The sequence below is a fragment of the Alosa pseudoharengus genome, unplaced genomic scaffold (assembly GCF_046254945.1).
Source record: "Alosa pseudoharengus isolate Yale_2024_CS ecotype anadromous, Long Island Sound unplaced genomic scaffold, YU_APseudo_1.1 YU_APseudo_1.1_scf_9, whole genome shotgun sequence".
NCBI classification, from domain to species: domain Eukaryota; kingdom Metazoa; phylum Chordata; class Actinopteri; order Clupeiformes; family Clupeidae; genus Alosa; species Alosa pseudoharengus.
In genome coordinates this window covers 7,544,102-7,830,862 of record NW_027468881.1, presented here as the reverse complement: position 1 = coordinate 7,830,862, position 286,761 = coordinate 7,544,102, and the positions used below count along the sequence as shown (strand labels likewise).

Below are 286,761 nucleotides of genomic sequence, written 5' to 3'. Positions count from 1 at the left end.
ATTTTGGGACTTCATTACCAGCACCACGAGAGTATGTGTAGTGCAGTACACACAACAACAACAACAACAACAACAACACTACATGCTTCAGTATCATGCATAACATACACTACACCATTATATCATATAGATTTCACTGATATGAATGTCCAAAATTTGAAAGCTAATTTTCTTGTGTAGAGCACTGATCAAAGTGATGGTGCAAAGTGCTTCATAAGCATGCGGCACAGTCGTGCATTCTCTCTCTCTGTAAGTGCCTCTCTGCTACAAAGTGAGATCAGTGGTAGGCTTAACCTACTGTAAAGACAGAGGTGTGTTCAGATTTGACAAACAGAGGCGAATGTTACAGGCAGAATATTTGTGATTTTTTTAAATTGTACCGTTTTTCTGTAAAATATTTAGAAACAAGGTAATCACTGTAGGTATGGTGGAGGTAGGTATGTTTGCCTTCAGCTTATCTAAGAAAATTAAACTCTGACTCAATCAATCTCACAACTCAGACTTTAGTAATTGCATGCAGCATTTTTAAAATCAATAAAATGTAAGAATGGCTGAAAGTTTTGAGAAAGACCTTGCTTTTCTCTACCTCTCCTGGCCGTATCTTGATGTAGAAGTTACTGCGCTTGTAAGAGATTTTGAGGATTTTAGGCCAGGCGAATCGATTTATCCGAAGTCGGTCACGGTATATTAGCAGCCCATTGGCACAGACGCCCAGCATGATCTCAATGCCCTCCGAATCCTGCAAACACACAGAAGGTGCACTAATAGAGGTGAGGGTACAGGCAAAAGTGTCTGTGTGTGTGTATGTGTATGTGTGTGTGTGTGTATGTGTATGTGTATGTGTGTGTGTGTGTGTGTGTGTGTGTGTGTGTGTGTGTGTGTGTGTGTGTGAAAGAGAGAGAGAGAGTGTGTGTGTGTGTGTGTGTGTGCGTGTGTGTGTGTGTGTTTGTGTGAAACAGAGAGAGAGAGAGAGTGTGTGTGTGTGTGAATGATATAAGTGTCACACACCTTAGATCACACATATGGCACAGTGTGGTTTCAGTTCTTCCCTTACCTTGGCATGGTGCAAGTCTACGCCATACATTGACAGTTTCTTGGCATTTTCCAGGAAGTTGATCTCAGCTTCAGCAGGAGTCATCCCCCTGCAGCACAAACACAGGCCAGAATCATAGTGTGTCAGAGCGCCAGTCACTCCGCTGGATCACGGCTTGCCTTAAAAGCTGCCCGGTGTGGGTTTCTGAGTGTGGCATCATCTCCTCACTGGCAATGGAACCTGTGACTGCTGGAGTGTGTCTGTGCGTGTGTCTGTGTGTGTATGATAGAGAAAGAGAGAGAAAGACAGAAAGAGAGAGAGAGAGATAGAGAGAAAGAGAAAGAGAGCATGTGTGTGTATCTGTCTGTGTCCGTGTGTGTGTGTGTCTGTGTCCGTGTGTGTGTGTGTGCGTGCATGTGTGTGTGTGTGTGTGTGTATGTGTGTGTGTCGGCAGCACCTGGGCGGGAGATTAATCTGGAACATCTTATTCATGCGGTCACACTTAATGAACAGTGCTGTTCAAAGGCCAGCTCACTGACAATACAATCCTTTCAGTCTAGTCCTTCACAGCCAGCCCAGAGCGAAGTATTAGTGAAATGTGCTGAAGTAATCCGCTAATCAGAGGTTTTCATATACAGTAATGAAGGGTTTCCCTGGACCAAACCCTTACTTCATTATATGCAAAATTGCAGATGCTAATACTAAAATTACATTGTCCAAATGAAATATTTCGGATGGAGTGCCTAGGAGTCCTTTAATGAAGTGCCGTCAAAGGTTAAATATCTTCTGTTCCTTCACTGCAATATATTATGTGACTATGCTGAATGTCATGTTGGTTTGAAACAGCCTCATGATTTTTGGGAAAGGGGGATTAGGGTTTATAAAATATTTTACTCTCCCGCTGAGAGTAAAAAAGACTTATGGATAACTCATGGGTCAGCAGAAAAATATGGGTCAGTGTGAAAGATTTGGGGTGACCCCGGGCCTCTCCCACGTCCTGCCCTGAAGCGCAGTAGCCTTAATGAGTGACCCTGTTCTGACAAAAACAATGGAAGTGTTTAATTCACACACACACTGCCTTTGGGTAAAACACCAGCAGAGTCTGCCGTTGCCAGGCACAGTGCACAGCGTGCACTTGCAGAGACACACAGCAACCACGGACACACACACACACACACACACACACACACACACACACACACACACACACACACACACACACACACGGCTGACCCAACAGTACGTCATCCAGCAGCTGCAGACACAGATAGTACTTGGGGACATAGGGAATAGGGACACACAGCAACAGCAGGCACAGTTACTGATACAACAACCACCACACACACACATACACACACACACACACACACACACACACACACACACACACACACACACACTACCAGCCTGATTTTAATGAAACTTTGGTAACAGCGCGCTAACAACTAATGCGCTTTACCTGTTAATCTTAAAGAATCTTAGAGAAACAGAAACCTTCTTTAGGAGGTAAGCCACTAGTTTTTGTATAACTTTCACATTTATTATATTGGTATTGGTATCTGAAATAAACAGAAGCATACTGGTCTTTTTCCCTCTGTATGCATTAGATCATTTCCACACAGAAATATGTATGTGCTGTTGTAATTCAACTCCAGTCTATTTCATATATATATAGAGGTGTAAAAATCCAGCTTCAAAAAGGCTTCATAAACATCCTGCCACATTTTGGTTCCAACCAACACTTAAACAGCTGATTCTACAGTAATTAGCACAACTCTTAGTAAGCCAGGTAGATCAGCTAATTAGTGAAATCACCTGTGTTAAGCACACAGGTAGAGCCAATATATGGCAGGACATTTACTTTCTCAAGCTGGACTTTTACATCTCTGATTTCATATATTGTATCGTGCCACCAACAACTAAAACTGTCTAAAAGTGCTTTACAGAGACCAGTGCCTGAACCCAGGAGAGCATGCGGTAACACTTTCTATGAAGGTCATTGTCATAATGAGTTATGCATACATTCATAATGCCTTATAATGTGATCATAAATCATAATAATAATAAGTATAATCGTTTACAAAAACAGCATGAGACTTCATAGCAATCTTCATAATGCATTATGAACTATTGTTTTTTTGCATTATAACTAGGGGTTATACCAAATTATATCATAATGAACCAAAAATCTCAGGTAATTTTGTTTAATGCATTTTACCGCCGAACCTGCCTACAAAGCAACAGATCATAATGAATTATGAAGATTGCTATGAAGTCTCATGCTGTTTTTGTAAACGATTATAATTATTATTATAATGATTTATGATCGCATTATAAGGTGTTATGAATTATATGCATAACTCAGTGACCTTCATAGAAAGTGTTATCCATGTGTGTTCTGGACACATAGCGGTATTAACAGAGACACAATTCTGCTTGTTAGAATTCTGCATATCCTCAAAATGAGTTTGAAGCTATTACATAAAGATAAAACAACTACACTGTCTTGCTTTAAGAGCCATGATCTATGTCTGACCCAGTGCTGGGTCAGTGTGGGACCTGACCTGTAGGTGCGGTGTAGCTCCATCACCCTCTCCTCCAGCTCCCGCGTCTGGCTGGGGGCGAAGCGGAAGTCACTGACATAGTCGGGGGAGTGCTCATCGGGGTCGTAGTCGCCGAGTTCCGCCTGCACCACATAGGAGCCCAGCAGCGCATGGGTGACGAACGAACATGGCAGCCGCCCCGACAGGATGTCATCCCGCAGCTGCAGACACAAGTAGTACCTGCAGGGACACACAGAACCACACACACCATTATCATCACCACACACACACACACACACACACACACACACACACACACACACACCATACACACACCACACACACACACACACCACACACACACACACACACACACACACACACACACACACACACACACACACACCTAAACATACACACAGATGACCTGACAGGATGTCATTCGTCAGCTGCAGACACAGGTAGTACCTGCAGGGAGACACAGTATGATACATGCTTGCACTACACACACACACACACACACAAAAACCCAATGTCATCCAACAGCTAGGGGACAGCAGGTAGTTGCTGCCAGGATGAGACATCACGGTCAGCATCACAGACACAGCGGCTCTCATGGCAGCTCATAACTACTGCAACTCCCACCCCCCACCTCCCACACACACAAACACACACACACACACACACACACACACACACACGTACAAACAACTCCCACACCAGCGCATACTAACCTTACTGCAATCCCCACCCAGAACACACACACACATACTGTACAATTAAACAGCAAGGCACATTCACATATTAACTTTATAGCAACCCCCATACAACATGCGCACACACACACACACACACACACGATTATAATGCTACACACACTACATGCTCACCACCACCACAAACAGCACCACTGCATAAAATCAACTCTCCCACCATGCATACCTGAATAACTGGTAAGCACAATCGCACAGACTCACAAGTATACATAACACATTCACTGGATAGTGCACACACACACACATATATGCATCCATACATGCACATACACCCATGTGTGCACACAAACACCCCCCACCAACCACACACACACACACACACACACACACACACACAAACACACAATTATAATGCTGAGTATGAAGGTACTGTATGGTCCATTAAGCGTGCTGTTGTGTGAAGGCCACTCACCTGGTGATGTCCTCGATGAGCTGGGAGGGGTCTGGGGGATAGAATTTGACAGCAAAGGCAAACTGCCAGGCGCCCACTGCAGACAGATGGCCAACAAGAACAGTAGGTCCAGCAAGACAGTCAGTGACCTTTCAAAGGTTTTATTCATCATCCGTCGAGATGACTAGAATGAATAAATTTGTGTGTGTGTGTGTGGGGGGGGGGGGGTCTGTGTGTGTGTGTGTGTGTATGCGTGTGTTTGTGTGTGTGTGTGTGTGTGTGTGTGTGTGTGTGTGTGTGTGTGTGTGTGTGACTATGTGACTGTGTGACTGTGTGACGTGAGACAGGGCACTCTGGGCATAAACTGACTTTAGACACTTACCCCGGATTTGTTTCTTGATCTCCTTTGATGGGTCGAGCCAGTTCTGCGAGGCGAGCGAGAGGATATTCCCAGCAGAGAGAGACAGAGAGAGAAAAAGAAAAAGAAGTTATCAAAGGCTGACAGGCACTTTGTTCTCTTTGAAGAAACTTTCTGACTCTCTCAGACACAATGCTATCTCCTCAAGTGCATTAAAAAGCTCATTCACAAAACAGAATAAATGCCTCTTAAAATGGCCGCCGCATCAGAATTCAGTGAAAGCCGAGGAGAATAAGCTAAATGTCAGCTCCGTCACAAGAGGGCCTTAAGGTCAGAGCGAAATCTGCCGGATGATTTCATAGCATGGACAGAGCCACACCTATCTCCACTAAAGCACTCGAAGCACATGCCCTCAAAGAACTTTTAAAGAAACAAGACTACCAAGAGAGGAGCTGAAATCTGCAACTCACTCTCCTGTTCTGACATTATCCAGAGTTCCTTAAATCTGGCACATAAATCCAATTTTATGTAAGGCTTCTGTGAGGAGTGCATGGAGCATGGATACTTTCATTTCTAACTGTACAGCTGTTCTTATCATTGAACATTTTCAGAGTGAATTGACTAGAAAGTGACAGCATTCCTGACTCAGAGATACAAAAACGTAAAAAAAAAAAAAAAGGACAAATCTTCAACCCTCATCCCTCGACAACTCTGACTGATGGGCTACTGCCTTGGAGGACAATGTGTGTGTGTATTTTTTTTACATTCCAAATGACCCGGTCCTTGCTCTTAAATGACAAAACAACTGTGTGCTCTCCCCACCGTCGGCTGTCAGTTCCAGCCCTCTCCCTGCCTGTGCTGTGTGATTGCCCAGGGTACCTGACAAAACTCATTCATTCTCTGCAGCGTCAATGCCAGCTGAGCTCACATGCACCACAGGCACACACACACACACACACACACACACACACACACACACACACACACACACACACACACACACACACACACACACACACACACACAATGACCACACACACAATGACCACACACACACAATCACACATACACATATGGACATACACACACTAACACTGACGCGCACTCACACATGTAAGCAAATGGGCATAAACAGAGCAAAGAATGGGCAAAAAATTAGGTGTCAAGGTAGCTGTGAGAGGAAGTTGGAAAAGACCCACAGAAGCCCCCCCCAACACACACTCCTCTCCTCCCCTCCCCTCTCCTCCTCCACAGCTCTTCTTCTCCTCTATCCTCTTTAGATCCCTTTAAAGATGGCTTTATTTGTCCCTTGGTAAACCTTCTTTTGTCCCTCTGCTTCCCTCTCCTCTTCCCTCTCTCCCTTTTCAACTCTTATCTCCTCTTTATGTACTCCTCTGGCCCTACTCTCCTTCACTCTACCCTTCTTCATCTATTCATCTCTTCACCCCCCCCCTTCTCCAATCTCCTTTCCTCTCCTCCTCCTCTCCTTCTCTCCAACCCCTCTTCTATCCTCCTCTCCACTCCTTCCAGCCCGCTGGGGCAGCTCTATCATTACTCTGACTGGAGGGGGTTGGCCTGAGGGCACAGAGGGCTGCTATCTAGCACTCTGCGACACAGGCAGCAGGGGCTCAACACACTTCCTGTTGTTGCTATTGTTGTTTTTCGTGATGAATATCTCACACTGGGCACTTAAGGACGGGTCAGATTCTGTCAGAAGAGTGAAGATGGTGGGTTCTATACTCTCAAGCAGCTATGACAGCTAGATGATAAGCTTGTTTTCCAGAAAAGTCCAGCCAATTTCACCTATGCTATGACACCGCAGCCATAACGTCAGAGGGGCTCCAAAAAAATAGTCTAGGAAATTATTTTACTCTTTCTAAAAAATAATACACCAACGAAAATGTCAGAAATATACGTAACCCCTTGAGCAGTGAGAGTATTGGATTCAGAACTTATGATTTTTATATTCATAAGTGGTTTATGTCATGGTGTTTCTGTTATGTGCTCTTTCACACGTAAGATGACTGTTGTTGTTATCTCATTCTGTTCCTGTACTGTCCCTGTGTATATCTGTGTGACTATGTGTTAAGAGATAAGCGGGAATATTATGACTTTGCAGTGTTTCACTGTTATGCATGGCTGCGTAGTACTCTGTTCCTGAATTTTTCCTACCATTGGTCTGACTGGGTCTTCATTCATCTGTGGTATCAAAATTACCATCACCAGTGACATTCAGAGCTCAGGGGCTGATGAAATCAATGTGAAATGTGACAATAGATATGAGGCATACAAAAGGTTTCTGACCTTTGTGTCCGTCTCGTAGAAGCTCAGTCCAAAATAGTCCTTCTCCAACAGGTTGAGGTGGTCGCACACCGTGTCAAACAAGACCTGGCCTCGGGCGAATTTCTGTTTAATCACATAGCACACAGTGTAGACCAGCGGCCAGTGAGTAATCGTGAACACACAGAGGGGATTCTCATCGTAATATAATCCGTCTGTACACAATCAGACTCTCTCACAGACTCTCTCACAAATGATCTCTCTCTCTCTATCTCTCTCTGTCTCTCTCTCTCTCTCTCTCTCTCTCTCTCTCTCTCTCTCACACACACACACACACACACACACACACACACACACACACTAAATAAGGCCAGACTCGGATGACCTCGGGGAAGGCAACAATGATGCTGTGACGGGAGGAGTGAACACCCAGACGTACGCTCGGTGCCGTTCTCCTCAGAGAGAGAGAGAGAGAGAGAGAGAGAGAGAGAGAGAGAGAGAGAGCAACACAAGGCCTAATTACCTCAGACCTGAGAGGCTGAGAATAGAGGTGTCCCTATAAATAGGGTAGAGAGGCGCCGGCTCTGCGGCCACACACCTCCAGAATCTCCTCATACACAGCTAGACGTGGGAATGAAGAAGCATCTCACCACGCTCAATCACAAACGCTCTCTACTCTCTCCACTATCAAGCACTTTATTCACAAATAAAATACTGAAATGCATTTTTCACAACGTTATGCTTTTTATTTTTTGTTTTTTGCCTATTTGGCTTGCATTGAGCCCTACTTTAAAGTGGCTGTGGATAAAATCAAAATGACTCAATGCAAATGCTAAACATAATGGAAGTGTTCAATTTGCACTTTTTTTATGTCGGAAGATGAATGCCACTATTACAAAATGATCTACTAGTGTTTGAAAGAGACATAGAGCTGGCATTCGGCAAGACCGGGTCATTTCACACATGTTAATATGTGTGAGGCAACATTACCTCATGCTACTGAGAATAGGCTCAGATAGGAGGGCCCAGCCAATTGGATTATGGGTAGAGTCATCAGATGGTCCCTTTGTGTGCTGATCCCTGTGGGCCACAGGGCTGATGGGAGATTGAGGGAGGGGAGAGGGGAGGGGATGGGGGTAAATTAGGACTCCTAAAAGGCCACACCCGTTCGCTCCCCACACAAAAGGGGAGCTCGGCGTGCATTGGCGCTCGTGGTGGTGGTGGCTGTGCGTGTGCGAGTGAGTGTTGGCAGACGCTGGCTGCTAAGACACGGAGCGCTTGGCTCCCAGGGTGGCCGTATCCTGCGGCGACGGGGAGACAGACCAGCGGTTGCCATAGAAACAGAAGTGGTGGGGCTCGACTATTTTTTTCCTATATCTTTCCTCTTGTCTCTTTATCACTACCTCTCTCTCTCTCTCTCTCTCCTATATCCCTACATCCACTTTCTCTCTCTTTCTCTCTATCCTTCACTTATTCTTTCGTTATCTGTCGGTCTTTCGCTCTCTCCATAATTCTCAGTCTCAGTCTATCTCTCTTTCTCTTTCCCTCCTTCTCCCTCTGTTTCTCTCTCCTCTACACTTCACTGTTCCACTAACTCTCCCTCCCTCTCCTTCTCTTTTCTCTCCTTTCTCCACCTTGATGTTCCCTCTTTCTTTCTCTCTCCTGTCTTCATCTCCTTCTTCCTACATCTCTCCCTCTCTCTTACTCCTTGTCTCTCTCTCCCTCTCTCTCTCTCTCCCTATTTCTCCTCCTCTCTGTCTTTGCCGGCGCACTGCTAGCTGGTGCATGTACGGCTGTCTCCCCTAGCAGCTGGGGAGGAAGAAGAGAAGGTGGCTCTTTTTTAAAGCCAAAAGCTCTTGAGATAACACAGACATGAGTGAGCGATGAAGGGTGGGTTCTCCCCAATTATGTGCTACTGAGGGATCTAGGGGCCCCCTTTTCCATTTCTTAACTACAGAAATTGAGGCACTCAATTCACCCGGCTCCCCGAGCGTTGCAACCAATTCTGGCCGCGATGATGAGATTTGGTTTGCACTTCGACAGCCGCAAATCACATTTCGTTAGTGCTCGCGAAGATCCAGTCTAGAGAAATAACCATCCATCCCAAACGAGGGGGAGAAGGCAATGAGAGACTCATGCGGTAGCCTCAGGTTTCTGAGTTTGTTGGGCACCAGTTGTGTTTCTGAGTGAGGGCGTGGCAGACTCAGATGTTTGAGGTTGTCCAGTCTTGAGATTTGGAGCTGGTGGTGTTGCTGTGGGGAGTCATGGTGACCTCGGGTGTTTGAGTTTGTCTGTTCTTGCGGTCAGCATGTGCCGATGGTGCTACAGAGCAAAGGCCTCATGGCTGCTGCTGCTGCTGCTGCTGCATTAATCTCTAAGCAGCTCGGTGGAGAACAATCAAAGGTTCAGAGGTAAATAATGAACACTCAGTTCATTATTATTGATGGCATCTGAGGAGACAAATCAATCAGTGTGGGCTAGATGACTGTTTATGTATGTAGTTCCCTGAGGAAGTCAAATTTAGGACTATGCACTCTCATCAGGACCATCAAATGTGATTTCCCAGATCAGCCCTTCAAGGCTCAGCCTCCGTCTACACCCATCAGACAAATACTGGGGATATCTCTCTTCATTTCTCTGCCCGTGGCGTGGTACCATGGTACCAAGATTGATTGAATAAATGGGTGTTAAACCGTCTCTGACTCGGTTTCAAGCTCTGTCTCTCCCCCACACACTTTGATAGACACTCTGATAGACATTCTTCTCTCCCTCTCTGTCTCTCTCTCTCTCTTTCTCTCATCCTCCATCTCTGTATTAATCACTCTCTTTCTCTCTCTAACTCCCTTTGATAGACACCGAAAAACAAAACATTCTAATTGTGCATATGTTCATTCTCTCTCTCTCTCTCTCCCTCTCTCCCTCTTTTCCTCTTTCCTGCACACGCACGCACACACACACACACACACACACACACACACACACACACACACACACACACACACACACACACACACACACACACACACACACACACTCCTCCCCATCATGGTCACACACGAGAGCCCCTCCACTTTAATTCACGTGTATGGATTTCCCATCCCAGCATCCCATCTGCCGGAGGTGATGGCATTGGCTACCTCTGACCTCTCCAGTACGCCATACATCTCCATGACTGGGACGGTTTACCCCCATCACATTCAGTGGGGGTGGCATGGATGTGGGGGTGGGGTAGGGGAGTAGGGGGGTGGGGGTGGGTGCTTACAAGGCGGCAGCGATCCAGTGACGCAGTGTACAAAAGGGCCAGAGTGATTCCCCCACGTGCATCATAATCTATCATGCACAACAGCCGCAGGGGCAGGCCGCCTGACATTGTCATGATCCATGCTGGAGTGTCAGACGTCCCCGCGCAGCTGCTGTGGAGGAGGAGGAGGAGGAAGTCATGGAGGGTTCGTCTTCCTTCTCACCCCTCCTCCACCTCCTCCTCTTCCTCCTCCTCCTTCTCCCTGTGCTCTTAGGAGTGCTCCTCTCCCCTGCTCTGTGTTAATGCGGCTGGCGATGACAGCACATCTCATATCCTCGCTGCCGTTATAATGTAGAGCAGCGGTGTCGAGGCCAGCCGTCTCCCAACAATGCAGCAGTGAACGCACACACAACGCAGCGCAGGGCCTGTACAGTGCTGTCTCTGTAAATGCTTTTCATGAATATTTTAATAAACTATTTTATAAATACATTTTATAAAAATACTATTTGAACACGATTTTTTGGGTCTTAAATTCAAGGCTTCATATTATATTCTCCATCGAATTAATTTCAGTTGCACTCCTTAATATTGTGTGTACTACTTTCACAACCAGGAAGCTTTTTTTAACAGAGATGAAGGACAAGTAAACGACTGAACGTAGTCGTACCTCCACCTCCACCTCATACTCAGTGCCATCAAGCAGCGTGATTTTCACCGGCGCCGTCTTTGACCGTTTGGAGGTTTTCTGTGGAGATCTGGACACCCTGCTGGGAGTTTTCTCCGAGCTGTCGTCCTTCTCGTCTGCCGTCTTAGAGTCATGATCCTAGCAGAGAAATCACATTATCACAGCATGTCACACACGCACACACACACACCTCTTTCATGTGCCATAAGGTAAACAACACCTAAAAAGAGCTCAAGCTGCAGCAAGCAAGTCTGCTTTGGACTAATCCTGCTATTTAGTTTTCAAAATCATTTCTGAGGAAAAAACTTGCCTCCAAAACACTCATGGGCTCCTTAATAAGTAATTAAATGTTAAAAGCTTTTCCATACAACTAACACAAATAATAGGTTTCATTATAAAAATGCCCTGGAGGGTTATCATTATCACAAACAGTGGTCTGGCTTATGGTTGTTGTCAGTATATTTCCCCTGCTATGTGGAATATGAAATTAAATGTGAGGCTTGCATTAGATTGGTTCCTACCTGATTAGACCTCTTCAAATCCCCCTCGATCGCATTCTTCATATCGCTAGCCGAACCTTTCTCCGACATCGTGTTCACTTACTATCCTGTAAACACACACATTCAAGACTTAATTTATTAGAAACACACACAGAGAGAGAGAGAGAGACACACACACACACAGAGAGAGACACACATACACACACAGACACCACACACCTCGCCCAATCCCAAGATCACTGTGAGAGAGAACTGAGCACTGTTTTTAATCTCCATAAAGGCCCACTGAACCAAGCAGCTCCACAGAAACCTTATAGATTTTCCATCGCTCCGTATAAATTACAGCCTAGCAAAAATCCTCCCACAAACCTCATGCTGCACATCTAACTTCTGTCATATACTCTCCAGTCAAGTCCCGAGTACATTACATCACCCGGCCACCCGGCCGCCACCCACCCAGTCTATGAATATTTATCAATGTTTTTCTCCACCATGGCACGCTGTTGTACCTTACCCATGAGCCTCACTACCTACCTACCAACCCACAGAGGAGAAGCACGACAAACAGACACTTGGCAAACAAGCCACTCGATTGGGCACCTTGATGCTCAGGGCAACCCATCAATCTCTTTTCAAAGTCACACGTTATCCATTCCCCCCACAACCAAGGCATTCATAACGGTGGAGACAAACTCCACACAAACCCACTGGCGTTTCAGTCAAGCATCCAATCCCAGCTAATCCACACCTATAAGTCACTGTTAATTTACTTATGTGTGGACGGCCGCTGCCGCTTCGGTCGATGCAGTAATTAATGGCGGTGTTCAGGAGAGGCCGCCGAGGTTCCTTTTCTCTTCCCCCCCCCCCCCCCCCCCGCTCGTGCTGCCATGGAAAAGCACACAGTGCAGAGGCATGCCTGAGGAGAGAAGCCATCTCACACCAACTAACAGATAACAAAGAACTCCGGGATAGGAGTGTGGCCTGCATCTGTGCCAGAACAGGCCCGGAACTGGGCCGAGGTCAGGCCAGAGTGGCCTTCCCCGTGGGCAGGCAGTGGTACATGAGGAGCATCAGTGTGAGAGGCATGAAGTGCTGCTGCTGGTGGTGGTAGTGGTGGGAGTGTGTATGACACTAGCATACTACATACAGCCAGGGCCTGTAGTGAAGCAGGCCACTGCATCTGACAGAGAGAAGGATGAACCATCCCATATAGAGGAAAGTGAGAAAGAAATGAAAAGACACAGCATAGAGAGAGCAAGAAAGAGAGAAGAAATGGTGAGCAGTACAGAAAATAGAAAGAATGGTGAAGTGACCAATTTTAAACAAGACTCTCACTAATGGCTGCAGTTTTCTCCCTCACATGTCCTTTCTGCACAAAGCCACACTGTGTGTTTGTAAAAAGCATAGGGAGAGACCAACAGAGAGACACAAAGACCGAGAGGGGGAAGAAGGAGAGGAGGGAGAGAGCAGGGAGAAGGCAGCGTGTTCATGCACCTGTGAAATACATCTTGCTGCTTTTTTATGAGAGGTGGAGGGTGCGGGGTCGCGAGGGGGGGGGGGGGCTGAGCGAAGGGGGGCTGTTTGTTGTTGTAGGTGCTAGATTTTTTTTTTCTTTCTATAAATTGTTGCACTGCTAATACTTTGTATCACACCGGGCAGACAGAAATTAATGGCTGCCCGTGGGAATAACGAGCCACTGCACTTTATCACTCCGCTGAGCAGGACATCTGCTGAAAGGCATGCAGCGCTGTGGTCCAGAAACTGCTTTAAAATGGACATGGTCGAGCCAAGCCCGCAACACTGCTCGCAGAGAGCACGGAAAATGCATAAAGGCACCAACAAACAAGTACACCCAAGCGCAGGACTCATTACTGCGCTTACTAAAATGAGAGCAAGGTATCTTGTAAACATTCATTTCATGCCATTTTGTGGCTTTTATAGTGTACAGCTACAGCTACAGAATACTACCATATGCTGCTACTATGAGGGATTAGGTTTGACTGCATAATGTTCAGAGATTATGAACGGGCAATTTGTCTTGTCATTTTGTGCTTTCTCTCCATGCTTCACTTAAGCAAATGGACACAGGTAAAGGGCCTAACCATTTTTGTGTCATTTTTTAAGGTTTGCAGATTTAAGATATACACTGTTTTAGACATTTCCATAATAAATATAATCTCATACTGTTTTGGAAACGGCATATAAGGTATGTTATAATCCATTCTATTCACTGGAATGAGTGTTTTGTTTGGAGTGTTCTGCATGAATGCTGCTAATAATATTGTGGCCTACTACAGCATAAACACATTGGGCTGCATATGGGGGATTAGGTTTTGCTGCATAATGTTCCATGAACGGACAATAGGTCTTGACATTGTGTGCTTTCCTTGCATACTCCACCTAAGCACATAAAAAGAGGTAAATGGCCTGTCCCATTCGCCTGTCAGTTTCCCAAATGAAAAATGTTATGCATAAATTTGAGATAACACTTTGCTCAGACACATTGTGAGCTGCTAGATTTTTGAGTGAACAAAAACCCCTTTGATTTGAATTCAGCACGTGTTGGATTGCTCATGAGGGAGGGAAGGGGAGCTGGTGTTAGACCGTCATGAGACCTAAGTTTTCTCCCCTCTAAATATATTTTAGACCACTGGTGAAAATGTGCCTTCCATTCTCTTCCCTTCTGTTGGCAAATACACCAAAAGATAACTGACAGTTTTTTTTTATTTAGATTAGAGTGTTAGCACTATTGAGCCAGTATGATGAGGTCTATTGAACTAAGCATTAGTGAACTGTCTACTTGTATTCTTTGCCAAGGTTTTGTAAATGGGTACTGTGTAGACTGTCTTGTGTACAATGTTTTTGTGCATGGTGTACGTTGTTATGCTAGTTAACTATGTTCAGGCTCACTCTACAGGAATGTGGAATATTGTTATCTGGTCTTTGCACATTTGCACAGTTATTTTGGTTATTGCAAACTTGCAAAAAAATGTATTCTTCTTCTAGAAAAGAAAATATATCATCCAACTGTACCCCCTCTGTTTCCCTTAAGGTGGGATAGGGAGTGGGAAAAATAATAGATATTGTGTCTGCCAAGTCCTCCAAGTCCTAGCATTGGGAACTGTAAAACTCTAAAATCAGTACCTGGCCAGCAGTACCCGTACAGACACTTTCATCTCCACAATCTCTCCTCCATGCCAGGTCCTGGCACAGCACAAATACTTTCTCACAATATTTGCGGGTATTTTCATCTACAGGTGGTACGACACAGAGGAATTTGTATTTAATTAAGCAAATAGATCGCAGTTTGACACCAGCTGATCAGCTGCAGAAGAGTCTGTTTGTTGTTTCTTCACCTTCCATTACGGACTCCCTACAGAGGCCCCAAACACCTGCACAAAAAGCTTTCAAGGCCTGTGTGTGTGCTCATGAATGGATGACTGCTCTCATCTCCAGACTCTCTCAGTCTGGTGGAATTTCACTCAAGTATTTTAGTAAAAACTGTAGGAATTGGCCAGAAGATTAACATAAAAGTGCCAAAACCTGATGTGAGACACAGCATGGGTTTCACTTTCACTTATGAAATACGGAATACAGCATTAAAGAGGACTGTTGGGCTTTGCCTCTTTGAGTGCCATTTTAAATAGTAATTGTCATACAGTACCTTTCAAATTATCCAATGTTTTTTTTACAACTTGCCACCATATGGCATTGGCAGTTATTTCATCCAGAATCCTTAGACAATCATATCAATGTCAATTGCCATGATGCCACTCTTGTGTGAGTTCACCAAGTCTTACCAAGTTTTTACAAAGATTTTTCAACAACCTCTGAATGGTCTGTGCTAACACCAAGGTTAATTTATTCAGCAAATCACTGCAGCTCACCTTAAGCCACTGACCTGCTTCTCATCCAAACCTGCAGATCTAAAATGGTACTCAAGAAAGCCTCAATTGCAAAGATTGGTTTGATTACTGTTCCAATTCTTCTGATTGCTGCTCCATGGGGAAAGCCAGCCCCTACCTGGGTTATGGGAACCCTGCTCGTCACAAGTCAGTGCATTTTCTGATGGGGGGCGCATACTTTAGGTCCAATGAAAACTGGAACATGGGCCTGAACCATAAAGTAAGTATGGCTGTGATGGGACAGGAGGGATAAAAAATGAAAGGGCCAGGGCTGTTGTGGACCCAATCAGCATTTCCTGAAGGCAGCACTGATCTCAAACCATCATTAAATGAGAGTGGGACTATAATTTTGAACTCACTCTTTTCTTTAAGATGGTCAAGCACAATTGTTCCTCTGAGATGCACGAGTGGGGAGTTCCCTTGCTGAGATAATTGTTCCCCAGGCTCTCTCCCACTTCCTTGCAGAGGGAGTGTTCCAGCGCTTGGCGTTGGAGACGTCGGATGATGTGATATAAATGGCGCGGTGTCACTGAACAGCACACTCATCCCCGCTTCCTGGCACATTCATTTAAAAAAGTGCCTGTCTAAGGGCTCAGCAATCTCATCTCCTCCACTTGTGTTTACCCATCAAAATGCTCCAGGACGCCTTCTCTTTGCCAGCTCACTTGAGAGGGACTGTTTATTGCTTAAGTGTTTTGTTCTCTTTTTTTCTTTCCTTTCTTGTTTTTCTGTCTTTCTTTCCTTCTTTCTTTCTTCTTTTTCGATCTCAGAAACCTCTCCAGAAAAGTGGGCGCTGCTGCAGCCGGGACCCCTGTCAGCGATGCTGTGGGGGAAAAAACAGCTTACGCTCACAGTGTGGTCACCGCAGCATGAAAGCAGAAACCTCCGACTGCACCATCCCAAAAGACGACCCAGAAGTAAACAAAACATTGTCTAACACGCCAAACACAACTCAGTCGACTGCAAAGGTTGGCTTTTTATAGACTCTGCCTCTTTGCAGAAAGTAAGCAGCAATTTACTTGCAAATGAAATGGAACACAAATTACAGCTGAGGTAGCATGACTCATAAATAATTAAAATAAAGTGTTATTTTCTCTTACAGTACTCTCCCTGAAGTATATAAACTATATTATAAAACCAACCTGACCTATGATTTCATGAAAATATCCATATCTCCACACTGTATATTCATTTATTTTCATCATCAGCTCACATTATCATCTATGCTATCAAAAATACAAAGGTAACACTGTTTCCTGCATAATCTGCATATAAATGTTTATCAACAGTATAAATATTCCAAATGAATTATGAGAGTGCATGTCCTCACTTGACTGCATGACAAACACGTCCACACAAACACTTACCCTCAGACGATGACTTGGGATTTTCAAACCGGTTCTAATAATTACTCCAGCCTTGATTAATAATCACACGGCTGGCAAACACAGTCACTACACCTGAAAGTACTGCTGCTTCAGCCTACCTGCCTGCCTGCCTTCCAGTGAGTATAGGATTTGTTTCCAAGAGCCTCCAGACCTGGAACCTCTCGACCTGCCTTACAGGAAACATACCCGCGCATAAACTCAGAGGATTAAGTCATGTGCACACTTGGGACGACAACGACAGCGAGCGTTGAATGCCTCCGCTGATTTGAAAAAGGTTCAAGACAGGCTGTGAAGACAATGATATACAAAGACTGGTACTCATTTGGTTTTAAGGAAACACTCAAACGCCTGGGCTCGATGTATGACAGGGACACTGATCAATTGCTGTGCATATGGCATGAAATTCTGACGTTTTTTGAACGAGCGAGCGAGCAAGCTTTGAATGATAGTTTTTTTAAGCACGGCCATTTGGAATGTCCGGATGAATTTTTCATCTTCTCTGTGCCATGATCAAAGCCTGGGGAGAAGCCGGGGGAGAGAGAGCAGAAGGTTGCTGTTGTGCGCGTGTGCAGTAATAGAAATCGAGCCTTCGCCTTGACAGGCCCGCGCGGCCTCGGTGTGCTCCATTCTTTAATTTCAATCATTTCGAGCCTGATGCTTGTTACGGTGAGTGCTCCCCTAATCAGCACACCGAGAGAGAATAATATAGGGTGAGTCACTAGGCCATGCAAGACAAGGCAATGGGATCCTCAGCTGAAAACGTGCTCAGGGGCCAGGCCAACCGTATGGGGTCTGCCGAGCACCGGTCCACACTGGTTTCAGCCAAAAAGGAGAAAGTGATCTCAAGGTGCAAAATACCATTTTTGTATTCTGAAAGGCTTGCTTTTAAAGGAATACTATTTCTCCTTCTAATATATTTGTTTCTCTTGTGAGTGTGCGCTAATTGTGTGTGTGTGTGTGTCTGTGTGTGTGTGTTTGTAAGTGTGCTTCCTTTTGTGCCTACTGATGTTTTGTTTAATGGCTTTAGTATGTGAATGGATATACCGTATTTACCGGACTATAAGTCGCACCGGAGTATAAGTCGCACCAGTCAAAAAATGTGTCCTGAAAGGGGAAAAAAACATATATATAAATATATGTGTTGCACCTGAGTCGCAGGACCAGCCAAACTATGAAAAAAAGTGTGACTTATAGTCCGGAAAATACAGTACATGTCAAGGAAGGGCTTGATAATAGCTGAATATCCCTATTACTAAGAGCAATGCAGATAATTAAATGTTTGTCTCTTGATGTCATCTTATCTAAGTGTATATATTTTATTTCATTTAATTATTCTTTAGCTAATGTGCTTTGTACAGCACTTTGGTCAGTGCAGTGTTTCCTTATGTGTACTCACGTTCATGGGCATCCACACTACCAACAACAACAAATGTAAGTATAACTTTATAAATAGCCAATCTACCCAGCAGCAAGGAAAGCATCTCAGAAATATCATTCATGTTTCAGTGTGATGCCTTTAAAATCCATGCATAGTGACTGTCAGTACTTCTGTCAGTATTTCTATCATTCACACAATCTCTCTGGAAATGATGCCAAACAATATTATTCATGTCATTATTGAAATTGTGTGTTGCTAGATATTGCCATCTCTTACTGTAGCTCGAGCACAGTTCTTGTTATCAATGGCACTGCAGATGGGCCATAACATGATGATTATTCTGTGAAAACAGGTCCTTCCAAATAAAAAAAATCTCTGTGCAGGAGACTTTTTGCCACGCGCACATTATAAGAGTAGACTAGTGCCAAAGCAGGCCCGGCGGACCTTGAGCCAAATCTGTCATCTCGGCACAGCGCATTGAGGCCACAGCGGGTGTCCTGGCCAATGCCCAGGCCATATGGAAGAGCCGAGAGATGCACTGAGCACCGAGCGCCACTATGTGGACGCCCTAATGGGGGGAACGGCTGACATTTGCAGGGGTTGGGACTGGAGGGGAGAGAGTATCTTCGCAGCACACGGCTATCATTAGACCACGGTTGTTAAGCGTGAGGTGGTGTATATTGACCAGATCGATGGTGTGGTCATGGCCTTGGGGTTGCGTTCATTATGACAAATGGAGATGCATTTTCCAGGGGAGCTTTGATGCGATGTGGTTCTTGGTTCTTCAGATGGAAATTTAATTATGGTGAGCTTGTTCAAGATCTGAAGTGCTGGAACTGATGACAGTTGCTGACTGTATACATTGCATGTGGGTGTCTATGACTGTGTGTGTGTGTGTGTGTGTGTGTGTGTGTGTGAGAAAGAGAGAGAGAGATAGAGAGGTTGCTGAGAGGGTTGACAGGCTGCCACCATGCCTCCCCTTCTTAATAGAAATGACTTGAGATTACAGCGAGGTTGTCTCATCACTCTTGTTTCAGTCAGGCAAACAGCACCACATCTGCTGATTATGCTAATTGTGTCTTTCCCCTTTGCTCATTCCAACTTTTATTTCTTCTGCTAGAGTTAAGAGAGAGAGAGAGAGAGAGAGAGCTCAAATAAGAAACCTGATCTCCTCGCTGGCAGGCATCTAAGCATCTCACCAAGCTCCAACCACCCTTTGAAGACAAGACGAGGCACAAAAAAAGACTTTCAAGTAATGACATTTCAAGTAATGAAATATCGCTGTGACGACGGATGTTTTATGGGAAAGGCACATGGGTCTTCCGCCTTTCTTTGTTAGCGGAGCGACAAATGCCCCGAAAGTAAGTCAAATGATGGAAATAATTTCCTGAGGAATGATGGTCCAAGGCAATGCCATTTGTCACTGTGCGTGTCTCTCTCCATCACCCCTTCCGCCTGTAAGCATGGTTCTTTTTGAAAATGGAGAAACACACCCGTGTGTGTATGTGTGTGTGTATTTGTGTGTGTTTGTGCGTGTGTGTGTGTATTGTGGCTGAGTTCCTGTAGCCTGCAGCGCAATCACTCATCTGTGGCACAGTCTGTTGGAGGAATCCATCATTTATGGCACAGCGTCGTGCCATCGATGAGCGAGGGGAACGCACATGAGAGCAGCCTCACCTTCTCAAGTCAAACGTGCCTCAGCACTCAGCCATGACAAACATGTGCAGTACAGCGCCATTAACGAAAGCCAGGGGATATCTGTATTCCACATATGACCAGGGCTGTCAGCTACACAGATAAAGCAATATATTAAAGCAGCCCTTTGTAGTACTCTCAAGTCCTATTTACTCGATTAAAACGTAAAATGTACTCCTTACAGCAGTTCTTCTTTAGGTTTAGACAACAGATTTATAATACATATCTATTGTGCTTGGGACAGAGTATTACTTTACATGTGTGCACTGTAGTGAGGAAAGGAGTCTTGGTTAAAAAGTGATTACATAAATGCTTTTAACATAAAGCATTTTTAGACAGTTCTATTCAACAGTATTAAATATGCATCATGCAGTACCGTTTCACTGTGAATTAGTCATCTAACATTAAGTTTTATTTCAGTGTCAAGTTTTATTTCAGTATCCTAAGTTTTATTTCAGTGTCAAGTTTTATTTCAGTAAGTTTTAAGTTTTATTTCAGTGTGAGTTTATTTTCCTTTTTCAAATTCATGTTAAGTTCTAATTGAATTAGTATATATTATTTGATTGTTATATTATTATGTCTTATTTGCATTTTCATCTATGTTGATATTGTACAGCACTTTGTAACTTTGTTTTGAAAAGTGCTATATAAATAAAGATTATTATTATTATTATTATCTACATCAGGGGCTGCTGTGAGAAGAACTTCAAGACTTCAAGAACACTTCGAACACCAGTCTACACTAACTAGGATGGGTTGGTTGTGACCCAAAAGCACCACTGACCATACAACGGACTGGCTCCTGTTCATGAATTTATGAGCTCTCAGTTTAGTTCAAAAATCACAGGAATAACAGTGTATGCTGTATTTCATTGTTGCATTGGTGGTCTTGATGAATCTCTTTCAAAGATTCCAAGGTACCTCCCCTCTTCAGGTCTGAGTATTGGAAAACTGAGTGAGCCCTTTTTTTATTGGCTAATGATAAAACTGGCTGACCAACAACTAGGCAGCTTTCCTAAATGTTTGCAGAGCAAAAAGCAATGAGCCATACGCACAAATGGCAAGGCCAGATTTTCTGCAGCAGGTGACACAACAGGAGCACTAGACAGTGCCATTTGTTTGAAGAGATGAGCGAGAGGCAATCATCATCTATATGTTTCTTTGATGACATGTCCAGATTAGTGAGAGTAGCTACAGGGTATACTAAATATGTATCAGCTCATTAGCATCTGCAAATTCATTGGCCGCTACCTGGAACTTGCTATTCAGAAACACAGTGGCAATGAGCTAAAGATGAATGCCCCAGACGCTGTATCTTATTAATATTGCATGGCTCAACGTTGCTCTTTGTTTTGTTTTGTCTTGCTCATCTCTACGCATTTAATTATTTGGTTCAACTATTCTGTGGTGTTTATTTGTGGGTAATAGGCCTATTCATACACAACATATTTTATATTTAAGGATGCCATATAATGAGAAAAAAAAAAACGACATAGAGATACTCCACCTTAACTGTAAATACACCGGCTCAATCCCTTACTCAGAGGGAAATGTCATGCCGCTGGTGATGTTGGCTATGTTCAGCGAACTGTTCTCCTAAGACTTAAGGAGCATAGTGGGAGTCACAGGCAGAGACACGCGCCTGGCCGAGCTCTCCCTCTGGCACGTCCTCCTCCGTCCTCATCAGTGTGCCTGGCCATGCGCTCACACCTCGCATTTAATTACAAATCCGATAGCGATGCTGTTTACATCAAATCCATCAACCTGAGCCGGGGCCCGAACGGAGAGATGGAAGCAAGAGCCTGGCCAAGCAGCGACCTTGATTTGGGCCAGATCTGTTTAAAAGTGTCGGCGCCAGCGATCAGAATAGGAGTTTTGCGGAGCAGAGGGAGTTGGGTGTGGAAATGATATAGTCTCATCTCTCCCACTCTCCGGCTCCTCCACCGCTGCTGACAAATCCATCAACCTGGAGCTGGAGTTTGGATGCCACTGAACCGACTCCCACCAGATCTGGCATATCAGGCCCAGCTATCAAAGCCCAAGTGTACCGTGGAGTGAAGTTAGCTGTGGAAACAAAAGGTTTTTGTCTCTGCTGCATAGAAACTTTTTCTACTGCCCCCGACTGTTAGGGAGTATGTTCTGCAGTCTGCAGTCTTTTCTCCACCCACAGTGATGCCACAGCCTCGCCCGATGCCAGATACTACCTCCTCCCAGGTACCACAGCTGCGGCGTCCCAACGTGCGACTTTTCAAAGTGCTGAGACATCGCTTACATCACCAACAAAACTGCCCTTGTCTACTGTGCAAATGTTTAACCAGGAAGGTTTCCTACAATCGCTTTAATCCTCATTTTTTTGTGATCTTTATACAGACTGACAATGGGTGCCTCTGCGCCATAGTGTCAGGTATACTGAAGACATGAAAGACACACTATTTTAAGCACTGTCATGCTGTCCTTTAAAATTCCTTAGAGGACAGCAAGTAGGTCTACGAAGGATACACTTATCATCAATCAAACATAATAGTTCTGTGTTTACACTTACCAGGTAGATTCCATTACAGGAAAAGAACAAAATAACAACCCCCAGTACAATTTTGTTCGCTGAGCCTAACCCTGAGATAAAAATCCTGCAGATATCTGCTTCCCTATGAGGATGATGACGTCCAAGGGCATCAGCGTAATTACACAGGACGCACGCGACCACTGTTCAAGGCCTAGCCATGAATTTATGGCCCAGTGGAGCGATCTGCCTGTGCCTGAGCATTAAGCAGAAGAAATGTAGAACAAATGATAGGATCCCAGTGCTGATCAATTACCTGCCAAGAGGTTACATTTGCTAATGTAAGACAAAGCTAGCGCATGATCAGCAGGCTTTGTCAGGCCTTGCAGCTAAAGAATGGCTTTGTGTAAGATACACAATATAGCAATATTATCACTAATATATTATATAATATAAGTAGTAATTATGTATATAAGTAGTAATATTATTATATTACTAATAATATTATTATATTATATTATATTATATTATATTATATTATATTATATTATATATATATTACGCAATTATACACAAATCTAATACACAATTATCTCTCCCTATATTTCATTCTCTGAAGTAAATTGTCACCTTTTCTGTCCTGTCAGTGAAGATTGCTGGGGCCACGGCTTCACAGCATCTGCCACAGCAGGAAGAAGAGCTGTCGGGCTCAAGAGATGTTGCATCAGATCACATCAAATCAAGTCAAATGACTTTACTGTCACAGTGCTTGACAGGTCTGAACAGGTGAGCCAAGATCCTGTGTGCAACGTAGCGCAAAGTCATGAGAGGTCGTACAGCATGTACAGCAGGTATAAAATATACACATAATGAACACAAAACCTGTCCAGACTGCACAATACACATGGTGCACAAGAACACACACTAGCTTTGAAGAGATAAAAACAGCATCTCAGCCATTAGAAATTACAGTCCACAATTCTGTCGAAGCTGACAGACTGTTGATATTTTAGCTCAGCAGCCTACAAATGAGACCCTTCTGTGCTCTTGAAGTAGCATGCTGATTGGCTTTAATAGTGTTTGGCTTTGTCTGAGCCACCTTGTTTGTCCGTTATTAGGGTGCATAGTGCATACATAGAACATCTGGAGAACCGTGAGAAGCAATTCAAAGAGTTTGATTTTAAAAAGTGTATTAGATTAAAATAAACCGATTGCACATTTAAGCTTGATCAACAATATTCCCAAATGATTCACCCTTTATATATAGTGTGTCACATACTGTATATAAACTGAGTATAAAACTTTGAACTGCACTCAGAGGCTGCCGTCAAAAAGAACTCTGTTTAAAAGTCAGAACAATTCGACTGACTCTTGAGAGTGTTGTCTCTGTTGGAGGCATGAAAGACCTCATCTCTTATAGAAGGATCCGGAAACATGCAGAGGTCCCACAGAAGTGACACTGGGGGTATAAGAGAGTTCAGGGAACTAAAATGAGGTCTCCAGGAGAGACAAATGACAAGCTTCATTTTTTTTAAGTGCATGACACCGAGCTCCTTGGAGAGGCACAGTTCTCACTCCCATACAAAGGCTGAAGATGACAACAAAATGAAAGGCGGATGTTCTCCACACAGAAACGAGTACCATCATTGTGAACAAAAGAAAGGCATCCTTTAAAATGTTCCAGTTACCATAGCAACACAAACACGCTCTGTGACAAGTGGATGAGCAAAAAAAACAGAAAGAAAGAGAGAAAGAAAGATAAAAAAAGAAAATTCTAACAGATAACCCAAGGACATTCTTTGGTAAGTGAACACAAGTTCTGTGCCACACCTGTGTTAGTTTTCCTTCCATTACTATATGTCCCTTCTCAAATGCACTACCCTGTGCAATTTAATTTTTTAAGATGTTTTTCCCAAACATATTTTGTTTACCCATTCAATTATTGATTTCACAGGCCATGTAATGTCAGCAGATATGTCAACACCCCTTTATCTAACAGCAAATTGCGTCTCTTTTCATTTCTGGACGGAAAATGTTTACAAAGTGGAGTCAGATTATAGGTTAGCCCAGCCTTGGAAAGACATCTCTCATCATAGAGGAAGCATCCTAGTTTTTAGCGATGCCACAAATCTGAGAGAATGTTCTTGCAGTACAGTGCTGTGGAGCAAGCGGCAGTATCCATACTACTTTAGGGTCAAAGCGCCCACAAGGTACCAGGGTTCGATTCTGACCTGGAGTCTTTTGCCAATTCTACTCCCATCTTTTTCTCCCAATCATCTCTGGTCCAAACTGCCCTAAAAATAAACTTAAAAAATCTAATTTGAGGCAATGAAGCTGAATGTTGTTTCACAGAGAAAGATGGACTAATGTACGTGATTGTGGCTTTTTTTTTTAGATTGCTTTCTAGAATTGCCCTGGCAACAGTATTTATTTGTAAGCTACAGTAGATCCAGCAGATCCAGCATCGCTTATGTGGCCCAGCCTGCTTCTCCTAGTCAATCAAGAGATTGTGATCATGATGAGGTTTGGTCCACACGGCATCTCTAGCACACAATCTATCATAGCCTGAGCCGGCTGAAAAAGTCTGCAGCTCAAAACGGTAGAGAAATGTATTAGTGGCTGAGAAATAATTGGAGTGCATTTTTAATTGTATGAAACTGTGTGTCAACAGTGTCAATTAAATTGAACTGTTATTTCAATTCAGTTCAGATATTTCAGTTTAAGTGTTAGAATCAGAGATATTTCTGATGCTGTCTAGTGTCTACTCATAAACATTGAAAATATGGTTTAGAGAGTGGGAGCAATATACTTCACTGTGTAGCCTGAAAGGACATTCTTCTAGAATTTCTTGACCATGGCGAACGCATTCGAGCAGGCAAGCGGACCTTCTTACTACACCCAAAGCGCACACGCCGGCGGGCCCCCCAACACAAGCGTCCAATGCCAGAAGCTTGGCTAAAGGAACAGGGCTGTAAATGTGTTTACCTTTTCACTTGAAGGAGGGCTAAATAAATCTAAATGTCATTTGCTTCCCCTGGCTTTGAGAGGAGTTTAATCTTGTAAAAAGCCCAGGGAGCCGAGGCGGTGAGGTAACTAATAGCCACTGCGAAGGGGCTCGTGCCGCAATTGAAAGACATGGACATTCAGTGAATGGGGCAGGGGTGGGAGTGTAAGGGGGGGGGGGTACTGTGCTGAGTCATGAATATCTGGCCAATACCCAGCGCGTCACCAAGAAAAGAAGCAGAAAAAGGTTGAAGAGTCTCCATTAAATTCTCCCCTTTCATTTATTTTTAATCCAGAACTTGTAGCAGAACGTCACACATGTAAACGCAGCATCAGCTAATGCAGCACAAAGTGCGCTTCTCAAGTGTGCCCTGTCTGGACATGACATTTAGCATGCAGGACACATGTGAGGAGAAGGCAAATCATTCTCCTCATTCAATTCATATTCACAGCACTTCAATCAGGCTCTGCCCATCCCAAGCTAAAGCCTGTGGGCTGGCCATGGGTCAGTGCTGGACACTGACCAACCCTGTGCGACAGCAGACACGGCTATGTCTGGAGGGCGCGAGAGGGAAACTGGCCATGCGTGTGTGTGTGTGGGAGTGATTTGTTTGGGGAAGAGAGGAGAGGATGCAGAGTCCAGAGTCTGACAGAGGGCCAAAAAATCAGAGAGCGAGGGATCCGGAGGCTCTCTCTCATTGTGAAGGAGGAAAGGTTCTCTGACCTCCTCATCAACACAACCAGGCAGGAACACATCGACACGGAGGAGAAGGGGAGTCTATATCAGGTATGTTATTTGACATAACCCCAAAAAGGAAAATGCATAAAGCGCCCAAGACCCCAAGACCTGCCCTGACGAAAAAAAAGTGAAAATTCACTTCAGCAGATCACCTTTCATGAGCAAAACAAAAACAGACGCAGTCTTTGTTATTGCGCCTGCTTGCTTGCTTGCTACAGCCCTGTGAAGCATAAGCACCAGACACCTAGCACTCCAACGCACTACTGCACCCAGATGCAGCCAAGGAAACCCAGGGGACGACTTAAGAGACACAACATACTTCTGGTGAGCACAGAGACATACGGAGAGTGATTACTGAAGAGAGGAAACAGCTGAGGCGGGGGGGGGGTCTGTTGCTAGTTGTCCATCATAACCACCCTCCTCTGTTCATACAATGATCAAATGACATTCTATAACACTTTTTTTTGCTCTCACCCTTCAAACAGAGAGAATAAATAAAACGTTCATAATTAAAATTAATTAAATCTTGGTAATGCTCACAATAGAGTCAGAGTGAAACCAAAGAGTAGTCAAAGTAACTGATCAAAAACTAAACTTATGCTCAGTATAACCACCTTGACCATGAAGCTGGTAATTTAAATCAGATATGGATGTAGATTTTTATTCTCATTAGTGTGAGATAGAGTGACTAAGCCTTAGCCTACCTAAACAACTTAGGCTACTATACCTGGGAAACAGGGCAATCATGCTATTAAAAACACCATTCAATGTGTTTGCTAAGCCTGCTTATTCCCTCCAAAGCCCACCACCTTTATCAGTATGATCCAGTGAGACTCATGAGCAAATAAAGCTCCCAGGAGCTCCACTACAGGATGCTGTTTTTCACTTACTCGTAATGGGGATAATTATATCAAACTGCACTTACCAATGCCTAGTAAAGATTTGCTCTTTGCTCTTGCTCTTGTACTGTAGGGAAATGTACTGAAGTAGCCTATGTGAAAGGCACACAGTCGATTGAAAATAAGCATTCAAATGTGTAGAGTAAATGTCTAACAAATTCTGTGTCATATGATGAAATGGCACTGCACTGCAGGTACAACTATAGATCAGAAGGATCCTGGGGGGGGGGGGGGGAACTACTGGAATAGTCAATTCCCATTAAACAGCTGAAACTAAAAAACGCCCCCCAAAAAAGCCTTTGTTATGCATGACTATCATGCCGACTGTGATTTCAGGTCATCTCTCCGCATTTCACAATCCCCAATCTCCTATGCTGAATTAAGCATCCTAAATAGCATTTCTGCTCAAGAATAAGGGATGGGCGTACCGTGCACTAATTCAAGCCAATTAGAAGCTGAAAGACACTTAAACTGAACTAAACATGTTGAACCTGTGTCCACTTTTTCTACTCCAGTTTACACTTCTTCGACAGTTGCTACCACATCAAATGCAGTGATCCGAGCATTAAGCTGAAAGCAAGCAGTTTCCGTATCACACAAGCACAGCAAGCCAAAGTTACCTCCAACTGATCAGATACAAGATGAAGATAGGCGTATGAATAAAAGTCCTATCAAGAGCCGGAGGCAAATGATGAAGCACCGAATAATTAAAAGTGCTAGAAGCAAGACTCATGAAGCAGGCAATTAGGTACAGTATCCTTGTTTGGAGAGGGGTGCATTAAAACAGTGCCCAGAGACACACATCATCACAACACTGGATAGGCCAATAACATACACAAATAGTCAACAGGTATCCATAAAGGAAACATGCAGTACAACTCCAAGTAATTCACTTGCATAGTCTACTCTGAAGCGGACCTACAGTAGTAGTATGCATATTCTGCTAAATTCCTTCTGTTGCTGTATAGCTTTGAGACTCATTAAATTCCCTGACTTTCTCATTAAATGTATTCTTTCCAAAACAATTGTATGAATAGTAATTTATCCAATTATTTTCAGTAGCCTCAACCTATGTAGTACTCTGACTAAACATCATAAAAAAAATCATATTGTCCATCTGAGCATCCTCAGCCAGTATACTATACAGCTACTTAAGCACAGCACTTTGCAAATAGGCTCCTGCTTTGTGTATGCATGGCTGCCCCGCTGAACCACACCCCGTATCTCTCATTAAAGGGTACTGCCCACTTTCTGTGTCTAGTCATCAGTCAGCCCGGTCTCTCGCTGAGACAGGCTAGAGGTACTGTAACAACGGTAATGCTGGTCAGTAAAGGGTTGGAGAGAGCAGGCGGGGACGTCAGTAGCATCGACTCAGATCTATAGCCTATAGGCTAGGCCTTATAGGCGTCCACCATGTATATGGCTACGCCCGACAGCAATCTAAATGTCCTGTGCCATTTCTATGATTCATTGGGCTGTATGATTCACCTGAGCAGACACAAAAGTACAACCTAAGTTGGCTTAAGTTAGTTGGCTGCAATGCCCACTTATATATATATAAAAAAAACATTCGTTTTCCTCGCGCTCATTCAGGTAAAACTAACTGCACCTTCAGCATCACCTCACGATCCAAAAGAAGGCTTTGATTACTTACCTGCGGGGGTGTGTAGGTTAAGGTGGTGCTAGCCACAACGGGATACAACAAAGCCATATTAAAAAGCGTTCTGTATCGTTGTCAACCTTTGTTGCTCTTTTACATCACCGCTACTTTGCTCTTGTTACAGAGCCCGAGTCCTTGGCACGTAACCGGCAAATCGGTGCGTGAGCTATAGCCTAAGCTAGGCTGCACACACAAAAACGAAAAAGCATATAAAAGGTGCACACTAAAATGTTTGCTATATAGGAGTCATCAGCCCAGTTATCGATAGCCTGCAATATAGCTGCGGTTTACCGACGGTAGCCTAATTGCAAGCCCGCACCTGCAAATGGTACAGTATAGCTGGCTTGGAATATAGCCTTCACAACAAAAGAAGAATACCTGTCTTTCCAGGTCTGTCAGTCTGTTTCCCTTCCAGATATTCAGCATGGATGATGCTGGCATGTAGTGTCCCGGTGTCCGGCACTGCCACCGCCCTCTTGTCTCTCTTTGCCGTCAAGGAAAATTGTCCGAGAGATGGAGGATGAGCGGGCGGAGCGGAGAGGAATAACAGACGGCGTAAGTCGGGAGCGGCGCTGGAGGGGCGTTTACGTTTTCAGGGGAACTCCCTGGTTTAAGGATAATGTGGACCTTTGCTAGTCTTAATGGTCATTTGACAACAAGCATTTCTTGAACAACTAAGTTCAACTTTATTTATCTGCGGAACAATGCGGAGTAGCCTAATGCTTATATTTATCTGTGGAATAATGTTATTATTATTATAGGCCTACAATTATTATTATTATTATTATTATTATTATTATTATTATTATTATTAACCTTAGTCAACTATAAACATAAATGGTACAAAAGGTTAGACTCACATGACTAATGGGAGTGGGCACTAAAACAATTGTCTCAACCCACAGAAACCTACAGCTGAGAGCCATACATAACCTAGGTTACTGAATTATGTCTTCTCCTATCAGAGATGAATATAAATCATTCACAGTTTGACTGGACTCCAAATCTCCCTAATGTGCTGAATGGCACATACTGTAATAGCCACTAAGAAGGCCCCATCAACAAATGTTCGAATGCATTTTGTCATCTCATAACCACAGCTGCAAAAAGTTTATGGAGGGGTGTATCTGTGGACTTATAACAACAGTGATTTTGATTCATACGTTATTGACAAAATCATGCTAATTAGCATTCTTAATTCCACACAAAAATATGTGTGTCTCTTTGTGATATACCATGTGATGGTTATTGAATTGACATTCCCCATTATCATGGTGTCAAATCTGAATAATGGAAGACTGCAGGCTATGTCCTTTCACAATGTTTATCAGAAAATAAAACTAATTATTCTCCTCCCCTACTCTCACTCATCCTCCAATGGACGATATCTAATGCAATACATACAAACAGATAGATTTTTCAATATCTTCTCTAATGTTACATCCATCGATTGTAGCCTAAGTAATAGCCTGCATAATCACCTTAATTTAAGTTAGGAAAATAGACCCAAGTGGATCACAAATCAATGGCTCAGGGGCACCAGTGTTGTTACAGATACAGAAAGGTGAACAGAAAAAACATTCTGAGAAATAAATATTACATCATTCTGGATCCATAAAGGATGCTGGGATCTAAGATGGTGGGTTTAATCATACATAGTTGGTTCACTCTCGGTCATTACAGCATTCACATGTCAGATCACTGCACACTGCACTAGATACCCCTTGAAATGATGACCAGAATAATTATCAGAATATGTCTTGAATGCAACTGAGACAACACCAGTGGCTGTTAATTGTTTTTATCTGTTTTTACAGGTTATGCCCACTGGGTGGCACAAATGAGCCATATTTATGGGAATACCTGAACTTCTAATAAAATCTCATTCCCATGTCACAGTGGTAGGGCAAATGCAACAAAATAAAATGGATTTGGAATTCCTTTCATTGTCATTTATGGTTATGGTTACGCATTTAGTACTCGACTAACAAAGATATACATAGGATGATAAGTGCAAGATCATACAGTAGAGACAAGACTTCAAATTATTGTGTAACCTTTTAAAAAAGATAGGATAAGATATTCAACAAAATGCATTCTCTAAGTCACATGTTAGGAAATAAGGGGGGGGGGATCAGGGTTTGGTTCATGATGTGTGTGATTTGATCACCAGAAGGTTCACATACACATAGCAGACCTGTAGAATTAGCATGAGGTCTTGGGTGAAAAACATAGCCTGAAAGAAGATTAAAGACTCAACAGAATATTGTTTTAGAGAATAGATATCAAGGAGCAACATGCAATATTATAAAGAAAGATTCCATAGCAGCCTGTTTAAACAGCATATTATTTGAGAAGAGCAAAACACAGGACTGTGGCGTGATTTAGGGTGGTGAAAATGATGCATGTGTGCCTGAGTGTGAATATGGTTGTATGTGTGTGTGTGTGTGTGTGTGTGTGTGTCTGCCTAATGGCAGAGAGAACCTTCATGTATGTAGTAATTTGTATGTGGGAGGGAGGGGGCTAATGGGTATATGTACTTGTGTTTGTGATTATGTCAGAATCCATCGGTGTGCGTGTGTGTGTGTGTGTGTGTGTGTGTGTGTGTGTATGTGTGTTTATGTATGTGTTGTGCATCAAGACATGTCTGTCATCTTAATAGCACAAGAGGGGCTTTAGAATGTCAGACCCTAATCTCTTCTCAGCCCAGCTGGTGGGAAACAGTTCTACAGTGCTGGCCAAAAGTATTGGCACCCATGCTAAAGTTGACTGAAAAGAGGAATATAAAATCATCTTTTGGAAATTGATCTTAATGCCTTAAGTGAAAAATGAGGAAATATCTAACCTTTAAGGACACCAATTTTCTTAGTGAATGAATAATGTATCATAAATAAATAAATGTTCTTCCTTAAAATACAGGGGTCATAAGTATTGGCACCCCTATGTTAAATTCCCATAGAGACAGGCAGATTTGTATTTTTAAAGGCCAATTATTTCATGGATCCACAATACTGTGCATCCTGATAAAGTTACCTTGGCCTTTGGAATTAAAATAGCCCCACATCATCACATATCCTTCACCATACCTAGAGATTGGCATGGGTGTTATTTCAGTTAGCCTATTAGCTGGTTTGATGCTCATTGAGCTCAATGCAAATCAAACCAGCTAATAGGCTAACTGAAATAACACCCATGCCAATCTCTAGGTATGGTGAAGGGCATGTGATGATGTGGGGCTATTTTAATTCCAAAGGCCAAGGTAACTTTATCAGGATGCACAGTATTCTGGATCCATGAAATAACTGGCCTTTAAAAATACAAATCTGCCTGTCTCTATGGGAATTTAACATAGGGGTGCCAATACTTATGACCCCTGTATTTTAAGGAAGAACATTTATTTATTTATGATACATTATTCATTCACTAAGAAAATTGGTGTCCTTAAAGGTTAGATATTTCCTAATTTTTCACTTAAGGCATTAAGATCAATTTCCAAAAGATGATTTTATATTCCTCTTTTCAGTCAACTTTAGCATGGGTGCAAATACTTTTGGCCAGCACTGTATACTGAATGTTAAGATATTCATGCTATATCATATATGATTTAGAACATATAGCAATGGTGTTTCACTAAAGCCAAAGCTATACATCTCCCTCCCTACAAGACAAAGGCAGGACAATCTAGAAAGCAGCTGACTCAGGTCCTCTTGTCCAGTTGTGTTTGATTAACGAAAAGGTTTGAATAAGACCAGTAATCCTTTCCCTTCTTGATCCTCTCTTACTGCCACTGACAGTCCACAGGAGAGAGCTTGAGTTCGCTTGAGTTTGATTAACGACATGATTTCAGGGACAAATTTGTGGGCCTCGGTGGGAGCAGTGGAGAGACATCTCTCCCTCGCCGGCTGTCTAATCTGGCAGGTGCTGGGAAAGCTATAAGGTCTTGTTCCCCTTCCAAACAGCTAATATGCAGTGCAGAGAGCGACCGATCGCTAACGCACCTAAGAGAATGTGAAGAGTTCATCCAAGTGAAACTAAGCCAAAGTGTCACTATAAGTATATTTGCTCAGCTTTATTAGGCTCCTTCATACCATACATATAGTTTCCACAGCTCAAGCTTTCAGAGGAAGAAAAATGAGAGGCATTGAGTCCAAAGATGCAGGGATAAGATCTGGGAGAGATAAACCAGGAAGATTGATGTTCTCCCCTCTCTTTGGCCTGCTGTCACTTTTAATGAGTTATCCTACTGTATAGGGGAGATCACCAGGAATTAGGTCTCCTATGGGGGTTCTCCGACAACAAAGTGCCTGTGACTATGAGGGCCAGCAAGAGAACTACTGTGATATAAGGATCAGCTTATATCTCACACCCCAAAACCAAAACACATGTGCTTTATGACGCCAAACATGTGCATTAACTAAAAAATGCATTGTTGACGAATAAGCATATACCAAAAGGACTACCATTCTAAACATTCACCACATGCAGTGAACATCATTTCAGACGGAGACAGAGATCTCATGCAATGTTTAATTAATCCAATAATCATAAATATTACAGTGTTTTCGTATTCAAGTATTTACATGACAGATTGGCCTACGGTTGTGTGCCGAGACATACATTCTTCACTGGCTCAGTGATCTGTCTTCTCACTCATTCTCTGGAGAGGTCATCGAGCAGCTGCTGAAGACTCCATGCAGCACACTGATAGAGCTGGAACTGTTACCGAGACCTCGCTCAATACTTTGCTCTGGAAGAATTTTTCTCTTAAAGCCTCTTTGACATGCAAAGCAGCAAAGAGGAAGGCACATCAGCGCTGTAGGTCTGAGTGGATTTGATGTTCATTCCTCATGACGCTTGGCAATGAGAACGAGTTTGATAAGAGACAGAAGGCAGGCAGATTGCTGGCAGGGGGGCAGTGTGTAGGCAACATGATGGATTTGACAAGATGTCTTCATCAGTGATCCAATCCCAAAACCATTCGGACATCATGTAAAACGCTCTCCTAAGATCATGCATTGCAAAGATGTGGAATTAACTTTTCTGTCATGTTAACGTGTTATTCCAGCAATTTATTAGTGCTGTTTCATGCTAAGCACTACCACAATCATTCAGACTTCTCACCTTGAAAGTTCTCCCAAGATCATGCCTTGTACAGATGTGGAATGACTTCACATGTTATATCAGCCATCTATCGTATGTGTTCAGGCATTTCTATGTTTTGTTTTAAATAACGCATGTAATATATCTGACACTGTAACGTCTATAAAGCTTTAGTCTTGTCTATTAATGTCCCAGAGAGACTTTTGAGTTAAAAGCCAAAATATACCAGCTTCTAAGATATATGAGTTTTCAAATTAAATGCAATGCCCATGCATGCAATAGAAATAATGTACTTGCATCCTGCATCCTTTTTTTTTAACTATGTCAATTTCACATGTGCAATACTTGCCAAATTAGACACCTGACCCTGTGCAAAAGCATTTTGAGATCATAGGCACAACTGTTACTCCAGAAAACTGTCAGCAAGTCATAAAGTTGCTGAGATATTTCACATGTGCATACAGTATAGTGACGATGTATACGTGTAATGTAAATGCCGATTTACACATTTCACACTTCAAGCCTACTGTAGCTAATATTATATTCCCTTCTTCAGATGTCTCAGGGAACCTGGCAAGATCACTAAACTCTTGAAGAACTTTATTAGGCAAAAAGCCAAATTGCTGCCCCACTCAACCCAAGCAAAACTGATGCTGAACTAAACTGAACTGGCTGAGTTAGTGTAATGTCCATAGAGCCAGCGATGTCCACCAGACGCCTATTACAGCAGATATGAGTGGAAAAATGGCTTTATCCAGTGCTTTTGTACCTAAAGCCTGCAAAGTGTCACATTTTGTACCCAATGTGGCCTCCAAAGTGTCAAGTCTATACACACTTGTTATTGTCTTTAGTTTAATTTGGTGATTCTGTTGTTCTTTAGTTCAGTCTATGACCTTGGTGTAAGTAGACTCAATCACCACCAGAGGAGCTGGATACCCATTACATTTGTAAACAACTAGTAAGAGCTTTTAAAATCGGGAAAAAAGTCATGCTGGAAATACACATTATTACTTCCTCCTTAATGCAGCTTGCCACAGCAGTTAGTGTCTTAAAAGACAAAGTGGCTTTTTCTGACAGAAACAACATAAGTCATGTAATAGAGGAAAGAGTATAAGGTAACAATATTATAATAATAGTGAGAATCTCCTGCTGTTGTGTTTCCCATGCCAAACTTCAACAGGAGGTTTGTGAATGAACCATACAGTAACTCTCATATTGATTCTGCAATATGATTGATTTTTTATGAAGATTTGTTACTACTGACTGCAGCTTGTATGAGAGCCATTGAAGCTGACAGTTATTCCTTCAGCGAGGTCCTAATGAAGAGATAACACAGCACTCAATCCCCCTAAAACCTAAATAAATCGCCGCTCAGTCACAAGCTTAGATATTTACCTTTTTACGCACAGCCACCCACTTCTAAACAAACACGCAGAGGTGCTTTGTTAAGGAGCACGTAATTTCATTATGAAGGAGCGAAAACTCTAAACCTGCTTCTGGTGTGTATCTTGGCAAAGCACAATAAATCCACTTCATGCCTCCAGGCCCCTGTGGGTCTCCCCCTGCCATCTCCGTTGAGTGCCCCTCCCCCACTTTGGAGTTAAAAGACTATGATAATTAAACTGTCACATGTGTGATGTTTTATAGGAGTCAAATTAAACATTTACGCATATACGCAAATAAGTGTCTTTTAAATTTTTGCAGAAAACATACTGTAACAATAAATTCTTTTTTGAGCTCCAATGCATTCACCCAAGAATTTGACTTCTTGTGAGTGTTTTCTCCTAAAAGTCACCATTCCAGAAATTCCAACAAAGGTTTTTATTGATTGATCTCTTACCCTATCCCTTCCTATGGCCTACAAACACTAAACAACCCTCACTGCATTCCATTGCCTAATGCTGTAGATCCATTTGTACAGAAATGAAATAGGATCTTTTGGAAAATGAAATATTTTCTTTCAAATCATTTGTGATTAAATGCAAACTAATTGAAACATTGGGTGGTATTTGAGTCTAAGAGAATCTAATGATGAATTACACCGAGATTCCCAGAGCTCTTAGATTTCATTATCAAAATGTCATGGATCTCCATTTAATTAAAAATTCAACCACGTTCCTCCAGTACAACCCCCCCCCCCCCCCCTCCAAGTCTCCTATATTAGTGTGGTCATGGTATAGGCCATAGACATTCACTCTTTGTTTAGGGAGTTCTGGAAGACCAGGCTCCACAAATGACTGACTCTTCTGAAGGATTTTGTTTCCCTCAGAAACCCTACCCTGTCAAAGATAAGATTATGGCTCAAGCCTCCAAGTATTTTGGGGAGTTAAGTCTTGTCTCTACTGATGCAAACATGTCCACACCATAAGCAAGAGCTGATTCAGATAGACAGTGACAGATTTATCAGAAGATTTGCCGAACCAAAGATAATGTGTGGATAAAGAGGAATAAGGAGGGTGTTCAATCATAGTGGCCATACCATTTTATTCTCTTTCATTTCAACTCTGACAAGAAGGTTTTCAGAGTTCACCAGAGGATTTCTCACATAAGCAGACTGCTCAAATAATGAATAACTGCATAGACAGAATGGAATTCTGGTCAGGAATTAAAATAGTAATGTTCCGTGTTATTACTCAAGTATACTCATGTGTCACATTACTGTTGTTATATCAGATTTGCCTGTGATTTAGTAATGTAGCGTATTAATGTTTCTAAATTTCATAATCAAATAATGAGTAATTGTACACATTACATTTAAGAGCACTACAATCAGTTTGCACCTGATGTGTTGCAGTAAAAGAACATGAAAGAAAGAACATTTTATGTACTCCTCATGAGGATAGGAATTTGTACGGCATATTTATGTACAGCTTAATGTTATAGGCTATTGTTGACTGTCAATCATGCAACAAAGCATCTCAGGCAATGTTGCCAATTGCTGTAAAAATTCTGCATAGTGGTGCATAATACTGTATGACTGCATGTTCCCTACCCAGAATGTAAATCATGCTTCTCAATTTCTGTCCCCTACTCCATCCACTAGTCCTGCAAGTCCTCGTATGTGTATGTGAGTGTGTATTCCATGTTTTTGTGTTTACATTTTCCACTTGGTGGCGCTAGACCACAAACGAGTGGTTCTGGGCTCTGTTGATATGGCTCCTTCAGACCAACATACCATTCTCAACTTTTGCCAAGGAACATTTTGTTACACAACTCCATCACTTGCACAGAAGCTAAAAAAAAGTCCTTTTACTGGTAATGCATACACATCTGATCCTCACAAAGGCACCCTGATTACCATTTATCTCTATAGATTAGATTGTTCATCTGAAGTTATTTGGGGTTGTAGTTTTCTGGTGTTTAGACTTCTCTCTGCTTAGTTTCAGGCGCTAAACGAAGAATAAATGTTTTTAATCAAAATATAGCACCTTGCCAGACACAGCACAATTCTGTCACGGACTAGGAGGTGGCTAATATTTGTTGTCCAGCTTTCCTCTGATTCAAAGATCTGGAAAAATGCAATGATCTGGTCAAATCTCTGAGTGATTAGCCTCTGCAGATGGCAGTCCAAGTTTAAGTCTGTAATCTCTGAAACTCTCTTAATCCTGCTGTCTTGAATTAATTTAACTGAATCATAGTCTAAATACATTGTCGTCCAAGCTAACATGTGCTTCTAATAAAGCATGATATTGTGCCTGCCATCACACTTTGAATAGTTGCCATTTCTTTTTTATGTGAAAATGATTGAGTCATTATAACCGCCGCTAGCACATTAGTTTGGGGGTGGTTTTCAGTCAACGATTCCTGGGACTCCAGAACACTGGGGCACCCAACTAGGTTAATAAGGAATTGAAGTGTTTGATTCCCGAGGGCCAACACGCTGGGCCCCCTGCAGCAATGACACCTGGCGAAAGATGTAAATTCAAAAATTCTGTCTGTAGAGCGCAAAAGATTTCAAAAAACACTTCAACTATGACTTTAAAGAAGCCCTATGTAGGTCTGGTTATTCCTTCGCTGTTTCTAGGTTTTTGCCTGATTTTGGCTCGCATTTTTCACGACATAGCTCCCCCTGCAGCTTCAGTAGCAAGTGACTGCTACGCTAAACCCCCACTAGCTAGCGAGCTAGCCATCAAGAAACCAAGCTAAACACATACAGGGCTCGAAATAAAACGGTCGAGCAAACACATTGTTCAAGAGACTATCAAACCACATTACAAAAACAAAGTTCACTCAAGGGTAGGCTACTTACAATTTCAGCAGCAACAAAGCCAAGTCGGAGTCCGTTTTGCAGTCTTCTTAGAAACTACAATCTTACTACATTTTCGAGGCCTTCCGCCGAGTCACATCCGGATTTCTTCGGATTTCTTCGGTCCGGGACCAGAAAGTTGCATATTCTGTTTTTCCACGGAGAAGCACTAAGGGGGAGACGAAGCACCCACCAAACGACCCAAAAGAACCATCAGACCATCAGAACGACTCTCAACCTGCATAATTAAGGTCATTTTTGCTAAAATTGTTGCATAGGGCCTCTTTAATGATACTTACCTCAAAGGTTTAAAGTTAACAAAAATGGACATGCTGATTCACCTGAACAGTCTTTCCATACACAGAATTCTGTTCAATTTCATCCATAGAGTGCTCTGCAACTGACACATTTCAATAACTGCTTGGACCCCTATGATCACATGGATGTGCATATGTGAATCTGGGCATTAAATCAGTTTGGGAGCAGCATCTGACACACACACACTGACACACACACACACACACACACACACACAAATAGATTACCATACACACAGACTTATACACACACACGCACAAACTTGTACACTGGCAGTGCACAGTTTGTAATTTGTACAGACACATGCTTACATGCAGACACACAGGCAAACAGACCTACCCAACACTGGCCTGAGATGAGAGCCCAGAGATGACAGGGGGCCCAGGGCCCTGAAAACCTGCACAGAGTAACCCCCACTGGGTTGAGAGACCCTATAGGGACACATGGATGCCCAGCCCGAATGCATGATCATCATAAACAATACCACTTGAATTGTATGTTTTGCAGTCTGTGTGAGGTCCTTGGATACAGTGTGTGCATCGTTGACAGGGGCTCTGCATGGAACTTTAAGTTCTCTGACAGAATTTTTATTCAGACATATTGGGTTGTTTAACTCATTGTGGCATGTCAGTGCACTAACAAGAGTTGTGCAAAATGACTAGCTTTCATCTGTCTCATAGGATGAGGATCATCGTTCACATAAACATAATTGTAAACTTCAACAAACGTGATGTCATCCAGCAGTGCTTATTGCCCATAGCTATAGTACATAGCTATAGCTATAACTATATAGCCCGCAACACAAATGCACTTCAAGGAGGGAAAGCCATGGATCCGTCGGCCAACAGTGAGGGTCAACTTCTACAACCTCCTCCTGACACCAGCTCATCCATAACGCCCAGACCCAGGCCTATCGTTGCACGATTTGACCACCCCGAACAACGCGACTACATCAAAGGCCTTGGGAGAAGACTCCAGGGCAAGCCGTTCGGCATGAACGAGCAGTTCCCGACTACCATACTGGAGCGCCGCCGAGTGCTTCTCCCTATATACCGCAAAAATCGAAAGGATGGGCGCTGGGTGAGTTTGATTGCAGACAAACTTTATATTGACAATCAACTATTTAAAGATCCAAATATTACTTCATGGCTAGAACAAAGAGAAAACTAGAGCAATGGCCATCCCAGCTCTATTAGTGCGGACTTCTCAGCGGCTATTTTCACTTTAAATTTGAGAATAGGCTCCAGTGAATTGAAGACTTCAGTATCAAGACTCCCGGTATAAGGTTGTTGAGACATTATGCGGATGCAGGAGGCCGTTAGAGGCCACATACAGTAAATTTACAAATCTAATGGCTCTGTCTGTATACCAATAATGTAGAAAGAGGTGCGCACATCTAAATGTTAAAAAAGTAGGTGCTGGACTCAAAAAGTGATAATAAAAATTACAAAAAAGTGACCTTTTTGGACTGTTGTGTTGATCTGTAGCATGGTGTAATATCTTTCTGAATATCTTTCTGATCCTGAATTCCAATCTGTTAGTTTTGTCCTGATCGTTCCTTTTTTGATGTTGTTCATGTTGTGTATATATCGCACATATTGATGTGGCTGCCTGTAACATTTATGTAACTTTTGTATTATTCACTACTCCTCAATGTGATCTAGTGGTACTATCTGGTATATGAGTGCATTGAAATACTGTTGTGCTTTGTGTTATTTATTGCACGTTGGCACTTTATTGTATTGTATTGTACTTATTGCATTTTTGCACACTGCATTTTGCACACTAGCACTTGAAGCACTTTGCACTCGGCACTTTAATCACCTGCATCATGTGATGTCAGGTGTTCAATTAGTATAAGTATGGGCTGCTAGGTACCTGTCTTATGTCTGAGGAAGGGCAGTCTGTCTGTATACATCACTTATTTGCCATGACATCAAAAGGCCAATCCAAAACCTACTCATATTTAAGTTATACGATGTTCTTACTTCAACTCATGTATCAACTTATCATTGTTTTTCATAATAAGTGGTCAAGTAAGCTTACAGCATGTGCTCTGCATGTTGTGTTGCATATATGTCATTTTGTTCAGGGTATGTTTTTTGTTTTTTATGGGTATAGGTTGTATGTTCTGTAAGAATGTATATTTGTCTGTATGTCAAAGTGTTTGCTTGCTTTCTCATGAAGACTGCACAGTTTTGCAAACGAACGTTAAGGGTTGTTTTAAGGACATGTTTGTGCATGCCCATAGCCAGCCAGTCAAAGGCGATTCAAAACGAGTCAGAAAGTCGAGACAGGACCCATCGTCAAAATTTCAGTGTCCACCACTCTAGTTCATCCCAAACAAACCAGAAAAGGGACTCAAAGTGCTAAATACCGGAATTATCCTTTAAGCTTTAAAGTAGCAGCACAGTACGCTCTTGTGGGAAGATATCGCAATGTAGGGTCCTTTAACACAGGTCCCATAACTGATGTTAGTAATGTTAGTCCCGGTAAAGATAATGTCTTGGAACGTAAGAGGATTCAGCTCCCCAGCAAAAAGAATAAAAATATTCAATCATCTAAAAGGATTGGGATCTGATATCTCGTTTTTGCAAGAAACCCACCTCAATGAAGCCGAATAAAAAAACGTAAAGTACAATGGATAGGACAGACATACCATTCTACCTTTAACTCTAAAAAGCAAGGTGTTTCTATCATAATTGCCAAAAAAAAATCTCCTTTTCATTTAGTTCCTCATTGATTGACTCAGATGGGCGTTATATAATTGTGAACGGGACCATTGGGAATAACAACATAACATTAGCTAATCTAAAGATGGTCCCAACACAGATGACCCTGTCTTTTATCATTCCTTATTTGCTGCACTCTCCAATTTTTCAGATTATTTTATTATTTTAGGGGGGGACTTTAATACCATACTGGATCCACAAATGGATCGCTCTTCATCAACTCCCAGACAGAAAACGAATCACTCTTCTTCGACACTTAAGCAATACATGCTAGATAATGGATTGATTGATGTGTGGAGACTGAAAAGCCATGCCTCTAACCATTACTATTCAACTGTTCATAAAAGTTTCTCCCAACTAGATTATCTTTTGGTTAATAACTCTTGCGCATGCAATATTATAGACTCAACTATTCATAGTATTATCATCTCAGATCCTGTGAGTATTACCCTTATTTCGCATCTGAGTGGGATTCTTTCTTGTATAGTAATGACACTCCTGACATTAGTTCATTTACATTGTGGGAAACTGCCAAGGTGTTCATGAGGGGAAGAATAATTTCATATTTCTCGTATAAAAAGAAAAAAGACAGGGCAGAGGAACAACAACTACTGAAAGAAATTAAGAAACTGGAAATTCTGTCTTCTAGGACACCTGACAGATCAGTAAATAAAGAGTTATTGGATGTTAAATTGAATAGCATATATAACAAGAAAACAGAAGCGGTATGTCTCAAGCTCCGACAACATCATTTTGAGTTTGGAGACAAGACAGGCAAACTCTTAGCCAATCAAATTAAACAGCAACATGAGAAGTCAATCATATCCTCAATAATAGATGCATCTGGCACTCTATCCACAAAGGCTGAGATGATTAATGAAACCTTTAGATCATTCTACAAAAATTTTTACACCTCAGAGCAGGATGCCTCAACTCAGGAGATTTCTTGGAGAACATAGCCTTACCCAAGCTGTCTAAAATACAAACAGGGCAGTTAGATAGCCCTCTTTCATTAGAGGAAATCACTAAAGCCCTCCATCTCATGCCCAGTAATAAATCTCCAGGGCCTGATGGCTATTCTGGCCTTTGATTTCCCCACTCTTCATTAAAATGGTAGCTGAAATACAACAAAAGGGTACTATACCCCATCATATGAACACGGCATATATCACACTGATTCCCAAGCCGCATAAAGACCATAGTCAATGCTCCAATTATCGCCCTATATCATTGATTAATGTAGATATTAAAATCATAAGCAAAGTGATAGCAACTAGAATGGAGTCAGTAATCAATAATCTTTAATACATTTAGACCAAACAGGCTTCATTAAAGGAAGGCGATCTTCAGATAACACCCAAAGATTGTTTAATCTAATGAGTGCCCACAGGAGTAGCCTCACTAAATCCAACTCGCCATTCATCATAGCCACCCTCGACGCTGAAAAGGCGTTCGACAGAGTAGAATGGTCCTTCCTTTTTGCAACATTAAAAGAATTTGGTTTCCCCCTTTATTTTATCAATTGGATAGAAAAACTCTATAACTCACCACAGGCCTCAGTAATAACCAGTGGAGTAATCTCCAAACCATTCCAGTTACAAAGGGGTACCCGGCAAGGATGCCCCCTATCCCCAATGCTATTTGCTTTATTTATGGAACCCCTAGCAGCTGGCATTAGAAAATGTGGAAAGATATCAGGAATAAGATCTGAGTCTTATCACCACAAAATAAATCTTTATGCAGATGATATCTTACTATATATTACCAACCCCTCATCATCACTCTCACTGATCCACAAGCTGATAAAAGACTATGGCATTGTGTCAGGATATTCTATCAATTGGTCAAAATCCCAAATATTGTCGGTATCAGACACAGCAGACATGGTTTGGAAGGCTGAGGAGTGGAATCTCCCTTTTAAAGAACCTTCCAAAGTAATTAAGTACCTCGGCATTCAAGTACCTTCTAACCTGAATGATCTATTCAAGATTAACTATAACCCACTCCTGCAGGACATCAAAGATAGCCTTGAAAGGTGGAATAAGTTGCCATTATCCCTACTCGGACAAGTTTCCACCATTAAAATGAATATCCTTCCGAGAGTAAACTATCTTTTTTCCATGATCCCTGTTACTCCTCCCTCTGGATGGTTCTCCACCCTTAATAGCGCCATCACCAGATTTTACTGGAATTGGGGTAAAGCACGAATCAGTCTAAGCTCGCTTCAGAGGCCAAAACACAGTGGAGGACTTGGAGCCCCAAACTTTCATTATTATTTTATATATATCAGATCCTACATGTTTGCCATTGGATTAAGTTTGACAATCCTCCCTGGTTAGATATAGAAAATATGTTAACTCAAGGGCCGAGACTGCAGAACCTTCTATTTATGGATAAAACCATTGAAAAAATCTATAGGTTACGGTAGTTGTACAATCAATACATCATTATGAGCATGGTGGAAGAGAAATGAAATCCTCAAGTCTAACTTCTCAGTTTCCACACACACCCCACTGTGGAACAACCACATGTTTCTTGTGAACAATTAAACCCCTTGTAATGACAATATGGAAGAGGGAAGGGGTAACAGAATTGGGGCATTTATTTAATAATGGGTTCTTTATGTCCTTTAAGCAGATTCAAGAGAAATTCAATATCCCAAATCAGTGCCTTTTCAAATAAATACAGTTACGGGAAGTGGTTAAGAAATATGTAAACATCAAGAGCTTCAACAATCTCAATTCTCCTTTATACGACAAACTGTGCTACCTAAAGCCAAAGAAAAAACTTTCACAAATCTACAAATTGTTAACATCTAATGAAGAAGCTGTGTCAATCCCCATACATAAATGGTCCAAGGACATAAAGAATCTGCCTAGAAATTTTTTTTTGGACTAGATGCATTTTCCTGAATTCTGGTACATTTTAACAGGTTATTTAGATACTTCTATATAACAAAATAAAGCCAGCCTACGAAATTAATAAAAAGTAAATCATGCATAATTTAAAAATAACTCAATAGGCTACTTGGCTACGCAATAAGGTTTCCATTACAGCACCGCGGACGTTCAATGAACGCATGAAAGCGGATGGTTTGTTTGAAATCCCGACACTCTTTCAACTACATGGAACGTAATAGTGATCATCAAATACCTCCCCAGATTTCAGTGCCCATCAGTCCCAACATTTAACAATATAATCAAACAGTCCAAAAGTAAATTAAATATCAAACTAAACCGAAAATGTCATGCTTTTGAAGGCCTACCAGTATGCCGCTCCAAGAAACGCATGTCTCAAAATAAAACTCGCATAAGAAATAAAGGGCTGTCTCGAATACAACCCTGCCCCTAAAGGCCTGTACTTTGTCTTAAGACCCCGGCCATAATTTGAGGATTTACTGTATCTAAGTAGACAAACTGGCTTCAGATATCCAACAGAGTGAATAGAGATTGTGCAGTCTTAGCTGTGGTTAGTGACGTGATGCTGTTAATGGGGAGTTTTACATAGCCTAGCGTAAACCTATAGGTTATTATTTATTTGGCGTACCTATAAGGCTTTTTACCTTATCAAAAGTAAGGGGGACGACTGATCTCTTCAACACTGCGGGGGATTTGGCGCTTGTCACTGTGTGTGTGTGACCGAAGCGGAATGGGAGAATGCGTGTAACAAAAAAAAAAAAGTTTATGAGCGATTTACGCGCAAATGGGAGAAAAAGTGGGGGGGAGGGGGGGGGGTCCAAACTAACCATTTTAAAAAGTGGGTGGGTGTTTTGTAAGAATTTAAGAAATGTTTGTATATTTTAACTTTTAAATGCATCAATCAGGTGCACTTTCAAAATAAATTCAGAGGTCAGACTTGCTTATTTTTATGGAAATATTTGTGCTGTAGCCTAAGCTATTTTGCACTTCAGAATTATAACCATGCACACACAGGTGGAATAGTTATAGTGATATTGTAATAAGTTCACAACCACAAAAACATATGCTACATTTCACAGTTCAGAAATGTTCAAAAATGTGTGTACATTTCAGCACTCCATGAAATTATGCAGAAGTGGTCACCTGTGTTATTCAGCTAGTTTATTTAAGATAATATATTGGTCATTGTAATGGCCATAGCCTATAGCCTACATGCTATTCCTTTTTCAGGATGTACCCATATCTGCATGATGTGAATGTTTGCATATGGCTTATGTCAGGCTTTATATCAATATTTGTGTCTCGTTATTTGATTTTCTTCATATTTTTGTATTAATGTCACTAGGAAGCATGCCAATATAAATATATTCATTTATCTGTAATGGGATTGGCTGGAACCTGACAATATAAGAACCATGATAGTGGGATAATCTATGGCTGAGCAATTTACAAAAATGTATGTAAGCCTACTGACAAATAGTTTACATTAGAATACATTATAATTTCGCCCCAATGAGGCTATGTAGAAATGTGTTGCAATTTCAAAACCGGATTACTCAGGAACCACTTATTGCACAGAGGCATGCTTTATATCCTCGTATTCGGTAGGTTTGCTGTTTATTGTGAAATAGGGTTTTCCACGTGTTGTGTGAAGGGTTAGTGAAATATTAAACCGAGAGTAATGGGTAAATGCAAATATGATTAGCCTAAATTGCACGTCGGTTCAATGTTAATTCTCTCGCGAACCATTTATCACAGAAACTTGGCGCTAATATCATTGGAAAGCTTAGATTCCGAACGTTCACATGATGTGTGATATCATATGTATAGGTTTACCTATACATATGACCTACCAGGTTGACAGCGTGAAAAATACTCAATAATACTCAAAGCATACCTGAAGCCGGGGAAATGCGGGGGGGATGCGCCTGGGATGGCTTCTGAAGTAGCATCGCAAATGAGAGAACATTTTGAAAATTCCACAGACAGGGGGTGCTCTTGAACCCTCTCACCGTCTCTGAAAGCATAACCGTGGCTCAACAGGTAGATCTATAGATAGGCTAAACTCATTTTTCAGGCATCTGACCGACCGGGTTGACACTTCAGCGTGAGAAATCGGGGGTGTGGCGTGTGAGCGTGTGAAACTAATCAAATGCGTGTGTCTCAAGGCCAATGCGTGAGAGTTGGCACCTATGCAGTTAAGCCTTTTATCTTGATTGCTTTTACCATTGCAAAAAAAAACTATTTTATTAAACTGGAAAAATAGAGTAAAAATCTCTATAAATCAATGGCTCTGATCTTTTAACCAATCACTCAAATCTAGAAAAACTTACTGCATCTTTGAAAAACAACATCTTATGAAGACTCATGGTCCCCCTTTTTGCAGTATTTGCAACGCTGATTCCTGTTCGCCAATGAATGTTGATACTACTATGTCTGCTCCTTGTAATAATTGTGTACGTACAGCTAGTTAAGCTTAGGTAGCTCTGTGAACAGGTGAACTTTGTCATGTATATGTGTATGTTAATTGTTGTCACTGTGTACTTTGTGTGTCATTTAAATAATAATAATAAAAATATAACCGCAAGCGGTGATTAACGGGGTCCGAGCAAAATGAATATGAGGTAGCATAGCTTTTTAGTTTACATATGCTTTGATTGTTTGGGCCCAATTGTTCAAAAGAAACGTGATCGGATTTTGGTTATCGGATTTCAGTTACCGGATTTCGGCTATCGGATTGGATCAAATCTTGAAAATGGGTTGTTCAAAGGGAAACAAGGATCCTGAAATTGGATTAGATCACAATCTATTCTTGGTTTTGATCTGGATAAAACCTTCACTTTGTGTTGTTCAAAACTTTTGAGTTGGACTGCAATAAATTTGATCCATAAAATTAGGATTACCCTGTGCTGTAACGTTATAGTGTGCTAACCTCCACAACACAATAGTATTCTAACAATACCCTATTCTAGTGTGCTAACCTCCACAACCCAACAGTATTCTAACAGTAGTATTCTAGTTTGCTAATCTCCACAACTCAATAGTATTCTAACAATACTCTATTCTACAGGACTATGCATTTGTCATGGATAAGATGAAGGGTCTGATAATGGAAGGCAGTGTTTCCCACAGGATGGAATTGTATTTGTCATGGTTGGTGAAGGGGGGTGGGGGTGGGTTCTGTGTTGGAGTCACAGATGAACAGCCTATAATTATGCAGTTATACTTGCCTTGCACGACAAGTCCTGACAAGTAGCTGTAACATTATAGTGTGCTAACCTCCAAAACCCAACAGTATTCTAACAGTATTCTATTCTGGTATGCTAACCTCCACAACCCAACTGAAGGAACTGTAGGGGGCGATGTGGGTCGAGGTAGAGTGAGTGCGTGGCGAGCAGGCAGAGCCTCTGTCAGAAGGCTCAATATGGAGTGATGACACTGAGATGGCAGGTTTCAGTGCAACACAAGTGAACTTTATTTGAGTTTCAATTCATCTGTTCTTTTGTTCTGTACTTGTATGTGTGCTGCATCAAAGAGGAAACAAACAGAAAATGGAGTAATCAGTGAAATGGGGTAAATCATTACAGATCCCAACTCACAAACAAACCAATTGACATTTGAAAAATAAACTGAAATCATATGGCTATATAAGGTACAATTAAACAATACTTGACATCCCAAGTCAACCAACATCACCTAATCATCTCTCACATGGGACTCCAACACACCAAACCAACAAACAAAGACCTTAACTTTACACATGATGGCAGAGCTACTCTACAAATTGATAAACATCACAAAAGTCATAATGAGGGTCATTAAAGTGATGACTTACGTTAACTCAAAGACGCACACAGAGCAGGACACACTGGAGTGCAATTTCTCCACAGCACTTTCACCTCATGCCCTCCTTACACTGACAGACTTTGGAAAGATTTGCAAAGATTTGGAAAAGATTTTTGAAAGACTACAGTCTCAGACCCTCTCACATCTAAAGACAAGTAGTAGAGTTTTAAGTCACAGACTATGATTTTGCAATGACTAGGGATCTTGCAGGGTCACTATTTACAAGACTGTAACACGATTCCTTTAAATTATTACCCATTGTGCAATAGATAAACAGGAACTGAAAATTATAGCCTACTAAACTCAAAGTCGTATTTTCGTGTTTCTGCAGCATTGTTTCATGTGTGACATCCTTAACCGATATAGAGTTGTTCTGTCAAGTGGAAGAGCCGACTAAATATGTATAAGAAATGACAAATATTATAAGAATAACAAATAATTATAGGCTACAGCTGTGTCAGAGTCAATAAGATAATCAGCCTGTAATTATACAGTTATACTTGCCTTGCACTACAAGTCCATATTGACAAGTAGCTGTAATGTTATAGTGTGCTAACCTCCAGAACCCAACAGCATTCTATTCTAGTATGCTAACCTCCACAACCAAACAGCATTCAAACACTAATGCTTCAAGTGGGATTTGAACTGTCAACCTAAGGATCACCAGTACAAGGCATTATCCCACTGAGCCACTGTCAATCCTACACGTTGGCCAGTCACATTCACATGTTGAAAATGTGTATCGGTAAACACACAACAAGAAAAACTCCAAGCATACATTTTGACAATAAAATGAAGGGCTTTCCTAAAAGAGTACACCTGAAAACTTTTTGAAATTCTGGGGCAATTAGACATTTGTAGAGATGAACACTAATGGATGAAATATAAATATGATAGACGTAATGATGAAGGAAAAATAGTAAACAAAGACGTTCCCCTAAATGTAATAGAGAGTCCCGGCATTCTGATTCTTGGCAACTGATGAGTGTGAGTGAATGTTGATTGGCTGATGTCATTCAGGTGCTGTTCAATGGTGTGAATCTTAAATGACCAATAGCATGTGCACATTGCTTTTAAAGCTGTAAGAGGGATTTGAACTCTCAACCTAAGAAACACCAGTACAAGGCATTATCCCACTGAGCCACTGCCAATGATACACATTGGGCAGTCACTTTCACATGGTGAAAATGTGTGTTGATAAACACACAAGAAAAACTCCAAGCATACATTTGACAATAAAATGAAGGGCTTTCCTGAAAGAGTACACCTGAAAACTTTTTGAAATTCTGGGGCAATTAGACATTTGTAGAGAAGAACACTAATGGATGAAATATAAATATGATAAACTTAATGATGAAGGAAAAATAGTAAACAAAGAAGTTCCCCTAAATGTCAGAGTGTCTCGGCATTCTGATTCTTGGCAACTAATGACTGTGTATGTTGATTGCCTGATGTAATTCAGGTGCTGTTCAATGGTGTGAATCTTCAATAACCAATAGCATATGCAGGTTGAGCCTAAAGCTCTACCAGGATTCAAACTCTCAACCTAACAAACACCAGCACTTGGTATTATCCCACTGAGCCACTGACAATCCTACATATTGGGTAGTCACATTCACATGGTGAAAATGTGTGTTGGCATACGTACAACATCAAGAAAATTCCAAGCATACATTTGACAATAGAATTAAGGTCTTTATAAAAAAGAGTACAGATCTGAAAATGTGCACTGTTAATGGTATCCACCTAATGATGGTTGTATGGTTGTTATCCAAGAAAAAAAATTACTCATATAGGAATATAGGTGATATAGGATAAATGGGCTAAGTGGTCAAACTTTATTGGCCTATATCTCTGAAATGGAACAAAATATCCAAATTATTTTGATAACTTTTGTGAGGCTTTGTCTAAACATTGTCTGTGAGAATTTTGGTGAAGATTTGATAATTTTTGAAGCCTGTGAAACCTTTTATGATGTTTGGCTTTTCTCTGAAATTGTGGCAAAAGTAAAAAAAATTTAGAGCATAAGACCTGGGTGAAAAAGATGCATCTGAATGTAGAGATTAATATGATGAAAGAATTTTGAGTCTAGGTCAATCTGGTAAGGAGAAATAAGCGTTTTTGACAAGAGCACCACCTTTGGGTGCAGTACCCCAAATTTTGGGTTATGGGTAGTGGGGGGTACTGGTAACAATACTTGAAAATGTCAAGTTTCTAGGACTTACGGTTTATAGGAATATAGGTGATCTAGGAAAAAAGACCTAAGTGGTCTAACTTTATTGGCCTATATCTCTGAAATGGAACAAAATATCAAAATTCTGAGCGATAACTTTTGTGAGTCTTGGTCTAAACATTGTCTGTGAGAATTTTGGTGAAGATTTGATTATTTTTGAAGAGTGTGAAACTTTTTATAATGTTTGGCTTTTCCATGAAATTGTGGCAAAAGTAAACATTTGTAGACCATAAGACCAGGGCCAAAAAGATGCATCTGAGTTTAGAGATTAATATTATGAAAGAATTTTGAGTCTAGGTCAATCTGGTAAAGAGAAATAAGCATAATTAACTTTTTTTTCCAATAGCGCCACCTTTGGGTGCAGTACCCCAAATTTTGGGTTATGGGTACTGGTAACCATACCTGAAAATTTCAAGAGTTTTGGAGTTACGGTTTAGGCTGCAGTATGACTTTTACAGAATTTTGGCAAAAAATGAACGGTACAGAAACAATAGGGGTCCTGCACACCTGCTCGGACCCCTAATAATAATAAAAAAAGCTATATAGCCCATAGCTATAGTATAGCTATAGCTACAGTATAGCAGTTCTTTATAAAATGAAATGTGCATGTTGCTATGGATGAAATTTCAGATATTTTGGCATGCTTCTAAAGTATGATGATTGAGTAGGCTATACAGTAGGTCCAAGGTTGAAGCTTGATATAGCTGCTAAGCAACCTTGGACCTTTACACAGGAGACACTGGCCATAGAGTCATTATGGGCAGTGCCTTCAAAGTGGATTCCTTCCTGTCATTGACATTGGAGTTGTTTTCATTTCACATTCAATCTTAAAAAATGGTGGTAAAATGTTTTAGATTCAAATGTGTACATTTGCTTATTATAGTTCCCCCTACAGGTGAAAATGTATAACTTCACTTGCATGTACCAGAACCAATGAAGAAGAGGAGGAAGAAGAAGATGAAGAAGAGTAAAGAAGAAGAAACTTCTTTGCTTGGACCCCTAAATATGACAATATTATTTACAGAAGAGTACTTTGATACAGGTTTGTTTTATGGACACTCAAAGTGTGAGCCTCATTTAGGAATAGATAATAAAATCCAGCTTACTGAAGGTGTTTGGTCAATACTTCCAGTCAACAGCAGGTTTATGGCTCAAGAAATCCTCCGCTGTGAAAGGCTCATTCAAACAGCTTTCCACTGATCTCCCCCTCTCCACAAAAATGAGGGGAGTGCAAGAGTGGTGTATGGTCCTAATTTATGAGGAATTCCTCTGTCTCCCCGGAGCAGCGGAGGAGAGCGAGAGTTGCCTATGCCATGGGAAGTCATCCTTTGAAATCACACGCTTTGGGGCCTCATGACGCATAGCCAAGTACAGTTATGCCTCACCCAACACCACCTTTACCAAGCTGGCACCTTGTGAAAGCTGAATGAAGAGGAGACAGAGGGGTCATATATAGATTGACAATATATTGAAAGGCCTCTACATTAGCCTGGAAGCTAGCCCTTTACTCTTTACTTGCCCACAAAATTTGAGGGAAGAGTTTGAGTCTGGCTACGCCAGGCTACCAAAGCATTTGATTCCAGGTATAGACACAGTAGGCACAGGAAATCGACCCTTGTGGCATCCACAATGTTCTTTCACAGAGAGAAAGAAAAGTCCCTTATGAGTCTGACGTATGTCCCCACTGAATGTATTTTTTTGAAAAGATACATATAGTCCGGCAGCCATGGAGTGAGACCTGGTTTTGTCGGTTAAAGTTTTTTTTTTTGCAGAATCTTGTAGACTAGGGGTATCTCTTTAAGATTTAGGAGGGTGCCCAGTGATATCCCTTGGGCAATTTTGTATATTAACCCTTTCTTGTTCAATGTATTGAATACAAGGTGAGACACTAGCCTACAGGTGAATAGGGCAAAACATTAACTAGCAGATATCACTATGAAACTTCCCCAGTTGATTACTTGCATTAATATGAAAAAAAATGTATTACAAGTTATCTGAAATTTAATGTTTGATTATGCAAATTAGGCATAATCTAATTAAATATGTGCTGATTTGCATAATGTTTAAAAAGAAAAAATCTGAACATTAGATGAAGCCGGGTTCAAAATTACTTTGTATTTCATTGTGTTTACATATTAGATGAAAAGTATTTTACACAGGAAATTTGGATTACCAGTTTTCTGTAATTTAATGTTTAAATATGAAAAACCCAATGTGCCAAAATCATGAAAAATAGGATATACCTCTAATTTCAAGATGAGTAGGCCTACTCATATTAAATACAAATCAACTCAAATAAAATGTACTAAAATACAGTGTTCTGTGTGATAGTTTGTCAGACAGTACATTCAAATTTAGACAATTTAACCCTTTACTAAGTGAATTAATGAATTTCTATATTTCAGATAATGTCAATCCGGGAGCCATGGGGTCAGACCTGGTTTTGTGGGTTTTTTATTTATTCATTTTTGCTTAGACTTGTTGACTTAGGGTGACTCTTTAATATTTAGGAGGGAGCCCAGTGATATCCCTTGGGCAATATCCTATATTAACCATTAAAGCCCTATGTGCTGAAATCATGAAGAAAACAAAATAGGAAAAGCAAATAATCAACTCAAATAGAATGTACTAAAATACAGTTTGCAGTGTGATAGTTATTCAGACAATACTTCATGCATTCAAATTGGGAAAATATAACCCTTTTCTATGTCAAATAATGAATTTATAATTTCAGATATTGTCTGTAATAATTCTGAATATGTGCACTTTTCCTCTAGTATTAGTTCTGATAATTGTCCAGTTCTGGCTCATCCTACCCTAAAACATGCAAAGAACATTGTGCAAGGCACCATTAACCTGGCAACTGCATCTGTTAGAGCAAGTCAAGGATTTAATGATTTTCACTCTTGCAGCCACATCTGATCATCTCCAAAATGTAGTTTGGTGCAAGTTTGACATTTTCTGGTAGACTGGTTGGGCTCAGTAACGAATCAATGAATCTTTCTTCAAATGGCAGTTGAATTTCCAACTGAAGTATTCCTTTGTTTCAGGCTCCAAATACTTCAATACTTAAAAATGAATATTCTCTTTTTGAATGACGAGTTTAGGCTCTGAGCATAGACTACTACTGCAATAAAGAATAGAAATAAATGTACATTTTATACATATTAGGACAGTGGAACAGACACCCTGTCAGCTAATAGAGGGCAGTTTAGGCAAGTCTTTCCACTCAGCAGCCATATTGCGCTTTTTGGGCACTTAACAGGCATCTATTTCGGCGTGCGCAAGACTTCACAACACCAACCTTGCTCCAGCAGTGAGATCACAACACATGATGTGCACAATGTATTCACAACACACCACATCATTGGCACAATGTATTCACATGTTGACTTTTTTGCCGCGGAAGGGGCGGGATATGTGTAGACAACTGCGTTACAAACTAATCCCATGCATTTCTATGGAGGATTTTTTGAGTGCTGTGACCCTTCATTAGAAAGTCTCTGGTAAACCTCCATCCACACCTAAGAGACGTGCTAGAGAGAGATGCTAGCATGTAGCACCCATGGATTAGTTTCCTCTCCCACTCCAGAATGAAATCTGTACTTCAGAAGCACCTATACACCAAACTTTCCAGTCTTATACCTAATTTAGAAGGCTTCTAGGGGTTTGTTGATATATTATTCCTAGCCTTTTTATATGACATTTTATTCCTAAAAACATGGACAAAATGTATTTTTTAAGGCTATTGGCAGTACTTTCTAATTTACGGAATAAATAAAAGAGATATCTAAAATTCCCTGTGTAAAGACTTTTCATCTAGTATGTCAACACAATGAAAAAGTAATTTTGAACCTGGCTTCATCCAATGTTCCGATTTAGTCTTTTTTAGTTTATGCAAATCAGCACATATTTAATTGGATTATGCTTAATTTGCATATTTAACTTTATATTACAGATAACTTGAAATACATTTTTCCATATTAATGTAAGTAATCAACTGGGGAAGTTTCAAAGTGATATCTGCTAGTTATTTTTTTTACCCTATTCACCTGTGGTGCCTCGCCTTATATTCAACACATTGGACAAGAAAGGCTTAATATCGAGAATTGCCCAAGGGATATCACTGGACACCCTCTCTAATCTTATTGAGTTACCCCTTGACAACAAGAAACAGCAACAAAAAAAAAACTTTAACCGACAAAACCAGGTTCACCTAAATTATGGCATTTGGCATAATGAGCAGCAATGTATGTCTCCAAATTGTCATTTTGAATCAGATAAATCTAAAGTCAACATTTGCTTTGTGTATCTAATAACTTCTGTCACCATGTACTGTATGTAGGTTGTGAGGTTCTTTAACAGATATGCATTACATGTAGGCTATTGTCTCACTGTATGAAAACAAATAGCCTATACACAACATAAACATTCTTCACTATTAAATTTGTTGAGGCAGCTTCTGACCAGCAAGGACTTTAAGTATTGGAAAAGATCAACTACTTGGCTGTTTGCCACTGTCTTTAAGTTATCCAACCAACTCCAGCATCTGCACAGCATCTGTAGCAAGTCTGAAGATTGGAACAGAGAGTTTACTCTTAAATCTCATTCTGGTCCTTTCAGAGAGGAGACTAGAAAACTACATGTCTCATCTAACACCGTGTTAGGCTTTTTTACTATGTGAATATGGATTACAGTGATCAAGGGATGCATGGAGTGTTTTGAAAACAATGTGTGCAAGAACCTCCTTCAGGGCGTGAATGTTAGGGATGGATATAGGGTAGCCATGGACACTACTATGCTAAGTGTGTGCGCCATGCACGCTGAGATCTACGGGAAGTAGGCTACATTACTGAGCCTCATAAAACTCCATACTTAGTCTCTCTGCAAAGACAGAGATGACAACTTCACTGCTGGAGCTCCAAGTCAAGCGTCAGTCATTAGGCTTGAAATAAAGGCGCTAAATAGCAATACGAATGAAATGGTTTTTCACTGGATTTTATGTCGGACAACTCAGACCATGTCAGCGAAATGGAGATCAATCTTTACGATATTGGAGATATTTTATTGAAAAAAAGAATAGCATACTTGTAACTTCTAAAATTCATCTCGTTAATAAGAATAGGCAACATTATTTACCGAGAACAATCGTTTCTTTGGATTTTCTGTGATGGCCGGGATATGTAATGATCTTGGGATTTTGCTTTTCGCGTGTCTTCTTGTAATGATGGGTAAGCTTGACTCCTACTGTGGGTCTTTGGGGGAAGTTTGGCGGTGGGCTGATTTTTCTATCAGTTATAGTTAGATTCGGTTGGCCGTTTTTGAATGGCTTTTAGGCCTACTATGTGCATGCATTTGTGCGATTACCGCTGTCTGTATTTGGACATTTTCAAGGACAATTGTGAAACAATATTGTCAGACTTTTCTGGTTGAACGTCTCATCATTTAATTTTAAACCATTGTTTGAGCGTTTCAGTATTGAGTGTTTTGTCTTATTTTCCTCATGCATTATAATTAAAGAGACATCAAGAGCAGGGAGAAATCTCGGAGGGATGCAGTTGATCCCGAAAGTAGACTCTCCCCCACTCCAAGAACACCCTGGAGGATCAGCTCACCTGGACCAGAGAGGCTCGTCCCATGCAAGAATCAAGCGGTGTACGTGTTACTCCTACAAGGACAAGGAGTGCGTCTACTACTGCCATCTGGATATCATTTGGATAAATACGCCAGAGTAAGAATATCTAATGTGAAGGGGAAAAAAATGTCATTGTTGCTCTCTGTACCAGTGTGATTTCCAGGAGAATTCCAGAGGTGTTTTCTCGGATTTAACCTAGCCTACTGAGGCGAGTTGCGAATGACCCCCGTGAGTGTGGCATTATGTGGCATCCCACCGCGTTTTATAGTAGCCAACGACAGGTGTGGTCCATCTGCAAATATAACACTGCAAACATAAAAGTGTTTGAAGTTGGATACTTTTTAGGGGATGTTGTGGTTGTTGTGTTGTTGCTTCAAAAGGTATTGACAGTCTCATTGTTACGTTTCACAGTCGCTTCGTTGTCGAGAGTGAGTTTCAGGTCTGGTGAGTTGTATGTGGATAAGATGTCTCCATACTAGTGACATTTCTCATTCTTATTTACCTTAGAGGACTACCACTTCCAACTCTCTATTTACACATATAAATGTTATGATATGGTTTTTTTTTTTTCCTAAATTATAAAGTTATTGATATGTTGACAAGGGTAGTCAAGTCCACGTCAAGTAGTAGTCAGGTGCAGTTGAAAATACTTCACTATGGTGAACATTGCCATGTTTGTGGTGAAAAAAAGCACATTTCATAACAAGGCCAGTGGGGGATAGGAATCTGTGACAGTTGAAAGGCAAAATATTCTGCCAAAAGATTTATGACATCTGATTAATTCCCCCAGAGCTTGGCAAATTCAATAGACTATGTAACAAATAATTTCAATGACTTTTGGCTTTAACCAGAAGCACTTGTCATTATACTCACAATCCAGAAATTGTCCATGGTTTTTAAAGTTCCCTCAATGTCAAGAGGTGGGTTTGGAAACATAAGCATACTTTTTTGTTTAAAGGCTCTGTTGTTAATTTGTGTGTATTTGGAATTATGTGTGCAGCCCTGGGCAGTAAAAAGAGTCTCAATGTAATTTGACATGGTTGGTTTGAAATGATTTTGTCTTTCATAACTGTCTTTCATAAATGTTTTTCTTTTTTTTACTTTCATAACGCCTATTAGCAACAGATGTATCAATTACACAGTTTATGTCTGAATGATTAGTGAGGGATGTTTACATTTGTAGTTTCTGAGGAAATAACCTCTGTCCATGGTCCTGATGTGCTGAATTAAGACATTCCACATTTTGTAATTGTTCAATTAACTAAGGGGCTCTTAATCTCATCATTTAGATGTCCTCTTTATTTAATTCATGTGTCTTTGTAGAGTTACTTTCAGATATACACAGCTGTGGACACAATTCTACGAAGAGAGGTATATATTTAGTCAATAAAGGGGAATTTATTATGAAGTATGCTACTATCTTCTCATGGACGGTTTGTCCGTTAACAGACTCTTGATTATGGGTTTGTTGCGTGTGACGCTTGATGTGTGTGTGGCGTTTGTGTCAGGACTCCGTGGTCACGACAGACTGGTTTACATGACATCCCTCAGCTGAATGGAAAATGGATGCCGCAAACATAAATTCCATTTGTATGAGCTTAAAGCTGTTTGGGCAGAGTGGACACGGATCAGAAAGAACTTTTTCATTAGAATCTGAAGCTCTGTAAGTCCTAACAGATGAGACAGACAGACAGACAGAGAAAGAGAAAGCATTAAAGAGGAAGAGAGAAAGGGGAGAGAGAAAAAGAACAACAGAAAGGGGAAAATAAAGAGAAAGAAAAAGAGAAGAGAGAACAATGTGGAAAGAGAGAGAGAGTGATAGATATAGCCAAAATAAAGGGAAACAGAGGGGAGGAGGCAAGAGAGAAAGAGAATTGTGGAAATGTGGAAAGAGTGAGGGAGATGGAGAAAAAGAAAGGGATAGTATGTGAGATAGGTGATGAGTAAGTGAAAGAGTGCAGAGCAGTCATTGAGCCCAGACGGTCATGCTGCAGTTTGTTTTTTGCAAGTAGGCTTTGATGAGTTCAGAGCCGGTGCATTTCATCCTCTGCATGTGTTGGAGGACCCTGCCACCATTGCTGGGTTAAATATTCCACGCACCGGGGTTAGCCATAATGATGGGTGTGTATTTCCCCTACATATGACAGGTATCTTCCAATAACATCTGGAATCCTTGACTGCATCACTTTGAAAATCTGTGTTGGAAAGTTTTGTTTTTACACTTAATACTACCACAACCACTAAGGCTTTTTAGACTGTGGTGAACACCCCAGCAAGCTAAGATGATTTTTTAGAAACATTTGTACCACCATATCAAGTATTAAAATCAAATGATGTCTAAGTACACTATCTAAGCAGCATCCCGGGAGCTCTACTTATCAATGTCCAGATGTGCGTGGTCCAACATGTGGTTTTACCCTCATAATATCACTGGGCTTCTCCGATCTGGCTGCGTTCACCTTTTTCTTGAAGCCTTTGTTGTACAGACTCGTATACACTCCCAAGGCATCCTGGCAAGGTGCAATGAAAACATTCCTTCCCTACCTTTTATATTCATGCCAAGGCCCCACTTGTCTTGTCTCTGGAGGTGCCCAGCACATTTTATCTCCCGGGGTCTGCACATTCGCTGCCCAGTCAGGTCTCACTTCAAGCCACTTTAGTTTCTTTTACTGTTATTATTGTCCAAGAAAAAAGAAAGAAATGAGCAAGGTTTCAAGAAAGGAAGTGGACCACATTTTTTTCCTGTCTCATTCAGTGTGCCCATCATGCACTGCAAAAAGACAGAAAAAAAACAGCTAAAGTATAGAGAGAGAACATATTGCATCTGCAAAGCATCTAAAGGCTAAATGCACAGGCAGTTTGTGCACGCTCACTGGGAAGGACAATAGATCAAGATGTGTGTAAGTGTTGGTGGGCCCGGGTGGGCCTCCAGATCATTAATATACCCCTGCTCCACTCTGTGCCAGAAAACAAGCAACAGCTCTAGCTGACCGCGATAAATATTACCAACATGTGGTCAATATAACCACACACACGTTACTCCGTCCGTCCACACATGTTTATTATTTCAGTTTCGGTTTATTTATTATTATTTATTATTTATTGAAGTAAAATATTGGGCTATAATGAAACAGATTACTGTCAAAGATGTCAAGTTAAATATAAGAGGCCAGTCAATGTTGAGCGTAAGCAACTCTAAATACGTGAGGTGTCGTCTGTCATGAAGTTCCCCATTCAAGGCTTGTGTGAATGTTGTCTGACCATGGACTAAAACTATTGTTTGCAGACACAATGTGATCTTTGGACAATATTGTGCATTTTTTAATTTTCAAAGCAAATCAAAACGTATTAAAATAAATAGGTGGTGACAATTAACCTCTCCCAAGCTTTGAAAGGGGATTTTATGTTTATGTCAGAAGACAAAATGTTTTGTATTCCGCAGAAACAGAAATATGCCCTTACATGGTTCTAATTTAAACTGATTTCTTCAAACCATCTGGCTGTTTGATGAGGGGAAATATTGACTCCTCTGAAGGTTTTATGGCAAAAGTGCATGGCAAGGGCGGCAAATATTAGCAACATTCATGCCAGACAGTTTTGATGGAGATGGTCTTGGTTTTAATGTTGGCTTAAATAGTAGAAGACATTGTTTCATTGTGTAACCTGGATAAGTACATGTATGTACTTTGACTTTTTATTGAATTACTTTTTCATGCAGTATGTAAGATGTAATTTAATTCTCAAAAAGGAAGTAATGCACACTAGCATGTGTTACTGTAGGTGTATAGATATACTAAGTCTAGTGCATTGTCATTTGCTTTGCATGACATTAACTGATGCTGTATGCTTATGTTTGGTGTTTGATCTTGACAGGCGCACAGTGCCCTATGGTATGTCCAACTACCGGGGATCCCAGCGAATTAAACGCTCCAGTAGATGTTTGGGTTCTTGCATGAGAAGGGAGGAATTGCAGCGGTGTGTGTGCGCAGACCAGTGGGATCAGCAGTGTGCAGGCTTCTGTCTAAGGTACCATGATTTCTTTCAACTCACTGTTTTATACCAGGCAGGCACTACCAGCACTTGAAAACATAGTGCTGAATTCCTCTATAATAAGCTCTTTTTGAATCTTCCATGGCATATACCAATAATGATGACATGCAAATGAACATATCAGTCCATATGATTCATTTATAAGTGGTGATAGCCTTCATAGGAAAAAAAACTTTTTTTTTTAGGAAGTCTTACATATTGTATCTCAAAGGTAGATGAATGTTGTAGTTATAGTTGCAATGACAAAATGTGGTTTAGAAAAATAAATGATAAGAGAAACCATTTGCCCTTCTTATTTTGAAGGTCCCAGACATCTACAGGCCGGACACCAAGAGAACAGGGCCCAGGATAGACCTCTGTAAGCCTGGGCAATCCTATATCAGATACCATGAAAGACTGCATTCCAATCCCCTGCCATAAACTGATGTGTAGTTATGACATACTGTAGGCTTAATACAGACATGAAGGAACATTTTCTGGGAAATCCAGCTGTGTTAGTTGAAATTGTGGACACCCTGCTAGGGATTTATGAGTTTCAGAGGACAAACTACCCATAGCACATGGAAGCATGGAAAGGCATGAAAAGCAATCCAAGTCATCCCAGACGAAGTCATCCGAGGCGAATGATCAAAGTATAAGACCCACTACTGACCGAATCGCTTGCTTTCATGGAAACGAGAAAATCATCCAGTTTAAGTAAAAGACTGGCTAACGCCAACGTGTTTATTACAACCATCCTCTCAACATATGCACTCTACAAGGCACAAGACACATCATCGCTAAGACTTCAATAAAAGATCTGAATATGAGCAACTGAAATTCTCCAAGATGACCGAGAGATTGCCTTACACATGAGACAAATGCCAATCATTCTTCATTTGTGGCTATTTGTGTCCCTGACACGCTTGCTCAACTACAAGAGAGATGTCTCATAACCTTTATTAATATAACACATAGTATATGTAAATATGCCGTATATACATAAAGATGACAGACTTTGTGTTTTCATATGATGAAAGTAGCCTGTGTGCGCTTTCATGATGTAACAGATCTTTTTTTCAACAAATTCAATGACTGTCAGCAGTGACTGACTTTCAGCTCAACTGAAAACAGCTCCTAATGGCCACTACACTCTCTTCCTGGACTGTGCAGCAATCCTTATTAAAGGTGATCTAAGCAATCTTACCCGTTTTCTAAGCTAAAAATGTTTTTGTCACATACAGCAAACATCTGCTGTCTGACACTGTTTAAAAAATGCAGTGTCTGTGGACAGCTCAGGCTCCAAAATCGGCAACAAAAACAGCCTGGTCCAGCCTGGACCATGAAACATAACAAACTGTTCCAGCCAATCACTGACGAGATGGGGAGTTCAGGAGATTTTCAGTTGCACGGGAGGGAGGGGCAAGTAAGCTCTCTGTTTTGTTTAAACTTGCTGTGAAGGTATTTTAAATATTTAAATTAAAATGAATCATGGAATAATCAGCATTAGTGACATTAAAGTTCAAAAACTCTTTTATTATTATTTTCACTGTTCAAATAATTGCCATAATAATCTATGATATGACCTAATATGCTGAGGAAATAAATTCAAATGTGCTTCGGGAAGACACATACAAGACATTTTTCACATACAAGGCAAGGCCACAGATATAACCTAGGGGACACAATGAAAATTAATTAACACTCCCCTCAATGTCAACACTTATTTCTTTGCATTGATGTGCGACTATAGAGTTGATGAACTCCGGTGATATGCAAATTCCTTGCTGCAGACATTGCAGAGGACTTTATTTTCAACACTTTATTTTTTATCAACACCATCAGGCCATTTTTTAAAAGTAAATGTTCCAATCAATGATCCAGGCAGCAGGTTTTCTTCTCTCTCCTTCATTTTACAGTCTAATTTTTACTGACTAGAACGGCTTGGGGTCAAAGGTCATACGGAATCGATTAATCTGCACTAATTTTTTTAATCAGTTATTTTTTCTCAAATTAATTAATCGAAATTAATCAGTTATTTTGACAGCCCTAGTTTAAACGTCAACAGATCACCTTTAATAATACTGTGACTTTCATATACACAGGCATTGAGTAACCTGAGAAGATAGTACCTGAGAGATACTAGATACTAAGTGTGTATCAGCAAATCATCTACTAACCTGATGCATGTCAATTAATCCATGAATATTCATGATGTGCTCTGTCTCTGAGTAGAATAAATCTATGCTTTGTTAATTCATTATTTCTGTAAGGTGTTTGTTAATGTTAATTTATATCGCTAAGATAGATACAGATATTCAAATAAATGTTGTCTTAAGCACTATGTTTGCACTGAAAAGTATTTACAGACATTGTTTAAGCACTATCACAAACGTATGCTGCATATGCTTGTAAGTTATGGCATTACAAAGTGAACATACTGAAGACAGAAGGAAAAGAGGATATTGGAACATTATTAAAGCAATTCACAATATCGATGGAATGTCACTGAATAATGCATACACCCTGCATGTGTTTATCAATTCAGTGTTCTTGATAACCATATCAACCGTGCACCCAGAGTCTCATTTGGCAGTTGAACTGGTGTGATGAAGTTGTTCTTAGTGGTCCCTGACACACTCTGAGAGCCTGTATACACTGCACAACATTGCAGTCTAAATGTCTTGGTTGCTGTTTACGCCATGCTTTTTACTGTATTTTTTTATGAGAAGGATAAACACAGCCAGTTGCTACTGTGGTGTCCTACAGACATTTAGATGTACAAAGAACCGGAGGAAGCATTACACAAATCCATTCATGTAAGTTGAGAGGAGAATGTTCTTTTTTCGACCAGGAAAGCCAGTATATATCCCCAATCACTGTTTCCTCACTCATGTTGGAGATCTCATCCAAAGAGCCTTCATTTCATCCATTACGCTTACCTATAGTGACAAGAAAAAGTGAAGCTCAGGTCAGACTGTGCACACAGGGACTGTACATAATCATGCTCCATAGACATCCTGTGTAAATCAACGTCAGGCCTCATATGAGAGTCTGCAGGTTAATTGTCTAGAGGAAAAGAGGAAAATTATATTTCATGGACAATTAAGTAACCTGACAATCTCTCTCTCTCTCACACTCTGTCTCTCTCTCTCTCCCTTCTTCTCTCTTCACTGTCATGTTTTTTTTTCTTTTTTATGAAAAATCCCCCACTTCCCATCCTGATCCTTGTGCTGCAGAACTCGAGGTGAGTTCCAGCGTTCAGAGGTCTGAGTGAATTAACTTCACAACTGTGAAAGGCACCTTGGTGGGTCCATCAGCACAGGGACCATTAAAAGAACCTAAATCACAGGAAGTGTGCCAGTGCTGCTTTAATGTTAGAACACACACTCAGGGGGCCACACAGATTTTTCATGTAGAGGGACTTATCACTCCCTGGGCTTTCTCAAGTGAAGGAGAAGCACAAAATTGTGTGTGCTGCTCAAAGCCTGAAAACATTGCCAGAGATTTTAGCAGCATAGACAATGCTTCAGCTTTTTCAAAACAAAAAATCATTTCTGAAACCCAAACAATAATAACAGCGTCTGAATTCTGGAGACATTAAAAAAGAGGAGAGCTGAGCACAATATTCATTGCTGGGCCTGGCCACAGAGATTACATAATGACCATCTTGCCGCAGCATTATCAACACACTGTGTCTGTTTTCTTCACCTTTAGTCCTGCAAATCCTTATATATTGCAGAACAGCATTATAGTGAGGGGCTTTGTTTTCCAGAGAGTCTGTAATGGACAATGAAGCTCATACTGTAAGTACAGGCTAAGGCTTCTATATAAAGGTCACTTCAGAGATAGAACTTGAGAATAGAGAACTTCTCTATTCTCACTGTGGGAGGTCTTGGTGTAGGCATTATTGGGAATTGCCAAGAGTGTCAGTATCTGGAGGGTGAAGTATATACCTATTAACCTATAGCCTATTGATCCTACAACCTATAGTCCCAGATCAGTTTTCACCGGGATTATCGGAGGGAGTTGGGTGGGGCAGGGCTGTTTTTAAAAGCCACGGTTTTCCAGGCTCCACCAATCAGCAAACATCCAGGTGAAGAGACAGAGATGGCGGCAAAGAGATCGAATAAACTTCACCCAGTCAGCATTCACTAACACAATGCTTGGAGACAGATTGTAATGGGGGGGCAATTTGCAAAACCACAGTTATGAGTTTGTATTTGAGTGTGCCAGGTACAGACAAAATTCCAATGACAAATCAGACAAAGTGGGCACACAAAATGAGACCATCATAGTTGCCTAACTACTTTTGGGAGAGAGAGAAAGAGAGGAAACAAACTCTAAGACAAATGACCATAGAAAACGAGGCTCAGTGTTATCATCTAAGATCACCATATTGGAAAGGACCACTACACTACACACACAGCTCAAATCCCTTTATCATAACTGATAATGGCTGCCAATATTGAACTCTGTAGAGAGAAACAAATAAGTAGTAGCCAAAGTGACTGAATTCACAAGCACTTTAAGTCACATGCTTGTGCAGCAATGGAACATGTGGCAACCCTTGTTAATCCACACCCATGGAGACGAGAACATTCAACCACAATCTCAGGGCTGGAAGAGGTTGCTTGGGATTCGTGTCAAGTCGAGATACACATTACGCACCGTTTAAGGGTCGCGCAGCCGCAATCCAGACGGCACACCATGTGCTGACCGAGAGGCTACTGGTCCCAGCGTGGGACAATTACCCTCATCGCTGGCATTCCAGCCCAAATCCAGCGCTGCTTAAGGGCCTGATCTCAAGGCTAGGGAGAGCTTGGTCACAGTCCAGAGAACTGGGGGGATGTTTTCCACCAAAATACCTCACATTTACTCCACATGCCTCGGTAGGAAGAGGAGGAGGAGAGGCTGCCCAGGAAGTTGGAAGCTGAGGGAGAGTTGAGGTTGCACCCGAGATAATCTTTTCCCTATGTTCCCTAAAGAGGTGTTTAAAAAAACAAGAAATTTCACGAGCTGACACCTTCTCCCCTTCTGCACACGTAGAGCCCTCTTGGGCCCTGGACCCCAGGAAATGCCCTTTCCTCACTCAGCTTTCCCAGGATTACACAGTTGAGTGTGTCTTCCAAGTGTTTAGAAAGAATTTAGACAGCATCTACACAATACATTGTCTAATTTCATTAACATTTTTTAGAAGCTGCTACACCTATTACACCAGTGTTATTATGATTTATAGACAGGGTGAAAGATATCAAATTTGCTTATTGCCAGAGAAGTTGTACTATGAAATGACACCACTGTGAAATTATGTTGATAATGAAGTTGTAAAATATATCAATGTATATATCCAATACTGTGATATGAAGAAATGGGTTAAGTAAAAGCCACTCAGAGGAAATTATAGCGAGGACAGTCTATTACAGTAAATCTTTATAGCTGAAACTTATTTGAAACCTATGACCTGACTCCAGCTTGTTCTGTGAGTTTACGCTTGACGAGGATAGCGTGTAAAACTGAGACAGGACAATGCCTAATGATTTCGGTCTGCCAATGTCTCACAAGTTAAGGTCAAACATATTAGAGAGGTTGTAACCTATTATTTAAAGGTCTATATTTTCCCAACAAGTTCAAATAAGGATTGAACACCATGTCAAATTATAAGCTTATACATTAATTGTAAAAGTAATAACTCTTATCTTTGCTAATGATGTTGGCCTGAACCAAGGGTGAAATGTGTCTGCAACTCTTTTCACACAGTCACAACTCTGCTCTGATAAAGGTTGTAAAAAGGGTGTGCAGCAAAGCTTTGCCAAGCCTGGGACAACTTGGACAATATGACCTCAAAAGCCAGCAATTGACTAAATCCACGACATTCTTATGCAGCATTTCTCCCATTCTGCTAACTTCACCAGAAAAAAAACAGTGGTTTCCACAATAATCAATACCCTGAAGCTTGTGGTTTCTTCATCTGGGGAGGTTTTGGGGTGATAAAGTGCAAAATGATACGCAACTATTCACGAGGAAGCCTGAGCACAATCTTCATGAATGTTCCATGAATCCAGCATGGCAATATAATCATTCTGTATGGTCCAAGTAAGTCCCTACATTTTAAAACACAACTTACACACATGCACATTAACACACAGACACACACACATACACAGATAAACTGACATCAACAAGCTTAAGATTTGCCCAGGCAAAAATCTTCTGTGGTTAACCTCTAATGAACTAGCCCAACAGTGAGTGTGCAGTATTAACCACAAGATATCAAACCCTATGGGCTTGCAGCTGTAACTGATGTAACACTATCTAAGGAGAAGTCAACCAAATTGTTGCTCAGCCAGCATATCATGGTACAGCTGATGAAAAATGTCCACCCAAAGCATTCAGGTTTTTCCTGTAAGAACTTAGTGGCAATTAAAACTAGAACATGTATGTGGGTGTAAATCCATAAGATATGTGAATATAAATATCCAAATTAGTGAAGTTGTGAGGCTTTCTCAATATCGTTTCTGGTTGTGAAACCCTGGTGTTCAAACAAACCACTTTAACAAAACAAATGAATCTAAATGAATCAGTGTAGTGCAGTGCAAATGTAGTGTAGTGCTGTAGTGCGGTTTGTTTGGGTCAAAGAGTGTGAATAATAGGGAGATGTAGACAAAGAAAAAGAAAGACAGAGATCTGGAGAACTGACAGGAGAAGACTGGCGGGTTTTCAATCAGGAATTCCTGCAAATAACTGAAAATAACAATCTGCAAATTCTCACACAGGTCAATGCAACTCAAAAATAGTCCGGTGGATCACACTTACCAAAAGTTTGTTATAGGCTCAGCATATTTAATGGTCATCACTGTTTCATATCATAGAGCAATGAAAGTTCAGGAATGTGCACTTTAGCGTAATTTGGCCAAATGGTCCCACTTACCAATACGAGCTACAGTTACATTCATAAACCCTGATTGCTTCTAATTTCCCGCTATTCCAATTGACCTTGTACACAACCTCAACTAAAAGATGCCCTCTAGTGCAGAGTCCTTTTCTGACATTAAATATGGACCATGTGGTGCCTAACTTGCCACACACAGAGGAATGATCAGATTGGATATGACACAGTCATTATGATCCCATATTAGCATCATTTGTTATCATTCACATGTGCAAGGACGCCTCACTGATATCTCATCAAGAGGAAAGGCAAACAAACAGAACTAGTTAGTTCTGAAGTGCTGAAATATGTTGCTCTTTCTTGGAGGACTTTATAGCAGTGACAGATCTGGTGCCGGTTTGAAGGCAATATTCATATCCGCTCTTCAAAGGCACCGATCACAATGACATGAAGTGTTCACGGGTTGAAATGAGGCACGGCTTGACTTGAGCCCTTGACCACAATCCCTTAGGATGCCAGGTCCCGGAACATGTGCTTGCATGGAACAAAGGCCACAAATCTCAACCAGACGTCTACATCTAACATCTAACGGGTCCTGCGAGGTTTCTACTCGGCCTATTGGTCAAAATATTGCATCCTGATCCTTTGGGGTTTATTCCAGATCAGTCTCACTGCCTATACATCAAGACAACAAGTGAGCCCATTCGGAACATGCATTTCCACTATGGAACGATACAGAATTGTGATGGAGCTTAAAGTTGGCTGTGAAGGTGTTGACTATACTGTGACTGTCAGATCAAGACCAGACCAGGGCCAAATCAGGAGACAGGAATACAACAGATCAGAGCCAGAGCTATTTTAGGGGTTGCCGAACAGAGAAATATTTGTGTGTCGTCATTTATTAAAGGTGAATCCCAACTATCCATGATATATTTTTACTTTCACAATTGTGAAAAATAAGAAACAGGGTAAATTTAAAATACCGTTAAAATCTATATGAACAACCTATTTTCAGTTGATATTTGATTTGTTGATTAGGCCTAGATGATTTTTAGTTGATGATCCACAGACTTTTTAAATCTTTATTAATTTGATTTTTAATCTTTTTTAATTAAGCCTCGTAGGGTCAGAAGTCTTTCAGAGCCTGTATTGCAGAATCAGATGGCTTAATCACATCTTGTTGTTCCATCCTCTTATCACCGAAATCTTTCAGGTTTTCATCACACAGGCCTTTTTTTTTCATCACACAGGCCTAAGAAAAAAGTTAATGAGGCAACACAAATGACAAGACACAGACCTACTTTATATCATAAATAAGATCAAGGTAAGCTATATCTTTGCGACTGTTGTTAATCTTCATCACAAAGTGGTTCACAAATGACACTGCAGATGGTGCATTTAGATTGCCTACTCATCCATGTGGTCATGTTTTTGAGTGAGAGTACCATCTCGTGGTCAAGAAGGATAATGCACTTCTGTTTACAGGCCTTCACATTATTCTGTATACAAAAACTTAATAGTGCATTTTCGATAGTTTAGTTGAACGGTCTGTTGCTCTGCATTTTTATGCATGTAAGTCTAACTACTAGGTCTAAAACTAGCCTAGATAGAAACCCCCTTCACGTGATTTCCCACATTTGCCCCATTCTGGAAAACACCTGCAACTGAAACGGACCGGGGCCTGATCTGGCACGGACCAGCCGAATTCGTTCCAGACTGCGCCATAGCCTAGTTATCAGGGGCATATCAGGGGCACTGTTTCTGTATTCCACAATTCCTCAACTCATTGTGAAAAGAAGCAGTGAAAAAGCCAAGCCTTCCAGGGTCATGCATAGACCTCAGAACCGTTGCCATGACAACATCACGCTACATAAGGGAAAGCCGTGGCAGTCCTAAACAAGAATAACTCGCTGCCCCACGGATCTGATATCTGATATGAGACATGTCAAAGAGTAAGGTACGAAAAAACACTTGAAAATCACTTGTTGTTGGCCTCTAAGTAGCAGAACTAGTAGAAATTAGTAACTAGCATTTTTAGTAGAACGTGTTGTTTGCATGGTTCAACCATATCCAGGTAGAAGCGACAACGTTAATGTTACATCACCACCAAATGCTTGTAACGTATTAGCATCTATCAGCTCTAGCTTTTAGGCCTATTGGAAACGTATTTTGATAATTATCGCAGAATTGTATGGCAAAATACATTATTATCCGTGTGTGTTTTAATTATTGTTTCTGCAGGCAGGATACAAAGGTCCTTATGCTCAGAAGAAAAAAGAGGGGTGAGATTTATGTTTGATGGGCGTATATTAGGTCTACATTTTAAACAAACAAATTCGTTTCTGAGGTGTAAGTTATGTCATGAAAACGGGTTTGACCATACATTTACCTTCAGGGAGTTACGGAGCACTGTAAGGTACAAATGTGGATTAACCAACACAATTCAGGATGTCCTGCGTCAAAGGCCTGGGTGGTTAGAGGTCAAAGAGTAAGTCTATTTTTTTGTAGATATCACTGCTTACTTCTTTGTGGTCAAACCAGTGGGAAGTTACTGTATTTCACTCAGCCCTGTGGGGTTAATGTACTTTCAGTGATGGTGAGTGGGACTTCAACTGGTGTGATGTTGGATGGCTTAGAGAGAACTATGACCATTCCTACATGGAGGAACATGTGCGAATATGCCATTTCCGCAACCACTATGAGGTAAGAAGTTATAGTAAGCTATAGTATTATTTACCGGTTTAGGCATCTGTTTCTTGTTTGCATTGTCCCCACAACTCAAAGCTGTGCGTTCTCTGTTTGAGCAATAAGCCACAACAGATGGGGTCTTGCCTTGGCCCCCCTCTTGTCTTTTCAGCTAACAAGGAAAAACCTCATGGTGAAAAACCTGAAGAGGTACCGGAAATTCCTGGAGCGAGAGTCTGGCCGCTTAGAGGCGGGGAAGTGCGACTTTTTCCCACGTACCTTTGAACTGCCCAGCGAGTACCATCTTTTTGTGGAGGAGTTCAAACGCACCCCCGGCAGTACCTGGATCATGAAGCCGGTGAGGATAAATCAACTGTAAATCAAACCCAGAGAATGGTATGAATGCCTGGTCCTAAGAGACGGCCTCATCGTGATCTACCCCAATCCTCTCTGCTGCTCATAGGTGGCTCGGTCTCAGGGAAAAGGCATATTTCTCTTCCGTAAGCTGAAAGACATAATGGACTGGAAGAAGGTAAAACTGTTATAAAAAATGGTCATAGATGTTTGCTTAATGCACATGTCTATGAATCTCACACTCAACAGTTACAATATGTCTACTCAACACTAACACCCAACCAGATGGACACTCACATCTCTCTTGGCCCCATGTCAGTTTAATGCACTATTACTAAATGTTCAGTGTTTTATCATTTCCAGATTATGAAATTATCTTGCTTTTATTTAGAAAAGAAGGCCTTTCACACATACACACAACTCTCTACCTCTTTCTCTCTCTCTCTCATACACACACATACACAGAGAGAGAAAGAGAGCAAGGACTACTTTTTACTTTCTCATCACACACTTCTTCTTGAAAGGCGAGTCAGACGCTTTTGTGTCTAAAGACGGCCAGCTAACTCCCGCATGACTTGTAACTTGCGTCACTACTTATGTTTTAGATTAATTGCATGTACTGAACAGGGCCACTGGGCCCTCACTAAAGTTTATTTTCAAAAAGTTCCCATTCCTCACACTGAAAAATGTACACATCAATGTTGTTTAGTCACACTTTTCACCCTCTTTTGGAAGGATGGAACACGGTCAGAGGAGCAAAGGGACGAAACTCAGGTTGAGAGTTATGTTGCCCAGCGCTACATTGAGAACCCTTACCTCATCAGTGGTACTGTACCATTTCCATTTACACCACACACAGTTAAAGGTGTAGTCAAGTGATTTTTTTGAAAGACGTGGATGACATAGACCCGAATAAAAGCACTTGACACTTTAATTTAAAAAATGTCTTCACCATTAAGAAATGTTTTGCCTTGTGTGTCTTATTTTGGGTTTAATGAATATGCCACTGATTTTTAATCTGTTCTTAGGAAGGAAGTTTGATCTGAGAGTCTACATTCTGGTGTCTTCTGTAAGTTGAATTCCTGACCAATGTCATAGTGTAAAGCATTAAGCAGTTTGCAATAAGAGTTCAGAACATCACCTCTATTGATTACTATGTCCTGGTGCTTCAGCAAAGACTTGGCCATGTCGAGCACAGCAGTAGACTCTTTGAACCTCTAGTTCAAGTTTAACAGTTCACTTCTGATTAAACTCTTTGATTTTTTTGCTGTCATGAACATGGCCTCTGACTGTGTGGCTGTTCAGTATATTCCTTTAAAGGCCTGGCTGTACCGAGATGGCTTCGCCCGCTTCTCCAGCACACGTTTCTCCCTCAACAGCATCGATGATCAGTGTATCCTTCTGGCAGAATCCTCCCCAGTTTGTGTAACAAACAGTGCTTTTGCCTTGTTCTTGTGTGTGACGCAAACATGTATACAACTCTGAGGTTATTTGGGTTATTTGTAACTTTAATATTAACATTTTAATGATCACTTTCATCACTTTAATTAATTAATAATTAATTCAATTTAATTAAGTTGATGCTTTTTTTTAATGAAAGTTATGTGGTAAAGCTGACTTTGGCCAAAAAACATTTTGAACCTTAATAGAACCACTCACAGATGTCCATCTTACCAATGTGGCAGTGCAAAAAACAGCTCCAGATTATGACCCAGAAAAGGTCTGGTAGCATCAGCACATTATTTGATTCATTTGTTTAAAGATGCTTGTTGGTAGATACAATTCACACAATAAAATATGAGAAAGAGAATACAAATCATAAAAAAGCCAATGACCTTACACCACTTCTTTGCCAACACATATGGGAAATATGTGACTAATTTACATTCCTGGTCATGCTTACAGGGTTGCAAATGGGAGATTCAGAAGCTGCGTCGGTATCTGACCGCAAAGCACGGCTCAGAAACTGTAGAATCTCTCTTCAAGGAAATAGACAACATATTTGTGCGCAGCCTACAGAGTGTGCAGAAAGTCATCATCAACGACAAGCACTGCTTTGAGTTGTATGGATATGACATTTTGTTGGACCAGGACCTAAAACCGTACGTTGTCTTGATTTTTGTCCTCCTACGCAATTTTTTTCTGTCATAGCTTATAACATAAAAATCCCACCATGACCCCTTTAAAACTCAGATAATTTTATCTCTGTTGTGTGTCTTTAACCATTCTTTCTCCATTGAAAATGTGACACAAGTATTAGCAACAAATGATCAGTGGCTGGCTGCATTGCATGTACTGCTTGAGAAGTGGCTGTGATGACCTGAGTTATGGGGCCTTCTCTCTTGGCAGATGGCTGATTGAGGTGAACGCCTCTCCCTCTCTCACTGCCAGTAGCCAGGAGGACTATGAGATGAAATGTCGACTGCTGGAGGACACCCTGCACATAGTGGACATGGAGGGCAGGTATTTAAAGGGGAACTATGCAGGTTTTTTAGCTTAATTTATCCTAACTGAACAGCTACGGAGTCATCGAAATGGCTATATGACTTTTTTTCGGCTTGAATGGTGGCCGTGACAGAAAGTCTCGCAGCCTCTCAAGGTAATGAAAGGCACCGGCTAGAACAAGGTAGCGATGGAGTTTCTCAGACATTTGTCATGGTAGAGCCAGCGAAAAGAAGAAAGCGAGCCAACCGTCTAAGGAACAGGGAAAGAGGAAACTGCAGACTGACAGATTGAGGAGTATCGTAAAATATATACTCTGAAGCTGTAGGGGGAGCTCTGCAGAGAAACCTGCGAGCAAAAAGCAAGAAAACAGCAAAGAAATTGCCAAAACGGCATAGTTTACCTTTAACATGGACTTCATGACACCCAGAACAAGGAAGCTGTCCTCCTAGTTCACACACAGCATGATGTAGCCTTGACTTAAAGGGGTGGTTCAGGATTTGGGACATAGGACCTCATTTCCAAGTTAGCAAGTGTGATATTTATCAGTGGAGACCGTTTTCAACACATTTCCTCCCGTCCTTCTAGTTGCAGAGTTCGCAGGTGCTAAGCTAGCGAACTAAGTCATCAGTATGTGTTAGCCTGCCACTAAAAACAGTCTTACCCACTCCACAGTACACCCGAGGCAAATAAATTATAATGCCAGACTATCGATGTAAATGTTTGTGTTGATAGTTTTATTTCTAACATTATTCTATCCTTGCATGTTATAATTAATTGAAATACATTTCTTACATGTGGTTCCTTTAAAGCCTGACATATTTTTCACTTAGGTCTTTGATTTGTTGACTCTATTTTATTTGTGTAAGGTAAAACAAAACATACCAATATCTGCAGGTCTATACCAATGTTTTTTGTAAGATACTGCAAATGTCTCTTTATTTAGACTCACAGGCCGGGAGAAGAGGGTTGGAGGTTTTGACCTGATGTGGAACGATGGACCTGTTTACCGTGATGACGTCAACTTGGAGACACTGGGTCTTTCCTGTTTCTCTGCAAATACACATCTAGGTACCTGATAATATGCTACTCCACAATGTTTAACACAACACAAATCTGCTGCAGTGTCTTCGAAATGCAAATGCTGTACAGTACATGCCTGACATAGAACTGAAATGTCATAATAAAGTATAAATAACAGGGTTAGTCTTTTGACACACACACAGCAGTACACTGTGGACTGTTCCACTGTGAGCATTTAAGGTATTTATTTTTAGCACCTGCTTCAGGACTTAGGCAAGGTAAAAGGCACTGAGTTTTCCTATTTGGGTCCCTCATAGGCTGCATCAATGACAGAGAAAAACAGCTACGGCAACTTCTGAAACCCTTTCCTGGACAAAAGAAGACGTGAAGGAAACGGGCCAATAATGAGTTTGAATATACAATATTTAACTATTAGCTATTATAGCATTGCAATTTCAGCATCAGTCTGAAACCATGTGTATTTTAATCAGTATACCATTGTAAAGTGTGTGGAATCTAAAAGTGAAATCAAGTATTACAAATGCCACGCATGCTTTCAGTATTCTGCAAACTGTTTCACAAATAGTTGTGTAAATATTGCTACATTATATGATAAATTACATGCTGGTTAAATGAAAAAAAAAATACATGGAAACATGATGTCATGGCATTGTTTTATTTCCGAGTTTGAAAAAATATCTAAAGTATTCACAGTCCTAGATGAGAATGACACTGAGGTATTGTTCTACAATCAACCACACTGATGACCATGGAGATGTCTAGTTTCCCTGATGAGTTTGACACAGCTACAGTGCATGTACATTAAGATCTCTGTAATAATATGCTGCAATGCAATAGCTTGGGACACCTCAACCAGACAGTATTTTAACAATGCTACTCCAACTGCATGTACATTATATTTCATAATAAAATAAAGTTAACAATCAAATACTAGGAACGATAGAGTCCTGTACTATTTTCCTTACAAAACTGTGTACATGCAAAACACATGGGCAACAATATAGCATTCAATGTAACCTTTTCTGAGACAAGAAATTAGTGCAGTTATTTTCCAGTTTCAAACTGGCATACTGTTAGTATGTACAACTAGTTTTAAAAAGCAAAATATATTGTATTTGTGGGAAATTCATTTTTATCACAATTTACTTACCACACACTACAACGAATACAGAAAAATATACATTTAACTTCATTCTTTGCATCATGTTCACATCTTCTGTAGTGACCAGGTTCTCCTTGCCAGTCTCAAATAAATATAGCATTGTTTATCATAAATAGACTTGTGATGTAGAAAATCCTAAAATATACATTTGGGGCATTTGCAACTATCTACTGAGGAACTCAAACAAGTTTTTATAAATTAAAGTACACAAGCCACATTGAAAGCCCTTAAAATATGAATGCAGTAAATATGAGGAAACATTACTTCAAGGAAACATTATTCATCTTAAAAAAACATACAATTCATAATCATAGCACTTACAATCCTATGATCACTTACATTTAATGAGCTGAAACAAAAATGATACAGTACCATTCTTTATTCAATATGGTTTCCTTATTTCCTTATATAAGGGCAGGAAAAATATCTTGACATTTTGGTAACCAGTTACAACTGTAAATAGTGCACTTAATGCAGCTTATAATCAACATTCATAAATGAAAACATCCAATGTTATTATGCACTACATAAAGGCTTTCACATGTGCAGTTATGAGAAATGAGATCATTTTATTAGACACTGACCGTTCTTCAATTTCCCGCTGGAGCGTGACGCAGGTATCTTCTTCGAAGGTGGACAATTCTCTGGTCGTCTAACACCTGATTTGACCCATCTGGACTCACCACCTTGTATGTCCTTCTCGCACCTTTTCCCAAGACTCATCTCCTGTTTGTTGGTCGGGGTAGTGCACTTCTCATGAACACTTTTTGTCGCGGTATTATCCCTCTGCCTGTCGAACTCGAGCGCCTTCCCTCCGCGACCTTTTCGGCTGGAAGCGGCCACAGACTTCCCGTTGGCACTGGCGTCGTGAGATGGCCGGCGGAAGTTGCCAGTGGCCTGCATGTGCCTCAGGTGGCTCTTGCCCGTCTGGGGGCTGCCGGGGTCCCTCGGCCCGCGGGCGTTCAGCTTGCTGTCTGACGCGGTGGCACGACTCTCGCTGCTGCTCCTCTTCTGGGAGAGAGGGGGCGTGGGCAGCGGGGTGGGGGAAGGGGGGGCCTTGCGTTCCAGGAGGGGGCTGAGGCGGGAGTGGCGGTGGTAGGCATACGAGTAGCAGGTCCCGTTGCAGAGCGGGTAGCGGATGTGGCAGTAGGGGCAGACGGGGCGAGAGAGCTGGGCAGACGAGGGGCTGGGGAGGGAGGAGAGCAGGGCGAAGGGCAGGCCCCGCTGCTGGTTCTGCCTGAGACTCTTCGGGGAGTTCAGGCGGGTTGGGGGTGCCGTGTGGGGCCGCTGGTGACCGGAGCCCATGGGGGAGGAGGACGAACCGGCAGCGTTCCCCCTGGAGCGCAAAGTTGGGGCTACCTGCCGTCCACTCTCAGTCTGGACGGTCTGCACCTGATGCCACTCCAGCTGCAGCAGGCGCTCCAGGTACTTCTCCAGCTGGCCCACTGGTCTGGGCCGAGGAGCGCCCTTGCCCTCCGTGTTCAGGAAGATGGCGAGCTGTCTCAGGCTCCATGTGTTAAACGGCGGGGGCAGGAAGTCTGGGTAGCTGTAGGGTTGGTCGCTGTCATGATCCACCACCTCCGTCCTGGGCCCCGGGATGTCGGGAAGTAGGTCGACAGAATTGATGACCTCCGCGCGCAGGTTGAGCTGAGGTGGGGTGCAGGGCGAGGGCAACACTGGCAGCCTCTCCGAGTCCGATAAATCACTGGCGCTGTCCGTATCGTCCTCCTTGGACTCGAACAAGTGCAGGGACTCAAGGGTAGGAACCTGCTGCTGCTGCAGCTGCAGCTTCTGCAGTGCCTTGTGGTGCAGCACAGTCTGGGGGGCCAGAGGCAGGGACAAATCACGACGACTCTTGGCCGGGGCCGTGTGGTTCCGGTCCCCCTCGCCACAGCACGCAGGCTGCTGCTGGGCCTGTGTGAGTCGTCTCTCCTCAGGCCCGGACACCTGGGTCCGCCTTGGCTGGTGAGACTTCACATCACTCTCTGCCTGTGGTCTGGAGAAACACATCCATGTACATTATTTTAGTCTGTCAAAAAACTTATGAAAGACAATTATATGAAAGGACTAGCTCACTTTAAGAGTAGCTCACCTTGGTATTTTTCTGTTGCCAGTGAGAGGACTAAGATCAGCTTTAGCTCTATTTCCACAATGTTGTTGCGACCCCTGTGAAAGTATCACAGCGGGTATTACATAATTATGACATAGTCCCTCTGAATTAGGATCCAAAATCATCCTTAATTTGACCAATGCAAATGAGCACAATCCCTTCAAACCTACTCACTTTGTCTGTATTTGGAAAAGATTCCTTGTCCTGGCCATTTCTAAAAGAAGTTCCTGTCCTCTTTGGAGGCCTTTGGTTCTGTATCACCTTGCTGCCTTTCTTAGAGCTGTGTAATGTAACAGATTAAGTGAGAAAATGAGTTAATATACACTGCAGTAATCAAAAGTAAAACCACACTGTGAATATAACACAGCAAAATGAAATGACATATGTTGTCATATTGATTTGGAAAAAAGGCATGCTTCATAAAACATATAGTATTTTTACCTGGAATTAACAGCTCCCGCATTTTCAGCATTTTTCATGCGTATTTTGTCTTTAGCTGTCACCCTTTTGAGCGAAGTTGACGCTTGTTCCTGCAGGATGGGTCCCATTGCGCAGTGATAAGCAGGAGCTGCTTCCCCTCCTCCTTCTTGTACTCCAAAAAAGCTTGTCCTTGCCTATTGAGGGCATGCAGTGCTGCGGTTTACGCATAGCGCTTCTTGAGCATCAGGATACCCCACCATTTCAATAGGCAAAAAGGATGTGCTGTGCAATGCACCTACAAAATAACAATCAGCTCCCATGATAACAGGAAAAAATGAATACGGGCACGGTGATATTTTCCTAGCTTATCAATTGCTCCATCGCGCATCATTGTTAAACGTTCGATTATTGTGTTAAAATATGTTCAGGTTTTTGCTGAGACGCTAGAAATAGATCAGAAATATATTTTCCTTAAGTCAGAGATTACATATGTTAGTATTTCTTATCTCAGCCTACCTGTACGCATCGCATTTCTTTTTTGTTTACCTGCTCCTGCTGCTGCGACGTATGTTCGCACACCTCTGTCATGACCGCGTCATATTTGGCATGATGGGATTTGAAGTATCTCCGGGAAAATAAGCTATGTCAAAAATGCAGAAGTGATAGTACGAGAACCGCAGTTGTTCCCACAGCTGACATGTCGCTTTGACATTGTAACTTGCGTAACATTCTATACAAATGGCAGAAATGTGAAGACATCACAGTCGCCCTTAAAACAACGTTTCCTGTGTAGTTTCCCCTTAACATGACTGCGTTCCCGAGCCAACGCTGAGAGATCCGCTATCAACGTCACAATTGTGCTGCATGCGCACAGTGCTGCTCTTTAGGGCACCGTAGTTTTAAAGTGCGCTTTATTGGCAATCCACATGGTTTGCAATGCGGCGCTGCGTACATGCCATGACTTTAGGTTTTCCAGCGCTTACAAAACGCCCACTGTCCTGAAACAAATGGAGGATTAGCCTACTGGATAGACTAATCTTTTGTCAAAATTGCATCAACAGTCTGATGAATGTGAGGTAATTTGAATACAACTGTCACCGTACAACTATTAACTGAGTGCTACAAAAAAGCGCTTTACTAACAAAACATGACGAGTCCGTCCCTCTGTCTCAAGTTACATATGATTTTAAAATAGATCTCATGCGTTATAAAAAATCGCGGTACATTTGATGTTTTTAAATACTTTTGGATTTGATGTCAGTTCTACTGCATATGCTTTTTGGTATTGGAAACATTTTGCAAGGTCAAACGAAGTAGAGAAATAATGCCAAAGTGTTGCATTTTCATCAGCTAACTACAACTGTATTGCTTGTGTCGTTTTGTTGTAGGCATTCAAGGCATGGCCTACTCTGCGGAGTGGTGGCAAAAAACATCAGCGACGTCCACTGCACCCCACAGGGCTGCAGGAAGTGCTCCAACTGAACATGTCACTGAGATTAAGGGATGGAGTTGAGGAGAGAAAAAGAGTCCAAATCCGCCCCCCAAGCCCAAGGGTCCCGCGAGCATCACCGGTTCTGCGCCGGAGCTTCTCTTGTGAGCCCAAGCCCAAACCAATCATTCGAAGACGAGAGCATTCCTCACCTCCCGAGAGGAGGAGGATGGCTCAGAGAGCGGGGGTGCGTTTTGTGGACTCTCGGGGTATGCAGTTAGAGGATGTGAAAGTTTTTAAAGCCAGCGAGGGTCCCCTTGTCCCAGACCATGTGTTGTTCAGGATACTGATGAATGCCGAATTCTCAAGGGGAAGTAACCTGGAAATCTCTTTGCCTTTGATGAAGCCAGTGTTTCCTGAGCAACCAGGTGATCAGCCTGGGTACGCAGAGCGCGTCTGTCGCCAGAGAGTGTGCCTGGAGAGAGTTCTGTGCTTTGAGGATGGCATCGTTGGCATCGTGCAAGTCCTCAACCTGGCATTTGAGAAAGAGGTTTGTGTGCGCTACTCCTTCACGGCCTGGAAGAGCTGCTCAGAAACACGGGCGTTCTGGGTGTCCCATAAACAGCCAGGCTGGGACACTTTTCACTTTCACCTTCCAGTGCCCCCTTTCCTTCTCCAGCCTGGGGCCCTGCTTGAATATGCTGTGTGTTACAAAGTGCTGGGGACAGAGTTCTGGGACAACAATGAGGGGCAGAACTATAAGCTGGCCTGCCACAGTTACACGCTGACTGTACCCAAGGAGTGTGAGGATAGCATGATACATTTTATCTAACGACAAACAGAAAACAAAGGACATTCACACACTTATAAAAGCTATAGCCACATCCTGAAATGGATGCACATGCCATAGAAAAGCACAGATTTTTGACCCCATACAGAATTTTTTTTATGGCCTATTCTTTTCTGCGCTCTTTCAAACTTTAATACAAAATATTTTTTTTGTAGAATTTATAATTTGTTTATCTGAAAAGTGTTCCTGCAGACATAACTGTGCCACTTTATTTTTTGTTACTAACAAAGCACGCTAGGAGATGAAATCTGGTTTGAAAACAGCTGTCACAATTGTGATGTTTGGTTTTAGTACATGGTGAAGCAACTTTTATGTAGTCATTAACTCATCACAAGGGGAAATGTCAGAATAAAGTGAAACCAGAGAGATGGGGAAAAGTGGGACGGTTGTTTTGCATTGTTCCTTTGTTTGGTTAATTCAGCAATCCTACTGACACCAATACAGTTACATGATGAATTAGTATGACTGAACAAATGCTTTGAGAGTGTTTAGATGTGTTCATGTTGGACATCGAGTAAAATATTGTAAGATCCACATTATTTGGAGTGAACATGAGCTTCTTAATTGAATCCTTAAAGATCTTGGTAGGATTTTACACCATACCATCTGTTCCAGTGCACAATGACTGAATAGGCCTACCGTTTAGAGGCTTTGCACTTAGTGTCACTGCTGGCCAGGGGTAGATTGGATCGCCAGCTGAAGCACAGTTGCAGACACGTCTCTTCATTATGAATGGCTTTCATTGTTTTTTAATGAGTGAAAACAATATTTAGTCTAAACTTGACATGGTCCTGGAAAAGGGTGATATTATTAGGGTGATTTTTTTTAGCTTATGTTTTTAGCAGAATAGGGTATGGACTTCATTAGTTTAATAGAACAAGCTGGCAATAAAACGATGGATACATGCCAAAGCTGCTGCACTGTTGCTCTGCTTACTTTACCAGGTCACACCAAGGCTGTTCAGCTGAATTTGAATACCCTCCTCCATTCTGGACTATGGAGTAGAGCCAATTTATTTATAGTTGTAGTAGGCCTATATGTTAGAGATTCTGCACTCACTGTCACATCTGTCAAAGTTTATGATCTATCTCCTATGTCATTTCACCAGCGTGTACTGAACTAAAATGACCGTAACAACATGGTGCGTTCATGAGCAACAGGGAAGTGGGGGAATTCTAGAGTTTAGGGATGGGGGTACGTCACACCTGAATTGGGGACTTCCCCAGTTTGAAGTGGGAGCTTTTGGGAGAGCCCCCAGGAGAATGTTTTGAAATCACTCAACATAGGGAACGCTCTTACTTCGGAAGTGGGGAGTTTAGAAGTGGGAACCTTCCATTAGGATAATGTACCAACTTAGAAGCTATTAATGAAAGACCAAGAATATATCTTTTTTTTTTTTAAACACAACTTTTCCCCATTCCCAAACGGAAACAGAAGTCAGCTAGCCCTTCATTTTAGTAGAATGTCACAATTAACAGGCTATTCACAAATTAGGCTAAAATAAAAATTGAATATTGAAAGTTTTTTTCCTCAAAAGACCTTTAAGCCCAACCGTGCTACTGAGTACTGAGACCTTGAATTTCCCCTTTGGGGTTCAATGAAGTATATATCTATGTACAGTATCTATCTATCTACAACCTCATATACTTTGCCAGCCAAGGTATCACATTCAAAAACAGGTGGTCACATTTTACAAAAATACTAATTATTGATTGGGTGCTGCTAGAGAATATGGACCCCATGTCAAAAAAGACTTTTGGCTTCCAAATGCTAGAGGGTTCAGGGCATGCTCCCCTGTGACGGAAATGTTAAAAATAACCCCTTAAATTATTACTTCTGGTGAATTTTGTGGAAACTAAAAATGTACTTAAAATATATTATATTATAATATATTGATAGCATATTACAATACAGCCTATAATAACTTACACAGGTTGTTATATTCAACTCTTTTTAAGTAGGCCTAAGTCTATTGGGAGTTTTATCATCACATACTTTTCTGCATGCACAGAATTCAATTCTAGCGCGCTTTAGAAGTGCAAGGCTAGCAAGAATGAACCATAGAGAGGGGTGACATATAAAGGCTGCATCATCTTGCCTATCCTCCTGTGTCATTGAAAACCGATGGCCAAATGTTTACTTTTTTTGGATGACATGCAATGACAACTGGTAGTAACATTAGACATACTGATAGCTTTGATTAAGCCTGAATGACGCATAGTTATGTGGAGAGACACTGTAGCAGCTAGCCTAGCCCTACTTGGCTGAAGACACTGAACCAGACAGTCGACTTTCCCCGAACATACAGATTGCCAGTCCGCTCCTGGGTAACGTTATGGTAGGCTACGGATGCCATAATGTGTACGTCCTGAAACAGTTTGACTATTTCACAAGAGATGGGCCTAGTTATTTAATCGGCAAATGTTACAAAGTGAAACTAGTTTTCGATAGCTGACTAGTTATGAGAAACACCATCAACAATGGATGTAGCCTAGGCTATAATCTATTGTCAGCTTGTTTAAATGGCACATAACGCATGTTTTCATAACAGTAATAAAACAAATCTTCTACCTCAAAATGACCGACGTCCTCCTCTAGATACTAACGGGTGACTTTTGCCAGAGCCGGTCTACATTTGGCTAGTACTAAAATTGTCTAGTTTTGTGTAGACTAAGTAATGTTCAGTGACATCGACAATCTGTAAGCTCGCGCTCAACATAATTCGCGCGCAAAACATTAACAACAACCGAGCCCATCTCTGACAACAAGCAAACCTTGTCTTCTGAGTCATTCAAAGATTTAGCACTACTTAAGTTACTTATTTTGTGAGGTTTGTAAACATCCTTTGTTTACAGGGCACCTTTTTGCTTGTTTTGATAACTGTGATATAATCAGAAAACAGATGCCTTCAGGTAAAAGGGGAAACTGAATTGCGAGTCTCTTACATTACCATCAGGTAATATATAACAAGGTTAGCTGCTACCGTTACATATGACGATATTCTCTGTGGCTAACTTTAATTTAGCCAGCTAGCGTTAACCTGCTAATCTTACCTTGAATTGAACCGATGTTAACATTAACATTGCCTCACACAAGACAGGTATAACTGAAACAAATCTAACGTTACTGTTTAAACGTAAGAAAGCTACCTACCTAATATTACTTATCTTCATTTTCTCTATTACTTTCCTTGAGAACTGTGATATACAGCTACACAGAAAATCACCAGTGAACGAATTTAGACTTCATTGGCTAAGTTAGCTAACCTAGCTTAAATTAACGTTAGCCTACTGACTAACGTCAACTGATCGCATAATATGGAAACGTTACACTGGCTATAGGCTAACGTTACTGTCATATTAGCTAAGCAAAGTTGATAGAGAACAATTAGAAACTTAATGGTAACTTATACGGAATTAACAATATTTGTAACTTTGTTTTGATAACATTACTAGAGTTAGATTACCTTAAGTCTAGGAAACATTGTGAGTAGAGATGAAGTGGAACAGATACTTGAATTTCAAAAAAAAAAAAAAATCGTAAAAGTATTTTACTGAATTAACTTATTTATTTAGTCTATTTACCAAGGGTTCTGAAATGTACTGAAAGTAACCCTTGTGAAGGAAATTTTACTGGCTGTTTCTGGACAAAGCTCACCTCATGTGACAGTAAAAGCTGATAAAGACTCAAAATCTTGACTCAAATCTTAATTAAGCAAAGACCAATGTAGGTCTGTGTAGGCCTAAACTTTGCTAGTCTGAATTTGTTAGATGTCAAGCCTGCCATGGCATTTTCACCTGATGTTCATCCACAGACACTTATTTTATTTTATGTAATAATAATTGGCACCATGGTTCCTTTGTGTGGTGCCCCTGTTGTTAATCAATAACTTCCGATAGATGCATACAAGGAAAGTAACAATCCTGTTTTGAAAATCTAAGGAGTAGAAAGAACCAATATTTCTGTTTCTGTTTAGATTTTGGGCCTTGGTGACTAGCACATCATGGCACCTCGCCAGGACCAACAGGTAACCCATGTTAATTTTGGACCATCATACTAGAAATTCATAATACCCAAAAACATTCATGCACAATATATGGGCCATTATCTAAGTACTGTAGTTTAAAATATTTTGTTCAAACATATCAATGTTAAAAAAAAAAAAAATCTGCTAACGGTTCTTTTTACCTTTTCAGATTGAGAAATTATTAGATGTGGCACTAAAACAGTGTAGGTTTCAAGGCCTGGAAGACTTCCTGAATGATAAAAACAACGAGACACCTTCAAAATGCTCAAAACAGTTTATCACTAAGTTGGACAAATTTATGATCAGGGTGAGACCTCTAGCTTGCTGGTTCGTTACTGGTGGTTGTCAAAGATTTACTAAATTTCATAGTTTTAAAGTAACCAAGTAACCTTAACCTCATGCTGAACAACTTCAATTAAACAGGAACTGGATCAAAAGCGTGTTAAAAATGCTTGTCTGGGTCTTACAATCCTGCATACATTTGGATGTTGCCTTGTCTCTCCTGGAGGTGAAGGGTTGGCAGGGATGGTGTCTCAAGGGATCGTGGAAAAGATAAGTATTGTAAGGCCTTACCCTGACTTGCATGTTTTTGTTTCTGAGAGGCGCCGTTGCAATGATTGCTTTATGGTTCTTTTTATGTGTGCACATGGAGCAGTGGTTTGAGAAAGCCTGTCACTTATGGGTGGAGGACAGAGCTCAGGGTAATGAGATGCTGCTGCATCTAGAAGAAGACTTCTTTGATGCTCTCATGGTGAGTGAGTTCTAGTGTCTGACAATTTAATTGCATAAAATCGAATCTCTGATTGAGATTTATTCTGTGAGTGAATGATACAAATAATCAGCTTTGGAGCAGTTCTAGCTGTATTGTTATGCGCTGCTGGAATGTGTTGTGTTATGTAGAAATTAATGTATGCATTAACATGGTTGTTTGTATTTTAGTCAGACTGTAATGCTGACAGTGTTGTATGAATACTAATAGTGCTGTTATTTTTCAGGCTATTCATGACAGTGGAAAAGAGGGTATGTCTGTCATTAACAGAGCACAGTGTTTTGCAACCATAATATCCCCAGTAGATTACACCCTGTCAATGCAACCAGTCAACAAGTGTAAACGGTTATGACAGCAAGGGTTTGCCGTCTCTGGGGCTGTCACTAAAATTACAACAATTTGAGAGGGAATATATTCTGTTCGCCTGACCCATAGCCCATATTTGTCACTATTCAGTGCATCAACAACATATTTTTTGATGTCAAAAGTATAAATTATGACACCAAGGATGCCTTAACTGTAACTGCTGCATATAGTAGATGATATGGTAAGCATATCTCTATATCTTTGGGTTGGATTTTAAAATCAAACGTATATGTAGCTTCCACCTGCTCTGGATCTTACATTCATTCCTCATTATACCTCAGTATTTTGAAAACCATATGTATATTTTTTTAAACCATATGTATATTCACATATGTGAATGTTTTGTAAGCCTGTAAAATGTATGGCATGTTATTGGCCTGATTCATTATGGAATAGCTGGTTGATTTTGAAATGAGATATATATATATACTTACATACTACATTACATTATTTACATACTATAATAAAGGCCTTGAAAATGGTGACATTTATGTAGTATGTATAGTATAATATGTAATAGTCATGTCAGAGCTAATTTTATATGTGATTTCAGTCACACTATGGCATTATATGTTATTTTCTAGGTTTTTCCGATAGCCAACGAGAATACAATGTTATTGGAAGGGTTTTCTAAAAGGATCTTTGACACTTAACACTGAAATCTGTTTTCCTCAGGGACTTCTCAGGTGACCGAGTCATTCCTGCCCCTCATTGGCAGGCTGGCTTCTGATTCCCAAGTCCACATATCAGTGCAGAAGGAGGTTAGAGATTTAGCTTTTCTATTACAGTACTTATCTAGTCATAACTGTGCTTTTTACTGTAACTGCTTGAGGCAAAAAGCATAAATATTTCTTTTTCCCTCATAGGCAGTCCAAAAACTTAACATAATCTTGGATGCAATGCCGCCTGAACTGAAGAAAGAAAGGAAAATATTGTCAAAAGAGGCTTCAGTTGTTGTGTATGTGTGCACTCAAAATAAACATTTACTCAAAAGAATAGTGTCTCACTAGAATCCTGCAGTGACAAGAACAATTTATGAAGGATGTTGATTTGATGCTTTTTCTTCTATCACAGAAAAGAACTTGCTGGCAGGATTGTTGAGGGAGGAGGTCAGTTGAAGAAAGACTATTGTGTCTTAAAATAAGGACAGAAAAGGGGTTTCAAAATGAACTGCATCCTTTAAAATCAGTGATTAAAGATGTCTGTTTTCTTGTAGATTATGATCTGCAGGCTGCCATGCTTGAAGCCATTTACAGGATGACAGTTGCTTCCCAGAGAAGAGAATTTGTGCATAGTTGGTTCACAATGGGCTTTGTGGCCTCTGCCTTCCTGAAGATACGGGAACCTCAGTTTGAGACAGTAAGATTATTCCTGTCCGCTTCTGATGAGCTGGTGGATAATAAATAGCATGCCTCACCTGGAGCGCACCACCTGTTACTATTATTTATTTATTTATTCTTTTATTTTCCAGGATTGCAGAAAATTTCTTAACATGGTCAATGGCATGAAAGGTGATATGAGAAGGTATGTAACTTCAGCTGTGTTAAGAGGGCATTGGGCTTCAGTTCGTGCTCCATCTTGAGATAATTTCTTTCTTGTTTGGCAGAGTGTACTCCTACCCATGTCTCGAGGTGTTTTTGGACAAGCACGAGGTCAGTCCCACTTGAGATCCCAATGCGGTAAAAGTTTAGAATAAAATTTATGTCTCTGACTGCTAACACTCTGGGGAATAAATTGTTCCATTGATTAGAACATTATGTAGCTCAAGTGCATTGTGTGCAGCTGCTGATGCCATCTGATGAAAAACTGGAGGAATTCTGGATAGACTTCAATATTGGAAGCCAGAGCATATCATTCTACTGTACCCTAGCCAGCGATGAGACGCAGGAACCCAGCTCGACTGTGAGTCTCTCGCTGAAACATAGCTGGATGCCACAGTGACACTTATTGGTTTTGAGCATGATTGAAGACGATGATTGTAACCTTGTCTTTTATTTCAGTGGGAGACATTTTTCCTGCCCAACAATGAAGTGGAGAGCTATTCAGTGGATGGTAATCAGTCAGCTGAAAATCAAAAGCTTAACCTTACTGTTCAGAACAAAATGTTTGCCGTGGACTGCTTATTATACAAGGAAACTATTTATTCTAAATATAAAAGCTTAAAAAGAGACAAAGACACTTCTCATCTGGTAGCTGAGATGCTGGAGTTTGAAGACATGAAAATGGAAAATCCGCACACTCAGACCTGTGCAGTATATATATTCATTTCAGCTTTCAGCTTAACTATGCAGTTCAGGATAAATTGTATGCCACTGACTTACTGGTCATTCTTGTAGGAACATCATGCCCTGGTGATTAAAACAGTACGTAGCACAAGGGTCCTTTGTACAGTATAGTTAATAATGTTACAGTATTATCTAAGGACACTATCGTAAACGTGCTAATTACCAACCATTTCGTTCGAAAAATTTTAAAACAACGATGTTTTTTAATACTTCAAAATAACATTTGCTAAATGAACCTTACATTTTTCAGTAGCTATACAGTAGGTGTGTAGATTTGAAAAAAATCTACAAATCTAACTAATTTGGTTCTTACCGGGAGTTTAGTGCTTGGCTGGTGGGTGCTTATTCCCAGCCTTTGTCAGGCACATGAACGGTTAGCCCGAGAATTCTCGTCGGCAAATCAAAATTCCACAGGAGCTCCAAGCGGATTTGTACACGCAGCCTTACAACACTGTTTACAGCTCTTCGAGTCGCGGTAAAATGTAATTTTTGGTACATAGCTACTTTAGATAAACTTATGGTGTGGGTGCTTGCGTTTCTTTAGGAATCCGCCGTCTTGGTTTGTATAGAAATTAATATGAAGTGATACATACACGTAAGAGGTTGGACATACGTGACAGTTGGTAATATGTGACGTTCCAATATTTATTGTAAAACATAAAAGCATATGCTCATAGTTCAGCTTTGTTGTTCATGTATAGAGTTAGACTTTTATCAGGTCTGTATGGTTGGTGTTTGTGTTCTTTTCTGTGGTCTATACGCCTCAGTTTGTGTGCTCAGGTCTTGTGTGCTGTTGTGCTTTGCAGAGCAAGAGAACAAGAAAATCCTGAGTGTGCTGCTGACCAGTCCACGCTGTTTAGGGGAAATCTCGGGCTCCAGACTCTCCGTCCACTTCAGCTCCTCCCTGGACGTCCTAGAGGCTGCGCAGAAAGTGTTTGGAACTGCGAAGAGCAAAGTAGGTTGTGTCGCACTACAGGGTACACAGAGATGGGAGCAGGTTTTTTGTTTTGTTTTTTGTTTTCAATTTTCCAAGTGCCAGACCAAACTTATGACTCGGTAATAGACATAATACCAGAAAAGGCTGCATTCCGCATAAACTGATTTTTCGATTAGAATGTCTATCGCGCATGGTTGTTGACAGGCACTTTGCCTAAACATGTCTGTGCAATAGATGTACTACAGAATAGCCATTACTCTTATTGTGTTTTGTTTTAGTTTTGGGTTCCTGAAACTGTTGGCATGTGCTTCCTATTTGCAGACGTAGGCACCTATTTCAAAAGTATATAGATATTGTTGTTCCATGAGGTGCATGTCAGAGGTTTACTGATGACCCCCTTGGCTGATAACGAATATATTTCTTTTTTATTTGTCCACAGGGGGGCATAAGAGGTCTTACAAAAGTTAAATTTGATGTTAATAATGAGCCCCTGCGGCCTCAGTAGCAGGTTTTCATGAATTATAAAAGACTCAATGCAGTGAGATTATGTTTCACCTCTCAGTGAGTGCCTTTGAGTGGCCTAATGAATAATTTAAAAGGCAGAATTAATTCATGATAAACACTCCTTTCAGAGATTTGTTGGAAAGAAGGGCACTTCTGTGGTGAAGACCACTGTCCAGATCATCCTGGATGAAACCAACTCACAGGTAAGCTAGGTGAACAGCTTCAGCTGTAGAGAACTTTATTCCAAAACTACTTCATCATCAATAAACATATGTAATTTACAAGATCCATAACAGTCCCCTAGTTTGATTTGTGGCATGTTTTTTTTTTTGCCAAAGTCAGTGTATTATCTCATTGCAAATGCATCCTGCAACTGAGCTATTCAGCCAACATCATAATCTGTGACAGTCCCTTGATTATTCTCCATCATACCCCACCGACATGCAGGCTGACCAGCCAGCACCTTGATCTGTGGCGTGCAGTCTTTCTTACCAATATGATTTGAGGCAGGCTGGCTACCACAAAGGGTTTCATAGCCAGAAAAACAAATCAAAAAGATTTTCTGCTTACAGCTGACTTTTGTTATTGTTTCCAGACAAATTGCACTTGATTGCATTTGATTTGATTTGTCTTGTTTTGGTTTTAGTTTAAAGAAGTGATATTTCCATAAACTGAAGTCTGGGGTGGTTATGCTTTTGTGTCAATAAAAACAGGTCCTCATTCCAGACAGCCAGATCTCCCTCAGCCAGCGTTCAGAGAGAGAGCAGCCAGCCATGAACATGTCCACCACCTGCAAGCCGCTTCCCCCTAGTGTCCCTCTGCAGAATAGCATCCCCAAACCCCAACTCCCCAAGGCAAGATTACTGAGCTGATGTCTTTGGCTGGGCTTTCTCTGCACAAACCTACCCAGTGTTTCGGTTTTCATTTGTCCTGCTGTTTCAGTTCTGAACATCACTTTTTTTTCCTTCTCTTCCCTTCGCAATGTTGATCCTCCTGCTTTTTCTCCCCACCTATAGAGTGTGACCCTGGGGAGGCCGAAGATCTCAGAGTCGTCAATGTTTATCTCCAGCAGCAGCAGCGGCGGCCGTAGGCTGAGAGAAGACCCCTGCACAGCTGTAATGCCCTCATGTGGGTGGCCCTGCAGCACGTCCATTACACACCTTTCACACAGATGAAAAAAGAAGGCCGCTTTTGTTTTCAAAGCCGTCAGATCAAAATCCCTCCTCAGAACAGGGTGTACTGTACTCTCCTTCTCTGCCCATCCCACCCTCTCTCTGCGATTCGTTTACTGTCTCCCGTACTTCTGTCTTTAACACCTGAGGATTTAGGGTTGTTTTGTTCCATTCCTCAACGGCAGAGCTGTTCCTTTCCTGTGTATTTCATAACGTGTGTGTGTGTGTGTGTGTGTATGTGTGTGTGTGTTTGTTCCCTGACCCCAGCCACCCCCAGAGGGAAGGTGAAGCCAGCCCTGCAGATGATCAGCTCAGTGGAGAGGAAGCACGAGCTGAGCCTGAGAGAGATGGTGGTGACCAAGACCTCCCACAGCATGAAGCGCTCTCCTGAGCTCCCAGACACCAGCAAAGAGCAGGTAGCCATATTGCACTATAACAGAACCCACAAGCCAGAACACAGGGGTGCATTTTTAAACGGAATTCCGTTTTTTTCGACTTGAAAAAATAACACAGGCCATTGTTATGTAGGCTATAACAGGCCGCTGACAATGACGACGGGTTTTGTGCTTCACATCTTTCCGAATATCACGCCGCAAGTATTCCGTTTACTAGTGGATTTCATTGAAAGTGAAAGTAGACGGGTTGATCAGCTGCGTTCTGAAGAATGCTTGATTCAAGTGCAGTGTGTGTGGCAAACTAGTTTCTCAGCAGAAGCCATGAAACGGTAAAGGTCAACAAATTGATTTAAAAAGACATCATGTATGAAGTTGTTTTTTTCTCGTTTTGGCTTTGCATCGGGTTCGCTGTCAGGATTTTCCGATAATGAATCTTGTGATGCTGATATTTCTGCTAGCTGTGACTAGCCTAACCTTGCAGGTTTTCATAGTTTTAACCACAAAGCCTGTCTACCTTGTTTAGTTACTTGTCATTTCGCCTTTGTCCAGCCGTTCACCTCTGTGAACCTTGCTTGAACCCGGCTTGTCTATTATTTCGGGATGCCATCTCACCATGAGAAGATGTAGTAAACATTGGTCTTGCACATAATATTGAGCTAAATATTTAGTGGAAATAGCCTACTGTAGCATTGTGCTGATAGATAAAAGTCGCCTATTTAAAGGCGCAGTCCGCATTTTAACCCTAGCGCTCCATTTAGTGTGTGTGCTTGTAAAACTTGTGTTGTAGCTGGTTAGCCTACACAATCCTGGCGCAGTAGCTTAAAACAGTAAGAGCCTACCATTTATTTTAGGAGGAGAGGTGTAGGACCTACAGTGTTACTTTGGGAAGAGAGGAATCGATGTAATTTGATTCTCTTTGGAACTGAAATATTAACAACCTTCAAGTTGCAACCTCTTCAATCAGCATCAATATCAGTAGGCCTATCACATGATTCACTATTTTGTACGTAGGCCCAGAGGACGGTTAGGGGGCAGGCTATATATTATTATCAAGCAGGCCTATAGTAAATAATTTAGTCAACATTTTAACTCAATATTGGTTTAAGTTATAAACAAAACATGTTATAAATTGAAAAAATCCATGGTTCTGCGTCACTGTTGGCAAAATAATCATGATGGCCTATATATTTCAGCCATATTTGTTTTAGTCTTGTGTAGGCCTAGGCTACTTTGCTCTATTATAAATTAGTTGCTATAGTGTTTGAAATATATGTATCTCAATGTATCAATACTTCCCATAAAAGTCATCAGATGTCATAATTTAAGGGGTTATTTTTCAAAATTTTCTTAGTTTTTGGCCCAAACATATTTTCTTTAAGGCCCTTTTCCAGTGCCACTCCTGCATAGGATTTGTCTCATGAATTTTATGAAGTGTAGGTGATGTAAATATATATGGTAGTCAACACTATAGTACACTAAAGTACTCAAACCATCGGGGGGGGGGGGGGGGGTCACTCCGTGCTGAGAACATGAGAGAACGGACTAAACCGGAACAGGCACACTTAATCTGCGTGCACACCTGAAGCAGCGGGGTGTCCAAATCCTCTCTGGCCTCCCTTTATACTTGAACTTATAAAGTATTCCAGATGCTGGAATGTTCGGTCATATGTTGCGTTTTTAAAGGAACCGTTAATTTCTTTTACAGTTTTTTTCAGTCGCTAACAAGCACTTACCCATACTTATTTTTTATTTATTTTATTTATTAATTTGTTTGTTGTCTGTCTTGTATGTCTTGGTGTCATGGGTATGCTGGCGACTACGCCGCTCCGTCCGGCATCTTTTGCGTTTGTTATTTCTTAAATGTAGTTCTATGTCTTGGTGTCACGGGTACGCTGGCGACTACGCCGCTCCGTCCGCTTTTGTCTTTGTTAGTCTATGTGTCAATGACAATGTCTTATATGTGGAGCGCTTTGGGTTGCACTCTGTGCATGTTAAATGCACTATACAAATAAAACTGACTTGAACTGACTTGACTTGAAATCTGACTCAAAATAAAATGATTCTGTCAAAGACTTGTTTTCACTTCACTAGGTACATGCAGTCAATCAAAGTACACCAGGTTTCAAAATACTGGCTATTGTTGACTTTACAAAAACTGCATAGACTTTTATGTTTCAGTTTTACAGGTATTTGCATGCAATTTTTACACTAAATTTCTTTGTTGGGAACTGTATGTCCACATGTTATGTTCACATTCAAAAGCATTCCAGTAAAAAGCAAACCATTTTTTTCCCTTTACTGTTTACTACAGGAGGTACAGTAGAAATACTGTTTACAGTATGATAGAGCAGAAAAAGTTTTACAGTATTGCTTACAGTGAACAAAATATCCATGAAACACACAAGCATTCTGAACAAAAAAACAACAGCAAAAAGCCCAGATAAAAAGGGAGGAGCTAAAAAAAAACGAAAAATTACTGTATCTAATCTCTGCGATATTCAGGCCATATGTTAGGCCACATGTTTTCATCAACATCGCATTGATTACATGGTCAATGATAATGGCACGAATTTCATCACTGACAACAGTTCTTGCAGCCTTTGGAATGCCACCACCACACATTCTTACACCTCTACCTTGCCCTCTTCTTGGGCCTGCTCTTCTCCCTGGCCCTGCTCCTCTCACTGCTCCTGCATCTCTCACTGGGCCTGCTCCTTTGGGCCCCTTGCTCTTACTCTTCCTCATCCAGACATTACAGTGTTTGTCTTTTTCTGTTTCTGTTTCTAAAAACATCACTCCTCAAAGTGCTCCTTTTACTGTATAAGTGTCAATGTAATAGAAAAAAATAACCCCTGCCACTGAGTCTAAGCCAGACTGGAATCAGCTTTGGTTGGTCCAATTTACCCAACATAAATCAATTGTGTGTCAATTATTCAATTGTTTGTTTATTATCAGCTGAGATACAGTATATTGTTTTTGAACTGATATCATTGTACAAGCAGAGGTTTTTATACTGTATCTAAGGTTTGGAATATTGTTTTTGCTATTGTGGGATGATAGTGGGACTGCAAAAACAATACATAATTTTGTTGGGAGGTATAGCTTGTCTGTTAAGAAAATGTAAGCATTGTGGAAAGTGTTCACTGACTGCATATCGTGTGAAAACGACATGCAATGTGTGAATGGTATGGCCACAAAAGACCGATGCTGTGCTAATTGTATCTAGAGTTTTGAAAATGTGACAACTGGTTGGACAAACGCTTGTTAGCGACTGAAAAAAAACTGTAACTTCATTTTATTTTTTGAGTTGTCATATAAGTTACAGAAACATTTAATTGGGCTTGCCTGAATTTTGATGCATTTTGATTTTGATCACATCGGTGTATCTGATATAGGCGGGCCAGAGGCGAGCTAAACAGATGAGAGTCATAGTGTTATCCAATTGCGTTGAAGCGTTTGGTAACTACCTCGGAAGGTACAGCCTGTGTATGGTAACTTAATCATGTATTTTACTCATACAGACCTAGAAAAAGTTTCAAATGACTGAAAACACTTACTGGATCTCTCCTCATTATTGCCAGCACAAAGTGGAACAAATGTTTAATGGGAACTTATCACATAGACTTTGTTTTCTCAACTGCTTACATCTATTTTTGATTTCGTTGCCACCATAGTTAACTGAGGCGTGCCGTGAGCGTGTCAACTGCGTGGTGTGTCCGTTTTCATTTTGGCTCCCATGCTAGAGGTTTGAGGTTAGAGGTTGTACACTGCCTGCATGACATGCACGTCTCAGGCACGGCTAGAGCCGCGCTAAAAACGCGTGCATGCTAGGAATAGGATCAACGCCTATTTTTCACGCGACACGCAAGCTTGTTGCAGCCGCCACACAACAGACAGCCACAACAGGCAACCGGCCTGATCAGACAACTGTCTTCCGACGCTCTGGCTGCCCAAACGCAACGCCAACGGTCTCGCCGCTGCTCACCAGCGGGAGACGCTGGCTCTCACATAGAGCTCTCTTCCATTCGTCAGGACAAATGTAGACGTCCTGCGTCTCATCTCATGTGTCACACACAAGTTCTTTTAGACGTCATAGACCCGAAATTGCGTTGTTGAAGTTTGAGTTAGCTCTGCTGAAGCATGCTGTGATGCACATGGTTAGAGTGGTAGCGCAGGGTGTGTGTGTGTGTGTGCGTGTGTGTTTATATGTCTAGCAGGAAAAAATCACAGATGTGTGTGTGTGTGTGCTGGTGTGTGTTATCTTCAGCAGTCCATCCCAGTATACGTCCCTCCATGCAGCGCCAATCCAAGGCCCGACCCAAAGAGAGGCCATGAGGCAGAGAAGTTCCGCAGGGTAAGTTAAGAGACTTTTTCTTTCTCCTCCACATCTTTCTCCTGCTCCTCCTTCTCTCCATCCTTTTCTCCTTTCCTCCTCCTATGTTTCTTCCTTACCCCTCTCGCTTTCCTCCTCTTCTTCACATTGCTGTATACGTGGTTACATGTCACAATGCTCCACGTGGTGTGTACTGTGTTGTATGTATGTATGTATGCATGCACTGATGCTTTTCACACATGAAGTTTCTAACGGAGAAATAAAGTTCTTTGAATTGTAATTCTTTCCCTTCTCTTCCTGCCAAGTTTGTTTTATTTAACGGCACTCTTTTTTCTCGCTCATTCTTCTCATCTCTCCATCCCTCTTCCGTCCCTCCTCCTAATCCTCCACCTCATCCTCATCTTGCTGAATTTATTTTACTTAGAACTCCTCTTTGCTATCTGCCCCCCTCTCTCTTGCTCAGCTTCATACCCCCCCCCCCTCCCCCTCTCTCTCACTCTTTATACTTCTCAGTTTCTTTTGGCCTCACGATTCGTGGTGTGTTGTTGTCTCCCCTGCAGCACATTCCTGTGGACAAAGTGCTGGAGATGGTGCAGACAGAGGAGCCCTGTGTTGCAGAGGAGCCTCTGGGTACAAAAGCCCTTATTGCTGCTCTCTTTTATTGAAAGCCAGTTAGCTTGTAATGTCATAGTAATGCAATGGTTGTATTTTCATTCAGCGTAATTACTTTTTCTCATTTTCATCCCTCAGATGAAAGCATAGTCCCAGACTCCCAGCCTACCAACAGAAAAGAGAGCAGCATGTAAGACTACAACATTTCTTTTTTTTTACCTTTTTTTTTCGCTCATAGCTACAGTAGGATTGTCTCTGTATCTGTTTTCATAGATGTACAATTACAGTTATGCAATTTGTTAATGCACACTGTTCTCATCCTGTCCTCGTGAACAGCCAGATAATTGGTTTGTGTTCAGTCAGTTGGTTTTTGTATGTGCATATGTGTTTTTGTGTGTGTGTGTGTGTGTGTGTGTGTGTGTGTCTCAGGCTTCCTGGTCTCTGGAGCAGTGGCTTCTCCAAGCAGAAGTGGTCTGTGTGCGACTCAGTGGTTTCAGGACAGAGGAGCAACTCCTCCCTGGGTGCTCCCAAACCTGGTGATGGTCTCTGCTCCACCCTCACACCAATGCTAATACAAAAAGCAGTTTTTGCCCATCGCTTACACACTAAAAATGAATGCTTAGACCAAAGCCTCAGTACCCAAACTTCTTGTAACATACCTTAAACATAGTGTAACCATAGCTTAAACACATTTTCTGCTTTGCAAGTTGTTTGCAATTCTGCAACACACTTATTGTAAAACACTACACACGGTTTCTTATATTAGACACTTGGTTCAAAAATTTAATTTCCTGCTATCATTGGGAAAACACTTCCATTCAAAATGCAAAACACATCTGGTAATGGTAATAGCCAGAAAAAAGAAAAGATATCTGCACACTGTTGTATGCTCCCAATTTAATGGTAGGCTACAACGTTTCAACCACTCAGGCCCTGTAAGCTGATTAATGGAGCATTTCTATTTTTGAGTTTCACAAAGGACTGAGAAAATTACAATACAGATAGTAGATCAGAGTGTTTTGTATAAAGCACATCAGTGTGTTGCTGCTGATTTGAAAGAGTAATTCAATATGGTGCATATGTGTATCATTTTGTTGTAAGAATAACATTTTTAGAAAGGATTGTCGATTGCAGTGTTTCTTTTTTGCATAGATGTGAGTTGTTTATCTCTGTTATAATAAAACTTGATTTTATTTGTAATGCACTTTACATTCACAAGAAATCTCATCAGATCAACAGTAAAAGAAATACAGTAAAATCACATTTGGATACCATAAAAAGGCAGCATCCATCAGGGTTAAAATCAGCAGCTAGTCCGGTTAATATGTAATCCAATATATTTTTTGTCAGATTCAGCTAATTTTCTATCTTGTATGTCCTGAGCCATAAACAGTTCTAGACAGTCAACATACTTCAGGAGCATGGAACAGAGGTGTGTGATTTGATTGGCTGTTGACCTAAAATATCAACCAGAATTGTACTACCTTCAAGCATTAGAAGCATTTGAGACCAGATTACAGTTTTTAACAACTGTTTACACACTGTTTATTTTTTTCAAAACTCTACACACAAACCCCACAATTGCTCACACAAAATGCAAAATGCCTCAAATCCCCAGCAAAATGATACCCTGGAAAATCCAGAGTTTTCGCGGGAGCACATTTTTGAATTTGCTCAGCGAGTCACTCATTACTTATGTCCCTTGCATTGTGGGACACCAATCACATCGGTGTATCTGATAGGCGATAATTAAAAGCAACACACACCTCCCGCCTTACGTTGTCCATAAATAAATAGGCTAATATCTTGCATTGTAGCTAGTATGTGCAACTCTACCAGAGTAGGCGATAGAAGTAGGCCTACCTCAACACAGACTCTCAATGAATCATTGCCCTGTGCACTCTCTCTCTATTTCCCTCTCAACAGGCGCATCCCTCCGCAGCATGCACATGTAATCCAAACATTCACAATCGTGCAAGACGACTGGCTAAATTGCTATTAAATCCGGTTAGCATCATTAGCACGCTGCACGAATTTGTTCAAAACTGTTGCATTCAAATTGACTGCTAAATTCTAATAATCTCAATCCTGATGCAAATGGAAAAGACTCAAACGGGCCTGTCCCAAAGATATAAAGTATTCATTTGAAACTTAAACACGTGTGGGGAAACTGAACAGTCTAACCAGTATTAGACTGTTCATTAAGCTACTTTGTTTAGGCTACAATATTTCCAGGCTTCAACCAGTGCTGCTTTTCATTCAGACTTATGTGTACATTTATTTTTTTGAGTGTTTTTCATGATTGTGTTGCTATTTCTTTTCCCTGTTTGCTTTGATTGATAACTGAGGTGATTAAAATCAGAGGAAGGTTAAGTTTACAGTTTTTTCTGAATGCTTAAACACATTTTTTGTAACTATGGCTTTTTTTGCAAAACTCTACACACAAATGGCAAAACCACTCACTGAGTTCGCAAAACTAAAAGCACAAACACTGCTTTGCACTCAGTTTGCAATTTTGTAACACACACTTTGCACAACTGTAGGCACAATGGCTATTATTTACACTATTTTGCCAACTCTCTGGCACACTTTCTCATGTGAAAACTGTTTTAGATAATTAGTTCACTTTGCAATCAGCCTAAGCACTATAAATAAGCCACAGGTAATGTACAATGGGTACAATGGAGTGCGCAGGAAGAGTGAGAAGAGAAAGAAATAGCCCTTTTACAGACAAAAAAACAGTCTACATGTGGGGATATTGTCATGTCAGGCCTGGATACGTCATTCCAGAATATATTTTTCCCGGTGCCTTGGACTAGGACATTGCATATGATGTAGACAGAATTTTGAGAGAGACGACCCGATGTAGACTGATTTGTTTTGTCTCAGTGAAAAGCTATTTTGTGTTTTTACTTGGAAAAACACACTTGTGTTTGTTTTGATGTGTGTAAATAATAATAATACTTGAAGTTTGGATCCCTGTATGTTTACAGAACTATGACAAAAGTATGACCTCAAACTGACATAGTCTACCTTGTGCACAGAGAAAGCAAAAGCCAGATGTGTTTTTTATTCATACCATCAGTGTGTTGTTGGCACATTGTGTGCTTACTATTGTGATGGCTTGTGTTTACTGTTAGATACGAAAACACCATTTTTACGAAGGTGTGAAGAGTTAAGCAAGGTGTGTTAGCTTTTGCAAGAGAACTACAATGTTTTGCTGATTGGGTGAGAGGTTTTGCCATTTGTGTGTAGAGTTTTGCAAAAAAAGCCATAGTTACAAAAAATGTGCTTAAGCAATCAGAAAAAACTGTAAAATAAAAGTGTTTAAATTGAACTTTTTTTCCCTTCTGGTCCTTATCTGAAATAGATTTTTTTTTAAATCAATAATTAATAATAAATAATTCAATAATATGAAATACTTATATCGTGATAAAGTTTTCAGCCATATCGCCCAGCCCTAGGCCAGAGGCGAGCTAAACAGATGAGAGTCATAGTGTTATCCAATTGCGTCGAAGTCCGGAATCAGTCAGTAAACATTGGTCGTATAGTGTTATCCAATTGCGTGCAGTGAAATTTTCAATGCATGCTTGATGCCACACCTGGAGTTGGGCCATTACATTTTTCATGGCCAGACCATTAATCTTTCGGATTTGGATCTGGAATCTCCAGGCGAGCAAAATGACACACATCATTAAAAATGTCATACACATCTCTGAAGCAAAAATTTGCCTCACATTTTAAACACTTTTGTCATAATATGACATTTTGGATACATCATAAACACACTGTTGCTCAAAACCTAAAGCTCTTCTGTCTTTCATGGGCTTCTATGTATATTTCCATGTAAAAGTGAGTCATCTACAGAGAGAAGTTGAATTACACAGTAAACATGTAAGCAATATTGAAACCAAAGATATGGAGTTTTAAAAAAGCTGTTTTTGGCAAAGACAGAAATTTCCAAAGAAAGAAATGACTGACTACTATCAAATTACTTTGCTTTTTCCAAAGAAAATATATTACTCTGTGTGTGTGTGCATGGGGGGGTGTATATTCATAGGCCTATAGACCCTTTCAGCTGCAGAAACAAACGTGTTTTCCTAAGGCATTTCCAGAGGCACAGAAAACAACATTGAGCTAATGGTAACTTGGGGACAAAGGACAGAGGGGGGACAAGTAAAGTAAAGTCAACTTTTTGTAGAACATTACGCTAAAGTCCAATTCATTTTTATTTCAAAGTATCTGGATTGTTCTGAACATTTCAACTGTAAATCCTCTAGGAACAGATTGAAAGGGTCTACTCTATACCTATATAGTATATATATATAGGTATAGAGTATATCTATTCATAGGCCTATACTAATGCAATGATCGGATGGTGTTCAGTAAAGTAATGAGTGTTTGTAAAAGTACATTGAGGACTGAGTGTGAATAAGTATCGATTAAGTCTGGCATTACTTCCTGTTAGATTTTTGTGTTGTGTCACAATTGTGTCACAAGCAAAGATTTAATGTGTAAGCAGTTGAAAAAAACTGTAAATGTTTACAGTTTCATAGATTGATCCTACTGTGGAGTGAATGATTTATCAATAGGAGAGATGTAGGCACTTTCTTAGAACAGGTGATTTAGTTCAGGTTTTTATTTACATTAATTTAAATTAAACAAGAAACTCGTTTTAAATCGTGTTTCTTACCTTGTAACATCCACATAGTTCTGCCAAACTTATGCTAACCGTTCGCTAGCTTGTAAACAAATCCATGTGCTTTATCGTTACCTTTTCCCAGTTTGAAATAACTTAATGCGCAATTTCTCCAGCAGAGGGGGAAATCCTGCCAAGTCCCTTTAATTCAGTCAATACAGCTCATTAAACTGGGCAGTGTCTGTGCACTTACAGTGTATTTTAAAGCACCCAGGACCCATTACCCTGCGTATTGAGTCAGTGTGCTGTCTGCCCGGGTTTTTTTTATTGACATGCAGCCAGCAACTGTTTATATCTACAGTATAGCCGGTAGTTGATTTAGTCAGTGCTACGAATAAGAACTTGTGGAGTTTCTTCACACTTTGGTGTCTTAGCATGTTCCTGTGTGTGTGTGTGTGTGTGTGTGTGTGTGTGTGTGTGTGTGTGTGTGTGTGTGCGTGCATACATGCATGTGTACGCGTGTGTCTCATCACATGTGCTGTCTGTCTGTGCCCTCCAGACCCTGCCCCCAAGCCCACTCCGGAAAAAGGAGAGCCGCAGCCTCAGCAGTGGCGGCCCCCCTCAGCCCAGCGCAACTCCAAGGAGGTCAACCAGAAAGAGCTGCACACTCAGCTTACCCAGAAGCTGGAGGCCCTGGTCAAGAAAAGGGAGCAGGGCACGCCGGCCAAGGGGCCCCTCACTGGCACAGCAGCCTCCAGCCAGTCCCAGACACCCTGCCGAGATGGAGCCGGAGCACCAGGCTCAGGTAAGACCAGAGCTGTGCCTGGGATGGTGCCCGTGCCGAAGTCTCTCAAGCAAACACCAGCCAAGGCTCTGTCAGAGAAAACAACCAATTCTAAAGCTGAAGCGGCTCCGTCGGACGTCACCAAGAAACCGGCCCGAGGGAGTGCTGCCAAAGAGAAGGCGAGTGTGTGTGTGTGTGTGTGTGTGTGTGTGTGTGTGTGTGTGTTAGGATATTTTACTGGGGTTTCATCCAAAACAGGGAGCCTACAGTGGCCCCATAAACTGCACTCACTGGACAAACAGAAACAAGAAACAATAGTAGTGAACACTGTAAAAAAAGTGGTAACAAGGGGCTTCTACCAGCCAACTGGAAGTTTGAAAGCAGAAAGACAGTACAGACGAGGGTCAAAATATAAGCCTTTCAGTCCCTCATGTTTATAGTGTGGGACCTGCTCTTATATCACTGCTGTCTTGAGATCTGAACTCAATTTGATGAATGAATGAATTTGAATTTCCTTACAAATTGTCTGACTCGCTGAATTTATTTGATGTGGTTGACTAGAAATCAGAAGAGATGACGGAGAATATGCTGAAGTTTATCTCTAGCCATTACCAAGGCACAGGCTGTGTTACTGCAAAGGATTCTGGGCTACTGTCAGCCAATGGCACCAACAAGAGGTAAGGAACCATCTCTTGTGATTTACACATCGACCCTCAGACCTTTTTTTTTTTCTTTTTTTTAATCAAATCTGTTTATAGGAGGTATTAACAGTATTCAAACTAATTCCTTTCTTTTAATATTCCTTTTTGGTTGTTAGGTCTTTATTTGATAAATCTTGGTCCCTTAACAGCAGCGTGAGTATTAAGCACAAAGATGAGGCTACACATATTGAGATGTACAGTACAGTATATTATCATATTATGTACATATGTTTTTATGTATGTTTGTATGTATAATTATATGTATATAATAATATTTATTTGTAGATAAATAAACACTTTACAGTCTACACCTAATGGCTTAGTGCCTAAAGACTTAAGTTTTCCCTATATTATTTTTGTAGGTAAAAGGAGACCGTAATGGCTCAGGGTTTTTGAAATCATTTGACTTGTCCAAGAAGACTGACTTCACAGAGTATGTGAACCATTCTTATGTATTACTTGTTAGATGTTTATTAGAAATGTCACTTAAAATAAATATTATTTACCTTCTTAACCTTCTTTTTTTCCCCTTTTTTTTAAAGGGATGTCTATGCATTTGGAATGAACAACCCAACTAGTACAGGAGTAAGGAAATCCTTTTTGAACATTAATAACATACAAGCTTGCCTTATAGTGGCAAATTATTGTTTCTAACTCATATTTTATCTTGTAGAAAAACATCAAAAAGGCCTCTAATAAATCTGTGATGGAGTCCAGGTAATGATATTTCTGATTTAATACTTCCCCCTAGTGGATGAAATATGGTATGACTAGGAGAAAGAAAAAAGATGAGAGTCTGCTTCTGCGATCACAACTTTTCTTCTAAATGTCACTGAAGTTTTGACTTGTCCATATTAATGTAATAAATGTGATAACTGATCAGAATGTAAAAAATAGAAATAACAAATATTGCATTTTCATAACGAGTAATTATTGTTCCAGTGCTATCAGCAGCTCTTTCACCCTTTCTGCATCTGCAAAGAAGCCCCCTCTTGAAAAGGTTGGTTCAGCTGTTTCTGAAGTGGGCTTGCAAGTACTTACTATCAAACAGTAGTATACAGTACATACAATACTTCGGTGTTCCAATTTATGGGATAAAAAGTGATTGATAAAGGATATTCAAACTGAGTTTATGTATATATATCACTAAGTTTATATGGGTCACAGGTCATTGTGTTGTGTTGTACCTGTTGAGATGCCTCCCCTCTCTGAGCCTCATCTGCATCTTTTGCCTCTCAGGTGTTCAGCCGTCATGTGGCAAAGCACCTGTTCAGTGACACGGACACAGACAGGGACAAAGAGAACGCCACGGACGTCAGCTGGCTCAGGGACTCCGCCCGCAGGCCCAAACCCAAAGTGGCCGACTACAGCCGCCAGCCGACCAAAGCCTGCCCGCCGCCATGTGTCTCAGGTGGGCCCACTGGGGAGGAGGGGCAGCCTGGGGCTGCAGGGACAGGGTCTGTGGGCTGTGAGAGTGTCTCACCAAAGGGACAGAGTGAGAGTGTGGATAAACCTAGCTCATTTATGACACTAGCAGAAGTCGTTTTTTGAAATATACATAGAAGAAAAATCTTTGCGCTTTTGTTAGAGGCTTTAAAAAGTCGCACTTTTTTTTATAGTTTGGCTGGTCCTGCGACTTATAGTCAGGTGCGACTTATATATGAAAAAAATTATATAATTGAACATGTTTTTAAATGTTAATTTGTAGTGCTGTCAGTTAAACGCGTTATTAACGGCGTTAACGTAAACATATTTTAACGGCGTCAATTTTTTTTATCGCGAGATTAACGTTCTTTTTGGTGTAACAAACTTTGTAGTTTTTTCATATGCTGTTGCAACAACTAGTAACACCACATCTAGCTAGACCGGATGGAATGGAACGTTGTATGTGCTGCACGTACACGCCCCCTTTTAGGGGAAAGATGACTGATATAATGGAAATCTATGCTGCATCAAAGTGGGGAGCGAAAAGGGCTTATGGTAAACTTACTAAATCTTGAAACAAACGTGAATAAAAGGCACAAAATAAGGTTGGTGTAAGAGTTATCTGTGTGTTTATGGGATTAATGTGACGATGTTCCTATGTTTTGCTCTTTCCAGTTTACTAACAGGAGTGTCACGAATGTATCGATAGGCACAGTCAAACTGCCCGTGGCTGACTATAATTAAGTTCAGCAAGCTTAACTTTACATGTCATAACATCAACTAAACATAAGTCACACATTCATTCTATCACTTGTAATATTAACGTAGCCTATTTCCTACAACTAGGTGAGATACTTGGCTATGTTATACTGAAGTTCCACAGTTAACTAGCCAGCAAGCTAACCGTTTTGCATGGAATATTATGGTAAGTGTGGCTACATGCTAAATGTGTACAATACATGCATGGGGTATTGCAAACGAATTAGGTTGGTAATGTACATAATTTCAACATGAGCAAGTTACATAAACATAATTCTTCATAACTGCCGTGTTAGTAAAATGATTGAATGTCCTGTGAATTTATAACTAGATGTAACGTGTGATTACTAGCTATCTTTCCCATTATAATGTTAACATGTTTTCCGCTAAAATGGGGCGTGATGCAGATTAAATGTATCTTTATGATGATGCGCCCGCCGTATAGGCTACGTAAAGGCATGCTGCACACACTTGATTGGGCTTACGAGCCGGCCAACGAGTAGTAGCCTAGGCTGACGCATTAGTTCTGTTCTGTTATCAACATTCCTCTTTGGCTGCTACTATTTGCGATGCACTCTGCTTTCGACATTCATTTACATTAGATTCCATTCTTTTCAATACAACTCCGTACACCAGCATCGCCGTGTAAATCACGATTCAGTTATATTTGGTCGACGCTGCTCCATAAAATCCATTGTTCATCCAGTGTTTGCCTGTTAAAAACTTCGGCGTTGATGTGTGTGGCAAGTGACAGTGCACCATAGACTGTAGGCCTATAAAATGGCAATGCACTCATGTTGAAAAGTTCCTTATTTTCAACTGAACTCAAAGATAATGAATATAGTATGAATATAATATTTTCTGTTTGTTATGCCTTTATAATGTGTGTAGGTCTACATTTTGTGCATGCACTTCTGCGGTAGCATTTTTTTTCCAGTGTATATCAGCTATATTTCTGAAGAATATATTGTGTTGCCTCAGGTCTGCTGCACATCTTTTGAAATTTGATTTGAAATAATCAAATAGACCTACTACGTCTTAAAGTTAATAAAGTAACTTGCTTTGCTTTCATTTGAATCCCAATCAAGATACACAATAATTGCTTTATTGTTAATATGGACTCCTGGAAAGTTCAGAAATTTCAGAAATAATAGAATTTTAATCATATGATAAAATATGTGATTAATCGTGATTAACTATAGGAATTCAGCGATTAATCGTGATTAAAAATTTTAATCGTTTGACAGCACTATTCATTTATATTAACTGACATGAACCCTACATGAAACATTACCATCTACAGCCTCGAGAGAGCGCTCTCAAATGCACAAGTCCTGTGCACTTTGTCAAAGATTAGTGCTTGCGCTATGCCTGAAACACACGTGCATACTTAAATGCTTGAATTATGGCCGGGATTCTATTTATAGCCAGGCCTCAGATTCGGACAAATAAAAGCCAGTATAATTTTGCTTCAATTTAACTCATAAAAGAGCTCTTAATAATTTATATTGTTGGTTGGTATAATATTGTTGAAAATAACAAATGGTCGCACTCCAAAAGTCTTTTCTTGCTTTTAATCCATTTTAGCACAAGGGTTAATTGACAAACGTTTCGGCCTGATGGCCTTCGTCAGTGTGTTACATCCCTATGGCTACTTCCTAGTTTTAAATAGACAAGTTTATTCAATTAGTAACACCTGTCCTCATTAGCTCCGTGAATTCAACAGGCGCTCCTATACATCAGGCCATCATACATCACTGCCATGTAATATTTGATCGCTGTTTTGCTACTAATTATCTTTCTGAAATTTAGGCCCTGGTTTTAAATACGCATATTTTTTTCTCTCGCTCTCTCGGAGGTGGCCAGAGAGCATTTGTTCTGTTGCCAGCTTGTGCCAAAATATCGTCCTAAATGCTTGATTGCATTGCATTCTCCACATTTTTAGCTACATTTTCATGTACCACATCAGCATTTTTGTTCAGTGAATCTTTTGTAAATTGCTTTACAATAGCGTGAAATAAATTATTTGTGAAATAAATTTCTAAATATCACCTGCTTGCTGCAGCTTCGGTCTGCACGTCCTTTTAAAACTGCATTTTTTTCTCTCTCAAGCATTTAATCTGCTGCCGGCTTGTATCTCCACATCGTCCAAAATGCTTGATTGCATTGCATTTTCCACATTTTTAGCTAAATTTTGTATGTACCACATCAGCATTTTTGTTCAGTGAATCTTTTGTAAATTGCTTTACAATTACCGTCGGGCCTACAGGCCTATCGCCTGGCTTGCTTCAGTCACGTCTAAAACTGAATCTTTTTCTCTTTCGTGAGCATTTAATGTGCTGCCAGCTTGTGACTCCACATCGCCCAAAATGCCTGATTGCATTGTATTCTCTGCATTTTAGATAAATTTTGGTGTACCACATGGCATTTTCTTTCAGTGAATCTTTTGCTTTGCAATTACCTTCCTGCCCTCCTCTTGGCTGCCTTCACTCCTTCGTCTTCATTAACATTAATCTTTTTGGCCTCAATAATCCAGTTACATAGTCTCTGTTTTTGGTTTTGGATTTTGTGTAATACTTTTCTAAATACGACTTATAGTCCGGTGCGACTTATATGTTTTTTTTTCCTGTTCATGACGCATTTTTTGACTGATGCTACTTATACTCAGGAGCGACTTATAGTCCGGAAAATACGGTATTTAAACACTAATGTTGTATAAGTACAGATTGTGAAATCCAGATCTTGGCCTTGGCCTGTTCCTTAAAACACTTTGAGGGCTATTGCTGTAACTTTCTGTTATTTTCATTGAGGGAGAATTCCTGGTGACTCAAACGCGACCATATAAAGTGGTAAAAGCTTTTGCAGAACTGAGACCTGACTGGTAACTTCTTTCGACTCCAAATGATTACTTGTGCTCAGTAAAACATTTCACTTTCCCTTGTAGATGTGTCCCCAGACGAGCCTGCTCCGTCTCCCAAACCCGCAAAGGAGCAAGCCAAGCCAAAGAGGGTGAGTTAATTAGATATCTCTGTAATAGACCTGTTTGTTTCTCCTCTGTATCAAATAAACAACATAATCCAGCCATCTGTGTGCAGCACACCATCTGCTCTGCTCGAGAAGCAGACAAACCACCATGCAGATGAAGTTACACAATGTACCAGAATGCATCTGATTAAACCAGTGATAGATACTTCATTAACATGTCTGGGTTTGCAAATATCAGACTAATTTAAATGCTGTTAAAGCATTACGCATGATCTCATAGTGACGCAATATATTTTTAAGGAGGATTGTGGCACGATACACAACTTGTGTATGTAGCTTATCTGAGATGCCTGTGTGGCAAAAAATACACAGTTTGATGTGGTGTGATTTCTCCCTTCAATAAGAGAGTGGGCAAATGGTGGAACGCGCTACCAGTTCCTACCAGAGCAGGCACGTCCCTCTCTACCTTCAACAAACTCCTGAAGACCCAGCTCTTCAGAGAGTACCTCCTTTCCTAGCACTACCAACAACCACACACTAATTCTAGCACTAACCACTAGACTAGACTAACCCCCCTTCTAGAACTGACATTTGACTCTATCTGAGTAGTACTTATTGCTGCACTAACATGTCCTTGTCGCATTGTACCTTGTTGCAGTCGCTTTGGATAAAAGTGTCAGCTAAATGACTAAATGTAAATGCACACAGTCTTTGTCAGATGCTGGTACTACTGACAACAATTAATTAACACAAAAAAACAGCATCTCAAACAGAAAATCAGCACAGCACACTCGGTGTATATCCAGTTGAGTTCTTGTAATCACCAAATGGACTTTTAATCACTTGAATGAACTTAAACTGAAGAATGTAAATGGCATTGAGTGTGTAGTATACTTTTTCTACATTATTTCCTGGTTGCTCCGTTACCTGAACTGCACATGTGAAATCACACATGTTGCAGAAAAGGCCTCAGAAGAAGCTTGTGGAGCAGAAGGCTGCTGCCAAGCCCTTGGCAGCTGCTAGAGAGACTGCAGCAGTTGCCAAGGCGACAGGAGGGGTTACCAAAGCGACCGCAGGGGCTGCCAGAGCGAGTGGCAGAAGGCCCCGCAGGGCCGCGACCTTGGAAGTGTCCTACAGGGATCCCTCGGACCAGTCGGAGTGTGAGGAACCTCCAGCCTTAACGGTGAGGTTTATACACAAACAGATGCCTTTTAGAGATTGATGCCATTTTCTTGTACAGTACAGGAGAGAAGAAACTTCTATCCTGTGTTATTTGGAGTTAAATTTTGTGTATTTGTCTTGATAATTGTGGGTCTGTAGGAATATGGGTTTAGTTATTTTAGTTTTTTACCTCGAGCATTCTGCTCAGTACTAGTTGTGGATTGCAGACTATGAAGTCAGTATCAGAAAAGTATCACTAGTTTCTTGTCTGATGTCTTGGTATTCTTTTGAACTCAGAGCAGGCGTTAAATAGGAGCAGGCATTATATATGCCTCTCACAAAGTTAGTTGTGTATTGTGTAGACCAAGAAGCGCAGGACCAGTGACCCTCCCGAGGTGCCTGAGAGGCCGCAGCCGGATGTGAAGAAGACCAAGAGGGTCTCTCCCCCACTGGAGAAGCCGAAGCCAGTGAAACCTCCTCAAGAGTCCTGGGCCAGCAGAGTGGCCTCCTCCCACTTCAGCCCTCGCCCGATAGAGAGGATGAGATGTAAGGACAGCATGGACGCGCCAGACGTGTCCTCCCACTTCAGCCCTCGCCCGATAGAGAGGATGAGATGTAAGGACAGCATGGACGCGCCAGACGTGTTCATGTTTCAGATTTAGGGGTTCCAGGTTTTACGCAGAATCTGATCTGTCTAATGAATTGCTTTGTGAAACAACTTTTCCAGTTCAGAGCAGAGGTCTAATAAGAAGTTTAAACTTGACTCATCAGTACTCGCTATATAAGACCATATTTTTAGAGCAGTATGTGTATCGTAAACGTGCTAATTACCAACCATTTCGTTCGAAAATTCTTAAAACAACAATGTTTTTTAATACTTCAAAATAACATTTGCCAAATGAACCTTACATTTTTCAGTAGCCATAGGTGTGTAGCTTTGAACAAAATCTAGTTTGGTTCTTACCGGGGCTTTTACTGCCTGAAATATCTGATTTTGTTTACCGCGCTCGGATTTTAGTGCTGGGCTGGTGGGTACTTATTCCCAACCTTTCTCACGGCACATTCAACGGTTAGCCTGAGAATTCTCGTCGCAATTCAAAATTCCACTGGAGCTCCAAGCGGATTTGTACATGCAGTCTTACAACACTGTTTACAGCTCTTTGAGTCACGGTAAAATGTAAATTTTGGTACATAGCTAACTTAGATAAACTTATGGTGTGGGTGCTTGCGTTTCTTTAGGAATCCGCCGTCTTGGTTTGTATAGAAATTGATATTAAGTGACACATACACATAAGAGGTTGTACATACGTGACGGTTGGTAATATGTGAAGTTCCTATACTTTTTAGAATCTGAACCGAAGAGCCCTTTTTTCCTGTAACATGATATGTGGATTTTTAACGTAGGGTTTTCTGTCACATTTGTTTTGGTTTACAGCTGCAGGGATGTCTCCTCCATTAGCCCTGTCCCCCTCCACCCCCCTCCTTCCTCTCTGCCTCTCCCCGGTGGCCCGACCCTCTCCTTCGCCCACCTTGGAGATGCCCAAACCCATGATGGGCATCCAGGCCTCGTCCTTCTACATGCCCGCAACAGGAGGCAAAGACAAAGAAAAGCAGAAGACCCCCTCCCTGCCCACTCCTGCCCTACTGACGCCCATCGGCAGGACCCACTCCATCGCCAGCTGTCGCAGGTCATGCGCCTCAGAGGTCAGTGCTGGTGTACCAAGGGTCCCTATAGGTGTGTTAAAGGGTTGGGTGTTGTGACGTGAAGTACAAGTTTCACATATACGTGAACACAGCGGCTTGTATATTGTGTAAGAAAACAGTCCGAACCGAGAGGTATGATAAGTGCTATAATCATTTTATGTGAGGTAATATGTAGGTAGCAGGGTTTCTGTTGTCTGGTAATTGCCTGACAGTGGCCGGAAAATGTTTTAAATGTCAGACAAAATTGAATCTCTCCGGTCAAATTGTCCGATTGAAATTGGCTAATAATCTCGTCCCCCTAACACAATCTGAATTTGAGAATAAGCCTAAAATGTAGGCCTATACTAAAGCAAGAATACATCCTTTGGCTATGTTTTAAAGGAACAGGCTCTATCGTTTGAAAGTTATTAAACAACACGCATGTTGCATTTCAAATATGAAGCGCGCGCTTAAAACGTCTGTTAAACAACGATCAACGGTTCAAATATGGCCAGGCCCAGGCTGCAGGCAGACTAGCCTTAAGCGTTTTTTAGAGGCCAGACGATGATGATAAATTGGTAACGCCTAAAGCCTCAGATGTCCCGTCAGCTCCACCCCCACCAGAGAAAAAGCAGAAGTGTCGAGCGTATCTGTCGGAATCAGTGACGTTGGAAGTGGAGTTGCGGGGGGTGCGGCCGCACCAGACACTTGTCATTTTCTGTGTAGACAGACCCATGGCTACACTGAACATGCAACTGTGTTCTGTTCCCAAAGCATGCTTTTCTTGTCTATGATCTGCAGGGTTAGGGCCTCCTCGACGAGGAGATTGCTGGTCCGTGGATAAATTGCGGCACAATCAAATGGTTTCATTGAACCGTGGACCGATCGAAAAAGAAACTAGTCATTTTCCAGAATAGGAAATATTTCTTAATTTAGTGTTTTCAAATAAAGAGGCATAGCATTAGGGGGTAGCGCTCATTCAGTGTCTGTGCCATCTGCGCAAGTGAAACTGTTGAAACACTGGAGATAACGTGGGTAGCAGCAACAAACAATGTCTATTTAAAACAACGAATGAAGCGGATTCTTGCTGTCCATGAAAACAGCATAGAGACTGGCAAGATCTTTAAAATGACAGTAGTTAAGCATGCTTAAGTTAGGCTAATGAACATGTTGCATTCTATACGGCCTGATTGTGTCATTCTTTAATCTACTGTACATAGCCTGTCTCCAGTTTTCCTCAACTTGATTAATTAAGAAGCGATAATAGGATATTTGACCGGCATATCATCAAAATGTCCGGAAAACTGTGCTGGTCGCTTTGACCGGCACCATTTTATTCAAGCGGAAACTCTGGTAGGTAGGTAACTGGAAGCAGGCAAAACAATAGCTTACTTGACCTCTATGTGATGTATAAGTATTGTCAACTTTGCCACTTTACTGCTGAACATGTGAATGTACAGTAACTAGTGCTGGGTTGGATCAGGTTTTTTGTGAATAACAGTTGGGTTTGGTTCTGGTGCCATATTCCTTCCCGTATCATTCCCAGCATCCTCCACTGAGCCCGGTCCACTCCCTGCACTCCCCGGCCCAGCCGCTCCTCACCTCCACGGCCCTGGACAAGTCTCCGGTAGGCTCGCTGCTCAAGTCCACTGACCTCGACCAGCAGCTGCGAGACTTTGTCAAGGCGCACGGGGGCTTGCTGGACGAGTCCGACAAGGAATCTGTCATCACCATGGCGACCCTGAGTCAGTCCTCACACCTCTCAGTCAACAACGTGGCCATACTGTGTACTGAAATCGAGGTATTAATTGTCTACAGCTGCTTTCCCCTAACTCCCTAAGTCCACAACAATATCTGTGGTCTCTCACATTTAGACGACGTTGATGTTGTATTATAATGTTTCATTTTGTCATGTTGTAAACATTGTAGAAGACGCCTGCCTCCAACAGGGGATCTGCAAACAGTGAACAGGTGTTGCAGTCAGGTTAGAGTGTACTACATTTCTGACTTTGTTTATAAAGAACCCAGAGGGGAATGGAATAAAATGGCCCCAAGATTTATTTGTACTTATGGACTTTGGGCCTAACTCACTTCAAGGTTTACCTGTGCAACAGCAGATACAAATTTCATACCACCTAAAAACGTTGCATTGTGACATTTGTGGGTGGTGTTCCCAGGCCCCAGCTATCCTACTCGCCATTCCTCCCAGTCTAACAGCAGTCATTTAAACAGTGAGAGGGAAGATGAGGATGATGAAGATCAGGGGGAGGAAGAGGAGGAAGAAGCAAAGAGTGCACCAAGGCAGAAGGCCCTCAAGATGAAGCCCAGAAAACTGTTCAACGAGAAAGGTACTGTATGTTTGAGCTGCTAGAGGAACAGATTCCTGTCTACTGGGCTCTCTGTGTAACAGGCCATTTTAATAATTCACTCAGTTATTTTTATTTCATAATTTAGCAAACACTTTTACCCGATGTGACTTGCTTCACAGACAGGGTGCTTATTTTATTAGTATGTATGTATACCAAAAACAGAAGAGAAGAGGAAATAATTTGAACTTTTTGTAAAGTATCCTTAATAAAGAATCACTTCACCCATCCACCTGACACCTTTCTCAGCATGCTTAATAGTGTATAGCCCTTTGGACTGGTCAGTTTACTAAGCTGCATTCTTGCAATTGAGCAGCATGTCCGAAGCAGCCAGAGCAGAGGCAAAGCAGCTCAGAGGAAGATGAAGAGGAGCAGCAGGAGAACGTCCGAGGAAAGAAGAGGAGGAGAGCGGTCAAAATGACTAATAAGACCTACTATACCACCCAGGGCGAAAGCACCAGCAGAGGTTGGGTCCTAACATAGCTGCTGTATGTAATATGTAAATGTTATGTAACAGATTTAACACCAACCAAGAGTCAACTGTAGTGTTGCACAGTGTGCCAATACTAGAAAAGTATCACAATACCCGACCTTTAAAAAAATAAAAATGTGTCCCACGTGTGTTTGCAGCGCTTTGCCTCCACTCCCTCTCAGGCTCCTTGCAAACGTAGTGGGCGCAACAACTGTTTGTTTTTTCTCTCTCGTGCACGCTGCAGCTCTCAGTGAAAGGAGAGGCATGACTGTGTTCATGCGGAAACTCCTCAGCTTGTTGATAAACCAGATGCTTGAAGTCTAGAATGAATTTGGGTTCGATGACAATGAAGGCACGATTCAGACCAAGGGAGGCAAACGTTGAACTTTGCTTAGCACTCTGGAGACACCAACATGTATAAGGATTTCAAAGAACGACGTTATCGAATGTGATAGATAGCATATTACATCTTCCAAGTATAGGCTATGTCAAACAAATGTTACTAACAAACGTTTTTGTGATAAACGACTCTTTCATCACCAGAGTTTGACGAGTCAGTGAACGACAATTATCTTTTAAGTTTAGCCTAGTTACCAACTTGATCAACATAATTATGCAAATGTGATGTGTACTCAGTACAAAATGTCCTCATTTTATAACGTTAACTTGCAAGCTGCTGGCATGTGCTTTTTTGTCAATATTTTTTTATCACTTTTAAACTGCGCTCAGTGGAACCCAGACCTCCACCAAAGAGGTGTATGGATTATAAGCAGCAATGAAAATATATTAAAGAAATTCATATCATGCAACATATGGGTGTGCATGTTCAATGTATCAATCAAGGTGATAATAGCATTCACTGTTTTAAGAAATATGTATTATGGCAGTAATATTATAATGTGATTTGATCAGTGCTGAAGAAGCAAGGCAGAGGCAGGCTGGTCTATCTATCTATCTATCTATCTATCTGGTCAGGTAAAAGAGGGTCCCTCATATCTCTTATTCCATTACTTTGCCTGATATTTTGGGTCTCTGCCAGGGAATCTTTTCAGTATATTTATGATAAATAAGATATTTATGGCAGGTATCCTATCAAGGTCATAATTTTGGTATCGCCAAAAATTACAATTCAGAAGCCTATTCAAGATTTTTTATTATGTACTATCATAACAACTTGATGTTATTATTTTTGTATTAGATAATAGTATTACCACCATACAGCTCGTAGTCCATGTTCACTGCTTTCAGATGCATATTTTCTGTACATGCCTTTATTTTATTCTCATTTCTGATCATTGGTCTGTTTTTCTGTTCTCGCACTACTGGCAGTAAAGCATGAAACATGTCTGTGTTGTGTTTGCTACTAATCTGTGTGTATGTATATGTCTTTGTCTTTACATGATGTCTATTTCGATGTTTTCCTCTATGTTGTGTTTCACTCTTATGTGTGTTTATCCTATATGCCTATATACAGTATGTCATGCATGTCTGATTGTTGATCTGTTTCTCTGTGTGGTGACAGTGGAGAACATGGAGGTGGAGATGTCCTCCCACATGACATCCAGCACCGGTAGCACCTGGAAGACCAGCCTGAAGGGCAACATGGACGTGGACGCCGTACACACGGAGATGAGCAGCTCGCAGGAGATGGGCTACGTCTGCCGCGAGTTCAGCACCGAGCTCACCAGGAAGTTCCAGGTAGGCTACTTCCTCCTGAGAGGAGACTGACTGGACCGACAGACGGTCGGAGTGCGGCTGGGTACACTGAAAATAGAACCGCTCTCCCACTTTGAGTCATAAGGTCTCAGAAACTTACTGAGAGTTACTGGTAGACATAGATGATCAGGTGGTCTGAGTCATCCCCAAACACACACACACTCACACACACACAGACAAACATACGCGCGCACACACACACACACACACGCACACATGCACAGACACACACACAGACACACATACGCGCGCACACACACACAACACAGTATTACTGTAAGTGATAAATTGAATATAAATTCTTCATTGAGCTCAGATATTATGCCGTAACTCGAACAGCTAAGAATACTTGAATGAGATAGTAGCGACTAATTGCCACAGCGCAGTGTACTGTAGAGAGCATTGTCCACCTGTCATGCTTTGGTTAATTGTGGGCTATTAAACGCTTCGGGCCCTATCATGACATTCTAAAGCGCATCGTCACTCGTCAAAAGTTTATTCAAATTTAGTAGGATGTCCAGTTCACATTGGGAGGGGTTTCGTTATCAAACGTGGAGCACATGGCGCAACAAGGTGTTTCTAGGTTTTTTAATCAGTCATATGGGTGTGTTTGGGGCTTAACATCATTTAAACCAATGAGAATGACATCTGTCATTCCCTTTAACGGCACAAAGCACGATATGTCAAATAAATGCATCGGTATTTTGGCATTCAACGGCGCATTTGAAGGAGGCTGCTTGCGAGACTGTATGGAATAGTCATTCCTAAACCATGCTTTACTAAAACCTAGCATAGCCTTCACGCATTTGCACTCGTCTATTATTTGAACTCATTGGCAAAGTGAAACTAACTTCACCAAGGTGTCAGTCAACGACAAGACAGTTATATGCAGTTACTTTCACTATTGACTGACAATGGGTTACCATCGAAAACATAGGCTGGAAAAAGCAATACTTACCCTAATATTGCTCAAATGACCGAATAAAACAACATTTCTCCTGCAGAGGAGTTGCTTATATCTCGTGACAGTGCGTCTTCAGCTGTGCTCCATACGTCTTGAATTTCTCCTGGGGATCAATAAAGTATCTATCTATCTATCTACGTGTCTCTCACCTCTCCCCTAATCAATTTTAACCGTCATTACCAATTTGCAAATGATGGTGAATAACTACTTATCATGAGATGTACAGTATTTTGTAATATATTTATTAAGTGTGCTTGCAAGCACACTTATTGTTCTTCTTAAGTTTTATTAAGTGTGCTTGCAAAGCACACTTATTGTTCTTCTTAAGTTTTATTTAAGTGTGCTTGCAAAGCACATTTATTGTTCTTCTTAAGTTTTATTATTATTATTTTTCCCGTCTCCCTAATTTTTTGTCAGCCCTAGCGCCTAGGCCCTTTGAGACAGAGACACCGTTCCAACTTTAAAACGTCCGGTCAGTACCGGTGTAAGTTGGTCGCGAAGATGACATCAGGTGGGCGTGCCGTTCGTCCACCATATTGGATTGAACAGAAAGCGAAACAAAATTTTCACAGGTCACAAATTTGATCCGAACGCCACGAAACTTGACGTACATTATCCTTGGACCAAGCCTCACAAAAGTTACCGGAAGGATTTTTGATTTTCGAAAGCGTTTGCCCGTCACAGCCAAACGAAATCGACGGCGAAGCTCCGAAACAGGAAGTCGTCCATATCTCAGGAACACTGTCACATATCGATACCAAATTTTGTATATGAACTGGGGTAAAAAATATATAACATTCACACTCATAGCTCATATTTTTTAAATAAATCAGTGAAAAACTATCCTGACAAACAAGCAGCATTTGAATGCCTTAGTCATACCTTTTCTCTAGGTTACCTGATAGCCCAGTTTGAGAGGTGCAAGATGCGTGACATTATTTATTTTTGCAGCCAATCACTGCTGTTGTTTTATTTTATTGATTTGATTTTAGTCATAGAAGCTAAATTCGAAGGCAGGCCACAGGTAAAATCCAACGAACCGCATTCATTGAATAGAGCTTTTGAGGTATTGCCACTGCTCCAACACTGAAAGGCACTGTTAGAATGCTTGGATCAAGCCAGGTTCAGCATAGCGTATGTCACTGTCTGCTCACGTTGGTGACCGGACCAGGGCAAGCACACTTTCGCAGTTCCCGCCGGAAATGCAGTCTAGTTTAATAATGTTGCTGCGTGAATCACGGTAAGCGCGAATGAAGTGGCCACTTCTTAATGGGACTCACTGTATGGAAGTAGGCTAAGTAAAATAGAGATGTTTAAAATAAGATAAAGTTAGGATATGCCCGCTTGACAACGGAAGAGATAACTGGCCTTTGGCCATAACAACCATCCATTTAGAACGACTGGCCTTAGCAACCAAGGATCTTAGCTGTGATTCATGTAGCTACAGTATGCATGCAATGTGATGCAAAGTATAGAAAGGTGATGAAATATACAGACAGGTCAAGAAATATAGTGCAATGTAGACAGTAGTATACAGTTGATTTACAGAAGGTGGTTTAGAGTAATATTTATTAAATCTAAATATGTGCAGTGTATTAGCAGTTATCTCATACAATAAGTAGAATAATGTATGTAGATGTAGCAGTAACATTATAATAGTATAAATAATAATATAGATATATGCAGTGTATTAACAGAATATAATAAAACAGATATGTACATAACATACAGCTATGTGCAGTGTGGAAACAGTGTCATTGTAGTGCAGAAACAACATTATAAGAGTAGTAAGAATAAGTCTATGTGCAGGATGAATAGTATAAAGATCAGTAGAATAAATATGTATAAATGTAATTACAGTAGGCTTTAATGTCACGCAAAAAGTACAACCAAAGCTGAGCTTGATCAACTAGAACGTCTAAAGAACCAGAACTTGAGTGTAGTTTTTTGCTGGGTCCCAGGCCATGTTGGTCTGAGGGGAAATGAGAAAGCGGACAGTGCTGCTAAGCAAGCCCTCAATGAAGAAGTCACAGAATCTAAAATCCCTGCCCCAGACCTTAAACCTATACTGAACTCTTACATCTCAGATAAGTGGCAATCTGAATAGGATTAATGTATCAACAACAAGCAAGGAATGTGAATTTTGGCACATTTTCATGATCCACTCACTGGGTCGTTATGGGCCACACAAAATACGGTGTTGCTAAAATTACTCCTATTGTGGCTATTAGAGACATGCGTTCATGAGTATCCAGCTACATTCAATGAGTTAAGTAAAATACATTCACACACACAAAAAAAAACATCACTAATGTTGTGGACATTCCTTTATTCTGAGATACATCAGTAGGCTCTCAAAACAATCCCAAACAGACCTAAGGTCTTTATAGAGCAAATCTACATAGATTATTTGTCAAATAAACCAGTAAAACAGAATTAGGGGATGGAATATATAACATTCACACTCATAGCTCATATTTTTTAAATAAATCAGTGAAAAAGTATCCTGACAAACAAGCAGCATTTTAATGCCTTAGTCATATTTCATAATTTCAAATTTTTCTCTAGGTTACCTGATAGCCCAGTTTGAGAGGTGCAAGACGCGTGACATTATTTATTTTTGCAGCCAATCACTGCTGTTGTTTTATTTTATTGATTTGATTTTAGTCATAGAAGCTAAATTCGAAGGCAGGCCACAGGTAAAAGCCAACGAACCGCATTCACCCCGCAAGGCAATAGTTGAATAGAGCTTTTGAGGTATTGCCACTGCTCCAACACTGAAAGGCACTGTTAGAATGCTTGGATCAAGCCAGGTTCAGCATAGCGTATGTCACTGTCTGCTCACGTTGGTGCACCAGGGCAAGCACACTTTCGCAGTTCCCGCCGGAAATGCGGTCTAGTTCTAATTATGTTTCCCATTGTAATCGTCCAATTTGTAATGTTTTGCATGGACGTGCGCTGGTGTGCGCAAAATTACTGTATCTAATCTCTGCGATCTTCAGGGTTAGGCCACATGTTTTCATCAACATTGCATTGATTACATGGTCAATGAGCACAAAATTACTGTATCTAATCTCTGCGATCTTCAGGGTTAGGCCACATGTTTTCATCAACATTGCATTGATTACATGGTCAATGATAGTGGCACGAATTCCATCACTGACAACAGTTCTTGCAACCTTTGGAATGTCACCATCACGCATTTTTACACCTCTACCTTGCCCTCTCTTTGGGCCTGCTCTTTTCCCTGGCCCTGCTCCTCTCACTGCTCCTGCATCTCTCACTGCATCTCTCACTGGGCCTGCTCTTCTCCCTGGGCCCCTTGCTCTTACTCTTCCTCATCCAGACATTACAGTGTTTGTCTTTTTCTGTTTCTGTTTCTAAAAACATCACTCCTCAAAGTCCTCCTTTTACTGTATACGTGTCAATAAAAAAAATAACCCCTGCCACTGAGTCTTAGCCAGACTGGAATCAGCTTTGGTTGGCCCAATTTACCCAACATAAATCAATTGTGTGTCAATTATTCAATTGTTTGTTTATTATCAGCTGAGATACAGTATATTGTTTTTGAACTGATATCATTGTACAAGCAGAGGTTTTTATACTGTATCTAAGGTTTGGAATATTGTTTTTGCTATTGTGGGATGTTGTGTGTTAACATTTGTAAATACTGCAAAAACAATCCATAATTTTGTTGGGAGGTATAGCTTGTCTGTTAAGAAAATGTAAGCATTGTGGAAAGGTGTTCACTGACTGCATATCGTGTGAAAACGACATGAAATGTGTGAATGGTATGGCCGCAAAACACCGATGCTGTGCTAACTGTATTTAGAGTTTTGAAAATGTGACAACTGGTTGGACAAACGCTTGTTAGCGACTGAAAAAAACTGTAAAATAACATATCACCAACTCACCATAGACTTCTGACCAGGTGTACAATAGCGATTTTTAGACAATGCGCCAGGCCCCTCCCTAGGTTGTTAATTGCCACAATTGCTTCCCCACCTACACGTTTCCTCTAGCTGCTTCAATGGCCTACAGTACACGGGTCAATCAGGGATGTAAAGTCTGTTTAATCTGGACACGTAGTAGAATGTGCCCCGAGGTCCAGTGAAGTAATCTTCCCATAATTTTTTGTGTTTCCTCCAAGAGTGTCCCTTGAAGACTGGTTCGTCAAAGCTGTCGTCACACTTTGGTGCAACAAAGACAAATGAGTTCAGTGGTCCCGTTGTCATTTAGCCCTGTTAATGATGTGCTTTGAAGTGATCCCCCAGTGCAAGGCCTTTTTTATCACTCTGATGATATGATTAGATCTTATTGCATTGGCTAATAAAAGCCACGAGGTGTTAAACTCGTTATAGAGTGCCAGCTGAAGCATGGATGTTTGTGTGTGTGTGTGCCCAGAAACGCTCAGAAAAGATGGAGCTGTACACTAAGCAGTCTCTGAAGACTGTACAGCAACATATGTCCACTGTCAGCCTGCAGATGCGCAAGCACAGGTCAGTGTCTAAACAGTCACTGTTTTTTGACCCATATTTGCCATATCCACATGAAGGTTGTTCATGTCACATATCACAAAATAAGACATGTATGTTGAGATATTAAAGGACAGAGAATTAATATCCAGTTAAAAGCAGTCACATAAGTAATATACATGTAGCAGGGATATAATCAGTTCATGAAATTGATTAAACCCCATTTCCAGGCCTGAAAAATGTCATGAAAGTCCATAAATGCATTGAACATTTTGGATAAGTTATGAAATTTGCTGTATCATAGATTTTCTACTATAATTAGTTACAGTGCATGAAAATGCACTGTACTGTTCTTCCTAGGCTTCTTCTTATTCTTCTTCTTCTAACACAGTTAATGCAGCTTTAACCGTTTAACGTAGAAACTTCATTCAAACTGCGTTGTGTAGGTCTTACTTGTGACATGGGTGCTTTGTATTTTTCATCTTTGTAACTTTTATACTTTTTAAACTATTCATTAAAAACTAGCCATAATTTCCCCATAGACTCAACATTGGGCTGATATATCAAAATAGAGCCATTAAGCAATTAGAATCCTCGGCCAGGTGGCCAGGCCACCTGCACCAACTGTCAGTTTCTCAGGCTTTAGGCATATCATTTCATTCTCTTAAGACTACAGATCCTGTTCCACTGCTTTCTCTGTCCACATCTGTTTCAAAATAAAAGTCCTCACCACAATAATTCACTGTTAAACAATTCAACCATTTAAACTATCCACCTATTTAACTGTTCAGCCATTCCAACTATATTAAACCACCACCTACCTAGTAACCAGCATAGCAACCACCTCAAGTACCCTAGCAACAGCCTAGCAACCATGTCAAATACCCTAGCAACAGCCTAGCAACCACTTCCACAGTTACAACCTAGCAACCAATATAGCAACCAATGAGTATAACCTAGCAACCAGCATAGCAACCACCACAACTAACCTAGCAACAGCCTAGCAACCACTTCCACAGTTACAACCTAGCAACCAATAAAGCAACCAATGAGTTTAACCTAGCAACCTGCATAGCAACCACCACAACTAACCTAGCAACAGCCTAGCAACCACCTCAAATACCCTAGCAATAGCCTAGCAACCACCATAACTACCCTAGCAACAGCCTAGCAACCATGTCAAATACCCTAGCAACAGCCTAGCAACCACTTCCACAGTTACAACTTAGCAACCAATATAGCAACCAATGAGTTTAACCTAGCATCCAGCATAGCAACCACCACAACTAACCTAGCAACAGCATAGCAACCACCATAACTACCCTAGCAACAGCCTAGCAACCACCTCAAGTAACCTAGCAACAGCCTAGCAACCATGACAAATACCCTAGCAACAGCCTAGCAACCACTTCCACAGTTACAACCTAGCAACCAATATAGCAACCAATGAGTTTAACCTAACAACCAGCATAGCAACCACCACAACTAACCTAGCAACAGCCTAGCAACCACCTCAAGTACCTTAGCAACAGCATAGCAACCATGATAAATACTCTAGCAACAGCCTAGCAACCACTTTTACGATGACAACCTAGCAACCAACATAGCAACCAACATGATTACCCTAGCAACCAGCATAACAACCATCATATATACCCTAGCATCACTATTGCAACTATATCTGCATTATTTGTTTTTACTCTGTATGATATTTTACATCATATTTTTTGCATTTTCATGCACTGTATTTCCTTCAGGAAATGCTTTTCTAGTTGTTATTGTGTTTGTAAAGTTGCATTGTGTGATAAGAGTTTCCACTTGCCAAACTAACCAGAGATGGGGAAACCTGGCTTCAGACAGTAAAATTCCTACCACTTTTGTTCCAACCATTCAGAAAAAACCTGCGGATTCTCATTAGCTCAACTCTTCAGCCAGGTAGATGAGCGAATTGGTGAAATCACCTATTTTAGGTGCACAGGTAGAACCAATACATGGTAGGAGTTTTACTTTCTGAAGCCAGGTTTCCCATCTCTGAAACTAACCTATTCGGAAAGGCATGGAAAAGCAAATGATGCAGTTTTGTGTAGTATGAAAGCTCATGGAAATATTGTTACGGATCCCTGAAAAGCCTCGACATGTTAACGAAAATAGGTGGGAACCCTGAGTTCATCATGCCAAACAAGTGTGGTAAGAACCTGCTATTTTGGTCTGGTGGCAGGTCACAAAGGCTGGAGAAGATCAAGCATGCGCTGCTGGAGGAGATCAGCAACCTGGAGCAGGACGACAACGGCCTGAAGAGCATGGAGAAGGAGCTGACGGTGAGTGTCACCCTTCTGTGACCTTTTCTGACCCTTTGCGTCCCGTCTATGTGTGTGTGTGTGATCGTGTCATTCAGGGGCACGGTGCACTAATAAACCAAATGATTGAGTGTGAGACTGAGATAATAGACTGACACCTGGTTTTACCCATCACATCTCTGTGCCAGAATTGAGAGAACGTTGCTTTTTTTCCCGCCATACCTTCCTTTTTATAGATCTACTGGAAGAAACAGACCCTGGCTTTCCACTCGTACCAGGAGAAAGAATCTCGGAGGTGAGCAGGGGACGTTTCGTCATAGACAAATGTCTGTTTTTTTCTGCTTGTTCAAATGGCACCTGGAAACAGAGTTACATAATCCTGGGGGCAGATTTTGTGGAACTGAGATAGTGATTGTAGCTGAAATGGCAGCCCATTAAACTGGGTTGATTGCCTGTTATTGCATTAAGGAATATTTTCATCACCCTATCAACACTTCGAGGAAAGGAAGGGTGTTTTCTCTTTTCCTGGAATCCTCGCGGGTAATGGGATTTGGGTGCAGGAGGCACAGTGCCTCGACTTCAGAGAAGAAGTCGAGCTTACATAACTTGCTTTTTACGTCACGTCACAACAAAATGCTCCCGTGTGTTTTCATGCCCTGTGCCAGGCTCCAGCACCTGAAGAACTCCTTTCAGACAAACGTGTGCCACAGCCTGGAGTATGAGCAGCAGATCATTAGTTCTGAGGTGAGCCATTATCACTGGACGTATGGTCAAAATGTACTAGACCCCACTGAATGCTGGATGCGCTAATATTATCCTATCAATTAATAAAGATAATCTATCTGTATATCTATCTATCAACAGTTATGCAAGTGTAATGCCATTTTATTGTTATCACAGACTTTTTTGTTGCTGTTGTTATTAACATTATTAACATTTTAGTTGGTTTGGTCGATACAACCACACCTACATTTTTAAAGTAAAGTAAATGTAGTAAGAGTGAGAAATTGGTAGTGAAAATTAGAATTTAGGACAGGCACCAAAAAAAAAAAACCCACCCTGGGTCAGTTCTGTATATCATTCAAAGTAACCCCTCTTGACCTGGCCTCTGTCTTTGCTGTCTTCAGATGTGCCTGATGAAGAAGGACATGAAGTCGGTCCAGGATAAATTTCTTCAGGAGATGGTGAGTAAGACGGGACCTAATTAGACCAGGACTGCATACAATCATTATGACAAATGTATTTCCAAGGGCACTAATTTAAATGTCGGGCTAAGTCGAAAGTGTAATGTGTCAAACACGTAGAGCATATAAAATGAAATAAAACTATTTTTAATGACTAGCTTACAGTTCTATCAGAAAGACTCAGGGAGGCACAATGAAAGTTAACATGTGTTTTAATCCATCAAAGGATATACAAAATACATAAGCAACAATAAGAGTCTTTGGCATAGGCCAAATGAATGAATGAGTGACCAATTAAGTCTTCCTGACAGAACTAACGCTGACACTTCCATTTCTGAGTAACTTTTAGTAAAAGCATCTCCTGCTTGCACTACCTTTGAGTCACTTGGTAAAAAGCATCTTCTGTTTGAACAAATGTGAACCTGAACAGAGAAAGTATCTGAAACACTGTTGATGTTTTTCTGTTTACCGTGTTGTTTTTAGCGAGAGGAAGAGCTCTCAAGCATGCGTCGAGGACTGCAGAGTCTGTTCTTGTCGGGGGCTCCTCTATTCTAACTCAGAGAAGGATCGATAGAGTTGTTTTTAATCTGCTTCATGTTCCTGTTCACATTCCGATTCTATTAATGTAAGAATTCCCTTTAGTGCTGAATCTGTTTAGACATGTTGAGTAGATGTTATAAGCCATATTTATTTTAAACCAGTATTTATTCAGTTCAATGAGTCTATTTATTTAAGGTTGTCAAACCTCAGTGTGTCAATTCACTCACACAATTTTAATCTAAATAATGAATTCATGTGTAAAATGTATTTATTCATATGGAAAAATTGATTGCCTTATTGTTAATATATTATTAAAACCACATTAATAAAAAAAAGATTGATGAAAAAAAGGTAGTCAGTGCTGTCTTGATTTTTCTCCATAATCACATGTTAACACATTGTGTTGTTAAACACAAAAACATGGAATCCAGGACACATATTCTGTCATTATGATGACAACTGCTACACATGTCTTCATTACCTGTTCTTGGCTACAGATTTTGGTATGTTTGGAACAAGAAGACACCGCATATTTTTTAAAAAGTCTTGTATTATGAAGACAAGTAGTTCTTACAAAGGTTTTTTTTTTCTTTTTCAAGTGAAGACATGAACAACCCTGTTCAGACTGATTCTCCATACACCTCGATATGAAATTCACCCCAAAGACCTGTAATCTCCCCACATGACCCTCAAGTATAACAATATTTCACTTTCCTTTTTTTTTTCAACATTTTTTTTTTAAGTGGAGCTGGTCACACATGCACAACTTCCACCAAAACACTGATGGTCTCTTGAAACAACTGTCCTTTCAAAAAAAGAAATCCTTTCAAAAAGAAAGAAAGAAACAAAAATACACGGAATACACTTCTCCACTTTTGCTCATCTTTCCTTTTTCCACCAAAAGTGGATCATCGCCCCCAAAGCTCCTGTTTGGAGTGTCCTGCAGGCCGCTTCTGGCTGATGAAGCGTGGCCTCCGGGTGCCTCCCCAAAAACATCACAGTCGCCCCACCACCCTTCGTGGAAGAAGCCAGGGCACTGGCAGAGTAAGGACACAAGCCCGTGGACAAAACCAGAGGGGGGAGCCCTGGAGGGGAAAAAAATCGCCTCCAGGATTTTCACAGACGAAAAAATGAAAATCTTGCTTCATCATTTCTTCATGGAAGAAAGTCCTCTAAGGCCTGTGAAATCTTTACCAGGGGGAAAAGGGAGGGTAGAGAGAAAGAGGGGAGAGAGAGACATTAATCAGAGGGAGAAGAAGAGGTGCTTTTGGAATCACACAGACACAGTGATTATAGCATTTCATCAATCAGCAGGGCTATTTTTAGCTCGGCCTTGAAGAGACCAGCGCGTCAGCCTTCTTCCCGTTAACGGCAGCAGAAGTCACTGTTACGAAATCAAATTAAATAGCTGCTTCCTGCAAAAACATGACAGGTCAAGAGCACACTTGTCTTTTTCGGTGTGACTGTGTCAGGCACAGGGTTATTTATGGTAATACTATGTCTGGGGAAATGGGGCTTTGATTCGGAGCAATCTATCTATAGCTCTCAGGAATAGATGTGATGCGCGTTGAGCTAAAAATAGCTCTCTCTGTGGAGCCAGGCTTACCTCGTGAGATGCTTGCTGGATGCGTGGACCTCCATCTCGGTGCTTTTGAACTCATTCAGCTCCTTACGGATTGCAGCCTGTGGAATGGGAAGAGAGAGCACTTTAGAGAATTTCCAGTTATGCGCCCAGGGATGTGTGTGTGTGTATTGTCAGATCAAAGTTATTTCAAGAATCAGATCAACGGATTCTGTCCTTGCTCTGAAATATTAATTGTTGGAGCATATTTGTATTTATTTTAAGCAGATGACAAAAGTATTGATAAAATCTAATAGCCCTACAACTTTGACACTAGTAAAGCCATTTGTTTTGTGACTAAATGAAAACACATGAATTTGAAACACCTACAGTAGGTATACGTTTATGAATGAATTTGTAAGACACCAGTTGAGACACCTCATGATCAAAATAACCAGGTTTGCCTGATATTGTGTTTATATATTTACAGATGACAACAAATTAGGTCCATTTGGCCCCTCACCTTGTCGGCTGCAGATAGTCTGGTCCAGGGCTTGTCTGCCCTGCGGTCATAGTCCTGAGCCTTGGCCACCTCCACATAATCGCTGAAGCGGATCAGGATCTTCCGCTCTCGTAGCTCGTCTACTGTGGGTCTCTGATTGAGCTGTGGTCAGAGAGAAGTGGGGAGGTAAGAAGCAGGCATGGCCAGAGAGGGGTCCCTAACCTCCACTGCCAGTATAGGCAAGTGGTTCCAGACAGTTGGCATTGCAGCGTGTGCTTTGAGTCAGCTAGGTGTGCATTCGCCTTTAGACTGTGCTCCCCCACAAGACAACCTTTATGGATCCATCTGCTGCACAACTAAGCCTCTGGTCTGATGTATAGGGATGCTAACAATAATCAATAATGTTTTCAAATGTTTCATGGACAGCATGATTGAAATCATAAATTACACTGGAAAACAGGCCCCAAAAATATGTCAAAATGTTTTAACCATTCAGATTAGACATATTTTATAATAAAATTTAAGCAATTAACACTCTGTGTGTGTGTTATATAATTTATTCTATTAGGTTTTTTTTTTTTTATTAATTGTGGTTTAACACTTAGCATTGACTTTAGGCCTAATGTTCAATCCATTACCAAAATGGAAGAAATAAGATGCTGTTATTGAATAGCCTTTATGGACCACAGTAGATTGAATAATGCATGTATACCTTTCTGTTTAGTCGCTGTTTGATTTCTCTCCTCTCCTCCTGTTCTGTTTGGTCGTTCCTCTCTGGAATATTGGAAACAAATTTGCAACTTCAAGCACAAGAAGACAAGCATAGCCTAATCAATCCGTTTCTTGGTTACATTGTAGGCTATTGCATAAATAAGAGTTGGCTATCTAACCAAATCCTATAGCATGCGTAAAAGTGAGCAGTATAGGTCTAGGTAGGCTACTTAAATTCTAAGTAATATAAACTTTGTATTAATGAGGATATAGCCTAACTGAAGACGTGTAATATAAGGGAATCGTGTTTAGTTACTTACGTTTCAAAATATTCCTGCCCTCCAACTCCTCTACCGCCGGCCGTTGACTTAGTCTCCTGCGAAAGAACACCACAATCACGTTCTGGACCATTATCCCGGTAGTGATAGGACTAGGCTACCGAATGACTTCAGCTTTGTTTCACAACAAGGCTATTAACACAGCCAGTATTCTGAAGGGAAACTCAAAATCTCTCCATTTCGAGTTCAAAGCCCGACTCTGATATTTCGATTTAGGTGTCCCCCACATCTGGATACACGATGATGCGCCAACACGCTTTGCTGTGTTGGTTTCTCTTTCTCCTGGTACCCTTGAACTGATAAATGATAGCCAACCGGTATGCTACCCTTCGGTCGTCAAAGTAACAGTTACAATCTAATTCTCCGTGAATATGTGTGCTGTGCCTGTGTGCAAGTGCTGAAGCTCTCTTGCCTCTGTTGTAGTCTCTAGTAAGAGTAGCCTAGTGCAGTATCAGCACGCCTTCAAATACACGAAGGGCTCTCCCTGCTCCGCGCAGCGCCGCCCACTCTGAATGCATAATGATGTTGTGAAGGATAGGCTACAGGTTACGGCGCTGACATTTCACTGACACAGTAGCCTACCAAACAAGAAAGGTCTATCAAAGAAAACGAATCGAGGTAACCTACCAAAAGAAACTATTCAGGAAATTGGGACAATGGCCAATAGCCTAGCCTAAAGAGTAGGATGACAAAGACAAAATCACTCAGAGTGAAAGACTCAGTAAACACTGCCTGCAGTTACGCAATGTTTTCATCTCTTGGAATTTAATGTCTTAAGGTCTTTCTGAGTTCACATTTTGGTCAGCATATTTGGATGAGAAATAGGATAAACGACGGGGTTCTTAGTGGCTGAAACACTAATCCAGTTAAATATTTGCTGCCACAGCAGGTCTGGTGTTAAGTTCTCCGAACTTTGGCTCTGTTTTGGACCAGAAATACTTTCCCACTAGCCGCTGTCCTATCAGAGCGCAGGAACGCATCTTCTGAGCATCCCAACAGATGTGGCGCCATTAATATTTTAGCAGGTGAAACAGAGAAGCACTCCCAAAGCCCCACGGGTAGCTGTCTCGATATCATTGACCTCCTCTATCCCATGTTGCCTAGCAACAGAGGTTTCTCCAATGGTAGGCTACTGGGAAATCTCGGAGACAAAGAAATCTGTTTGGGTAACCCTTATTACTCGCGGCCTCGCGGGACATTGTGCTCTGAGAGAACGCGCCTTTAACCTCCTAAAAGCAAAGCCCAACTCACTGAAGGCATCGACCACGATTTTTTTTATATATTTTTTTTTTTTACACAAAACGTTCCATCCACAGTCAGCCAGCTGATATCACGACAAGTGCGACTCTTGAGTGGGCGGCGGCTGTGTTGGTTCTGTCAACACAGCGAAAAAGACAAATTGGTGCATTTTGTCTCTCTAACAGCGCTCCGGCATGTAATCCCCACATCCAGCGCTCGGAGCAAACAAAGGAGCACCCGTGGGGGTGGAGAATGGGGGAGATGAAGGGAGCGAGAGAGCCCCAGCTACCGCAGTGCTTGCTGCCGCGCCTTGCATTATTCAACAGCCTCGGCTCTAAATATAGCAACAGCAGCTCGCTTGAGTGGGAGTGCTGGGCACGACGGGCTAAAGATAGAAAGGTCACATCACGCTCTCATCAGAGGGTATGATGCGCCCATCCCCAAACTGATAGCGGTGCAGCATAAGCCCAGATGGCGTCTGACTCCACATCCGCGCGATGTTTGGCCCTGATCCGAGCCAGAACCAGGCGCAACATGGGAAGGCATCTAGGCATGATGTAATGTGACAGCTGCTTTAAGATCACTGCGAAATGGATCTGATATAAGCCTATGGTAGGCTATTTTCTGAGTAATCTGTGGGAAGACACAGGGGAGTCTGGCTCAGTTGAATCAAGTACCTGCTGCTGCTGGGGCTCCCTCTTCTAAAAGCAGAGCAGTGTGACACGAAAGAAAAAATATATGGAGCAAATCTGCTTACCTCCATGGAAAACAGGCATATTAGTAATTTGCCACTCGCACTGTTATAACCAGATTACACCGACAGTGGGTTAATCCTGGTGTTGTACATTCCATAGTCTCACACCCTTAGCCTGCAAGGAATTTAACTGTTTTATGTGCTGATAACTGCTGGTTATTTCTTCTCAAGCTAAACAAACTGAGGCAGTGCATGTACTCTCTGCATCTGTGCACTGTCTCTACACCCTTATACATCCTCACTACTTCAGGAGACATAGCTACAGAGCTACTGTAAGAATAGACCTGTTGTCTGCTACTGCAGAGGGGGGTGGGCATGGCTTCACAACCTATAGGTGTAGCCTAGTCTGAGTCTGAGGGCACTGAAAATGCACAGGTGTATTTCAACCAACTTTCCACGATTTCTTTAATATTTTAACACAAAATCAAATACTTCACCATCTTATCTCACCATTCATCATAAGCAATGAGTTGTGTAAGGACTTTTCAATATGCTGATCTGAGGAATCTGTCATTGCAGGTCACACCATTACACATACTAACTCACAATTCCCTGTCATATCAACAGTTAGTCATAAAGAGTATGACAATGCTGAATGAGGCATGGGATGTTGAGATTTGATTTGAAAAAGCATTCCAAGTCATCTGATAAAACAAATGGACAGGAAATCAAATGGTTTTGTACCCATGCCATGGAAATAAAGCATCATCTCACCTTTTTTTAAATGCAATTAAACCTGCTGTTAGAGGACATTTCACTCAGTGTTATGCTGAGGTCTATCCTGATCATCCATATGCCAAACCCATTAAAGATCATGCCTCACACTACCACCTCAAAGCTCAGCTTTTCATAAATTGGTCCAGTTGCCATGACAATAATGTGTTCTGCATTTGCTAGGGAGTGTTGAGAGAGAGAGAGAGGAAGTCTGTGATGTACACCATCTCTGTTGCATGTCTGGTTAAAGAAATGGAAAAGACTGGCTTAGGGAAGCAATGACAACTGAAATTGATTTATGATTTCTGTAGTGTGTGCGTGTGTGTTTCTGTGTTGCGTCAGTGTGTCAGACCATGTCAAACTGACCTGTTTTCCCTTCATAATCCAATGCTCTACATATTTCTCATTTCTCACTAAGTGGCTTAACTGAGGGAGCCAAATCTCCAGGTTCAGTTCTTATTTGTTTCGCTCCAAAACTTACATAAGCTTCAACAAATCAGAGCTGTGCCACTCACACCAAAAGGTGTTTGAGTTGTTTCCACAAACACACACACACACACACACACCTGAAATGCTGTTACCCTTATACACCATGCACAAATCCATCCGATGAGAGAGCTGACAGCTGATCTTCCCAGATCCAATCTCACATCGCTTAATCTCTGTCACTTTTTTGTGCTACATCACTAATGCCACTTAGATCAGCATGACAGTTCACTGTTTACAGTCACCAGCCTGCAATGGGAAGCTTCAGTCGGTAGGTGGCGACAGAGAGGCAAAAGTAATCAGGGTTTCATAACAGCAGTGGAAGTCATCTAATCAGACTGAGACCATTGGATCGTATCAATTTTCTGATAATCCAAAAATGTATTATGTAGGCTACGGTCTATTATTGAGCGAGGTGAATACAGTTAAAACACTGTTTACATAAACAGCAAAGGGATGTATATTCATGATGTGGTATACCAGATGCTGGAACACAATGTCTAACTACTGTCAAAGTATTTTTTTCTAAGAAATGAAAATATTTGTGAAATTGACGCACAGGAGAACATTATTTGATTACCATGCCTGTTCTCTAGTTTATTTCATAAAGAAATCAAGTTCATATTGACTCTTAGTTCCACCCCTGGCGACGGACATGATCAATCAGATGTAGAATAATTTGCTGTCCATTTGTGTTGTTCTTTTGAAAATTTTATCAAGCAAATGTAGCAAAAGGCCTTTGGATGAAAAAGGCCAATTCAACATTATGTTAACAATTTGGCATGAAAACATGAATACATTCCGTAGTTTTACTGGTGTTACATGGTGTCACTGAGACAATGTAATTTCACTGAGATTTTAAATTACTTCAGCGCACTGCTAACCAGTGATAGGCAAAATGTAGTGAGCTAAGCTACAAGCTACTCTAAAAATTGAGCTTAAAGGAGAAATCCGGCAATTTTTCATATAGGCCTACGTTTCTTGAGGTCACCTAGTATTGTCGGTACAACCTATCTATATGAAAAATTGCCGGATTTCTCCTTTAAGGTTAATTTATAGCTTGTAGCTTAGCTCACTACATTTGCTAAGTAGTTTGCCCATCACTGCTGCTAACATAAAGCAGATCGAACCATTCACATTGTTTGACATTGATATAGTTAATAGCAATATATATATATAAATCAATCAAATACAATTGAAAAGAAATCATCAGTAAAGAAAAAAGACACCAAAAATGTCTGTCTGGATGAGCTACTCTTTTAAAATGAGGGGGAAATTATTACATTTCCCTGAAACAACCAGTGAAACATTCATGGGAGGGACTCAGCAGGTTTTAGGGAAAGCTTAGAGAGGGAGAGAGACGGATGTCTTACTTTGCGAGCTTCATCTCAATTTGTTGCCTGATTTCCTGACGTTCTTGGTCGCTGCGTGTAGGGAAGATGTTCCTGTCCTCCAGTTCCTGTTTACTGGGTCGGTTCCGCAGTTTTACCGCCAGCAGCTCCTTCCTCATCCTGCGAGGAAGAGAACCTGAGGAACAGCATTAGAACACTGGCATCAGGAATAGAGTTAGAACACTGCCAGAATAGAGTTAGAACACTACCATCAAGAATAGACTTAAAACACTGCCATCAGGAACACTCATCACATAAGTAATGGTCATTTTCAATACCACAGAGATTGAGACTTAACTTCAGCAATAGCATTAGGAAGCAGACATGACACAAAGGCAAGTGTTTTTAATTAATAATTCATACAGACAGTTAATTAAAAGTTCTCAAGAAATTAGCATTATAAAATTACATAAAAAGGTAGTGCATTAAAACAATTAAAATAACAGAGAAAAATAAAAGATTAAAAGGAAAAATATATCACAAGATAACACATTAGTGTCTGATAAAAGGAGGAGAAGAACAGAAAACGGTGTCCTTTGAAGAGCCTTTACACAACGACTGTTTTGCAACAGTGGTTTAGGTGAATTATGGAACTCTGGCCTGCCTGTAGGGCTTACGTACAGACCTCTATTATCTAAGATCACATCGGCATCAGCAATCTTCCACTTGTATCATATCCAATTACTGAAGATGGCTTTCTCCTACTCAAGTGCAGAACATGAGTCATAGGTACAGTACCTCTCCACTATATCAGCTTATACATGGGATTGAGTGGATTGGCCAGGTGATATAGACAAGTCTGAAATGCATGGGATATATCTGTCTCTGCAGCATGCCAGAGGGGGCAATGTCAACATGCTGTAGTTTAATTAAATTATTCTGTTCATGCAAATCTGCATGCTGTGTTCTGTGGAGTGGCATCGTTTTCTGAGTAGTGTGTTCTGAAAGAGACTCACCAGAAATGACAGAGTCGTTCCAGCTCTCCTGGTCGAATATGTGGCCTGAGGCATCGGTGAACCACTGGTCTATCCGAAGGTTCTCCTTGTTCTCCTCCGAGTCTCTCCGGGTCTCGGCCTCACCGCTGGGTTCTCTCTCAATACTGAGGGGGCGGGGGGGGGACAGGGGACAGATCTATATCATTATATATCCATACACTACACTAAAGAACATCACATACAGCGCCCTCCACATTTATTGGCACCCCTGGTAAAGTTGACTAAATTTAATAAGCATATCTATTCTGAGAAAAAGAAATATCGAAAAATATTTTTAACAAAAACATATATGCCACAATTATTTAGCCTAGAAATCTAAATGTAATTTGCAGCCAGGGTAACAATTATTGGCATCCCTACAAAATGTAAATCAGGTTTCTAGGCCAAGTATACTTGCGTATACAAGGAATTTGGTCTCTGCATTTATCCCATCCGTAAATTAGTAAACACAGAGCGAACACACAGTGAGGTGAAGCACACACTAACCCAGAGCAGTGAGCTGCCTGCAACAACAGCGGCGCTCGGGGAGCAGTGAGGGGTTAGGTGCCTTGCTCAAGGGCACTTCAGCTGTTTTCACTGGTCGGGGATCGAACTGGCAACCCTCTGGTTCCAAGCCCGAAGCCCTAACCAGTAGGCCACGACTGGCACTAAAATCTTCTAAACAAAATGTAACAGAAGCTTTTTTCCATTTACCTTAAACATATTTAAGTTAATCAGAGTGTGAACTTTCAGCACTAATTCATGACATTACATTTATGTCATTACATTCAAGATATGAAAATAAAGTGACACAGAGGTCAAATGCCCCAGTATTTTTTTCATCATAGGAAAGACAGGAGAGTATGCTAAATTCAAATAAAAGGAAAGTATATCATCTTGGGGTTACCAAGTCTCCAAAAAGTGACCTTTGTGATAATAGATTATTTAGAGGTCATTCCAGATAAAAGCCTTTCCTGTCATTAAATTACAAATGCACATTGCAGGAGTTACTTAATGCTACAGTGACTTTGTCTGTAATCACGGTCTATTGTCAGATTAAATGAAAATTGCTCTCTTTGGCAAGATATAAGAATGACTATACTAAAAAGAATCCCATGCCTATTGATAATTATGGTGGATGGGCTGTTATTGTCGGGCTGGGAACCTCATTATGGTGCATGGTATCATGAACTCCAAAAAAAACCTGAAAATTTTCAAAGAAAATCTGTCACTCTCTGCCAAGACCTAAAAGTGGGTCATGACTGGATCATTCAGCAGGTCAACAAACCAAAACACATGACCAGGTCAAAACAAAAATGGTTTACTGAACACAAAATCAAGCTTCTACCATCTCAGTCCAGTGATCTGAATTTAATTAAAAAAAAAAAAAAAAAACAGTGGGGTGAGTCAAAGAGTGAAGACCTTGGAATCTGGATGATCTGGTAAGATTTTGTACTAAGGAATGGTCTCAAATCCTTTGCTTTGTATTCTCCAGTGTTTTGGGATGTCATTACGAGCTGTTTTATTAGCAAAGGGATGCTTAACAAAGTATTACATGCGGGGGTGCCAATAATTGTGGCAGTTGTCTTTTTAAAAAAAATTATAGGTATATTTGCTTCTCAGAATAAATTAGATTCCCTTCTAGGTTGGATTCTTCCTCGTTGTTATTGTGACACCAAAATACACTGGCAAAAGATACCTCTTTTTACTCAACTTTAACAGTAGTGCCAATAAGTGGAGGGCCCTGTAACATCTCACTGTGCACTCTAACACATGTCTCCACCCTGTGCCAAGCACTTTGCCACACTACTCATTACTATATGCTATGATGTAGGCTATATTTATAGTCTAAAAAAGGATCTGATGCTGTGTAATCAGACACTTAATTTCTTTAACTATACTCACTAATTTCCCATCCAAAAGTGACCTAGGAATAGGCAGGTGAGTCAGACTACTAGGATTGGGTCCTGATCTGATCTTGGTGTGGACATTAACCAGGAACCCCGACACCCTTTTGAAGTTGAAAAGAAATTAGCCTGTGCTCTACTGTGCTCTACCTATGTCTATGATTTCGGTGTGTGACCCCTGTCATCCTCTTAGTATGTCTGTGTAATATTTAGAATTTAGTTCATCCATGTTACCTTACACAGACAAGACTCCTTGAGGACTAATAAACTCGAATACCAGCACAATAGCCAGTCCAGGTCCGCTTCCGTAGCGGATACTGTCGGGTTCCGACGGGACCACTCACCTCTCATGCCTGAGCTTGTTGGCCAGCGCTCGGTGCAGCTCCTCGATGATGCAGCTAGGAGGCAGTGGTGGGTGCATGCTGCCGAGGTGCGGGGACACCACGGTGTTGGAGAGGGGACCCCGCATGGGGAGGCAGGGGCCCTCAGGCACCCGAGGAAGCTCCTTCTGCAGGAAGGAGTTAGAGTGGTGCATAGGGGCCATGGCTACACCCTGGTCATCTGAGGGGGGGAAATAAATAAGAAAAGAGGCTCAGTATAATTTAAAAGAAAGACTCGTCATCAAAGTTCTTTTTTCCTCACAATCACAATCCCTGATCATATTTCTTTGCCAATAAATGTATTCTATTTAAATCTAATGCAGGTTTACAATTCTTCATTTTCTGATGATAATATTTTCATGAAGTTCTATTGATTTGTTAGGTATTTAATGTAACTTATATACATAACTTAAATGTTCCATGTTGATTTTGTATATCTTAGGGCCACGATTGTCTATCAACATACTGTCAGAAATCAGTAAATTTCTGATTTCTATCTGCCTGTCAAATAACTTACCAAAACAACTCTCCTGCCATGCATGTGTTTCATCAATTTATTTTTACCTTACTAATTTAAAATTATTTATTTAAAAAGTCTGTTCAAATAAACCTTACATCCTTAGATGTACCATATGCCTTGTTCTGTATGTCCTTGATGTTCATCGTAAAGTGTCATTTTAAGCTAAACATTTTCCCCTTTCTCAGTGTTTTCTGTGCCAGCATGAATTCCTAAGGTAAGCATGAACCCAGCGTCCCTTAAGCCAGATGCTCTTGACTACAGTGATGAGCTGAGTCAGGCGTATTATGACAGGGCTCTCGATGGATGCTGCAGGAGGTCAGCCCTCCAGGAAGATTACTGGACACACACTGGGTGATCATCTCTTTCTCCCTCTCTCTCTCTCTCTCTTTCACACACACACACAAACACACACTCAGCAACTGAATACAAATCTAAAAGTCTCAAACTCATCACAATCTTTGTGTTTTAAAACTGAATAAGATTAAATAACAATGTCAGTGTTGGTACATGCAGCATCACTGTCTTTCCCCCCCAGCACCTGCACCTCAGCTCCTTAGGTGTGTGTGTGTGTCTTCTCTGTCCCTGATCTCCACACACTTCCACTCCTGTTTCCACCCCAGCAGGCTCACCTTCCTCGCTGCCCAGCTGTGAGGTCAGTGGGCCAGGGACGCCGGGAGGCGAGTGACCCTGCAGGCTCTGCTCCAGGCACTCCTGCTCCACACCCTCTATACATTCCAGCATGCCGTCAGTTGGGTCGCCCAGTGGGCCTTCCTCTTCATCCTCCTCTTCCTCCTCCTCCCCGACCTCATCCTCTTCCTCCTCCTCTGGGTTTGAGGGTTCCTCTAACGAGTCAGCCTCCTCAGGCAGTTCAGGCGCTAAGAGAGATGGATTTATTGTTATTTGTTTATTGTTTTACTGTTGATATTGTTATGGATGCTTTGTCAACTTTTAGCTGCAACATTTCAGATATACTGTGAATATGACTGTACTAGTTCTGATATGTCTATGTAATGACTGCTGGGTTACAAAAATAACACTGGCGCCATCTAGTGGGTAACACTGGAACTTCATCTCTCCTGTAACAATGGAATAAATGGACTCAGAGCAGTGAGATCAAAGGACTGTAATCAACAGATTAATATAATAGACTTCAGCAAGCTGCAGATTTTAGATAAACCCAGTCAATGACATCCGTCTGTCACAACTCTGGTGCCGGCTACTCACGTGGTGGGAGGGGCTCCTGGTCAGAGCCCAGGTACTCCATGCTGCTGACGCTGAGCATGTTGGGTAGTGTAGGCGGCAGCCGGCCCTCCATGTCTGACACACCCTGAATGGGGGGGCCGGGGTCGGTGCTGTGGAGGCCGCATGCTAGTGCTACATCTGCATGGATAGAGATGACACAGTAGAGAAACTATTCTTTACACAATGCTCTTGCTGTTTCCATGTTTTGGGGTGTCTGATCAGTAAAAAAAGCAAAGGATGTCTGAACTCCAAAGAACTCTATCTTTATATTTTTAACAGCGGGGGTGACAAACATTTCAGCACAAAAGCCTTCGTCAGTGCAAGTTACTGTATATAATATTTCAATATTTCTGTGTAAATATTTAAAATAAGCAATCCAGTATTTTCTTTCATAAAAGCTACCGAACTGGAGAGGCATTTGAGTAAATATGACATAGAACAGCACACTTGTTATATAGGCGCATGTGCTTTCCCCTCTTGCTTAATCATCTACAATATGCTCTGAAGCCTGGATGAAAGCTTTTCAGTACTGCTGCATTGTCAAGCCTGCCAAGTAGCGTTAGCCTAGGTATGACACACATGACAACCTGACAAATATTCTCTGACTGACCGCCAGACGAACAGACTGACCTGTGGAGCTCTGCTTGAGCTTCTCCGTTTTTTTTTTCCTCCACTTCCAGGGTCTGAAGATGCGCCCCAGCGTGGCCAGCTTGCTGTTGCGGCGGATGGGGGGCGTGTGCACCCCCGTCACCAGGCAACTGGAGCGCAGCATCCTCTGCTGATCCATCACATCTGCGGAGAGAGACAGAGACAGATGAGGGACAGATGTGAGGAAAGTGGGCTCCGGGACAGGTTGGGTCAGTGAGGACTCGGTGGTACCAGAACCAGCTCTGCCATTAGACTGGCCACTGTGGTGGGGTCATACACACACACCCACCCACTGCCAGAGTTTCTACATTCTATCCATAGGCTTTAAAACAAGTATTTTAGGAGATACCTGATGAACATAGTCAGGTATGGTTGGTGCGGTGTCAGTAGATACCTACTGATTTATCATGTCTGTGGGGTTGGCAGGGTAAGGGGAGAAACTGGTCAGACATGGTGCATTTGGCCCCAGGAACAGATGAATGGGCCTCAGAAGATGTTGTCGTTATATTGTAGTTGTGTTATAGTGTTACCGTTTTTTTGACATGGCACTTCATTTGTTGTAGTGTATTTATAAATAAGGGTACATCATCTGGCTTTTTAAAGGCTTTTGCCTTTATCCATCCACCGGTGTACATGCCAACAGCATACCAAACTAGGTATGTTGCAATGACTACAAATTCATTCCCACATTCACATCATTTTTGAATGACTTAAAGGTTCAGTCAGCAATTGTGCATGACGTTGCATTTGTTATGTTCATATTTAAATTTCTTAGCAGACACTTTTGTCAAAAACAAAATAGATTATATTTTAATCAAGGACCAAACAAAACCAGAGTAGAAAAAACACTAGAGAAGTACCACCCCCCTTCAGTAATCCAAGAGAAGTGTTTCGTTTTTTGTTTGAGGAACAGGCTGCACCCAATTTGTTTGTTTCCCATTTTCGGAGCCTGGGCTGCCTAAAGAGACCGTTTTTTTTTACAGTGTACTCGCAGGATGGACAGCTAGTGGATTGTGAGGAGATGTTCGCTGAATGTGACAAAAATGTTATAGGCTTGAAATCGCACACGATCGCTGACTCTACCTTTAACTAAGCATTCATATACCTGTTCGGATTTGGAAAGCAACTGCAATATCCAGCACACTGAATCACCTGTTTCTCAACACCCATCCCTTTCAATATGAATGTTCTGTGATATACTCTAAAGTCTATCATTTATATTAGCTCACCCAGCCGCTCTTCCCATTCAAAAATCTAAGCAAAATCAGAGCCAGACGAGCTCTTGTACTATAAGTGACCAATGGATGACTAGACACACTATTCTATAGTACAACAACCTCTCTATTTAACCTCCCTTCATTGTGTCCATTTCCACTGCATACTAAAATAGTCTCTAGAGGACATTTCCCAATCCCACAATCAGTCTTTTATCCAAGGCAGCAAGCTGCGGTGGCTAATGCATCAGAATTCACACCAAAGAGACTTAGTTTATGTACATGTACAAAGAGGATACAAAAACAGGAAATGGAGAGGAAAAAAAGGATTCTGTGAATGAATTAGTGCCACCCACTCCCTCGCTCTTAGCATGTATTTCTGTATTTGCAGGAGAAGGATATTCTGGATCTGTTTCTGCTGCATTCTTCTCTAATCTGAGTTAAGAGGAGCCCTGACCTTGCAATATGAAAGAGACGAAAATCCTACACAATAGAGCTTAATCTGTCAAAGGAAAACAACATCAGCAATACGACAACAATAACAAACAATACAAAAGATATGACAGCTTCGACACCAAACCACGCGTTCTGTTTCACCTGCAAGTCAGATATCTCACTTTAAAAATCCACCACCAGCACCAGAGTCATATTCATGGATCAGTCACTGAACCCACAGTGTGTGTGTGTGCGTGGTATGTATGCAGGGGGGGGGGGGGAGCGGCAAGTGTGTGTGTGTGTGTGTGATGCTGAGCCGGCCAGTGATGTTACTGATGCCTGCATGCTCCAGTATATGGCGGATGAAGGGATGGGCTCTCGCTTGACCCCTCTCTGATGGGAAGCAGGTCAATTGAGCATGTGCGTCTGCCCAAGTAACCGTCAGAGAAAGGAATCCAGGTCAAGCCTCCCAGACTCCGCAGTAAGCAAAACTGGGGTCAGAGCTGCTGTTGCCATGGCTACGGCTGCTGATGCTGCAGAGGAGCCCCTCGGAGGCAGAATTTCAGCGGCGTGTGTGAGCGCATGTGTGTGTGTGTGTGCGCGTGCAACGTGTGTGTGTGTGTGTGTGTGAGAGAGAGAGGGGCTGTAGGAGATGGAGGAGGAGGCCTGAGAGAAGAGGGGGAATGGGGTGGAGAGGGAGGAGCCAGAGAAGAGAGGAAGAGAAGGAGAAGTGGAGGGAGGGAGAGAGGGAGGGGGGACTGTTGCTATACGGAAGTGTTCACCAGAGATCCAGCCCAGCCAATCAGAGCCAAGCGCTTTATTATATACATCAAGTATTGCTCAATTTTTAATACAAACAGAGTGGAGAAATGGAGCTAAGAGCATGCTGGATCCATGAAGAGTCAGTCCTTTATCAGAGACAGGCATCTTCAAAAATGAGAAGCAAAAGAACTGAGATAGCAGGGGACATTCAACAGCAACAATAACATTATAGGAAGAATTATAATTATATTGATTAGCTTTGATTGGCATCAATTGTAGCTCTAACATGCTAATGTAGCAGCTGCAAAAATTATTACCAATGTATGGATAAAACAAATCAATAAAAATACATATTCTAATACGGTGACAAGAAGGTGGAGGTAAAGAGTGAAGAGGGAAAACGCACTTTTCCAGAACGCTCTGAGCTCTGGCGGCTTCATGTTGAGCGCATCAAGCCCTGCCTCATGACATGTCAGCAGCATGTCAGAAAGAGAGAGAGAGAGCTACTCCAGCCAGCAACACCAGCAGCCACACTCACACACGCACACGCGGACATAGGCACACTCACAGTGCACACACATGCACATACAGTGTCAGTGAGAGAGCTACTCCTACCAGCCAATCACCAACACCAGCAGCCACAAACACACACACACAGACAGACACAGTCACACACACACAGACACACCCGTTACTCCAAACAACCAATCACCAACACCAGCAGCCACAAACACACACACATATAAACACACACACACAAACACACACACACACATGTTCATGCAGTGCATTAGGGAGAGAACAACTCATTTCAGCCAGCCACACAAGTAAACACACATACATGCATCCACACAACATGTAAGTCATCAAAAAACACTACACACACTAACACACATGCACACTTAGCCACACACAAATATGTCCTTTTCAGTATTACGGCTTACAATGACAAATGATTACATCCACCCACCAACACCAGTAGCCGTCCTTTCACCTGAGCAGCTAAAAGAAAAAATCATTTACATGGTAATGAGCTTGAGCTCGACAGATTGTGAATTTTAATCCATATTCAACTCAAAACCCTGGGAAAGCTACATGGCCCACACCTCCCAGGTGGCACAATGGAGAGAGGGAGGAAAAAGAAGAATAACCTCTGCAATTATTTACAGAACAGAGGATATGAGAGCAATTGTTCTCTTGCTCAATGTCACACACGTGCAGCATTTTTGGCCATTCCCTGCCTGCCTTGCCTGCCACCCTCCCTGCCTGTCTGGCTGGCTGGTACCTGGTTCCTGCTCCAATGTCACTGTTCCTGCCTTGTGTCTATGGGCTGTGTGTGTGTGTGTGTGTGTGTGGGGGGGGGGGGGCTGCATTGAGAGCGCAGCTCCACAGGCAGTCTGAGGAGGAGATGGAGGGGCTGGCTAATTGTCTGAGACATTGGAGAGGTGCGCTGGGACAGAGACACACAGCGCTGTGAGCGTGCACCCCCCCGACTCACCCCACCCCAATGCAGATTACAGCAGCGTCAGCACAGCGCCATGCCAAAAAGCCTCTCTCACGCCAAGGTATCCATTTATCAGTGCACTCTTTCACCCTTTTCAATCTATACCCTTCTTGGTTTTTTTTTCTCTCACTCTCTTTCTCTTTCTTTAATTCCTCTCTGAGGTCAATGGGGTAAGCAGCGGCCATTTTTCACCTGACTGGCTTTGTCTTGACTTTTTGAAAGTGAAGGATGTGTGGGTAGGGGCAGGGTCTGGGGGAGTTACACCACAACATACGTATGCACAAGTCCCTGTGTATTTATCCCTATATTTATAAACGTAATAAAGAAGAGTGACTCCAAGCTAGACCTGTATTGAGAGTGATGGAGAAGCCTTTGATGCTTGACTGCCACTAAAAGCAGGAGTGGTAGCCTATACGTCTGTGATGGCGCCTCTGCATTCTCCATATTGCCTGGAGAGAGCCTGTGTGGCGAACAGTCGATTAAAGCATTTCATTTGTCGGTGGTGAATGCAGCTGGCAGTTAACCGTAATGCCACCCTCGAGATATCACGGAGGAGAAACCAATTCATTCAGCACAGCTCGCAGCACAGATCCGACACACCAGGGATGTCTGAGGGAGGGTAGGTTCCACACAACTGCAGGTAGACAGCACGATCAGCCAACATAATGGAAATATGACAGGAAGCACATCACTCTGACCAATCTGGCCCGAATCAAGCTCAGAACTGGCCTGGATCTGGTATGTAGTAAGGTCAGTCTATGGGCTGACTTGACTAAAAAAAATCAAGTCAGTTTTACTGTCATCTCCACTGTTTGTACCACACAAACAGGGGAACAAGGGGAACGCAACGCCACACATATATGACAACAGAGAACAACAAATACTGTATATATAAAGAGAACAAACTAGAAAAAACATAGTGTGTCTATATATCACTATAAACAATCAACCATTCAGAAAAAAGAAATAGAAAAACATAGCATATAAAGAGAATGACACAGAGTGTGTGTGCATGTGTGTGTATCTTTTAATAAGCTGAACACAGGGTACTGTATACTGTAAAGTAGAGTACTGGACTCCATGCACTGAGAGCAACTGACCCTGGGACAGGACTAGTGCTGAAGTGGGGGGCATCCGGTTCTATGTACGTTTGGAGGTGAGTGTTTAACGCTCCACAGCTTTCTCAGCAATAAGCACGCAGGCAGCAGGGGACTGGGGATGATGGGGTAGATCTGGCCGTGACCCGGTGTGGATTTGGCAGTGTGAAGGCCTGAGGGCGAGCGTTTTACACCATCCGCATCTCACTCGACCGCAGGCAAAATACCCAGGTACCAGCCAACACTGGGATAGCTGTTTCACTGAGCTGGTGTGAATCTGGCACTGAGGATGCCTGAAGATGTCTGAAGCACTGTCTGCATCCCGCCTGAACAACGAAACAAAATCAAACAGTTGCCGGGCCAGTGTTGGGTAGCACCTGGCCCAGTTCTGGCAGCCAGCTCGGCTGCTGCTCTGCCACTTGTGCTTCTCTGCCTGCTGTGAACCTCGAGGTGTACCAGCCGGCAGTCACCTCCATGCCTATCTGTCAGGCTACAGCAAGACGGAGGAGACAAGTAGTATACTCCACACATGCGTGCATACAAGCCAACCTGTCACAAGGCATCAGGCACAGTGATGGACAGAAACATGCTCACTCTGCTCCAACACGACCCGCAGAACAACACATACAGAAACTGCCTGGTACAAAAATAATAGAGGGATAGAATAGCCCATGCACTTGTTAGAGCCGTAAGGTTTTTGATCTGAAACTAGCAAGTGAATACGTTAAAAGGTATGCAAAACTCTTGCAAAAGCCTATGTGGGACTGATGAAAGCTTGCAAACATGATCACTGGTGGCTTTTTCGTGATTAAGTTGGCAATGTCATGCTGTAAAATCTCTCTTCCGGAAACACTACAGTGCATAATCTGGATGGCTCGCAAACATCACATGCCATTACCTGTCATATTTTCACATAGCATCAAAATGAATTTGTAGCTGACCAAAATTAATTGTACAGTTGTCAACAAAACCAGTAAAGCGTACCTTAAAAAGTGGCAAATTGTTAGTGTTGCTTTGTAGAAGTCACAACCTAGTCATCTTTTACAAAGTTTAATTTCTCATTCATGACACGATATATCATCAAAGTAATTATGTTAATAAGATTCTGTAAATTACTTGCAAATATGTATGTAAATTCAATTGCAAGTGTTACAACACATGCACAAATCTTCACCATATTAATGCAAAGTGCTAGATAAGAGAGGACATATCAGATGTGTTTGATAAATTTAATCTGCTATTAATTTGTGTCATTGATATAAAATCTGATTTGTATTAATCTGCTTCAATTGAAGACATGCAAACAAATATAATCCATTTAAAGTTATAATAAGATAACCTCTCTGCTATTTCTTTAATACTCCAGTCCAGTCAAATATCATTACAGTTTTTATACAATTATTCTTTATCTAACCCCAACCATTAAAGTACATGAGCTGTCTTGCATGATTATTGTCTTGGCCCTACTGCTCTGAACATCTAAAGAAGACTCTGAAACAAGTGACTGCGAGCTGTGCTCCACATTAAAGTTCACATCAAACATTGTGTGCATGTCACCCCTCTCTCTTACCCCCTGGCTCAGCAACTGTGAAGCCATCTGTTCGTGGAGAAGTGCCTCTGGGGCTCTCAGTGCCCCATGCTGCCATCAGAGCTGAGCTCACAACCAATCACACTTCAGAGAGGAAGCCAGCCAACCAATCAGGCGTTGGAGAGGAAACCAACTGACCAACTGAGGTTCAGAGAGGAAAACAGCTGATCAACCAGGAATCAGAAAGAAAATCAGCTGATTGACTGACCAGCGTACCAAACAGGCCTCAGTGAGTATTAGCCAGACAACTAACTGGGCCTTGGAGAGTATAATCTGACTTACCAACCAACAAACCAACCAACCAATGCTTTATCTGCTGCTGCAGCTGCTGATAGTGATGGTGACCAGCTGCAACTACACCCTGAAGCCTCTCACCTGCTGATGAGTCTCTAAGCAGCCTCCAACCAGCCAACCAGCCTCCAACCAGCTCCAGCAGCCCCGTTTCCATGGCGAACATCTAGTTCAAGGACCCTTCTTCAAACTGCTCTTGGAATGGCACACCGGTGGTGTGACTCATCAAAGCTAATAACCAAGGCTCTTGACAATCACTGTGCTTCACTGCCCACCCACCCACCAAATACCACAAAAGTCAATATTACCTGCCTTATATCATATAACACTGCATGTGAATACTGACTGGGATTCTATGCAGTGGTATGCTCCGTGAGCTTTCTGGTGAGTCCAGATGTGTGTTATGGGCCTTCACATCCCATCTAACCACTTTTCTATTTCTTGAGTCCTCCTCTTGTACTATGAAGTCTGCTCCTTTTCCTCTTCTTTTAATTGTGTTTTGTATATAGCCACCTTGGTTTTGTGAAAGGTGCTACTTAAATGAACATCAAACTATTTATCACAATTATGATTATCATTACATTACTATGTGGTGGTGTGACAGTCGGCATTTATATCTATATTTATATCATACAAAGAAGAAGATGGCATCTACATCACAGTATGGCTGTCTCCTGTATTCTAATCACTTGTTGTTGGTGTTTCATTTCAGAAAACAGTGAATGCTGGAACTCTCACTGCTGCAAACCAAACCACATCCACCATCAGCATCGTAATGGACACTGGTGACCCTGTGGGCAGGGGCCACACATCTGCAGTGGGTTGCAGGGCACAGAAAGCGTCTGCTCTTCAACGCAGAAATGAAATCTCAGCCATGTAGAAAATCTCTGTGGCTGAGGGCCGTGTGTGTTCACTCTTTTGTTCGAAGAATATTCTGTCAGATGTAATAATGGAGACAAAATGAGTTGTTTTAACTCTTGGTGCTGTGCTCTCACAGTTCAGTTATAGGAACAAAAATAAATGGACTTCATTCTAAATATGAGTTTCAGTAAAATGTAATACCACCACCAGTAGCAGTACCTTCACAACACAGTTCTAAAAACAGACTCTGAGTGTGTGTGTGTGTGTGTGTGTACTACAGGATATTACAGGACACTGACTGCCTATGCTCCCAATTCTCCTCAATGATGCTCTCTCTCTTGTTCAGCTGAATCTACTCACTGTGGGGGCGGGAAAGCGAGACCAGGTGGGTGTGTGTGTGCGCTTTCATGTGGAATGTATTTTCTGCTATTCAGCTCGTGAAAAACGTGATTTAGGTCAACGCCTGGAAGATTTTCGGGGAGCCACAGAGCCACTGGGAGCCACAGAGACACGGCGCGCCACGACAGACTGCAAAAACTCCAAACCCTGACAGGCTCCTCCGGACCTCCTGCAGCTGTAGTCTTTTGGGAAGTGACAATACAACCAGCAGGTCTCCAGCACACAAAGGAGAAGTGTGCAGAACAAGCATACGCTGCCATTAGGTAACATTCAAGATGAGTCCTCTCCGTGGAGCTACATGTGCCAGACACGCCTAGTTCGTATTCCGTAAGTGTGTATATTAGTGTATTTTTAACCCCAGTTATGTGCTAATAGCTCATGAGTCCAGGCGGTTTCGAGCTGATAAACTCATGACACAGTGCACTGTGAGCTAAACAGCAGCCTCTCGGAGAAGTAATTACTCGGTTGGTCCCACTGTCTTATGTCTGATGGAGACTAGTGATTTGGCCTCAGTCATAGTCTCTGAGCTTGAGACTAGGTCTGGATTTGAATATCTCTCTCTCTTTTTCTCTCTCTCTTTTTCTCTCTCTCTCTGGGGTTGAAACCACAGCAGTCCTCTCTGTCCCGCTTGCTTGGCACACCGTCAGCACACCATTGACATGCAGGCCACACAGCAGCCAATTTCAAAGAGCCTTCTTCAACATGTCCAGTCCTACAAGCAAGGTGGCAGACGACACACACAAACGCACGTGTGTGTTTGTGTGTGTGTGTGTGTGTGTGTGTATGTGTGTGTATGTATGCGCGCACACGTGTGTTTAAGCATCCCCAGCCTCACAGCTTGGCTGGATTAGCACATGCCCAACACACTGTAGAGGACGTGGTCTAAACCTCTTTGTCCTCTCTGCTCCAGGTAAACACACACAAACAGTGATACCACACCAAATCCAGACTACACTGCCATTTAAGAGCAGATTTCAAATGCTGCACTTTGTCTATGACCGTGAAAATGCATATTGCATAATGGATCCAAAAGCAGCCATTCCCCTCCTCCTGGTTTGAAGGGGGGAAATGAACGCTGTGGGGGTGTGCTGTAGAAACAGATATAGAGAAATATTTCCATATGCTGTCTTCCATTACCTTTCAGAGAGTTCCTGTTAGGCAGCCGTATACCTTCCACAGCCTGTGTAGAGATCTGATGCTGATTTCTATGGTGAGTCACACAACGTCATTTTCTCAGCCCGGTCTCAGCTCATTGTCCTTCCACATACATCCCTTCCCCCTCTTTTTCTGACACCTTCTTTCTCTGACCCTTCTTCTGACTCTCTCTGTCTTAATCCCTCTGTCAATACTCTTTCATAAAGAGGAATTACTGTATGTGTGTGGTCACACTTCTTTTTTAAAATTTTAATTTAATTTGTTCTGATTAATATAATGTAATAATGTTAATAATGTGCTGCCACTTAACATTTTCTACTAGCAATGTGCAGTGCAAATGTGTGATATGGTGATGCAGCCTGATAAGATGTTTGGGAGTTATGTCCTTAAAGAGAAGGGCATGTACAAACATCTTTCTTCAAAACACCCGCTGACACTGTGGATTAACTGTGACAGGAGCAGTTTTCAAACTGCAATACCTGACATAATAATGTTCTGTACTTTCAGCCTCACCATTATCTGTCTCACTGATCTTCAGTGTGTATCCTTTTTCAGGAAAACAAAAAGATGCGTGTAGCTCCGACCTGATGAGTAGAAACACTTTGTCTTCGCTTCACTGTATCGCTTCCCTCGGGTTGCACCACGGACATACGGAGTCCACATGCAGGTACTCGCGGCAGTCTTGTACACGCTCACACAGTCATGCTAGCTCTACGGCTGGCACTAAAAAAAGCCCTCTGTCAAGTGTCTAATGTACTCCTTGTTGCATCTCTGGGGAAGGTTACTGTTGTTGTTCGCTTTTAATGCTTGAGGAGAGATGGAGAGCAGCGAACCATACTCGACAAGGTCAGGGGAAGTGTCTTCTGTGTCAGTCTCACTGCTCCTGTTCTCTCCCTCTCTCAGGCCTTTTTCAACAAGTCCAGCATCAAACAACAAAGCATTTCAAAATATTTGGGTACTTCAAATTCATAATCCCAGTGACACATCCAATAGATATACCAGAAAATCACCATACTAATAATATGACAGTTATAACTAAATAGTAACGGCATAATAGCTGCATACATGCATATCCATATGCATATACAGTACATATACTGGAAAAACACACACACACACACACACACACACACACACATGCAGACATGGAGATACAACACACACACATGCAGACATGGAGATACAATATTTCCCTCTCTGGAGAATAAGACTCAGGGTGAAATGCCTGTATGTGTGAAAGAGGCTCTTAATGTAGCAGACACCGTCTCACCCAGATACAGACCCAGAACAGACCTCTGTACTTCTCGCCACCAGTGAATCAGCCCTCTCAACCCTACAACCCCCCCACCCCCCAAACAGACACACACACTCAGCTATCTCTCACCACCCCGTGTGAAACGCCAGTGATGACTCACATCCGGCCGCTGACATGTACAGAACTCTCACTGGCTCACCGCAACACCACAGGCTGCAGGTGAACACAAACACACATACACAAACGTATTTATATATGCTGTTATAGCTTCAAATAAACACAAAAACACCCACACATACATACATCCATTCAAACACACAGAAAGACACACACACACACACACATACACAGGCATGGATAAGGTGCATACAGATGCACAAACATACAAGGAGACCAACGTTCAAGTCTCTTGAACAGTGTGTGCATGCTAGCCTGTTTTGAGAGTGCATGTCTGTCTTTGGCACAGTCAGTACCATGGTCCACCATGTGGTCAGCAGCTACTCTGCCCAGTGTGAGCTTTTCCTGTCCATTTTCCTCAGTCCATTTTTTTCCTGCTAAAGAGAGCTAAGTCTAACCCAGGTTGCGGAAACCAGCTCTGTAAAAAGGTCAAAGTGGAGGCAGATATGCATAAATACAGTTGACACTTAAGCTGAACTGGTCATTAGTCTTTGAGAAATCATCTTATGGGCTTTGACAGTTCACTCACATGGATGACCGTGGGCAGCCGTGGCCCACTGGTTGGGCAGCCGTGGCCCACTGGTTAGCACTCTGGACTTGTAACCTAAGGGTTGCTGGTTTGAGCCCCAACCAGCTTGAGCAAGGCACCTAACCCCTCACTGCTCCCCGAGCGCCGCCGTTGTAGCAGGCAGCTCACTGCGCCAGGATTTGTGTGTGCTTCACCTCACTGTGTGTTCACTGTGTGCTGTTTGTGTTTCACTAATTCACCGATTGGGTTAAATGCAGAGACCAAATTTCCCTCACGGGATCAAAAAAGTAGCCTATATATACTTATACTTATGACAATACTCTTGTATTTTTTCAGTTATCATGAATTACTTTGTTATCATAAAAGTATTTCTTAGCGCTGTGACCTAAAATTGTAAACTGCGGTTGTTCCTCCGGCTCTATAGTGAGTGATGAATCAAAGTATTTACAAAATATAATGAAAACGTCCAGCATCCAGGAAGTGCAAGTCTAATGTCAGAGAGGTTTTTTTTCATAACCACAAGAGATTAATCAGTTATCTGAAGTGCTGATGCACAGTTGTTACCTTGAATGTCTTCTCTGGAAAATATTAAAGACTAAAAGCCCCTAAATCAATCACATTTCCCCCATGTGATACGGCACTCTCTTCTAAATGGATCAGGCTCAGGAGAATTCCAGCATCTCAATTGAATTTGCGGCTTAATTAATGATCACTTCGCTGAGGCAAAGCGCTTGATACATCACCAAACAGCTTCTGACGGTATGTGGAGGAACCAAATGTTCTTGGGAATCTCTGAGGACCGCTACGATGACAGTCCATTTCGGAAGACTTAAGTGTGTACAACAGTCTGACAATGCAGTTGGAGGCACTTCAATTATGCACCCTTCATCACAGCAATGAATCTGAGAGTGGTTATTGTATTGGACTGTGTGCAATGGTGCAACCCAGCTATATCACGCACATCTCATGGTTGGCGGCACTTGCTGTGCTGTTAGTATAGTTGATCAAAAATGGGTGAGGAGACCTATATGTTAATAGTATTGAAAGTCTAATGTATAATTTAATTCATGTTTAAGTTGTCTTAGGATGGAATAAAGTGATATCTCTGTGATGGTTTATTGAGACAATGTAATGAAATTGCCCACCCTGTTTTCTTTCCTATACAGGGGTGTGGTAAAATAAGAGGTGGATAAAGTATGAATTCTGTGATCATAAGGTGGACTGCGCCATGCGGTGTCGGATATTTATTACAATAATGTTTGATGATGGTGGAGATTATTGTCCAATGCTTATAACAATACCAGTGGTATTAAATGGTTCCTACAGTGTTGATGAGTGTACATATTGTGAATGAGAATAATACAGTGTGATTTTTGAATGTTAAAAGTTGCAATTGGTGAATAATTTCTCTTGAGAGGTGGATAAACTCTAATAAGAGGTGGATAAACTATATATTTCAGAGGTGGATAAACTACGCTTACTTGCATTTAGCCTCCACTACACCCCTGTTCCTAAATCAACAAGATGCTAAGGATACTGCAACTGTGACTGAAACAGACTGCTATTTCATCTGAAGGCAATGCCATCAATACAGACAGCACTAACTCCACTGAGCTGGTCAGTCCCTTGCCAGTCTAGTAAGTTCCTGCACAGCTGCAGGTCTAATAGAACCTGTTGTGCTAACAGTGCTCCAAAGAAAGGAATCCAAATGTGTTGGAGCAGTTTCTCCTATGGAGAATATGGGAGCAGACTACTGTAGCCTAATCATATGACATTCACTCATCATGACATGTAAAACATACAATAGTATTATTGAATCTAGACAGGTGATTTGAATGATATATTTTTTTCACACCGGCTGTTTTATGGTCGAGCATCTTTTAAAATCTGCCAAGCTGGTTCCTTTGCTTGTAAAAGTAGAGCTACTGATCAGTTATAACCAGCAATCCATTCAAAATATTGACCAAGTAAAGCGGTAAGTGACCGAGGTGAAGTTAGTTTGATATTTGATATTCGGATATTCGACAGATATTCAAAAAAAAAAATATGCGGCCGGTTTCACCCCGTGTTTGCAGACAATGTACAAACAGATGACCTGTCTACTTGCTCCCAGCCGACCATAGGGACCGTCTAAAAAGTACATTCTGAATTACCTTCATAGTCTTTTTTGTCAATAGCTTTGACATCATGTGACCTAGTGACTCCAAACCAATTCAAAATAGTTATCCTATATGGGACTCATCAGACACACCTCTTTTTATAGTCACTGTATGCACACTGTATTTTATATGAATATTTTAAAGAAAATACATTATTTCATATAAGAAACAGTCTCCTTTTTTCAATACCTCCCAGGTCATGTGACCTAGTGACTCCAAACCAATGCAGAATTGTTATCCTATATGGGACTCATCAGACACACCTCTTTTTATAGTCACTGTATGCACACTGTATTTTATATGAATATTTTAAAGAAAATACATTATTTCATATAAGAAACAGTCTCCTTTTTTTCAATACCTCCCAGGTCATGTGACCTAGTGACTCCAAACCAATGCAGAATAATTATCCGATATAGGACTCATCAGACACACCTCTTTTTATAGTCACTGTATGCACACTGTATTTTATATGAATATTTTAAAGAAAATACATTATTTCATATAAGAAACAGTCTCCTTTTTTTCAATACCTCCCAGGTCATGTGACCTAGTGACTCCAAACCAATGCAGAATTGTTATCCTATATGGGACTCATCGGGCACACCTCTTTTTATGATCACTGTATGCACACTGTTTTTTACATTAATATTTTAAAGAAAATACATTATTTCATATAAGAAACAGTCTCCTTTTTTTCAATACCTCCCAAGCCATGTGACCTAGTGGCTCCAAACCAATGCAGAATAGTTATCCTATATGGGACTCATCAGACACACCTCTTTTTATAGTCACTGTATGCACACTGTATTTTATATGAATATTTTGTAAAAAAAATACATTATTTTTTATATGAATGGTCCTCTTTTTTCAATACCTCCCAAGTCATGTGACCTAGTGACTCCAAACCAATGCAGAATAGTTATCCTATATGGGACTCATCAGACACACCTCTTTTTATAGTCATTGTATACACACTGTATTCTATATGAATATTTTGTAAAAAAAACCACATTATTTCCTATATGAATGGTCCTCTTTTTTCAATACCTCCCAAGTCATGTGACCTAGTGACTCCAAACCAATGCAACATAGTTATCCTATATGGGACTCATCGGGCACACCTCTTTTTATGGTCACTGTATGCACACTGTATTTTATATTAATATTTTAAAGAAAATACATTATTTCATATAAGAAACAGTCTCCTTTTTTTCAATACCTCCCAGGTCATGTGACCTAGTGACTCCAAACCAATGCAGAATAATTATCCTATATAGGACTCATCAGACACACCTCTTTTTATAGTCACTGTATGCACACTGTATTTTATATGAATATTTTAAAGAAAATACATTATTTCATATAAGAAACAGTCTCCTTTTTTTCAATACCTCCCAAGCCATGTGACCTAGTGGCTCCAAACCAATGCAGAATAGTTACCCTATATGGGACTAATCAGACACACCTCTTCCTATAACCATTGAAAGCACACTATTTTATATTAATATTTTAAAGAAAATACATCGTTTCCTATAAGGAATGGTCTCCTTTTTCAATACCCCCCCCCCCCCCCCCCCCCGCAAGGGAAGTGATGTAGACTATGGAAACTGTGTTTTCTCAATACCTTCCATATAACAGTAGATGCCAAATCATTTTTCATATTGAGGTGTGTCTGATAAGTACCCCATAGCAGAACAGTTCTGTATTGATCTGTGTTGTCTAGGACCCCTTATATGGCAGCTATTGAGCAAAAAGCTGTTTTCCATAGGAAATAAATATGATTCTTTAAAAAAATTAAATATAATAGTTTATGCAAAATATTATTTCACATTGACATGTGTCTGATTATTATCACATAGCAGAACAGTTCTATGTTGATCTGTGATGTCTAGCGAGAAAAAAGCTTGCAAGGTATTGAAAAATGGAGACCATTCATGATGGCAAATAATGTATTTTCTTAAAAATATTCATATAAAATATAGTGTGCATACAGTGACTATAAGAAGAGGTGTGTCTTATTAGTCCCACATAGGATAACTATTCTGCATTGGTTTGGAGTCCCTAGGTCACATGGCTTGGGAGGTATTGAAAAAAAGGAGTCTGTTTCTTATATAAAATAATGTATTTTATTGAAAACAATTCATATAAAATACAGTGTGCATACAGTGACTATAAAAAGAGGTGTGCCCGATGAGTCCCATATAGGATAACTATTCTGCATTGGTTTGGAGTCACTAGGTCACATGACTTGGGAGGTATTGAAAAAAGAGGACCATTCATATAGGAAATAATGTATTTTTTTTACAAAATATTCATATAAAATACAGTGTGCATACAGTGACCATAAAAAGAGGTGTGCCCGATGAGTCCCATATAGGATAACTATTTTGCATTGGTTTGGAGTCACTAGGTCACATGACTTGGGAGGTATTGAAAAAAGAGGACCATTCACATAGGAAATAATGTGTTTTTTTTTACAAAATATTCATATAGAATACAGTGTGCATACAATGACCATAAAAAGAGGTGTGTCTGATGAGTCCCATTTAGGATAACTATTCTGCATTGGTTTGGAGTCACTAGGTCACATGACTTGGGAGGTATTGAAAAAAAAGAGACTGTTTCTTATATGAAATAATGTATTTTCTTTAAAATATTCATACAAAATACAGTGTGCATACAGTGACTATAAAAAGAGGTGTGCCCGATGAGTCCTATATAGGATAACTATTCTGCATTGGTTTGGCGTCACTAGGTCACATGACTTGGGAGGTATTGAAAAAAGAGGACCATTCATATAGGAAATAATGTATTTTTTTACAAAATATTCATATAAAATACAGTGTGCATACAGTGACCATAAAAAAGAGGTGTGTCTGATGAGTCCCATATAGGATAACTATTCTGCATTGGTTTGGAGTCACTAGATCACATGGCTTGGGAGGTATTGAAAAAAAGGAGACTGTTTCTTATATGAAATAATGTATTTTCTTTAAAATATTAATGTAAAATACAGTGTGCATACAGTGACCATAAAAAGAGGTGTGCCCGATGAGTCCCATATAGGATAACTATTCTGCATTGGTTTGGAGTCACTAGGTCGCATGGCTTGGGAGGTATTGAAAAAAAGGAGACTGTTTCTTATGGTAAATAATGTATTTTCTTTAAAATATTCATATAAAATACAGTGTGCATACAGTGACTATAAAAAGAGGTGTGCCCGATGAGTCCTATATAGGATAACTATTCTGCATTGGTTTGGAGTCCCTAGGTCACATTACCTGGGAGGTATTGAAAAAAAGGAGACTGTTTCTTATATGAAATAATGTATTTTCTTTAAAATATTAATATAAAATACAGTGTGCATACAGTGACCATAAAAAGAGGTGTGCCCGATGAGTCCCATATAGGATAACTATGTTGCATTGGTTTGGAGTCACTAGGTCACATGACTTGGGAGGTATTGAAAAAAGAGGACCATTCATATAGGAAATAATGTATTTTTTTTTACAAAATATTCATATAAAATACAGTGGGCATACAGTGACCATAAAAAGAGGTGTGCCCGATGAGTTCCATATAGGATAACTATTCTGCATTGGTTTGGAGTCACTAGGTCACATGACTTGGGAGGTATTGAAAAAAGAGGACCATTCATATAGGAAATAATGTATTTTTTTACAAAATATTCATATAAAATACAGTGTGCATACAGTGACCATAAAAAGAGGTGTGTCTGATGAGTCCCATATAGGATAACTATTCTGCATTGGTTTGGAGTCACTAGATCACATGGCTTGGGAGGTATTGAAAAAAAGGAGACTGTTTCTTATATGAAATAATGTATTGTCTTTAAAATATTAATGTAAAATACAGTGTGCATACAGTGACCATAAAAAGAGGTGTGCCCGATGAGTCCCATATAGGATAACTATTCTGCATTGGTTTGGAGTCACTAGGTCGCATGGCTTGGGAGGTATTGAAAAAAAGGAGACTGTTTCTTATGGTAAATAATGTATTTTCTTTAAAATATTCATATAAAATACAGTGTGCATACAGTGACTATAAAAAGAGGTGTGCCCGATGAGTCCTATATAGGATAACTATTCTGCATTGGTTTGGAGTCACTAGGTCACATGACTTGGGAGGTATTGAAAAAAGAGGACCATTCATATAGGAAATAATGTATTTTTTTACAAAATATTCATATAAAATACAGTGTGCATACAGTGACCATAAAAAGAGGTGTGTCTTATGAGTCCCATATAGGATAACTATTCTGCATTGGTTTGGAGTCACTAGATCACATGGCTTGGGAGGTATTGAAAAAAAGGAGACTGTTTCTTATATGAAATAATGTATTTTCTTTAAAATATTAATGTAAAATACAGTGTGCATACAGTGACCATAAAAAGAGGTGTGCCCGATGAGTCCCATATAGGATAACTATTCTGCATTGGTTTGGAGTCACTAGGTCGCATGGCTTGGGAGGTATTGAAAAAAGGAGACTGTTTCTTATGGTAAATAATGTATTTTCTTTAAAATATTAATATAAAATACAGTGTGCATACAGTGACTATAAAAAGAGGTGTGCCCGGTGAGTCCTATATAGGATAACTATTCTGCATTGGTTTGGAGTCACTAGTTCACATGACTTGGGAGGTATTGAAAAAAGAGGACCATTCATATAGGATATAATGTATTTTTTTTACAAAATATTCATATAAAATACAGTGTGCATACAGTGACTATAAAAATAGGTGTGCCCGATGAGTCCCATATAGGATAAATATTCTGCATTGGTTTGGAGTCACTAGGTCACATGATGTCAAAGCTATTGACAAAAAAGACTATGAAGGTAATTCAGAAGGTACTTTTTAGACGGTCCCTAAGGTCGGCTGGGAGCAAGTAGACAGGTCATCTGTTTGTACATTGTCTGCAAACACGGGGTGAAACCGGCCGCATACATTTTTTTTTTGAAAATCTGTCGAATATCCGAATATCAAATATCAAACTAACTTCACCTCGGTCTGCAAGTGCGCAGTCGCAAGCCGGAATAAGCTAGGTGAGCAAAAAGGCCGTGATAGACAAACGTCTCCCAAACCTTATAACCAACGCTCTCGCTGTTTCGTATTATACGCCTATTCTAGCAACGTGTAACCTATTTTTGGTGATGGACACAGTAGACATTAAAAATGGAGCAGTGGGCCACATCTCATTTACTAGATGTTATGGAATAATAACAACAACACAATCACAACGGCGAAGAGGGAATGTGCGGTGTCATTTCAGATGGCTATTTTCAGATCTACGTCTGCACTGATTCAGAAAGCGGCAATTATATCGCCTGCAAGGGGAATACTGGTTATAAATAGCGTTTATTGACTCTCTGAGAAATACTCCAGTTATAATTGTTTGGTTTTGTTAAATGAACGACACATGACACTAGTTTAGCTACACTAATTCTGAACATTTCTTGAAGGCAAATGCGTCACTGTTTCTTTCAATTGTAAATGTTATAACCATTCCAGCTTTAACGTAAAGACGCGCGTTATCTTCTGGTGGGCTTGAATAGCATGGATGAATTGGGGTTTGGTTTGGACACTCCGACCGTCGCATTTATGAAACGCCTTTCCTGATGGAATCTCCAGACAATAAAACATTTCATTCGCTTACCTGTGCTCTGCGATAGATCGATGCTCGACTCGGTAAGGATGTTCGGGTCACTTTGAGATCTGCCTCGCTGCAGAATGCATGGCTCCATTCCATCCGATGCAGCCATGGGGGCAGCCTATCGTACTAGAATTATGAATAAAATATTGAAAACCCTGTTTGAGGCGAGCAAGGTCAGCACCGACCGACTAGCAGCCGAGCGAATATTGGGCTATTCAGTATGACAGCCGCCTTCAGCATCCAGCGCGCGTGAGGGGGGAAGTAAATCCTATGTGTTTGGAGCGTGTGTGCACGCGCGTGTCTCTGTGGGAGGGAGACGTGGATATGTGTATCCGGGCAGTGAAAGGGACGGTGGTACCCAGTGACTGTAGGCTAGACTACGTAGGCTATGAGCCCACCGTTGACGATTTGTAGTAAATCAGTGATTTCTGATTTCAATATATTTTCCTCCATTGATTAAATAGGTTGCATCCTTCTGTCAGACAGTCTAGGCTCCCATCTGGTCTATCACCACCACTCTTGCCCTAGCCTTGTCAGCATCTTCCCCGCCGGCGAAATAGGCGGAGGGTGCGATAAAGCAAATGTCTGAATTGAAATGGGGGGTGGCAGAAGCAAATCGGATTGTAGTGCGATAGCCTACCCTCTCCATCAAAACTGCATAGTATGGAGAAGCCGCGCAGCTTTGTGTAGGCTAGATGCTTTGTCTATGTGGCGGCTCCTTGACTCATTTGAGACTACAGATTGTTTCCATAAAATGTAATGTAGTAGCCTATGGGTCCCATCAAAACAGATTTCAATAAACTTGATGATTCCCAATTATTAGGCTATTAATCAATTGTGCCTAGGCGTCATTTAGGCCCATGTGGAAGCGTTATGCTTTATATCAAACATGTAGCCTTTGTGTATGTCATGCATGCATAGGCTAAGCCACATCAGTTGTGAACAATAAAAAATAAAAACTGGATGTGGAGTAGGCTAGCCTACGTCGAGTAACCCATTTTCATTATTAAAAAGGTTCAGGATAAGGAAACCTGCAGATAATGACGACTTGAATGTTCTCAACAAGAAAGCTGGTTTAGGCTAGATCAGGGGTGGGCAAACTTTTTGGCTCAAGGGCCCCACGACACACGCATAAAAAATACATTTTTTATAGCCTATCATTTAATATGAAAAGTATTTGCTTTAAAATATGAATTGCTTAAAAATACTGCTAATTTTATGCTGTTTAACAAATGTATAAATTGTGCACTGTCGCTTTAAGACAGTCGCTTTAATTCACGTTTATTTCTCAATTATGTTCTGCCTGCTCCGCTATGGCTAGTGCTGTACCTACGGCTGGGCCCTCTCACAGTTTTTAAATAGTCAGTAGTCGGAACTACTGTTGCCTTCATGATTTCCTTTTAAAACTTTCTTATAAGAAGGAGATATCAATTATCAACAATCACAAGCCAGCTGGAATCTGCGGCTCTCTCTCCCTCCCTCTCGTGAGTGCAGACGCGTTCCCAATTAAATGGATTGCATAATGTTCACGTTAGATCTGCTGCAAAGGAGATGATAACTAAGAGTTAACTTAGTTTAACATGATGTTATCTCTATTTAACATGATGTTTTGACATTGACATTGTAAACGTTATCTAAGGAGAGTGAAAAGCAGTTTGCATTAAAGCTAACCAACGTCGTCTCTATCGCAGGAAAAAAATAGCGAGCAGCCTGATACTAAATGAAATGCTCGGCGGGCCGGATGAAAGTGCTTGGCGGGCCGGATCCGGACCGCGGGCCGCAGTTTGCCCACCCCTGGGCCAGATGATCGATAGCCTATATTGCAAACACTTGTTTACGCTAAGATTAGAGATGTCTACCAAGCGTCTGTGACTTTTTCACTCAGCCTGGAATTCATGCGCAGTCACCGCACGGAGACGGTCTTAACAGATGCTGTCTCCGTATTGGACAAGTCAGATCCATGTGACACGGAAGTGCCGTTGCCTCCACAGCAAGTGCCGAAGATGGCAGCTCACTGCTCAATTCTCTTACTATTAGCCTTTGCTGCTATTTGTTGTTTGCAACTTTGCCAAGTTTCTGCTGATGTTGACCAGACAAAGAGCGGAGAACCCTCTACCGAGCCTAATCAAGTTTCAATTGAACGAAAATTAGAGAAACCGGGCGAGGTGCCTCCTATCGTCTCCGATATTGATCCCATCGAGAAAGAACAGGATGACAAGCAGTGGCAATCGACGGAGGAAGCAATGGTCAAACCCGAAACAACCAAGGAGATTGCACCTCCTCCACCGTTTAAAGACGAATTTAAAGAAGAGTTGGTGATTAGGCCTTTGCAATCTGGCGACATCTATGCAAGCTTTCAATTTCGCACTCTTTGGGATACAGATTTTCTCAAAGGCAAAAGAGGTATGCATTGCAATTCAATTCACTTGTCAGGTAGCAGGCTAACTAACTAGCTTTTTTTGTTTCATGATGGGGTGAGTTGTTCAGTTGTATTGTAGAACAGTTTATTCCCTATACATAATAATAGAGTAATTTATCAACTAGCTGGGTAATATGTTTTTTTTTTGTGTTGACGTTATAATAGGTTAATGGGACATCATACCAGTCCATGTGTAGGCTACATCTTCAATAGCCTACATCCACTACGTCACACTTCCCTTAATTCATCGTGTTTAACAGACTGCCTCTCATTCTTTGCTTCGTCTCTCCAGTTTCCCACTATCATCTTTTCCCGAAGTCTTTAGGCCAGGTCATTTCCAAGTTCTCCGTGCGGGAGCTCCACATCTCCTTCACCCAGGGTTTCTGGAGGACCATGCAATGGGGACAGCCTTTCTTGCCCTCCCCTCCAGGGGCAGAACTCTGGGTTTGGTTCCAGGACTCAGTCACTGAGTTAGTGCTTTCTTACGTGGTCCTAAGACAAAAAGATGTCTGTTAGAAGAAAATAACCTCAAACAATTATATATAGCATATAATGAGCATGTGAGAGGCCGGTTTCTTTGCAGTAATGCCATGTAAAAAGATTGAATAATTACATTTGGGCTGTCTGTTGTTTGTGTCAGTGTTGATGGTGCTTGGAAGGAGCTGACCAATGTCCTGTCTGGGATTTTCTGTGCCTCTTTGAATTTCATCGACTCGACCAACACTGTGCAGCCCAGTGCCTCTTTTAAACCCCTAGGTCTTGAGAATGGTGAGTTTGTTTACACACATTATAGCTGAGATTTCCATCTATTCACAAACACACATCCTCATATTTCTATACTGACATTCATGGATGGGCAATAAATATCATCACCATTTCACAGACTTACCTAGAAAATATATGCCCTATAATTTCAAATACCACTTACTTACCACTAATATACCTTTAGTCTGGCAAATAACATAGTCTTTTACATTTTTGCCCAAATTTCTAATAAATGAATGGCTGTATTGTGTTCTGTGTTTAAAAAAAAAAAAAAACTTAAAAAGACAGTCAAAACCTGACACTTTTTTTCACAATAACTGAGTTGTCAGTGAGAGGGTAGAAATGATTGAATCTGTACATTTTTTGTTATTTACTCAACCAGATTGCCATGTACATTTTGAAATGCAGTGAATCTGGCCTTTCTTCCTGCAGTTACAGACCCCCGGTTCTTGCGCTATGCTATGTTGCCACGTGAGATTGTTTGCACTGAGAATCTCACGCCCTGGAAGAAGCTTCTGCCTTGTGGCTCAAAGGTAGATTAACTCCAAATGGAAACTTTTCTTTATTTTATATCAATTTCAAGGAAATAAAATACATTTTGAAGGAATGTGAAATGGGGAATATTGGCGATGCAGTAGTATGGGATATTTTCTATCAATTCTGAGGACAGTCAACTCCCCTCTTACAGCTGCATAAGAAGTATTTCTGTGCACCCTTTTGTTTATAATAATGTTTTGCTTGAGTTTGTCACTGTGTTGTGTTCACCCGACTCCATGCTGTGTATAAACTTGATAGTGTTCTTACCCTCTACAGATCCACAAACCTGGTACAATAATATTGCTGATAAAAATAATGGTTTAGATTGTCGGGTCTGTATTTAAAAAAAGATGAGGTCTTGCCAAATCTGTGTCTTGCCCATAAAACAAGCCTCGTTTTCCCTCCTTGATAGACTAATTAAAAGCTTAGCTAATCCATCTTCCTCTGGTACTGTGTCTCACTTGTGCCATGACAACCAGTGTCAGAGTGTTCTATTCTGTTCCCACTCCTCAGGCTGGGTTGGCGGTTTTGATGAAGTCAGAGAAGCTCTTCCACAGCAGTTTCCACTCTGAGGCAATACATATCCGACCTGTGTGTCAGGTGAGGTAGCAGTCAGACACCGCCATACACTGACATTAGCAATATATTGAATAGCCAATATCTCATCAGCTATTGTGCTCCCTTGGTACTGAAACCATGGGCTTAGAGTTCGCATTAATAATAATAATAATAATAATAATACGCTTTATTTGTATAGCACCTTTCATACACAGAATGCAGCTCAAAGTGCTTTTCATTTGGAGCATGTAACACAATAATAGTCAGTCAGTCATTATCAGAGCATTAGCTCCTTGTGCTACGAAGTGAGTGACAGGAGGGCAGTGTCACATCAGTTTCATATGACCTGCGAGCATTTAAGCCTGTAGCTGTGTGTTAATGGGCTTCATGGTTTCCAGGATGTGGAATGTAAGGCCCTGTCATGGGAGCTGAGACAGACACTGAATGTGGTGTTTGATGTGCACACCTCAGGCCAGGGAAAAAAAGGTGAGTCCAAGATTATATCAACCGTACTCATGTTTTATCACACATGTTACACAAATATACATAAATAATTTCATAATTTCATAATTTCATAAAACACTGGCTGTTGCTTCCCACTCCCAGTATGAGTCACTTCTCCCACTGTGGCCACAGGTGATTAAGTGTTTTTGAGCATAAGAGAAAAAGGAACACTAACTCAGGCTCACCAGACCAGAGAAAAAACACTCCTTTCCATGGCCCCACATATGAATATGAATGTGTATTTCTTAGGGCTGTCAATCGATTAAAACATTTAATCGAATTAATTACATACTCTGTGATTATACTCTATGATATTATACTCATACTCTTGAATTTCCCCTTGAGGATCAATAAAGTATCTATCTATCATCTATCTATCTATTAATTAATCTAAATTAATCACATATATAATTTTTGCTGTGAAAGTATTTTAAATATTTAAATTCAAATGAATCATTGAATAATCAGCATTAGTGACATTAAAGTTCAAAAACTCTATTATTATTATTTTCACTGTAATTTTCACACACAAATAATGGCCATAATAAACAAAATAAAACTATTATTATTATTACATAATACATATTATTATTATTCATACATACATATTATTATTATTACATAAATTATAAATAAAACTCTTATTATCATTATTACTAAATAAAACTATTATTTTCACTGTAATTTTCACACACAAATAATGGCCATAATAATCTATGATATGACCTAATATGCTGAGGAAATAAATTCAAAAGTGCTTCGGCAAGAAGGTTTTTTTTCACATACAAGGCATTTCATGCCACAGATATAACCTAGGGGACACAATGACAATAAATTAACACTCCCCTCAATGTCAACACTATTTCTTTGCATTGATGTGAGACTTAGAGTTGACGAACTCCGGTGACATGCAAAGTCCTTGCTGCAGACATTGCAGAGGACTTTATTTTAATCAACACTTTATTTTTATTAACACCATCAGGCTGTTTTTTAAGAGTACATGTTCCAATCAATGATCTAGGCAGCACATTTTCTTCTCTCTCCTTCATTTTACAGTCTAATGGTTACTGACTAGAACGGCTCGGGGTCAACGGTCATACAGAATCGATTAATCTGGGCTATTTTTTTTAATCATTTTTTTTCCCAAATTAATTAATCGAAATTAATCAGTTATTTTGACAGCCCTAGTATTTCTATGTCCTCGTCTTTTCTGAGTTTGATACCAGTTGTGTCCTCCGTTGCTTGCCGCTGCTTGTCATTGTTTTTCAATGGGATCACTACCGGAGACAATGGGAGGCATATGCTTTATTTCCTGTACTTCTGTTTTGTCCCTCAGAGTGGTCCCTGTTCAAGATGTTCTCCCGCACCCTGACGGAGGCCTGTCCTCTTGCATCCTCCAGTAAAGTCTATGTGGATGTAACAGATAACCCTGAGGTTGGCTCCATTTTCTGTCTTTCTACCATTCTCCCATATACGTGCATCATTGTAATTATCTTCACTAAGGGAGAAAAGCTTGTCTTCTGGACTGCTCAACCAAAAAAAAGTCTCTTCTTGCCCCTTCTGTTATTGACATGTGTTTGACATGACCTTGCTTATCCCACAGGGGGAGCTGTTTGATCTGCTTCCAGTCTCTCCCCTGCTTACACAAGCTGTGGTGCTTGGAGATCGGAGGACCTATGCTATGTATGACCTGACCAATAAAGACACCTTTGGGAGCACTCGATCTCTGAACCTCCTGGTGCGCTGGAAATCGGACGGTGGTGAGTGTCGCGTCACATGCCAAAAATGGGGGGGACCTGTGCATAGGCCCATTTGATATCTTTGTCTACAAAGAGGTCATAGTATTCTTTTATCTTATTTGCATCGCTACACTGTCCTAAGACTGTGGTAATTTAGAAGTGTAAGGGAATTTCAGTCGGAATGTAGTGTAAAAATGAGTGTAAAAGCTTCAATTTCAAAAGTTCAAAAGCAAGTATATTTCTCTGCTTGTGACACCAGGCGAGATGATGCGTCCTCTGCTGCACAGCGAGCGCTACGTAGCCGGCTTCGGCCTGCAGACAGGCGAGATCCACACGCTCATCTATAACTACCACCCGTATCGGGCCTTCCCTGTGCTGCTGATGGAGACAGTGCCCTGGTACCTCCGCCTCTACATCCACACCCTCACCGTCACCAGCAAGAACAAGGACAACAAACCCAGTGAGTGCCTGTCATATTATGTACTACAGTATTGAGGAATGTTTCTTGTACAGGAAACTGACCAATAAGATATATCGGTTACACTTTACTTGACAGTATCGACATAAGAGTGACATGCCACTGTCATGAAAGTGTCACAAACATAAACGTTTATGACATAACGCTACTGTTATTAAGTGACATTCGGTTTCTGTCATAAATCAGGGTTAGGATTAGTGTTGGGTTTAGGGTTAGTGTTAGGGTTAAGGTTAGGGTTAGAGGTTATGGTTAGAGGTTAGGGTTCGGGTTCATGTGTCATGACAGTGTCGTGTCACTCTTATGTCGATACTGTCAAGTGTTATACCAATATTTCTTACAATGCTTACAATAAGTGTTAAAACAGTGCTTAATACTGTTGGATGTTGAAAACAATGTCAGAAGTTGCATACCCTTCGAAATGGAAAAGGCAAAAATGGATTTCAATGAAATTGTAAGCTACAGAAAGAGACATTTTATAAAGGTGTTCCTAGCAGTTGTTACTTTCTCATCCGTCCCCAAGGCTACATCCACTATCAGCCGTCTAAGGACAGGCTGCGTCCACACCTCCTGGAGATGCTGGTGCAGCTGCCACCGAACTCTGTGACAGAGGTGACCGTGCAGTTTGAAAGAGCCCTGCTCAAGTGGACTGAGTACACACCTGATCCCAACCATGGCTTCTATGTTGGGTAAGCATTCTTTTTCTGAATTTCCCCTTGGGGATCAATAAAGTATCTATCTATCTATCTATCTATCTCTATCTTTTACTGAAGTATAATATGAGTTTGAGGAATTTCTGACAATTGTATGATTTGCTACATATGCCTTCAGTAACTATATTAATAGCATGTAGGAATTTGTTATTAGATTAGTGGACATATAGATGTTTTAGCTGTTATGTTGATTGATTTTTTTTGTTTGTTTCAATATTTATAGGTCTTCAGTAATCAGTGGCCTTGTGCCAAGTATGGTGGCCATGGATACCAATAACACCCGGGAGCGTCCTCTCTTCAGTAGTTTGTGAGTTCACATTAGAAAACTGACTTCCTTAAAGACACATTTACAGTAAATGACAGCCACAGCAAAGTGACTTCCTTAATGGCACATCTACATTGCATGACAACCACAGCAAAGTGGTGACTTCCTTAATTACACATTCACTGTACTGTGCTGGACTCTGACTAGTCACTGTTTGTATTCCTCTGTGGCTCCTTCATAGCTTCCCCTGCAAAGAGGAGTCCAGCTACTTTGTCCGCGTCTACACGGAACCCCTGCTGGTCAACCTGCCCACGCCTGACTTTAGCATGCCCTACAACGTCATCTGCCTCACCTGCACGGTGGTGGCGGTGGGCTACGGCTCTTTCTACAATCTCCTGACACGCACCTTCCAAGTGGAGGAGCCCAGTGCCGGCTTGGTCAAGCGCCTGGCCAACGTCATACGCAGGTGGAGGGGAGTCCCACAGCTCTGAGCACTGCTCAGCCAGCCAAAACCAACAGCAGCTCTCCATAAAAAGTATGCATCCAGTTGGGAGACAGAGTTCGGAAGCCCTGTGGCTGAACTCCTGTGATTGATGACAGAAAAACATTAAGGAACTGAGAGTGTGGGGTTGGATGTTTTTGGAGGACTATAAGCATGGAATGGTGGATAGTATTGGATGTTGTTGAAAGAAGACTTTCAACAATAGTGGGTAATGATGTCTCTGACTTGCTGCGGGAGTGAATTTTTGCCTTGTTTGTCACCACTGATGTTTATTTGGAAAAGGCACGTCACATTGATTTTCTGAGGTGGAAATTGAAAAAGCACAGGCAAAACATATCTTCACCTTATCCATAGTGATATTAAGACACTCACATAGTCAGTTTATTTACTGATTGTGTGTGCTGAAGAGCTTACCATAACAGAGTGCTTGACAACTACTGAAATATGTTACACACCATTTTGCACTGATTTTGTTTTTATTTTTTAATTTGATTTTTTAACTTAAAATGAAAATGGGTGAATGGGATTACTTGTTTATGTTGTATTTAGCTTCTGTTCCTTAAAGTCTCTTAAAAACTCCCCTCAACCCTGCATAGGCACAGCAGGTGGGCACTTTCCAACTCTGTCCTGACCAGTCTGCAAAGAACGTTGTGTACTCAACATCCCATAAAAAGCTTTGTATGACTTCTGACATTGAAAAACAACAAACTATAATTGATCTTAAAGTATCCACGCCAGGGTGAAAAAGCAAACACAGCAATTTAGTGAGGTTTCATCTGGCTTTCAAAATCATTTATTTTGGGAGTGAAGTACCCATTTGTGGAAACATTTGGCAGCCACTAGTTGAATGATGTTATAGTCTGGCTATTCAGTCTTAAGTCACACCCCTTGCAACCCCAGATTTAACAAGCATCTTGTCTTAATCTTCATGTCTTTTGTTCTTATGACCTGAAAGCTTTACAAAGTGAGAGATCACAAATTAAAGGGAAATGTGTTTTTTTTTATCTGAAGATTTTGACTGATCTCCGTTCTTGAGTCTGGATTCTTGTCCTGCACTGTGGTGTGCTGCCCTCGCCTCGCGTCACTGGATTTCATTTGAACGGCTCTCACGGGAGGCTCGCGGAGGTTCTCGCATCACTCCGATTTTTCTGTCAACAAGCCCAGCCTGGTTGCAGCCAAGCTCCAGGAGGGGGACTCCAGACAGAGCTCCCTTTCATTTCCAAGCAAATTTTACTGCACGTGTTTGGCACCCGAGCATGGAAAATGGGTGTTTGCATTCCAAAATGCTGATGGTCCTAGCTGGCCATCGGGCCCATACCCACTCAGGCACGGGAGGTCCCAGAGGGCAATGGGGCTCCTGGAGCAGATCTGGCTCAGACACGGGCCTGGTCAGGCCCAGATGCAGTCGAGCTGCAGTGTGGGTAGTCTGAGGTGTGCATAACAGCTTAGAGTGGATTAGATTGTGGTGTGTGTGTGTGTGTGTGTGTGTGTGGGGTGGGGGGAGTTGGGGGGGTACGGTAAGCCCCTGTGTTTTGAGGTCTCATTACTAAGGAGGTATGCAGATAAACATCAGATTAGACCTCTTGGGCCAGACTCCTTTCCTTTGCCTTAACTCCAGTGACCCCTGTGATTTAGTCCCAAGAAAATAACACAGAGTTACACAACAGGGATCCATACTCCTTTACTTATAAGCATAAAAAAAGCAAGACATCTATAATGCACTTTACATTCCAATGGAAGGTTATTTTTGTTTTTATGTTTGTCTGCATGTAAAACAAAACAATTAACAAAACTCAAGTATAAAATGTTGAGGTCTGAGCCCCTGTGGTACCAGCATTATTCGATCAGCATGGCTCACTGCAGGAGTGGCCACAGGTTGTTTGACAACACTTCTGCTCCGCTGGACACTGGCCATCATGGTAACAGTATTCCGCACACATCGGGGTCCCCTTTGGCAGACCGCAGCGACCAGGTTTCACTGAGACACAGATATGACACAGTCAAACACTTCAATCTCTATGTGATAAACATAAACTACTTCCAAACTGTAAACCAAACTACACTCAAGGCGGATGCCATTTGCTGCCTTAAACAAGAACAGACTCAATTGAGGCATTCCATCAGCCCACATACATCCTAAACCTGACCTGTGTAAGGTGGGATACACTCATGGCCACATCCGTTGTGGCAGCATTTCTCGTCATTGGGGCAGTCGCTGTCGTTTGCGCAAAACTCAGCGCACATCCCTGCTCCACGGCTCCGGCGCGGGCACACGCCTGGTTTTGCTGCAAGTAAAAGAACAGGGAGGGATTAAATTATATCCTCAGCCTTAAGGAATGTAATGTTTTAAGCCCTGGTCACATCTGTTCCCGTTTTGTTTTGTATAGTTTCTTTTTTCTGCTTGCCAAGGAAGGCATGAGAGATTCGAGAATGTCTTACTGAACGCGGGCGGCACGCAGACAGCTCCGCAGTCAAAGATGCAGCATTTATCATCTCCTGGGCAATCGTCATCACAGACGCATCCACGGCCGGACGGCACCACGTTCAAGCGCCGCGGGCAGTGGCCCGCTTTTACCCGTACCACTTAAAAAGGGGTGAAGAGGTCACAAAATAAAGGGCGCTTATTGAGTTTAATTGGGTAGTTGAGACACATGATAGGCCTATAACTTTCTCGCAGTGATAAAGAGCCTGACTAATATTTTCCAATATAACGATATAATGGCCAAGAGTAATTTTTTGACATACCGGCATGTAACAGTAACCTAACCTTAGTTGGTCAGTAAAAAAACGCTAACCATTCAAGACAATAGCTTACAACACCAATAAACCCCATACACGTCCAAACATTTCAGCAGCATAATTTTGTAATAACCTAGGCTATAAATTAATTTAAAATTAATTAAAAAATCGCCTTGCTATTCGTTTTTATTTCTGGGAAATGCATTTACATTGTACTCACCTGTTGAATTCTGTTGTGTAGCAGCCTCTGTAAATTCAATCCATATTATCATCATAACAAAGGGAAACACACAAAGCGCTAGCTGTCTCATCTCTCCTTCCACTTGTGTTTTACAATCACAGGACCGAACTTGCTGGACACATACTTCAAATTGCCTGGATTAGCATAGAGGGCGGAGGAAAGGAAAAAATGTGAGCCCTGAATCCACTGGGTCTTGGCGCCGTCGACACATCAGCAAGCTCTCTGACCAAACATCCACAAATCAGCTGACTCAGGACAAGCTGCTCAGGTAATCTTATTTAGTTTTGACTAATAATTTATTTTGTTTTATTATGTTTTTTTATTTTTTATTTAAAAAAAAAACAGGCAACACAGTTTCTAACTCCTGTGTATTTTATCTTTGACAAGTAAAAACTTATTTTTAAAAGTTTCATGTTCACAAAGAGGACTGTCATTATCTCAATAGTAACCTTACCATTTTCGGTGCCTAGATAATAAACTGCACTGGCATCTAGTGGTCAGCGATGCAAAAACAAAACAGACCCAAGAACTCAGCTCTCAGCCCATGGTCCTTACTTACCCATTCTGCTAATGTTCCGCATGTTTCCAAGTAAGGTCTATGGCTATAACTACACGCTACCGTGTAAATCCCCATCTTTCTGATAACGAGAAAAGCATGGGAAAAGATGAACTGAAAGAACTGACTGACTGCTCTTGCATTTTCAAAACATTTATTTCCTCAAACAGTATCCTCAAGTCCCTTTTACAAATCCATGCATCTCAAAACAGTACTTCAGTTCTATATGAAAATATTCCATCCAAGTGTCTAGTATAAAATAATTAAGGGAGCAGCGAGCAATAGATTTCCATTCACATCACAAATATGAGATAGGTCTGTGCAAAGGCACTTTTAAAAAAAACTCTAGTGATCAGTTTTACATTAAAAAAAAAATCTATATATGTTTCAGCAGACTTAACCGAACTCCTAAACAAAGTGGTAGTTTTCCGTTTAAAGGTCTGTGAAGAATTACACAAGAAAACATCTGTGTCCCACAGGTTAAGCTATACATTTGAGACAGGATTAAAAACCGTAACAAACATAACATGCTGTGTCTGTAAAATAAGCATGCTACAATATAGTGTGTCTTTTTAAAAAAAGCTGAAATGTGCAAGTTAGTCACGACACCAAAACAACTCAAAAACATTACCAAACAGCAAAGTAAAGACAAAACATTACACTGACAAACACATATGTTTCACTATTAAAATTCAATAAATATGGGCCCTTTAAGTTTATATCACAGGTAATCAAAATGAATTGCAGTAAACTGCAGTTTCATACAAATGAATCAGGCAGACAGATTTTCACTACTATATAAAAAATAAATGCCATCTATTCCTTAGGGGTTGTAGGTTGGATTAATAGAACTTAGATACACATATTTCTCTGTATCTGAATGTAACTGTTTACAATTGATTATACTCAAAGTTTGCTTTCTCACAAACAAACAAACAGTTTGTAGGTTGACTTTATGACCTTGTATAATTCGACACAGCTATGCTAAATATATGATCTAGCTTTCTACTAGACAGCATTTATTGACCTGAGAGCTATCGCCTACATTTGACTGCACTTTACTTGCAAAATAGTATGAGCAATAAAAAAGCAGCCAGCATATCTAATAGTTAGAGTTGGTCAACGCACTCAGGAAAAGGCCTCAGAGGTTTGCAGTCTACTCATTACAAATCAGTTGCTGGAGTGTGTGACAGGTTAATGTCCTTGCAATGAAAGAGAGAAAAATGCACATTAAAAACCCACACCCTCACAGCAACCAAACAGTGTGCATCTTCAAGTAAATGATTAAGTGATATCATCTCCTTTGACTTTGGACTTGGAGTCCCCCTCGCTGTCCTCCAGCACTTCCTTGATCAGGTACTCCTTGAGGTTGGGCTGATTCCCCACGTCCACCCCCAGGTCCTGGATCTCCTGGAGCAGGGCCTCCCACTGACGCTTGTCCTTGGAGATCTTCCATGAGAGCCTTACGTTGTACTGCAGGAGGGGGATCAGGAGAGGGTGGAACTGCAGCTGCTGCTGCTGTTGCTGCTGCTGCAGGGCTTCCTGGGAAGGAGCGATGTCCCTCAGGGCCCGGTCGCAGTGCTCCTGAGCCTCCTCTAGCTGTTCCAGGTCCTGGAAGCAGCTCACAAGGGAACACAGGTTGAAGAGCCAGTGAACACCCTGTGGGCTGTTTTGCTGGTGTTGCTGCTGCTGCTGCTGCTGCTGGTGTTGTTGCAGCATCTGTTGGCATCCCAGTTTCTCCTGGAGCCTCAGTGCATTGATTAAGGCACCCAGGGCATCCTGGTAGCGGCCCACACGCATCAGCATTTGCCCAGCCCTAAGGTCGCCCAGGTAGAAGAACTCCAGGAAGACAGGTGAGCGCCGCAGGCCAGCCAGGGAGTGCAGGTGGGACAGGTACTGCTCGAACGCCCTACTCCGCTTGGCGATGGTCTCGGCTGCAAAGTTCTTGCGCAGCTTCTTGCGTGGGAAGCACAGGCCCTCCATCTCGTCACCGTGGCGACGGCGCAAGCGGGCATGCAGACGCTCAAAGTCAGAGTAGCGTCGGGTGATGAGGGCCGGGGTCTTGTCAAACGACCCAGACTGAAGCACCTGAATGGTATAGAGCTGAGAAGAAGGGAGGATATTGGAGCAATGCTGGTCCGTCGTGGTGGTCCATGACTTTTCAAATGCTTTAAACCACTTCATAAGTGCCTTACCACATATTTGGAACTGCCCTCTTGGACCACACTGGCATCGGTCACTTCAAAAACAAGCCTCTCAGGCATGCTGCGGGTTTTCAAACTCCGCCAGCTCTCCTGCAGTTGGCGTGTCAGCATTGATGAGCCCTTTGGGGACAGACCCACGGGACTAGTGTCTGCAACCCACACAAACAGCTTTGACCAACACTCAACAGAATGGGTTTGCCCAAGAATGTGCATGAGTTGCTAAATCCGTCAGCAGAGGAGCATTGTATTTATATATATTAATTTATCATAGGGCTGTCAATCGATTAAAACATTTAATCTAATTAATTACATACTCTGTGATTAATTAATCTAAATTAATCGCATATATAATTTTTGCTGTTAAAGTATTTCAAATATTTAAATTCAAATGAGTCACTGAATAATCAGCATTAGTGACATTAAAATTCAAAAACTCTTTTATTATTATTTTCACTGTTCAAAGAATGGCCATAATAATCTATGATATGACCTAATATTCTGAGGATTGCTGATATGCAAATTCCTTGCTGCAGACATTGCAGAGGACTTTATTTTAATCCACACTTTATTTTTATCAACACCATTAGGCTGTTTTTTAAAAGTAAATGTTCCAATCAATGATCTAGGCAGCACATTTTCTTCTCTCCCTTCATTTTACAGTCAGGCTCAGGGTCAAAGGTCATACAGAATCGATTAATCTGCGTTATTTTTTTTAATCAGTTATTTTTTCTCAAATTAATTAATCGAAATTAATCAGTTATTTTGACAGAAGTTTATGATAAATTAGGGCTATCTAATGTCACTTACAGCTCAGGTTATGTTAACATTTTGTATCAATAGGTGTGGTTCTTGGGTATCAAATCTATAACCTTGACAGTGATAACACTTTGCTCTACCAGTTTAGCAACAGGTATTAGTCTAGCATGACGGCTGAACCTATCAAACAAATAAATACCTGTGCTGCTGCAGGCATTATCCATGGACTCTCCCAAGAAATCGGAATCACTCTCAGGCCCGGAACCTTCTCCGGCATCCTCTCCAGACTCCTGAGCACCATCCCCTTCAAAGCAGAGGGTTCCTCCCAGCCTTGCCGAGATACAGTCAGTATCATCTTCAAGTTCAGAGCTCTCTGGGAAATCATCAATACCTTCCGTTTCAGAGGGGATTTCTCCTTCTTTGAACAGTGTGCGTCGAAGTCTGTCCAACAGCTTGGATGCCATCCCACCAACACTGCACTGTGAAAGCAAATATATCCCAACAGTCACAAAAAATGGACTCACAAAAATATTTTTTCTACAAATTAAGCTACAGTTTTGAGCTATCCAGGAACTCTGGCAAGCTCGTTTTGGCTTGCTCCATAATAGATCAACTGAAGAAACTAGAGTCCAAATACTACCAACAACCTGCAACTGACACCCTTTATCCTTGAAACCAGATAGGCTATGGAAACTGTTGCAGTCACCTGAGTCCGGAAAATGGTTTGTAAATATATAATGGAGTCAATAAGATTTTTTCTTCTTTTGATTCAACGTAGTGATTCAACGTAGACTTCTTCCCACCAAGCAGACCTTCCTGAAATAGGCTATACGCTGAACAGCTGAAGCCATGCTCGGCTTCAAAACTAATTTGATGTGGTAGCACATGCATGCAACAGGTAAACAGTGACAGTGCAAACATTGCAGTATGAAAATGTTCTGCACAATTAGATAGGCCTAGATATCTTAAAAACAATACAGTCTTCAGTCCTCAAAAGCTACGAGAGGGTAGGGGGTGATGGACTACCTGTTTATCCTGAAGTCCCCACAATGATCTGTTTAGCTTTGTGCTATTTAGGTCTAAATTATTGTTCGAACACCACTTGACCAGAGGTTGGACCTGCTATCCGGGGTCTTCTCATTGCCAGATATGTCCCACTTGTGTTATAAGCCAACTTTACTAGGTGTATAGTGTTTAAGGAGTGAATAGAGGTCTAGAAGTCATGGGAGATGACAGTGAAGAGAGCTGGACGCAGCCCTGTTTGTGGGAGTAAATTTTTTCGCAGTGGAATTCAGTATATTAAATGACTGATACATGACATTAAACCACAAATCCAAGTTTCAACATCTGCAGTTGGGAAAGTGACAATCTAACTGAGTAGTACAGTCTACTGTTAAATAGTAGCCTAGCTGTTGTTTAGGCTACTTCAGTGATAGTTAACCTGTGGACACCAGCTAGCAGGCTAAAGTATTGTTAATAATAACGCATTTAACAGACCTGTCTAACTAACCATAATATCTACAACTGACTATATAATATTTGCAAAAAGCAAGAAAGGTTATTTTTAAACAGCATGCATCAATGTAGATCAATTAGTAATCATCCCCGGGGTGACACTATAAAATAGTTGTTCACCACCTCATTTTCTTCCCAAGTTAGCTCGCCGTTCGAGTATTCCCCGTAGCTACGACTTTTAGTCCCACAACAAAAAAATCATTCAGAGCGTACTTACTGGTATGGTGGTGGGTCACTCAGAGGTTTCGTTTTCCATATCTATATTCTTCGGTGGATTGTCTTGTTGACGCACAATTTGAAGTTATATGGCAGATTCCTCAGTGGGGAATTGGATGGGAGTTGTTTTACAGAAGGCGTGTTTTTCTGACACCATTAGCTGGCCATGGATAAGCTGACAGGTCCAACTTTGCTAGACCTAAAGTGGGCTCTCATCGTTTAACGCTACAATGTATCTCGATAGCCAACTACAGAGGCAACGTGAAAATCTGATTCGCTATAATGTTGCCGTGGATAGCTTGACAGTTCGATAGAAATGAGTACATTCTCTGGTACAAGCAAGTTGCAAGCGTTTCCAAGTAGCCGAAACTTAGACATATCGCGATGTTTAGATGACATCACGCACCACGTGCCTTGGGAACTTTGCATGCTTGAAGCCAGCTAGCCTCTCGGACAACGAGGTGCTGCTGAGTAGGTACCTTTTTCAGACGTCTACACAACGACCAGCAAAATGCCGCGGGTCTATATTGGACGTTTAAGTTATCATGTCCGCGAAAAGGACATTCAAAGATTTTTCAGTGGATATGGAAAGCTCCTAGAAATCGATCTGAAAAATGGGTAAGTTGGTGATTGTGTCGAACTTAAGTCATGGCAACCTAGTTAGCTAACATAAGCTAACGGTAGGTTGCTGACTTAGCACTAGCAATCTAGTATCCAGTTGTTGTTACGCTTCATACAACAGTTTACGCTAGTGGTGATCGTAATAGTAGAAAACAATGTTGTACACCTACATTTGGTGCATGACTGACAGTAAATGTTGCTGTTTACTAGCTACTTGTGCCTTTGACGAAAGGGCACTTCGTGTTCATGTAATGCAAGTTATTGTTTGCATGAACCGACCATGGACTTCAATGTGCTAGCTACACAAAGCTAATATTAGCTACCATGAACCACATGAGCGAAATGGCCGCTCTGGATGCACTTTGCAGCTTATATAATGCCACCTTTAAGGAATGTACGGGAAACGAATTTTGCAGATATGTTGAGTTCACGCGGTTGTAAGACATGCTTGTTATCGTAAATATTATGAAGATGTAGCTAGACATGTAGCGAAATGGCTAAATTAACTGAGATAGTTTTGTTCACGTTTTTGCTGACGGTCTATTGGCTAGCTAGTTGTGTGTGGCAGGCCTCAATCTCCCGCGCCTCAATCATCAATCTCCCGTCTCAGAGAAGACATTCTGGCTGTATATCACCATTAATTGGTATGGGGATCTAATCATGTTTCCGTAGTAGCGACTGTGTCTCTCCGCTGTGACCTTGACTAAAGCTGCTTCGTGCAATTTTAAAAGTCACTTGGACCAACAGTGTTGTGTCCATGTGTATATATCATGTAACGTTGTTGACTAGCATAATGTGGTTTTGCTTTTTCTTACAGGTACGGCTTTGTTGAGTTCGATGATAACCGCGATGCGGACGACGCTGTGTATGAACTCAATGGCAAGGAGCTATGTGGAGAGCGTGTTGTTGTTGAACATGCTCGGGGACCTCGACGTGACCGCGATTCATACGGTGGGGGTTATGGGGGTGGCGGTCGCAGTAAGTGCTGTCTCCCTTTATTCACTGTTACGGCACTCCTTTTTGTTTAATATTGTATTTTTTTGGGGAGGTGGGTTTGAGAAGGTGGAAGAAGTTAACCACGACCTATCATATCTTGGCTTTGTTAATTCTGAAGTCATTTGATGGATGACTGAAGCTCTGGCCAGACTTTAAAATGCTCCCACAGGTCTTCACACGACTTTGTAAGCAGTTTATGAAATCTTTTATAGTATGGGTACTGTGAGGAGTGACTTCTCTCCTTCAGTTTGTAGAGTCTGCTGCTTTTATGTAGTTTGCTCACAGGAAGTACATGATTCAGATTTCCTGGATATTCAAAAGTTTTTTTTTTTTCCACCGAACGGAACATGTGGAGGATTGACAGTTTAGTTTTATAAGTTTAGGTTTATGTACCCATGCAATGTGTATTCAGTTTTATTTCAACATTAACAAAGTCCTTGATGTTTCAATTCAAAAGTGTCCAGTGGGGGCAGAGGCTGAGTCCGAGTCCCTTGAGGCTAAGATGACTGCCTGTCCCGCTTGGCCTTGGCTTTCACCTTTACTATGTGTGTGTGACCTTTGCCCCTTGACCCTTTGGCTGACCTTACCGGAAGCCAAGATGACAACAGCCTTTTGCCAATAGACCAGGGGTGATGGTGAGGATTCCCATTGGTTTTTGTGTTGAAAAGAATGAAAAGGCACAGCATTAGCAAAAAGTGTGTTGCAGCTGTCCTGTTACCTGCATGGAAGCGATTCCATTCATCTGTGCACTCTATCACTTAAGTGATCAGGCAAGGATTGGTTAGGGTTTGTTAAAGCAATCTAGGGCTCTAGGTTTCATATCACTGCGGAGTCTTGGAAAAAAGCCTCCTTGTTCTTCAGGATTAAAGGTGACACAGTATGTAGCCTACTTGTGGTGTCAGACTATAGTTTGAAGACCACTTATTTAATGCCATTGCTATTGTCAAACACATTTTAGAATTATGAAATCAATCCATTAAAGGCTCTGAGATGACAATTTGACTCCTTTGTAATTACATTTAAATCCTGACCCACATCCTCTCAAGTTGTAACATCTCTTCTTACAACTTTTTTTTTCTTTCCAGTGCTCGTGCCGTTTTTTTCTGCCCTCTACTTTTTTGTGGTGTGCTTAATTTTCCTTTTCTGATGTCTGTATTTTGTTGATTCTAACTTGTCTGTCTGTTTTATTGTTAAAAGGTAGTGGTTACAGTAGCCGAAGCCGCAGTGGCAGGGATAAGTACGGGCCACCCGTCCGTACGGAGTACAGGCTCATTGTAGAAAACCTGTCAAGCCGCTGCAGTTGGCAAGACCTTAAAGTAAGTAAGCTTTAGAGAATTTCCATTTATGAACTTGCGTTTAAACTTGTTTCAGTTGGTACAAGCAAGTTTTATTTTTTCAACAATTTATTTCAGCTAAGTTTAATTTTCAGCAAGCTGTTCATTGTTGCTTTGTATCCGCTACCTCTAGGACTTCATGCGACAGGCAGGGGAGGTGACCTATGCTGATGCGCATAAAGAACGCACCAATGAGGGGGTTATCGAGTTTCGTTCTCACTCCGACATGAGAAGAGCGCTGGACAAGCTGGATGGCACCGACATCAACGGGAGGAAAATCCGTCTGGTCGAGGACAAACCCCGCCGCCGCCGCTCCTACTCTGGCAGTCGCTCTCGGTATGTGTCCGTGGGCGTTTTTGACAGTTTTTGTTTTATTGTTTCTTAAATATAGTAAGGTGAAGAAAAACTGCTATTTGCAGCAGTAGTAATAGTTTAAGGGTTGCTTAGGGGCCAAAAAGTTGTTTCTCTGCATACACTTTTTACCTGAACGTAATACGTTGTTTATATTGTTTGTTCGTAAGCAGGCATTATACATGAAAATTGGCAAATGCAAATGTTTGTAAATGCTGTAAATGTTTTTTAGTTTGCTTTCAGTTCACTGCAAACACACATGGTCTGTGAAGGTAGTTTCCTGCAGACAAATGTGGGGGCTGTATTAAATCAAACCATTTTGAATGGTTATACAGAAACATTCAATTTTTAAAGTTCAAAGAAAATGCGTTCAGCTGCTTTTGCTGAAACATATTATTAAATGTTCATCTTGAGTTTCAGGCACCTTTTTACAAATGTAATTTCTTTTAAATTGTAAGATCAATGTAACATTAGCATGCTTTTTGGTAACGGTGTTTGGCTCTTTGTCCTTGCAGGTCTCGCAGTCGCCGTCGTTCTCGTAGCAGGAGCCGCAGGAGCAGCCGTTCCAGGAGCCGATCCAAATCCCGCTCCAAATCCCGCTCCAAATCCCGCTCCAGGTGATGTAGCACAGATTAATTCTTAGATCAGGGATTGAGCTCTGCTCTGAACAAAGCTTTTCTCAGCTTTTAAATGTAATTTCAGGGATGATGCATTTTCAAAGCATCTAGATAGAAGTCCTCAGTTTTGACCTGTTGAATAACTGGTTAATATCTCCAAAGTATATGGAATTTCTTAGTAACATCTTGCAAATTATTTACCCCATATGTTGAAATTCTATAAGCAGTCATTAATGTATCAAAACACCATATGTGCTTTGGTATGTTCTATGACGGTCTAGTTCCAACGTGTGTTTCCTATTATATGTCCAGGTCCCACTCCAGGAGGAGACGTTCCCGCTCTCGATCTGGACGCAAGTCTCGCTCTAGATCAGGACGCCAGTCTCGCTCAAAGTCCGACACCCGGAAATCCAGCTCCCGCGCCAGGAAGTCTCGATCCAGGTCCCGCACCCGGAAATCCCGTAGTCGCTCTGCTAGTGGCAAATCTCGCTCTCGCTCTGACAACAGGAAGTCACGATCCAAAAGCCGCTCCAAGGTAAAGTCCGAGAGGGGCTCCCGCAGTCGTTCCAACGAGAAGCCTGCCGCTAAGAAGTCCCGCAGCCGATCACCAACCCCTGTGAAAAATGGAAAGGAAGAAGATGCCAAGTCAGCCTCAAGATCCCCGTCCCCTGCTGCCGAAAAGAGCATGTCGAAGTCTCCAGCACGGCGATCAGCGTCCCGTTCTAAGTCCCGATCCCCTGCTCGCTCGAAGTCTCCATCCCGCTCACGATCCCGTTCTCACTCTCGTTCCCGCTCCAGATCTGCATCCCAAGATTAGAATTGAGAGCTTGCAGTCTTGCTTTGTCCACAATCTCTGTAGGGGTAAATTGAATTTGCTGACTGGTCCATGTGAGGGCTTGTCGGAGCATTTTTTGTTTTGTCCTGATTTCAGTATATTCAGTTGTGTCCAGGTGCATATGTACAGTCTTCGCTTTAACTGGTAATCTTAAATATTTTATCCAAGGCATGGCATTGATGAAATCAGCTCATGACTTTGTTGATTGGTGTATATGTTAGGAATCAGGTTCTCGGTATAGAACTTGCCACAGCAGTATATGCCAACCCCTGCAATATGATCACTGCCTCTCTTTTTTTTTTTTTTTTTTTTTTTTTTTTTTTTCAGTTTTGATTGGTGTTGGCATGACGCTTGCTTCTTCAGAGGTATTTGATTGTAACATTGTCATTTTTTTATTAAAATTTCTTACCATTATGTCTGCTTGTCCTCATTTGTATATCCCTTTTAATGCTTTAGCCTCTTTTGACTAATGGTCAATTTATTAAATCCAAATTACTGACCCATGCCGAGTTCATCAGTAAATCAATGTTCTATGTCAATAAAATAAAACTGTTTTGCGTGCGCACATTTTCTTAAGGTCATGCGTCTTTTTACACAAAGGTCTATTTGCCCCCGGTTAGGCTTGAAGTGTCCGAGAATTAGGAATCCGGTGTATGTCTATTTGACTGTTGGATAGAACAAGCGTACGGCGCATGCGCACTGGAAATTTCTGAACCGCAGGACGAACCACTGGTAAGGGAAAATTGATCACTATCATACTACTAGCAACATTTAGTATTTGCCATGCACATTTTAATGCAAAAGGTGCAACACTACAAGACCGCTCGACTGTAGGGTAAGATCTGCAGCTAATCGCTTTATGTTAATTGTATCCAATTTAACACTAAACGAAAAGAGGGTGTAATTAGCCTCTTCGACAATTTTCTCTAAAAATATAATTTTTCCATTAATGTGTCACATGCAGTTTCTTATTTTAGAATGCACTAAACCCTGCTATATGGTTGTGTTGACTAGGCAAATTATTTAGCACGCAGGTCAGCGATGTCCATTCATTCAAAATCAAGTCAGGAAGCGTTACAAGGTAGCCAGTGTTGGATTTCAAGCTATTATGTGTTCGATTCAAAGTGCTTCTAAGATTAAGCCACCCCGCCATTTTGCAGCAATTTTTCAGATTTTTACTCTGCTCCCCCAACCTCACTTGCTCCGTGCGATGACAAGAAGCCTGTAGTGGAAAAGGTGTAGTAGGCTATCACAAGTGTTGTAGTCTAATGGAGCCCAGCGTCATCATAGATTATTGGCTTCCATCAAATTCAAATTAGGTCGTAGGCTTAATGTTTTGTTAACGTTTGACAAATTGAAGAGACATTCATTTAACTTGATATAGGGACAAAATTAAAAGAATATGGGGTTGTCACGAGAATGAACCTTGTGACATAAATATAAATCTCAGAGGTTTACTCACAGGAAAAGATGCAATCATAATCCATGTCTCTTATTGTGTATCCTCAGTTTGGCTACACAAGTGATGTAGGCTAAACCTAGTATTCATCTTAATTTTGAATGGGAAACGTTTGTAAAATAGACAGTTGCTGAAACCCCTTGATTTTGTCTTTATCTCAAGAGTGGCACAAGTGAACCTTTGTCATGAGTGCCAAAGTGGACCTGGAAGTCCTGCCCAAAGATGCAGATGTTGCCACAGACACCAGCAATGTCCGTTCTTCCAGTGACATCCTGCCACAAAAAGTGCAGCCACACAGTAGCACAGCACTCATTCTGTCAGGTAAGTGTGTTCTGTGTAAAGTGTAAATGGTTTGACAGACTTGGATTTTCAAATGAAAGGATAGAATTCTAACCTCGTCTCTGGTCACCCAACAGGGAAGGTGGACACACCTCAAAATGCTGTTGAGGTCACCAAAGCAAATGCGACTGCAGACCCAGGGACCACAGCACTGTCACCTCAAGTGGGTGGAACTTGTAGTATTGTGCATGTCCTCGAATGGAAAGAGGGGATGGCCATTCTTCCAGGCAGCAATCTCAAGGTAATCAAGCCCGCTCTCATGTGTTTTTTCAGTGCCAAGAGGTCCTCTTCATCTGTGTTTGCTTGTATGTTGTTCAGTTACTAGCTTAAGATAGTTCATTGATTGATTTATTGTTAAATCCTTACAGGGAATGAATCAGTTTGAATATTGTATAGGGTATGAAAATGGCATGTGATATGGTTTAAACCCTTTGCAGTTTTGTGTGAGTGACACTGGAACGTTGGAGGTGATAAGTCAAGGAAAAATTGGTTGTGCTAATCCAGTTGTTGAGGGGCTATCTGCAAAAGTGACCGATGCAGATAACAGGCAAGCTGAAAAAACTGGTAATCTTTGACTTCACACTATTTTAGTACTGACAGTCCTCATGCTGTCTGCATTGATATTGTGTACATCAGTGATATACTGTATGTGTGCATTTCACTTCTCTGTCGTTTTTTAACATTTTGTATTTGGCTTTTAAATCCATGCATGTCAATCGACAGCAGATAGCACTGCCCTAAATGTTGTTGGTGGAGTTGGTGGAGCACCTGTCAAAGTAGAGCGGCCAGTGAAAACAAGCCCAGAGCCCAAGGAAGGTTCTGTCCAGTGCAAAACCAATGATCCCCCAGCACCCAAAAGGACCTACCCTGAAGAGTTACGCCGAGAGCCACTGCCTGATAAGTAATTAGCCTTCTGCTGTTTTTCATGTTCATCAATTTCGTGAAAGATGTTTTGTGATGCTCCTCTTATACGCTGTTTATAAAAGGCTCAGACGGACTGTTGATGGTTCATGATTCAGGGTTTTCAGTGCTCTTGTTCTTTTATTGCTGTTTGACATGTTCAGGAGAAGTGTTGATTTATTGCTGTTTGACATGTTCAGGAGAAGTGTTGATTTATTGCTGTTTGACATGTTCAGGAGAACTGTTGATTTATTGATGTTTTTGTTGTTGTTGTTGTTTGTTTGTTTGTCTGTCAGACAGACAAGTGGAGAGAAGATTCCTGGGGGTCGAGTGATGACCCTCGACCCAGAGCTGCTAAAGCCAATGAAGAAGAGGAAAAGAAGGGATTACCTGAGTCCGTCAGAAGAAGAGTCGGAAATGGACACTATGGTAGGACATTCATGGTACTGGCACAAAGAGGAATATCCATTTTTTTGGGGGGGAGCACAAACTCCAACCCGTGGTCACTTCTCTTTGTTTCTGTATTGTGGACACCTGGGCCCCACTTTGGTTGGATGTGCACACTAGCTCTTGTTTCTCTAGGATTCTCATGACTATACTTGCCATGCACATTTTCTCTAGGATTCTCATGCTAGCCGTAATCATTCTCCACACCTCTGCTGCCAAGTTTTGGAAGGCACTCGAATTGAATTTCAAGGACTTTGAAGTAATTTTTCTTAAGTCTTGGAAAATGGTTGAGTTTCTTGTTAATCACTGCTCAGAAGTTTAATGATGTAAGTCGTCAGGAGGTGACTGTTGGCAAATTGTCCCTACACTAGCCTTGAGACATCCAGCTTTTACCAGTACCCAGCATTTGGGTAATTATTGTTGAAATGTGGTGAAACTTGGGATCACATCCAAATAATATGATAACCTTTGGTAAGGCAGTAAGGCAATTCCAAATGTAGTAATGTGTAAGTGAAAATGTTCAGTACAGTTCTTTTAAAGTGGAAGAGTTTCGCATGGATGTACAGATACAAAATCAAACCTGTGTCTCTGATGGCTTGTTTTAAAAGGTTCTTTGTTATATTCACAGGAGGAGAAAAGCGAAGATTCAAAGACGGAGAGCCGACAGAACAGATCAGGTTGGCATTTAAAAGTCACATTGTGATATTTACATGGTCCTGTACAGGTCACTCACGTTGGACAAAATGTTCATTGACTCTACACTTAAAACATTGGATTGAGTGTTATGGCCTTTTATATATGCATTTACAAAATAACAGGGACATTGATTTTCTTTAAGCTGATAAAATGATTAATAATAACTAAATGTGTTTATGTATTGGTGGTCAAGCTGACGGAAAGCTTGAGTCCTGGTCTTGGGGTCAGTATCTGGACGAACAGAAGACAGTGGCAGCTCCAGCCCAACTCTTTCAAGAGGTATGGCAAGCCATCATTAAAAAAAAAAAAAAACAGATAAATAATTATAAAATATATTAAAAATGTGTATGCTCTAGTTGTCTGCAATGTGGCTTTATAGCATTGTCTCAATTTAACTTATGTCAAAATGGTCTTACTTAATAAACATGAGTGGGCAAGGAAGATGGGCAAATTACAGTCTACATTTGGATGTTGTTGCTCAGTTGGCAACTGAATTTGAAGATGCCTGAAGTCTTTGATGATTTTGATGACACTTTGAGCTGAAGTTCCTCATTATGTGTTTTTGTTTATATTTTAGTCTCAAAGGGTTCCACAGTGCAAGAACAACTTCCGCCAGGGCATGAAGTTGGAGGGAATTGACCCTCAGCATCCATCCATGTATTTTGTTCTGACAGTGGCCGAGGTAGATAGTAACAGTCAAATAAAGTTATGCATGTATGCAAAAAAAAGATTTGCATGTTGTTGTTTAGCATCCTGCTTTTGAATATGGTTTGTTATATTACAGTGTTGGGTTTTGCTGTGCAGGTGTGTGGCTATAGATTACGGCTCCATTTTGATGGGTACTCAGACTGCCATGACTTCTGGGTCAACGCCAACTGTCCAGATATTCATCCGGCAGGCTGGTGTGAAAGCACAGGTCACAAACTTTACACACCCAAAGGTGAGAGGTTATTTCATCGACCATAACAAATATTCTCTAATAGCTTTATTTAACTCATCAACATATAGAGGATTATTCATAGAATAATATAATGCACTGGTATATCCCTCATAATCCCTTTTTTGCATTTTAATATGGCACCTCAGTATGCAGTATTGATCCACATTAATCTTTGTTGACATTGCAGGGTGCAAGGAGGAAGAGTTTTCATGGTCCAGCTATTTGAGGCTCACAAAAGCACAAGCCGCCCCCAAAGAGCTCTTTGCAAGTGCTGGTCGGGTAAGTCTTTTAAATATAAAATGGCCTAGTTCACACAGCATGTGATCTATTGTCTTTAAAGGAGTTTGTCTATGGAACACCTGGAATCCAATAAAAAAGCTCTAGCTTCTCTTCTATCTTGCCCTTTTTTAAAAATGATTTTACTGATTTTGACATTGATTATTTTGGATAAATGTATGTGCTGAAGAACTAATTAAATTGAAAGAAACACCACATTCTAACAACTTACCAGTAATTTAGGTTCTATCTACACATTTGTAGTAAAGCTTCAGCTTGCTTTCTCTATTGTTAAATGTAATAGTAATATAGCTTTGTAATGTAATAGTAATATACCTTTTAGCATGATGTTTAAAAGTATAAACTCATGCATTGGAACAGCGTACACAGTATGACTAGGAATACTGGAAAACTGTCTTTCACTCATGTCTACAGAATTATGAAAAATGTTGTCGGTCTTAAGGCATTTGTACCTTTGATAAGGAAAACTGTCAGCTCCACCCTTTGAAGACTAAACTAGGAAACCAAGCCAACAATGATTATGGCCCAAATGATTAGTGTTACAGTGCTTAGTTATACTTTGGATGACTATGGAGTGTGTTTTTTATGTATTTGTCTCACTTGGGCTCAAATGAATCGTTTTGTATTTTCCTTATTATTTTAATGTTAGACCGATATGGAGTGCAGATCATCATACCGTATGTGTATAAATGTACTGTTATGACTCAATATACTGCATATTAAATATTTATTTATTTATTTATTTTTCATCAGACGGATATGGAGTGTGGTTTCGAGGTTGGTATGAAGTTGGAGGCTGTGGACCGCATGAACCCCTCTCTCATCTGTGTCGCCACGGTGACTGATGTGGTGGACGATCGCTTCCTTGTTCATTTTGACAACTGGGACGACACCTATGACTACTGGTCAGTTTAAAGGCACCCTCAACAGTTTTTTGACTTTAACATAACCTTTCCAAAATCACAGCGCAAAAGAGCTGCTATGCTACATCAATTTGGAGATTCTATATTATATCCATATCATAACCTATAACATACTTTGTTGCAAAAGACACATATTTAGTTTGTTTATTATTGTGCTTCTCAACCCCGAGAGCCAATATTGTTCAGGGTGCCTTTAATAGACTATTCTAAACATTTTGAATTTCTTTTATTAGCCATTTTTGTCTGGCAAAGCACAAATGTAATTGGCCAAATCTTTATTCCCCCTCAGGTGTGATGCCACAAGCCCATACATCCATCCAATAGGCTGGTGCCAAGAAAGAGGTCTGCCCCTTACTCCACCACAAGGTGAGAGTCCGCTAGTCCCTGTATAGAATGATAAGTGTTTTTATTCATCAGTGGCAGTTTTAACTCAGTCTGACTTTGCGTGTGTTCTTTAAGACTACCCCGACCCCGGCAGGTTCGCTTGGGAACGGTACCTTGAGGAGACAGGCTCCACTGCTGTTCCTGCGGAGAACTTCAAAGTGGTCTGTACTCAACCTCACCCTTTCATCTCTAACCTGTCAGCCAGGTACCATCACACCGGTGTGTTTAGAATGTTGTAGACTTTAACTTTCTGAAGAATATCTGGCTCCTTGACTGTAATTTCTCTTTCAAGCTATACCATTGAACTGTGTTTCTGTAGTTCAACTGGAAATGCAATGTATTACCTACACAAAGTGTCACAGGTTTGATACCCAGAGAACTGGGTATGTAAATATATGTTTGCACAAAAATATGTTTACATACAAGTCACTGCTGCTAAGCTGCCAACCGAAAAAAAAAGTCAGTTGCTTTGAAAAACAAAGCTGTTATATGAATTTAAATTCTGTTTGTGTCTTAACCTAAGTAAAAGTAGTGTCTGTTGTAATCTTAAGTGTTGTCTTAAATGTGGTGTGGTGTCTCTGTCCCTGTACCATGCGGCACATGGAGATTCTGTTGTATTCTTAAACAAACACGGCAATTTTTTTGAAAGTTTTATGGGAAGCTTATCTGCCGTCTACCCCAGAGTAAGATAGAATACATACCTTCTTCTATCTTCTACCTATCTTCTCTATGCGTGCATTTTCCCAGTTTGACACCATTAGCCTAATTGACTGGACGTGGATTACACCAGTTAGCCTATAGCTTCCTCGTAACTATAGGCTAGCTATAGGCTCACCCTATTCCGGTGTTTTCAAAAGGTGGACATGTTCCTTTAAGTTTGGTGTCCCCTCTGTTTGTGTCCAGCGAGCCGCTCATGGCTTCCAGGCCCAGATGAAGTTGGAGGCAGTGGACAAACGAAGCCCCGCCCTCATCAGAGTCGCCACGGTACAGGAGGTGGAGACTCACAGAATAAAGGTCCGCCCTCTACAAACCGTGCTTTTAGTTATTATTAGAATCGTTTTAGTCTGATTTGTAGTATAAGCATTGCTAGGAAATTGAGGCAGGGATTTCTCACCTATATTTTTCTAATGGATAAAGCAGACATTATTTCAGTAATTTTAAGTCTGTACATTTGTCTAATTTCTTTGTCACTCAAGGTAAACATGGACACTACAGATGCTTTATGTTACAGTCAGATCTGTATAAAAAAAAAACTGGATAGTATGACCACCTTGCATTGATGCAAAAATGTAACGTTCTCTTTTTTAGTTATTATTTTTTAATAAAATAATGTGTAACCTCCTGATACTGGCATGTTCAGATTCACTTTGATGGCTGGAGTCATGTGTATGATGAGTGGGTCGACTCAGACAACCCTGACATCCATCCGGCAGGCTGGTGTGAAGGCACAGGGCATCCCTTAAAGGCACCACCATGCCAGTCCAGCAGTCAACAACCTGGTAACAGCATCGCCCACGCCATTACCCATTACCTCTCTCTTTGTGCCTCTATTTTATCATGTTATACTATTATTATAGCGTAGTAGTGTAGTTTAGTATTATGAACATTATGACTCATCTTTATGTTGCAATATTTTGCAGTTATTTTACTACTATAATTTTTCATGAACCATTGTCAATGTTAAATTTAAGTGGTTTTCACAGAAGGATATGCTGTATGCTGTGTGTGACTTTTTGATGACAATGCTAAAAATAATTACCGTAACCTGACTCTCGCCAGATGAATTTCGTTCCGCCTAGCTCCACTCACATCCATCTGGGATCGCTTCCGTTGAGAGTGATTTTGGCACCAGATTTTATGGTAGAGCCAATCAGGACGCAGGGCGGGAGTTTCATAGATGTGACATAGGGCTGTATTTTGGGTCACCAGCGCATGGCGTAAAGTTCGTTATTCACCGGCGCGAAGTTGAATTCGTTATTTTGCACGATTATTTTTTAAGCATTGCGCCCAGGGGTGTGGCAATTAACAACCTAGGGAGGGACCTGGCGCATTGTCTAAAAATCGCTATCATACACCACCTAAACCTGGTCAGAAGTCAATGGCGAGTTGTTCATATGCTATTTTAAGAGCGAATGTCAACAGTCATATTGGCAGGTGCATGCACCATCCTTCTATCATTCATGAACGCACACCAGCGCACGTCCATGCAAAGCATTACAAATTGCACGATTACAATGGTAAACATAATTAGAATAAAGATATTACGAAATACTGTACATCTCATGATGAGTAGTTATTCACCATAATTTGCAAATTGGTAATGATGGTTAAAAGTGATTAGGGGAGAGGCGAGAGACACGTATGGAGCACAGCTGAAGACGCACTGTCACGAGATATAAGCAACTCCTCTGCAGGATAAATGTTGTTTTATTCAGTCATTTGACCAACATTAGGGTAAGTGTTGCTTTTTCCAGCCTGCATATAACTGTCTTGTCGTTGACTGACTCCTTGGTGAAGTTAGTTTCACTTTGCCAATGAGTTCAAATAATAGACGAGTGCAAATGCGTGAAGGCTATGCTAAGTTTTAGTAAAGCATGGTTTAAGAATGACTATTCCATACGGTCTCGCAAGCAGCCTCCTTCAAATGCGCCGTTGAATGCCAAAATACCGATGCATTTATTTGACATATCGCGCGTTGCGCCGTTAAAGGGAATGAAAGATGTCATTCTCATTGGTTTAAAATGATGTTACGCCCCAAACACACCCATATGACTGATTAAAAGACCTAGGAACACCTTGTTACGCCATGCGCTCCACTTTTGAGGACGAAAACCCTCCCAATGTGAACTGGACATCCTACTAAATTTGAATAGACTTTTGACGAGTGACGATGCACTTTAGAATGTCATGATAGGGCCCGTAGTGTAGAAGCGACTGTGAGACTGTTCTCAGCGTCACAGGTTGGCTTCGATGTGAGTGGTTGAAGTAGCACGTCAATATATGACAGACAAGTGGCTTATCCAATCATATGCAAGGATTTTTGATAAGGCCCAGCCTTCTGAAACACCACTCCAATGGATCGATCCCAGATGGATGAGTGGAGCTAAGTGGAACGAAATTCATCTGGCGAGAGTCAGGTTAAAAAATAATAGTATCCACTTCAGTTTGCTGTATGTGCCCAGATAGCAAGAGGCTGGCTGACCACTGTCACTCCATTGGGGGCATAGCTGGCGGTCGCCACCAGCGGCATACCACCAGCGGTCCGCAATCTGCCAATCTGATTTTGCTATCTGGGTGGTCTTGCGTTTTCTTCTTTTTCCTGCTGTGTTTCTAAACATGTCTATGCTGTTAGGTGCTAGAGAAGTGCCGCCTGTAGAGCAGTCGAACTTCTCCCCGCTGCCCTACAAAGCCATCAGCCACTCGCGAAACACCTCCAAGTACAGCTTCCACCACAGGTTAGCGCCGTAGCACCACCCCGGAGCACTCCCCGCATGCACACACCACACTCACGCAACGTTTCAGGCACGCAAGTATGGCGGTCAGTTGAGTACAGTGTGGTAATTAAGCTCATAATTATTCATACGCTTGATAAATTTGGTATTGATATGATTTCTTGTCATTTCTATCTCTGGCACAACGTATCTTCTGTTGCCTCGTGCTTAGGTCCCTTCCAGACAGACAAAAACTTGATAACACTTTACTTGACAGTATCGACATAAGAGTGACATGACAATGTCATGAACACATGACACTGTCATTAATATGAACTCTAACCCTAATCCTAACCTTTAACCCTAATCCTAATCCTAACCTTAATTTGTTATGACAAAAACCGAATGACACTTAATAACAGAAGCGTTTATGACTTATTTATGACCCGTTCATGACAAGTAGTGTAAGAAGTGTAACCCAAAACTTACTGGTCAAATAGAATGCACTATAAATACAAATTTAGCATGGACATTTTGGGCTTAACTGTAGGTGTTATGTGGAATATACAACATTGTCCACTCTTACCTACAGGAAGTGTCCTACGCCTGGGTGTGATGGCTCTGGTCACGTGACTGGTCGGTTCACAGCACACCACTGCCTGTCCGGGTGTCCGCTTGCTGAAAGGAATCAGGGCCGACTCAAAACCGAGCTGTCCGACACCGAGGGGTCTAAGCGGAACATTCTGGTCTTCGGTCAGCGGTCCAGAAAATCACGCTACCATGGCAGGTGACAGTGACACCACTGTTTTTTAGGCAGACGCTGTGCTGTGCACGCCGTGTAAGACACTCAACTGTCACAAACTTTGACTTGCTCAGAGCTGAGAGAGGACCTATTTTTGTTTTGCCTGGCTGTGTTGATAAGTTGTGACCACATCCTTTTTCTTTGTGTGTATGTGTTATCAGGATTGGGCGTCCCCCGAAGTATAGAAAGAACCAGCAGAGGAACTATCAGAGTGAGCAAAGTTTTTTTGTTTTTTAAGTGCTAAATTTTATTTATTTAGAAATTCATGCTGAACCATCTGATGACTCCTTGGTGAAATGATTTATTTATGTGTTTGTTTTGTGTGTGTGTGTGTGTGTGTGTGTGTGTGTGTGTGTGTGTGTGTGTGTGTGTGTGTGTGTGTGTGTGTGTGTGTGTGTGTGTGTGTGTGTGTGTGTGTGTGTGTGTGTGTGTGTGTGTGTGTGTGTGTGTGCGCGCGCGCACGTTGCAGCAGCTGTGACGAATGAGGGTGTGTACCCCTCCCTCTTCATGTCGGCCTTGTCGGCGCACCAGGACCGCACTCTGTCCCTCTGCTGGGAGCAGCACTGCAAGCTGCTGCCCGGAGTGGCCGGCATCCATGCCAGTCAGGTGGCCAGCTGGAGTGTGGAGGAGGTGAGATACTGGGTTCCCCAAAACCATAGTTGCTAACCGGTTAGCAGCTTTGTTGGTTGGCAAGGGGAAATTGCATTGCACCAACGAAGTTGCTAACTTAGTTAGGAACTATGGTTTTGGTAAACGCGCCCCTGGTCAAGAACCAACATTATATTTGGAGCCTCTGCAGATCTCCGCACCATCATGTAGCTTTGGAGTGAGAGCATTATCATTGTATCAAGAAACTATACAGGATTGAGGATGAACAACAGTTTACCTGGTACTTTAACCAATGTAGTTTAATGTCATTTGAGTTGTTTCACCTTGGCATGATAATTTCCATTGTCAATTTGTTTAGGTACTGGAGCCATTCTAAAACATAGAGAATTTTCAAATTGTGTTTTATATAATATCAAATTAAATATATTTTGTGTGTTTATAAAACTTTTTTCAGGTTTTCGGCTTTGTACATAATCTAACAGGGTGTGAGGAGCAAGCTCGTCTGTTCAAAGATGAGGTGAGAGGATGTCTTGTATTATTGATTTCTTTTGACATTGTTCTTGTCATATCACCCTGATTAAGAGTTAACTTATTTTCTTCTAGTGTATTGACGGAGAAGCGTTTCTACTACTGAATCAGACTGACATTGTCAAGATCATGAGCATCAAACTGGGCCCTGCCCTGAAGATCTACAACGCAATTTTAATGTTCAAGAGTACTGACGAAGGACTCAAGTGATTGTTCTTGGCATTCTGGTCAATGTGATAACTTTTCATGATGTGCCAATTCATTCTCAAGTCATTTCCCATAAAGCATTTGGTATTTCCCTCAACTCCCCTCAGAGAGAGAATCATTTTATGTCATATGTTTTCAAGGGGCTCTGCTGTGAAACAAACAAAAAAAACAACCTTATGCTGCCAACTTTATGTACTGATTCAATAATGTGAAATATTAATAATGCAATTTCGTTGCACGTTAAGAGGAGAGGGAAACAACCGACTTTAAGATGTGTCTGTACAGCAGCGTGAATATATTTAGTGATGCACTTTACATTTTCATCCACTGGGTGGAACATATACGCATCCCGAGGCAACTGAAGCAAATTCCAAGTCCTGCGAGGTTAGTTTTAATAAATCTAGCTGTTATTAGTATGTCTGCCATATTTCAAACTGTTTTATCGATGTCTGGTTTTCGATAATGGTTGGAAAGCACTTAGGCATATTAGGTCAAATAAACTGTTTGGTATTTGGGAAAAAAATTTTGGTTTGTGAGCAAAGCCAACTTTTGATGTTGTACATTTGTTAATAGGACCAAATTCTCTCTCTGCTGGAGATATTTTGTCCCGATGCTATATTCTTGGTTTAAAATGTCATTCATTTCAAGAAATCAATAAATGTTAAATGTCAATTTGTTGTGCATGCCATCTTTGAATGGATATTATTTTTTTCCGAATTCATTATTGGGTTGCTGAACAAAATATTAAAACTGGTAGCAATTATGTATAGCTTGTTTGCTTATTTGTGCAGTAGACCCAGGCTTATTATCAACGAAAGACTAAAAGTGTCTTATCAGCAGCCCTCCCTCCTATGGTGGTCTCAGATAACCAAGTCGGAATAGAACGCCATTGCAAGAAGTCTAAAACTGCTTCGTGCTGTAGACGAGTTTGAATATTTGGAAGGTAGCAGCTGTTTCCAAAGATGAAGTTACGATGATATAAGCAGGCAGTTACTTTGCGACAGAGCCGAAAGACAGTCGTGAGCCGCACACACTTTCACGCCTCCACCTTCGTCCATACGCTGGGCTAGGCTGAGGTCGAGAAGTTTCAGGTCTTGCTAATGATTGACTCTGTTGTTGTGGTGGACGGGACAGGTTTCGTGGTGTGTGACGTGACCTTCACCACACAGTGAAATGTAATGATTCAGTGTAGACAGCCGCTCTGCAATGTGAGTGCGAAGTTCTTCTTCCAGCTGTAGAGTAGCCAAGGCTGACTGACTTTTACCTTTCTGAGTGAGTCGTAAACTGCAACAGGTAAGTTATTTCATTCAATTTTTCGATTTTCATAGCCACCGCGCAAAATAGCCGTGCGTAATTCCAATTGCGTGCCGCTCAGTGCTACGTCTTATGGAACTATATATTTTTTTTCCTTTAAAGGGACTTTGGACAGTTTATACTGTCAGGGTATAACAACAGGCTGCATTAAAGCCAGTCATCAGGACATTAATAGCTTAAAGAGGTCGTATTATTTTGTATCAAATTGGAAAATGGCACTGTGGTATCAAATGGGAAAGTGCATTTGAAGCGCAATGCTTCGGCAGATATCAGTGCACTGTCTTTGGCTTTAAGACGTGTCGTATTCTGGTGTAAACACCAGAATGTTGACATGACTTAAATATGATAATTGGTGAAACCTTTAATGTTGTGGTTTCTGTCTATTTTTCTTTCTAAATCACAAAGAATAAAAACCGAGGCAGATGAAATAGACTGTATGGGGCCGGCGGACCGCCTGACTGTCACCCTTGAAGAACAAAATGACAATCATGACTGCTTGCAGATTTGATCAATTCACATCAACACAATGTTTACTAAATATGTTCACTGACATGAACTCTCGAGTTGCCGAAATTTCGTCTTTCATACGTTTTACGTTACAAACCAGAATATCCAGTTTAAGGATAATCTTAATCTCACAGCAGATTTCTATCGGTAAAAGATCCTTACGTGTCATGTTTCATTATAGGTCCTATGTAAGTCTTGTCTGCACAACTGGAATGGACCAAAATCATGGCACATTGTAATCAAGTAAGTTTTTTCCCCAACTGTACACCAACAAGTACCCAAGCATCAAATATGTGGAGTTACTGTTACCAGTATTGTACCTGAATGTTTTGCCAAAATTATCTTAAATTTGTTCCTCAGCTTGCACCACCATCGCCACCACCATCGCCAAGCGATGTTAATCTAGGGGTTTCAGCCAATCCCCAGTGAGTAATTGTTAGAATTTGTAACACCTTAATCAAGTATATAGAACCTCCATAATGTAATGAGAGATGTAGGCCTACTTCTGATATGTGAAATATTAAACCATACTTGAAAAGGCATCTAGTGAATTAATTTGTATTATCTTGTCATTGTTACATTAAAATGGCATTTTGCTGAAAGCCCCATCTCTTTGTACTTTCAGTGCTAAGCCTACGGACTTTGATTTCCTTACTGTTATTGGAAAAGGGACATTCGGAAAGGTAAAGGAGTCTGCACAGCCTTTCCTATTCAAAGGGCTGCACACGGCTTTCAGAAATTATTAACCTTAAATGGAAGTTTGTTGAGGTTTCATAGAAATTACTACAAAAGGCTTGAATAAATGCCTTGGACAGATCTCGTTAAGTTTCTGGACTCATGCACTTTATTGTCAAATCAATTTCAGGTCCTGCTTGCCAAACTGAAATCAGATGGAAAGTTTTATGCAGTGAAGGTTTTGCAGAAGAGAGTTATTCTGAAGAAAAAAGAGGTGTGAACTGAACTAAATCACTGTCACTTGTTATTCATTTACATACAAATAAGCATATGCATACAAAGCCATGTTGCCAGTTTATTAATGCACTCTTCACTTCCGTCTGCTTTGGAGACACAATCTAATCTAATCTTATGTTGCTCTGTTGCTCTTTGAACTGAGACAATCCTCTTTTACAGCTTCTGCTCCATACAGCTGTCTGCCATGCCCCTAAAAGCAGGCTGAATGTGTTTGAGTAAAACAACACTGTCAGCATTTTATCCAGAGCATATTGATCTGATTCATTCTTTTTTTTTTTTTTTTTTTCATGAATGTTGGCACCCAATTTGTAAGCAAGAAAATCATAAGGAGATTTGATTATGCTTGCTGATTTGATTACACTGCAGATTTGATTATTTGATTTGAGGATATCAGATTAGATCATACTACCTTTTCAATGTTTTGCGCACTATTATGTCAACAAAGGACGGATGGTCAGGGAAGCTGTGGCTTCGTTTCTGTGGACATTTACTGGTCTGAAAAGTCTTAGTCAGATTTCCATTCGCGTTTCTCTCTGGTACGTACCAAACAGTAGCATTGTGTTGGTTGGCTCCTTGTCTCGTGGCTGGTGACTGGCCGGTCTCCACATTCTGCGCCTTGTCCACTGCTTCAATGCTGCTTTTGTCCCTTGCAGCAAAAGAATATTATGGCCGAGAGGAATGTGTTGCTGAAGAGCCTGAAGCACCCCTTCCTGGTTGGGCTGCACTACTCCTTCCAGACACCAGAGAAGCTTTACTTTGTCCTTGACTATGTCAACGGAGGAGAGGTACTGCCAAGGGCCAGGACTCAGGGCAGGGTCATTAGATGTGTGAATTAATGTAGATGATTGGGTACCATATCAAGTCAAGTTAGCAAAATCATAGGTCTTCAGAGACGGTCATTCTGGGCATTTATAAGAGCATTTGAACCATCTTGTGATTTTACAGTTTATTTTTAAATACTTGAATGACAGGTTGATGCCTTGTCAGTACTTGTAATGATGGAAACTGCATGTTTCTTTCCCTTTTCCAGCTTTTCTTCCACCTGCAAAGAGAGCGGTGTTTCTCGGAGCCACGAGCTCGCTTTTACGCTGCAGAGTTAGCGAGCGCCATTGGTTACCTGCATTCTCTCAATATTGTATACAGGTTGGTAATCACCAAGACTGATGATGGCTTTTTGTCATTCATATGTTTATAGTTTATCTTATTAAAATAAACTTATTTTCTTCAAAAAGGGATCTAAAACCAGAAAATATTTTGTTAGACGCTCAGGTAAGGACATCTCAATTGATATTTGGGGCATTTTGAGGAAAACTGCAGTATCTGTATTCACTGTTTGCGATTGTGGTTTGTTCCAGGGCCATGTAGTTCTAACTGACTTTGGCTTGTGTAAAGAGGGACTTGAACCAGAGGCCACTACAACTACATTTTGTGGTACCCCTGAGGTGAGGATTCAGACATGTCTGGGAGGAGGATTTTTCTTTTTCTACTTTCGCGACATTTAATGACACCATTAACTTTTAAGAGAACTCTCCACCATGGACCATGAAGGTCTTCGTTTGTTCAATGTTCCTTCGATCCATGACAGCTCAATAAGATTCAGCTTGTGAATGTGAATGTGAACGTGTGACCTGTGCTGACTTGAGCATTGAGTGGTATCCATAGAGATAGGTCTTGTATTTGTCTCCTTATATTTCCGTACCGCCCACCTTCCACAGTACCTTGCCCCTGAGATGCTGAGGAAGGAGCCTTATGACCGCACAGTGGACTGGTGGTGCCTAGGATCTGTGCTTTATGAAATGTTGTACAGCCTGGTGAGTATAGTTAGACATTACAAAATATACAATTTGATCAACAATTTGCTCCAAGGCGACCTGGACTAGTTATGGTGAATGTGGATGTTTTTCAGGGATAGTATTCCATGGAAGCTGAGTTTCACTTTGTCAGCTCTTTAAATATTGGCTCTATGCATGTGGATACCAGTGTAACAGGGATACATTGACTGTGTGGGTAACAGTGTACAGTAACTTGGTTTGACACAATATTAGCTTTTTGATTGTGATATCATTTTCACACATCCATCACAGCCTCCTTTCTACAGCCGGGATGTGGCGGAGATGTACGATGGTATTCTGCACAAGCCTCTACGTCTGCCACCAGGGAAGTCTGATGCTGTCTGCCACCTCCTTTTGGGACTTCTACAGAAAGACCAGCATCAACGCTTAGGGGCTTCTTCTGATTTTGTGAGTGATTGTGCTTTTTTTGTTTGTCATTTACCAAAACCAGCATATTATATGCATTATTGTGCATGTCACAATTTGATTAATTGATTTTCAGGTGGAGATAAGAAACCACATTTTTTTCTCCCCTATCAACTGGGATGACCTCTATCACAAAAGAATCACTCCTCCATACAAGCCAAGTGTGGTAGGTGTGGCACAATGTAAACAGTGTACTCTTGATGTGTTTCCTCTTAACCCACTGGGGAGAACAATCTGATGTTCTTTAGAACAGGTTGATTAATTGTTTCTTGTACAGTGACAAGAATGTGACCATATGCACGACGGTTCCATTGGAGATGTAATAATGAACTAAAGTGACTGATCAAGTTTAGGTTCAAATGGATTTATATAGAAACATTATCATACACAAAGGTCATTCAATGTGCGCAACATGCTTTTATGCATTATACAGATCAATCAATGATGACAACAAGAAATATATAAATAGCAGCATCAATTCTAGACCTCCACTGAATTATCTGAAGAAAAAAAAAACATTACTTCGGTTCTGCTTCCACAGAAAGGTCCAGCTGACATTCAGAACATCGACCCAGAGTTTACCCGGGAGATGGTACCCAATTCGGTGGGCCGTACTCCAGATCTTGCCTCTAGTTTTGCCACCAGCAGTTCCAATGCTTTCAATGGCTTCTCCTATGTTGAGGACGGCTTTCTCTGAGGGTGCTCATCTCAGAACCACTCATTCACCTGGGCTGTGACATTATGGTGTACAAGAACAGAGGAAAACACTAAAAGCCCTTTTCATTAAACTGCACATTGGTGGACATGTGGGAAAAGGGCTTATGGGAATATAAAAGCTGTTAATTACAAATAGTATGCGTACATCTGTTGGCAGGAATAGGGTTACCATAGAAACTACTGATTCAGCTTATTAGTGCATAGAATTGTGTTCTTGTGTCACAAAGCAATTCAAGGTTGGCATGATGAAGGAACTATTCCTTTCTCTCACATAATACATTAGAAACCTGAACTGGTTTTATACAAATTTAGTTTAATCAAACTCAGGACACTGTGTAGCCTTATATGAGCATGTGAAGGATTGATATTTTGTCACACTGTTTGAACCACATGCTTAGAGTGCAATATTTGTAAACTGTATTGTTGTAAGTATGGCTTGTCTGTCGGACTGCTTTGCAAATAGTGACCAAATTTATTTTCTGCGCACAAAAAAGTCACTGTTGAGTTGAATGATGATTGTTGACTTCTAAAAGTGTATATAATCTTTTATTAAACTGTGTATTCATGTTTAACAACCATTGCATTTACAATAAGTGACTGTTATTTGACTAATATTTGACTTTCATTTTTGGATAGGAATTTATGTTTTACCTGGACTTTGTACATATAGCCTTGCACTTTATAATTAGGAAAACAATCTTAACAAAAAAAAAAATTGCCAGGGATCTGTACTTAACAATGTTGATGGAGAGTGCTTGTCATGCACTACTCTTGAGTGCCAACAAGCTGAATGTGTTCATCCATGAAGACAGATCTTTCATGAGTGAATGCTTTCAACAAAAGAAAAATCAAACAAAAGACAGCTGACTGTATTTGATAAAAGATCCAAACACTTAAATCCAGAAATTAATCCATCATGTCTCATGAAACAGTGTATGTGACAGTGACAAATCCATTGCCATCCGTGAGGATTGACTCTGCTTTAACATTAGAGTAATATAAATGTATAATAGATTGCATTAAATAAATAAAAAACACACACACATGATTGTGTGTAACAAGTGCAGTCCTTGATAACTCATTACATTTTTGTCAGCAAAATCTCATTCGTCCTGCTGTCCATCTATGTGTGTACTCAAGGTCAAGGTCAAGGTCATTTTATTGTCCCCAAGGGGCAATTATTTGCACAGCCAGCAGACAGACATAAGGACAAGACACACAACAATACATAACAACATAACAACATAAATACCCACAGGATCTAACACACAATAATAAAAATAAATATATTTGAAACAGTTTTGGCAGACTGTTTAAAATGGAAATGGAAGTAGAGATAAAACAGTTTCTGAGTCTATTGACCCTGAGGGGAGTACTAAACTGGCAGGACAGGGGATGGGTCAGGGTCAGCTGCAATAGATTGGGCCTTCTTTGCCACTCTGTTAGAGTAGGCGTAAGGGTGAGTGGGGAAGTTGTTCCGTGCAATCTTGCTACATGTCCTGACAATACTCTCCAGTCGATTTTTGTTTTTTATGGACAAAGAACCAACTTAAAACAGACTCAATAAAACAGGAATAAAACATTCTCATAAAAGTGGGGTCAATGTTAAAATTCCTCAGTTTGCGATAAAAGTGCATGCGCTGATGGGCTTGGCACAAACAACATCAGTGTGTGAATCAAAACATAGCTTGCTATGGGTGCATGGGTGTATGAGTAACAGAATGTGAATACCATGCCTGAGTAAGTAGGACTGTAAATTGATAACGGTTAATATGCCTGTACTGGTATAAGCAATTTCTGTTACATATATGAAATCAAATAATTATAATTATAAAAAATAAAAAAAACATAGCTTTTACTGTCTCAACTGGTTGGCCATCAATGATAGTGGGGGAGAAGAGGGGGGCACTGCTTCCTAAAATCAATAATTAGTTCCTTAGTCTTTGATACATTTATGTTTAAAAAGGAGCGCTTACACCAATCATTAAAATCCTTCACTATTGGTCCATGGTCAATCACGGTTCCATTGAGAAGAGACACAGTGACAGAGTCATCTGCAAACTTAAAAACCTGTCTTCCATCATATTGTGAACGACATTCATTCGTGTATAAAACAAAGAGGAGAGGGGAGAGGACACATCCTTGGGGGGAGCTGGTAGAAAATAAAAGATTGCCAGATAAAACACCATTAACTTTAACCCTTTGGGATCTGGAGGTTAAAAAGTCAACTAATCAGGCTATTAGCCCTGGGTTGATGTGTGTCTTTGAAAGTCTGTCTGCTAAAATGTCTCATACACTGAAATATCATCTATCATCTAACTATTGACCAGATCAAGCACTGTGCCTTTATTACAATTGCTGGCACAATAGACTCAGCTCAGAGGCAGATGAAACCCATTTAAAATTATTTTCTTTTTAAAGGAGAATTCCGGTGTGATATTGACCTAAAGTGTATTGAAACATGATACCGAGTGTGAACGTATGTCTCATAGCCCATCTCGGCTTGTCCCCTGCACTCCAAAATCTGGCGCTAGTTAGCCGATGCTACCAACAGCTTTTTAAATGGTGGTGCTTCGGCATCGGGCTAGCCATGCAAATAAATCACTGTTTTGCACCATTTACAAGGCTCAATGTATCTCCACACTTCATTGGTAGACTTCCGAGGGCCCTGACATTTAAAACGAGACATTGAGAACTTTGAGTAGTTTACTTACAAGACGATTTATACAGATAGTATCTTCACGAAGTTTAGCGTTTGCAGCCATCTTGAATTTAGTCACGATAAGTCGAGCGACGAGTAAGAATAAACAGGTATGATAAGGCAGCGGTCCCCAACCACCGGGCTGCAGGACATTCCTAACCGGGCCGTAGCCTACGACATGAGTTTTTTTTAAAAATGCATGCAAACTAAACTAAATTTAATTTGCAATAATGTCACGTTTTTACATGGCATAGGCCTATATGCAGTTGTTTGATTGCACGCATGTTTGCATTTTGCAAGGTCTATTTTCTTACGTCTGTCTGTCCCGCCTTCAACACTTTTACATACAGTATTGCCTTCAGCGCTGCGCAGCCTCAGGTCAGCTCACTTCATTTGTTCAGTTCTTGGCGAACGGTAGTGTCACATGAAGTTAGGTAAACTGCTAGAATGAGCAACAAAAAACAAGCATCTTTAGCAGGTCACTGGCCAGAGTGTTTGAGTTGCGAGAGCCGCTGCAGAGATTTCTTACAGAAAAAAAGTCATCGTTAGCTGCACATTTTAGTGAATGTTTTAGGTGTCAAAACTCGCTTACCTGTGTGACATATTCGGGTTGCTTAATGACCTCAACCTGTCACTCCAGGGGAGAATGACTACTGTCTTTAAACTGGCAGATAAAGTCGCTGCATTTAAAGCCAAGCTTGATTTGTGGGGACGACGAGTGGACCGGGGTGTATTTGATATGTTCCAAACAGTAGTGCGGGTTTTGGGAGAGACAGGCAGGGCCCTTTCTCTCGCAGCTGGTACCCGATCACCTTGTTGCGCTTTCAAATGAGTTTGAGCGTTACTTCCCATCCTCCAAAGATCCACGGCAAACCAATGAGTGGGTACGCAACCCATTTGTCAATATCCCGAATAGTCCTAACTTGTCAGCGCAGGAGGAAGAGCAGTTGATCGAAATTGCAAATGACAGTGGTCTTAAGAGTGTGTATAAGGAAACCTCTCTGGCGGGTTTTTGGATCAAAACCAAAGCAGAATATCCCGAGATAGCCGTAAAAGCGCTGAAAACGTTTCCCACCACGTATCTATGCGAGGCCGGGTTTTCGGCAATGACTGCAACTAAGACCAAATTGCGCAATCGACTGGACATTTCAAACACACTGAGGGTGTCACTGTCTTCCATCACCCCCAGATGGAAGCTTCTTGTTGCAGGGAAACAAGCAGGGCTCCCACTGATTATATTCGTAATGCACGTTTAGTTCCCATGTTTTTCCCGCTGTAGTTGCAGGTAGTTAGTGTGTGCTTCACCTCACTGAGTGTGTTTCACTAATTCATGGATTGGGATAAATGCAGAGACCAAATTTCCCTCACAGGATCAAAAGAGTATATATACTTATACTTATACTTATTTTTACGAGAGAGACGCATGGCTTTCTCCAATGCAACACACAGGCGCTTCATAGGACGCATTCAAAGTTTTGACTTTCAATCCAGGGGCGACATATCGGATGCTTTCAGGACAATTTGCTTTTGTTTTAAATTATCCAGTAACCTTCATTTAAACGTGAATATGTGCTTGGTAGGCCTAATCAAAAAGACAATAATATGTGACATGCCCTTGCCATCTATTGCCCGCTTAGAGGAGTTTATTGGCCGTTTTTCCCGTGCGAGAGGGACGCTCATGGCTTTCTCCAATGCGCCCACAGGCGTTTCACATGACGCATTTGGTACGTGTCCATAATCGCGGCAAAGATCACCGCGGCGCACATAGCCCATGTTTTGTTCCCATATTTTGTTAAGCATGTTTACACTTATAGATGTAGCTTCAAGTTGTTCAATATTCATAGTTCATATTGTTAAATTTTCACTTCTTCAAGTTCACGTTTTTCACAAGAGATCGTTACCTTCACTGTTCATACATAACTGGAGCTAGTTCTTTTCAAGTAATGCATGCACAACACATATGGAACATGGAACCCCCGAACCCCCCCCCCCCCCCCCACCGGTCCGTGAAAAAAAAATAGGAATCAAACTGGTCCATGGTACATAAAAGGTTGGGGACCCCTGTGATAAGGGATCAGATTCCAAAAATAATTCAGTGGAAATGCATGGATTCCAGTTGCTGCTATTGGAAGAAACTGGAATCCATGCATTTCCACTGAATTATTTTTGGAATCTGATCACTTATCATACCTGTTCATTCTTACTCTTCGCTCGACTTATCGTGACTAAATTCAAGATGGCTGCAAACTCTAAACTTCGTGAAGATACTGTCTGTATAAATCGTCTTGTAAGTAAACTACCAGTGCTTTTTCAAAGTTCTCAATGTCTCGTTTTAAATGTCAGGGCCCTCGGAAGTCTACCAATGAAGTGTGGAGATACATCGAGCCTCGTAAATGGTGTAAAACAGTGATTTATTTGCATGGCTAGCCCGATGCCGAAGCACCACCATTGAAAAAGCTGTTGGTAGCATTGGCTAACTAGCGCCAGATTTTGGAGTGCAGGGGACAAGCCGAGATGGGCTATGAGACATACGTTCACACTCGGTATCATGTTTCAATACACTTCAGGTCAATATCACACCGGAATTCTCCTTTAATTTAAAAGATTTCAAACTTGGTATCCAGAACCCCCACAGATCCTCATTGGTTATTAAATCCAACAGTAGGAAAATGCCAATACTGGCATGAATTCATTCTGGGGTTGTAACTATTTATTGCCAGACCTAACATTCCAGCACATTATTTAAAGATTTAATACATGTATGCCAAACTAAATATTTAAGGTAAAAACATCTCACACCAGTCAATCACAATCTTCTGAAAATACCTATACATAGCATTATCCAAGGGCTACTGAAACATCTTCAATGTCACTTAAAGCCGGTTTTCACAAAGGAGATCCAGGTGAATGACAGAGTTCTACTGCCTACGTTCTACTAAGAGTTCTACTGCCCACGTTTTGACATTTCTCTTCATGAAGTCCACAGTGCAGGTTCACCATAGACAGTGAGAAGAGTGGGTGGGCCCACACCATAGGGCTGGCAAGGGAAATGACCATATGGAAAGACATACAGTATGTGGATGAAATGATGACATTTAAAATGCAATACTGCCCTCTGCTGGTCAAATGCATTTTTCCAATTCATACAAGGCTTTGAAACTTGCAACCCAATGTCCTTCTTGTACAATGTACCTCACAGGATAACTAAATATTTGAATGCTCACAGAATTCACTCTGTTGATGACTCTAATAGACAAATGCAACCAGCTGCATTGAATCTAAACTGGGTGAAGTGCTGATGAGTTTGTATCTTAATGTTTTCACGCTCAGAATCAGCTTTATTGGCCAGGTTTGCGTAAACAAACAATTTGACTCCGGTTAATCTTTGCTCTCAAAGTAAAACACACTTAACATAAACATAAAAAAAACATAAAAAAAGAGTAAAAGAATAAAAACAGGACTATAAGAATAGAATGAAGGGCAGTAGATATGTCTGTGTATAAGTAAAAATACAGTATATTTGCAAATAAATAAATAGACACTATGTCCCTGTCAAGGTTGCCAAGTCGTGGACACCTCAACTGACAGCTCAACTGCTCAAGAAACTAAATTTTCCCCCAAAGCTGTCATTTGGGGGAAAAGACCATGCCTGGGTTTTAAGTTAAAAAAAATACCTAGACCATACAATGACACAACTAGGTGTTGAGTCATTAATTAGGTTAATATAAGGTCCAGTCAATGCATTGCTGGAAAGTGCAGATACTACGAACCTATCATATAGGCTACAAAATACAAGATGGCATGTACGTGAAGGTTTCAGTCTGATTATAGCATGTTCAACGTCATCATAGAGACGCGCACGCAATTTAGGGGCGGAAAACAGCACCAGAGGGCAGCATTCTAGCAGAGATGACACGAAGTTGTTGTGCAGTAAACTGCACCAACCGCCAAAGTGATGGGTGGAAAATGTTCAATATTCCGGGGGGTTCACATCCCTTTGCCAAGAACAGAAGGAGGTTATGGATCCAGGCCATTAAAAGGGCTGATTGGGGCCCAAATGGTCCTAAAGGCGGCCAGAGTCTCTGTAGCGCCCACTTCCTGTCTGGTATGTTTCGTTTGCTGTGTTCTCAACCGATGTGTCGAGGTAAAGCGAGGTGCACCGTTGAATTCTGAGGAACCTAATGTTTTTTGTAGCCTATAGAGTAGACCCAAATATTATTTAATTACTATATCAACCGTCTCTTGAACATAGACTGTATAAAATAGCTCTGGAAGACACTTTCAAGGAATTTCCCAGATAGCCTATCTCAGGCATAGACAGTAAAAGACACATTTAGCCGTCTAGCTCCATAGACCACCATTGTTTTTGCACTTATTCGTGATCGCCCCTAGCGGAACTGCAACAGATTGCAGGTACAATGCAGTTAATAGGGAGTGATCCGGCTCTCCGTAAACGGGCTCTGGAATATCCAGATTGACGTCAGCTTTTATCAGCATCATAGTTGGCCCCACAAGGCTTCCGTTTTAACATTCCATATGTTATCTTAATGCAGAGCAAGTAGATTGGGAACCAAATAGAATGTTCAAGCATTGTTTCAGGTTTCAGGTAGATCAGTGTTCCCACGGGTCATGGAATTTTGGAAAGTCTATTCCAGAGATAGAAAATCAGGGAATTTTATCATTTTTGGTGCAAAGTCATGGGATATCAGGGAATTTTGTTGTAGCAGCTTAAAATTGACTTCCAAAACTATCCCTACCAAAATATATTAATACAAATATATTTCCACAAAAAATTGGTGTTTATCTGGTTATTATCTTTATTGCCTGCTTGAGTAGGCCAACTTTGTTTATTCAATGCTCGTTTATTCATCTCCCGCTCTAAAAAAGTAAATGATATTTGAACGCAATGTAACTGCTCTGAAATCATTTGTCGGTATATTGTAGGGGTGTAAATCGGAGTCTTCATGACGATTCGATACAATATCGATTTCTTAAGCCAATGATTCGATTATTTTCAATACTTCAGAATTCCCCACGATACGATTCGATACGATTCAATACTCAATATTTTTACATGATATCTATGAAGTTTCAAATAAATCAACAAAAGTTCGGAATGTAGGAGCAGGTATCTTAAGCCTTCGTTATACAGCCTTATGTCTTTGCATATAAAAAAAAAAAACCCACCCGCAGCTTAGGAGTAGGTAGTGCGCTTACATCGGAGCCATAGACAGAAAAAGAAAGGTCGGAGCTGATGCTGAAAACAGATAGGCAAACAAACAGGCGGCAAAATAAACACATTAATCGATACTCTTGCAGACGAATCGATGCATTGAATCGCCGGCTGCATAATCGATGCATCGATACGAATCGATTAATATTTACACCCCTAGTATATTGTACTAATCATTATATAGTACGTCATGGAAATTCAATTCAGGCTTTGTTGTCAGGGAAAAGTCATGAAATTTCACATTTGATTTAGAGTGACAGATGACAGTACGATTGAAAGGATTGTGTTACTTTAGAATTTTAAACTAGGTGGATGATCAAGCAAAAAAGATACACAATATACATACTGTAGGGTTACGTATGATTGCCACAAAATAAAAAAAATGTTAATAACGGTTAGAGTTGAAACCAAAATGACCATTTTGCCTTCTTCAGTTGATTTTTAGAAAATTATGTTGAAAAAAAGAGAAAAGTGGGATCCAACACTTTAAAGTTAGCTACAATGTGGCATACTATTGCAATAAAAAGAAAAATTGGGGTTGTTGTTCTCTGAAGAGGGCAATAAAATTGGTGTTTTTCAGGAAAAATGCTATTTAAGTTATTTATGTTTTCAAATGTTAAGTGTGATGCATTAAAAATCACTTGAACAAAAATGCAAAACTCCAGGTTGGTTTTAATGAAAAGGACATCAATGGTGGGCAAGATAGTAATTCTAATGTGAGATTAGACATCTACACATGATACTACCTCAGTGTGCACAAAAAAATAGGGTTTTGAGAGAGGAGGGGGATATTTAACAAAATGGTAGGCCAACACACAAACTGCTGGCATTTGTTGCAATTTTCTAGGTAGCGTCTATCCATGATGGAAAGGCATATCTCAGCAACAAAATGAGGTATCGAGCTGAAATTGGACAACACTTTCTCTATCATTTCTCTAACATTTTCTCTTTACAGTCTGCACACATTCTTTAGTTGACCAATGCACACACCTTAAATAACTAATTCAAACCATTTTGTCAACCTGCTTTATTTTTTGATTTGTTTAATAGCTCCTGCTTTTTAATAGGGATAAAAGCGATCGAAATTGGTTCAGTGTTGAGTAATATCAAACTGATGTTGGTTAAACTATTAACCAAACTAATATTTTCTTTTTCTGTTATCAGGAGAACCATCCATGGATTGTGATAGTCCAGATTTTGTTCCATCAGTTTTTTCTCGTTGCACCCAAGATACAACAGCAAAGATGGCAAGGTCTGTGTCATGTCATACATACACTCACTGAGCTCTTTCTAAAAACCTGAACACCAACTTACTCATGCAATTTATAAATCAATTAATTTTGTGGCAGCAGTACAATACATAATATCATGTAGACACAGAGTTTGTTAAAGGTACTCTAAGCGATGCCACTCGTTTTTTAGGCTAAAACATTTTATGTCACTTACTGCAAACATCACCTAACCAACCGCTAGCTTTCTGTGTCCTGAATACACTGTAAAAAAACATGATCTCTGTGGACAGCGCAGGCTCCAAAAACGGCAACAAAAACAACCTGGGCAAACCTACCCCAAAAAAACATAACAAACTGTTCCAGCAAATCACAGACGAGATGCGCGTTTAGGAGAGTTTCAATTGCATGGGAGCAGCACGGAAGGGAGGGGGAGGAAGTAGCGAGCTAGCTCTGTTTTGTTTGAAAGTCAACAGAAGTGACGTTACCCAGCATCGCTTAGAGCAGTGTTTTTCAACCTTTGTTGTGCCACGACAAACTTTTGACACTTAAAATGTCCCACGGCACACTAACATCCAGTGTGAAGAAAAAATAAACATACAATAGCCTAAAATTTCGTTTCGGCAAACTCCCTGATGAAGGCTTGTTTGCCGAAACGCGTTGGAGTTTTTTAAAGGTTTAAATGTAACCAAGCCAATAAATAAAGGCTTTTTAACCTTTGATCATTGAGAGTGCCTTGGAATCCCCTGTTTTTTTCTCATTTACTTTTTCCCATCCAAAGAGCACCTCAAACAAACAAATTGGAGTCTAGGAAGCGCTCCTAGACAGACATTTTTTGAATACACAGATATGGCCTTATTATGGCTTCTATGCAAGACCTGCTCAATAAAACAAGCGCCCTCTGTGTCATTTGTAGGTGACTATATCTAATTTAATTGTTGTTATGAACTGGATATTTGATGATTCTGTGAATACTGGATATGGGGCCCCCGTTGTACAATGCCTGCATACCACAAATAGTGCGATCATACAATCAATGAGAGCATGTGGTTATAAATTATTTGATGCAACAATTGCTTTTCTGGACCAGTGACTGACATTTGGCGGCACACCTGATGATCTCTCACGGCACACTAGTGTGCCCCAGCACAGTGGTTGAAAAACACTGGCTTAGAGCACCTTTAATCTTCAAATCAACCATTAAAATAGGGGGGAAATGTCATTATCTGCTGTCATTATCTGTCATTCTCCATGTTGGTAGCATGGGGGGGGTTCTGGTGGGAAAAAGGGTCATACTGTATATGACTAGAGTCACAAGATAGGATCATAATGAATCAGGCAAGGATAGGTCATCATGACTGATAAGACCCAAACAGTAAGATAACATTAGTATGTGCATCATAGTTTTTAATTGGTTGTGTTTCTGCCTTTCCACAATAAACACAATCATGGAGTTATCAAACCAAAATGGGGCCCACAGTGTTTCCAAAACACTTTGTTTCAGGAGCTCGATGTAAATGTGAAACAAAAGTGTTATGACATGAAGAAAAATATCATTGGGGATCACTTTTAGAGGGATTTTGAGAACGATAAATAGCTGACAGCCAATCAGAATCCATCAAATTTTAGATGTCGTATTCATCAATACAAGGAGAGACTTTCGTTATTGTTGGTCAGTGTAGATGCTTTTATCTCTATAGTTAATTATCTTTATACTTATTGTTCCTGGTGTGAATAGCCCATTACACTGGGAGGTGGGCATGTTAGCAAGGAGGCTAATGATAATAATAAAGCTAATGAGTGCTAGTGTATGCTTCTTAAAGGTGTTATGCAGAGTTTGTTTGTCTTATACATTTTAAAATTACCAAGAAATGCTAACAGAATGTAAAGAAACAACTGTTTTGACATAGTCAAAAATGCCTATGCTCTGTGTAGACAAAGATAATGAATGCGTAGCAAGATGGGTCATCCTAGTTCATGTCTATGAGGGCAAAGTGGAGTTCAGTCAGAGACGGGCTCTGGTTCAGTTCCCGCCTGCACAGGGGCGTGTCACTGACGTATGACTTACGTTTGAACGACTCGGTTCCACGCCAGACAAGCCAGAGTACAAAATAAACTTGGTGTACACCTTCATTAATGTTGATTTTCTCCCGACTGGAGGGTCATACTATCACGACATTCTACTGAAATAGGGAGGAGGGTTTGGAGATCATGATACTGTGTCCGAAATGTGCATCCATTGCTCAGAAAAATAAGGCTTTGACAAATTCTGGGAAATTCTAGGATTCTGCCATAGACCTCAATGTTAAAAAGAGAGCCCGATCACTGCATAAATGTGCGGGGGCGTGTACTGCTACCCTATTTGCATAAATTTCCAGGGACAGGAAATGGCCTCTCATGAAGTATCTTCGTAATCAACCATCTTTGGTGTAGATATCCACTTAACCCTTGTAAGGTGTTAATATTTTTGTTACTCAGCCAATGTTCCCGGGTCTGGTGGACCCACCACATTATTATACTTTTAAATCAATACAGGCATAACAATTTATGTACAAATACTTAACAGATGTTTACGTTAGCTCAATTACCAAAGATATAGACATCCCTTATGGTTCATATTTGCTATTTACCCCTGTGAGATCACATTTATAATCATATGATTTTTGTTTTTTTGTGAGAAAATGAGGCAATTAAATTCTGAACAAGGTAAAACAAATAGAAACAAGATGTTTGATCATTATTGATGCTTATTTCTTAGAACTTAATCAGAACAGGTGTAAGTGCTTGAAATGTAACAATGTTGTAACTTTGTGTGGGAATAGCATGTGCAGAAAGACAACATTCCTGCACACAGACACCTACACTCAGACACGCACACATACAGACACACATACACAGCAGGCCCAGTTAGGAGAACAGTTAGGTACATAGCATAATTATTATTCGGGTCCAGTAGACCTGGACACCACACTCTATGTAATAGTTATGTGTAGGGGGGTTGTACCGTGCAGTCATTAAATCTGAGTTTAAAGAAATAACAAATAGGATAATTTTCTTTTACCACACTGGTCCCACAGGCCCGAACACCTCGGTTAATGTGTTGTTTTGCTCTTTATGGTAGGCTAGCCTAAGTTTTAGGAAGGGCGAGGATTTGTTTGTTTGTTTTAAATAAATGTTTCAACTCACAACATGAGACAGCAATAGGTTACATAATGAACTGTCTTTCCCCCAAGCTTTTTTATTTGTTATACTTTTCCCTCGGAAGTCTTTTCAATAACACCACATACATCCTTCACATTTCATACTTTCAGCAGTCTTTAATAAGGCCATGTTTCTGTTTCCAAAATCAGACTTTCCAATTGTCCCTGAAGGTTATGTAAATCTGTCTGTTGTCAGTCCATAATCATTATGGCCTTGCTAGTAGTAACACTTTTGACTAGATAAGCTACCAGGAGGCCTACAAGTTGGTAGCTTACAACTTAGCTGAAACTTTGCAGGCTAACAGATTTTCGTTAGGCTACATAATAGCTACTAAGCTATCCGTTTACCGAATGTAGCCAGCCTGAGTCAAATGTTGTCAGACTAACCATTGCATTTGCAAACGTATGAAAACCAAGTGATCACTAAGCGACAACATTCAGCCTGATGCCTTTACGTTATAACTATCGACAAGCAAAATAAGGAATGGAATGTAGTGCTGGTTTATTTTCCCTCAGCTAAACCAGTAGGCTGAAGGCCCCAAAGGTAGGCTACAGAACATGTCCGATTATGGTTGTTATTCGTTTACCTCCCAAACGAGTGGGCTTACTTATAGCCTAGTTAGTTTTAGTTGTATGGAACATTGTTTTTGTTACACGCTATGGTTACATGAAACAAGGCTACAACATTTGCTAACAGTTGACTGTTGTAGCAGCTAGCAGTGCTACCAAAGAGCAGTTAAATTTGATTAATGTAACAAGACTAATATTACTATACTGTGTATGATATTAAAAACGTACACGCGAGTCGATTGCGGTTAAAAGGTATATGGAAAGTTATATGTCGCTATTACATTCGTCGAAGTTTAAACCACACCCTGAATAGCCTATCCCTTTTTACTGGTCACATTCAGCGACACCCTGTTACTCTCAACAGACATTCATTGCGCGGTAATCTATGGGCTGATTCAGTAGGCTAGTGTTTATCATTTGGTAGCCAACTGAAGGCGATGTAGCAGACATTCCCTTCCATTCGTGTGCTGTGCATCTGCTAAAGACAATTAAAGGCGTGAAATAGTAAGGCCAAATGAACACCCAGTAGCTTCTGTGACTCCACGGAAGTATTTAAGTTACTGTTTAGGGCAGGCTATTGGAGAAATACTCCTGGAAGGAATACCGAGGAAATGTCCGAGTTGAACGGGTAAGCCTCTGGACTAATATGAAAGTTCGCTCATACTTTAGCCTACTTCGTGAAGAAATGTGTTGCTGCTCTAAATTAGATTTAGGAATGCATGATTCTGAAAGCATACCATGGGCGTGTGTACGTTGGTGAATTTCGAAGCATACGTTATTTACAAACGGAAATCTAGTCAACATGTTTCACCCGCCTGGGCCGTTGTTCGGATGCTGCTGTGCAGGTCAATGTTATCAAACAGTTAATGCTGACTGTTGTGTGAGCAACAAACGGACCTATGGCTTTAGAACTGACCACGATTGACTTTGGAGCCGAGGTCCTCTGCGATTCAAGTTACACGTGGACAGTACTGTATATTAGATGGTTTATTTTGCACTTCCTTGCACGCCGTTTCATTGTATTCTTAAGTTAGATTGTCGCGTGCAGGGAAGCACTGTCTGGCTAGAATGTAACCAGAGGGCAGACAGGCTCTGATGTAACCAAGCCAGTTTCAGCACACTAAGGAAACGCTTAATATGTCCATAATTCTTATAGGCCTAATGAACATTTCGCATATTCAGCTTTCGAAGACCACAAAGACCATACACGCTTTCCAAGAGGCTTAGGTTTACCTTAACGGACATTTCTAAATGGGGGAGGAGTTCCCATGTGATAATTTTTTTTTTTTACTATTCAATCATATGCCATAGGCTAGGCTATCCTATCACCCTACACAAAATTATTGATTTTTTGGCCGATTCCCTATACCAATACGTAGGCTACACACATTTTAATTTCCTTTAAAGCAACACAATGCTGGACTTTTACCGTAAAAGAAAGGCTTTAAACTTGCATCATTTGATTGCAATAGAAGGTGTGCTAATATACAGTTGTGCATATACTTTAAGTTTACATACCCTGTACATACACATGCTAAAGTTGACTAAAAAGAGGAATAAAATATATTTTGGAAATTGATCTTAATGCTGTAATTTTAAAGAATTCTTTGTGAATGAATAATGTATTGTAAATAAATGAATGTTCTTCCTTAAAATACTGGTGCTCATACACCCATATGTCAAATTCCTATAGATGCAGGCATATTTTTTATTTTTAAAGGCCAGTTATTTCATGGATCCAGGATACTATACATCCTGATAAAGTTCCCTTGGCCTTTGGAATTAAAATAGCCCCACATAATCACATACCCTTCACCATACCTAGAGATTGGCATGTTTTTTTTTTTTTTTTCAGTTAGCCTTTAGCTGGTTTGATTTGCATTGAAAGATGATCTTACCCCATGATCACAATTGTGAGACTGAAATGTAATCATAGTCTATGTAAAACTGGTAGGGGTATTATCATGACCCATTTAATTGGTTTTTGACAAACTCTTAGTGCTAAAATGCATTGGATATTAACACCAAGGGGCATACATTTCAATTAGTCCATGGTGTACCTTTAAGGGTTTTTCCTGTACAATAACTCGGTGGTTCTTAAACTTTTTGTCTGGCGACCCCCAAAAAACATGGGCCAAGTCTCGCGACCCCCTTCTCTCAACATTTCTGGTTTCGAAATTTTGTGAGATGGTCATTGGAAGCAGAGACAGAAAATGTCTTCTCTCATAGGTAGGCTATGTCAATAAAGGCATTATGTCAATGGCAGCCTTTGACTAAAAACCTTTACAAAAATGTCTTTAATCCAGACAAATAATTTTGCGACCCCTCCAATATTTTTGGTGACCCCCAGTTTGAGAACCACTGCAATAACTAACCATTTACTGTTATTGTGATGACTTATTTGCTGCAGATAAAGGCACATTTCCTTTCATTCTACAGTGTTTCCCACTGAATTGAATTCCATTTGTGGTGGTTGGTTTGCAGAATTAACTTGAATACAACAGTTTTTAACAATTAGCACAGTGTGGTGCTAACCAGATTTAAGCACAATTTAGTACAATCTGGAAAATCATTGTGTGGTGGTCAAAGTTGATATTGTGGTGGGCCGCCACAAATAAGTCAATGTATGGGAAACACTGTTCTACCATAAATGCACACTAGATATTCACTCATGAAAAATAACCCTAATAGTTTGGCAATTGAGCTAAAAGCCCAGGCAATTGAGAATACAATTTTAGCTCCAGCGTAGCATAGATCATTGAATCGGATTAGACCATTAGCATCTCGCCTGCTAGCATCACGAATAAAAGTGACTAAAAGTGAATAAAAGATTTCTGGTAATTTTCCTATTTAAAACTTGTCTCTTCTCAAGTTAGAACATGTAATAAGACTAATGGAAAATTAAACATGGCGATTTTCTAGGCTGATTTAACATGGAACTATACTCTCATTCAGGCGTAATAATCCAGTCACTAACCAATTTGTCTGCTGCAGCTCAACCTTGTTGCTGGAAGTTAGCCTACGGGGACTATTTTCAGGTGCTGAAACCCATGGTGTTCCTTGATTATTACGCTGGAATGAGAGTATAGTTCCACATGCACACTGGCTATAAAGGATTTGAAGAATGAATTTGTTTATGTCCTGCTTGTGTAATTGTTTTTCAGTGTGAAAGAAGAGGACCAGGAAATCCCAGTTCAGGATCCCACGGTTCAGGACTCCACGGTTCAGGACTCCATGCTTCAGAACACCATGGTTCAGGACTCCACGGTTCAGAACACCATGGTTCAGGACTCCACGGTTCAGAACACCATGGTTCAGGACACCATGGTTCAGGATTCCACGGTTCAGAACATCTCAGTTAAGGACACCACGGTTCAGGAAATCTCGCATCAGGAAATCTCCCAGCCTGACACAGACTCTGATTTGGCTGAACAGAGGGATGGTCTCAAAGTGAATGTGAGATGGTCACGGGAAGAGGTCTGTATACTAACTTGAATCCACAATAGTCCAAGATTGTTTAATGCTTCTCTTTGTCACCACAAATTAGTGTTTGAAATAGACTCAGGTTAAGCAGAAAAAATAAGCTCATGTCTGCTCTAGTTATGTGATCATGTTATTTTCGTATTGTTTTCTTAAAAAAATCACATCAGGATGAAACCCTGAAAATGTTGGTTCAGAACTTTGGCCAAGAAGACTGGAAGAACATTGCCAGCTTTTTACCTGTGAGTATGAGCGCATTACAAGCAAGGCGACATTCATTTTGATCTGTTCTTTCCTCATAGTCAGTGACTACGTTTCCATGCACACCATATTCCGACTAAGGACCATATTCTGGTTATGGCAATATTCAGAATAAGATGTTTCCATGTGTAGCAGAAACGGAATATTCCCGTTTACATGTATATCAGCATATGTTGAATAAAGCAGCGAAGTAGAAGTAGTATAGTCATGATGTCTCAATTGTCTCTGTTCATGAATTTCATTCATGACCACAAAATAGGTGAATTTGGCCCAATTAGAGCTGCTATTGTTTTGCATTTTAGCCTTATAATAGGCTGCTTTGAGGGCTTTTCACCAATTCTTCATCTGTCAGCAGTGCGTAAGACCTTCGTCTTTGAGCATTACAATACTTTCACCCATGCTGACATATAAACTTTTAGGTTTTAATACATAAATTTACCTAATCTTCACTCTAGAAGTACAAACTTTTTTCCACACTTTTCGCTATGTTTGCCAAGTGTCAGGGCATCAAACCAAGCTACCAAAATTCCTTGCACGAACATGCACAGACAATTTAATATTCCGAAAAGGGCATTTTCTGACTAATGTGTTTACATGACACAATATTCCATTTAATTCCATTTCATGAGGCATATGCTAGAGCTGTTATTCCAGTTTATTTAGAATATGACCTTAATTTGGTTATGGCAGCTGGAATAAGGTGTTTACATAACTTGTGCACAATTGGAATATTGTCATTATTCTGATTAAAACCGGAATATGGTGTTCATGGAAATGTAGTCACTGCCTTTCTAGCAGTTAAAGTTGGACCTTTGAGATTAAATCAAAATATTTACTTTCTTTGTCTTCCTTTTTTTTACCAGGGACGCACAGAATTCAATTGTCACCACCGGTTCAGGAGAGTGCTTGACCCTGAACTGATCAAAGGAGGCTGGACGAAAACTGAGGATGAAATGGTCAGCATAATTTGAGTGCATGAATGCTGCAAATTTAATAGATGTTATGGGATGTTTTTCAACTAGAGTGCAGTATGACAAAATGTTTCCCTGCACATTTCACTCTGTTCTGTCTAATGCTTGTTATAAGGTCCAGCTAGATCTGGTTGGAAATAGATTTGATTGACACACCATTGTGGAACTAGTGATCATAATTCAGAAGCAACACTGTATAACTTGACATTACTGTACATTAACATATGTAGCAGATGCTTTATCCAAATTGATTTATAATAGGTGATTTAAAGTAAAGTTAAGTTATGAGTAATATTGCTTTGCCTTTAGTTTTCAAAGAGTCTAAATACGTGTAGATAGTGAGTGAAGTACATTAACTAACATTCTGGCTGTTGGTTTCCTACCAGTTGGTGAAATTGGTTGAGATGTATGGAAGTAAGAAGTGGACAGTGATTGCCAGGCACCTTAAAGGTAGACATGGCAAGCAGTGTCGTGAGCGGTGGCACAATCACCTCGACCCCGGTGTGAAGAAGACATCCTGGACCTTAGAGGAAGACCTGACCATCTACAGAGCCCACCGCGCGCTTGGTAACCGATGGGCTGAGATTGCAAAACTTCTTCCTGGAAGGTACCTGAGATGCAACATTTCTCTGAAAAAATAAAATCTCAGTTACTTTTAATCTATAAGTGCTAATGTGAATGGACATGGGCATAAGTACCAAAGTGGTTTAAATTAGCTGTGCTTAATTCTTAATTTTTTAACCCATAGCATTTACCCCCCTATTTTGAGTTTTTCCTCGAAATTGCACACCGCCTACTTACAATGGCCCTGTTGCCACATACTTTGACTTATAATCAAGTGCCTGACCTCTTTGGAAAGCTGAGCCTTGTAGAATTGTTTGGTACCAATAGATTGACTGTGTGATGAACTATCAGAGAGGGGCAAAGGGTAGAATGATAGTTTTTCTTATAGGCGGTTATGTACATCTCTAGAAATGACCACATTCTGTCCTCTTGGTCACTTGTATTGTCTTGAAAACACCACTGAGGCCCACTACCAGGTCTTGTGAATCTGTATCTCAAAGTAGATCCCTATAGGATGAAGTATGACTGTGTGGGACCCATATTTGTGTGGGCATACACATGCGTTTTGCTTTGGAGACTCCAAAAGGACCTTTGGTTACCCAAAACACATACTGACAAAAAAACTCTTCCTATACAAGAACCCCTTTATGTAGAACCATGATCTTGGTGTCAAATGAAAGGTTACACTCTGTGTCATGTTGCTTGTACCTGGAGTGCTTTGCAGTGGCTGTGCCATGAGTCCAGAGAAGCATTATCTGACCTGAAACTCTTACTTTTGCTCCTACACCTTTTGAGATTTCCATGAAAAAAGGACAAACAAGGTAATGCAGTGAACATTTGTATTATAAAATGAAACAAAGGTAAAAAAATAGTAAATATTATAAATATAAAAGGTAAAAAATGAAATGCAGTGCAAAAATTAAAAAAATAACAATACCCTGGCAAACGAAACATCAAATGATTCACATTCAATGCAATACAAATGTATGTGTTGGCAACCACGGTCAACAAAATGGAGCGTGTTATGAACAACTGAAATAGTTTTAATATTGTGTACTGTGCAGATACGCTGGGGGCCAGGAGTCCTCATAGGGCGAAACGTGGCCTGTGGTGGTATGGTGTCCTGGATGGCCGTCCTAAGCCATGGTTCTGCGTCTCCACTCTCCTGTCTGCTGCGGGAGCACCCTCTTCCCCTGCCTTGGCCTCTCCCTCTTCCTCTGCCTCTCCCCCTGCTTCTTGCAGCACCCTTTCCTCTTCTTGTCCCACTGGTCTCGGCCACCGGCTCCTCTTCCTCAGACACAGGATCCTCAGCTCTTGTTTTTTTGCTTGGCGGGGCCCAGTCTTCATCGCTGTCACTGAAACAATTGTACAGGTGGAAGTTAGACTCAGACCCACTAAAGTATATGAAAACCCTTCCCAACAACTTATACAAATTATATAAATGTGTGTACTCAGGTCAGACCTCACCCTGGACTCTCTTTTAAACACACACACACACAGCATTCTTCTTTCTTATATTCTCATATTCTTTTTATGCACACACTAGAACTGCCTAAGTAATAACTGAACAAAATTGTTTAGGACAAAAAACAGAACCCATGTCCATGTACTGTTACAGGAGAAAAACAAATCACTCACACTCTCTCTCACACACACACGGCACATTATGTTCAGCTAAATGAAAAACTATGCACTAGCGCATACCATGCACAGGCGATCACGGTACATATGTTTAGCTAAATGAAAAACTATGCACTAAACATTACAAAAGCAAACTAAACTGTATCTGTAACTGTATATGGATATAAGTAGTCTACTCACAGCTCAAAACCAGGGTCCTTCCCAGCTAAAAAGTTCTGCTCCTCCTCGGAGTCGCATTCCGAGAAATTGCTTTCTTCTCCTTCATCGATGTCCTCCAGATCATCAATGTCCTCGTGTCGTCTTTTTTTGTCTCTTTGGCATGTTTTACGAACAAAATCTTCAAAAACATGTCTCTTGCTTGTTTAGTAACAAACTTCCAAACCACTGCTTCGGCGACTGGTTATGCATGAGCATTGCGCATTGAGTTTAGCCGACAAGGAAGTAGAATGTGACGATGTGTCACATGTCTAAAGAAAGCTCTCCTCGTTGGCTACACGGACATCTCCCATCTCATTGACTCGTTCAGACGCAGCGCTATGGCCATTCAAAAACTGGTTGTCAGATTCATCGCTTACGTGACTCATTGGCTTTGATGGCATCTATCTCGACTCTCATTGGTCCTAGAGACATGTAATTGGTATCGATGGAATCAGAAGAGCCTCGTGAACACGCAGAGTACCGTAAATCCAGCGACAATAATGGAAGTCAAACCGAAATACCTAGCCTGGCGAGCCAGACCCACATTAAAATGTAGGGTCTGGGCACTCACCGTTCGCAGTGCTCAGTCCGAGGGGCGGGATAATCAAATTATAATCAAATTCCCTCTGCACGCAATAGGACGCAATAGGATATTTGTTTTCAAGTAGCAGGGAATTCAAGCCAAACCGTTGCAACTCTGCCATCAATCATTATGTTGCCCACCAAACGACTCTATACACGATTTCAATGTCCTGATTAAGTTTCGATTTCTGGAGCTCACAAGCCAACGGAGAGTTGCTAGACTAGCCCAGGCAGCAAATAAATGTAATTTGCTGCCGCTAGGGGCGCGTCTAGATTTCTAGGCTACGAAATACCTGGATTTCCGCGGAAAATAAGTTTTTACTTCGCTTCTTTCCTTATGTATCTGTTTTGTTTGCGCTGGCGTGTACAACTACTCAATATATTGGCAATAAAACAATGTAAATATTTCACATCTATGGATTCTTACGAAAATTTCAAGACCAAGCATGCTGGGCTAACTTATTGGTACGGCCATACAGACAAGTGACAAAGTATGAACGCAGCAATTTGGGGGGGGTGGCGGGGGGTATTTGGATATGTTATATATCGGGATAAACTTGTATTTTACACACGAAATATATTTTGATTCATGGAAAGCTTTACATTCTTGAGATTCTCAGCTTTAAAATGGTATATAGCATGACTATGGTAGTTCATGATAAGGTGCAAAAAAATGCATGAGGGTTGTTGGGGGGAGGTGGGGGGCACTGTATTTGCCCGAATACGGGTCACCCTTAGTGTACTGGTTAATATCAGTATTCTAATATTTTGAGATACTGATTTTTGTTTTTTATGAGCTGTAAGCCATAATCGTCAAGATTTTAAAAAATGGGGGAAAAAATGTCTGTCTAGGAGCGCTTCCTGGACTCAAATTTGTTTGTTTGAGGTGCTCTTTGGATGGGAAAATGTAGATGAGAAAAAAACAGAGGATTCCAAGGCACTCTCAATTGTCAAAGGTTAAAAAGCCTTTATTTTGTTGGCTTGGTTACATTTAAACCTTTAAAAAAACTCTGACGCGTTTCGGCAAACAAGCCTTCATCAGGGAGTCAAACGAGTCAAACGTTTTTTTCTCATTTAAAAAAATGGCTTGAAATATTTCACTTTATATCTAATGAATCTAGAATATAATATTATGAAATATTCAAATGTTCTCATTTTTTGAGACCCACCTGTTTGATACTTTCTTAATGCCGACAGGACAGACAACGCTATTAAGAACCACTGGAATTCTACAATCAAACGGAAAGTGGAAATGGGTGCCTATGAAGGGCAGGACATCGCGCCACTTACAGCTCTTGAGATCGGGGAGGTTAGAGAACACCTCTTTTTTTCCCTAAAATTAATTTCTGGGGCCAAATAGGTCTGTTCAATGTAATAACATTGTGTTTGAAAGAAAAACATGGGTTTGCTTAATTTCAGGTCTTGTGGTTTAATAAAACCCTCTTTTCCTTTTTTTTTTGCCAAAGCATATAAGCTTAACTTACATAACATGGTTTTCTCAATTGAAATGACTATTTGAATAGCCTACAAAATAGACTATTATATTTAATTGTAAACAAATAGGACAGTCCTGACTTTTCTTTTTTACAGTGTGTGATGCCATCACGCTATGTCTCAAAGTATTTTGCAGTATTTTAAAAATACAAAAACACTTATGTATTTTGATTCAAAATATGAAGACATTTCTATCATCCCAGTCAAATACAATTTACAAAACAATGCTTTGTATTTTGTATTCGTATTTTAAACACATGTATCAGAAATACTGCCCATCCCTGATTGTCTTTATTGGTGTGTTCAGATTGATTTCCGCTGCGATGTTGTTCTTGATGCAGAACCAGCATCTGACAAAGAGGAGGAAGTGATTAAGGTATTTTTTTTTAGATCTGTTTAGATTACATTTATTAAAATGCCATTTGTATTTACATGCACTGTATTGACTTACACTTGTAAGCAACATGTGTTTTTGGCTCCAGTATAACTTGACGTGTCCTATATCTTTTCTCCCATGTAAAAACGTACACTACTGTGATTGTCATTTCCATTCTAGTCCATATTGATTGTTTGAGTGCCTATGTGTCACTCTTGCTGTTGTGATATTATCGTGAGTGCTGTTTTCCTTCATGTTAATGTGATATGTAAAACTTTGTATTTTGCAGACTGCAACCATAGCACCATTGCAGACTGTGCATGTAGAGCCTGTACATGTAGAGCCTGTGAAGTACAAAGTGATCGAGAAACCTAAACCTGTGCCCAAAGCCAAACCGGCAACAGGCGTTGCACCGGTTTTGTTTGTAAAGAGGGGCAATAGCAGTCCCACAAACATTTGTGGTCAGCCTGGCTTAAGCAACAGCAAGCAGCCAGCCCGGCAGAAGAACATCACAGAGGCCATGCTGCGGATGATCGCCAAAGACATGCTCCCACTGAGCTTCGTGGAAGGCGCTGGCTTCCGGAGCTTCATGACGGCAATCGCGCCACAGTACTCCAGACCCTCGCAGCGTTCCGTCGGTCTAAAGCTGTACGACGACGTTGAGAAGGTCATCAAACCGCAGATGATCCGCAAATTGAAGAACTGCGTTGCCTTGACCAGCGAAAGTGCCATCATTCATACGACTCTGGATCTATGGTCCAGCCGGGGCACTGACCGAATCATCGCCGCACAGCTGCATTTTCTTGATGAGGACTGGAACATCCAGCGCCCCCTTGTGGCTTTCCGACACCTGAGTCATAAGAACCTGGCGGCAGCAGTGGCTCGGGAGCTGGAAGCTGTGCTCCTAAGCTACGGCCTCTTTCCAGACAACCTTGGATACATACTTTTGAACGAGGCGAAGAACACCATAGCTACCGGTGATCTGTTCTGCAGCTACAAAATCATGTGCTGCCCGCAAAGGAACGATCCGGATGAAGAGGAACTGGTGGCCTATCTGGATGACGTGCCCTCCAGCAACAGCTGTTTTGAAGTCCCATATGGCACGCAGTCGAGCTGCGTCGCAAATGAGTTGAACTCGGTGATCAAAGAAGCCCTGAGGAACTCGAGGGTCGTGGAGAACCTGCTCCTGCAGGTGCACAACGTGGTGGCGTTCTTCCGCGGCAGTGCCTACTGGAACGAGATGCTGGGGAAGGAGTGTGGCCTCTCGCTCGCCACACCAGGCAACCTCGGCAACTACCGCTGGAACTCTGTGTTCACGGCCATCCAGAGGATGACGCACGAGACCGCCTGGAACACAGTGGTGTCCGTCCTGGGGCAGGCGCGCATCGAGGCCAAGGACTCGTCCACCTCCCCACCCCAACTGAGGGCTAAACGAGAGCAGGTGCTGGACATCATGGGCCTGCTGGAGCCCTTCGAGGAGGCCATCCAAGTGCTCCAGGCAGAGGGGGTGACCTTCTCCCTCATCATTCCATCCCTCATTGGCCTGAACAAAACTTTAGAGACCAGGTCGACCAACTACAGTCACTTCTGCAAGGAGCTGCGTTCTGGGCTTCACACACACTTTCAGCACCTAATAATGCAGAAGGACCTAATTCTGGCCACCATTTTGGATCCCCGCATCAAGCTTCAGCCCTTTGATGATGCAAAGCATGAGGGTGAAGATGCATGTTTAACTGCACCATCAAAAGCTCAAGTTCGAAGCCTAGTGGCATCTGAGATCGGTGAAGCAGACATGTGCTTCATAAAGGTAGAGGAAGAAGTGAAACAGGAAGTGGATGACAAGGACAGTGGTGGGACCAGCCCAGAGGACGGTAACATCAAGCGCAAGAAGATATTCAGTTTTTTACAGCCAGCTGCCAAGGCCATGAAGTTGTCCGAGCTTGATGTCTACCTCGCAGAACCCTTGCTTGATGGTGATGCATCCATTTTGGCTTTTTGGAAAAAGGCTACTCATTTCTCGCAGCTCCAGAACATTTCTCGCAAGTTCCTGGCCATCCCGGCAACCTCCGGGGGATTTGATCGTCTATTTCCAATGGCATCTTGTATCGTGCGGGCCAGAAGGAGTAGGTTACTGCCCCACACAACGGAAAGGCTGCTACTGTACAGAGAGTCTCTTAAGTCAAAGAATGCTATAGCTTAGCAAAAGAGCAATCATACAAAACACACACATACAAAAATACCTCAAACTAATGAATGACATAAACTCATCAATTAACTGCATTGTATTTCATTCAAAACATGATTGTCTATTCATAGCTGTTTTTTTTTTTGGTTTCCATCCTCAGTCTAAATAAGCTGCCATTGAGCTTGTAGTTTCACACTCATGTACCACTATATCATATTGATTATTTTCCTGTAGCTGTAGTAATTGTTGAATTAATAATCAAATCATGAATTATATTAGGACATATTTCATTCATTCTTTGTGTCTTTGATTCATTTTCCGTCACCTACCTCCAGCAAACCTGATATCCACAGTCACAGCGTGCCCTTGACATGGACATTGTACATAAGGCATCTTGTTGAAAATTAAAATATGTACATTCTTTCAATTATTGGAACTGCATTATGATGAACACAATGACTGTAATGCTGATTTTGAAGATCACAAACTCTAATATTCTCATTTATTTTTATATTTACAGTTTTTGAGAAATATTTTTTGTAGGCAGAATAAATTATCTGCATCTAATCATGGCATTTTGTTGTGTTTATTCTCTGCATTTATTATCATTATGTTGTAAATATTATTTGAAAATGAATGCTTGATGTCTCTGATAAAATCATGTTACCGGTACTCCTTGGAATTTATGCTCTGGGGATTTTCCAAGTAGACTCCTCCTTTTAGTAGGCTCACCACTTACTACCAGTTAACTTATCCAGGGGTGCGTTTCCCAAAACCATAGGTGCTAACCTGTTAGCAACTTAGTTGGTTGGCAATGGGGAAATTGCATTGCAGCGAACAAAGTTGCTAACTTAGTTAGCAACTATGTTTTTGGGAAACACGCCCCTGCATAAGTTAACTGGTAGTAAGTGGTGAACCTCCTAAAAGGAGGAGTTTTACAAGGAGAATGGAGCCAGGGGTCTCTCCTGTCGGGAGGTTTACCACTTTACTCCAAGTTCACTCTCCCAGATTTGTTACTTAACCACATATTTGTTACACTCCACAGGCCAAGGCCAGAGTACAGACATTTTTCAATGCTGTCTGAGGACACTCCTGCTTGAGTAGGGAGGCAATCATTAAGAAACTTACTGTTGTGGATGTCTCTTCACGTTCTAGGCATCGTACCAGTCAGAAAATTCTAGTCTTTGCTAACATCTATAGGTGCATGCTTTCTTGTGAAGAGGCTTTCAGACCACTAAACTGTATGTCACTGTAAATGTGCGGTGTATACCTGCTGTTAGCTCTTCATGCTCTCTTCAACCACATGTGATCACATAGGCTACTTAGTCTCGCTATCACCAGGCCGGCAGATCAGGCTGGGTTTACCCAGTCTATAGACTACTTGCCATAATACAATCAGTTCTTTCACTATTTATTACTGAAATAAAGGGAGCTTATTGGGAAGCTTTTAATATTCTGAATGGATGTGGTGCCTTTCTAGCATTACTGATAATTGCTGGTATTTGCCTTTCTTTTGAGTTGTTATCCTGTTATTTTATCTTCATCAAAAACACTAGAAAACAAGATACATTTTACTGTTGAGAAAGCAAAGGGCAAACTGAACATAAAATGCACATAGAATTTAAAACTCTTATCTGAAATGTTTCCAGTGTGCCTGTAGAATCTCCAGGGGCCATGAATGAGCTCATGAGATTACTACAGAAGAGGAGTTATGGTAGAATTTCCCAATGAATGAGACTTTATTTGAAGGGGTTGAGTCGGTGGATTTCTGAACAATCTGGCAACCTCATTATGGAATCTTCAAACAGTCCATCTGAGCTTTTACCATAGATATATATACTGACGGAAGTAACGTCGGCTAAAAATGGCTGCAACGGGTCTGGGTTGGAGGTCGTGTTTGTGTGTTCATTTAGCGATATTTGGGTGGTATGTTTTCACACTACGGGCTAATTGCTCATTAGAAATAACAGATCGACATCCAGGAGCGCAAACATACGGAGGACGATGGAAATATCTTACTTTTATAAACCTGGTTAGTAAACAGCTAGCTTCTAGCCCATGGCTAGTTACATTAGCTGCTACCAATAACCCAGTCGCTGGAATGAATGAACTTCATCGACTCTTCTGTTACCAACATTGTGTTTTCATTTTGATCGCGTTCAGCACAGATTTGGCATTAACAAAATGTCTCTGAATTTACAGGTAATGCAGACGGTCTTTTTTGGATTATGTGTTGTGACTGATATTGTACACATGGCAGTGTCAAATAAAGCTGCTCGTAGCGGACTTCCGTCTCTGCTATTAAGAACGAGAGATTATATCTTTACAGTCTTGGCATTCCCCGTTGGTATGGTAAGCATTATTTCCCAAATTTGTTCTAGTTCATTAGAATGTTGTTGGGTCATTCTATGAAACGGGTGCTATTTGCGTCCAGAACATTTGATGAGATGCAGAAGGGACAAACTAGAGCCAAAGTGTGTTTCTAAAGCCTAAAGCTAATAGATAGATAGATAGATACTTTATTGATCCTCAAGGGGAAATTCAAGGGTCTCAGTAGCATACAGACATAACACACAACATGCACTTACAGCAGAAATGATAAGTATAAGTATAAACATATAACTAAACTCCACTGTACAATAAAGACAGTAGAAGATAAGAAAGATAAGAAAACTAACAATACTAAATACACTATATAAATTAAATTAAGAAAGTCCAATGTGCTTGAGGGTGATCAAGCATAAGACGCTTGTAGTGACAGGGCAGGGACTGGTGAGGTGCTAAAGGGAGTGAGTGTCATGGTGAAGGTGCAAACAGTCCAACCATTATAGTCCTTAGTTATGTGTGCCTGGCAAGGTGCTCAAGAGAGTGAGTGTCATGGTGAAGGTGCAAAAAGTAGTCCAACAGTGCAACAGTGCAAGAGTAAGGTCTAGAGACCAGCATAAATAATATAGACAAATAGAGTAAAGTATAATGTAGACAAGGTAAAATAAAAAACCTTTTTCAGTGCAAGAACAGGTTGAGGTAATAGGGTTATAGCCATTCATTCATTCAGTATTGTATCAGAAGCCTGACCGCAGCCATTGATCATGTGTGCTAATATAGCATGAAAAACAGTGTAGCAGTAAAACAGTAGTGAAAACATTAGGCTGTGTACATTAGTAAAACAGTAGTAAGCAGTAGTGGGCAGTCAGTACTCAAAAACATGGACATGGAGAGGGTGGAGAGGCAGACAGACTAAGCAGAGAAGTCTATCTCTCCTCTTCCCTTTAGTGAGGCATTGAACAGTTCAATGGCCCTAGGAACAAATGACTTCCTCAGCCTTTCAGTTGTGCATGGCAGTGAGCGAAGTCTCCAGCTGATCAAGCTCTTTTGGTTTTTGATAGTGCTGTAGAGCGGATGACATTCATTGTCCAAGATGTTGATTAGTTTGTTTAGGGTCCTTTTGTCAGATATTGAAGTGATGCACTCCAGTTCAGCTCCCACTACAGAGCCAGCCTTCCTTACCAGCCTGTCAAGTCGCCCAGCATCCTTCTTCTTTGTGCTTCCTCCCCAGCATACCACTGCATAGAAGAGGACGCTGGCCACAACAGACTGATAGAACATCCTGAGGAGCTTGCTGCACACATTGAAGGACCGCAGCCTCCTCAGGAAGTACAGCCTGCTCTGTCCTTTCTTGTAGAGTGCATCAGTGTTGGCTGACCAGTCCAGTTTATTGTCCAGGTGGAGACCCAGATACTTGTAGGTGCTTACCACCTCCACATTGACCCCATCAATGGAGACTGGTAGCAGAGCGGGCTTAGACCTGCGGAAATCCACCACCATCTCCTTGGTCTTTGAAGTGTTTAGTTGAAGGTGATTGAGTTTGCACCACTGCACAAAGTCCTCCACCAGGCTCCTGTACTCCTCTTCTTGCTTGTCCCTGATACACCCCACAATTGCAGTATCATCAGAAAACTTCTGCATGTGGCATGACTCGGTGTTGTAGCAGAAGTCAGATGTGTACAGGGTGAACAGGACTGGAGAGAGCACAGTTCCCTGTGGTGCTCCGGTGCTGCTGATCACAGTGTCAGAGAGGCAGTTCTTCAGTCTGACGAACTGTGGTCGCTCGGTCAGGTAATCTGTAATCCAGGTTACCAGGTGAGCGTCCACACCCATCTGCAAGAGTTTGTCTCCCAGTCTGAGGGGTTGGATGGTGTTAAAAGCACTTGAGAAATCAAAGAACATGATTCTCCCAGCACTTTTCCCCTTGTCTAGGTGAGAATGTGTCCTGTGTAAAAGATAAGTGATGGCATCGTCCACGGCCACTTTCTCCTGGTATACAAACTGTAACGGGTCTAGTGCATGCGTACTTGGGGTCTGAGCATACCTAAGACCAGCTGCTCCATTGTTTTCATCACATGTGATGTGATAATTCAAGGGTTCTTGTTAACATAATGAACAAGAACATACTATTCTTGAAGAGTTTTACTATTTTTTAACCATTTGCATATGTGCATGGCCATTTCCATGTGTCTGGGTTAAACATGACATTTACATCTAAAATATCTCCACGGAAATGTTATATTCTTATCAGACTTGTTATTTTCAGACTTAAATAATCTTTCCTAATGACATTACACAGATTTATTCAGAATAATTTCACGTTTTTTTGGTAAATATTTAATGATTCTCTTGCCTCCCCTGGTTTGACTTACCCCGTCACATTAACTTGTTTTGTCTGTAAATAGCATAGCTTACTGTTACTTGAAAGGAAACACAAAGACAATTTAATGTCTGCCTGTAGAGCACCCAAGAAACTAAGCAGAAACATTCCGACATTGTTTTACATTATTTATTTGTTGTTGTTTTCAATAATATTGTTCATCATTTTTTGAAGGGGTCCTTCAAGCTTAATCCTACCACCCGGTCACGCAAATTAGACAGGAATAACTGTCTATCATTACAGTTTCAACACTATCATTGCAAAGCAAATTACATTTCTAATTGAATACATGTATGTTAAGTCAATAACTTGACCGTTATTGAATAACTAGAGCCATTTTATCATGAAATGTACCACCCTTTAACATTTATTATATTTCAATGTAAAAAAAAATGTATGTCTGAGGTGGGCAAATATGATTTGTTTTGGAGGGTGATCATGTCTTTAATGCTGTGGATAAAATTAAAAGAAGTTTACTTTTGATGATGTTATGTTATGATCAGGGATGGATTACTGCACGGGCCTACCAGGGGGCCCTGAAGCCCAAGCTTTTGCATGGAATCATTGCCTCAATATCAACAAATCAGGATGTAGGCTATGAATCTGATTGAATTTAGTATTGGCCATCCCCAAAATGCACCAGAATACAGGAAATCACATCAAACAAATTAAAACATTTCTGGGGGAGGACCCCCAAACCCCCCCTCCCACATATGCGACAATTAGTAGGGGGCCCTTACATCTGGGCCCAGGGGCCCGAAAGTTCATAATCCGCCCATGGTTATGATGTTTTAGTCGAAAAGGCACCCGTTTCATAGAATGACCCTGCTGAGATGCAATTAACCTTATATTGAAATGGCTTCGTAATACACAAGTTTGCTTACTGCATACTTTTTAGTGAATTTGCTGTCTAATTTTATTGACTGAGTTTTGTGTTTTACAGTTTGTCTTCGCATCATTTTGGTCAATCTACGCCTACAACCGGGAACTGGTATATCCAAAGTTTTTAGATGATATTATTCCAATATGGATCAACCATGCCTTGGTGAGTAGCCTAGGCTGTTGGTGCGTTTTGCAACAACGCCCTTGGCCTTATATTGCTTCATTAACGGTTGTGGTTTTGGAACAAAGGTTAACATTGCATCATTTTGAATCCAAAGCATTCCTTACCCATTGCAATAGTGTACCAAAGAATCAACGCTTTATATACAACTTAAAAATAACTGATCTCAGTTGCATCTTTGACTTAGCACAATTCAACTTCACTTTCAGTTAGAAAATGCATAGGCATTCACAGATTAGCCAATAATAATTACACTTTATGTCAGACTGAGTTGAACTAAACCACCATCTCTCTCCCTCTCTCTTGTTCTCTCTCTCCTGCCTTCTCTAGCACACCGTCATTATGCCTCTGCTCCTGGTGCAGATGTATCTCCAGCTTCACAAGTACCCCAGCCGAGCCAAAGCCATCCTGAGCCTGGCTTTGTTTGCGGCTCTTTACCTGGCATGGTAAATTCCTGCTACTATGCCTCTCCTGTCCCAACACTGAGCTAACTTATACAGGGTTGCCACGGTTCATGGAATTTCTGGAATATCATGGAATTTTGGAAAGTCTATTCTAGACATGGAAAGTCAGGGAATTTTATCATGTTTGGGTCAAAGTCATGGAATATCAGGGAATTTTGTTGTAGACGTTTAAAATGTATTTGCCAGAATACATTAATACAAATATTTCTACGCAGAACTGGTGTATATCTGGTTATTTGCTTTACTGCTTCCTTGAGTATCCCAACTTTGTTTATTCAATGGCCATTTATTCATCTCCCACTCTAAAAAGTAAAATATTCTTGAACGCTATACATTAGTAAATAGTATAGTAAGTCATGGAAATTCATTTTTTTGGCAGGGAAAGTCAGGGTAAAGTCATGGAATTTTACATTTGACTTAGAATGGGAACCCTGCTTATAGCTAAACCCTTGGCTTTTTTCGTAGTCACTTTAAGATTCATCTCATCATCTCATCTTCCAGGATAGCCATGACTGATGTCTTTAGAAAAGAAAACATAAATCTATGTTTTGATTACCCGAGTCATTATTCCATTATTACAATTAACATATTTTTATGTTAATATATTTGATATAATATATTTTATGCACAAATATAATAGGACTGTATATTCATAAGATATGTGTGCTGCTTTGTCATGCTCAGGGTCCTTTGGGTGCACCATGTGTCGGGGATCTGGGTGTACCCCATCATGTCCCACCTGAGTCCCATGGGGCTGGTGGTGTTTCTGGGGGTGGCCTCGCTGACCATGGCCCCCCTCTACCTGCTGGGCGAGAAGATGCACCAGCTCATGTGGAGGACGGCGGGGGGAAGTGGTGGAAAAGGTGGGTCTGTTTTTTGACCTTGCAAATAAGGTCTTTTTTTATGTGCTGTAAGATCCATTTAAAGCAACACCATGGAACATTTGACTCGGTTTTGAGGTATGTTTTTGCACATCCATGCACAGTTAATCCATGTACAGGAGATTGTGTCATAGTCATTAAGAAGTGTTACTATTGTAATATGAAAGAAAGCAACATTTCCTTGCATTACAATGTTGCTAATAAACATGGGGGGTTTTTGCCTTTTGAAAGGGAAGAAAAAGAAGTAGACCGTTTGGCTGTGAAATAAACCTCAGCGAAGGGGACCCTGCAAGGAAGCCAGGAGTGGAATGGACCAGAACATAAGAAGGCATTGAAAGCATTTAAACCAGCGCTGTCTATGACAGAGGGACTCAGGTTTTCCTGTATTAAGCTACATACTTTTCCCAGCACTGAACAGTCATAATGCCCAACTGTAACACAGCAATCAAACATGAATCAGGATGAGGACGGCGTTGACTTAGCTTGCTGTTTCTAAATGTATGGTTTGCACATGCATTGTAGCATGTCACATTAAGGCATTCTATACATGCTGATTACTCAAGATGCTGATTTTTTTAATTTTATATTGGCCAGTTCAATCCATGTGTGCTGTGTTGTATTTAATCGCCCAAGTACATTTAAATGAAATTCCTTTAATATATGTCTATTGTTGCCTAAAATAGATTAAATGATTGAATAAATATGATTTATTCAATAAAATATCCCTGACTTTTATTTGTTTCTATGCTGCATAGCACAATTTTGTGTTGCACTATAATAACATATTAGTTATTAGTCATTAGGCAAACAGGAGCTGACTGCTCCTACGTGAGGCCCTGGTCATTTCAGCAGATGAGGCACTGATACTGGTCCTCCATGGTCACATAGTTTAGGCCTGGTTTTACCCAATGTTTTCATTGACTTGTTTTCATTGACTTCAAATCACCATCAAAATGTCCTGGATAAGTCTGTTACAGTGTGTGGATTAGACTTGTCAAGTCACATACCTCAAGAAGTTTCGCATTCTGCCAGTGCATTTATGTTTTGTTAAGCAAATTTGAATAGTTGTTGAATAGTAGTTGTTGTGATCTGGAGTAAAATCAGCTGAACTGTACACAAATAGTGATTGTTGATTTTGCACCTAGCATTACAATATCTGATACACTGTCCTTATTTTCTGTCCCAAGCCTGTGATTCCTAAAGTCCAGGTTGAACTCAATTGTGGATGCCTCATCTGATGTGGTGTGTTTTTTAGGCTCTACTGCGTCTTCTGTTAACATGTAGGCAGCACACCATGGCTTAGTACTTGTTACACTTTGTTTTCTGAAATGTCTTGCAATGTATAAAATAAAATAAAAATAGAGAAAAGGGAGACTATGATACAACACACAGCTGAAATAATAAAATGTAACCCCTTCATTAATGCATGTACTGTAATATCACGCTTGTTCTATTAGCTGTGAATGCCTGTCTATTTATCCATTGGAATTATCCTATAAAGGAACAAGTACTTTTGCATTGGGGCCTCTGTGTTAACCAGAGACCACAAGTATGCTGAGTCGCATTGCATGTGATGTAGTCACCTGGTATGACATTTTTACATACTCTTTGTTTCTAAGTGTATGCGCTGTCCCCTGAGGAAGATAGTAAAATATGCAACAAACAGAGGTATTACAGAGTAAACAATATAACAATATTAGACAAACCAACTTGTGTATATATTATATATATATATATATATATATATATATATATATATATATATATTATGATGCATATACAGATGCACTTCAAAACTTCAGAATCATCCAGCAAGCAGTATTGGAGCCATTATTTGAAAGTGGAAGAAACATCACTACATCATCAACTGGCCATGCACAGGATCTCCTTGGAAGATTTCTGACCAGGAAGTCAGAAGGATAGTCAGAAGAGTAGCCTAAGAGCCTATAGGTATGTATCATAGGTAATGCACTCCACCGCCATGGCCTCTATGCACGCTCATCCCGCATGACTCTATTGCTGAAGAAAAACATGTCAAAGCTCGTTGAAAGTTTGCTACACAACATTTGAACAATCCTATGAAATACTGAGAGAATGTATTCTGGTTAAAATTTTAACTTTTCGGATGTCATACTACACACCATATTTGGAGGAGAAATGGCACTGTGCATCACCCTAAAAATACCCTACCAACAGTGAGGTTTGGAGGTGGTGGCATCATGGTGTGGGCTGTTTTTCATCTCATGGTACTAGCAGACTTCATACAGTTGAAGGAATGATGAATGGAGTCATTTTGTTCCGGAAGAATCTTTACATCCACCAGGATGATGAGGATGAGACATGGCTAGACCTTCCAGCAGGACAATGATCCAAACCATTCAGCAAAGGAAACTCTCAATTGGTTTCAGAGAAAGGAAATCAAGGCCCTGACTTTAATTCAATTGAACAGTTTTGGAAGTTAACTAAAGATCAGGATTCACAACAGGGACCCCTGAAATCTTCAATATTAAAGGACTATCTGTTTAAAAGAATGGGCCAAACTCACACCAGAATACTGTGACTGATTAGTTTCATCATACAGGAAATGCCTTAAAGCTGTCATTACGAATAAAGGCTTTTCCACAAAGTATTTAAGAAATTTCAGCAGGCGTGTTCAATACTTTTTTCCTGTGTCATTCCACTTTATTGCACATAACTCTACCTATGGACTTTAATGTTTGGATTTTTTATATGGGTGGATTATCTGAGTTAATACTAATGTCTGGTATACTAATGTATGCAAAAAGCCTCATTGGAAGTATACTTACTGAAAAAAATGTTGACTTGTTCAATACTTATTTTCCCCGCTGTATATATAATATAGTATATAAAATATATTTAAGGCAACCTCTAAAATGAGTGACATTTTCACTTTCATCTATGATCTCAGTGAGGATTCAACAGACAGCATTTGATATTGTGCTAGCGTCACCACTGTTTGCTTAAACACCTTTACGACTTAGAGATCCTAGCGGTAATCAGGTTTATAGGGGCTGAGCCTATCATTGCATGCGCTAGTTGGCCCAAGTCTGTGTCATAGAGCAGCTGACTGTCAATGTTTTGTCTTTTGCAAAACAATACAGGTCACCAAGTGTGAACACAAATAAGAATGAGAGCTCGGTTTGATTGTGATTGATTGAATTCACACTGAGGATGGAGCACCTTTGGAGTCAAATAAGGACATATTGAGGACATTCCAAACATACTCAGCAGATTCTTTTTAATTCAATTGACTCAACCACTGCTATGACGTACACAGAGACTGTTTGTTCCATTACTAGTTTACACTTTGCCTAAATAATTATCTAAAAAAAACTGATGGAGTGAAGATAACGTACACCTTCAATTTAGTCAACAATCAATCAATTCAGCGTCATAAATATTTGCCATCCCTGGACTCGGTTTTTAGAATCAGTCAGTCTATAGATGCAAAAGACTACATAGTGATGCTTTTATTTGCCATTAATGACACTATATAGTTTGGAAAACAAACACAAACCTCCAATTTATTAGTATTTCAGGAAAACAATTCTGCTGTTTTTATAAAATGTTGGAATGCTACTGGCATCCTTTGATATTACTTAATTCATGTTCTATCCCTTCTTAGTCATGCTCTTGTGACCTATAGCAACTGTGTGTCACCATGTGGGAGCATTGAGCGGACTCATTTTTTTCACTGTTTGCTATTAAGGTCTTGCCCATGATGTTAAATTAGCAAATAAAATTTCCCTAGTTATTAAATTAGCTTTAGTCATACCCATCATTCAAAATAGGGCCCTTAATTCCTGAATGAACTTTTCTCTGATGTGTCAGGGGGCATCCCAGCCCCCTCAGGAGTCTATTTGCACTAATCTATTGGATTAGGCGGCTAATCCAGGAGGGGTTTGAAATAGCCATATAATTAGTCTCGCCCAATCCACAGGTGTAATGTTTAGGAGTAAGTGTGTATATTAGATGCTGGCCAAACATTCGCCTGGATCTTGTGACATTTCTTCCTCGCCTCCTAAAAGATGCCACAGACCTCTCTCTACCTCCACTCCAACATTTGGTATCCAATGCCACAACTGTGCATTTCTCTCCTTGTCCAGAAGTAATATTTTTAAAAGGTGGAAAACGTGCTTAAAACGTGCATGGATTAGTGTCATGGACGGACAGTTTCTGCTTAATAAAGCCGCAGTGAGTACATTGGGTATGATGTCACTAACAGAGGCTCTGACCAGTGGGGTGGATTAGGTCTATTAGTCCTGCCGTGGTTGTGAAGGCAGGATGATCTCCGTGAATCACTGAGAAACCGGACTGATCAGGAGTTCTGGGGCTTTCATCAGGCCCGGGGTGCTTTGATGCTTTGATGACTGGGTCGTCAGATGGACGGACTTCTCTTGATGTCAGAGGTAAGACACACAGTTGAACTTTCATTTTGTTTAGTGGTTTTATGGATCTTGAAGAGAGCAGTCTCTTAGCCTCTGAATAAGCTTTCGTCATGGGTAGAATGTCTTTGTACATCCCCGTCTTTTGTTAAACCTTAATGAAATCAATAGTTAGTCTCTACTGTGTCTCCTGAACCTCAAGCTAAATTAGTGGATTATCACAATACATCCATGTTTTAAACTTTTCAACAAGTAATGGTTGGTTTAGGCTCTTTATCAGAACAAAGTATCCCAGTCAATGGAATGCGGTTCTGATTTTTGCTCTCTAATGTGTTCATCCACAGGCCTTGCAATGGAGGTGGATGTCAATCTCCTAAAGTGTTGCTTTTGGACAAAGAAGTGTTTCTTCTCACAGACATGGAATCTGGTACAGAAAGAAAATAAAAATTCACCCATTTGGAACACTCAAATTTTATAATCCCCCATTCAATTTTATGTTCATCACACATGTTTTTAAATCAAACACTGTAATGTTACAACAGTTAGTATTGCTCTTGCTAAATATACATTATCCATTGCAGTGTTTAAAGCAGGGCTTTACTATTTTAGAAGTAGGCTTGCTCTGCTATGACTGGGACAGCATCCAGACAAGGGTAATCTCAGCACTTAATCTAAGACTGATGTAATTTGACGTCTGGTTCTGGGACTACAACGTAGGTGCTTCACCTGGATGTCTTAATTAGCCATCAGGGCAAGGGGTTAAGAGAGGATTGTCCTACGATGCCCTGTTGGCTGGTGCCTGATGCATAAAGCTTACACCATGATCCTTGTGACAAGAAGTCAGTTAATCAAGTTTAATTTATGTGGTGAAGTTCTAGACTAGTTCTGGTCCAAAGTGTTTTCCATTCACATTGACTCAACATGGAAATGAAATGGTAAAAATATGGCTTCAGTTACTCTAAAATCAACATTTTCATAACATATACCGATGGTAATAAGACAGATAGTTAGACCATCTGCATCCATTATTAAAAATGCTCATTCTGAGTAACTAAATTGTGATGCAATCTGGGAGAACCCTTCACATTTTGTATGATTCTGATACCATCCTCAACATCCAAGATTTTGGGAGGATGGTATTCAGGATTTTGCTAGGGGACAGTGTCCAGAATGTTGCCAGGATGATATCAAAATCTTAAATAGGTGAAATTTCACCAGAGAGGGTTGAAATGGAGCAAAAAATCAAGGGTTTTTGAGTGCACTATGTGAAGGGTTTTTCTAGATTGCATCACAATTGGGCAGTGATTCACTTTTAAAATAAATTCAAGCAGCACTTTGGGTACACATCCTTTCTCTCCTTTCCCCTAAAATCAAATGAGAGCCAGTAATACAGATGCACACTATCAAGGACATTCACTCATAGGTATGGAATCAAAGACATTCACTCATAGGTATGGACATAAAGTGAAAACCCCTAAGTGTTCAAACTTATTCTACAACAAGCATATCTTTCAACAAGAATTTGCTCTTGACCTGTGTTTCCAGGCTTCTTTCTAGCGCGGAGACGCGTTCCCACAGCCAAGTACACAGTGGTAGGAGAGACGCTGAGGCATGTTATCCCCAGTCATATGCAGTGCTCCATTGGCTGTGGAGGGAAGGCCTGCAAGTATGAGGATGCCTCCCGCTGGAGAGAGGACCAGCAGGCCATCAAAGGACTCTACTCATCCTGGTACACTGTGGCTTGATTTGACACTTTAGAACAGGTTTTGTTCTGGCACGTAAAAAGCCAGTTTGGAGACAATACAACAAGAAAAAAAATCAAGCTAAACACCAACAGATATTCGTATGACCATTTATTTTTCATTTGAGTATGAGTATTACAATAGGGGGACAATTAGGGACCTATTGAAATATATCTCATATGGAATACTATAATGGAATATGAAGTAATTACATTAAGAATATTTGTGATGGTTCTAATGTCAGGTGGTATTGATTTACTTGTGAAACCCTTTTTGTATTATTCTTTTAGGGTAACTGATAAATTGCTGGCTATGGCACGACCTTCGACTGAAGTAATTGAGAAGTTCAATATGATTGAGCAGTTTCGCAGGTATCACAAAAGTAATGTATTAAATCATGAATACCTCATAAAGTAAAACATTACACATGACCCCATGATCACTTTTGATATATCTGTTTCTGGGAAAGTGCAATTTAATTTAAGCAACTTTTTGTCTTAAAGTGAGTGTTGGTGACGACTATGTGGGTCACTCCCCAGTGTGGTGTATTGTGCGTGGGCTGGGTGCAGATAACCCTGTTTTTGTCTGCATTAAGGAGTGGCGTAAGGACAGTCATAAATCTTCAGCAGTCTGGAGAGCATGCCAGCTGTGGAAACCCCTTGGAGCCAGACAGTGGCTTCACCTACCGCCCAGAGGACTTCATGGAAGCAGGCAGTATGTAACAAATGTTTAGTTCTTCAATATGCAAAGGGCAGAGTACAAGGGGGAAATATTAATACTTTATTCTACTTTATTAATAGCAGAGAAAAAGAGGTTGTTGTAGAGAGGCAATTCAAAAAGTGTTTAATCTTCCTCCTCTGGAAAGTAAGACAAACACTTTAATTAACTTTAACAGATAAATTAAATTCCAGATGAATTGGCTCTTGTGTATTTTGTATCTTTTCAACTTTGTATTTTTTATTATTCTCCATGGTCTGTCATGAGCAGCTCATTATGAAACAAATGATCTTGTCATCTTCAGTATACTTTTACAACTATGGATGGACTGACTATGGCGTGACATCCCTTACTGCACTCCTGGATATTGTGAAAGTGATGTGTTTTGCTGTCCAGGAAGGCAAGGTGGCTGTCCACTGTCATGCTGGGTTAGGGAGGACAGGTAAGGCTATCTGTAAATTGGACTTCTCACTACCAGGAACTAGTAATGAATTTCACCTGGTTAGACTTCTTAATCTTGTGATCACAACCTGATCTAACCTCAGGAGCCTCCACTGCGCACTCTGAGTAGTTCTCAAGAAGACGACTGTGTTTCTTTTACGCAAGAGAACTGAATTTTCATGTGTGATTGATCTAATGCCTTTATGTGGATATATTCTAAAGCTGAAATCCTGCATTCTTTGTGCACGGCAAACTTATGAGACAAAAACAAAAATGCTTGACGTTTTTTGTCTGTGTGCTGTGCTGTTGCAGGGGTGCTGCTGGCCTGCTTTCTGGTTTTCTCCACCAGGATGACCGCTGATGAGGCCATTCTTTTTGTGCGCGACAGGAGGCCAAATTCAATCCAGACCAGGGGGCAGTTGCAGTGTGTGCGGCATTTTGGTCAGTTCCTGGTGCCACTGCGAAATGTGTTCTCCTGTGCGGAACCCAAGGTCCGAGCGGTCACCCTGGACGAGTACTTGGTGCGACAGAAGAACATGCTACACGGCTATGAGGCGCGGCAACTGCGGAATATGCCAAAACTCATCTATCTGGTGTGCAAGCTCCTGCCGGACATCGCCGACAACCGGGAGATCATCGCCGAGGAGATCCTGGACGTGGCAGACCTGACGGAGGAGGAGGAGGAGGAGGTGCAGAATGCCATCTACGCCTTCCGGCAGAGTACCCGGCGCTGGGAGATGACCAAGGGCCTGAGTGGCCTGCCCCCACGTCTGCCGGGGCTACCCTCGTCCGGCGACCCCAGTCACCCCCTGCACTACTCCCGCAAGAGCCTTAGCTTCAGCGACACGGACATCCAGCGGCTGGCCGCCAAGTTGGATGTGGTAGATAACCCTCTTGAGGTTCTGGCCAACCTGCACAAACACTCTTCGTCCCAGGAGAACCTGTCGGAGCCTCTCCTCGTCACGCTCCCGGGGAACCGGAGCCCCGTGTTCCAGAGCCCAACAGGGTGCCAGGGTTCCGTGTGGGACATCAAGACGCAGATGGACAAGCAGGGAAGCTCGCAGCTCTTGAACAAGCACAGCAACAACACCCCGTTCCAGCGCAGCAAGTCGGTGACCGAAAAGAGGAACGGCACGGTGGTCAGCCCATTAGCCATGGTATCAGCCTGGAGGGCAGAGCGCAATGGCAACGAGGTGCCAGGTCCGGGGGAGGTCAGCACCGAGTCGGAATGGTCCGAGCGCTCCGAGGTGCCCTTCATCACCCTGCAGACGGAGCTGACCCTGGAGTCACGCCACCTGCTGCTGGCACAAGCCCTGGCGTTGGATCTCGAGGTGAATGGGCAAGACGACCACAAGGAGCGAGTGGCAGCCTGGCAGGTACAGTGGGCGCTGGAATATATTGCACACTGTACATCACACAGAGTGGGTGAATTCATTGCTGCTTTTATATAGTAGTAAAGAAGTGGTGGTAGAGCATGGGGGTCATTCCACGTCAATTCAACCAGGGCCCACGCACTTAGGTCTCAAAAAATTCTGAAAAAATTACCAGGTGTACCTATGTTACCCAGGAGACACACTGTAAAATTACTTTTATGTAAGATCAATACTTATCAAGATACAGCCAGTTTTACGGGGGGAGGGGGGTGTCGATTTTGTTCGGCCTCAATTGTTGTAGCAGCCACTGCAGCAACATCCACACATAGGCATAAGTTGGCCTACTGTATACTCACTGCATGAATTTAAATAGGCTTTCCTACACAAGGGAAGCTTATTTTTAGTCAAAATTGAGATATACTTCCCTCCCAGGCAAGGGTCCTGTAGTCATCCTGGCAATACTGCAGTTCTTTGTAGCTTAACCCATTTACTCCTAAAATGCCTGCTAAAAACGCCTATAGAATCCTATGGCATTCTAGACTAAATAACCTTATTTCCTGAAGGTTTTCTGAAAACATACTAAAAATTGTCAACATCCACCAAAATGTTATATCTAAGCCTCTGTAGCACCTAGAAACATGAAATAAAAAGCATGCTGCGCTACGCAGCATCCAGCGGGAGGGTTAATGTTGCGTCATGCAGCATCCAGTGCGAATGGGTTAAATAGCCTACTAAAGCCTTCATACTGACTTTTGGTGATAATTTGCAAATATAGCCTAATAATCTACACAGAAGTCTGATTCTGTGTAGATTATTATAGGCTACATTTACAAATGCAGCAAACCATTAAACCATTGATCAAATCACAGCACTGGCTATTACCAGCATAAGGGACATTCCAGGATTTTGGTACATTTCCTGTCCCACCACTTAAATCTCAAATGTACATATCCAAAATATCTAAATGACTATTTTTTGTGAATATTGTACTTGTTATAAGACAAACTGTAAAATTTGGTGGAAAAATAAGCTCCTAAGATAGAAAGATATTATTCAAAAGACCGAATACCTTTGGACCACCTCAAAAAATGGCCATTGGGTGACCAACTCCTTTGCCAAATTTAACAATTAAAATAAGCTCTAAATAAATTACTTCCTCTTGTATATTGTTGATATTCATCTCCTTTACTTATGAAAACAATTTCTTTGATCTACATTGTATTGCATGTTACAGTTTTTATGCTATTAAGTTGTGTCCCACAACATGCGCGCAACCCTGTTACCATAAGGAATTTTACCTGGCAGAGAAAGAGTTAAAAATATTTGTCTACTGGCACAAAGGAAGTTACAACACAAGGACATTTTCTGCCCACATGGCAAGACCAAAGGGAAGTGCTCTAACAATTTTCAGGTTTTTTTTCCAAATATGTTTGTCCAAGTTGCGTGTGTCACTCCGTGAACGCAACTCTGTTACTCATATTGTACGACTAATATTGAGTAGAGTAAAAATTTACTTTATATATTTATATTACCCTGTTTGTCCTTGATCTTGTATACATAGCTAAATTGTACAGTTGGCATCTGTTCCTGGGGTAAACCACAACTTAGCCTAGATTTGCAACCCTGTTACTCGCAACCCTGTTACTTTAAGTTGCATACCAAGCATAGCATTTAATGTAAAAAAACTGCTTCGATACCTGAGCTTGACGAATCAAACTTTTTGATAGTCAATTACCTGTAGTTAATAAATATATGACTAAAAATGATCAAATTGAATATCAATTTTTCAGAAGTGGCCACCCCTGAAATGTACCAAAATCCTGGAATGTCCCATAAATGTTACCTTTAATGTGGGCATTTATCATACCTCCCTAGTCCTCCTCATCTCTCCTCACTGTTCCTTTCCCTCTGTTCAGGAATAATTGTCTGATGTCCATCTCTGAATAGTTTTTCAGAAGGCTATGTTTAGTTTTACAGTAGGACAGCTTCACAAACAGTATAGGCTACTTTTACAGGACTCTCTCTCCAGTATATGTATAAATCATTATTAATTGTCCGCATGTGTGCATGCAGCCTACACATGGTGTGTGTTTATATTGTGTGAGGGAGAGAGCACAAGCTGCTAAACTGTTGCTAAATTTAGGCTACGACGCTAAGCATTGAAAAACAGATGCTAATTATGTGGGCAACATTCTCTAACAGCGATCAACTTGTCATTTTTTCTCTGTCAAACAAGTTGTGAATTTGTTGTAACATTAAAACAGGGGATGACTTACTCTGCGCTCAAAGTGATGTGATGAGCTCCAGCGGACGAAATACTCGGAAGAATCATGTGAACAAATTTCATAGGTTGTTGCGTTCAATCTTACCCAGCTACAGAGGTGCTATTTCCTGATTGGCTATTATGGCCCCTTTCTTTTTTCCTTGTTTTTTTTTTTATTGGCTGGTAAGTGACAGGCTCGAGTCATGACTAAAGCAGGCACGGAGATACGCTCATGAATGCCATTTCCAGCGAGAGCCGCGCTAGAATTGTACTGGGGCACTGGAGACTTTTACTAAGGCACGTGCCCCAGTGAATAAGGTCTAGTGACGCCCCTGTCATTAGAGTATAATTCGAATTTTATTGAACAAACCTCCCAATGATAACTAGCCTAGAAATCTAGACGCACCCTAGCGGCAGCAAATTAATTAGCTCAGCCTGTACATCTAGTATCAAACCATAGGGATTTCTATTGGCTGACGCCGTGGACGTCATCCAATCACAGCGCTCTATTTTGTTAGAGAGTCTTAAGGCGGGCTTAACAGGATAACGACAGTCCTGCGCAGTGTTGCCAATTTAGCGACTTTGTCGCTAGATTTAGCGACTTTTGGCCGTCTCTGGCGACTGAAAAGTATATCTAGCGACTAACAACAAATCTGGCGACTTTTTCGTGTGTCTGGCGACTTTTGTTTTCTCTATGCGTTATCCTTCGGTTTGCCCAGGCTGACTGCAGCAGCAGCTTAAAGCGTGAGAAAAATCTTCTCGCAAAGATGCCAAACTCTGTTTCGTTGTTGAAACGTCAGAAAATCTCCCCTCTCATGCCTGTTTCGTTAGTGAATTACATCGCAAATTTGCCCAAAGCGTTGCCCCATGATTATAAAAGGAATGACTGGCCTATATAGTATCAGCCCATTTTATTACAAGGAAGTAGATATTCTATAGATCTAGGCCTAAGCTCAGACAACGCTCATTGGAAGGTGCAGCAACTTCGGCTGAAATTACAACGAGAGTCAACGAGACGAGAGCAATGACATGATGACAGGGAAACAGGGACACGCTTGCCAGCATCGTTCAACAATTGAACAAAGGAAGTAGGCTAGCCTACAACTTCATTCACAACCAAAGCAGTGAATGTTAGAAAAACCTATAGCATTCGTTTAGGCTATGTAGGCCTAGCTTCAATGTTGTCAATGCAAGTTGATGCAGGACTGTCGGCTGAGTAAAAAAAAAAAAAGAATTCTATCGCTCTGTCCGAGTGACATTTAAGCCTATATTATGTAGCCTAAATATATCCAAAATATAGCCATTGCCGTAAGGGTACATTGCGTGTAGCCTAGGCAATCTTATGGTCACATTATAATCAGACTTCAAGCAGTGCAAAGCAGATGCAGCAGTGAATAGGTTGGAAATGACTGCTTTTCAGCCACCTGATGCTAGTGTATTAGATGATAGGCTACAGAAAGTAAAATATAGCCCATCAAAAAATATACAAATATTAAATCAAATATATTTAAACTAGGCTCTTAAATCTGCCTGCCTGAGTAGGAGAAAAGCAAACAGGAGTAAAAGGGAATTGAAGGGCCATTTTTTTTGGGGGGGGGGGGGCGGGGGCTACGACGTGCTGACGTAATTAATATACAAATTAGCGCATGACGTCATCTAGCGACATTTAGCGACTTTGAGCTGGCTTTAGCTACTTTTCATTCGAAATAGTTGGCAACACTGGTCCTGCGACGGTGAACAACAAGGAAGGTGGCTATGGCGAACAAAGAGCGGTTGTTTGAATCGGCGTTGGCGTCAACTTTGGAGGAGTTGGACTTGTGCTTTTCTTTGAAAGTTGAGCAACACAATGCACTTAAGTCATTCCTTTTGAAGAAGGATGTATTTGCCGTTTTGCCGACCGGATACGGATATGGTCGTAGCGCTGGCCTATTGCATGCCTAGGCAGTTTGAAAGACATTTCTCTGCCCGCCCCTTGGATTAAGTGAGGTGAATGGTTCAATTCCAGACTATACATTTCAATGATATAGGATGGCCCGCCAGGCTAAATGATAACAGTATTTTTCAAAAATAAAAAAACTCACAATTCTTGCATCCATTAAACTTGTGAGTTCTTGGAGAGTTTCTGCTTTAATGTCTTTGCAGGATGTCAGAATAGCCTCCCAGAGCTACTGCTTGGATGTGAACTGCACCCACCCTCATAGATCTTTTGCTTGATGATGCTCCAAAGGTTCTCAATAGAGTTAAGGTCAGGGGAAGATGGGGGCCACACCATGAGTTTCTCTCGTTTTATGCCCATAGCAGCCAATGGCCCAGAGGTATTCTTTGCAGCATGAGATGGTGCATTGTCATGCATAAAGATGATTTTGCTACTGAAGGCACAGTTCTTCTTTTTGTACCCCGGAAGAAAGTGGTCAGTCAGAAACTCTACATACTTTGCCGAGATCGTTTTCACACCATCAGGGACACTAAAGGGGCCTACCAGCTCTCTCCCCATGATTATGGCCCAAAACATGACTCCTTGCTGACGTCTCAGCCTTGTTGGGACATGGTGGCCATTCACCAACCATCCATTACTTCATCCATCTGGACCATCTAGAGGTTGCACGGCACTCATCCGTACACAAAACTGTTTGACAATTAGTCTTCCTGATCAAATTGAATATCCTAAGTGTTCCTTAGTGTTCCTGAGCCCACTGCAACCATTTCTGCTTGTAAGCATTGTTTAAGGGTGGTCGAATAGAAGGGTTTATGCACACTTGCAAACCTCTTGAGAATCCTACACCTTGAGGTTCGCGAGGCACCAGTGGCCTCAAATACCTGTTTGCTTTGCAATGGCATTTTAGCAGCTGCTCTCTTAATCCTATGAATTTGTCTGGCAGAAACCTTCCTTATTATGCCTTTGTCTGCACAAACCCACCTCTGCTCTGAATCAGCGAAAAATGTCTTGATCACACATACCTTTTTGGGAAATATCCAATGTTTTCATACCTTGTCCAAGGTAGTGCTTTTCAGCAGCAGCGATCCTTTTTCTTTCCCATATTGCTTGAAACCTGTGGTATGCTTAATAATGTGGAAAATCCTTCCTAAGTAGTTTTCCTTTCCTCCTATGATTGGGCTCACCTGGCAAACTAATTATCACAGGTGTCTGAGATTGATTTTAATGATCCAAAGAGCCCTGACACACAATGAGTTTAATTGAAAACAAAAACATAAATGTTTATGACACTTAAATCCAATTTGCATAATAACTTGGAACACGCTGTAGAAATAACTGTTTTGTCTTTCTCTTTGTGTCACTTTGGATGAAGGCGTCTGCTATAATGAAGATGTCCTCTGTTGCCTATGGTCTTACAGAAAGAGCTGAACTGTGGGGCAGGTGTGTGGGAACAGCTGTGTCTGGAGAAGGACCCCTTCATCCTGGCCGGCCTCATGTGGTCCTGGATAGAACAGCTGAAGGAGCCTGTGCTCTCTGCAAAGGATGTCCTGATACTAGGACAAGGCCACTGTGATCCAAACACCATCCTCAACAGACTGAATAAGGTCAGAGCTTCTGGTTCACGCTGCATCTCTTCAGAATTTACTTATTTTTTATCAGAGTGCAGGCCAATAGAGTCAAAAAAAACTTTTCAGAAATAACAATGTGCATGCAACACATGGCAGGATTTCGAAACACTGCTGTTTTATGTCTTAACATCTTTTCTCTGATCTTCAATTTTCTTTGCTAGAGAAAATAGTTATCTACACATGTATTTCGGCGAACTGTCATGAATATGAATTGTCAGTGCTATTTGCGTGCTCTATCCACTTCAGGCCCCAAAGGAGACTCTCACGTGTATCCTGCAATGTTTTGCCTATGCACTGGAGGTCACTGAGGAGGTGGAAAAGGCCTTTTTGGAGCGAATCACTAAGGCTTTCACAAAGGTGGTTACAAAAGAATCCCACTAGATTAGACTAGAACACATGGAACTGCCTAGTGAACACCAGAACCAAACTTTGTTATTTAGTGACAATTATCTGAATTTGCTGATTGTAAATTTGTTAAAATAACCCAGAGCTCGCTTCCCTTTGAAATGAAATGAGAGTACCTAAATTAATTTACTGTAAATACAATATATTCTACAAACAATCCTCTTAATTTTTGTATTGTTTTGTGGTTTATAGATTGACAAGGCCTCAAAAGAGGGCGAGCAGGTGTATGAGACGATGGAGTCAATTCTGAAACCTGTTCTGGAGGAGATGAAAAGATCAGTGAGGCTGCAGCTTGAACTGCAGTAAAGAAAAACTGCCATTTTCCTGTGTGTATGGACAATAGCCTGGGATACCTTAGGTCAATACAGACTAACTCAATCAACAAATCAGCAGTCAGTGTATTGATACTTAAAGGAATTATCCGGAGTAAAATGCACTTTAGATCGATTTACGGATGATTGGGGGTGCATACGTTGAGTTGACATCAAAATCATGTCATTCGGATGTGTTTTGAGAAAGTTCGATTGTACCGTTTTCAGTCACAACTCGTAGCCTGGAAGTGAGCGGGGCATTTAAATTGCGCCGCTACAAAATGCTATTTTTATACCTCTTCTACAGTTCCAAACAACATAACACTTACGTGGTAGTGAGTAGAGGGTCCCTAAAGCCAAACCAAAGTATCCCTAGGTCTTTATGTGGTCGAATAGAGTCTCCAGAATGAATTTCATCAAGCCAGTACCTTTCCGGAAATGTTGCCATCTTTGCTGCCTCTTCAGGGGAAAGTCCGTAGGAGTCTTATTGCTGAGTGTGTTGTAACCGTGTTGTAACCGTCGTCGCCGTTTAAAAAAAAAAAAAAAAACATAGTCCAGTCCATACAACTTCATTTCAATTTCGAAAGAAATACTGGACTATGTTTTTTTTTTTTAAACTTGAAATTGTTACAACACACTCAGCAATAAGACTCCTACAGACTTTCCCCTGAAGATGGCGGCAAAGATGGCAACATTTCCGGAAAGGTACTGGCTTGATGAAATTCATTCTGGACTCTCTATTCGACCACATAAAGACCTCGGGATACTTCGGTTTGGCTTAAGGGACCATCCACTCACTACCACGTAAGTGTTATGTTGTTTGGAACTGTAGAAGAGGTATAAAAATAGTGTTTTGTAGCGGCGCAATTGAAATGCCCCGCTCACTTCCAGGCTACGAGTTGTGACTGAAAACGGTACAATCGAACTTTCTCAAAACACATCCGAATGACATGATTTTGATGTCAACTCAACGTATGCACCCCAAATCATCCGTAAATCGATCTAAAGTGCATTTTACTCCGGATAATTCCTTTAACTCTAGTTCTATCTCTTCCTGGAGAAAAACCGCATCTTCGAATGTCTACTGGTGTTCAGGTTTTGGAAAGAAGATTTTGTGCCATTTTGTTTTGTGAATGCAAATAATTTTCTATTGATTGCAGTTATTTACTTTTTGTACACATTTTTTGTTTATTTGTTCTGCAAGTCCTATTATTGTCTCAGGGAAATTGAGAGGCTATAGAATAATGCGACATTTATATGTAAGATGAATGTTAAAATAAAACATGAACAATTAAAGTTGTAAAAAAAACAATGTCAGTTGTCATCTTAAACCTTGTAAACCTTACATGTAAACTTAACTTGATATAGCATAGCTGACGTGAATATAATTTTTGGTAATGGTTGGCATCACAACACTGATATGGGGAAGACTATCCAAACTTGATACTGGTGCAGCTAGTGTTTTTTTTGTGTGAAATTGAAAAGCTTCTAGACCCACAATAATGATATAGTAGAGTATAGTTTATAGTTGTGTCTTCTGTGATTATTGATACTTTGATCATTTAGATATTCCTGACATGTAAACTTAAAACACAGAAAGTATGTTTGTACAGTGCACAGTAATACACTGTTAATATATTATGCCGTTGCAGTTACATCGTCATTATGAGCCCAGAAGCATTCATATCAAAACATCAAAAAAATACTTGAAGCACCTTTAGATAGTCAAGCATGTCTTAAACCACTTGTGCACTTCCCTAGTCTCAGAGGAATGGTCCCTTCATCAGGTGTTGAAAGAGTAGGCCTTCAGGACGTCTTTACCATTCACAGCCTCCACTGAGCCCACAATACTAATGTAGTCACAGGCCACAACGGTGAATCCTCTGTAGACAAAAATACAAAATTATAAGATGTCGAGACAGATTTCTGACAAGACCTATTTCTAGCCAGAATTACAATTACAGACCTGCCAACCTGGAATAGATATTTTGAGCACACCTTTTTAGCTCATCTTGGTCTATATGTGTGCAGTCAGATAGACGCAACATATAAGTATAAGTATATATACAACTCTGGAAAAAATTAAAAGACCACTGCACATCTGTCTGAGGTCATCCAGAATGACATTCGATTGAGTTAAAATATTCAAAATTAAGAGACCACTGCAATTTTTGAATATGACCGTCTACTCTTTCGAAAAATGTGCAGTGGTTTCTTCATTTTTTTCCAGAGCTGTAAATATATTTTGGATAGCTGACTCATTTATTAATGATAAATCTAAATTTGAGCTGAGTGTGTAACTGAAAATAAGAACTGAACCTTTACAGTGGTACATTTTAAAATATGTAAATCTTTGCCTGGATTGTTTGCAATCCTGTTTTTTAAAAGAGAATTTTGTTGATCTGAAGGACAGATGCCATTAGTTGTTGGTTTTAAACTTTCTTGTGTTTGCCAAACACTGTCTGACCCCCTTAACATGGTTTCTGCAGACTGATAACGTGTATGTGGGTGTTATGGGGAGTGGTGGTTATTATTTACCACCTTTCACAGATCCACTAACAAGCATAATTCTAGTTTAATAGTTTGTGGTAGAATTGTTGTATAAAAGCAATATAGCACGAGTGAGAGTGGGGTTGGCCATGGATATTCCCACGGGTGTTGTTCGGCCGTAGCCACGAGGCCGGAGGCCAGTAACATTTATTCACCATAAATTAATAAAGTTGAGTGGTTCTGCAAGGTAGACTATGTTTCCGTTTTTTTGCAGTACCATGTCCCTTACATGACATGGCCCAGTGTCCTTGTAACATGCAGCAAACCTAGATATGAATGTGATTTCAGCCCGACTTTCAACATTTCTTTCAAGAAGACACGTAAACCACAAAGACCCGTAACGAGGGATCTGGAATGTTGGTTACCTAGCAACCAAGACGCTGTCTATTGAAAAGGGAACTATGTGGTGAAGTCCCGCCCCTTCTACTTCCGGTCCATGGGACCTATCTTTCAAAAAATTATGAACGGGAGTTAATGGAGAGATAACAATTATTTTTTGGTCCAGTTTGAATTGTGCCACAAATTTCACATATGATGTGTGTGAATTTAAAAGATAATTTTTCACGTCAAGAAAGTACTGTTGTTCGATAGACTTCAAAAGTTATGTTGGTGTCACTCCCCGATGTGAGTCGCTACCGGATGTGAGTCGCGCATGCGTAACTTTGCGACCATAGATATATATACTGACTAGATGTCGCCTTGACTACTGCTGTTCATTGGAACGAATGCGTCAATCGAGACGCCATCTTGCCGCGATGGCCCACTCCTCTATAATGCATTAACGTCAATCTGAGCAAAGATCTAGCGAAAATAAAATCACCATAAATCAAGCAATTATCTAGTTTTTTGGGCTGTTCCAACTGACAGGTATGTATTTATGGTCGAGTCTAGAGAAAACTAAGCTTTTGACGATAATAAAGATATATTTTACCCATCTAGCCCCATAGACTCCCATTCATTCTGCAATAGCTAGCGGCGGCCCCTAGAGGAACAATGAGTGAACTGCAACCAGGTTCGATACAATGAAAGTAAAGAGGCTCTCCGTAGACAGGCTCTGGTTAAGGCCACATACCTCTCGTCTCGTTTACTCGTGTAAGTTGTAATCTTACCAGAAGTTGCTGTAGATCTGTAGAACATTTACTTCCGTGCTTTAACGTGGTCTGCTACTTCATACGCCAGTCGTTACTTTTTTAATCATGGGCCAAAGCTATGGGCAAACGAGATGTAGCTTAATTCACAAATGACAAAGCCGTGAGAAAAGTGATTTTCTTACGTTTCAACAACAACGAAACCGAGTTTTCCATCATTGTGAGAAGTTCACAAATTTGTCGCTAATCGCTAAAAAGGTTTTCTGTCGCTGGGGATGGCCAAACGTCGCTAAATAGGTAACATTGACAATATGGGAGAACTAGTTTAGAGCTTCAGATCCCCGCTACAAGATGGCGGCGGTGTTGACGCATGCTGAGAAGCCGAAGTCGACATCTAGTCAGTATATCTATGCTTTGCGACTACCTGTGCTGTTAGCCACAAAATAATGACATTAGCCTACACAGCAGTAATGTTTTATTTAGCGTAAGGCATCACATTTTCACGGCATGATCTCTAATGTCAGTTCTAGATTAGAGGCTGAAGTAGCCTGCTAGCGAGAGACTTCTGTAATATCAATAAAAATGTACCTACATAACGAAGTTTGTTCACTGCTGGCAAGTAAGTAAGCAATCAAGCACAACAAAGGCTGTCACTTGAATGTCGTTTGCTAACGTTAGCAATCAAACAATCTTAGATAGCTAAAACGTTTTTGAAACAGAAAAGTGAATTATTTTATGGATTTCAGTCGGATCCCTTGGCGTTATGACGTAAAACCTATCAATCTGAGCATGCGTGACTCACATCGGGTAGCGACCTATTTTTTACAGTCTATGGTAGCGACTCACATCGGGGAGTGACAAATCCACTCAGTGGACTACATCTCGTCTCGAACGATGTACGTCACCAACGTAATGAAACGATAAGAGCTGTTATGCTAGTTAACGGTTGCATCTTGCTGCCTGCTATGTCACTTAACAGTATGTAATGTACAGTCTATAGACGAATACAACTTACCTGATGTGTTTAATCCTCTGACTCATGGTATTTTCTTCGGCAAGGAAAGCCCAATTAAGACCTGTTGCTGGTATGCTTGTACAATCTAGTGTGGCTGTGAATGAGCTAACGTCACTAGCGCGACTGATGGGTTTGTAGTCGTTGGAATTACGATCTTTCACAATGTTGTAATTCAATAGTTACGAAACAAACTGGAAATGTCTTTACATGAAAAATTGTCTTTAAAATTGACAAACATCATATGTGTAATTCAAGGCACAAGTCAACCGGGACCAGAAAATAATTTATTTTTCGCCATAGACTGCCGTTCATATTTTTTTGAAAGGGGCGGGACTTCACCACTCTATCGAAAAGGGAACTATTTTTTGATGCGTAAGAACGATGTTGAAATTAACATTTTTAAACAATAATGGTGTGTTTTCAGATTATTTAGTTTGTGGTAGAATTGTTGTATAAAAGCAATATAGCACTCGTGATCGTGGGATTGGTCATGAATATCCATGACCAACAACACTCTCACTCGTGCTATATTGCTTAAATATTGCTATTTTATTTTCCTTAATGTATTTTTATCAACATTTTAAAACTGTTCACTGTTCATTTTTAACTATTATATTGTTTTTATTTCTAAGTCACTTTGGACAAAACTGTCTGCTAAATCGTTGCTAGGTTACGGGGACGCTGGCGAGACACGCCGCTCCGTCTGGCATCATGTTTTTGTTTGTTTTTATGTAATGTTTGTAATTTTATGTAATGTCATGTTTATTTTTTGTATTGGTTTGTCTAGTTAAATGTTTTCCCTATTTATTTACGCTATTTTTGATAGTTTTCGTGTTATTCTTAGTCCTTTTTACTCCTAAGTCAGCTGATGTCGTTGACATTTGTCCATTGGGAGCTTGCTATGGCTAGCTTTTGCCCTAGCTGGGCATCGGACATCCATCTATCCGTGAGCGGTGCAGCACTTCACTGTCTGGTCGAGGGGATCTCTCGGAACAGCTGGACCGAGGCTACTCTGCGAAAGATCTGCCGTGGCCGCCGAGCTGTTGCTGACCTGCGAGCTGCCATGCCAACTGCAGACTAACTGGGCCTCTGACATCATTCCATCCATCCGTGAACAGTGCACTTCACTGTCTGGTCGAAGGGATCTCTCGGGACAGCCGGACCTAGGCTCTACTCTGCGAAAGATCTACCGTGGCCGCCGAGCTGTTGCTGACCTGCGAGCTGCCTTGCCAACTGCAGACTAACGTTAACAGTGAAGAGCTGCATTCTCCCGGAGCAACAAACGGTCGCTGTTAAATCCACCGAATTGCGGATACACGATCGCTCAGTACTTTGGACTGTGCTTCCATCATCTCCAGACTACACTCTAGTAGGCCTAGCTTCTAACGTTAACGTTATATCCAGACTGCCAGTGAATTCACCGGGTTGGTCAGTTGCTAAAGAACTTTGTTGGCATTGCATCGGTTGTGAAGACACAGCTCTGTGCAGTTTTCACGGATCATCATTGCCCTTGGACATTTTCAGCTGGTTTGGAAATTGGACTAATTTTAACATCACTTTTTCCCCTTTTAAAATATATTTTCTTTTTTTTATTTGTTTATTTGTTTTGTTGTCTGTCTTGTATGTCTTGGTGTCACGGGTACGCTGGCGACTACGCCGCTCCGTCCGGCATTTTTTGTATTTGTTATTTTTTAAATGTATTTGTCTTGTCTTGATGTCATGGGTACGCTGGCGACTACGCCGCTCCATCCGGCATCTTGTGTCTTGTTACAAGGATACAAGGATACAAGGAATATTGTCACATGCATATAGTTACTGGAAGTAAGAAATGCAGTGAAATTATGTCTGGTGTCAGCCTATTTGTGCATTTATGGGGGGGTAAAAAGTGCAGTAGAAGAGGGGTTTAGTAGATTAAGTGGCAAGGGCTGCATAAAAAAGGTGGGGGAGGATTGGGATTGGGTGGGGGGCACCAACAAGGAGCACCCAAGAGCAACAGGGGCAAGGAAAAACTCCCTTACCAAGGAAGAAACCTTGGGCAGATCCACGGCTCAAGGGGCTAACCCAACTGCCAGGGGTCTTGGTGTGTGTGTTGGGGGGATGACAGGGGAGATGGGATAGTGTGCTGTGTATGTGGGGAGAGGGCAGTGTGCAATATGTGTGTTGGAGAAGCTTCCTCATGAGACAATGTGCTGTGTATTGGGGGGGGGGGGGGGGGGCAGTGTGCTGTAAGTATGTTGGGGATGTGTGTTGGAGAAGCTTCCTGATGAAATAATGTGCTGTGTATGTAGGGGGGGGGGGGGAGGGGGGCAGGGACTTACTATTGCAAGCAGAGTACTGTATGTATGATGTATGTGAGTCATGACAGTGAAGATGTGTGTGTGGGCGGGAGGGGAGTGGAGCAGTGACTGTGTGTGTGTGTGTGTGTGTGTAGTGTGTGTGTGGGCAGTGTGCTGTAAGTATGTTGGGGATGTGTGTTGGAGAAGCTTCCTGATGAAATAATGTGCTGTGTATGTAGGGGGGGGGGGGGGGGACTTACTATTGCAAGCAGAGTACTGTATGTATGATGTATGTGAGTGATGACAGTGAAGATGTGTGTGTGGGCGGGAGGGGAGTGGAGCAGTGACTGTGTATGTGTGTGTGTGTAGTGTGTGTGTGGGTAGGTGGGGGCAGTGTGCTGTAAGTATGTAGAGGATGTGTGTTGGAGAAGATCCTGAAGGCAATGTGCTGTGTATGTAGGGGGGGGGGGGGGGGGCAGTGTGCAGCAAGTATGTAGAGGAGGCTTACTGTAGCAAGCAGTGTGCTGTATGTATGTGAAGTGATGACAGTGATGATGTAAGTGTGTGTGTTGGGGGTGGGGTGGGGGGGGCAGAAAGGCTAGGCAATCAAGGACATGGGTAGATGGAGGAGAAATCAAAAATAATAAATAAAAAGTTCTATGGAGATGTGCAAAAGTTGGAGAAAGTCAGATATGTGTGTGTGTGTGTGTGTTTGTGTGTTTTGACATGTGATGAAATAAGAAAATAAATAAAAGGTCTGTAGCATAGGGAGAGGGATGTAAAAGTGCTAAAAGTCTTGTAGGTGTGTGTGTGTGGGGGGGGGGGGTCATGAGTGCTGAGTAGTGAATGAGTGCAAAGTCAGTATAGTGTGAGTTCAGAGTTCGGATGGCCTGGGGATAAAAACTTCTCCTAAGTCTCTCAGTTCTGGCTTTGTGACTTCATAGGTGTCTTCTTGATTTCAGCGGTAGGAATAATCCATTGTTAGGATGAGAAGAGTCCTTCAGAATCTTTTGGGCTCTTAGGAGTACTCTTCTGGAATAGATATCTTGTAGAGCAGGGAGTTGAGTTCTTATAGTACGTTCAGCTGAGCGCACTACTCTCTGCAGAGTACTACAATCTCTAACTGTGGAGTTCCCATACCAGATGATGATGCTACCAGTTAGAACACTCTCAACCGCTGAAGTGTAGAAGGCCTTCATGATGGATGTAGAAACTTTGAATTTCCTTAGCTGACGAAGGAAGTAGAGTCGTTGTCTGGACTTCTTCAGAACAGAACAGAGTTGTTGTCTTGTTTGTGGAGCGCTTTGGATTGCACTATGTGCATGTTAAATGCGCTTTAAAAATAAATCTGACTTGACTTGACTAAATCATATAATGCATCATGCATATTCAAAAGAGACAAGAGAGCAATGATTTCAAAACTTCCACTAAATGATGCATTTAACTAGTAACAATGGTCTTGCATCAAACCATTCCATTTAGGATCACAAAGGTGGCTAGGCAACACCATGATGCCATAGAACATAGCACAGGGTAAACTGGAATTTTTGTTCACTCTTTCTTGAGCTTGTGTAAAAGTTGGCTAGTTTCAGATTTTTTGATCATTTGATGTTCAAACTGTGATTTCTGGCGATCTGATTTTAATGTGGTTCTGCTGGTTCTTAGGCTGCTGCCTCGCAGCACGGCAGAATGAAGATAAAACGATTAAGGAACGTGTCAAAAAATACGGACTGGAGGAACTAAAAAGAGAACTGGAGGCTTTGGGAGTTAACATTGATGAGGACGTGGATGAAACTAAAAAGAAAAAGAAGACCAAAAAGGAACTACAAAAGCTCCTAATAAAGGAACTGAAGCAGGTTGGCAATGTCAAAAACTGGACTGGACAACAGGGCTTACAAAGACGGATTCATGCCCATGGAGATCCCTGAAGATGTCCTATCTGTTCTGAATGATCTGGACACGTTCTTGGACAAACAGTTAGAAGAACGGGAGAGAAATGAACAGAGGGACAACGATGTGAAAGCCGTGCTTGGCGGTCTCCTGGATAAAGTGGACTCAAATTTGGGTGAGTAGAAGACATCTGCTCACAGCCTTGTGTCACCAGAACCAACTTTAGCTCTGAGTGATTAGTGGGCTATGTAAAAGGTGAGCTCAACATCAAAATGGTTCAGCAGCGAATTTAATGAACTGCTCCCCCATTATGTTTAGCTTCAGGACTGAACAAAAGGGAGAAAAGGAGAGAGTGTTGAGGCCAGAGGTTGGAGACAGGAAGAAGGAGGCCGAGCGGGCAGCCCGATTCTGGAGTGCCACAGAGAACCACGAAGACTCCATCCCCAGGAGGAGGCTTCGGGTGGCAAGACGCAGCAGCAGACGGCTGACCTTGTGAACGATTGACAAGAACCGTCAATAAAACCAATACCAGAAGTCAGACTTCTGACCACTTACTCTGAGTTAACTTACCCAGGTTTATCACTAAACCACGTACTTGGAATACCCCCCTGGTGATCTTCACTGTTTCTCCCCGATTCATTTCTCAAATATAATTCTGCAACCTAATGACTTGTAGGACCAGTAAGGATCGGATGGAACATATGATCCCCTATATTTTTTATTTGTTTTATAAAAAGTACATATAGACATATTACTGTATATGTCAAGAAATGTTTCTGTGTTGCATGTATGTCTATCAAGGCGTGCTTCTGTTGATGATTTAGAGTTGGACCTGTTGAGCAATTGAACTTGCAATAACACTTTTGTTATCCCCCTCGACACCCCCTACTGGCCTGAAAGTGTAATTGCAAGTAGAGGGTGACACGGGAAGCAATTTTCACTCCCGTCCCATCCCGAGCCCGCACAAATACTCCCGTCATATCCCGATCACGTGACAGCCCCCCAAAAACAATTCTGTCCCGCAAAATCCCGAGAGAAAGACTCCCGAATCCCGTCCCGCTCCCTATGTTGATGTCTAAAGTTATCCGACTGTTAGGCTACAGTAGCGTGCGGTGACCATACATTTTGGTAGGGCAGAAAGCCTTGTCTAACTTTTCTTTAATAGCCGATCATTTTGGGCTATATTAAAATTACATATTTTACAGTACTTTGCTGTAGGCTATGCTTAAATCATTTCATAGTTAGATCTCATCCCATCAGTTAAGTTTGCACCGTTCTCATCACGTTAAACCAGCGAAGCATAGCAACGTTGCTATGAGTAAACAAAACAATTTTTTGTGTTCCGCCAGGGTTATGCGATAAATATATTGAGGAATGCGATCGTCAAGGTGTCATGCCCCAACATTGCATGACACATTAAACTCAACGAGAATCGCTTTCCCGGACAGCTCGTGCAATTGAATAGAGTTGTCCTTTGCTGATACTTTCGCCTGTAACTGTTTCTTTGCATCCATTTTGCCTTAGGGCCTATCGCTGAAGCTGATTGATTGTGAACAGGGCAGCTGCTTGTCTTGCTCTGATAGGCTACCAATCAACAACAAACGTATTGTGGGTTGTAATTGGTTCTCTTTTCTAAAACGAAATGCCTCACGTCTTTGGGCGCACTCACTGCATTGCAGCGTCATTTTTTAAGTTAATAATCTCTGGCTTCCCGCCAGCTCCCGTTTATTATTTCCTGTCCCGTCCCAATCACGTTACCAACAGTGAAATTTACTCCCGTACTGCGGGAAACCCGCGGGAATACCGTGACCCGCGGGAGTCCCGAAAAATTGTCACCCTCTAATTGCAAGAGCGGTTGCACTAGAGGGGCTTCCAAAAGCTGGCACAGACCCCATTACAAGTTGGAATCTATCCCAAAACCCATTACTGGGCATGTATTCTAGCAACAAATACTAATGAAATTAGTAAAAAAAATACAAATAGACAATGTATTGTACCTTGACATTGTCTGTGAGCCTCCCAATAGATGGTACTGGCTTTCAAGAGAGAGACCCTTCTCATTCTCATGATTCCAAGTCAGTACTCTCAAAGACAGATCACGAGAGGCAGTCACCACACGGAAATTGTCCTGCAGTATAAATAAATATTAATGTATGCATACATAAATCCCAAAAAAAGACATGTACAAGTTACAACTATCTCACTTGTAATGTGGTATACAAGGAGTGAAGCCCATTGGTGGTCAGCCAAAGTACTCAGATGTGGTCAGCTTATTACAGTTGATTGTTTCTTTTTTTTTCAACTTGATGGGACCAAAAGTTACAGAAAATGTAGCATTTGGACTGAGGGCAGATATTTCCTTGGCCGAAAGGCTGCGTCATTCACTCTAGTCATTAGTCAATCAGCAGCAGTCTCACCACACAAATGGACATGATGGGCTTTGTGTGGTCCTCCATCCTTTGCATGAGAGCTCCTTTCACAGAGTACACACTTATCTGGTTTCCTGCAGCCACCACCAGTGTGTTGCTGTCTCTGGCCTGAAGCAGGATGTTTGTGTACGACAGGTCCAGCTCAAAGGACTCGGTCTGCTGAACTGTACACATAATGCACTTATTACAGTGACACTCGGAAGGGCTCTGAAATATTCATATTTATTTATTTTCAATTATTCATCAATTTATATGTGCTAATTACGTATTCATTTAGCAGATGGTGAAGCACTTTACAGTGTCCAAAGCAATTTTGAGTGATATATATACTCTGCCTCTATATACTTATTTGTGGCATATGGATATGTAACCCATATGTAACGTGGTATTGTTTCCAACTTCCTCTTCCAGTTGAGTTACAGGAACCCTTTTTTAGTGATTATTCAATTTAGTTACTTTACAATTGGGTACGGGTAAGTACTGATTTTGGCTTTCTTTGTTGCTTTGTTTGTATAATCATTAGGGTGATAAAAAGATACTGTAAATGTCCCGAAATGCAAGTGTATTTAGGTATTACAGTAATTTATTTTGTTCTTGGTCTACTTTACCTGTGTCCAGCTCCTGTACGTTACCTACCAACAATCCCACTAATGAGCATTTACCTGAGGGTTCTTCATCATATTTTGTCTTTGTCATGCTGATGTTGAAGACAGAGAGGTATTTTTTCTGTGAGAGATCACTGCGGTGGATCACCGCCACCCTGGCTGAGTGTGATGGCAGGAAGGCTGCAGAATAGACACCACAGACGGACCTTGGCAGACTAACACTGACTGGACCCTCACCCTCAGGGCCACTGGACAAACTTGGACTGAAGAATATCTAAGTAGCAACGATAAAATAGTAATAAATAAAAAGAAGTAAGTAGTAAAAAAATAAAGATGCAAGCATTGATTAAACTGTTAAAAGTTATACATAAAACACAACGTGACTAGCACTATATTTGCTACTCTCAAGACAATTCTTTTATACCTTTGGACTGAATTCAGAGCAATCCTTTGTGGCCGTTAGAATCCACTTTTTGTCAGGGGATGATAGAATCAAGTTAAGTCTGAATGAGTCAAACACCACATGACTCGAGAGCTTTGACAATGATGGACTCGTCAGTGTATGTAGCGCCCCATTATTTGACCCAACCTGGCAAAATAATGTATTTATTGTTAATTATTTGTTAATCCTGCATAACTTATTTATTACATGTATTATAGTTTAAGCATTAACTAAATTGAGCTTCAAATGAAAGAAAACAGAGGCACAGATGGAGAATTCGTATAAAAAGGTCAATTTTAAAAATACTTATTTGCCCACTAAGCTCTGCATCTGTAATCCTCTATTTGTGCCTTCTCTAAAATGCAAAATCTTTAAAACAAAAAAAATTCTCATCAACACCCAAATCCACATGAATGAAGGTGGGAACTCACAATGATGACTGGCTTGTCATTGATGCTGCATGCATACAGTGTATTCTTAGGTGAGCCTGTGGAAAAAGAAGCCACTTCCCCACCTGTTGGCCCCTCCCAGGCTTTCACTGTTCCAGTGTTGTCCACAGTGACCACTACATTATTCTGCAGGTCTGCAACAATGTCGCAAAGCGGTCTTTGCTCAGGACTTGACCACAGCTGGGTGGCCTATCGAAAAAAGAATCAGATGCCATTCTCCATATTGTAAGCCAGTGTATCATCAAAGTGAGTTTGAAGCCAACATGTTTAGATAAAAAGAACTACATAGAGTTGCTTTGAAGATGCTGCGTCCATGAATACATATTGCATTATGCATAAGTATTTAGTGTTGCAGTGAAACGACTTGCCTTTTGAACATCCCAGGCCCTCACTGTCCCATCCGTGGAGGCACTGCACACTATGGAGGACTGGTTCCAGAACTCAGAGACTGCATTGATCCCAGCCAAATACACAACACCAATGATTTTGCCTGAGGTTCAAACAGACCATTAGTTACAGGCACACTGACACCTTCAAGCACCCTACTGTGTGCACACAATTACCACAATCACAAATATAAAATATAAATGAGATTATTACACTTTTAATAGCCATATGAACCCTAAGTGGGTGCAAAACATGATACTAATTTAGTTAGTAGAGTACTTGAGACAAACTAATTTTTCACTCTCCACTGAATCACATGTATTTCTCTCTCTCTCTGTCTAACATTATGCATACAAACATTCTACTTTACCGTTGTGGCCTCGCAGACTTTGGCAGGTGTAGTCACCACCCGACCTTCCAGTCTTCATTTTTAACTCCAAGAGGGCACGTCGCAGGTAGTAGCTTTTCCAGCTCTGCTTGCCGATGTCAGACAAAAAGTTGCCAATATTGCAGAAACCCCATCTCCGCAGACAGATTTTTCTAAATGGGATGGAGTTCAGGAGTAGAGGAGGGAAAAGTGATGATTGATTGACTGATTAATTAGTTGGTTGGATGGTTCATTGATTGATTTACCATCGGCCTACTTACCGCCAAAGCCATGGAGTCTCTGCTGCCTCATGCCATGCCTATTTAAGACAGAAGTAAACCAGATTCAGAGCATGAAATAGGCCCTCTGATATCCGGCACATGCTTTGACATCTACTGCAACTGCTAAATCAGTGCCTTGTGAGGCTTTCACATACTGCTTTTTCTTTCCACAATTATATGACCCAATAGCCTCTGAACAGTCAGTCATGCCCTAAACAGCTAAGCCAAGTTTAACTTGCAATACGAGCAGCAAAATGTGAACACAAGTTTGGTATTGCATACAATAGTATAAGCAGTGCTTGACAGAATGTTCACAACAGCATTCAAAAGATGGATTTTAACAAACGCATAACAGGCCGATGGTGAAAAACGCCAAATGGAAGATGAAGAACACAACTTGAACCATTAAAGTTACCATGAAACCACATTGGTTAAACGATTTGTGACGTTTTTGGGAAGTTTACCCAATTTAGTAATATCTTATAACAACATGCATAAAACATGTGTATCCAAATCGCAATTTATAATCTACAAATGCCTCCTCCACCGCCCTAGGAAATATCACTTCCGCAATTGACTATCGACTCACCCTTTGCTTCGCTTACCTTACAAACATATGATGCTATTATTAAGTCTTCGTCATGTAAGTATGAAAAGATCAAAATTAAGCAATCGAGAGGTAGGTCAAGTGGGCCCATTTGTCCAGCCAGTTAACCACTGACTGTATACAGTCAGACTTCCTACAATCGCTCGCTGGTCTGCCCTGCAGCTTCTGAAACTCTTTGCTGCAACCTCAACCTCAACAACCTCCTCCTCAACACTCTTGACAGCGATTTGTTGACATTCACTACGGCACTCATGGAGGGACAAACCGGACCGGAAGAATTATGTGTCATTAGAAAGAGTCGATGTTAAGAAATACTGTAAGCCTATGTTTTTACATTTCTGACGTTAACGTTCTGACGTTAACTACATTTAGTAGTTGCCTGCTTCGGACGGTTTGTACAAAGTCATGGTACATTTTATGTAGGCATAAAGATAAGATGTAGCTTTGTGAAGCAAGCAAATCCAAATTGTATAGGCCTAATATTGCGAGGAATATACAAATAAAATATTTAAATACAAGTTTGGTCGCTCTTCAATATAAGCTTGAACAATTATCAGCATACCGATGGCCTAACCTACCAGCATTTACCAGACAAAACAACATACAGTAGGCTACTCCTTCATGTTCATGTTTTTCCTCTTTATTTTGACTATTTTTAGGCCTAGAACTAAGCCTACCGAAGGTCATAATTATGAAATATATGGAATCATACAGTAAGCAGGAAAAAATTGTAAACAAAGCTAATTTGAAAATATTCGATTCTCTAAAGCAGATAGGCTACAACAATATTATGGCAACACTTCAATAATGACAATGGCACACTTTTAGTGTTACATGAAGCTTTTTAACAGTGATTGTGAAAAACCTTTGCTACAAGGTTGCATCAAATAAAAAAAAAATGTTGTGATAATGTTGCGACAAACTTTTGTGACACTGTTGCAACAAACCTTTATGGCAATGTTCTGACAATTTTGTGACAATTTAATTTATTTCATTTCGTTTTCCATTGCATCAAGGTGACAAAAATGTTGCGACAATATTATGACTCAGTTCTTTTATGACAAGGTTGCAACAGACTTTTGTGACAGTGTTCCAACAATGTTATTGCACACTTGAACCCGGGACCCAAATGTGGTGTGCTGTAGTCATTTGCGCCACAGCGCCCCCAACAATGTTGTGACAAACTTTTGTGACATTGTTGTGACAACATTTTGTGACAATGTGGTGTCAATATTATGGCACACTTCTTTTTCGACAACGTTATGACAAGCTTTCGAGACAATTTTATGGAAACACTGACAATGCTGTGACAAACATTTACGACAATATTGCGAGAAACTTTTTTAACAATGTTGAGACAAACTTTTGAGATAATGTTGAGACACACCGACACTTATGGCACACTTCTGTTATGACAATGTTGTAACAAACTTTTATGACAATGTTGCAACAAACTTTTGTGACAATATTATGGCACAATATTGCGACAAACGCAGTGTGTTGCAATATTATGCTACAATGTTGTAATACTATGGCATACTTCTTCTACAACATTATTTTCAACAAACCTTTGCGACAATGTTGCAACAATGATGCGACAAACTTGTGCAACATTTTGCATCACACGTTTGGACATTCTTGTGACAATATTATGGTACACTATTTTTATGACAATGTTACAACAAACTTTTGTGACAATTTTATGGCAACACTGACAGTGCTGTGACAAACATTTACAACAATATTGTGACAAACTTTTGCAACAATGTTGCAACAATATTATGACAATGTTATGTTCAATTTTTTAGCGACAATATTGCAACAATATTATGCCAATATTATGTCCAATATTGTCTTGAAATAGGAGACCTATGTAGACCTATGTAGATTCTGCTTAATTAGCCTGGCCTCTATTGTAGTCCTCCTCTGTGTTGTAAGATTACTGCACTGTTTTGCACTGGACTGGACTGGATTAAATGAAAAAGAAAGCGTGAAACCCCAACCTCATATTGATTAACATAAATTCGTTTCTTAAATCTTAATTTGGTCATTAGGCAGTACTATAGATTTTTTGTAGGCCTAGTCTGCCATGCTATTGTTAATACACCATCAGTCACAACAACAACAACAACGACAAAAACAGTAGTCATTTTTGCATGTTCGCCATGGTCTACCCCAGTGTTTTTCAACCACTGTGCCGGGGCACACTAGTGTGCCGTAAAAGATCATCAGGTGTGCCACAGAAAATTACCAAAATGTCACTCACTGGTCCAGAAAAGCAACTGTTGCATCAAAGAATTTATAACCACATGCTCTCATTGATTGTATGATTGCACTATTTGTGGTATGCAGGCATTGTACAACGGGGGCCCCATATCCAGTATTCACAGAATCATCACATGTCCAGTTCATAAAAACAATTAAATTAGATATAGTAACCTACAAATGAAACAGAGGGCGCTTGTTTAATTGAGCAGGTCTTGCATAGAAGCCATAATAAGGCCATATCTGTGTATTATTTGAAATTTTAGGCTATGGTATGTTTATTTTTTCTTCACACAGGATGTTAGTGTGCCGTGGGACATTTTAAGTGTCAAAAGTGTGCCGTGGCACAAAAAAGGTAGAAAAACACTGGTCTACCCAATTTAAAATATCTTGCCAGCAGACTATGAGCATCACACATACAAGTTAGAAAAATGCTCAGGAGATGGCGCTGTTGTAAAGTGTAAAGGCCCTTTTTATTATTTATTTATTTATACAGAACTCTTGGAGGGACAAACCTGAATTATCAAGTAAAATCCAGTAATTAACCTAAGACATAATTATCCAACTTTCTGAATAGGACAAAATGTTTTTAGGCTATGTGTAAAGAGAGGGTACAAGACAATGGTGTAAATAAAATTGTATTCAAACTATTTATATTAATATATATTGTTTAATATGATATATATTGACAGTTTGTTCCTTCAAATATTGTCTTTTTTTTAAATGTAGTAGCCTGTGCAGGGGTATCGACCTGAGGCTAATGACAGAATACACTTTCATTCCTATTTTGTCCCAGTGAAGGACGAGGGTAGCTATAGACTAATTAGACCATTTTCACCATCATCAGGGACCGTGATTGAGGGTTCCCTGATGGTGAGAAGCACATCATGTCAAGGTGTGCAATAGGTGTACATATCAGGCAAAAACCTCTGTTGCTGCAGGTAAACTGTAGGGCACCCCTGCGCCATTCCCCACTATTAATGAACACGTGAAATCACGGCAGCGAAATCATAGCGCTTTTTTCTCCCAAAACACGCCCCAGTCAGTGAGGTAGCTTATATAGATCTCCGGGTAGTCCAAGAAGTTTGCGCCGCACAGCAATCTAAGCCCATCTCCACTCGTACCTGTGCACTCTCGAAATGAAGCCAGACGCGTAAGCAGACTTAAGACGCAGGACAGGATCAAGGATACAACAGAAGTCGTTTATATGGGAACTACAAAGCGTTTTATGGATTCCTACACTACTGATCGGGCATTGCTTGGACAATGATCTTACTTAGCTGAAAAAAAGTCGCGCTATATTTCGCACGCGTAAAACCGAGGATAATCATGTGCAGAAAAACGCGACGCTGGATATTCCGTGTATTTCTGTGTCTTGGAATTATTTACTTGAAAATTGGGTGAGTGGTTATCTTTAATCTTTCATCTTTAAATTAATGAAATTTTCGATCCTTTAGAAATTTTAAACATAGTTTATTATTAACTTTGTTACCAGTCCCGAACTCCGGTGACAGGAAACGAAAGAGTAGGCTAAAGTGTAACTGCAACTTTGAAGGCTATACTGCTGAAGTTTATACAGAGAATATCCATCTAAAATGTAGGTAATTGTCCCTACGACATGAATAGTTTGTAAAAGTTACTACTGTAACCAAAACAATCCAAGACATATCATACTACCCCAGTCATGTCTACCAGGTGAGCTGCAATCGTTGTAATTGCACTGGAGGACAAGTTGTGTATGAAATTGCTACCGGAAAATGTCCATTGTCAATAGATCTGTCCGAATTTACGCATATTAATTAACACATGACCTACTACCTTACATGTAAGCATTCCTAATATATTTCATTGGCCTGTAAACTTATTCTTGAATATTCAGGACTTTCTCAGATAGGCTACTCGCCATTCACGCATGCATATAGCCTACATTAACCAAGCCAAATCTGCGTTTTATTAGAAAAGGTTTCACTGGGGTAAAATGTTGTCACTGTCACTGATATGATCTTATCTTGATCTATCACAGTGGCTTCTCCTCTGTCGTGGCCCTGGGAGCAAGCATAATATGTAACAAGATTCCCGGTTTGGCGCCTCGACAGCGGATCATCTGCCAAAGTCGACCCGATGCCATTATTATCATTGGAGAAGGAATTCAGATGGGAATAAACGAATGTCAGTACCAATTCAGAAACGGACGCTGGAATTGTTCTGCGCTGGGAGAGAGAACCGCCTTCGGGAAAGAATTGAAAGTGGGTATGTTAACACCCTTTTAACCTTGTCTAAAACATGTACGCTGATCAAAATGGTGATATAACAACCAAAGTTTATTAAATGTGCAATGGCATACAATGGCATTAACATACAACGCTAAATGTTGAACGTCTTTGTCTACGTTGTCAATCAGTCTCTACGTGTCTTTTTGGAGACTTGGCGCACTGTAAAGCTCTACGCTTCAGAGAGTGAAACGCTCCGAGCGTTTAAGCTTCCTACCTACATGCCTTAGATATCTGCTGGATGAGATGAGCACTTGTTTAATACCTGGGGTCATGAAAGCACGCGCAGACGTGTACAAAAGAGAAGGCTACTTGGATCGCAGCCGGCTGTGTGACTGATCCGTCTCTGGCTCAGGTGAAGGCCGGATCCAGTCCAGTGATATCTGCTATTTGACCACCCCAATCATATTTGAGCTGTCAGTCAGTCTGTGCAGTGTGCGTCTAGAAGAAAACGGCATTATGTTGTTTGTTTCCCCATAAGTCTCAGGTCATGTGAAAAATGGACCTGGGTAGTGTGGCGGTGACCTAACAGCCAACCGACCTCAAAAGGCATTTCATCTATAGTCCTGAACTTTATGGGTGACTTTAGCTGCAGATGAATACTAAGCCTGAAAGAAAGGAGAGAGAGAGAGAGAGAGAGAAACAGAAAACAACTTTTAGAACTCCCTAAAGTCACATTTCACAACACAAGGGTTTTAAAAGCAGGCCTTTGATTCCGGAACTTTTTTTGGTTTTACGCGACGGGGTATCTTAACTTCCTGCTCGATTCAATGCGCTTTGTAAGACAGGTGGAACAGTGTCGTTCTCAAAGGACTGTGCGAACAGTGCGCTAAAAGTGAGAGTACCCTCTGTTGGCCCGAGGTACGGTATCAAAAACAAGCAGCGTGAAAGAACTCCCATCTATTGAGGCTAGTCTCATGAGGGACCTTTGTTATTTTCTTGCTTATCTCTCTAACCCCTTCTGAGGCTTTTAGTGCCCGAATATTGGTTCTTCCCACGAGTATAAGTTACAGATCATTAGAAGATGACAGAGGGGAAGACAGTATTGGACACATCTCCATGCACATCTCCATGCATGTTGTTCATGCAAATGACAGCTGGGTTAAAGGTGTCAGGCAGTGAGCTGGGTGGCCATCAGGCATCCACCTGACACATATCCAATGAACAAACCTGTAGGCCTACAAGAATCTCCCTTTATGTAGCTTCCTATGTAGCGTCACAGTTAGGTACATTTACATATTTGATTTCAATTCATGATTTATAGGCGACTTAGGCCGAGATCAAGATCCTTGGCTAGGTGAGATGTAACAATATGATTATGAAAGGCTGAAATGATGAAATTAACTTTCAAGTAAATGGTTGTTCACTGTTTGAGCATGTGCGAATTTATCAAGAGTTCTATTTCTCTGCTCTAGCCAATACAACACAGAAATAAACCTTTAACATTTCCAGCTTGACAAGCACAGTTCTCATGTATCATGCATAAGGAATGGCAGCAGAGCTGTGGAGTATACAGTACAAACTGTACATGAAGCCCAAATATGTTTGGCTTTGTTACTTTTGCAGAGAAAATGCAGTTTTCAGTCGGTTCTCAAACTATTTTATTATGAAATGAAAGTGGTTCACAGTGATTCAACCTCAGTCGTCTTCCACAAATGCCAGTCAAGTGCTGATGGTTATGTTTTCTCTTTTGATTTTTTCTTCGGTCCTGCGCCTGAAGTAAGTCTTTTTTCCTGGATCTGCATGTTAGCTTTCCACTTTGTTCCACTTCTGCAGATACAACCTCCATTTTGCTACAATATTAATGTCTTTGAAACTCCAACACTGGAGAAGTCACAGATACAAAGATCTATGTGGAGCATACCCAAGAGATGGCAGAAAGTGAATGCTCCTTAGGTGACGACAATCAGATAAACGTTAACAAATTATTGTCAGTTCAATCCAAATAGCCTTTGTAGGTCTTCCTTGCAGTTGACTCAAACCAAGGAGGGTGGGCAAATAATTGATTTGTAGGAGTAAGCAAGAGATAACTTCCGCATCAAGATGGGTGGACTTGACTTGGCAGAATGAGTACACAGAATGTACCAGTCACTGAACTGATCAATAACTCTCCCTCCTCAACAGTCTCCTCATTCATACAGCTTTATCTCCGGCCATGTATCTATTGATTGGCCAGTTCGTAATGGTTGACATGGACAATATTAAATACCATTAAACACACATTGGTTCTTGATATTACGACACAGGCTGCTACATACCATATAATCACTGTGATACTGGAAGTGTGAGTCATGATTATGATGTATCCTACTGCAATTCTTAGTGTCTGTATTGACCACAGAACTACATGAGTAATCCATAATCCAGTTTGATGTCTACAGTACTGACTCGGGCGCTCTGTTTCAGGAAGTAAAGAGGCTGCCTTCACCTATGCCATCATAGCAGCAGGGGTGGCCCATGCCATCACAGCAGCCTGTACCCAGGGCAACCTGAGCGACTGCAGCTGCGATAAGGAGAAGCAGGGATTCTACGGCCGTGGCGATGGGTGGAAGTGGGGCGGCTGCTCAGCAGATGTCCGCTACGGCATCGGCTTCTCCAAGGTGTTCATCGATGCCCGGGAGATCAAGCAAAATGCCCGCACGCTCATGAATTTGCACAACAACGAGGTGGGACGCAAGGTACGTTCAGCAGGAAAATAAAATAAAATATCTTAATTTCTCATGCAGTTTCATTTATTTTTTACTATGAAGGTCTCAAAAGACATGAATGAAAGAACTTATTAGGGAACATTAGTTTCCAAACTAAGACAAAACACAAAGGCATGTTGTGGTTGATTGATGTGAACCACCCCAAAGTCTTGACTCCAATCAAAAGAAAAAGAAGAAGAAAAAGTGGGGAGGAATTGTCTTTTAATAGCCAGGATGGATTAGTGTACGGCTTAGTGGCGGAGGCCCTGGCATAGTGATTGTCATGCTCGGGAGCCTGCAGCGCTTGCCAAGGCCTTGGCCACTGAGGGCACCGGTAAACGGCCAGTGAAAAGAGGGACTCCAGGCTTTCAGGGAGAAAGAAGTTGAAGTGTCCGTCTTCAATTACCAACCACAGTCTCTGAGCCAAAAAACGAGAGGACTGTCTGAAAGCATTAGGTAATGTAGTTTTTATGTCTTGAAACTACAGTTTGTGTTACAGTTATACTTCCTCACTAGAATAATCAATTGTGATGTTTAAGCGCATCATTACCTAGAAATAATTACAAAAATACTTTGTCAGGCACACACAGACAAACTGGCTGTGAAACGTTGATACACAAAACACCTTCATTTGTTCTTTGGTATGGGGCATTATGGGCAGTTTGACAATTCTATACATATATTTGATCAATTTCAACATTGATCAACATAGCCTCAATACAGATCATTTATGAGAGGCATTGATCATCCTCAAACCGATGGATGTTAGTATTGTATCATCACAAAGTGATGATGTTTCAGTGCAAGCAATAATTCATCTCCAACAAGTGTTTTCTATCTAATGCACAGTACCATGTAGTGTGTTGAACGAGTGCAAAACACTGTGAGACATTCATTCAGGTTTGTTTAATGAGGGGTGAATCATCCCACCTGACCTCACCCCAACCCTACTACCACAGAACAGTGACTCATTTCAGAACAGCCCTCAGTGCAGCCCACTCTCAGACACTGCGTGATCGTTTCACTTCAGGGTTTTTGTCCGGTCTCATTCAACAGTGCCTTATCTGGCCAACCTGCCTCCATTGCCTTCTGGGGATCCCACTGTACGGAGAGGCTCACTCTGTTCTCGTATCTGTTTGATTCCTATTCTCTTTTCTAAAAGAGTTCTCTGTAGGGATACCCTCCCCTCCCCTCCCCTCCCTCCCTCCCTCTTTTAAACATGCAAATCAAAGTAATTGGCAAGGATCAGGAGATTAATTTACATCAAGCGAGGCTAAATACAAGATGCAACAAGTTCAGTCAAGGATACTGTCAAGGAGGGGAACCAGTGTGTCAGAGCATAATTTTCCACATCAAGCCTATTTCATACACGCAGTTCTACCCAGTAGATTTCATGGAAGCTGTTTTCCTTGTTGTATAATTCAGCTGAAATATAAATCAATTAAATGTTTTTTTTTAGGCAATATGGATTAAAAAGCCTGTAATTCAGGCTTTGATGACACACACATTTAATAGCCCAAATTGTTTCCTCCCCCAGGTTCTTGAAAGAAACATGCGTCTAGAATGCAAGTGTCACGGGGTGTCTGGGTCATGCACCACCAAAACCTGCTGGACTACACTGCCCAAGTTCCGCGAGCTGGGCTACACGCTAAAGGACAAGTACTCACAGGCCCTGCATGTGGAGCCGGTCAAAGCCAGCCGCAACAAGCGGCCCACGTTCCTCAAGATCAAAAAGCCCCAGTCCTATCGCAAGCCCATGGACAGCGACCTCGTGTACATCGAGAAGTCGCCCAACTACTGTGAGCCGGACCCTCTGACGGGCAGTGTGGGAACGCAGGGCCGCATCTGCAACAAGACGCTGCAGCACCACACGAGTGGGTGCGACCTGATGTGCTGTGGCCGCGGCTACAACACGCACCAGTACTCACGCGTCTGGCAGTGCAACTGCAAGTTCCTCTGGTGCTGCTACGTCAAGTGCAACACCTGCAGCGAGAGGACAGAGGTGTACACGTGCAAATGAACAAGGCGTCTTTCTTCTCTCAGATCCCCACTCTTACCGCGTGCATGGTAAGCATTTTATCTGGCCTGTGGGCAGGTTTTTGTTTTGAAGGGAGGCATACATTTCTGGATGGAAGACGTTTGGCGATTCTTTTAAAATTCCAATTGCACACGTCTGGAACGTCTGGAAATAGATATTTGTCGACCCCACACAATTTTTTTGTTTGTTTTCAAAAAACAGTACATTGAGAGATATGTGTTACATTGGAGGAAGTCTGGATCTGAAAGCTGGAACATACAGCCCTCAGGCTACACCCCTGTGCATATGTTATACCCCATGGAAATGGCACAGCCATGGGGTCCACATGTTGTCAGTTTGGTTGTAGCTCCTGGTGAATTGCATTGGGGCTGTCTCAATGGGCACTGACTGCTGGACAGATGGACAGACTACCATTGATATATGCATGTACAGTTGTCTATAGTCGTAATGTTTATAAGTACTTTGATGGGAGAATCACTCAGTGGAAACAGTTGCAATGGAATATAGCAGTGATGGGACTATTTAACTCTTGATGTAGACACTCAAATGATAATTAATTTATTTAACAAGGAAACTACTGATTTCTTTTTCTATGAAATGAGCTATGTTTGAATAGACATACATTATTGCATACAGTCATAGAGAAACACTGGAACTGATAATATGCTACTGAACCATACTGGCCTGTTTGGCCAGTTGACTCCATCAAGGACTTTCGCTCATAGATTTTCTCCTTCTGTTGCTGCTAGTATGGGAGTCTTGCATATGCTATAATTTAGAACCACTGGTTACTGGTTGTCAATATGACGACTTGATTTATCAAACTGGGCGTAGTGGACAAACTCAGACACATTGTTTTTCATTTGAAAATGTTAGTTGAGAGTATATTTTGTGAAAGAATATTTTTATATGAATGTTTTATTTATACTTTACTACTTTGTGTCTCATAACACTACTGTTACTGAGTTTTCTCTCTCTTTACTGTTGCAGCCAAAATTAAGGGTGACATTAAATGCTGGTACTGATAAACCTACTTCTGCTTGGTCTAAGAAATGTTTGCAGTTGATTTGATTTATCATTGATTCATCATTGATACACACTTTCTCATTTTTTACCAATAGTTGTAAACCTAGTGTGGCTAAATCTAGCTCAAAATACACTAAACTAAACATCAGGGTTTCTCAATGGCAACAAGTTGAAAACGAAATGATTCTATTTTGCCCCAAGCTAGTAATGTTATGTTTAACCCAAGTTGTACAGATACAGGGATCAGTTACCAGATGATAAGAAGTTCACATTTTAAATGGAATGACTCTGCAGAGTGTGATTGTTTTGTCTGCCGTCAGCTTTAATGGTATTTCTGCTCTTTTTGGAACCATGTTTGAGACTAGAGAAGCAAGGTCTTGCGTGGAGTGCCTGCGGGCAAAAAAAATTGTGCATGCAACAAAGGTGTGTCTGCTATGTCTCTGGCTTGTTAAAACTCTTCAACCCCTTAAATCACGAAGAAAGAAAAATAAATACCTGGCAACAAAGTGAACATGAAGACATGACTACCCTAAAGTGAACCGCAAGCAAAACCAAACCAGTCATCGTCCATTTGGAGCAACGAGCGTGATGAAGACAGTGGCTGGAGTCAGGATTTGGCAGTGCCTAATTGCAGGGCACTTTGGGGAGATCTTGCAGCCTGAGAGGCGAGGAATAAAAGCCAGGGGAGGGGTTTGCGCCTGTAATGGTGGGGTGTTGATGTAATTGATGAGTTCTGTTTCGGAGGGTGTCACGGTGATGACTTGCTCAAGCTAGGCTGGGCTGGGGATGTGGGGGTGGGGATGGTGGTGATGGTGGTGGTGGTGGGGTGGGGGGGGGGGGGTGGGGGGGGTTAGTTGGGGAGGTGTGCGGTGATAGATTGCCTTGACATCTGCCTCATTCAACTCCAGGGACACTAGTTGCTACAACAACTCTACAGTGAGCGAGAAAAATGTCAGCCAGTGGCCCAGAGGAGCCAGGCTACCCATCAGCAAAATGTTAACTATGCCGAAAAAAGAACAATTTGGGTGCTGTGTGCACAGTCCCTTACTGTAGACTAGGAATAGGAAAAGAATGCCGTTCACAAGTCGTTGAAGAAGTGAGAGATCTCAGAGCATGACGCAGCAGATTTTTAGCAGTGCCAACATCCCTCCATCCAAACTTCTTTTAAAAGAAAGGCGTTCCCAACAGGGCAAAGAGCCAGGCTCCAAAAGATGGGGTTAATTTTAAACTAGGGGACTCTTGACAACACATGTTGTATTATCTGCTGTTTGAAAAGGCTGGAGAGTAAAAAAGAATGACTGCTCTCACCACAAATGACTCTTCTGAACAACTGATGTGGATCACCCATTCAAACACATTGACTCCTTTATTAAAAGACTCATTTTAACTGGCCGCACTCACAGATATCTTTCTTAAGGTCATTTTACATATCCTATTGTTGTACTGTTAGAGACTGTGTAAGTGCATTCAGTGTTCTGGGCTTAGATCAAGACTGTCCTCAGGCAAGGGGTGGCCTGAGGCTCACTAGCCTGTTGGTTCAAAGCTTTATGGTGACAGATAATGCCTTTGGGGCAGACAGCCTAGATGGAAAGAGATATTTTCCTAGTGCTTATGTGTGTCTCACTTCAGGACGGAAATAAACAATATTTTAGTCCCACCCTGCCACCTGTGCAGTAAAGCTAGTTGGGTCAACAAGAAGAAAGTCAAGAACAAAATCAGCTGAGGTACACAAATAGCAGGCCAGTTTGTTCAGTCTGTTGTGAATCTAGGCAACAGCCTTCTTAGTTTGTTTGTTTCATCAAAATATGGCATTAGTAGTTTCAAAGTAAAATTATATTTATGCGATTTGGAGAGAAAGCAATACAGAGACAGTACAAGTGGTGATTGGTAAGTGATACTTCCAGCATGGCGGATGCCCCCACACTTCACACTAGCTGAGTTGGCATAAGAATGGCTCTGTCTCAGAACAAGCAGAGCATGAAGACCATGGCGTCAAAAGTAGGTGCTAACCCACTTCTAAATGCTGTGTTGGAATGGACTACTTCAGTGTTGGCATAGCCCCTCTTCAGGCCTAGTATCCCTATCTTAGCCTCTTGGCCTCTCTGGTTTCATCTGTGTAATGAAACACTCCTCAAAATTGGCGTTTTGGCAGGTGCAGATCCTGTAACCTCAATAAACTGCCTCACAGCAGATCCCAGTGCTCCATGCAAAGGCTGCAATTTCCTTTGATATTCTTTGATACCAGAAACGGTACCTGTAGTTAAACGATCACTGAGACGATAATTATGGCCTTATGGGTGTTTCCCTATAAACAAAGACGTCTCTCTGCCAGCACCTTGTTTAATATCTCTGCCTGCTTGAAGTGCAGCTCATCTCTCTCTTTTTTTTTGTTCTGGTGGGGGATGTATATTTACAAACATACAGTACGACGAGGTCTGACGGGAGCACCTGTGTTATCTGAATCTCTAGTAGAGCTGCAGATTTATGACCGCACTGTTTATGCTGGAGAGCAGCCAAAGGGCTTCGCATTGACGCCTGTGACCTGCTGCTGAAATAGCCAAAAGTTTTGCTTTGCTCCCCAGAAACAGCTGATCCCAGCAAAGACCTGGGCCGGACCCAGTCCAGATGCGTTGCGTATCTAAGCCGGTTGCAATCCTGCTGGGTCGAGCAGTGAATGACCAAAGATTGCGTTTTTCAAATATGGGACATGGACTCACATCGACTCCCGACCTGAGGACACGACCACGCTCTCAGTGTTCTCAGAAAGTCACAAAGACAAATTTAACTTCACTCTACTGTGTCTAATTCAATATTTAGGCAATAAGCACCGGATCCAGCAAGAGCAAATCAGAGGACCACAATAAAGACAATAATTGGCTATGGAGGCGCGAGGGGGAAGCAAAGGCAGCATGTTTTTCACTCGCTATGTCTATAAATCACCCAGCACATAATTCCATCAGTGCTACTTTTGTTTTTCTTCTGGTTGAGACATGCACAAGTACCTTAGATGTGCTCAGTAAACTGCCGAGTACAAGACGGCCTTTATGCGCCCCCCTGAGAGAGAGAAAGAAAGAGAGAGAAAGAGAGAGAGAGAGAAAGAGAGAGAGAGAGGTAGGCAGTCAGCCCTGTGGCGAGCCATCTTAAGACCCCAATGTTCAACAACACAACAGAGAAGAGCTTGCTTCAGGGACAGAGGCACTCGAGACATGAATGTCTCATGTCTCAAGCTGTGCTTTAAGAAGGACATATGCTCATGACATATACGCTCATGATGCTCATGATTTATCACTTGCATGATAAATCTGTGGTAATGAGCTAGTATATGCGTTTCATACTAAAATGGCATAATGCTTCTTATCATGCAAGGTAGGTCATCTTTAGAATACCTATGTATATTTCTGTATTACATATAAAAGGTGCAATGACACTGTTATCATATATACTGGGTAAAAATGCACATAAATTAATTTTACAGACTTTCTCCACCTGAATTATTCAAAAAGATTTTACAGATCACCCTCTCATAGCATCCTTCAGCTGTCTTTGTCTCAGGAACCCAAGCTTACATTAATCTTCCCACCGCATTTGTACCTTGACGTAAGATGTTTTGAACAAAAACACAGAACTCACTATCACCCTCAAAGCAACGAAAGACAATCACTAGTCCATTTCCAAGTTGTCTCGTTGCCAACAGTCATTCCAACAATTTCCCGCAATGATGACTAAAAGAAAGGAAATACCTTTGCGGAGTGACAGGAAGAATTTGAATTGAGTTTCTACATCAACAACAGCAGGGCAATATTTATAAAACATTAATATTGTCCAAGAGCAGAGTTGAACTTCACCTAAATATAGTCATCATCAGAAGCTATCAGGTATTCCTCAGTAATGCTCTGTTGATTTACCTTTGATCAAAGAGTTTGTCATTCAGTGCACAGCTATGCTTCTGCTTTTAATTATACAAGCTTCTGTCATTATGATTGACAATGTAATAGCTTCTGGAATCAGAGGCAGAAAGGCTGCCTGAACAGGCTGTGTGCTCTTAATGTAACCTGAGTGCATTGTTATCGGGGCATCATCATCATTACACAGTTTAGTTTCCACAGCACCAGGGTCTTAGCTAAGGTGACTCTTCGCAGTTATACTTACTTAAACACAAATACAGACAGACACACACACACACACACATACGCTCTCTCTCTCTCTCTCTCTCTCTCTCTCTCTCAAACACACACACGCACACACACACACACACACACACACACACACACACACACACACACACACACACACAAACAGTGAGAGATAAGGTTTATGAAAGATAAGGTACTTTGGCTGTGAGTTCATCAAAGGGCGACATAAGAAGGGAGCCGTTGTCTTTTTTATCATTTAATGTAAAATCATATCAACACAATACAGTATTGTTCCTGACCCTGACTATCCCTGCATTAAACGTCTCTAACACTAGAGCTTATGACCTGAACTGCCTGAACAGGATTTCTGCTCTCATTTACTATATTCTATGTAAGGAGGGGAGGGAGAGGATAGGAGAGATGATGACTTTATTTCCCTCCCACATCTCTCTAGACCTGGTTTTATTACCATGTACTGTAAGTTCGAAAATAAAATAATAGACCTTTACTAAGCATCCATTTATTTTGTGAACGTGCTTATTAAGGGAGAGCTTCTCCCCATGTGTTACAGTAGGTGAGACTCGCCACGGAGGGGAGAAGATTAATAGCATAATGACTGTGACCCCATAGTTTAGTTATTTAAACTGGCAGTATGCGCTGAAATTGTTTCATGACTTTCTGCGATGAAACACTAAAAACAAGTCAGAACAAGTGATCGATGTTGAGGAGAAGGGGGATGGAAAAAATGAGGCTCAAACTCTGCCAGATGCTGCTTGAGAACAGCAAGGACATGGACATGACCAGTAGAGCCCCTTGGTTGCATGTTTTCATATTGTTTCTTGATGATGAGGGAAAGCAATATCTAACCAACATAAATATTTTCCTGTCGAGTACAGTGAGATTCCCAGTGTTTTTTAACATGTCCGTTCCCTTCAGATAAATGACCACGGGTGACTCCAGGGGTCAGCAATAACAGCCTCAACACAACCATAGAAATCTCAGAGGAAGAATTAACACTGTCCACCAGCTTTCTCTTCTCAACACATCAATACAAAACACAAAACTTTACCTGAATTTGTCTTGTTTTACTGTGAGTTCCTCTGTGGCCAGAGAAGTGGAACCTCGATTCAGTCCAAAGTTTACTATGTAGTGATTCTGTCAGCATATTTTGAATTTATGTGATTTTGGGCACTGAAATGTACCCTGACATACTCAAACAACGGGACACTGGTTATGATAATAATGTCAATCTCCAATGCAACATTGAAGTTGAAATACAAGCACAAACACAGAATAAAACTTGTACCTGAATTTGCCTTGGTCTGCTCTGACGTCCTCCTTGGTCATAAGAGCGGAATCTCGATTCGGTTCAGACTTTCCAAGTGATTCAGCTGATAGTGAATACGAATTTGTCCACTGGTATGCACCCTAACAGCAGAGTAAACAATAGGACAGTGGTTGCATCATGCGACACTGGCTACATCGATCTTCATTTCAACAAAATGCACTGGCATAAATGTTGGGGGGAAAAAACCTTGTAGTAGAATTTTTCTACTCTTTGGTTCTCTGGGGACAGAGGGTTACAGTCTCACTGGATAGGTCACCAGGTCATCTTGGGGTCAAAGGTTAACTGAGGTGTCAGAGGAACCCAGCTGGATGCACTGCGGTGAGGTCCGGCAAAAGTAATGGTAATGGGACAATTAATGGAACAAAGGCCGTGGCATAAAGGAGGATTGAGAAAATAAGCCCTTTTGTTATCTATTAGAAACAAAACACAAGGGAAAGCCAACTTCACCTCTCGTCAACCCTACCAGATGAGTAATACTAACCCTCCGGCTATAGTGGCACACACTCAAACACACACACACACACACACACACACACACACACACACACACACACACACACAAATATGTGTCACAGCACCCGTACCCTCACTCACACACAAACAAACACATCCACAAAGACACACATGTGTGGACATGGCACGTCGCACACCTTCCAACACATTTCCATACACACACACACACACACACACACACATATCCACACATACAGTATAAACAGACTTCTCACAGACACTCACATATCCTGGTACATACACACAAGTACAAATGTACACACACACACAGACACACACACATTTATACGTGCTATCAATCCTTTTATAGCCTGTCCAGCTCCGGAGCTGAGTTAGGGCAGTCAAAAGAGGCCTGTAAACAATAGACTCTAACACAATGCCAGACAGAGACAAATTCAGTAGGCGGAAGCATTGGTTGGCTGGGGGACATAAATCCCGGCTCCGTCTGTTCCAAAGACAATCCCTATGATTCTGAAAGGGACCTGTGGCATCCGAGGTGATTGCACAGGTCAGATAAAAAGGATGACTTATCCACGCATTCAAACAGTCAGTATGTGGTGACCCCACATAGATATTACTGTACAAACATGTTTTTATCTCTTTAAAGGAAGTGGGGCATAGCAATTGCATTATGACAGATGTGATTTCATCATCTCAAATCATCTCAATACATGTTTTTTTTATTCACGTAGCTATCATACATCAATCAAAAATAATCTCTTTGGAATAAGGGTGAGGGTGAAGATAGAGTATGAGATTGGCTACGGTGACTGAGAGTGATTTTAGCAGTCTGGTAAGTACCTCACTGAAATTAAATGCCAACAATCGCAGAATCAGGAGACTACAGAGCCAGTCAGCTTTCCCAGAGAGATTTTGCTTTGATAATTTCCTCCAAGATTAGGCGTGTCTTCTTCACGTGTGTCCCTGTCATGACTTCCCCCTCTCCACTGTTAAGTTTTACACAAAAAAAACCCCACTGGTGTTCAGTCTTCCAGGCAGGCCCAGCGGACACAGATGCAACCAAAATCATAACATCTCCAGAAAGTTCCAAGAGCTCCTGAAGTTGATGAATTAGCCTGTGTTGTGTGTGACAGTCAGGTGTTGTGTGACAGCTCAGGACTAGTCAAGATCCCCATCCATCATAATAGACTGTATCATAGCACATTAAGCAGGTTTATACAAGCTAGCTTTCTGCATGCTGCCTCTGTAGCCATCATTCATTAGGAGAGAGAAAAAAAGAGGAGTGGGAGCCAAGTCAAGCTAATACTTTTTGACTGTCAACCAAATCCCTGGACATACATCAAAATGCTTGCTGTTCAGCTGAGTGTCACTCTGACTCCATAATATCTGTTTCTGGAATGTGCGATCTGCTCGGGAATTGGCAGTGAATTGTGCGGTTTTAAGCACTTCTCTTACTTGTTATGGCAAAATGATGCTGAGGAGACTGGCAAGTAAAATTAAGCTCATTGCGAGATGAAGCGTGAAGTGCTGACTTCCAGCTGAAGTCTGCTTTGGCTCCGGTCTCCCCATGACAGGCGGGAGCATGCTGATGGCAGACTATCAAAGGTGGGGTTGAGATGCAGGCAATCACATCCAAATCCTCAGGTTTAATACGCATCGTAAAGGGGCACTACTGAGGAGCTAACTATGGATTAAGGGTCACATGGGTTTCTCTCTCGTAACAGATGATGCTGTTATGTTAAGATTACGAGTTTGGATTCCCTTCCATTTTTTTAAAGATGGGTTGTCATCACTGTGAATAAAGACATTTATTGGTCTTCTCTATAAACTTTAACTTTTATAGTAAATTTCCAAGCTATTGAATGTGTGATTGAGAAAAAAGAAACCACAACATGCAACATGCTCACAGGCATCCCCATCGTGTTGCTGTAAATTCCTCGATTTGTGTTCACCACAGAGACAAAAGGCCCTTGTGAAGGTGGAGGTTTACACGATGCCGGTTTTTGTTAGCCTCGTGAGACCATCCTGATCTCGCGAGCTTCAGGGTTTCACTCGCAGATCAGTCTGGATACTTTCCGTTAAAGAACATTTGGAGCAGTTCACCAAACGAACGTCCAATCAGCGTTGGCTTTGAGGCGGGTTGAGGTGTGACGCAACGAACAACATGACGGCATCCACAGAGAAGTTTTATTCAAATTAGAAAGTATTCCTGGGTAAACTGTGAAGCTATGAGTCTCAGCCATGCAGCTGGGAGGAAGGAACGACACAGACATCCTCCACGGCTGATTCCAGTTCATAATGGAGGAATATACTTTCTTCAGAAGTGTAGGGCCTACCGTGAAAACTTGATGGGAATTGTCGTTGATTAGGTTCATAAATGGTAAGTTAAAACATCTTAACGTTTGTCACGTTACCTAACTTAATTGTATGTTAAACGGCATTAGAAGAATACTTTGTTCATCTAATTGGTTGATTTGGCCCGTCCATAACCAACAAAGGAGGTGATAGACAGATGGTTTATCCAATCAGCTAACCAGTATGTCCGCCCCTTCCCAAAAGTTCTTCAATGAAAAGTTCCCAGATGGATATGCGGAGCAAATCCATCTGGCGGAGTCAGGTTAGGTTTTTGTGAAACCAGTGAGGTTTTGTTAACGGTTACGCCTTGCGTGTACACGACGCCGGCAGTTTAGGAGACTGAAACCGATAGTTTTTGAAACCGGCTCCTGAAGTGGGAATTTTTGAAACCGCCGGCTAACTTTCGCTGTGTAGACGCCTGTTGGTGAGAAGCCGGCAATTTTATGACGACATAGCCCCACCTCTCAACTCAGCCACGGCTTGTTGTCAAAACAAACCAAACCATTTAGGCTATTTATCATATTAAAATGTTTTTCTTTCCCCTGTTATGATTTATGTGCACAATGTAGCCTATCAGCCTTTTGTGGCTAAGTTAGAAGCACACGTTAGCTTAACTTAGTTAAACATTTTAGTGTTTTCTCCAGTGGTGCTCAGACCTAATGCAATGCGTAGGCTATTGAAATTTCACATAGTAGTCACATACTACACATAAACTTTATTAGTTTAACAGTTGACTTGAAAACCGAATTGTCTGTAGTCTCCTTATTTCATGCGACTGCTTAACAAACTGTTTTAACAATGTTTTCTTCTACACGATTCACGCGAATTAGTAAAGGTGAGCTGCTGCACTTGCAGATTTGTCACTTTCTGATATACTAGAGAAGCACACAAATATGCATGACATGTTTAAAAGTCAAAAATGTATGTAGTACTACATGCACTGGACCATGAATATGCCACCCAAAAAACACCTAAATTAACTTCACGTGGGTATCGAACCACGAATAAATTGACCTGTATGCTTGCTAATCAGACGTCTATCAACTTGCGCCACAAGCCAGCTGACAGCACTTACAGAAATTGACTTCAGTTGTATGATTAAAAGAAGTCTGCTAACGTTATGATAATTGTAACAAGTTAACATAGCTGTTCATGTTATCTGGCTACCATGTTATCATGCTACCGTTGCCCAAGCCATTTAGTAGGCCTTCATGGTTAAGTATCATGGTTAAGTTTTACAAACGTTTCACTGAGGTTAGGCTGTGGCCGCCCCTACCTGAAGTGTCTAGAGCAAATAAATCAGCAAATAAATCAAATAAAAATGTGTTGCCTAATTGTGTATCCTTTTGTCCAGCCTATTCTTTTAAGAATTCAGTTCATGAAACACAGGCATTGAAACCCACACTGCAATGGGCAGGAGAAGTCTATAACGTGTCCATATTTTACACAGAATTTGCGCACAGGGAGAATCAAAATTCTTAGGCTTATAGGCTATTAACGTTAATGTTGCTGACATGTAAACATGGGTTTGATATTTTATTGATATTTTATTTAGCCTACCAATTCACACATTTGTGCTTTTCCTGTGGCACAACAGGTTAATGCCTATATGTTGCTTTGCAGTCGACATGGGTTCAATCCTCCCCATTACACGTTTTTTTATTATTATTTATTTATTTTTAGACCAGCAACGCTTCCTCAATTTAGGCTACAGATACTAGGTGGCCACAGAGAGCCTGACCAGCAGTCAGTGAAAACTTAACCATGATACTTTGAAGACCTACTGGTTTGGGCAACTACTGTAGCAAGACAACATGTACCATCAGCCGTGTTAACTTGCTACAATCGCCAGCTGACTTCTTCAAATTGTATAGACAAAGTCACGATGACTTACCAGCTGGTTCGTGGCGCAAGTACGTAGATGAATGGTTATCATGTAAGTGGTTTCATTTATGGAAGCAGGTTCGATACCCACGAGTTGTTACTAGGCTATTTGTATTTATTTTTTTGGTGGCATATTCATGGTCCAGTGCATGTAGCGTACTACAGACAATTTTGACATTTAAATGTCATGCATATTTGTATTTGTTCGTCTCCAGTTTCCATCAGAAAGCAAATCTGCAAGCGGCCACATCTGTCAAAGAAACGTCATCACTCGTTAAACGTCACCAACGCAGCCAGTTAACATGGGTGCCAGTTGCCATGTAACACCGGCACCATCGACTGGTCTGGCATATGCACTAGCCTACAGCACATTAGGCTAAGCCGGTTACACCTCTGTGTGTGCACGCGAGTTTTTTTCTTTACCGGTGTCGTTAAAGGTGTGAAAGCGGTAAGAGAAAATTCACCCGGCGGTTTCGTGTAGACGTAGCCTGAGCCTCCAGCAGGTTAGAGGCAGTCCTCGGCACTCATAAGGCGGCCTCTGCCTCGCCCTCAGGTCTCTCTCTCTCTCTGGTCTCCTCCTTCACCTCACCTCAGCCTCCCAACGTGCGTGTCTCTCAACACGGCTGCACCAACCGCTCCTGGCAGCCCTCCATCCGACCGTATCACCACCCACTTCAAACGGCAGCCACTGGAAAAGGCTTCTTTGATTGTATGATTGTTTAGAGATGAGCCACAAGGGGTAGGCCTACATGGATTATGATGGACTTGTAGCTATTCTTTACTATAGGCCTACACATGGTTTCGCAACTTCGTGGTTTCTGGTAGTCAATCACCTGTTTCGTCACGACCGCACGCTTTCTATGATTGCCTCATGTTAGCAGTATACCAAAATAGTAGGCTACTTCTCTAATCACTCAGCCCTCAGACAACCATTGCTCTGTGCTGTCTGTACCATGTCCTGTGCCTGCAAGGATTCTGAGTAATAAACTCAACTGGAGATTTTCAAAGGACATATTTCAGTCCTGTCTTTTCTTGCAGAGAAGGATTGTAATGACTCCAAACTCTGTCTAGTCACTTAACTCATTAAAGATGATTCACAATCACTAGAGTAAATGTGAAACTGAATCCATTGGAATAATAAAGTAGGGGAGCAGTAGAGCGTAGCGTACATAGAGAGTCAATTCATTAATTTCAAAAGAAACCTTTTCTGGTCCCATTATATTGTGATAGTATGTTAAGTCCAAATTATTATGACAGTACTAGCCTACATAATATTTTGACAGTGTGATGAACAAATAGTCTTATCTTCAGTGTGTGTGTCAGTCTGTCAGATAGAGCATAAGGTATGCTATGGGTGTAGTTTGTGAGTTGAGTGTGTGTCAGGGTCAGATTTTGGTTGGGGTCAATTGACAATTAGTTGACAGGTGCTTAGGGGTTAAGGCTATTTTACAAGTATTTGATGGTTTGCAGATGTGCTACTGGCTGTTTGTCAAGTGTGCAATGTAGGCCATCCAGAGCCTCTCAAACATAGCTTACAGAAATGCAGTAAACAGCAAGGACATTTTCTATATTTATGTGAAAGGCTGTAGTATGTTGAGGTCAAATGAGATCGTATACACCACTTAAAGTGTGCACTACCTGAAGTCGTAAATCATCCGTGAATAGGTTAAGTTTGTCCTTAAATGTTGGGGGCGACATGACAAAACAGAACCATAGGCAAACAAACAAACACAGGACATGTACAGTACACCGGCACATCCTGTGTGTCTGCTGCTGTGATAGCACAAAGTCAAGAGCCTTTCACCAAAGCCTGTCAGGCAGGTTTGCGGTAATTATGTGAAAAATTGCCTGAGTCCCTCTGGGCTTTTGGGCATAACTGAGAGAGAGAGAGAGAGAGAGAGAGAGAAAGTTTCAGGGAACAGTGTGAAGTAATTAAACTGCCACTGATTGTTACAGTCTCTCTCATGCCTGTGATTTAAACCTATCTGCCAAAGATGAGTGTAATCATTGCATCAGAACAATTCTGAAAGATTGATCTTGTTTGTACAGTGTGAGAATGGACCTGCAATATGGCCTTTGTCTGGAATTATGTTATTATTATTATTTTTTTTTTTTTTACTAGATATCAGCTTTATCATCAAATAATTTACAAGCCCAGCCGTAAAATTGCAAGTAATTTCAAAATGATGTCACATTTCATCTTTCATTCTGCCATTATTATAACTGTATATAATTGTATAGTAATATAAACATTTGAAGAGCTCTTTTCCAAAATGTTATATCCTCCATTTTAATGCATTTTCATAAATCACTTTTGTCTTTGTTTTCCAAGTAATTTCAGTGGAACTGTAATTGGGTTATTGTAATAACATGACTTGCATGAAATGGATTCATAGCGTTTTGGAAAAAAGCCCTTCACTTATTTCTCAATCAGTATAGAGTTCTATCTGACCACCAGTTACACTGTCATAGACTGTACTTTATAGTGTAGTTACAATGTAACAATACCACTAAACACGCTCAATTAATATATTAGTATGGTTTATAAATCTATTACTGATAAAAAAAATATTTTTAAGAGATTCATGAACTTAAATGGTCAGCTGTGCTGCAGTGAGAATATGCTGAGCTGTAGTGAGAATATGCTGAGCTGCAGTGAGAGTATGCTGAGCTGCAGTGAGAGTGTACTGAGCTGTAGTGAGAATATGCTGAGCTGCAGTGAGAGTGTACTGAGCTGTAGTGAGAATATGCTGAGCTCTATAGACTATGCTGAGCTGCAGTGAGAGTATGCTGAGCTGCAGTGAGAGTGTACTGAGCTGCAGTAAGAGTGTACTGAGCTGTAGTGAGAATATGCTGAGCTGTAGTGAGAATATGCTGAGCTGTATAGACTATGCTGAGCTGCAGTGAGAGTGTACTGAGCTGTAGTGAGAATATGCTGAGCTGTAGTGAGAATATGCTGAGCTGTATAGACTATGCTGAGCTGCAGTGAGAGTGTACTGAGCTGTAGTGAGAATATGCTGAGCTGTATAGACTATGCTGAGCTGCAGTGAGAATATGCTGAGCTGCAGTGAGAGTGGACTGAGCTGTAGTGAGAATATGCTGAGCTGTATAGACTATGCTGAGCTGCAGTGACAGTGTACTGAGTTGTAGTGAGAATATGCTCAGGGTTGCCAACTCTCACGCATTTACCAATCTCATGCTCTCACGCACACGCAAGAAATGTCACGACAAATCCATTCTTTTTTTTGCAATCCTTTCATTTTTTGTTGATGACTATACTAGACCACAGCATTGTTTCTAAATGACAGGAGACGAGTTTAAGGCATTTATGTCTTTAGACCAACAGCAGGTAGGTCTAATATCTGCCTACAACGTTCTCAGCGCAGTTTGATTGTTGATTAGCTGACTAGGCTATTTTAATCCGGTCCGCGACACCGTCGGAACAGGCTGCTATTTAGACATGAGGCAGACGGACACAAAGTGTGGCCGCCCATTCTTCTCTGTTGAACTACTCACGAAGTAGGCTAGCCCAGACATCACATGAAATAACTTTTTCTCATCTTTTATACGGTGCTATAGACGCTATTTGCTGTGATAAACGATTCGCGAGAAAATTAACTTTCAAGAAATAATCATATTAGCCTACTCTATAGTTCTGCGCTCATCTCAATTCATATAGGTGGAATTATCTCACAAACTTTTTGTTCAACACATGACAAACCGTAAACCAGAATAAACAGCAGACCTTACTTAGAAAGGTGTAATGCAATCCCCTGATAAGCCTCCAGAGTAATCCGGTTTTGAAATGGTAGCAAATTTCTATATGGTCTCCAACTTTGGGCTTTAAGTGTCTTAAAACTGAGCTGTGCTTAAATACCTATATATCTGTAAATATTCAAATCAGAGGATATAGGCCCTCATGGCTAAGAGTTTGTCGATGTAGCCATAATGATTTATTTTCACAAAATGCTAAGCATGCATGTATTTTAGTGAAAAAAGTGTGCTTAAATTGGTCGATGCATGATTTCAAAACAGGCTAAATAGAAAATAGCCTACATGTTAAATATAGCCTAGATATAATATGAAAATTAGATGATGTAGTATAGAGTTAGATAAAGTTGGATGGCTCCAGAACTCACACCAGTGGATTGTGTCTTAAAGGAGCCACACCACTTTTATGACACTAGCTGTTCTGTTGACCTTTAGTTTTGTTGCTACTGGGCATGAAGGGCAGGCCAATTATGAGTTCTGTCCAACATTGATGGTAGGTTTAGAAAAAAAGTCAGCACATTTTAATCATATCGCAATAATACCAATAACCGTGATCATTTTGGTCATGATTTTTCATCAAATGTTCATACTGTATCTCTAGTGGCTGGTAAAAAAAGTTGAGTGGCTGGTAGACTTTGGAATCCACCAGCCACAATGGTAGGTGGACAAAAATATTGTATTTCCATCCCTGATACATATGTACATTCATACACACATTCGTATTTGTAAGTCTCAATCTGTCCATCTCTTTCCAGAAAACTCCAGAAGTCATTATTTAATTTAATTTACATTTTTTCTCCCGGGGAGCATGCCCCCGGACCCCCCTAGAATTGCTGAGCTACTACCTTTTTCAGGTGGGCCCTTTTCATGTCTGGGCCCAGTGGCTCATAATCCTTCCATGCCACAGGGTAAAAACACTGGTCTTGTTTTCAAGTGCAATCAATAAATTAATTGTACATTTTGGAGTTTTTTTTACATAAATCAGGGATTATACATAGCAAAAGCTATGTCAGCGTATGCTGTATGCTGAGCTGTATAGACTATGCTGAGCTGTAGTGAGAATATGCTGAGCTGTATAGACTATGCTGAGCTGCAGTGAGAGAGTATGCTGAGCTGTAGTGAGAATATGCTGAGCTGTATAGACTATGCTGAGCTGCAGTGAGAATATGCTGAGCTGTCGTGAGAATATGTTGAGCTGCAGAGAGACTATGCTGAGCTGCAGTGAGAGTGTACCGAGCTGCAGGGACAATATGCTGAGCTGTCGTGAGAGTATGTTGAGCTGTCCTGAGAGTATGTTGAGCTGCAGTGAGAGTATGTTGAGCTGCAGTGAGAGGGTACTGAGCTCTTGGCCTCAGCTCTGTGTTTATCACATCCACAAATAAGCGTTTCTGGGGGCTCACTGAAAGAGGCCCATTAAAGAGCAGCTGGCCGCCGATGTGAGTGCCAGATAAGAGAGCAGAGGAGCAGAAACTGTCAGGCCGCCACGATGGCATAACGGCACGGCGACAACTCGAGGCCTGCACGGCTAAGGCCTCTCTCGGGGCTTTTTCATTTTCTGATTGATTTTTATTGAGTATGTGTACTCGCTCCCACAGTAACACTGGCTTATTGGAACGTCCTGTCTCGCCTGGGTGAACAACAGTGAGATTCCTTCATAATAGCAGTCATAACAAAACACATTAACCACAAGTACTGACCTGAACGATGTGGGATATCCTACTGAGGTGAAGGATCTAGCAATCATCCACCAAAAATGGCCAGATCCCTACCAAACTAAAGGATTAACTTGTAGTCCTCAGTATGAAATGTCAATGAAAAAAATATCAGATTTTTATTTTTCTTGACTGACAAATTTCTCCTTGAGCTTCAAATTATACATAGGGCCCTTGTAGTGCTTCTTAGTGGCTGACCCATGTCCTGTCATGACCTTACAGATTTATTGGCATCAATCAGGAGACTGATGTCACTGTACGATGACCTTTCACCCCATTTACCACTTTTGACCTTCCATTCTGTTGCACACATAGGCTATAGGCCTACACTTCACACTGTATTGTGAAAAAGTATTAGTTCAGCTCTTCTTGTACAAGTACAGTTACCAGTACACTAGTACAGTAATATGTTAGTACCAGTAGTGTTTTCTTATAAAAAAAATAAAAGCACAATTATTATACAGTACAGGCCAAAAGTTTGGACAACCTTCTCATTTCAATGCGTTTTCTTTATTGTCATGACTATTTACATTGTAGATTCTCACTGAAGGCATCAAAACTATGAATTAATGCAGTTATTTGGCCCACAGATGAATATTTGTCAAGTAATGACTTGCTGAATGGTATTAAATAAAAACAAAAAATTTTTATTTAATACAACTTCAGACAAGTCATTACTTGACAATATTTCACTCTTGTGGGCAAATAACTGCATTAATTCATAGTTCTTGATGCTTCAGTGAGAAATCTACAATGTAAATAGTCATTAAAATAAAGGAAATGCATTGAATGAGAAGGTGTGTCCAAACTTTTGGCCTGTACTGTATGTAGTTACAGCTCACAGGCCATTTAATTGGGCCTATGATAAAGCACTTTGAAGATAAGAGAGAACTGCAGAAGAACGCTGCGTCGTCATCGTGATGATCTTGTTGGGTGGACGTGCCCAAACTCTTCTTTATTATGAAACAGCGCGGCGCAGCATGGCAGCGGCAGACAATTTATGAGCCTCCTGTCCCGTCCTTATGCACCAGACATTCCACTGTGGCCTGGTTACTCAAGGCCGGAACAATGCAGAAGAGTTTGTCAAGAATGTCTACAGCCTGGCAATGAGAGTAGAGTCAAGCAATACTATAGATGCCTTTGAGGAAAGAGAGAGAGAGAGAGAAAGAGAGAGCTATACACAGATAATTGTGTGTGTGAGAGAGAGATGGAGAGAAAGAGAGAGACTGACGGAGACAGAATGCAAAGTAAGGGAGGGCATGGGGAGAGAGAAAGAGAGAGGGAAAGAGAGAGAGAGGGAGAAAGGCAGCCATGTTCTCGCAGGAACACACTGTAACACATGTCACAGCATTCCTATCAGCACAAGTGGGCCATAAGTGTTTTTGCACAGGCCAAATTGGAGTTTAGCACTTTTGTTTTCACGAGAGGGTTTGGGGACGACAACAACATAATGCGTCGCACTTCACCGTCAAATAACACAACACAGACCTCGTCTTCAGCCTGCTCACTTCCAGGTTGCACTTAAACAGTGTTGGAGTTATCTGTTCCTGTGGGAACAAGTTGGGAGATAGGCAAGAGAGGAAGCCCATATGCCACGCACTCAGGCAGAAGAGGAAAACAGAGCCCTGCAGGTAGTGATTATCTCCCAGCAAAGTCTGACTTAAGTAATCCATCATGGGAGGAATGCTCACTTTTTAAGCTCTGCAGTCAATCAGAGAAATGTAAATACTAAGAAGTAAATATATATATTATATATTATTAATATATAAATAACCATAATAACATAATTGTACTTTGCTATTGGCAACATACAAAAAGCCGCTGTAGCAATGTAAATCATACATTTACATAAATGTGCATTTATACATTTTGCTTTTATTAAAGAGTTTATGCAATGCGTTTGTTAATCAGGATCTTCATTGTATTGATCACAAAACCCTGTCAGCTCCAAACACTGAGCACAAACACACAGGCAATGATACACTTTCCATCACCAAACAATAGTCCAAAATTACCACTGGGATTACAACACTTTCAAGACCTGGAAACATCTGGGAGGATTGCCCTTTGACCCCGGGCTTTCATCACCTGACCATGGCAAGTCAGACTGCTGCACACAGCATAATTGTGCTGATGATGGACTGTTGGGGCTGCCTGTATGTCTCCTAGGGCCACGACAACCAGCATGCTACATACGTAAGCCTGTTTCATCAGTCATTCTTTATGGGGAAAGTTTGAACTGCTTAAACCTACACCGACACTTCGTTCTTCCACACAAAATTGACAAAAATGAATGAAAAGATTATGATCATAAATAATAAAGAAAATAAGCCTTTTTTTGAAAATAAACATTTCTTGAACATACAAGTATGTCTGTGTGTAACTGTGACGATAGAAATTCAGCACATCCAAAAGGGCTAGTGCCCAGAACAGAAGCCAGTGAAACAGATGGTTGGCTAAACACAGGTCTGACTTTTAATCCCAAATGAGCCTTAAAATGAACAACACTCTGTCATGACATCACATCTGCTGACGTCTCACTGCACTGAGTGGTAATCTTGTACAGCGAGTGCAATGAATCAAAAGATTTCTTGATTCCAGCTTCTGGCTGAGGCCAACATCAAAGCCTACTAAAAAGAAAATGATCCAGATGGGACAGTTGTATCAAAGAACTTTAAGAAACCGCAAAGCTGTCCGGGGCCACCCACAAATATGTCTCTCATAGCAGCTCGCATGGAAGGCAGATAAGCCTAAAGCCAAAGTAAATATGAGCACACTCCTCTGTTTGCCCAAAGAGAACCAGCAAAATCCCAAACAGGCCATTTCGCCCAGCTTTGCTATTCTGCCAGTGCCAAAGCCACTTACATTGACAGCTATCTTGGTTACAGTTTGGCACGGTTGGATGTGTACTTTCCTTGTAACGTTAGTCCCACAAGTGAGTCAGAGGGAGAAACACGGTGAAAGGAGTTTTGGGTTTCTCCTTTGTAACGGGGGGATAAATGTTTTAGTTACTGTACGCCTCATTTTCTGCTATTCCCTCCCTGCAATTTTAACAAGGGGCACCAGAATTCCTCTGCACACACACACACACACAAACACACACACACACAAACACACATACACAAACACACACACACACATACACAGAGGAGTCAGCATACAGGTCCTCTCTTCTCTGTCTGCTTCAGTGAAGCACATTTCAATGCGTGTACAATCAGGTGTGCTCATGATCCAGTGTCGGACAGATACGCATCTGCGGCCGCTGGCTGCCGTACAGGTCCTCGTTTCCATGGACACCGGTGGGCTGCAGCAGCACGGCATGCAACATACGCAAGCTGCCACCAGTGACTAAAATGCGCCAGCCTTTAGGAGGCATGTAGAGTGATGACTGATTGCACAACCCAATCAGTCTTTATCTTAGCTTTTTAATCATCCGTGTGTTTGTTGTTTTGATTCCCAGTTGCTGCGTTAAGCATCCTTAATAAATCATGACACTGTCTAAATTGGACTGCACTCCTGATATTATCAGAACAGTGTTGTAGGTGATAGCTATCAAAAGCATATGGGTGTATTCTGACTATGTGAACCATGTATGCACACACCAGAAGGGTTTATCATTCTGACCTTGAGTTCACTGAATGCATACACTGTTTTTAAGTACAGGCACTCCGTTTGAGCACATGCAACCATCAGATCTGCATGCTTTGGCACAGTGCTGAATACTTAAGAGAGATAGAACTATTGAAGTGTGTATGGCTTACTTACTCCAGCGCTTGGGGGAAAAAAAGTGTCTGAAGATTTTCAGATCTTCGCACCGTTTTCTGTAACGTTACCAACGCACTCCGACACACGGCCTACTGGGTGACTGAACGCTCATGTCTTCTGACATCACGAGCCACTCCACCCTTGTCAGGAGAGCGATCATGTGTTGGCTTTTACTCTTGTTTCCTTGTACAATCACGAAATGCACATTGTTTGATGATATTAATTCATAAAACGATGAGCCATTATTTAATTCAAGCAGAACGGAATGTGCTTCGCAAGCTGATGAACCCTGAGGCTGTGTTTGTTCCAAGCTGGCTCCAAACCTTTTGTGGAAGGAAGAACGCTTCACTTAACGCACAGCACCAAACCTTCCAAGTTTCTTTTATTTCAATCAAGAATTTCAGTGTGTATACCACCATGCTCAAAAACACAAGGGCACAATGTGTGCTTATTTCAAGAAGACGGAAAAGGTCAAATGTCAAAGGATATCAAGGAGGTGTTTGTTTTGGATAACTGGATACAGGAACTGCTGTATGGAATATGTAGATAACAATAATATATTATAGAACATTAACATGGTTGGTCATAATAATTGAAAACAAAGGGTTATGGTGATGAATTAACAGAAATAGTACATAGAATCCCAAATAATCCAAAATAGTCAGGGCATTTAGGGTCAGAGCATAATGCCCCTTCAACATGCCTTGAATTCTGCTGTTAATTTGTTGCTTCAAGCTAATCTTTTCTTTACCCAAAGGTCCCTCCCAAGTTAGCTGCACGACACGGTATTTGACTGCACAAAGACTATACAAGTATGATTCTAACAAACATGCCTAAACAGCCAACAAGAATGAACAGAATATTCACAGCTGTTATGTGACCAAACACATACCAATTTAACTTGTATAGAGACCGTAGAATAAATCTGAAATATTCAGTGTTATCTGGTAACATTTCCTTAACAATTCCAATTATTTTGAATTGTTTTTTCAATCTGTTG

The 286,761-nt window shown here is 41.2% G+C and overlaps 18 protein-coding genes across 21 annotated transcripts in view; 12 read left to right on the top strand and 6 right to left on the bottom strand.

Moving 5' to 3' along the window:
- The window catches only part of LOC143114946 (band 4.1-like protein 1), a 23,371-nt gene extending 11,474 nt beyond the window's left edge, over positions 1-11,897 (bottom strand). Inside the window, exons 1-8 of the mRNA XM_076276792.1 lie at positions 11,829-11,897; positions 11,290-11,445; positions 7,406-7,507; positions 5,126-5,168; positions 4,765-4,840; positions 3,598-3,816; positions 1,055-1,142; positions 587-739 (exon numbers count right to left, since the gene is read on the bottom strand). Of these exons, the coding sequence (XP_076132907.1) occupies positions 587-739; positions 1,055-1,142; positions 3,598-3,816; positions 4,765-4,840; positions 5,126-5,168; positions 7,406-7,507; positions 11,290-11,445; positions 11,829-11,897 (906 nt within the window). The remainder of the gene's footprint in view (positions 1-586; positions 740-1,054; positions 1,143-3,597; positions 3,817-4,764; positions 4,841-5,125; positions 5,169-7,405; positions 7,508-11,289; positions 11,446-11,828) is intronic.
- A 56,878-nt stretch (positions 11,898-68,775) lies between these two features.
- Positions 68,776-74,113, top strand: ttll9 (tubulin tyrosine ligase-like family, member 9). The gene is made up of 14 exons (XM_076275619.1): positions 68,776-68,880; positions 69,165-69,205; positions 69,319-69,411; positions 69,515-69,626; positions 69,781-69,966; positions 70,072-70,140; positions 70,698-70,788; positions 70,991-71,031; positions 71,268-71,355; positions 71,624-71,682; positions 71,868-72,064; positions 72,312-72,425; positions 73,351-73,475; positions 73,745-74,113. Exons 1-14 carry the CDS (start codon positions 68,866-68,868, stop codon positions 73,813-73,815), a joined length of 1,302 nt encoding a protein of 433 aa, XP_076131734.1. The 5' UTR covers positions 68,776-68,865; the 3' UTR covers positions 73,816-74,113.
- On the bottom strand, positions 74,090-77,934 carry fam217ba (family with sequence similarity 217 member Ba). The gene is made up of 5 exons (XM_076275618.1): positions 77,687-77,934; positions 77,162-77,334; positions 76,895-77,000; positions 76,703-76,776; positions 74,090-76,606 (listed from the first exon to the last, which is right to left on the bottom strand). Exons 1-5 carry the CDS (start codon positions 77,726-77,728, stop codon positions 75,175-75,177), a joined length of 1,827 nt encoding a protein of 608 aa, XP_076131733.1. The 5' UTR covers positions 77,729-77,934; the 3' UTR covers positions 74,090-75,174.
- A 112-nt stretch (positions 77,935-78,046) lies between these two features.
- ppp1r3da (protein phosphatase 1, regulatory subunit 3Da) lies at positions 78,047-80,298 on the top strand. 2 transcript variants are annotated; one of them, XM_076275620.1, is made up of 2 exons: positions 78,047-78,211; positions 78,529-80,298. In XM_076275620.1, the coding sequence occupies exons 1-2, from the start codon at positions 78,206-78,208 to the stop codon at positions 79,399-79,401; spliced, it is 879 nt and encodes a 292-aa protein (XP_076131735.1). In that variant the 5' UTR covers positions 78,047-78,205; the 3' UTR covers positions 79,402-80,298. The 2 variants fall into 2 exon arrangements, with proteins under 2 accessions (XP_076131735.1, XP_076131737.1); XM_076275622.1 differs by having other exon boundaries at positions 78,051-78,216.
- Positions 80,299-84,092: 3,794 nt separating this feature from the next.
- On the top strand, positions 84,093-100,723 carry LOC143114944 (synaptonemal complex protein 2-like). The gene is made up of 20 exons (XM_076276789.1): positions 84,093-84,197; positions 84,442-84,466; positions 85,257-85,342; positions 85,448-85,539; positions 85,656-85,690; positions 85,798-85,940; positions 86,053-86,105; positions 86,188-86,233; positions 86,364-86,483; positions 86,582-86,633; positions 87,673-87,821; positions 88,436-88,510; positions 89,324-89,435; positions 89,747-89,895; positions 94,142-94,228; positions 94,768-94,837; positions 94,958-95,009; positions 95,249-95,361; positions 100,018-100,425; positions 100,683-100,723. The coding sequence occupies exons 1-20, from the start codon at positions 84,093-84,095 to the stop codon at positions 100,721-100,723; spliced, it is 2,013 nt and encodes a 670-aa protein (XP_076132904.1).
- Positions 100,724-100,807: 84 nt separating this feature from the next.
- LOC143114140 (uncharacterized) lies at positions 100,808-123,424 on the top strand. The gene is made up of 22 exons (XM_076275617.1): positions 100,808-100,919; positions 101,060-101,096; positions 101,306-101,376; positions 101,486-101,528; positions 101,617-101,660; positions 101,886-101,943; positions 102,183-102,354; positions 106,072-106,136; positions 107,074-107,295; positions 107,636-107,888; positions 108,709-108,977; positions 110,503-110,757; positions 110,886-110,940; positions 111,134-111,304; positions 111,639-111,788; positions 113,317-113,492; positions 118,879-118,973; positions 121,168-121,267; positions 121,483-121,541; positions 121,912-121,990; positions 122,374-122,430; positions 122,914-123,424. Exons 1-22 carry the CDS (start codon positions 100,816-100,818, stop codon positions 122,983-122,985), a joined length of 2,607 nt encoding a protein of 868 aa, XP_076131732.1. The 5' UTR covers positions 100,808-100,815; the 3' UTR covers positions 122,986-123,424.
- On the bottom strand, positions 123,424-155,548 carry phactr3a (phosphatase and actin regulator 3a). The gene is made up of 14 exons (XM_076276783.1): positions 155,443-155,548; positions 143,076-143,078; positions 136,320-136,481; positions 135,672-135,827; positions 135,252-135,322; positions 135,077-135,170; positions 133,892-134,108; positions 131,623-131,765; positions 130,649-130,802; positions 126,065-126,120; positions 125,746-125,807; positions 125,055-125,195; positions 124,577-124,653; positions 123,424-124,158 (listed from the first exon to the last, which is right to left on the bottom strand). The coding sequence occupies exons 1-14, from the start codon at positions 155,546-155,548 to the stop codon at positions 124,143-124,145; spliced, it is 1,458 nt and encodes a 485-aa protein (XP_076132898.1). The 3' UTR covers positions 123,424-124,142.
- A 1,865-nt stretch (positions 155,549-157,413) lies between these two features.
- pigt (phosphatidylinositol glycan anchor biosynthesis, class T) lies at positions 157,414-164,926 on the top strand. The gene is made up of 12 exons (XM_076276296.1): positions 157,414-157,842; positions 158,151-158,328; positions 158,499-158,626; positions 159,056-159,156; positions 159,674-159,760; positions 160,117-160,204; positions 161,559-161,656; positions 161,826-161,982; positions 162,221-162,421; positions 162,960-163,125; positions 163,373-163,456; positions 163,656-164,926. The coding sequence occupies exons 1-12, from the start codon at positions 157,443-157,445 to the stop codon at positions 163,903-163,905; spliced, it is 1,938 nt and encodes a 645-aa protein (XP_076132411.1). The 5' UTR covers positions 157,414-157,442; the 3' UTR covers positions 163,906-164,926.
- A 655-nt stretch (positions 164,927-165,581) lies between these two features.
- wfdc2 (WAP four-disulfide core domain 2) lies at positions 165,582-167,187 on the bottom strand. Its single transcript, XM_076277122.1, has 4 exons — positions 166,876-167,187; positions 166,356-166,499; positions 166,064-166,201; positions 165,582-165,894 (listed from the first exon to the last, which is right to left on the bottom strand). Exons 1-4 carry the CDS (start codon positions 166,964-166,966, stop codon positions 165,761-165,763), a joined length of 507 nt encoding a protein of 168 aa, XP_076133237.1. The 5' UTR covers positions 166,967-167,187; the 3' UTR covers positions 165,582-165,760.
- A 402-nt stretch (positions 167,188-167,589) lies between these two features.
- Positions 167,590-172,515, bottom strand: snx21 (sorting nexin family member 21). The gene is made up of 4 exons (XM_076277118.1): positions 172,145-172,515; positions 170,612-170,891; positions 169,648-169,805; positions 167,590-169,555 (listed from the first exon to the last, which is right to left on the bottom strand). Exons 2-4 carry the CDS (start codon positions 170,874-170,876, stop codon positions 168,737-168,739), a joined length of 1,242 nt encoding a protein of 413 aa, XP_076133233.1. The 5' UTR covers positions 170,877-170,891; positions 172,145-172,515; the 3' UTR covers positions 167,590-168,736.
- A 49-nt stretch (positions 172,516-172,564) lies between these two features.
- Positions 172,565-177,311, top strand: srsf6a (serine and arginine rich splicing factor 6a). 2 transcript variants are annotated; one of them, XM_076277121.1, is made up of 6 exons: positions 172,565-172,761; positions 173,582-173,715; positions 174,958-175,076; positions 175,228-175,430; positions 175,961-176,062; positions 176,375-177,311. In XM_076277121.1, exons 1-6 carry the CDS (start codon positions 172,655-172,657, stop codon positions 176,877-176,879), a joined length of 1,170 nt encoding a protein of 389 aa, XP_076133236.1. In that variant the 5' UTR covers positions 172,565-172,654; the 3' UTR covers positions 176,880-177,311. The 2 variants fall into 2 exon arrangements, with proteins under 2 accessions (XP_076133236.1, XP_076133235.1); XM_076277120.1 differs by having other exon boundaries at positions 173,582-173,742.
- A 214-nt stretch (positions 177,312-177,525) lies between these two features.
- On the top strand, positions 177,526-189,531 carry l3mbtl1 (L3MBTL histone methyl-lysine binding protein 1). The gene is made up of 22 exons (XM_076276698.1): positions 177,526-177,629; positions 178,519-178,677; positions 178,773-178,936; positions 179,133-179,259; positions 179,419-179,596; positions 179,892-180,024; positions 180,671-180,719; positions 180,932-181,017; positions 181,316-181,420; positions 181,543-181,678; positions 181,866-181,957; positions 182,729-182,880; positions 183,188-183,264; positions 183,358-183,443; positions 184,186-184,296; positions 184,643-184,781; positions 186,635-186,737; positions 187,306-187,500; positions 187,677-187,726; positions 187,985-188,145; positions 188,579-188,641; positions 188,728-189,531. Exons 2-22 carry the CDS (start codon positions 178,542-178,544, stop codon positions 188,860-188,862), a joined length of 2,478 nt encoding a protein of 825 aa, XP_076132813.1. The 5' UTR covers positions 177,526-177,629; positions 178,519-178,541; the 3' UTR covers positions 188,863-189,531.
- A 261-nt stretch (positions 189,532-189,792) lies between these two features.
- Positions 189,793-195,598, top strand: sgk2a (serum/glucocorticoid regulated kinase 2a). Its single transcript, XM_076275568.1, has 13 exons — positions 189,793-190,152; positions 190,862-190,923; positions 191,041-191,105; positions 191,306-191,363; positions 191,546-191,629; positions 192,306-192,437; positions 192,683-192,795; positions 192,885-192,921; positions 193,008-193,094; positions 193,368-193,463; positions 193,737-193,892; positions 193,987-194,076; positions 194,452-195,598. The coding sequence occupies exons 2-13, from the start codon at positions 190,906-190,908 to the stop codon at positions 194,605-194,607; spliced, it is 1,092 nt and encodes a 363-aa protein (XP_076131683.1). The 5' UTR covers positions 189,793-190,152; positions 190,862-190,905; the 3' UTR covers positions 194,608-195,598.
- Positions 195,599-201,238: 5,640 nt separating this feature from the next.
- Positions 201,239-219,846, top strand: mybl2a (v-myb avian myeloblastosis viral oncogene homolog-like 2a). 2 transcript variants are annotated; one of them, XM_076276464.1, is made up of 9 exons: positions 201,239-201,433; positions 203,726-203,813; positions 210,725-211,037; positions 211,211-211,282; positions 212,165-212,257; positions 212,659-212,879; positions 216,455-216,566; positions 217,059-217,127; positions 217,417-219,846. In XM_076276464.1, the coding sequence occupies exons 1-9, from the start codon at positions 201,295-201,297 to the stop codon at positions 219,325-219,327; spliced, it is 3,018 nt and encodes a 1,005-aa protein (XP_076132579.1). In that variant the 5' UTR covers positions 201,239-201,294; the 3' UTR covers positions 219,328-219,846. The 2 variants fall into 2 exon arrangements, with proteins under 2 accessions (XP_076132579.1, XP_076132580.1); XM_076276465.1 differs by lacking the exons at positions 201,239-201,433; positions 203,726-203,813 and adding an exon at positions 207,842-208,188.
- A 1,314-nt stretch (positions 219,847-221,160) lies between these two features.
- adtrp1 (androgen dependent TFPI regulating protein 1) lies at positions 221,161-227,145 on the top strand. Its single transcript, XM_076276542.1, has 6 exons — positions 221,161-221,344; positions 221,515-221,664; positions 224,961-225,062; positions 225,411-225,526; positions 226,229-226,407; positions 226,657-227,145. The coding sequence occupies exons 1-6, from the start codon at positions 221,177-221,179 to the stop codon at positions 226,671-226,673; spliced, it is 732 nt and encodes a 243-aa protein (XP_076132657.1). The 5' UTR covers positions 221,161-221,176; the 3' UTR covers positions 226,674-227,145.
- Positions 227,146-230,812: 3,667 nt separating this feature from the next.
- Positions 230,813-241,654, top strand: ptpdc1b (protein tyrosine phosphatase domain containing 1b). Its single transcript, XM_076276781.1, has 9 exons — positions 230,813-230,855; positions 232,377-232,560; positions 232,864-232,944; positions 233,169-233,287; positions 233,595-233,732; positions 234,044-235,107; positions 240,722-240,907; positions 241,178-241,291; positions 241,529-241,654. The coding sequence occupies exons 1-9, from the start codon at positions 230,813-230,815 to the stop codon at positions 241,640-241,642; spliced, it is 2,043 nt and encodes a 680-aa protein (XP_076132896.1). The 3' UTR covers positions 241,643-241,654.
- Positions 241,655-242,807: 1,153 nt separating this feature from the next.
- Positions 242,808-256,239, bottom strand: fbxw12 (F-box and WD repeat domain containing 12). The gene is made up of 10 exons (XM_076277336.1): positions 256,032-256,239; positions 255,427-255,464; positions 255,149-255,318; positions 254,760-254,881; positions 254,374-254,580; positions 253,925-254,089; positions 253,558-253,774; positions 252,884-253,059; positions 252,464-252,594; positions 242,808-243,530 (listed from the first exon to the last, which is right to left on the bottom strand). Exons 1-10 carry the CDS (start codon positions 256,122-256,124, stop codon positions 243,431-243,433), a joined length of 1,419 nt encoding a protein of 472 aa, XP_076133451.1. The 5' UTR covers positions 256,125-256,239; the 3' UTR covers positions 242,808-243,430.
- A 3,160-nt stretch (positions 256,240-259,399) lies between these two features.
- wnt7ab (wingless-type MMTV integration site family, member 7Ab) lies at positions 259,400-266,326 on the top strand. The gene is made up of 4 exons (XM_076277337.1): positions 259,400-259,698; positions 260,322-260,548; positions 262,975-263,246; positions 264,793-266,326. The coding sequence occupies exons 1-4, from the start codon at positions 259,628-259,630 to the stop codon at positions 265,273-265,275; spliced, it is 1,053 nt and encodes a 350-aa protein (XP_076133452.1). The 5' UTR covers positions 259,400-259,627; the 3' UTR covers positions 265,276-266,326.
- The last annotated feature ends 20,435 nt before the right edge of the window (positions 266,327-286,761 follow it).

What these genes read in the sequence shown, in the direction of transcription:
- ttll9 (XM_076275619.1), top strand. An exon ending in GCTCAGAAGAAAAAAGAGGG is followed by an intron (nt 69,206 to 69,318) that starts GTGAGATTTATG and finishes ATTTACCTTCAG; the next exon opens with GGAGTTACGGAGCACTGTAA. An exon ending in CAGATTATGACCCAGAAAAG is followed by an intron (nt 71,683 to 71,867) that starts GTCTGGTAGCAT and finishes TCATGCTTACAG; the next exon opens with GGTTGCAAATGGGAGATTCA.
- fam217ba (XM_076275618.1), bottom strand. Translation starts at nt 77,728, where the DNA reads ATGACAGAGGTGTGCGAACATACGTCGCAGCAGCAGGAGCAG. An exon ending in GCGGGAGCTGTTAATTCCAG is followed by an intron (nt 77,001 to 77,161) that starts GTAAAAATACTA and finishes TACATTACACAG; the next exon opens with CTCTAAGAAAGGCAGCAAGG. An exon ending in CTTTTCCAAATACAGACAAA is followed by an intron (nt 76,777 to 76,894) that starts GTGAGTAGGTTT and finishes ATACTTTCACAG; the next exon opens with GGGTCGCAACAACATTGTGG.
- LOC143114944 (XM_076276789.1), top strand. Translation starts at nt 84,093, where the DNA reads ATGGAGCAGTGGTTTGAGAAAGCCTGTCACTTATGGGTGGAGGACAGA. An exon ending in GGAGAGCTATTCAGTGGATG is followed by an intron (nt 86,634 to 87,672) that starts GTAATCAGTCAG and finishes TGTGCTTTGCAG; the next exon opens with AGCAAGAGAACAAGAAAATC. An exon ending in AACAGAAAAGAGAGCAGCAT is followed by an intron (nt 95,010 to 95,248) that starts GTAAGACTACAA and finishes TGTGTGTCTCAG; the next exon opens with GCTTCCTGGTCTCTGGAGCA.
- LOC143114140 (XM_076275617.1), top strand. Translation starts at nt 100,816, where the DNA reads ATGACGGAGAATATGCTGAAGTTTATCTCTAGCCATTACCAAGGCACA. An exon ending in GGGCGAAAGCACCAGCAGAG is followed by an intron (nt 111,789 to 113,316) that starts GTTGGGTCCTAA and finishes GTGTGGTGACAG; the next exon opens with TGGAGAACATGGAGGTGGAG. An exon ending in CAGGAGAAAGAATCTCGGAG is followed by an intron (nt 121,542 to 121,911) that starts GTGAGCAGGGGA and finishes GCCCTGTGCCAG; the next exon opens with GCTCCAGCACCTGAAGAACT.
- phactr3a (XM_076276783.1), bottom strand. Translation starts at nt 155,548, where the DNA reads ATGGCTGCATCGGATGGAATGGAGCCATGCATTCTGCAGCGAGGCAGA. An exon ending in AACAAGCTCAGGCATGAGAG is followed by an intron (nt 131,766 to 133,891) that starts GTGAGTGGTCCC and finishes CCGCCCCCTCAG; the next exon opens with TATTGAGAGAGAACCCAGCG. An exon ending in GGGCAGGAATATTTTGAAAC is followed by an intron (nt 125,808 to 126,064) that starts GTAAGTAACTAA and finishes CCAATATTCCAG; the next exon opens with AGAGGAACGACCAAACAGAA.
- pigt (XM_076276296.1), top strand. Translation starts at nt 157,443, where the DNA reads ATGGCAGCTCACTGCTCAATTCTCTTACTATTAGCCTTTGCTGCTATT. An exon ending in TTCTGCCTTGTGGCTCAAAG is followed by an intron (nt 159,157 to 159,673) that starts GTAGATTAACTC and finishes CCCACTCCTCAG; the next exon opens with GCTGGGTTGGCGGTTTTGAT. An exon ending in GCGCTGGAAATCGGACGGTG is followed by an intron (nt 161,983 to 162,220) that starts GTGAGTGTCGCG and finishes TTGTGACACCAG; the next exon opens with GCGAGATGATGCGTCCTCTG.
- wfdc2 (XM_076277122.1), bottom strand. Translation starts at nt 166,966, where the DNA reads ATGAGACAGCTAGCGCTTTGTGTGTTTCCCTTTGTTATGATGATAATA. An exon ending in CTGCGTGCCGCCCGCGTTCA is followed by an intron (nt 166,202 to 166,355) that starts GTAAGACATTCT and finishes TTTTACTTGCAG; the next exon opens with CAAAACCAGGCGTGTGCCCG. An exon ending in GTGTATCCCACCTTACACAG is followed by an intron (nt 165,895 to 166,063) that starts GTCAGGTTTAGG and finishes TCTGTGTCTCAG; the next exon opens with TGAAACCTGGTCGCTGCGGT.
- snx21 (XM_076277118.1), bottom strand. Translation starts at nt 170,876, where the DNA reads ATGGCATCCAAGCTGTTGGACAGACTTCGACGCACACTGTTCAAAGAA. An exon ending in TAATGCCTGCAGCAGCACAG is followed by an intron (nt 169,806 to 170,611) that starts GTATTTATTTGT and finishes TGTGGGTTGCAG; the next exon opens with ACACTAGTCCCGTGGGTCTG. An exon ending in AGGGCAGTTCCAAATATGTG is followed by an intron (nt 169,556 to 169,647) that starts GTAAGGCACTTA and finishes CCTTCTTCTCAG; the next exon opens with CTCTATACCATTCAGGTGCT.
- srsf6a (XM_076277120.1), top strand. Translation starts at nt 172,655, where the DNA reads ATGCCGCGGGTCTATATTGGACGTTTAAGTTATCATGTCCGCGAAAAG. An exon ending in TTATGGGGGTGGCGGTCGCA is followed by an intron (nt 173,743 to 174,957) that starts GTAAGTGCTGTC and finishes TATTGTTAAAAG; the next exon opens with GTAGTGGTTACAGTAGCCGA. An exon ending in GCAGTTGGCAAGACCTTAAA is followed by an intron (nt 175,077 to 175,227) that starts GTAAGTAAGCTT and finishes CGCTACCTCTAG; the next exon opens with GACTTCATGCGACAGGCAGG.
- l3mbtl1 (XM_076276698.1), top strand. Translation starts at nt 178,542, where the DNA reads ATGAGTGCCAAAGTGGACCTGGAAGTCCTGCCCAAAGATGCAGATGTT. An exon ending in TTGTTCTGACAGTGGCCGAG is followed by an intron (nt 181,421 to 181,542) that starts GTAGATAGTAAC and finishes TTTGCTGTGCAG; the next exon opens with GTGTGTGGCTATAGATTACG. An exon ending in GCCCCTTACTCCACCACAAG is followed by an intron (nt 183,265 to 183,357) that starts GTGAGAGTCCGC and finishes GTGTTCTTTAAG; the next exon opens with ACTACCCCGACCCCGGCAGG.
- sgk2a (XM_076275568.1), top strand. An exon ending in GAAAAGGGACATTCGGAAAG is followed by an intron (nt 191,364 to 191,545) that starts GTAAAGGAGTCT and finishes AATCAATTTCAG; the next exon opens with GTCCTGCTTGCCAAACTGAA. An exon ending in TAGGGGCTTCTTCTGATTTT is followed by an intron (nt 193,893 to 193,986) that starts GTGAGTGATTGT and finishes ATTGATTTTCAG; the next exon opens with GTGGAGATAAGAAACCACAT.
- mybl2a (XM_076276464.1), top strand. Translation starts at nt 201,295, where the DNA reads ATGTTCAATATTCCGGGGGGTTCACATCCCTTTGCCAAGAACAGAAGG. An exon ending in TAGCGCCCACTTCCTGTCTG is followed by an intron (nt 201,434 to 203,725) that starts GTATGTTTCGTT and finishes TTCTGTTATCAG; the next exon opens with GAGAACCATCCATGGATTGT. An exon ending in TGAGATGGTCACGGGAAGAG is followed by an intron (nt 211,038 to 211,210) that starts GTCTGTATACTA and finishes AAATCACATCAG; the next exon opens with GATGAAACCCTGAAAATGTT.
- adtrp1 (XM_076276542.1), top strand. Translation starts at nt 221,177, where the DNA reads ATGGCTGCAACGGGTCTGGGTTGGAGGTCGTGTTTGTGTGTTCATTTA. An exon ending in ATCTTACTTTTATAAACCTG is followed by an intron (nt 221,345 to 221,514) that starts GTTAGTAAACAG and finishes CTGAATTTACAG; the next exon opens with GTAATGCAGACGGTCTTTTT. An exon ending in TGGCATTCCCCGTTGGTATG is followed by an intron (nt 221,665 to 224,960) that starts GTAAGCATTATT and finishes TGTGTTTTACAG; the next exon opens with TTTGTCTTCGCATCATTTTG.
- ptpdc1b (XM_076276781.1), top strand. Translation starts at nt 230,813, where the DNA reads ATGACTGGGTCGTCAGATGGACGGACTTCTCTTGATGTCAGAG. An exon ending in AAAGGACTCTACTCATCCTG is followed by an intron (nt 232,561 to 232,863) that starts GTACACTGTGGC and finishes TTATTCTTTTAG; the next exon opens with GGTAACTGATAAATTGCTGG. An exon ending in TGCTGGGTTAGGGAGGACAG is followed by an intron (nt 233,733 to 234,043) that starts GTAAGGCTATCT and finishes GTGCTGTTGCAG; the next exon opens with GGGTGCTGCTGGCCTGCTTT.
- fbxw12 (XM_076277336.1), bottom strand. Translation starts at nt 256,124, where the DNA reads ATGGGCCCACTTGACCTACCTCTCGATTGCTTAATTTTGATCTTTTCA. An exon ending in TAGCATCATATGTTTGTAAG is followed by an intron (nt 255,465 to 256,031) that starts GTAAGCGAAGCA and finishes TGTCTTAAATAG; the next exon opens with GCATGGCATGAGGCAGCAGA. An exon ending in ATATGATGAAGAACCCTCAG is followed by an intron (nt 253,060 to 253,557) that starts GTAAATGCTCAT and finishes TTATGTGTACAG; the next exon opens with TTCAGCAGACCGAGTCCTTT.
- wnt7ab (XM_076277337.1), top strand. Translation starts at nt 259,628, where the DNA reads ATGTGCAGAAAAACGCGACGCTGGATATTCCGTGTATTTCTGTGTCTT. An exon ending in ATTATTTACTTGAAAATTGG is followed by an intron (nt 259,699 to 260,321) that starts GTGAGTGGTTAT and finishes GATCTATCACAG; the next exon opens with TGGCTTCTCCTCTGTCGTGG. An exon ending in ACAACGAGGTGGGACGCAAG is followed by an intron (nt 263,247 to 264,792) that starts GTACGTTCAGCA and finishes TTCCTCCCCCAG; the next exon opens with GTTCTTGAAAGAAACATGCG.